Source organism: Cricetulus griseus, chromosome X (genome assembly GCF_003668045.3).
Source record: "Cricetulus griseus strain 17A/GY chromosome X, alternate assembly CriGri-PICRH-1.0, whole genome shotgun sequence".
NCBI lineage: Eukaryota > Metazoa > Chordata > Mammalia > Rodentia > Cricetidae > Cricetulus > Cricetulus griseus.
This window is the reverse complement of record NC_048604.1, coordinates 69004521-69292878: the sequence shown is the minus strand read 5'-3', so window position 1 is coordinate 69292878 and position 288358 is coordinate 69004521. Positions and strand designations below refer to the sequence as shown.

Below are 288358 nucleotides of genomic sequence, written 5' to 3'. Positions count from 1 at the left end.
TAAGGTAGATGGCTCTTGAGGAATGACACTTGCGGTCATTCTCTAGTCTCCATAACACACACACACACACACACACACAGAGAGAGAGAGAGGGGGGGGAGGGAGAGGGAGAGAGAGAGAGAGGGAGAGAGAGAGAGATTCACTCATATCTCTGTACCTACATATTATTTCCTAATTCTTTTATTTCTGTATCTATATATCATTCCCAGAGAAAGACCTCTGAACATGAAAAATTATAGTTTTTCCTCCCATATATTCAGTTAGCTTGTGAATCTTTTCTAATAAGATATTGTTAAAATGCCAAGGGCCAACCAAATGGGAAAGGGGGACATTTTGGGGTCAAGTAGAAATCTGGTACAAGGAAACTCCCCGGAATATACCGAGGTGATCCAGCTAAGGCTCCTAGCAATAGGGAAAATGTAGTCTGAACTGGTCATCTCCTGTGACCTGGTGTCTCCAACTGAAGGACTGGGACACCAACCCAGCCACATAACCTTCAACCTATAGTCTGTCCTGCCTATAGGATGTGCTGGGGTAAAGATGGTGCAAAGATTGTGGGAGTGGCCAACCAATGACTGGTCCAACTTGAGACCCATGCCGTGAGAGTGAACCCACCCTGACACTGCCTGGAGTGCCAAGACCCAAAGGCTTGATGGCCCAGAGACCTAGGATAGAACTAAACATGACTGGAGGAAAAAATGTCAATGTAATGATGCCTATACTGGTGACTGCCCCAATAGTCATCAGAGAGGCTTCATCCAGCAACTGGTGGAAACATATGCTGAAACCCACAGTCAAACATTAGGCTGAGCTCTGGGAATCCTGCTGAAGAGAGGGAGGAAGGATTGTAGGAGCCAGAGTGGTCAAGGACATCACAAGAAAACCCACAGAATCAATTAACCTGGGTTCATAGGAGCTCACAGAGACTGAACAACTGATGTAGGCCCTCTGCATATATATGACAGTTGTGTAGCTTGGTCTTCTTGTGAGACTCCTAACAGTTGGAGCAGGGGCTATCTCTAACTCTTTTGCTGGCTTTTGGAACCATACTCCTCATACTGGGTTTCTTTGCCCAGCCTTAATACAAGTTGAGGTGCTTAGTCTTATGTCTTGTTGACATCCATAGGAAGCCTACCCTCTTCTGAAGAGAAAGGAGAAGTGGATGGGGGACAGGGGGAGGTAGAAGGAATGACTGGGAGGAGAAGAGGAAGAGAAAACTTCAGTCTCAGGATGTAAAATAAATAAATGAAATTACATGGGCCAGAAAACCACACAACTAAGATTATCAAAAGGGATCCAAAAAGTAATTGAATTCTTAACGAAGATCTGAACAAAGGGTATCATTAGAAAAATATATTTCATAGGAAATAGAATTCAAAAAACTCTTAACATCAGATGATCCTTTCAGAAACTATTAATGTCTTTGTTTTTATGAAAACATGATGCACATTTAATTCAAATTTAAGCAATGCAGTAAAATATGATAGAAGCAACACATCACCTTAAATGCCACCATTCAGAACAAACCTCACTCTTAACATATAGTGACTATTATTCCAGTTTTATCTCTATACATTGGTAGAGTTGGAAAGATGAGGTCAGGCAGAGAACTTTCCAAGCCAGGGATTATATCATCTGCACACTTTAAGTTCTAGAGGCTGTGCAGAGAGTAGAGGATTAGGGCAATGCTGAGCACAATTGGTTCTATATCTCTGCTTAACCACAGAAAATTGAATCTGTTTTTTTTTCTGGGTGGAGTTTATGCTGCTGCTAAAAAGCTTTAAAAGCAAGAATTTTGTTCACAGCATTCACTTTACAGCTGAAAACTCGGAGTCCAAAGATATTGACTTGCCCAATGGTACACAGCTAATTTGAGTTCAAATAAAAAACATGAACTTGGGTTTATAAACCTCAGAATTTTCTGCTACAGATGGGCTTTAAACTCAGAAGTTTGTCTGTATTTTGAAGATGTTTTGTCACTTGTGCTGAGTTGTTCATTATAGCACATCAAAGTTGTGACCTCTAGATAGTTGTCACACCGTTGTTAAAAACCATTAAGGAGACAGGAAAAAAGGAAATGGGAAAAACCTGTTGACCTGAGGATTCTGCCATTGCTCTGACATTTATCTTAAAATAACAAGCAGATTAACAATGTTCAGAAAATGCAGAATCTTACTGACCTATAAGGATTTCTTCAATCTTCTCTTCGGCAATCAGGTCTTGATCTTTTTGTAAAAGCATGTCAATGTAGAATAATACAACTTTCTTACCATCTTCTGCCAATTTAAAATGACCAGAGATGATCTTCAGAAAATGAAGCCCAATAGAATCTCTGTCCAAAAGACATAATTTTAAACAGTATAAATAGAGGTGGTTTTGATCAATGGAATTAAAATCATTTCAATGTGAGCCAAAACAAGCTTAGTTAATAGTTAATGATATTAAATGCCTACTTGTCAATAATAACTCCTTTAATTATAGCAACACTTTCTTCAAATTTTTATTACTTTGTGTGTGTGAGTGAGGAGAGAGAGAGAGAGAGAGAGAGAAAGAGAGAGAGAGAGAGAGAGAGAGAGAGAGAGAGAATGACAATGTCAATGACAATGCATCCATATCAGGGAACACATGTGAAAGTCAGATAACAAATTATGGGAATGGATTCTTTCCTTCTACCATATAGATCTCAAAAATGGAGCTTAGGTTCTCAAGCTTGGAGGTAGGCACAATTACCTGTTGAGCCATATTGGCAGCCCAAAATTTTCTTTATTGTTTTGTTTGTTCATTTGTTTTATCAAGACAAGTTCTCACTCTGTAGCCCAAGCTTGCCTCAAACTTACTGTATAGCCAAGGTTAGCCTTAAACTTCTAGGAATCCTGTTTTGGCTTCCCAAGTGATGGGAATACAAACATGAGCCCCTATGCCTGGCATTTACTATTATTAAAATGTGAATACTCTTGACATATCCTAAATATTTAATGCAATAACTATTGACATACTAACAGATTTTTGAGACAGCGCCTGTTTTTGAGAAATTAAAATTTATACAGCATGCCAAAGGCCCAGAAATAATCCCAACAATATGAAAACAAAGAACAAAGTTGGAAGACTCATGCTTTCTAATGTCAAAGCTTTTTACAAAGATCTAGTAGCCAAAATGTATGGAACTAGTATAAATACAGACTAATGAAATAGAGTAGAAAACACAGAAGTAAATCTTGGCCTATATGTCCAAATGATTTTTGATGAAGGTTCTAATACCTTTAATAGTGAAATAAGTCTTTTAACAAATAATGACAAAAAAGTAGATTTTCACATCCAAAAGAAATTGGACTTTTTCTTTGCATCATGTATAAAGGTTAACCCCAAATGGATCCAAGACATAAATATTACAGCTAAAATTTCTGTGGTTACACAAGCAATTACAAGAAGCTGCTAGAATAAATAAATTCAGTAAAATTTCAGGATACAAAACTCAATACCATTTCTTTATATCACGATAAAATATCGTACAAGTGAAACAAAAGTATTTCCCCTTTACTATAGCATGAAAAGATATATAAAATACTTAAGAATAAATTTAACTAAGGTGAAATACTGAAATAAATGGAAAAATACATCATTCTCATGGATTAAAATTATTAATGGTGCAAAGATATTTATGGTCATCCCCCTAAAAACTATAGATTAAGGATAATCCATATCAAAATTCCAGCATCAGTTTTTATAAAAATAGGAGCAACAATAATAAAATCTTATGAACTACAAATGAACCTAAGTGACCAACAAAATTGTAAAAATAAGAAGTCAGAGCTGAAAAAATGGATCAGAAGCTAAGAAAGATCCTTACTCTTCCAGAGGACCCAGTTTGGTTCTCAGCACTTACTGCCTGTAAGTCCAGCCCCAGGGAACCAGACACCTTCTGGTTTTTGCAGGCATCTGAACATATGTAGCATATGTTCACACAGACACACATACACATAAACAAAATAAAAATAAATCTTAAGGAAAAAAAGTTGGTGGTATCACACTTCCTAGTTTCAAATTACACTACAAAGCTATAGCATTCCAAACAGTATGATACTGTCATTAAAACAGAAACATAGAACAAGCAACAATATTGAAAGCCAAGAAAAAAACTCATTTTTTCCAATAACAGTACCCGTAAAATAGCAGAAGAAGATTGTCTCTTCAATAAATGATGTTGGAAAAAGGATATTCACATTCAAAACCATGAAACTGCACCTTTACCTTACATTATTCACAAAAAAATAATCCTACATGTATTAAAGACTAAAGCAAAATACCTGAAGTCATAAAACACCTAAAAGAAAAAAATGTGGAACAAGCTCTTTGTTTTGTTTTGTTTTGTTTTTTGTTTGTTTGTTTTTCGAGACAGAGTTTCTCTGTGTAGCTTTGGAGCCTATCCTGGCACTGGCTCTGGAGACCAGGCTGGCCTCCAACTCACAGAGATCCGCCTGCCTCTGCCTCCCAAGTGCTGGGATTAAAAGCGTGTGCCACCAACACCCGGCTTTTGGAACAAGCTCTTTGACATTGATCTTGGCAATAATTTAAAATACAAAAGACAAAAGCAAAACCAAAAATAACCAAGTAGGACTATATAAATCTAAAATGTTTCTATACAGCAAAGGAAATATTTAACAAATGAAAAGGTAATCCACAGAGTAAAAGGAAATATTTCATACCACACACCTCCAACCCCACCTGAGGGGGTATCAGAGACAAGAGAATCTCTAGCTAAAACAGTCAGCTCCAGATTCGGTGAGTGACCATGTCTTAAAACAAAACAGTGGACAACAATAGAGAGACATGTTCCATCCATGTGGGAAGGTGGGGGAGGAATGGGGCAGGCTTGGGTAACCTCCTGCTCTTCCAGAAAGTTTGGCTTCAAATAAGGACAGAATTTCCAACAATTTCTGAAATGATCCTAAACAGATTGCTGATGTTTCTAATACTGATTCAGTACTGATGATTGTAAAATGAAAATGTGGGTCAATACTGAAAAATTTATCATGCTTTATCAAATATTCAGCCAATATTTACATAAAAATAAACAATCACATCCATGCCATTATTTATCTCAAGAAAAATAACAAAATAAATATGAGAATAAATCCAGTGTGGAGCCAGAGACTAGGAAAATATATAGTCAGTGCTTAGAAACTTTGAAAGATTTCTGTAATTAAAAGCAAACGCAATCAGAATGATAAAATATCAGGGATGAAAATATTGAAACCAAAAAGAAACAAAAGAGAATAAATAGTTGAGTAGTGAGCTCACTCAACCAAAAATAAGTAGCCTAGGAAAATCTATTAAGTCAGAAATTAATGGAACCTAGGAACAATTGATTATGGTTACAGAAGAACTGCAAACATTAATCTAATTCTTCATTGTGTGACAAGCCCTTGAGACCATATATATATATATATATATATATATATATATATATATATATATTATATATATGTTTTTTTTTTTAGACAGGGTTTCTCTGTAGCTTTGGAGGATGTCCTGGAACTAGCTCTTGTAGACCAGGGTGGTCTCGAACTCACAGAGATCCACCTGCTTCTGCCTCACGAGTGCTGGGATTAAAGGCTTGTGCCACCAACGCCCGGCTGAAACCACTTATATTTTGAACCCAGTCTTTTCTGCCAAACAAAATTTTAAGCAATATAAGGAATCTGCTTCAGCTTATATAAGAAGCAGAGAATACAGACTTCGGGAGAAGAATAATGAAGAAGGAAACCAGCTGGCATAGTAGTGAAAATCCCTCTTAATTTCCACATCAAAGTGGGGGTGGGATTAGTGTGTCTAGCACACTGTTTATTGCTACTTTCTAAATATATCCTCCCAATGAATTGTACTTCTTGGAATTCACATCCTAATAATATCTTTTCTCCCAGAATCTAGACTGGCTCTGTGGCTTGTTTTTTATTACAAACATATTTTAATTATGCAAAGCAGTTGGTTTCATTATGACATTTTCAGATATACATATAACATACTCTGATCATATTCGTAACATCATTAACCCTTACTTTAGGCCCTTCCCCCACCCATATTTCTAACAGTCCTAATTTCCTGTCTTTTCTTAGTTTAATTTCTACACATGAGAGAAAACATATATTGTCTTTGATTCTGGGTTATTTTGCTTAAGAAGATAGATAATTTTGTTTTTCTATATCCAAGATTCATTCTGTATATTTAACATACTTCTTTATTAATCCATCTATTGACAGACACTTACTTGATTCCAAAACTCAACAATTTGTGAATAGTGCTATAATAAACATGGGAATAAAGGAATCTCTATTGTAAGTGTACTTTGATTCTTTTGAATATATAACCAGAAATGGTATGTTGAATCATATGATAGTTACATTTTAATTTTTGAGGCCTCCCCATACTAATTTCCACAGTGACAGGGCTATTCTCACTAGCAGCATAAAAAAGGTTCCTTCCCAAATGGTCAATTTTCTCTGAGATTATGGTAACTTAACCATTCTCCAGTGGAAAGCCACACATGAAAGAATATTTGGGCACCATGTATTGGGCTTAGCAGGGAATACAAAAAGAACAGAAAGTTGAGAGAGAAAAGAAAGGGGTAGTTATAGGACATAGGGTGAGGGAGGGTGAATATAATCAAAAAATTATCAAAGAACTAATGAAAAATTTCCCTTCCCCTCTACAATTTCACATGTGTTTGCTAGTTTGGAGGTATTTCATTATAGCCATTCTGACCAGGGTGAGAAATTTAAATGAGTAGTTTAAATTTATACTTCCCTGGAGGCTAATTATGTTGAATAGTTTTAACTTACATTATTTAATATTCATACTAGTATGTAATGTTTTGATCAAATCCACCCCCATTCACTTTTCTCCAATTTCTCCCCTATCATCTCCATCACTTTGCCCTTTCAACTTAGGTGGTTCCTTTTTCTTTCTTTCTTTCTTTCTTTCTTTCTTTCTTTCTTTCTTTCTTTCTTTCTTTTTTTTAAGCCTACAGCACCCGGTATTCCCAGGGGGTCTCCCATCCAAGTACTAACCAGGCCCGACCCTGCTTAGCTTCTGAGATCAGACGAGATCGGGCGCGTTCAAGGTGGTATGGCCGTAGACTAGATGGTTCCTTTTTAAATACTACCTACTGAGTCCATTTATGCACACACTATTTGTATGTGCACAGGTGTGAGAGCATTTACTGGAGTGTGGGTAACTTCTCACAACCTGTATCTCTGAAGGAAACTGACTCTCCCTTCCCTAGCATCCATCAATTGTAAATAGCTCCTCAGATAGGCATGGCAATTAAGGACCCCTTCCCCAACCACGTTGGGATTTGGGTTGGCTTGATTTTGTTCAAGTCTTTTGCATGCAATCCTAACCACTGTGAGTTCATGTATGCAACTGTCCTGTTGTGTTTAGCAAATATTATTATGCTGCATACACCTACCATCCCTGGCTCTTACAATCTTTCCATCCCCTCTTCTGCAATGACTTCTGAGCTTTGGAGAAAGAAGCAGTGATATAGATTCCTATTTAGAGCTGAACACTACAATTTCTTATTCTCTGTACAATGATCTCATCATCTGCAAAAAAGAAGTTTCTTTCAGGAGGGTTGAAAGATACACTGATTTGGAGTATAGGTGGGAGTTTACTACTATCCATTTAGCAGAAAAATAGTACTAGGTTCTCCCATAGGGCCTATGATCTAATCAGCCATAGGTTTATTGCTCAGTTAAAGGTACCAGGCATGGGCTCCATCTTGCAGATCTAGCTTTAAATCCAATCAGAAAGTGGTTGGTTTCTCTCATAACATTCATTACGCTATTTTCCACCGGTGGGCATATCTTGCCAGACCAGTCATTACTGGAACTCACAGGGCTCACAAGTGGGTAAGACTCTTGATGACTTTTCTCCCCAATACTGTACATAGAACCTTCCAGCACTATGAAAGCTAGAATAGGAATGAAACTTCTAGCACCTATAACTCAGGTATGTAGCATCTTCAGCAATAAGATTTTACCATGAAGTACTGAAAAGTAACCAAGAGCAATGGCAATAGCCTATCATGTGTTTGTTTGTTTTTGTTGGGGGTTTTTGTTTGTTTTTTGACAAGTAGAGATTCTATGGGACCCTCACCAACAAACAATTTGAAAAGCTGTAATTAATACCTGGCAGTAGAGATTTTATTTGACAACCTATAGTATATGGTATATGTCTCCCCATTATAGGGTGACTCCATTTAAATCCCTCTTATATACATATACATTTTAGAAGCTTCTATAATAGTCTCCACATGGCCTTTACAAAGGTCTTTATTACTAGTTACCATTCTCAATAGTCTTTTTCTCTTTGATCTCACATCCCCAACCCATGTAACTCTTCTATTCCCTTTTCCCACTTCATACTACCCATGTGGTTCCCCTGAAGGGACCAGCTCCCCATTTCGGCAGCCATAACAGCTGAACATGTGATTGTCCGACCTTGTCTTAGTCAATAGGTCAGATGCCTGCCTCGTGGCAAGGAACCAATGAGAAGTTAGCTGGTGGTGCTACACTTTACGGCTCTGGGTGTGCTTTACGGACAAGTGCACAGCAATGACGCACAGAGCATAGCAACCACCCTGGGAGGGCCTATGGGCCATAACAACCAGTTGACCAATCAACACAGGGCAGGCCCTTCAAGCCTGGAGGCACACCAATCCTGAGCCTGTGCGTACCCCTAGACACTCCCCTTACGCTGCCCTATAAGATCTCTATGCAGACAGTTAGAGCTGTCTTTTCTAGTCATCCTCCATGGTGGATGGGTGAAAGACCCGAGCTAACATGGGGTTAGCTCGTTAAACAACTATAATAAAGCCTCATGCTGTTTGCATCAAGTTTCCACCTCCGCATGGTGATTGGGGTGGCTGCAGTCCTGGGCTGAGATCCTGGGGGCCTGAGCTTCTGGGGGTCTTACAACCCCTTTTCTTGATCTCCCTGACCAATGGTTCCTTACTAGTTTCTTGACTTCTATGAGCATTCCAATTTAAATATTCATATGTAAGGAGTCAAGGGTGACACCCGCATATGAGAAAGAACTTGCAGCATCTGCCTTTCTGGGTCTGGATTACCTCACTAAGAATGATTATTACCAGCTTCAGACATTTACCTAAGAATCTCATAATTTAATTATTTCCAGATGAATAATATACTACCATGTATAGTCAGACAGACAGACACATAAATAGATACATTTTCATTATGCATGTATACACTGACAGACATCTAGGTTGTTTCTATTTCCTGGTTATTATAAACAGAGCAGCAATGAACATGCATAAGCAAGTATCTGTGCAGTAGGCATTAGAATCTGTTGGGAATATGCCCGAGAGTGGAAGAGCTGGATCATGTAGTTAATCTATATCTAGTTTTTTGAGAAACCTCCACATGCATAGCAGTTGATGCATTTTGAACTCCAAAAATAAATTTGTGTTCCTCATTCCCCACATCCATGGCAGCATTTGTTGTCATTTGGTTTTGTTGTTGTTTTGTTTGTTTATTCTTTTTTATCTTAGCCATTCTGATAGGGATAAGATAAAATCTCGAAGTACTTTTGATTTGCATTTCCCTGATGACTAAAGAACTTGAACATTTTAAAACCATTTCTCATCTATTTGCATTTCATTTTTGAGTACTCTTAGTTCCTTGCTCCAATTTTAAATTGGGTTGTTTGCTTTCTTTATGTTTAGTTTTGAGTTTTTTGTGTATTCTAGATGTGTCTGATGTAAAGCTGGTGAATATTTTTTCCTATTCTGTAGGCTGCCTCTTCACTCAAATGACAGTGTGTTCCTTACTGCACAGAAACTTTTTAGTTTTATGATACCTCACTTGTCAGTTGTTGGTCTAACTGCCTGTGCTACCGGGGTGCTATTCAGAAAGTCCTATCCTGTGCCCATAAGTGGAAGCATATGCCCCCTTTCTCCTCTGTCAGATTCAGAGTATCCCATCTTATGTTAAGGTCCCTGATGCATTTGGAGTTGAGTTCTGTGTAAGGTGAGAGATAATGATACAGTTTCATTCTTCTATATGCAGCCATCCTGTTTGACAAGCCCCATTTGCTGAAGTTTCTTCCTGTTTTACATACTCTGGTATGCAGGTTAATGTAGCTTAACTCTTGGGATCTTGGGGCTTTTTTAAGATTAATTTTGATTTTATTAATCTCTCTCCTCTCTTTCTGTTTTTTTAAGACACGGTTTCTTCTTTAGCTGGGCGTTGGTGGCTCACACCTTTAAAACCAGCACTCGGGAGGCAGAAGCAGTTGGATCTCTCTGAGTTCAATGCCAGCCTGGTCTACAGAGTGCCAGGATAGGCTCCAAAGCTACACTGAGAAATCCTGTCTCAAAAAACAAAAAAGGACAGGGTTTCTTCATGTAGCTCTGGCTGTCCTGGAACTTGCTCTGAAACTCAGAGATCCACCTACCTCCTCTGCCTCCTAAGTTCTGGAATTAAGGTGTGTGCCACCACTGCTTGGCATTATTAATTTCTCATAATTATTTTTAGAGAGCTGACATTTGAAGATCAGTGCAACTAAATAAAGCATATTAGAATTTGGGCACTCAGAATCCCTTAAATAAGGAAAGTGCATAATAGATATGGTGATACACCCAGTTAAAATAATTACAAGTTCTCCCAAACTCTGCAAAACCATGTTTCATATGAGTTCTTAAAAAGAAAAGGTCAGGCTGAGATCTGAACATACTAGCCCCTGAGGATGGATCTTCTAATGAGTGTTTCTACAAAGGTTGTCTGAGACCCAGCAGCCCATGTTGTGGCCTGTTACTTGTACTTTGAAGAGAGTGATGAAGGCACATATGCAGAGCTTGTAGCACACCCAATCAATCATCACTCCCTGACTGGTCCCTGCTGGAAGAACTGAGCAGACAAGTTGGGTTAGGTATCACAGTTCCATTGAGGATGGTGCTGTTTTCAACTTTGATATTAAATCACTGGTAGCACTGCTGCTAATCCTTCCAGTTGATGCTTTCTGAACACTCATACTTTTCATTCCACTTGGCAGATGAAACACTCAGAGCCCTGCTGAATAAGACATTTGGTGTCCTTAGGTGGAACACCAGCACGTAAAGGTATCTTGCCAGTAATGACCATGTTTTCATTCCCCTTTCCTCCTACTATGCTCTTATAAAAAGAATGGATAGCATCCACATCAGATACATGCTTGAATCACAGAAGACCACTTTCATGAAATTCTATGCTGTCACAGCCATTTGGCCCAATAAGAATCACAGCTCAGATGACAAGCTTTATGAGGAGATTGATGACACCCAAGATAAACAAGAGGAGAGTCACACAGATGGCTAAGTTGCCCTTTCTTCCTCTCAACCGGTTTTATGGAGACAATATTCACTGACAGGAATATACACAGCTTTAAAAGTTACTACTGTGTTCTTTTTTAATTTAAATTAACTACTACTGTGATCTTTTGTTTACATTCCTTAGCTCCACAGCCTTCTCCCACAGGAATTTCTTCACCAGCCCATTGGAACTTTGCTGCTCTGCTGCTTGGGTGTGGTTCTGGCAGTGCTGCCTCTAAGGACACCAAAGCCACTGCTCCTGCCATCTTGGTCAGCTGTGCCTTTAACTCTTCATTTTTGCATAACCTTTGTAGGGTTTTTTTCCATTCCCTTGAAAAACTTAATATGAACTTCAAAATTAATTTTACTATTGTTTAAGTGACTTAGAAGACAGTACTATACTGATAAGTACAATATTTTTCTTTTTTCCATTCATTTATTTAGCTCATAAATAAAGTCATGCACAATTATGATATACAATACAGTATGTTCACAATGGCATGGTTAAATTAAGCCAATTAACATGTTATATCACACATATTCATCATTTTTGTTTTGAGAACACTTAAAGTATACTATCTCACAACTTTTAAAATATAGCATATTGTTATCAACCATATTTATCATGCTCTCAGTAGACCTCAAGACTTCAAGAGAGTCCATGCCTCTTGTCCAACTGCAGTTTTATATCCTTAAACCAATCGTTTCCCCATTGTTAAAAGACCCACATTGAAGCCTAATAGCCACAATTCTGCTCTCTGTTCCCATAAGTTCATCATTTCTAGGTTACACATAAAATTGAAATTGTGTGACATTTGTCTTCCAGTGTGTCACTTATTTTGGGGGGGGGCAAGCATATAACTTTACTACTTACTAAAGATGAAATCAAATTTGCATGCACAAGTGAGCACTCACTGAAACACCTTGGATTCATCACATATTTGAGTTTCAATTAGCATATATATATATATATATATATATATATATATATATATCAATAATGGCAATATGTTATGCATCAATAGCAGCAACAGCTTTTCCAGGTTCTGCAGTCATTTGAACAAAATTGTAGAGACATCCAGCACACTCCATTTAAAAAAAAACAAAACAAAAAAAACAATTTTTCTTTCTAACAATGAACATGAATATATAAAGATTCAATGTGTTAATCAAAACCACAGAAAAAAAGTTACTCATAGAAAGAAAAAAATTGATTTTCCGTACCTTTTATTATCAATCAGGAATTGAGTAATGTTCAGACAGAACTCCAAAGGCATAGCAAGATGTACTATTTCCATGACAGCTAACAAAGAAAAAATTAATATTAATCATACTAACAAATAAAAAAGAATGAAAATGATTTTAACTTTGTTTATAGGAAGTTTTGCTGTTTTCAATAATTTTTCTATTCAAAATAGCCATATTAAATGTTTGCCATATACCATATTTTACCTAGTAATTCACCAAAATCTTTTTAACATATTAATATCCAATACTAGCAAGAGGGTAGTGACACACACATCTTTATATGGACCACAAGGTAACCTAGTGCAAACCTTTTGAAATCAACTTGGCAACACTCTATGCTAAGAACACATGGTAAAGAGCTTGGAATCTGAAGTCAGATGTAAACCTGATACCAGTTACCACCTGTATAGATGTAGGCAAGTTATTTCCTTTTTCTTTCCCTTTGTTTTGTCACATGTAAAATGGTGACATACTACCAAGTTCTTTATGTTATCAAGAGGATTCCATGAGATAATATATTGAGATTATAAAGCAATCTATCTAGCACTTACTAAACATTAAATGAATGACAGTTTCTATTACTGCTATTCCCTTTCTTGAGAAATTGTACTTCTGAAAAGTCATCTGAAATATGGAAAAGGGTTTCTAAAAAAAAGGTATTTAAATCACTGGGAAACCAGCATGGAACTGATCCAGACCCCATGAATGTGGGTGTCAGTGAGGAGACCTCAGAAATCTATGGGGCCCCTTGTAGTGGATCAGTACTTATCCCTAGCATAGGAATGGACTTTGGGAGCCCATTTCACGTAGAGGGATACTCCCTCAACCTAGACACATGGGAGAGAGCCTAGGCCCTATCCCAAAGGATATGAAAGACTATGAAGACCTGCCATGGAAGGCCTCACTCTCCCAGGGGAGCAGAAAGGGTATGGGATAGGTAGGATGTTAGTGGGGGGCAGGGAAGGAGGGGAGGAAGAGGGAACTGGGATTAACATGTAAAACAATCTTGTTTCTAATTTAAATTTAAAAATGGAGAAAAAAGAAAAGATGTATTTAAAAGAGTTTATACTATAAAAACAGAAAAGAAACACCATGAAATGTCAAGTACAGTATAGCTGTATTTATCATATAGCCAATGCTGTATTAAATAACATGGAAAATGACTTATACATTAATATAAAAATATTAGGAAATATTAGGAAGACTTTCTGTGTATTTTGTTTAGTGCTAGATTCCAAGTACAAATACAGTAACAGAGTCAGAGAATATATTCATTGAACATTTGCAGAATTAATCATTAAATCAAAAAATAATAAATTTTAGCAATTTGATGATATGTTGCTAGTATTTTTAGTCTACTTTGTATGTTTTATAGAATTAATATTGTATAAAAAATTGTTTTTAAATTTTGCACTTAATGGTAGTCTGAAATATTTTTATGTTACAGAGATTATAAATCAATGTATCTAACACTTACTAAACATTAAATAAATGATAGCTTCTATTACTGTTATTCCCTTTCTTAGGGAATTCTAAAAGGAAAATATTTTTGTAAAGAAATGAACAGACTACAACTAGGGATATAGCTAATAGGGATGTAGCTAAATAGCATAGAACTTGCCTAGCATGCACAATCCCCAGAAATGCAAAATTGAACAGATTATTAAGCTACTTTCTTAACATAGTAAAATAAAGTATTTATTATTTTAATAGAAAAACCTTAAATTCATGGAAGTCTCATAATTTATAACAATTTCAAAATAAAATACTTTAAACTCTGCTTCTTATATTACACTTAAATCAGCATTATAATAACAAATTCTAATCCAAAACTAACCAACTTAAAACTTGGCAATTTCAATAATATATCTTATTTTCATACATAGTATTAGTTTGAGTAAGTCTATTCCTTTCATAGGTTAACTTCTTTAGCCTTCTAATGCAAGAAAGTGGAGTTGTCAACCTGGTTCTTAACAGTTTTTAGCCTGTGTATGTGGAGAGGATGTAGAATCCTCTCTGCATCTCTCTACATTTGAGCTTCTGTTTTTTTTTTTTTTTCAGACAAGGTTTCTCTGTGTAGTCTGGCTGTCCTGGAACTTGCTCTATAGACCAGGGTGGCCTTGAAGTCACAAAGATCCGCCTACCTCTGCCTCCAGAGTGCTAGAATTAAAGGCGTGCACCGCCACCATCCAGCCTTCTGAGGTCTTTTGAGTGACTAAATTTCTAGAGCACACAGAAAGATTTGGCAATATTAAATAAGCTCAAAACTTAGAGATACTGCCAAATTTGATTACGGTCCTAATTATTAAAAATGATTTATTGTATAACCGGTAATGATACTAACACATAAATTTATATTGTATAAATAACTCAGTTATTAAAGACTATTAAAATATCCAGGCGTGGTGAATCTACAACACCAGAATGTGGGAAATGGAAGCAAAAGGACCAAGAGTTTAAGTCCATCTTCAGCTACTTACTGAATTCAAGGACAGCCTAAGCTACACAGGATATATACATATTTGTGATAAATGCTTTACATAATTTTCTTTTAAGATTCTCCAAACAACATAAAATAGACATTATTGTTAATATTATTGTATCTCTTTTGAAGATAAATTGAAACACAAAAAAGTTAAGGCACTTGCCAAATGAAACACAGCTATATATTAGTCTTCATATTCTACACCTTTAATAATAATTGAAAAACAAGTAACAATGTTTAGACAAGTAATTATTCAAAAGGACATCATTAGACAGTCTCATTCAATGGATAGCTTTCCTCTTCTGGCAACTGTGGAGGAGGCCAGGAATATCCCAGCCTGAGAACACAGATCTGATTGTTCTCCTTAGTAATTCCTCAACCCCCATGCCCATCTCCAAGTCCCTCAATAAAATGGCCATCTTTTTCCCACAACCCCTCCAAAACAAGAATTCTTTGTTCATGATTGTAGAAACTTCCAAAAAGGTTGAGCAGCTGTAATTCTCTACTGAACTAAAAGGAAACTGATTGCTTTGATTCAGTCCCTTTTTAAAAGCACCTTTTAATTTTGCTCCTATTCTTTCTTTTCTCTTTCTTCCTAGTCGATAATTCCTTTTTCTATTGATCAGTTTCCTTCTCATCCACCTCTAAATTATACCTATTGTTAGTAAATTACAAAATTACTTTGTGCTGATATTTCAAAATTGTATGTTCTGTACACAGAGAAATGATACCTTCAAGAAGTTCTTCATTACATGCTTTGCCTTTCATGAGGATTCTCATCTTTAAGAAAAGCCCAGCTGGATCTAAATGTTCCTATTTTAAACAAAGAAATCACAATGATATTATAACTCTGGAATGCAAGAGACAATTTTCAAGTAATTGCCTGTTTTGTTCAACCTTTGCATGATGACTCAGAATCAAAGGGAATCAAAATTACAAAACATCATATAAATCATATAACATCTGTTCTTTCCCAAGAATATTTTCTGAAACTTTATTCAATCTCAATAAAATAATATAAGGAAAAGAGTATGCAAAACATTTCTATAGACTGACAAACATTTAATGGCAATGTAAATACTTAAATGGCAAATCTCACACCATATTCTAAAGAAAACCTTAAACATCAGTTATATTATTTCCTGGTGAATTTTTTTAGCTACTTCTATTTTTTCTTTTCTTTTTGAGATTTTAATATAATCACATTTCTCCCTTCCCCTTTCTCCCTTCAAACTCTCCAATATACACCCCTTGCTCTCTTCCAAATTCATGACGTCTTTTTCCATTAGTTTCATATACATATGCATGTAACAACAATTTCATATAACAATATATAATATATATTAACCCTCTCAGTCTATATAATGTTACTTGTTGGTAACTTTTAATAATTATCCTTTTTAAAGAATAGCAGAAAAAAACACAAAATATATTATCATTTCTATAGGATATAGCTTTTATATCTACCACTAATAACAATGTTGTCTGAGTGATGTGTTCAAGTTACTGTTAGCCAGCCATAAGACAACTGTAAATTCTTGCCTGTCTCTACTTTTGCCCTCTTTACAACAACTGGCTAAACCTAAGAGAGTGTAGAGGGTAGAAGCTATTAAAAATCTGCAGCCTATATCTTCTACAATGACAATTAGCTTCTACATAAACACTGTAGTTACTGGATCCATACTCTGTAAATACTTACAGCTTGTCATTATATGATAGCTTAAGAATGAAAAATTAAGGAAGGCAAACACAAATACAGAGAATAAACTAAAATAGTCAACTTTAACTCTGATTTGTTACTGTGATTAGATTTCTGGTACTGTATCTTTCCATTCTGCCTCCTTTGAAGCCCAGTCTAACCTGGGACTTCATATCATAACATTTATCTGATTTCCCACAGTTTCAAAAATAATGTAAACATTTTCTAGTGTGACATATGCAATGTATCTATATATAGCCACACCCAAGTATATATGTATAGCTTATAATGCTATAATTTGGATCTAAAATGTCAAACAAAAGCCCATGTTATTAGACTGTTCCCCAGCTATTTGGAGATAATGGACCTAAAATGGGTGAAGCCTATTGGGAAAAGGGGAGAGCAACACTACTGAAGGAGATACTGGGACTTTGGTACTTCTAACACACACTGTCATGCTCCTCCCTGTCCCTCACCCCTCCTCTCCTGCTCCCTTCCTCTGCTTCTTGGGTGCTATGAGGTCAATAGATCTCTTCTATCACATGTTCCCACTATGATGTCCTTCCTACCCTGTCACATGCCCAAAAGTAACAGGCTGATTGTTCACAGATTAAAACATCAACTTTAAGACTTATTAAATTTTTCCTCTTCTTAAGTTGCTTGTCTCGGGCAGGCTTACCCAACCTACACTGCATTGAGTACAGGTAACCACATGCAGCTGAGGACAGCTATAAATGCACCTCAAGACAAAATTTAAAACTTACTTAAAATGTGACATTTACTTATATTTTGAGAACTGCCAAAACAAAATGCCATAAGCTGGGTGGCACATAAAGAACAAAAGTAATTTCTTACAGTTCTGGGGGCTGGGAACTCCAAGATTATGGTGTTAGCATGCATTGGTTAGGCTTTTTTTTTTTTTTCAATTTGACACAAGCTACAGTAATCTGAAAAGAGAGAACTTCAACTGACAAAATGCCTAGACCAGACTGGTCTACAGGTAAGCCTGTATGGCATTTTCTTGGTTGATAACTGATGTGGAAGGGCCAAGCCATCTCAAAAAGGTGCCATCCATGAGCAGGTAGCGGTAGGGTATATAAGAAAGCAAACTGAGCAAACCAAGATGAGCAAGCCAGTAAGCAGCCTTTCTCGGTGGCATCTTCTTTTTCAGTTCCTGCCTCCAGATTCCTGGCCTTCTTGAGTTCTCCTGCCTTGACTTCCCTTGCTGCTCATGGTCATGGAGTTTGTCATAATAATACAAACCTAACTAGAACGTAGCAGAATCAGCATGTGGTGAAAGCCTGCTGATATAGAAACTATCTTCTGCAACATGTATCTATGCATGGTAGAAGGGTACTAAGTCTTCCTTAGGCCTTATTTTGATAAGGCTGCTGCTAATGACATTCAAGAGAAGTGCACTTTCATTTAATCACTTCCCAAAGTCCCAACATAATTCTGTCAGCTTGAAGGTTACGATTTCAACATAAAAATTATAGAGGGACACAAAATTCAGATTACAGCAATATTTTATTTATTTTACCTTTATGAACTATAGAAGAGTGTATAACAATCTGTTGTATTTTTAAAGAGGCATACTAAGGCAAATGTCTAAATTGGATTTCAAGCTATGAATTAAAACTTTGAAAATTAGTTTAATATTAAAAAGTAAAAGTCTCATACCTTGTTTGCTAGGAGTATAGCAATGAGGGCCTTATTATAATATTCTTTGTCATCACACTCCAAATAAACAGTGGCTAGTAATCGCAGCACTTTAGCCTATAATAAACAGTAGAGAAGAGCTTCTAGCTGAAGGATTAAACTACAACACAACAGCTGGCTAACATTTGCACAATGATGGCATAATATCAAACATAAGTTATCTTTTTGTAATAGTACTATCCTTATATAAGCACGTTTTCTCATTTCACTAGTGTATACCATAATATGTCTCAATGGACTAGTGCAGAACCAAACATTGCCTAAGAAATGATAGCATTATTTATACTTCCGACTTGTTTAAATTTAATATAACTTAAAACAATTATCTTCTTTTTGTGTTTTTTCTTTGTTTTTGTTCTGTTTATTTTGGATTTTGGTGGTAATAGCTTTTGTTTGTTTGGATTTTGTGGGGGGTAGTTTTTTGAGACAAGGTCTCACACTGTAGCTCCTGCTGGCCTAGAACTGTCTGTGATCTTCTTGGATGCAAATGCCACTGTGTCCAGCTTAGCACAATTTATTTTCTTAATGGCATCTTACCATTAAATTATCTAATCATCCCCAATTTAAAACTCAACTCAACTGCATTTTAAAATGAATGAAGTATCATTTAATCAAGTGAATGTCTCTAGCCAGGATAGTATTGATATACAGAATAGTTGTGATCAATGTGAATGAGTTTACAGATTCATAGGAAGAATTGGAGGAGAGGAAATAACAGATTGAAAACAAACATATGTGCATATAAATATTAAAATATTAATAAACAAATGTTAAAAATAATAGGTTCTAGCTCAATAAGTGTGTCTGCCTCTAAGTATAATAGGGATAGTAGAGCAAGGCAAAGATGACCTGTTTACACGTTATGTAAACAAAGCCACACTGGAAGGGCTGGCACCTTGTGACTCCAGCAAAGCAGTGGGGGACAGCACAGCACTCTGTGACTGTCAGGGGTGGGTGGGTGGGGAGGAAAAAAAAAGATAGCCTGTTAGCTTTTTTAATTGTTAAGCATATAGCTACCTTCAAACCCAGAGGCATGATGTTTGGATTATCATTTCTCTTAATTTTAAATTGAAAAACTAAGATGGATCAAATAAGATGTATATAAAGTAATATAATTACTGTGAAACAACTCTAAGAGTTTATAAACTCCTATAGAGAAATTTTATGGAGCAAATATGTAATTTCTAAGAAATATACTGTAGCTATTTCATTATAGCCAAAGTATTCATTTGTCAGAAAGACAAGAGAATACATAAATGTCAGGATTTATAATTTAAAAAATGAGCCAGACATCAACTAGTACATAGTGGATAATTCCATTTATACAAAACTTAAGAAGAGCCGGGCGTTGGCGGCGCATGCCTTTAATCCCAGCACTCGGAAGGCAGAGGCAGGTGGATCTCTGTGAGTTCCAGGCCAGCCTGGTCTCCAGAGTGAGTGCCAGGATAGACTCCAAAGCTACACAGAGAAACCCTAGCTCGAAAAACCAAACAAACAAACAAACAAACAAACAAAAAAACTTAAGAATAGGGGCTGGAGAGATGGCTCAGAGGTTAAGAGCACAGACTGCAATTCCATAGGTCCTGAGTTCAATTCCCAACAACCACATGGTTGCTCACAACCACCTTGAATGGGATCTGGTGCCCTCTTCTGGTGTACAGATATGCATGGAAGCAGAATGTTACATCCATAATAAATAAATAAAATCTTTATAAAAAAAAACTTAAGAATAGCCAAGATAATCTACAATAAAAGTCAGAATGTTGGTTTTATCCCCCTTGGGAGAAATGTACATTAACTGGCACAGAAACAAAAGAAAAAATACTCAGAGTGGTGACAGTTTGCATATCTTGACCTATATAGTGGTTACAAGACTATAAAAACAATTCAACAAGCTATACACTTAAGATTTGTGGAATTTACTATCACTAAATTATACTTCAGTAAATTGTTCCTAGGATAAATGAAAAATTACTTCAAAATACTACCCCACCAAACTTTGCAATAGGAACAGTCCTCTTGAGTTATTTATTCCTCACTAGACTTCCTCTCATCCAAATTCTTTTGTTCAGAACCCTCTTCTTTTCATTCTGTGAATCCTATCTATAAGACCTATCTCCTACCAAAATCTTTAACTACACTAGTTAACCCTGTCATTTTCTATCGTTAAGATATCACTTATTTGCCCCAATTATTTCGCTGGCCACTACTGTTTTTTAAATACAATTTTAAATTTAATTCAGGTATAAAATATATGCAGCAAAGTTCAAAAACATCAAAAGCATGGCTCTGTGAATTTTCACCAAGTGGTATGTGGAGAAATTTTTTTAAAACATAAAATGCAGCCACTACTTTTATGCTTTAAAAATAGTAAAAGAGGCCAGGCGTTGGTGGCGCACACCTTTAATCCCAGCACTCAGGAGGCAGAGGAGGCGGATCTTTGTGAGTTCGAAGCCATCCTGGTCTCCGGAGCAAGTGCCAGGAAAGGCTCCAAAGCTACACAGAAAGACCCTGTCTCGAAAAACCAAAAAAAAAAAAAAAAAAAAAAAAAAAAAAAAAAAAAAAAAAAAAAAACCTAGTAAAAGTGATTGCAATTTATATTCTTAAAAAGGAAAGAAATTTTGACACACACTACAACAAATAATGAACTATGAAGACAATGTGTTAAATGAAATAAGCCATTCATAAATACAAAGAACATTTGGTTGTGTTTGTGTATGTTACCTAGACTAGTCAAATTCATAGAGACAGATAATGCAATAGCAGTTGTAGTAGGTAAGATGAAGGGAGAATTGCTTGATAGATAAATTGTTACATTTGGTATCCTAATGGAATAAACCAGATATAAATATTTAAAATTCCACTATACTGTGGCACGTAGTAATTTTATCAAATGTATTTATATAATCACATTTTATTAAATATTAAAATTAACCAGCCAACGTCCATATCCAATTGCAGTGGTCTAAAGGAATGTCTCCTATGCCAGGAATGGGTTACATCTAGTTCAGTTGTTGGCCAAAGGGGCCCTATAGAAATCCCCAAACAACACAGGCTATTGTCAAGTCATGTTGCCAGGGTTGTTATCTACAAACTGATGATAAGGCCTTATTGCTAAAGACAACACCTATACAACTCATGGAACATGGAGAAGTTAAACAGGTGCTTACTTAGAGCCTTCACTCCTACTGACTAGTGTTCATGGTGCTAGAAGGTACCCTGCATGCTACTAAAAGAGAAAGGTAAACACCAACCCAGTTACAAACTCTTCGATCTACAATGGTGACCTGTTTGTAAGATATGCTGGTGTAAAAGTGACACAAACTTTGTTGGAACAACAAACCACTATCTGATTGTATTTAAAGGCCCACTTTACAAGATGTAACTACTAGGCCTGACATTTCTCAAGTGTTTACAAACCTGAAACTAGATAGGTCATGGGTGAGGTAGAGTAAGAGCTAGTGGCCAGCTGCTTTGCTTTTCTGATCTTCAGCTTGAAGCTTGGATCCCAATAGCTGCCTCTGGGTCTTTTATTTATCATGTTACATGTGGGCCTAGAGGTAAGCAAATACTATTGCTCTGATAAAGGGATATAGCAATAAAATAACTTAATGGCATTCTGTTATACCCATCGATCAGTGCCTTGCTCAGCCTTTATCAGAGAAGCTTCCTCTTTCAGTAGATGAGAACTAACATAGAGACCCACAACTGGACAATGTGCACAGTGTAAGAAACCCTGGAACACTCAATTCTAAATAAGAAGTCTTCATCAAAACCCTCCCGTCAGGAGTCAGGGAGCTATGAGGAAGAAGAAACAGAAAGGCTATAAGAGCCAGAAGGTATAGATGACTCCAAGGAAACAGTGTCTTCCAGACACAACAGTATTGACGCACATATGGACTCACAGAGACTGTGGCAATCTACACAGGTTCAACACAGACGGGGTTCAGTGCTGAAATGGGGAAGTAGACAGGAGCTCTCACACATAAACAAGTTGCTATCTACAATTGATACCCCTTACAAAGGAAAAACTAGTTTTAGCAATGGAGTCTCACTGGGGATATTTAACCACACTTCAGGGTAGGTCCCATGCCCAGCAATAGATAGATAACATAAAATGAAGCCAATGATATATTTGTAAACTTTTTGTCTCTTATTACTTTGGGCATTTTTGTTTTATTGTTCTTTTACTTGTATATTCTGTTTACTGTTTATTTTCTAAAGAGAGAGACAAAGAAGATGTAGAGTTGGGGAATCTAGGAGGAGTTAAGGAAAGGGACACAATGATCAAAATATATTGTGTGAAAAAAAATCTTTTCAATAATTAAAAAAAGAAATATCCCCCTATAAACTCACATATTTGAACACTTGGTTCACAGTTGATAGTACTTTTTGAGAAGGTTGTGAAATCTTTAAGAGGTTAAACCTTGCTGGAGGAAGCACATCATTGGAGCTGGGCTTTGAAAGTTGACAGCCTTGCCTCATTTCCAACTTGTGTGCCCCTCCCTCTCCCTGCTTTGTGCTTATGGTTGAAGATGTGATCTCTCAGCTTTCTGTTTTGGCCACATGCTGCCATGCCTACCTCTGCCATGATGGACTCTTCCCCTGAAACTGTGAGCCAAAGTAAATCCTTTCTTCAATGAGTATCATGAAGATACTGATATTCTGATCATGGTATTTCATCAAAGCAACAGAAGAGGAACTAATATACCAAGAATGTTCTATCTTGGTGTTTAAGGAAAACAATTAAATTTTAAACTATGAAATAATAATAAAAGCTACAACTTACAAAGTAAAACACTGTCCAAAATGCTTTATATATACTAATTCACAAATAGATTATGAATTTATGGGAGATACTATATAGCTATATAAGTTTTATAGAAATTAATGCACTAAAATGTTAAATGATGTGCCCAATAGTTTATTCACCAATGAGGGGTCATCTATCACAACTTTATAATAGCATTAACTATACTTCTTTAATCTATTTTCCAATATTTAATGATCCTTACCAGCATTTCTGGTTCAACAGAATCCTTATCCATCTTCCCAATTTCATAGCTTTGTCTATCATTAAAAAAGAAAAAAATATGTGTACATATATATCCATTTCATATATATATATATATAAACTGAGAATTATATATTACTAAGAAGATATGGTAAAATCACACTTTATTCCAATTTTTCTAGTTTTCATGACAACGGAATAGTCCATAGTGCATAAAAGTCAATTTTATAAAACAATACTTTGTAACTGTAGAAAACCACAATTTTCTTAGGAAATAACCAACAAATAATCATTTTAATTATAGTCATGCTGTCCTGGTTAGTTTTTTGTCACTTTAATACAAGTGAGTAAGTCAACTGAGAAAATGCCCTTACCAAATTGACCTATGGACAAGCTTATAGAGGCATTTTCTTGATTAATGCTTTATGTAGGAGGACCCAGCCCATTGCGGATGATGCCAACCCTAGGCAGGTGGTCCTGACTTACTTAATAAAGGAGACTGAACAAGGCATGGGGAATAAGCCAGTAGACAGCTCCTTCATGGCTTCTACTTCAGTTCCTGCCTCCTGCTCTGACTTCCTCCAGTGATGAGAGTGTGACCTGAGAGTTCTAAAAAATAGACATGTTCCTCCCCAAGTTGCTTTTAGTTATGGTGTCTTATCACAGCAAAAGAAACCCTAACTAAGGCATATGTATATATTCTTATATACTACATTAAAGTAGTTTATATATGTATATAAGCTTTTACTTAAAATTTTAAGGCTGATTATATATATATATATATATATATATATATATATATATAGTTTTCACAAGAACAAATAAGTTAATGATATTCATTAATGTACAGGGTGGTTTTGTGTCAACTTGACACAAGCTAGAGACATCAGACAGGAAGGAGCCTCAGCTGAGGAAATGCCTCCATGAGAACCAGCTATAAGGCCTTTTCTCATTTATTGATCAATGGGACGAGGCCCAGCCCATGGTGAGTGGAGCCATCCCTGGGCTGCTTGTCCTGGGTTTTATAAGAAGGTGGGCTGAGCAAGCCAGGCGAAGCAAGCCAGTAAGCAGCTCCCCTCCAAGGCCTCTGCATCAGCTCCTGCCTCCAGGATTTTTCCCTGTTTTGATTTCCTGTCCTGACTTCTTTCAGTGATGAACAGCAATACTGAAATATAAGCCAAATAAACCCTTTCCTCCCCAACTGGCCTTTTGGTCATGGTGTTTCATCTCAGCAATAGGAACCCTAACTAAGACATTAAGCCTCACACTATATTCTAGCAAACAACTAGCAAGAAACTGAGTGAACCAAAAATAGTAGGAGTAGCATCTAATATAGCCTAGATTTGTATTAGAATAAATGAAGTGATTAGAAACAAAGATATTCGACTTTTGGTTTTATTTATTATTAAATTATATTATCTTTGGGATACCCTGATAACCATAAATAATATTCTAATGAACTTTCAAAATCTCAGACTGAAAAAAGCAAAACAATGATAATTCACCATAATATTTGTATTCCAAAAGAGTATGCCAATAAGTCATGGTTAATTGAACAAAACTGAAGACTGTCTTAGTTAGGGTTGCTATTGCTGTGAGGAAACATCATGACAAAAATCAACTTGGGAAGGAAAGGGTTTATTTCACACATAGTTAAACAAAATTGCTCATCACCAAAAGCAGTGAGGACAGGAACTTCAAGCAGGGCAGGAACCTGGAGGTAGGAGCTGATGCAGAGGCAATGGAGGAGTACTGCTTACTACTGGCTTTCTTCCCATGGCTTGCTCAGCCTGCTTTCTTATAGAACCCAGGGCCACCAGCCCAGGGATGGCCCCCCCAATGGTCTGTAGCCCCCCCCCAATTGATCACTAATTAAGAAAATGCCCTACAAGCTTGCCTACAGACAGATTTTTTTGGAGGCATTTTCTCAATTGAGGTTCCCTCCTCTCAGATGACTTTGGCTTGTGTCAAGTTGAAATAAAACTATCCAGCACAAAAGCAATACCATTACTGGAGTTTTGGGGCACAAAATCTGGGTGGCAACAGCCCTAACAAACTAGTTCACCCATGCATTGTCAATATGCCAATTAAAGAGATAAGTATTAGTGAAAGGCCAAGTAAGGGAATTTATTTTGTGGCCACATTGGGAAGAACAACAAATACAGTCCAGTAATCTCCTCCACGTCTATCTTTGGGGGTAATAACACGATATTTAGGTTTAAATAGAGGGCAAGAGCTATGCATAACTGAACTGTGATCATACACACACCCATCATTGACCCATCATTGTCTCAAATCCAATCTCTCTTCCCAGACAGTTGATAAGTCATCAGATCTACATGAAATCTCTCCATAAGGACAAGTTCCTCCTCTGGCTGACACCAGGCTTCATTCAGCCTTAAGGATTATTCTCCCCACGTTTGGGGAGAAATCACTGAATAGTTCGATAACTAAATAAATAGACAGAAAAAAGTCTCTCTTTAGAATATCTCACTCCAGCCAGATGGTTACAATATTTTGAAATATAAAAACATTTTAAATAAACAGATCCAAGACCAAAAGTCCTGGTGCATGACTATAACTCAGCACTTGACAGGTAGAATCAGGAGGATAAGGAGTTAAAGGCCAGTTACAGCTACATGAGACACTGTCTCAGCAACACAAAAACTAGACTACATGGTGAATTCAAGGCCAGCTTGAATGATGAATGATAAGACCTTGTCCTAAAGGGGGAAAATCTGTATGTGCCAGTAAGTGTCTGTAATCATAGTACTTAGTAAGCAAAAACAGGAGGATAGTGAGTTCAAGACCAACCTGGACTATAGAGTTAGATTTCATCTAAAAAGAAAAAAAAATCTAGAAATGAGAAAATTGAGTAATTGTCATGCTAGTAAAGATATAACTAAGTAATTAGCATGTTAGTAAAGAAATGATTCTTGCCTAGTACTAGTCACTGTCAGTTCTACTTCATATAGATATATTCTGGAACATTAACCCTTCTTCCAGTCAAAACTAACAAAGAAAGTGTGAGACTGGTACCATCCTGGCAGGAATGGAAAGACTCTAAAGAGACATTTCTGTCCCTCCCTTTGGCAAAGGACCCAAAAGTTCCAGGGTAGCTCTGATGACTGTTGACTGTCTAAGACCCCAGCCTCTGGAATTATAAACATTTTAACTTCGTTATGTTAAGTTATGGAGTTATGAAGTGAGAGACCTCCAACACAGACAAGAATCCCTGTTCATGTTTCCTGCTACTTGTTCTAGACAAGTGGCACAGTGGTTTGGCCCAGTGGGAAAAAAAGGCAGGCAGTAAATGTTCTCTGTATTTCTTCCCCGGGGGAAATAATTTTTATTTGGACAGAGACCAGAGGTAATAAATACAAGGAGGCTAGTTGCTCCAAGATAGCAGTAACAAGTGAAACACACAAAAGGTTTGCATAAAGAACCAAGGAAAAATAGACAGGAACACAGTTATTTTTGAGGGTTCAAGCCCATGTATGAAGCTGCATCCATATAGGCTGCAGTAAGACAGACTGGAAAGCATTACTTAAGTCATATACAGATCCATCACCAAAGACTCTTCAGCCTAAGTGGCTCAAGAGGCTTAAGTAGAATTTCTGACCAAACACCAAATGAGAATTCAGCTAGGATAAAGGGTGGCTGTCAGAAAGGTAAACTTAAAAAGCAAATCAATCTCCTACCTAGGGTTTGAGAGATATGTATTTGCATAAGACTTTGTTCTCTCACAAGCAGAAAGATAATCTATGAATTACTAGTCCCTATCTGACTGCAGAGCAAAACAATAAATTTCTTTAACTGGGAAAATATTCTCTTGACAAACAAAAAGAAAATTCTTGGAAGGGGCCACTAAAGGCCACAAACTGTGAGGAAAATAAATTTTACCAAGTTAGTCCAGCCAGAAGACTAAATGAATAATGAAACTATTAAGTTCCAAAGGAGGAGCAACAGCATGTACTTTCCAAAATATTACAGAACAGGAAAATGTGATAAATACAGAAGAAAAAAATCAAGCTATAAGAGTTTTCTTTAGGGACTTTGGGAGCCCATCCCACATGGAGGGATACTCCCTGAGCCTAGACACAAGGGGGTGGGCCTAGACCCTATCCCAAAGGATATGACAGACTCTGAAGACCCCCCCCCATGGAGGGCCTCACCCTCCCTGGGAAGCAGAAAGAGTATGTGATAGGTAGGGTTTTAGTTGGGGGGATGGTAGGGGAGGAGGGGAGAAAGAGGGAACTGGGATTGACATGTAAAACAATCTTGTTTCTAATTCAAATTTAAAAAATGGACAAAGGAAAAAAGAGATTCCTTTAGAAGGATCAGATGCTGCATTTAGTAGATAAAGACTTCAAAACCACAATTATTAATATGCTCAAAGTAATAAGGAAAACCATGTTTAAAGAATTAAAGTATTGAAACAATGAATTAAAGGAAACTTGAATCTGTCTCCTAAAGAAAAGATATAAAGGGTGTCTGCTCTATAACTATCAAAGCAATAAGCCCAGGAACAAAGACCACTGCCAGCCCCAGACTAGTGGCTATCTTCCATCTACTGTCCTGTAAGACACCCCTAGGACTCCTTCTTCAAAAGCAGAGGATCTTGGTTCTTTGAAAAGATGAACCAGATTGATAAACCCATAACCAAACTAACCAAAAGAAAGTCAGAAAATATACAGATTAATAATACTATTAAATAGATGTCATAACAGATTACAATGAAATCCAGAGAATCCTAAGGAAATAGTTTGAAAACATTCTAAAACCTGGAAAATATAGAATAGAGAAATCCCTAGGTAAATATGATCTACTGAAGTTAAACCAAGAAGATATAAAATACAACTTGAATCTGTAACAAGCAATGGAATTGAAATCATTATAAAAAAAATTATGCTCAACTGGGTGTTGGTGGCTGGTGCACGCCTTTAATCCCAGCACTCGGGAGACAGAGGCCAGTGGATCTCTGTGAATTCAAAGTCAGTCTGGTCTACGGAGAGAGTTCCAGGACAGGCTCCAAAGCAATACAGAGAAACCCTGTCTCGAAAAAAAAAATGCTCAAAAAGAGAAGCCTAGAAGGACTCACTGTTTAATTCTACCAATCTATTAAGGAAGAAATAACATCAACACTCATTCGTCAAGCTGTTTGTACTGGTATAATCTTGGTTGTCAATTTGACTATACTCTGAATTAACTAAAACCCAAGCTGTTGGGCATGCTTGTGAGGGATTTTCTTAATTATATTATTTAGGTGGGAAGATCCGCCCTAAATCTTGGCCACACCTTCTGATGGTAGCCAACATAAAAAGGACATGGAGAACAGAAGATTTTCTTTTTGCCTAATTGCCCTTACTCTCACTGGCAAATTCATCTATCCTGTTGCTAAGACTTTCCCTCACTGGTATGAAAACCAGCTTTTCTAGGATTTTTTGTTTTGTTTTGGTTTGTCGAGACAGGGTTTCCCTGTGGTTTTGGAGGCTGTCCTGTAACTAGCTCTTGTAGACCAGGCTGGTCTCGAACTCACAATCCGTCTGCCTCCCGAGTGCTGGGATTAAAAGCATGTGCCACCACTGCCCAGCCTGCGCCACCACCACCCGTTGGCTTTCCTAGGATTTAAACCTAGATTGAAGACTAGTAGCTCTTCAGGAATCCTATGGGACTCTAGCACTAGATTGAAACTACTGATACATCTAGCCTTGTGGACTGAGAAACTTCCAGATTCTTGGCCTTTCTATCATTGAAAAAAGTACTGTTGGACTACCTTGATCACAGCTTGTAAACCAATATAGTAAATCCCCTTTACCCACATATTCAATCCATCAGTTCTGTTCCTAACTAATACACTCTTCCACAAAATAGAAAGGAAAGAAACACTATGAAACTCATTCTACACAGCCTCATACCAAAACCAGATAAAAACACAACAAGGAAACAAAATTATAGACCAATTTCAGTGATCAACACAAACACAAAAAGTCTTAACAAAATTCTTGCAAATCATATTCACAAACACATTAAGATCAATTTTCCACATAGCCATTTGTTAACACTAATGCTATTCCCTCAATTTGCAGTAACATGATCATATACTTAAAAGACCCTGGTGACTGTACCAGAAAACTCTACTGTAAGAATATGTCTAAGAATGGAGTCATTTGAGGAGATTTCTGAGTGCTTGTGAAAAAAACTCCAAGAAATAAATACAAGAATTTTGTGACCTCAGTTTTTTCAAAATCATGGAATTGTTCTTGGAATATGCTTTTGTGCCCCTCCCAGGTGTAGTAGATAGGAGTAAGTTTATTTCATATTATTCATTACAACTATCTATTGTTATTTGTTTATATGCTTTTATGGAAAAACACGGTTTTGCCACATGCAGCTTGTTGGCTGCCACCCTTGCGATTGGACAGTTTACTCATGTGACTCCTCCTAACACTCAGGTATAAGCTGTCTGATGCTCTGAATAAAGTTGACTATTGCATGAGACTTTAGTCTACCTCATTTATCGGCTCCCTTCTCCCAGCTTCCACCACCTCTAGAACAGTGATATTCTATGATGTGATAAATACTTTCTTCAAAGTAACAGGATTCAAAATCAACATACAGAAAAATGCCAGGCCCAGTGGTTTTTTTTTCCTGTTCCCTGCAGAACAGGATACAGAAATATCAGCTACTTCTCCAATACCATGTCTGCATGCATGCCACCAAGCTCCCTGCCATGATGACAATGAACTAAACCTCTGTAAGCAAGCCCCAATTAAATGCTTTCTTTGATAAGAGTTACTGTGACCATGTTGTCTCTTCATAGCAATAGAACACAGACTAAAACAACCCTCAAGAGTATGATGAAAAAGCATGGTTTTATTGGTGAATTTGAAATCACTGGTTATCACAGAACTGGAAAAATTATTGTGAACCTCACAACCAGGTCCACCAACTGTGTAGTGATCAGTCCCAGATTTGATGTACAGCTCAAAGACCTAGAAAGATGGCAAAAAATCCTGCTTCTGTCCCAGACTGGTTTCATTGCACTAACAACCTCAGCAAGCATCATGAACCATGAAAAACTAAATGAAAACATACAGGAGGGGAAACTCTAGGATTCTTTTTACTAGAAATGTAAAACACATAAATGAAAGGCCTCAGTGGGGGGAAAACAAACAGAAGGATGAAAGCATGCTAATCCTCAGATTGCTTTCGCTGTTTAACTGGACCAGGATTTCTTGGCCAGAGAGTGGTCCTACCCAAAATTAAGATGGGTCCTCCTACCTCAATTAATGCACAGGCATACCCTGAGGCTCATCTCCTAAGAGGATATAGTTTTTTTATTATGTATACAATGTTCTGCCTGCATATGTGCCTGCATGCCAGAAGAGGGCACCAGATCTTCTTATAGATGGTTGTGAGCCACCATGTGGTTGCTGGGAATTGAACTCAGGACTTCTGGAAGAGCAGTCAGTGCTCTTAACCTCTGAGCCATCTCTCTAGCCCGAGGTTATAGATTTTATCAAAGCAAAAATTAACACTAACCAGAGGGATGGGGTAGGGCAGTGGGGAAAGGCGATGAGAAAGAACAAAGTACAGTCCTCATCCTGTAAGTGGCCTGGGTGACCTATGAAGAGAGTTCGCTACTCTCTTGACCCAGAAAACCCTACAAAATCATGGAAATCAAGAGGATCAAATCTTGAGGTACACTTTAAGAACACCCATGAAACTGCCCAGGCCATCAAGGGTATGCATATCTGAAAGCCATCAAATATCTGAAAGATGTCACTTTAAAGAAGCAATGTGTGCCATTCCGGCAGTACCATGGTGGAGTAGGCAGGTGTGCCCAGGCCAAACAGTGGGGCTGGACAAAGGGTCAGTGGCCAAAAAAGAATGCTGAATTTTTGCTGCACATGCTTTAAAATGCAGAGAGTCCTACATTTAGATGTAAATACCTTGGTTGATCAGGTAAAAACATAAAAAAAAAAACTTATGGGATATAGCTAAAGCAATGCTTTCAGAAAAACATATAGATGGGAACTCCAACACTGAAAAAAGAACAAAGGTATCAAGTCAATATTCAAAAAAATCTACCCAAGGACAAGGAAGAAAGAGGAGCATCTAAAGGGCAGAAGAAAAGAAATCATAGATTAGCATGGAAATTAAATAAAAGTTGAAAAACAATGGGGATAATTAAGAAACCCAAAATCTGATGCTTTCAAAAGATCAAACACCCAGGGCAACGCCGTTAGCTTTATTGACAAGGAAAATGAACAAGAATTTTAAATTATTAAAATCAAGAATGAAGGAACAGACACTATTGACACTTGGAGAAACGTTATCCCTAGAAAATTAAAGATCTAACGCCTGAGCTGTGCACCCTTGAATATCTTACTCTGGGAACATTTCTATTTCCTTGTCTATACACAATTGAAGTTGTCTAGATCATTCATTTTCAAACATTTTATAAACAAGCAAAGCATTTTTTAAAAAACTTACAAAAAATATCCAGTAAGAAACTGATTAAAAGTATAATTTAGAGAATGTCCTTTCCTGACAGGACCCAAGAGCATACAGAAAACAGCTTCTAAATTCCTAAACTAGACATTTCATGAGATTTCTTCTAGCTCTAAATTAATATCTATATTAAATTATACTCTAGGTTGAAATTATTATTGCATGATTTGAGTTTCCACTAGATGGTGCTAATATGTTTCATTTTCTATTAAAATCAGTTTGTATATGACTATTTTTAGAGTTAATAATTTGTCATGGTACATTGATGAATCCTTAATCTTTTCAATATGTTTTCATTTTCTCTTTGAGAATTTCATACATGAATATGATACACTTTGATTATATTCACCCTTCACTCTCCCCATTTTCCCCTAGATCTTTCCCTCAAATCTCCTTGCCAACTTCATGTTTCCTTCTTTTATATGGGTGTGTGTGTGTGTGTGTGTGTGTGTGTGTGTGTGTGTGTGTGTGTGTGTGTGTGTGTGTGCGCGCGCATATAAAATGTTAGGTTTCTGTATGACTTTTCAAACATCCTTACTGTTAGTTATTTTGCCACCATCCCAGCCCTTCCTCTGTCCTACGCTCCCATCTCCTTCCCTACTGAAAGCCCCCACCTCATTATTCCTTTCCCCCTTCATATAACCCATGTTCTACTGTGTTCCTTCCCAAATTACACTAAATGAGATAACACAAACCCAGAAAGACAAACACTGCATGTTCTCTCCCATAGCAGCAAATCTTTAGACCCATGTATTTAATGTGTAGTACTTGTAGAAGCTAGGAAACTAGAAAGGCAACACTGGGTGGGGAGGGTAACTTGTAAAATCACTATTATGCCACTTAGTGTTATCCTCACTATACATCTATGATAGTGCACTTATCTTTTAAAGTAAAGACATTGTGGCACACAGTAATAAGATGAGTCACAGTCAGCTGACCCTTAGCAAGATTTTTTTCTGCCATCTCTGCAATTTCTCCCAGGTCACACTATACTGTTCCATATAACAATGTCAAATTTTCAAGATCTTTGTTAAAAAACAGAAAAAAAATAAATTAGCATTAACGAGCACTTAAAACTCTGCTAAATTTATTTGGGCTCATATTAGTGGACCACTAATATTTGTGCATAAAACACATTTGAACTTTGCTTACATCTTACAATAAGAACTCTAGTAACTCTGGTGACATACATTACATTTTTTCCAGTAATGCTGAAAACCAAACTCAGGGCCTCTACTGCAAAGTTACATATACAACCCCTGTAGCAATGTAACAACAGTAAATGACAGCACTGATAAATAAAATATCTCAAATTAATACACTGTGAATATAATAGCTATTTTTAAAATAATTATGGAAATTATATAATTTAGGTTCATAAATGTAAGTATTATTTCAAGATCAGCAATATAATTCTTATTCTTTTGCTTTTATTTATATTAAAATGATCTTTTTAAATTTTTGACATCTTGTTTAATTTCCACAAGCGAAATTATTTGTTTATTTATTTAGCTACTTATTTGTTTAGCTATTTATTTGAGACTATACCTCAACTGAGCTGGCATGGAACTCACTGTGTAGCCCAGGCTGCTCTCAAACTTATGTCAGTTCCCTTGCCTCAGTCTCCCAAGTCCTGGAATCAGAAGTATAAGATACCATGCATGACTTACAAAAAGCTTTTTTATTTTTAATTATGTGTGTCTCAGGCTGGAGAGTTGACCCAGTAGCATTCACTATTAACATTTCACTTATATTACTTTGGCAGTTTTCTAAAAAGAGTTATTCAAGCATCTTTCACATTTATGGTGTGTATGTATGTTTCTACACACACACATGTGTGCATGGAGGTCCGAGAACAACTTGCAGGAGTCAGTTCTCTCTTTCTACCATGTGGTTCTGGGGATGGAACTCAGGTTATCAGGCTTGGTGGCAAGTGCCTTTACCCACTGAATCATATAACTGCTTGTCCCCCCAAACAGTTTAAATAAGTCTATCACTACACATACACACACACCCACACACACACACACACACACACACACACACACACACAAATAAATAAATATAAAAGAAACTATTTTTGAAAAAATGCCAAAGGAATATAAGCAAAATGTTAACAGTGAGTTCCTATAGTGAGTTCCTATAGTAGTGTACTGTAGAAAATTAACTTTCCATATTATGAAATATATTTAACTTCTATAATGAGCACAAGAAATGTATTTAACAATACAAAATAATTTTAAACCTTATTTTATTATATCAATTACTATTGCTGTTGCATTTTAACTGTTCTCTCCCAAATTTTATTTGCTATAACTAAAAAATTGAGTCTTTCTTAGGTCCAATACTATAGCCCCAGACTTGAAGTCTGTCTCATCGTAAGCATGTACTCACTTCTCTAGTCTCTAGAAATATCCCAGTGACAGCCACACCCCTGAGCTGAAGACATATATCCTGCCCTTACAGTCTCAGGCAGCAGACATATCCTAGCATGATGCTGGCCCGTGTAATCCTGAGTCCCAGGGCAGCCTGTATCATACCAAGTTGTAGGGAAATACCTGTTAACTTACTCCAGACATACCTCAACACCAAGCTGACCACCCCAAAATTCAAACTTCAAGCCTATTCCAGCTCCAAGTTGGCTCATACCACATAAGGTTTCAGTGAATTCTGAATTGAAAACTGTAAGAACTTGCACAAAAAAAAAAAAAAAAAAACCAGCTGGTCACTTCAGAAAAAGATATCAAGCCAGCAAATCTGAAGCAAGTGCACCCATAAAAACTACCAAATGATCCATCAAGAATTGCTGGATTTGCTGGTTAGTAAAGGGATATCCATGCTGAAACCAGCCTATAAAGACTGGGACAGATTTGGAGTTGGAGGAGGGACTCCTGTTTGCCATCGGACAATTCACATTGGCTGTTAGGTGGCGGTGCTCAGAGGTAGCACAGGATGGTAGACTGGCCACCTGTGAGTTACATGATTTAGAAAAAAAATATATCTGAGCTCCCCCCCATCCCGTCTACCTCATAGACTAGGAATGAGGATACATGAGGGATGATGGGTTAAATGCTGCAACAAAGAAAATTGATGATGGTATAAAAGGAGTTGGACTAGTTGAGGGTCCACTTATTTCAAGTGGTAGGTGGTATAGCAAATCCAAAAACCTGGGTTTTTTGGTTTTTTTGTCAGATGTGGCACAGAACTTTAGCATTTTGAGTGACAAAATAGATACAGAAACAAAAGGAGAAATAGACACAGTGGCTGTGCAGGACGGTGGTTATTGCAGGAATGAGAACGCTTTTGACCCTCCGAACTATGGATGTGGGGGATGCTGGAGCCATTCAGCCTATCTGAGAATGTCTGGGTTCTATCAATCCTTCCTTTCCAGGGACAGTGTCCCCAAAAGTGGTGCGAGATGAACATGGACTCATTTAGAGTGACAAGGGAAGGAACCTCTTCCCTCAGGGTTAAGTCTTTTTTTGTTTGTTTTGTTTGTTTTTATTGTTTTTCGAGACAGGGTTTCTCTGTGGCTTTGGAGGTTGATCTGGAACTTACTCTAGGCTGGCCTCAAACTCACAGAGATCCACCTGCCTCTACCTCCTGAGTGCTGGGATTAAAGGCATGAGCCACCAACGCCCGGCCAGGTTAAGTCTTTAATTTCAGTTGAAACTGTGGCCGTTCAGGGTCACACGCTCTGTCCAGGTGTGACCGGCTAGTGGTATTACTGGAAGGTAGAGGTGTAGGAGAGCTGTTGTTTTATTTGAGAAACAGTTTGGTAAATATGGGTCCAAGGGCTGGGGGCGTGGGTCAGTGGTAGAGTGCTTGCCTGGTGTGCATGAGGTCATGAGGTCCTGGGTTTAACTCCCACACCACCAAAAAAGTTATGTGTGCCAGCTTGAAGCTTGGTCCCTTTCTCCTGAAGCCTGGGGGCTGGGTATTATGTGAATGATGGTGTCTATTAAGTGAACCATTCATGAGCAATTAAAAAATTCCTTCATACATTGAAAAAATAAAGACTGGGACAGCCATTTACTTGTTCAAATGTTTAGATAGCAAAACACAGTCATAAGAATAAAGGATAATGAATGAAATAGGGAACAAATTAAAGCACCAGTCACCAACTCTAGATGAATGGAAATCTACTGTAAAGAAATTTTGAAATATTCACCTTTGAAAAGGCTCAGTGAGATAAAAAGAAAAAATGACAACTAAAGAAAATTAGGAAATAATAATGAATAAAATGAGTTCAAGAAAGGGAAGCCATATAAAAGAAACATAAAACAAATCTGAAATTAAAGAACATGATGAAACTGGAAAAATCCACAAGAAGCTTAACAACAGTTTTTTATATTTTATTTTATGAAGTGTATTATAAAAACTTGGAAATAAAATAAATATCACATGCTAAAATTAATCAGACCTAAAGTCAATACATCTAAATAACTTCTATATAGTTAGAATTCTGAAGCTGTGGAGTTTCACAATGGATTACATTTTCACCATCAAATATATCTTTATGCACTTACCTACCACCAAAAATGAAAAATTCATGACAAAGAACTAGAAAAACCAATTAGCTTTATATCCTCTTTCATAACTCATGTCTATTGCCTTGATGTAAGACTTGATGTAGCCAAATAATCAACAAGCTCAAAGAGACGCCATTTAAAAAACTAACATAATAAAACAAATGACAACAGATACTAGAAAGGATGGGGGGAAAAGAGAACCCTTATTCACTGCTGAATGGAAGTATAAATTAGTACAGCAGCAATGGAAGTTAGTGTGGAGGTTCCTCAAACAATTAAAATAGAAATATGACATGACCCAGTTATCGTGTTCCTGAGAATGTACTCAAAAATCTCACCAAAGATAAGTGCTCATCCATGTTTATTGCTAATATTTTTTTAAATAATATTTTTTTAAAATGGGGGCCAGAAAGAAGGCTTAGTGGGTTAAGGCACCTGCCACCAATTTTGCTAACCTAAATCCAACCCCCGAACTGACTCTTGCAGGTTGTCCTCTGTCTGCCACATGCACATGGTGGCATGTGGAGCACAACATGACAATTAATTAAATGTTAATTTAAAAATTGGAATAAGCCTAGATGTCAATCAACAGACAGACAGAAAAAGAAAATGGGGTACCTATATATGATGGAATTTTATTTATCCATCAAAAAAATAAAATCATGACATTTGCAGGAAAACAGAACTAGAAATTCTTTTATCAAGTAAAATAAGTTAAACAGAAAAAAATGCTGCACCATTTGTTTCATATGTGAATCCTATGCTTTAATATGTGTATGTAAATATGTTAACATATTATATATGTGTATTATAAAGATAGAAAGGAGACCATGAGATGAAGGAAAAGATCTTGTGAGAAAAAATATACTATATGGGGCTAGAGAGATGGCTCATTGGTTAAGAGCACCGACTGTTCTTCCAGAGGTCCTGAGTTCAATTCCCAGCAACCACATGTGGCTCACAACCATCCGTTATAAGATCTGGTGCCCTCTTCTGGTGTGCAGATATGCATGGAAGCAGAATGTTGCATACATAATAAAACTAAATAAAAAATCATTAAAAAATACTGTATGTGCCATGAAAGCAGACAGGGAGCTATTGAGAGGATAAAGGGGACCAACAGGAAGAGGACAGGGGATAAGGAAGGAGTATGGGGAAGAGGACCAACAAGAACAAAGAACACATGAAAATTCAATAATGAAACCCATTACCTTGTATAGTAACTTTAAAAACTAAGGACTGGGTGTCCCGCGCGCTCTGTATTTCTCGCCAGCAAGAAATCATACGCAGGACACTCGGATCCTTCTGCAGGAAAGCTTTAATGCGTCTTGAGAGGAGAGCATAAGCTTACCAGAGCGGAGACCCTGAGCCAAGAATCCCGTCCCCTAATAAAGGAGGGCAACCGCCGCCTTGGACGTGTCACCCCATGATTGGCTGCAGCTCATCCGGCCAAATGACGCCACGGAATAGGCAGAGATCAAGGAATGGAAAATTACCCAGCGCCTGCACAATAATCTTGTTTACATTCGGTGCCTGCCGGATGCAGGCGCCATCTTGTAATGGAGAATGCAGGGACGGCTCCCTACAACTGGGGAGATGACACAGTTGATAAAATGCTTACCACATAACAATAAAGACCTGAGTTTGGATCCCCAGCACCCACATATGAAGCTAGGCATAGCAACACATGTCTGTAATTATAGCACTGGAGGAGCAGAGACATCTGACATCAACCTCTGGCCTCCATATGCCTGCACATGTACTCACAAACACACACATAAAAAATAAATAAAGCTACAAGGATGACATGAACTGACAATGTAGGCAATGGTAGAGAGGCTACCCTAAACGCCCTTCCCCTATAATGAGTCTGATGACTACTTTTTATGCCATCCTAGAGCCCTCATCCAGTGGCTGATGGAAGCAGAGGCAGACACCCATAGATATACACTGAACTGAACTCTGTAACTTAGTTGCAGAGAGGGAGGAGTGAAGATCGAAGGGGTCGGGACCAGGCTAGTGAAGCCCACAGAAACAGCTGGCCTGAACAAGGGGGAGCACATGGACCCCAGACTGCTGTCTGAGAGGCCAGTACAGGACTGATCTAGACTCCTGAACGTGGATGTCAATTAGGAGGCCTCTGCACTCCAGGGGTCCCCTGGTAGTGGATCAGTATTTTTCCCTGGTATAAGAAGGGACTTTGAGAGCCCATCCCATGTGAAGGAATGCACTCTCGGCCAGGACACATGGGAGAGGGTCTAGACCCAGCCCAGGATGATATGGTGGACTTTGGGGAGGCCCCATCGAGGGCCCTACCCTGCCTAGGGAGTGGAGGGGGGATGGGGTGGAGGGTAGGTCGGGGAGGGGGGAAGGAGGAAGGGGAGGGAGAGGGAGAAGGGATTGACATGTGAAACAAGCTTGATCCTAATTTGAACTAATAAAAAATACAAAAAACAAATAAAGCAAAATTAAATCAAAAGTACATTTTCAAATATCATAGAAAACAAAGACATTATATAATGCTAAAGTATCAATTGATTGGGAAGACATAAAAATTGTAAATATATATGTACCATAAATGGGGCACCTAAATATATAAAATAAATACTAAAGGTTCAAAGGGAGAAATACAATGCAATATAATAATAGCAAACCTCAATGTCCTATTTTCCCAATGAGTAGATCTCCCAGACAGAAAATCAATAAAGAAACTATGGACTTGATCAATATTTTATACCAAGTAGACCTAAAAATTACAAAATATTCCACCCATCCCAAAACAAAGGAATTCATATTCTTAAGCGCTCATGGAATATTCTCTGGGATACATCATATGTTAAGTCACAAAATAAGTCTTACAAAATTTAAAGTTGACATCTCATCAAGTATCTTTTCTATTCATGATGATATGAGACTAGAAATTACTATCAAGAGGAATTTTAGAAAAATTGCAAAGAGATGGAAATTAACCATGCTCCTGAATAGTCAATGAAGAAACTGAAAGAGAAATTGAAAAGATTTTGAGGTAGCGGCTGGGGAGAATGTTCAGTGGATAAAGTGTTTGCCACACAAGCAAGAAGACTAGAGTTTGGATCCCTGAATCCCACATAAATGCCAGGCAGTTTTGACAGCCCACATATAATTTAGGTGCTTAAAAGACAGACTGGATCGTAAGAACAAGCTGGAAAGCTAGACTAATCTAATCCTATGTGGAGGAACTGATAATGATTCACGGGACTAGGTATTAATATTAAATATAATTTATTTCGGGGGGAGTCACTTATAGAAGAAACAGATGGCCACCACAGGTTCCCACTCTAAGGATCCACACAGGCTGTTCTTCTGTGACCCACCCAGAAGCAAGAGAGAGCTCTGGGGTCTGGGACCCCAGATCTAGTTCTCCCTCCATCACATCCTCACCTGTGATCACACCCAAATGGGCATGGTCAGTGCTACAGGTGTGGGCAGGGTCGGTATCTCACTACAATCCTATCTGCAAGCCCTAGGTTCAATTGAGAGATCTTGCCACAATGAATAAGGTGGAGAACAATCAAGGAAGACATCAAATGTCAATCTTAGGCAGCCTCCACATATGCACACTTACATGAGGAAACCACATATACATATATGTGCACAAAACATTATGAGATAAAGAAAAATGGGAACGAAATATACCAAAATATACATGACAAAGAAAGCAATTCTAAAGTATATATATATAATCTCAGCACTCAGGAGGGAGGCTGAGATGGAAATATTAGCTAGTTCAAGACAGGCTTTAGCTACATAGTGAGAACTATTTCAAAAGAAGAAAGTAACAAATTTCCAGGTATGGTGGTATATACCTATAACCATGTTACTTGAGAGGCTAAAGAAGGAAGATCTCATATATGAGACCATTATAAACTGCATAGTGAGTACCATGAAAGGTCTGGGCTACATAGTGAGATCTTGTCTTCAAAACAAACAAAAAATTCTCCCCTAGAAAAAAGTTCCTAAATCAAAGATAATAGAAGGAAGGAAATAATAGAAATCATAGTAGAAATAAATGAGAGATTACAAAAATAATCTGAAAGACCAATAAAGAGTTGGTTTGTTAAAAAAGATAAAAAAATCAATCTGCTTTTACCTAAACTTACAAAAAATAAGAGAACACCTAAATCACAAAATAAGAAATGAAAGAAGGGATATTACAACTGTTACCACAAAAATGCATCATGAGACCACTTTCAACAATTACATAAAAACAAGTTGCACAATCTACAAGAAATGGTTAAATCTTAGACATATTCAAGCCTACCTGCATTGAAGTGTAACAAAATAGAAAATGTAAACCATAGTAAGAAGATTGGATCAGTGATAAAAAGTATTCCATCATTGAAAAACTCAGAATATTATGGCTTCACTCTTAACCTTAACAAAAATTTTAAAAGAATAAAATACTGCTCAAACTCTTTTAAAAAACTAGAAAAAGATGAGATACATCTAAACTCTTTTTATAAGGCTAATATTGTCCTGATATCAAAGCCAGACAAGGAAATAACATACTAAGAAGTAGAGGTGAAGGAGAAGGGAAAGAGAATGAGAAGAAGAAAGAGGAGATGATTGCAGGTCAATAAACTTGATAAGCATGAATACAAAGAATAAATCCATCAAAGAAAGCCAAGAAAAAAAACTAACAGTAAAACTGTAGTGGTTTGAATAGGAATGGCCCCCATGGACTCATGTTTGAATGCTTGGACCATAGGGAGTGGCACTATTAGGAGGTGTGGCTTTATTGAAGTAGGTGTGGTATTGCTGGAAGAAGTGTATCACCATGGGGGCAGTCTTTGAGGTCTCGTATGATCAAGCTACACCCAGTGTGGCATACAGTCTCCTTTTTGCTGCCTGTGAATCAAGATATAGAACTCTCAACTCCTTCTCCAGCACCATGTCTGCCTGAATGCTGCCATGTTTTCTTCCATGATGTTAATGGACTAAACTCTGAAACTGTAAGCCAGCCCCAATTAAATGTATTCCTTTATAAGAGTTGCCATGGTCATGGTGTTTCTTCACAGCAACAGAAACCTTAACTAAGACAGTGTTCAAGACCTGAAAATGGAAATCGAAGCAATAAAGAAAACACAAACTGAGGGAATTCTGGAAATGGAAAAATCTAGGTAAGTGAACAGGAACTACAGAATGTAAGAGATGGAAGAGAGAGTCTCAGGTGTTAAAGATACAATAGAAGAAATAGATAAACTGGTCAAAGAAAATATCAAATCTAAACAATTCCTGACACAAAACATCCAGGAAATCTGGAACACTATGAATAGACCAAACCTAAGAATAATAGGAATAGAAGGAGAAGATCCCCAGCTCAAAGGCCTAGAAAATATTTTTAACAAAATCATAGAAGGAAGTTTTCCTAACCTAAAGAAGGACATACCTACAAGAAGTTTACAGAACACCAAATAGAAAGTCCCCTTACCACATAATAATCAAAACACTAAACATACAGAACAAAGAAAGACTATTTAAAGCTGCAAGGGAAAAGGTCAAGTAACATACAAAGGCAGACAACCTGTGGTGGTTTGAACGAAAATGCCCCCCAAAGGAGTGGCACTACTAGGAGGTGTGGTCTTGTTGGAGTTGGAGGAAGTGTGTCACTGTGGAGGCAGGTTTTGAGGTCTCATGTATGATCAAGCCATGCCCAATGAGACAGATCACTTCCTGTGCCTTCTGATCAAGATGTAGCCAGCACTGTATCTGCCTGCATACTATCATACTCCCAGCCACCATGTTCCCCACTATGATGATAATAGACTAAACCTCTGACACTATAAGCCACCACCTTAATTAAATGTTTTCCTTTATGAAGAGTTGTCATGGTCATAAGATTATATATATAGTACTATGTATTATATATATATATATATATATTATATATATATATATCAGGAATGGAGGTGTGGGTCACCTTTCCAAGCAATGAACCAAAACCTACTGAGATACTTACTGAAGACAGAGGAAAAAGAGAATGGATAGTGAAGGTCGTTATAAATACCAGATAAGTCTACATGTCCAGTTACCAAAATGAGGATTGTAATTACCATGAGTGTTTCATCCTCCTTTGTTAAAAATATGTTTGTACATATATACATGTTAATCAGATATTTATGTTTCCTTTCTTTTAAAGTCAAGATGACATTTCTTATGTAATAATTTTATTGTTCATTTTGAGATTGTAATTTAATTACATCATTTCTCCTTTCCCTTTCCTCCTTCCAAATACCCCCATATACCCCTCCACACTCTCCTTAAAATTCATGGCCTCTTTTTTCATTGTTACTGTTTTATATGAATTATATGAACTCTGCTGAGTTCATATAATGCTACTTATATGTACATTTTCAGGGATAACCACTTGACCTCTTTACCATTTACCCTAGTTACCTTTCCACTGGTATGATGAAACACCATGATCAAGGCAACTTATAAATGAAAGTATTTAATTTGGCTTATAGTTTCATAAGGTTAGAGTCCAAGATAACAGAGACGGAAGAGCTAAGAACTCACATGTTGATCCACAAACACAAGTTAGAGAGAGAGCACCTGGAACCTCATGAGTCTTTTGAAACTTCAAAATCGACCCCCAGGACACACCTCCTTCAACACAGCCACCTCTTCTAACCCTTTCCAAACAGTTGGGAAAACTGGAGAGCAAGTATTAAAATATATGACTTTATGGGGGCTATGTTGGTTTGGATGAGAATAACCCTCATAAGCTCATATATTTGAATGTTTAGTTCTCAGTTGATGAACTATTAGGAAGGATTAGTAGGTGTGGCCTTGTTGAAGGAGGTACACCACTGGGAGTTGGCTTTGAGGCTTCAATGACCCATGCCAGGCTCCTCTCTCTCTCTCTCTCTCTCTCTCTCTCTCTCTCTCTCTCTCTCTCTCTGTGTGTGTGTGTGTGTGTGTGTGTGTGTGCGTGCGTGCGTGCGTGCGTGCGTGCGTGCGTGTGTGTGTGTATGCGTGTGTGTATCCCTCCCTCCCCACATCTCGATCTCCATCTCCATCTCCACCTGTCTCCTGCCTATAGATCAGGATGTAAGTTCTCAACTACTGCTATCACACTCTGCCTTCCTTCCTGCCTGCCTGCCTGCTACAATGCTCCCCACCATGATTAGCATAGACTAATCCTTTGAAACTGTTAGCAGGCCCCCAATTAAATGTTTTCTTTTGTAAGCTGCCTTGGTCATAGTGTATCTTCACAGAAATAGAAAAGTAACTAAGACAGGGAACATTCTCATTAAAAGCATGACAGAATATAGTATAACATCAATAATATCAGTAGTTAGGTGTTATTAAATCAATATTGCCATGTTTAAGTTACAGAATATTAAGAAACTACAAGAAACTACAGTCATCCCTCACGGGGATTTTTCATCTATTCTGGGTGTAGGATAGTGTGTCTTCAGCTGCATGTGGGATGATTATATCATATTAAGTAGAATTATCACCATGCTATTGTCTTCATTTGGAAATCAAACATTACATAAAAATCTATGGCTGGTTATCAAGTTGGCAAGGGGTGGACTTGTGATGGTTATTCTTGGTTGTTAACCTGACTAGATGTGTCTCTATCTGGGGATGTGCAAGCATTTCCAGGAAAGATTAATTGAGTGAAGAATAGTCTTCCTGAAAGCAGGCTGTACATTCTGGTTAAAGCACAGACAGTGATAAGATCCTGAAAAAGAAGCACTGCTGCTTGCCTCCCTGAGTTCATGTAACTCTGTTGCTGCAGTCACTCTTTGCTGACATCAGAATCCACATTCATCAGGTTCCACTGTGAGCTGAAGGCTAGTGACACGTTCAGGAATCTTCAATATCTTTGATACCACATTAAACTGCTGAGGCACCTAGCTTCATGAACTGAACCAGGTTCTCTGCCTCTCCAATGTGCAGAGGGCCTTTATTGGTTACAAATCATTATAATTAATTCCCTGTGTAACATATATACTTTCTATCAGTTCCATTCCTCTAGAGAATTCTAAATAATACATACTAAAGAAGCAAATAAATTTAGCATGCTGGCTTTTAGAGTCAGAAAAGACTTAAATGACCAAAGTATTACACCATAAAATTAACTGATCTCTATCATAATATTCCCGAATTTTCATTTTTTTACATTACCTAAGCCAGAATGAACTCTCCTTATATTTATTCTGCTTGCCTGTTTCTACTCCAAGGTTGTAACAGAGTACATGAAGATATCCTGTCTGTAATATAAAACATAAATATAAGTAAATAAATGAACAAATAAATAGATTCATTATTTTCTTCAACTTAATATATCTATAAATGTATATGTATATGAGTTCAGAGTTTTAAAAAGAGGCCAAGAGTGGCAGCACACACCTTTCACCTCAACACTCAGGAGGTAAATGCAGACAGACCTCTATGGGTTTGAGGTCCACCTGGTCTTCATATGAGTTCCAGGCCAGCCAAGGCAACATAAATAACCATTATTATCAAAAAGTCTCAATTTATATAAAAGAGAGATAAAAAGCATTCAATTTTGGACTTTAGTTATAGGTGGAAAATATCACAACCAATTACTAATAGAACTTGAAAGTCCCTTTGTAACTGCCAATAAGAGTTCTGATACCAGAAAATAATAAGATTCCCCATGCTCATGGACTGGTAGACTTAATATTGCGAAAATAACCACTCTAAAAGCATTTACAGATTCAGGTTAATCCCATCAAAATTCCAACACAATTCTTCACAGAAATTTTAAAAAGTAATCTTTAATTTCATATACAAGCACAAATATAAACCAGAATAGCCAAAATTATCTTGAACAATCAAAGAACTGATGGAAGAATCAACATCCATGGTTTAAGTTATACTACAGAGTAACAGTAATTAAAAAACAAAATTGTATTGACATAAAAATAACCACATTGATCAATGGAATAGAATTAAGGACCTGGATACAAGTACATGCATATAATGCCACCTGATTTTTGACAAAGAGGCCAAAGATACACAATGCAAAAAAAAACAACACCCTAAACAAATGGTGTTGGTCAAACTATATAGTTATGTGTAGAAGAATGTAACTAGATCTTTATCTCTCAACCTGAATAAAACTCAACTCCAAAATATAAGATCTGTACCCTAAACAAAAGGACAGCAAGGGAGTACAAATTGGAAAGGAAGGAATCAACTTTCACTATTTTCTGATAATATGATAGTATACATAAGTGACCTCAAATATTCTAACAGGGAACTCCTACAGCTGATAAACACCTTCACTAATATGTCAGGATACAAGATTAACTAAAAAAAAATCAGAAAAACATCACCTTTTACAATAGCCACAAATAGCCAGGTGGTGGCAGCGCATACCTTTAATCCTAGCACTCAGAAGGCAATCAGATCTCTACAAGTTTGAGGTCAGCCTTGTCTACAAAGTGAGTTCCAGGACAGCCAGGGCAGTTACACAGGGAAATCCTGTCTTGAAAAACCACAAAAATAGCCACAAATTACATAAAATATCCTGGGGTAACTCTAATCAAACAAGTGAAAGACCTGTATGACAAGAACTTTAAGTCCCCAAAGAAACTGAAGAAGATATCAGAAAATGGAAAGACCTCCCATGCTCTTGGATAGGTAGAATCAACATAGTAGATTACCCAAAGCAATCTACAGGTTCAATGCAATCCTCATCAAAATTTCAACACAATTCTTCACAGATCTCAAAAGAATAATATTCAACTTTATATGGAAAACAAAAAATCCAGGATAGCCAAAACAATCCTGGACAATAAAGGACCTTCTAGAGGCATCACCATCCCTGACTTCAAGCTCTACTATAGAGCTATAGTAATGAAAACAGCTTGGTATTAGCATGGAAACAGACATATGGATCAATTGAACCAAACTGGAGACCCTGATATTAATCTACACACCTATGAACAACTGATTTTTGACAAATAAGCCAAAACTGTACAATGGAAAAAAGAAAGCATCTTCAACAAATGTTGCTGGCATAACTGGATGTTAACATGTAGAAGAATGCAAATAGATCCATATCTATCCTCATGCACAAATGGAACAAAGACCTCAACATAAATTCAGTCACATTGAATCTCTTAGAAGAGAAAGTGGGAAGTACCCTTGAATGAATTGTTATAGGAAACTGCTTCCTGAACATAACATCAGTAGCATAGACACTGAGATTGACAATTAATAAATGGGACTTCCTGAAACTGAGAACCTTCTGGAAGGCAAAGGACACAGTTAACAAGACAAAACGGCAGCCCACAGAATGGAAAAAGATTTTCACCAACCCCACATCTGACAGAAGAATGATCTCCAAATTATACAAAGAACTCAAGAAACTAGACATCAAAATATAAAATAATCCAACTAAAATGGTGTGCAGATCTAAACAGAATTCTCAACAGAAGAAACTCAAATGGCTGAAAGACATTTAAGGAATTGCTCAATATCCTTAGCCATCAAGGAAATGCAAATCAAACCTCTGAGATTCCACCTTACACTTGTCAGAATGGCTAAGATCAAAAACACCAATGACAGCTTATGTTGGAGACGATGTGGTGAAAGGGGAACACTCCTCCATTGCTGGTGGGAGTGCAAACTTGTACAGCTGCTGTGGAAATAAGTCTAGCAGTTTCTCTGGAAAATGGGAATCGATCTACCTCAAGGCCCAGCAATACCAGTCTTGGGCATATACCCAAAGGAGGAACAATCATACCATAAGGATATTTGCTCATCTATGTTCATGGCAGTATTATTTGTAATAGCCAGAACATGGAAATAACCTAGATGCCTCTCAACTTATTAAAGGCTGGATAAAGAAAATGTGGTACATTAAAAAACAATGATATCTTGAAATTTGCAGGCAAATGGATGGAAAAAAAATCTTGAGTGAGGTAATCCAGACCCAGAAATACAAACACGGCATTACTCCATCATAAGTGGATATTAGATGTAAAGCAAAAGATAACCAGCCTACAGTCTACGACCCCAGAGAAGCTAGGTAAAAAGGAGGAACCTAAACAGCACACACATAGAGGGTCTCACTAAGGGGAAATAGCTAGGATCTCCTGGGTAAAGTGGGTGGAAGGTAGAAGGGAAGGGATGAGGTATGGGAACATGAGGGTTCGAGATGGCCAAGTTAGGGGGGGCAGAGAGGGAGAGCAATGAAAGAGGTATCTTGATAAAGGGAACCATTATGGGGTTAGGGAGAAACCTGGTGCTAGGGAAATTTCCAGGAATCCACAAGGATGACCCCAGCTAAGACTCCTAACAACAGTGGAGAGGCTGCCTGAACTAGCCTTCCCCTATATTCAAATTATACCCTAATAGTCATCATAGAGCCTATACCCAGTAACTGATGGAAGCAGATGCAGTGACCCACAGCCAGGTACTGGGCTGAGCTCCTGGAGTTCAGTTGAAGAGAGGGAGAGGGATCATGTGAATAAGGGAGGGGTCAAGAGCATGATGGGGAAAATCACAGGGAAAGCTGACCCAAGCTAGTGGGAGCTCAAGGACTATGGACTGACAGCCAGGGAAACTGCATGGGACCAAACTATGGGTGGGTGACAGTTATGTGGCTTGATCTGTTGGGGGGGGCTGACAGTGGGGCCAGGACTTATCCTGAGTGCATGAAGTGGATTTTTGGAGCCCATTCCTTAAGGTGGGATATCTTAGTCAGCCTTGATAGGGCGGGGGATGGGGGAAGGTGCTTGGTCCTGCTTCAACTTGGTATGCCAGACTTTGTTGACTCCCCCAAGGGAGGCCTTACCTTCTCTGAGGAGTGAATGGGGGTGGGATGGGATGACAGGAGAAGGGGAGGGAGTAGGAACTGGGGTTGATATGTAAAATGAAAAAAAGAATCCAAATACATACACCCTTGTAGTATTTCATTAAAATAAATAAATAAATAAAAATAAAAAATGGGTCAAGAACCAATAAAAAATTCTCAAAAGATGAAATGATAAATGGCTTAGAACTACATTTTTTGAATGGTCAACATCCTCAATCATCAGAGAAATACAAATCAAAACTACTTTGAGATTTCATCTTACCCTAGTCAGAATGACTAAGACAAAAAAGGATAATAAATGCTGGTGTATACATGAGGAAAGGGAAATACTGATTACACTGATGGTAGGTGTACAAACTGGTTGCAGCTACAATAGTGCAGCGGTCGCTCAAAATACTAGAAATAGATCTATCATATCATCCAGCTGTACTACTCTTGGACATAAACCTAAAGAACTCTATACTCTACTAAAGAGATACTTGCTCACTTCATGTGCATTGCTTTCTCTTCATAATAGCCAAGAAATGGAAACAGCCTTAATATCTATGAATTGGTGAGTGGAAAATGAAAATGTGACACAAATAACAAAAATGTGATACATGTACACAATGGAATATGACTCAGTTGTTAAGAAAAGTAAAATTATAGAATTTGCAGTTAAATTGCTAGAGCTGGAAACAATCATCCTGGGTGAAGTAGCCCAGACCAAGAAAGACAAACATGTTGTCTCTCATACATGGATGCCAGCTCTGAATAGTTAGATATGTGTTTCATAGAATACCTATAGAGGTCAGGGAACTAGTAACAGGCCATTGAGTTGGTGAGGGCTTTGAAAGGAAGAGAGATAGACTGCAGTAACATAAAGGGGAAAGGAAGGGTTAAATGGTGTGGGGGATGGAAGGATAGAATAGAGGAGGGAATATGGGGATGAATAACTAATACTAATGGCCTTTTAAAATAGTCATATGAAAACTGACTACTATAGAAGCTTTCCAAAAGGATATAAATATACATCTACATAAATTTAAAAGTTTAAATAAAGTTACCCTTTAATGGTGAGACAATGCCCCTGATAGACACCATGCAAATTCAAAAGCTCTTCTTTTGGAGTTGTTGGCCCATGGGATACCATAGACAACCAAATATTATGGATTATTGCTATTGCTCTTGGTTAGCCTCCAGAACTTGATGGTAAGGCCCTAGGCCCTATTGCTAAAGATAGCACATACTTGAATCAAAGAACATGGAGAAATAAGCTGGCACTGACCTCAAGTTCAAACCCTACTGGCTAGCTTTCATAATACTGGAAGGATATGAATACTATTGAAGAAAAATCTCATCATCAATCTTACCTGGCTGTGAACCCTGCAAACTACAGTAACAACTGGCATGCAAAATATGCCAACTGGTGTGACAGTGGCCAGATGTTGTGGGCATAACCACCCATTTTCTGATTGGATTTAAGGCCAACTCCACAAAATGAAACTCATATCTGACACTGTTATCAGTGCCTTAGAGGGAGAACTGCTACTATTATATTGTTAAGTGGACACTGTATTAAATTGACTCCTAATGACTTATTATATACCCATAGATTAGTGCATTTCTCAACCTTCAACAGAGGTTATTCTTGCAGTGATGGTGATTAACACAGAGAGACACAATTGATCAACTTGCAGAGAATAAGAGACAGACCTTGCAGTACTCAGCTATATTGTACCCCTTCCTCAAAGGCTTAGGGACTTTTATGAAAGAGAAAGGTAGGGAAAAAAGAGGCAGTGGATGAAAAAAAAACAGGGCAGTCACAACAGCTGTTCTCACACCTGGTGAACTCATAGCAATTATGACAAAATACACAAGATCTTCATAAGTTTAAGACAGACAAAATTCCCAGAATGGAATGGATGGAGGTGAGCATGATATCCTAACATTAGTAAGGAGCTATTTGTAACCATAGCTGCTGTAATACAGAGTCCACTTTCTTTAAGGATGTGAACCCTGGTGGGTCCACCAGGTTCAAGGTCCCTTAGCCAAGAGTGTTAGTATTCAGGCATCTGTATTGGCCTGTCCTTAGGGTTCTGACAGGATACACCCTCAGCTGCAGCCACTAAGAGCACCACCTGTGCATATTCACCATCTTCCCTTTTAAAAGGGTTCTGCCCACCTCCCATCCATTTCTTTTTCTTTCTCTCCCTCTGTCTCATCCTTTCCTGTCCCCACCCCTTCCTCTCTCCTGCTGTTCTCATCCCCAGAGGCCAGTCTCCTCCCTCCTTTATCCCCTTTGTATGGTCCCTTTCCCTAACAAAAAAAAAACCCTCTGCTTTTACAAAGGAAGATACAGGGCTAGAGAAATGGCTCAGTGGTTAAGGGTACTGGCTGCTCTTACAATGGACCCACATTTGATTTCCAGCACCTGCATGGTAGCTAACAACCTCTGTAACTCTAGTCCTAGAGTAAAACATCCCTTTCTGGCTTCTGTAGGCACCAGGAACACATGTGGTATCCAGATATACATGCAAGCAAAACATCCATACACATAATATTTTTTTCAAAAAGGTTCTTACAATGTATCTCTGGCTGTTCTAGAACTCACTTTGTAGACCAGGCGGGCCTCAAACTCAGAGAGATCCACCTGACTCCCAAGTGCTGGGATTTAAGGTGTGTAGTGTACTACTCACTATGCCTGTCTCCCATAAAAATAGATTTTAGAAAGTTTTAAAAATAGAAACTTGGGTGGGTTGGGAGGTAGGAGTAGGTCTGGGAGGAGTTGGGGGAATAAATATGATCAAAATATAAATTATCAAAGAATTAATAAAATAGTTTTTAAAAAAGACCCAATCACTTACCTAGCAAAATGATAAGCAAAAATATTGCCTGGGGTTGTTAAATTCAGTGAAAGTGTTAGAGTAGGAAATATACTCAAAGGCAAAATAAAATTCTCAAAAACTTCTAAATTTTGAAAAATATACAAAGAATTATCCAGCTACAAGGCTTCCTTGGAAATAGTTTAATGGCCCCTTTAAATTTCCTTTACATAAATTAGCATTGAGACAAAAGCAGCAGCAAGTATACAAATTAAGCCACAGAGAAATACTGTTATGAGTATTCAATCAATTCATCAATTCAATCAATATATCAGTAGGGATATATCAATAGCATGTTTTTATAGAATTTTCAACTCTCAAAATATTGGGAAATGACATGTAAATCTGTTTCATAATTCTAGTAATTTATCTAAATAACCCCTGAGTATTTAAAGAAATCACCTACCTAGAATTCTACCTATTAAAAAAAGGAATTCTTTATAAGTTTACCAGAACAAGACTTCAAGAGCAGAGCCCCAATTAAGAATGTAAGATCTGAGACAAGTTATTCATGAGTAATGTGTAAAGCCTCAGCTTTCTTTTTAAAAAGTTTCCCTTTGAATGGCACTACATTCAAAAAGTAGAAATTCAATATGCATGACTGAGCACACCAAATCTACTGTATATCTGAATTTAAAATAAATAGTCTTGTTAATCTTGCTAATATGTGTTTGAAAGGAGTCCATTGGTATTTAAATGTATTCTTGACACTGCAGCAAAAACAATTTAATTCATTACATGCTCCAGATCCCATAGGTTCACACAAGGCCATCCCAATTATGTAGCTCTCCAACTTACTGCACAGAGGCCTACAACTGGTTGAGAGGAAAATGTAAAACAAAATTCTGATGAACTAAGCCTTTAAGCAATTTCTTCAGTATTTTCTGTTTCCACTCTCACCATTCCTACAAATCTATTTACACTAAAGGCTACTTCTTAGAGGGGAAAAATAACAAAGTACTAAACATAACAACAAAGGTATAAAAGGCTAAAAAGTTTTGAAGGCATTTGTAGCATTATTTAATATAGCGACCAAAAACTACCAACATTACTTCATTGACTCATTCATTTATATATTTAATAACAATGATTTACTAAGTATAGTAGGCATTATTCTAGAAATTAATTACACATCAATGAGCAAAATGAACAGAAATTCCTGTCTTCATGAAACATTTCTAATGTGATGTGAAATAAGATTCAAAAAAATCTGCTTAATGAAATATGTTTCTATGCCCTGGACCTTGGCTTTGATTCATAACACTTGAAAAATACAGGGAAGGAAGAAAGAGAGAAAGCAAGAAAGAAAAATTTTCTTAGCCTTACATGGGATGCTAAAATGTGTGAACTGAGGTTTCCAGTGGGAAAAACACATCTATGTTAAAGATTCTACAAGGTTGGGCTGGGTTGGGTTGAGGAACGTAGCTCACCTATAAGCATAAGGCCCTGGATTTGGACCCTGTGCTCCACAAACTGGATATAGTAGTGCATGCCTGTAATCACAAAACTTGAGAGGGGAGGCAGGAAGATCAGAAAGAAGTACAAGCTCTGTAGAACTATTCCCAAACTCAAAGGTAGAATATGGCCTACATATTTAATTCAACAAGGATTACTGGCATTTTAACATAAATAAAAACTAAGGAAGCTATGGGACAATGCCAACACTTCTTAGTACAGAGGCTAGGGTTCATGATCTATAGAAATTTTCAATTATGGGAAATAATAGGTGAAACATGGAAACTAAGACACTATACCTTAAGAGCCTATGTTTCCTGATTAAATAAGTTACCAAGGTACCCAATAATATAATCAGGATTTTAAAAATATTAAGTAACACTCTTTTATTTTGTCATTGAAAAGTAAATGGACAATATCACATAATTACTCCTATTTAATTCTCACTTCCCTTGCTGATTATAGAATAAGTAATAACATTTGGTTATGCCCAGAAAATCTGAAAAATCCTGATTTCTCATAAATTTGACCTCTCATCTCCACCTCTGTCATTAATACATTTGGTACATGGAGAAAGGATGATTTTGTTAAGAAGTAATTGAAAATGATACTGTATAGTTACGACTTCTTGTATTATATGACATTCCATTTACTTCTCCAAACTGAAATCTGGTCTAATAGCAATATAAAAGAACAAATCAAATAATTATTAGCAGATAAGTGCTATAAAGGTATAGATATTAAATACCAATCTTTCCTAGTATTGAAACAAGCCATTCCACATGAAGTTATAGCTATGGAATAAAATTGGTCAAAAGAAAACCTATCATTAAAAGTAATGGAAAACCTAAGCCAGGCATAGTGGCACCTGCCTTTAATCCCAGCACTCAGAAGTCAGAGGCAGAGGCAGATGGATCTCTGTGAGTTTGAGACCAACCTGGTCAACATAATGAATTCCAGGACAGCCAGGTCTACAGAGAAAACCTGTACCAAAACAAGGTAATGAAAAACCTATTCCTTTGTATGCTAATTTAAAAAATAAATGAAACATCACTCAATGACACACATGAAAATTCTATAACAAACACATTATTTTATATACTAACTTTAAACATTCATTATTTTTAAAAGATAATGAATTATTTCAAATACTACAAACATCAAATAAATACTTAACAGAGTACAAACGACAAAAAGGAAAAATTTGCTATATTCAATCTGATTAAGAAGCATAATGAGCTGGGCATTGGTGGTGAATGCCTTTAATCCCAGCACTCAAGAGGCAGAGGCAGGTGGATCTCTGTGAGTTCAAGGCCAGCCTGGTCTCCAGAGCGAGTGCCAGGATAGGCTCCAAAGCTACACAGAGAAACCCTGTCTCGAAAAAAAAAACAAAAACAAAAACAAAAACAAAAAAAAGGTTCTCTGGGCTGGAGAAATGGCTCAGAGGTTAAGAGCACTGGCTGTTCTTACAGAGGTCCTGAGTTCAATTCCCAGCAACCATATGGTGGCTCACAACCATCCTTTATGAGATCTGGTGCCCTCTTCTGGTGTGCAGATATACATGGAAGCAGAATGTTGTGTACATAATAAGTAAAATCTTTTAAAAAAAGCATAATGACACAAAGAAAGGATTATTTGGTTGGTTAAAATGCCTGGTTTAAGGAGTATTACTCAGTGGAAAAAACAATGGAATCTTGAAATTGGCAGGCAAATGGATGACACTAGAAGAAACCATCCTGAGTGAGGTAACCCAGTCACAAAAAGACAATCATGGTACGTACTCACTCATATATGGATTTTAGACATGGATCAGGGGATTGCCAGCCTACAATCCACACCAACAGAGAGGCTGGGAAACAGGGAGTATCCTAAGAGAGACATGCATGGTACCCTGGAGAAGGGGAATGTTACAGGAATTCCTGAGCAGATTGGGAGCATGGGGGGAGGGGAGGGGAGAGGGATCTGGGAGAAAGAGAGGGGAAGAAGAGGAGGGGAGAGGAGGAAATGGGGGAACAGGAAGGTTGAGTCAGGAGAAGAATAGAGGAGAGCAGAATGAGAGATACCATAATGGAGGGAGCCATTATACATTTGAGGAGAGATCTGGCACTAGGGAGATTTCCAGAGATCTATAAGGATAACACACCATCTGGCAATCTAAGCAACAGTGAAGAGGCTACCTTAAATGCCCTTCCCAGATAATGAGATTGACGAGTACCGTATATGCCATCGTAGAGCCTTCATCCAGTGGCTGATGGAAGCAGAGGCAGACACCCACAGCTAAACACTGAACTGAACTCCTGGAATCCAGTTGCAGAGAGGGAGGAGTGATGAGCAAATGGGTCAAGACCAGACTGGAGAAACCCACAGAAACAGCTGACCTGAACAAGGGGGAGCTCATGGCCCCCAGACTGATGGCTGAGAGGCCAGCACGGGACTAACCCAGACCCCCTGAACGTGGGTGTTAGTGAGAAGGCCTTGGCAATCTATGGGGCCTCTAGTAGTAGATCAGCATTTATTCCTGGCATACAAATGGACTTTGGAAGCCAATTCCACTTGGAGGGATGCTCTCTCAGCCTAAACACATGGGGGAGGGTCTAGGCCCTGCCCTGGATGGTATGACAGGCCCTGCCCTGGATGGTATGACAGACTTTTGGGATCCCCCATGGAGGGCCTCACCCTCTCTGGGGAGAGGAGGAGAAATGGGGTAGGGGTTAGTGGGGGGGTGGGGGAGGAAGGGAGGGAAAAGGAGCTGGGATTGACATGTAAAGCAGGCTTGTTTAAAATAAAAATAAATTATAAAAAAGAATGCCTCCTTTACCTCTTTAGGCTATAATTGATATATATATTTACACAGCATCTGAAATAGCTCAGGCTGTCCTCAAGTTCATTGAATAGCCAAAGATGATCTTGAATTTTTATCTTCCTGCCTCCATTTCTCTACTGTTGATAGGTGTGCAGTGCCATGTCTAGTTTATGTGATGTTAAGATGAAACCCACAACTTTCTGTATGCTAGGCAATCATTCCACCAGTTGAATTACATTTTCAACCCCATACTTAATTCATTTAAAAAGGACATCCTTATTTATTTGTGAATATGTATGTATATGTATATGCACATGTATTTGAAGGGGGGCATCTGTGCACATGGACAGAGGCCAGAACAAGGACATCAGATGTACTCCTCTATCACCCTTCATTCATACCTTTTTGAGGCTAGATCTCTTCAACTATGTTAAAAGCCAGCAAGCCCCAGCAATTCTCCTTGGAGCTTGGGTTACAGGCATTTATGAACACATCATACTTTTCCAGAAAACACACTATAGCAAAAACAACACAATGAAAATAGATATGCAAGTCTACAACATTCTTGTCATACAGAAAAGGAATTTCTAAAGCTCTAGAAACTTCCAGCCATTGCTATATTGACTGACCCTAAAATGATAATTTCGTACTAATACCTACTTTACAATGCTAAGATTAGATTATATAGAGGGTAGGCCCAATTTATTATTGCTAATTAAAATTATCTTATCTGCCAACCTTTTTGTTTAATATGAAGCCTTTTATTTTAATTAGATAAATAACTTTTTCAGGTTTTCCCTTCCTTTTCTTGCCTTATCCTATTTGTATGTGTGTGCATGTATGCTATGGTATATGTATTCACTGTGTACAGGCATACACAGAGCCTGATGCTGGATATCTTTGTCACTTGCTTCCCATCTTATTATTCTGAGTCAGGGTCTTTCTTTTTTTTCTTTTTTTTATTAGAAAGGAAATTATTTTACATGTCAATCCCAGGTCCCTCTCCCTCCCCTCCTCCCCTGCACCCCCAACTAACACCCTATCTATCCCATACCCTTTCTGCTCCCCAGGGAGGGTGATACCTTCCATAGGGGGTCTTCAAAGTCTGTCATATTCTTTGGGATAGGGCCTAGGCCCACCCCCTTGTGTCTAGTCTCAGGGAGTATCCATCCATATGGGATGGCCTGGAGTTTACCAATTTGCTAGACTAGCTGACAGTGAGCTCCAGAGATCTGCTTCTCTCTAGAGATCCATCTGTGTCAACAACTTTATAACATCCAATGTCAGGATTACAAATGTGTGCCCCCAATCCGGGCTTTTATTTTGGTAATGGTAATACAAACTCAAGGTCCTCATTTCTATGCAGCAAGGACATTATCCCTGAACATTTCTCCAGGCCAATCATTAATTTTTCTGTCTCACATTTCTAATGTATTTTTCCTCTTGATTTTGTTATCTTTTAAACATTAACAGATCATGCATTTTATTTTTCAATTATATTAAAGAAATACTAGATTATTCATTTTATACTTTATTGAATTATTATATTTAAAAAACTAAACAAGTGCTGATTGACTAGCTTTAAGACACTTGTCTTGTACTCTTCTCTTACTCAGCTTTCTCTAATCCTAAAATACTCCAATAATTGTTTTTCATAAAAGATATAAATATAAATGTATATATCCAACTTTCTAGATATTTTTTCTCTGTCTCTAAATAATAATATGGCATTAGTTTCTGCTGCAAACCCCTTGCAATGAGATACAGGAAGGATGTCTCAGGCAAATAAAAAGAATAGGTTTAATTCTTTAATTAATTTTAACTGAACTGTTAGTTCTATTAACCCCTCTCCAACCTTTATCCTATCATTTGCTTTCATTGTAGATTTCCTGCCTTGTATTTTCAAGTCCCTTATCTAAGCTTTAAGCCCACCAAAAACTACACCCTCTAAATAATTGCACTAAACCTTAGAATTAAAAACAAAGCTCTAATAACACAGTTCTATCACACACCCCCAAATAAAACACTAAAATACTAACTCTTAATTCTGAACTTGCAGCCATTTATTAGTAGCTTCACACTGAAAAAGTCATAACTAATCTGTTAAATGTCATGCTGGGTACCCTAATCAATCAGATCATCTCTTTGTTTTGTTTATCTTTTCCACATCTAACACTGCACGAGTTGGTTTTCCTTGACCCAATACTACTTATCTCCTTTCACATTGTTGGATATACAATTCAATACCCACTTACTTTGCAAAGAATATTAAAAACAAGTTTTGGTGTTTATAATCTGAAAGACAGCAACAGGGCCAAAAGGGACAGTAAAACCCATGCAAATGTAAACAAGTCAAGAGACTATACAATTATTAAAATTAACAAGAGGGCTAGAAAAGCTGCTCACTTACTAGAGTGTTTGCCTAGCATATCTAAAGCACTGGGTTCAATCCCTAATACTACATAAACTAGACTTGGTGGAACACACCTGTAATCCCAGATCCCAGGAGGTAGAGATAAAAGAATCAGAAGTTCAAGGCAACCCTGGGCTACAGCAGGTATTATCTCAAAAACCATGAAACTAACAGAGCTCAGAAAAGTGGCTGGATACTAAACAAACATTGATAGACATCTATGTTCTTTTATCTTTCAGTTTTGTGAATTGAAATGTAAGGTAGACAATTGTTCTCCAGCTAAGCTATATCCCCATTCCTCTTTTTACTTTCTATTTTGAGACAATATCTCACCAAGTTTCCATGGCTGGCCTTGACATGCAATCCTCCTGCCTCAGTTCCCCAAGTATCTGGGATTATAAGCCTGTAGCACCAGGCCCAATTTAAAAATATAACCTTTAAGATATAATATTTACAATAGCTACTGAATGTGAGCTAATATTATAAATAAATTACAAAACCCTATTGAAGGATAATTTAAAAGTTTATATGGTGGTAAAAATGTATTTTTGTAGTATAGCATTTGCCTAACATACATGAGTCTCTGGGTTTGGTCCCTAGCACTAAAAAAAGGTTTATACAAATAAGACTATATCACATTCATCAATATGGTGATTGAGTATCATAAAGATAGTAAATTTACTACCCAAGGCCCCATAGATTGCTGAGGCCTCCTCACTGACACTCATGTTCAGGGGGTCTGGATTAGTCCCGTGCTGGCCTCTCAGCCATCAGTCTGGGGGCCATGAGCTCCCCCTTGTTCAGGTCAGCTGTTTCTGTGGGTTTCTCCAGTCTGGTCTTGACCCATTTGCTCATCACTCCTCCCTCTCTGCAACTGGATTCCAGGAGTTCAGTTCAGTGTTTAGCTGTGGGTGTCTGCCTCTGCTTCCATCAGCCACTGGATGAAAGCTCTAGGATGGCAATTAAGGTAGTCATCAATCTCATTATTGGGGAAGGGCATTTAAGGCAGCCTCTCCACTATTGCTTAGATTGCCAGATGGTGTGTCATACTTGTAGAACTCTAGAAATCTCCCTAGTGCCAGATTTCTCTTTAAACCTATAATGGCTCCCTCTATTATGATATCTCTTATCTTGCTCTCCTCTATTCTTCCCCTGACTCAACCTTCCTGTTCCCCCATTTCCTCCTCTCCCCTCCTCTTCTTCCCCTCTCTTTCTCCCAGATCCCTCTCCCCTCCCCCCATGCTCCCAATCTGCTCAGGAATTCCTGTAACATTCCCCTTCTCCAGGGTACCATGCATGTCTCTCTTAGGATACTCCCTGTTTCCCAGACTCTCTGATGGACTTTGGGAGCCCATTCCACATGGAGGGATGCTCTCTCAGTCTGGACACATGGGGGAGGGCCTAGGCCCTGCCTGGGATGATATGACAGACTTTGGAGTTCCCCCCATGGAGGGCCTCACTCTCCCTGGGAAGCAGAGGGGGGATGAGGGGGTTGAGGGGGCTGGTGGGGGATGGGGGAGGAGGGGAAGGAGAGGGAGATGGCATTGACATGTGAAGCAAGCTTGTTGCTAATTATTAAAAATAATGATATAAAAGGGAAAAAAGATACTAAATTCATATTTCTTCAATCAATAACCCAGCAGTTTTTCACCAAACAGGGTAAGCTAATTCTGATAGAATTCAGAAAAACAAGGAGTCAAAAACAGCTAAAACAGTAGGTATGGTGGCACATATCTGCAATGGCAGTACTTGACGGGAGGCAGGAAGATAAGTAGTTCAAGGTCATCTTCAAATATGAAGAGTGTGAGGCCAGCTTGTACTACATGAGAACCTGTCATAAAATGGAAACAAAGAAGAGCTAACACAATTCTTGACAATAACAAAACTGGGCTATCCAGCCTCTGGATCCTGGCCTTCCAGGAAGTGTTAGGGGTGGGCTCTCTCTCATAGTATGGTCTCAAGCTGTACTAGTCATTGATTGGCCACTCCCGTAATTTCTGCGCCACCTTTACCCCAGCATACCTTGTAGGTAGGGAAAATTGTAGGTCAGAGGTAACATGGCTGGGTTGGGGGCCCAGTCTCCCCACTGGTAGTATTGCCTGGTTACAAAAAATGGCCTGTTCAGGCTCTGTATCTTCCATGGTAAAGAGTCTTAGCTGGGGTCACTCACCCTCATAGATTCCTGGGAATTTCCATTGCACTAGGTTTCTAGCTCATGTCCCTGATTCCAGTTATCTTTCCCAGTACTCTCTCCCTCCATCCCCGCTACCTGATTCCTCCTGTTCCCAAGCCCACTCACCCTCATTGAGACACCCCCTACCATCCATCTATGAAAGATCTAGAATAGAACCAAACATGAGAGGTAAAAAAGTCAATGAAATAATTCCTAATGATATTCTGCTATACTCATAGATCAGTGTCTAGCCCAACTATCATCAGAGTGGCTTTACCCAGCAACTGACAGAAACAGATACAGAGACCCACAGCCAAACATTAGGGTGAGCCCAGGGAATCCTGCTGAAGAGGGGGAAGAAGGATTGTCAGAGCCAAAGGATCCAAGGACACCACAAGAAAACACACAGAAACAACTAACTTGGGCTCATAGGGACTCAGAGAGAATGAACTACCAACCAGAGAGCTTGCCCTCTGCATATATGTGACAACCTAAGCCCTCTGCATGTATGTGTAGATTGGTCTTCTTGTGGGACTCCTAACAGTGGGAATAGTCTCTGATTCTGTTACCTGCTTTTGGGACCCTTTCCTCTTACTGGGTTGCCTTGCCCAGCCTTAATAGGAGAGGAGGTGCCTAGTCTTACTGCAACTTGATATGCCATGGCTGGCTAATGTACATGAGAGGGCTGCCCTTTTCTGAAAAGAAAGGAGGAAGAATGGGTGGGGAAGGGGAGGTTGGGGAAGAGACTGAGAAGAGAGGAGGGAGGGAGGGGAAATGTGATTGGGCTAACAAAAATTTAATTAATTAGTAAAATTTAAAGGAAGAGCAAAACTATATTTTCTCTATCAAAACTGTACTAAATTGAATAGTGTTCACTCAAAATTTAGATCTACCTACCACCTATGAACATTTTATCTGGAAGTGGGGGCCTTTGCATTGTAATGAAGAAAAGGTCCCACAGGGTTAAGTTGGGTCCCAAATCCAACATGACTTCTGTCTTTGTTAGAAGAATACCTGGGCTAGAGAGATGACTCAGTGGGTAAAGACACTTGCTGTTAAGCTTAAGAATCTGAGTTTGAAATTTACATGGTGGAAGGAGAAGAGTGAATTTTATAGGTCTAAATGCATACTTTTAAAGAAATTTGTGAGAGGGCTAGCAAGATGGCTCGGCAGGTAAAGGTGCTAATAAGCCTGATGACCTGAGATCAATACTCAGGAGAGAACCAAATCTTGCCAAATTGTCCCAACAGACACATGAGCACTTCAGTACAAACACATACCCCACATGCAATATATATTTTTAAATATAAGGACCTAGAGAGACAGCTCATTAGATAAGAATACTTGCTGCTCTTGCAGAGGATCAGGGTTTGACTCCTAGCACCCATGATGAATGGCTCAGGACTGCCTAAAAGTCCAGCTCCATGGAATCTGATGCCCTCTTTTGGCATGGGTAACCTGTATTCACATACACACAGTACACATGCAGAAATAAATCTTACACCTATGGCAAATATTATACTAAATAAGGGTAAACTCAAAGCATTTCTACTAATATCAAGAAGAAGAGGGTGTCCACTGAATCTACTCTTACTTTATATAGTACTTGATGTATTAACTAGAGCATTAAGACAAGTCAAAGAAATAAGAGATAGAAATAAGAAAGAGGCCAAACTATTTTTATTTGTAGATGAGATGATTCTACACCTAAGAGCCTCTAGACATCACCAGAAAACTCCTATAACTAATAAATACTTTCAACAAAGTGGCAAGATACAAAAATCAGTACCCTACCAGTACAAAAATAGCAAATATACTGAGAAATAAATCAGGAAAATAGCCTTACTCACAACTGCCTCGAAAATAAAGTGATACCTTATAATAACCCTCAACAAGGAAATTGAAGAAGATAATAAAGATGGAAAGATTCCCCTGCTAATGAATCAGAAGAATCGATATTGTGAAATAGCTATATTGCCAAAGGTGATATACAGATTCATTGTAATCCCAGTATCAAGATTCCATTGCTAGTCACAGAATAGACTCCAATTTCATTTCATTTCATAGAAATAGAAAAGATAACCTTAGAATTCATATTGAAACACAATAAACCTTGAACACCCAAAATAATCCCACACAAAAAGAATAATACCTGAACTATCAACATGCCTGATCAAAATTAGTACAAGCAACACTATGATAAATCCTGTATGCCACCCAATAGGAAAATATAAAAATAGTATCTCTTCTCTGATTAATTGACACCAAATTCAAGATCAAGTCACACTCTAAAAACTGTCAAGGTCATGAGTGTCAAAGCAAGATGAAGAATTATTCCAGATAGGAGCAGCCTAGAGACTATCATAGATTAAATCTTTTTATCTATATAGGTCATAGATGGAAAGTTGAATCTGAACTCTTGGGATAAAAGATAGGTGAGTTGTTTACACTATTTTTGAAACTTTTTGTAAACATGAAAGAAGTTTAATAAAAATTTAAGAGAGTACCTGGCACCTTATCTGCAATATATAAATTCAGTTCTACATTAAAGAATGTATTTAAAGGAATAAACAATCTCACGAGTACAATTTACCTAACCTTTAACACATTCTCCCTAACATCCAACTCTATCTTTGCCATTATCCTTCTGTAAGAGTGAAGCCTGAAAGAAGCATAAACAATGAAGGACAAGCTGGCCAGTTGGAGAAAGCAAGCAGGAAAGAGAAAGAAGAAAAGAAAAAGGATATATTTGGAAATTTTGATGAGACCCAGTAAAGAAAGCAGTCTTTATCCTACTGATTCTCTCAGACCTCCAAATCCTGGTATAGAAAAATACTAGGACAGTAACATAAACAACTGCATTTAACATCATCATCAGGGAAATAAATTCATTTTTCTTCTTTGAATATATAGCACAAAATATTATCAAAATGAATTGACAATAAAAGGATGAGCAAAGAAATCTAAGAACTAACTGGTGCCACCTTTTTGAATGCCCTTTCTGATAAAGAACAAGGGAAGCAAATTGTTTTAAAGATCAGCTAAAAAAAGGAGAACTGATCTCAAATAGAATCTTCAAAAGCACTGATAATTCTTTGTGGACTTGATTTAGCACATTTTCATACTCTTAGAGAATAAGTGCAGAACTTTCACTTACCATTTCAGGGAGCCTCATCAACATATCTTTACAACGTAGTGCACATACACATGCTTTCTGGAAATCCCCTTGAGCAACAGCCTAAGAAAGAGGGTGTCAATAATTGGTTACAATTAAATGACAAGATAAATGTCTCACTGTCTTATTTATTTTATCTTTATTTGTGAGAGCATGTGGCACATGTGTGCATACACACACGCGTGCGCACTTGTGTGGGACACACTATGTAGCCCAGGCTGGCCTCCAAATCACAGTAATCCTCCTGCATCAGCACACCCAAGTGCTGTGAGTATGCCTGTGAGTCACCACCACATAGGGCTTTTTTATCCAACAAAATAATGTCATAAACCACTTTCTAAGGGAGAAAACCCCTACATTTGCTGTTTTCCTCTCCTTATGTAAAGTCAAATATTCTTATGCTTTGATGGGGGGGCATTTAACTCAGTTTTGGAGCACAAGCAAATATTTAGATTCCATCTCCAACACCAAAAAGAAGTTAAAATATCCATTTCACTCTAGTTTTCTCCTCCATCAACCTTACAAATATAAACCTTGATATCTTTCTGAATAGCTACTCCCACTAAGGTAGAATGTTTTAAAAGAAAAATAAAGACAAGAATATCAATAAACCAAATCTCACTTATAGAGATTAAAAATAATAATCTCATCTATATTGTAAATATTCGGTTAATACTTGCCAAGGAATTAAAGAGAAATACTTCATACTAGGATCTTGCTTTCTATTCTTATAACATGCAAAATATGAGACTAATACTCAAACTATAAAATGTTTATCATTACTCATCCTTGCGGTCCTGCCCATCCAGAGACTGCCAGGGTCATAGTCCCGCCTCCACCCACAGGAGGAGTTCCACCTCAACCCATGGGAAGACAAGAGCCATTGGAGTATTGGACCTGCTTGCACCCACCAGAAGAGAACCTTGGAACCATACCCACCAGGAGAAGAAGAGATTCCACCTGCACCCACTGGAAAAAAAGATGGAAAGAAGACAATATAAAAATACATTCAACAACAGAAAAACCACTATGACACCACCAGAGTCTAGGGACTCTACACCAGCAAGACTTGAACATCCCAATGCAGATGAAGCAGAAGAGAATGACCTTAAAAAGAACTTCATGAAGATGATAGAGGCCCCCAAAGAGTATATGAAAAATCCCTTAAAGAAATGGAAGAAAAAACAAACAAAACAAAATACAAGAAATCAACAAATCTCTTAAAGGAAGCAAGAAAAGCCAAGAAAAAACAAGCAAACAGAAGAAGGAAACAATTCAAACAGTTCAAGATCTAAAAACTGAAATACAGACAATAAAGAAATATAAACTGGAGGAATTCTGGAAATAAAAAAAGCTGGGTAAAAGATCAGGAACTACAGATGCAAGCATAGCCAACAGAATACAAGAGATGGACAACGTTGAAGATACACTAGAAGAAATAGATTAATCAACCAAAGAAAATCTTAAGTCCAACAAATCCCTAACACAAAATATCCAGGAAATATGGGACAGTGTGAAAAGACCAAGCCTAAGAATAATAAGTAATAGAAGGTAAAGAAACCCACCTCAAAGGTGCAGAAAACATACTGAACCAAACCATAGAAGAAAACATTCCCAAACCTAAAGAAGGACACGACAATGAAAGTATAAGAAGCTTACAGAAAACCAAATAGAATGGACCACAAAAAGTCCTCTTGCCACATGATAATCAATACCCCAAACATACAGAATAAAGAAAGAATATTAAGACCAGCAAAGGAAAATGGCCAAGTAACATACAAAGGCAAACCTATCAGAATTGCACCTAATTTCTCCATGGAAACTCTGAAAGCCAGAAGGTCCTGGATAGATATTCTACCAACACTAAGAGACCACAGTTGTCAGCCCAGACTACTACACCCAACAAAGCTTTCAATCACTGTAGATGGAGAAAACAATATATACCATGACAAAACCAGATTTAAACAATACATATATACCAATCCAGTGCTACAAGAAAGTTCTGGAAGGAAAACTCCAACCAAAGGAAGCTAACTATACCGACAAAAACACAGGCAATAGATAATCCCACTTTACTAACAGCCAAAAGAAAAAAGGGGGTAGAAATCCACACACAATACCACCACCACCACCAAATCCAAAACAAACAAGAATGAACAATCAATGATCATTAATATCCCTCAATATTAATGGTCTTAACTCACCTATAAGAAGACACAGGCTGACAAAATGGATACAAAGATAGAATGCATCCTTCTATTGCATACAAGAAACACATCTCAACTTCAAAGACAGATGGTACCTCAGAGTTAAGGGTTGGGAAAAGATTTTCCAATCAAATACACCCAAGAAATAAGCAGGTGTAGCAATCCTAGTAGCTAACAAATTACACTTTAAACTAAAAACAATCAAAAGAGATGAAGGAGGTTATTTCATATTCATCACAGAAGAAATCCATCAAGATGAAGTCTCAATTCTAAGCATCTATGTCCCAAATACAAAGGAATCCATTTTCATAAAAGAAACATTACTAGAACTCAAATCACACATAAAACCTCACACACGTATGGTGGAAGACTTCAAGACCCCACTCTCACCACTACAAAGGAACACCAGACAGAAACTTAACAGAGAAAAACTGAATTAATAGAAGTTATGATCCAATTGGGTTTAACAGACATCTATAGAACATTCCATCCAAACACAAAAGAATATACCTTCTTTTCAGTGCCACATGGATCCTTCTCTAAAATCGACCACATACTTGGCAACATAGCAAACCTCAAAAGGTACAAAAAATTGGATTAACCCCTGTATCTTACCAGACCATAATGCTTTAAAGTTAGAATTCAACAGCAACACAAATTGCAGAAGACCTACAAACTCATGGAAATTAAATAATTCGCAAAAGCACCATTTCTGGGTCAATGAAGAAATAAAAAAAAATTAAAGACGTCCTAGAATTCAATGAGAATAAAGACACAACATACCCAAACTGATGGGACACTTTGAAAGCCGTGCTAAGAGAAAAGTTCACAGCACTAGGTGGCCACATGAAGAAACTGGAGAATAGTCACATTAGAGAATTAACAGCACAACTGAAAACTCTAGAACAAAAAGAAACAAACTCACCCCAGAGGAGTACAAGCTAGGAAATAATCGAATTGAGAACTGAAATCAATAAAATAGAAACTAAGAAAACAATACAAAGAATCAACATAACAAAGAGTTGGTTCTTTGAGAAAATCAGTAAGATAGACAAAACTTTATCCAAACTAACCAAAAGGCAGAGAGAGAGCATGCTAACTAACAAAATCAGAAATGAAAAGGGGGACATAACAATAGATACAGAGGAAATCCAGAGAATCATCAGGTCATACTTCAAAAACCTGTAATCCACAAAATTCAAAAATCTAAAGGAAACGGACAGTTTTCTGGATAGATATCACTTACCAAAATTAAATCAAGAACAGATAAGCAATTTAAATAGACCTATAACCCCCTACTGAAATAGAAGCAGTCATCAAAAGTCTCCCAACCAAAAAAAGCCCAGGGCCAGGTGGTTTCAGTGCAGAATTCTACCAGAAATTCAAAGAACAGATAATACCAATTTTCCTCAAAGTATTCCACACAATAGAAACAGAAGGGTCATTGCCAAACTCTTTTTATGAGGCTTCAATTACCTTGTTACCCAAGCCACACAAAGACACAACGAAGAAAGAGAACTACAGATCAATATCCCTCATGAACACTGATGCAAAAATACTCAGTAAAATACTGGCAAATCGAACCCAAGAACACATCAGAAAAATCATCCACCATGATCAAGTAGGCTTTATCCCAAGGATGCAGGGATGGTTCGACATACAGCAAAATACATCAATGTAATCCACCATATAAACAGACTGAGAAAGAAAAAACACATGTTCATCCCACTAGATGCTGAAAAAGCCTTTGAAAAATCCAACACCTCTTCATGATAAAGGTCTTAGAGAGATCAGGAATAACAGGAACATACCTAAACATAATAAAAGCAACATTAAGCAAACCAACAGCCAATATCAAACTAAATGGAGAGAAACTCAACTCGATTCCTCTAAAATGAGGAACAAGAGACAAGGCTGTCCACTCTCTCCATACCTCTTCAATATTGTACTGGAAGTTCTAGCTAGAGCAATAAAACAACAAAAGGAGATCAAGGGGATACAAATTGGAAAAGAAGAAGTCAAACTTTCACTATTTGCAGATGATATGATAGTCTACATAAGTGACCTAAAAAACTCTACCAGGGAACTCCTACAGCTGATAAACACCTTCAGCAAAGTAGCAGGATACAAGATTAACTCAAAAAAACAATCAGTAGCCCTACTATATACAGACGATAAATGGGCTGAGAAAGAAATCAGAGAAACATCACCCTTTACTATTGCCACAAACAACATAAAATATCTTGGGGTTACACTAACCAAACAAGTGAAAGACCTGTATAGCAAGAACTTTGAGACTTTAAAGAAAGAAATTAAAGAAGATATGAGAAAATGGAAAGATCTTCCATGCTGTTGGATAAATAGGATCAACATAGTAAAAATGGCAATGTTGCCGAAAGCAATGTACAGAGTCAATGCAATCCTTATCAAAATCCCAGCATAATTCTTCACAGACCTTGAAAGAACAATCCTCAACTTTATATGGAAAAACAAAAGACCCAGGATAGCCAAAACAAGCCTGTACAATAAAGGGAGACGAGGATGGGATAAGAAAAGGACATGACGGAGCAGGAAAATTGAGTCGGGGAAAGAATAGAGGAGAGCAAGAAAAGAGATACCATAATAGAGGGAGCCATTATAGGTTTAAAAAGAAATCTGGCACTAGGGAAATCTCCAGAGATCCACAAAGATGACCGCTACTAAGAATCTAAGCAATAGTGCAGACTCTACCTTAAATGCCCTTCCCTATAATGAGATTGATGACTACCTTAAATGCCATCATAGAGCCTTCATCCAGTAGCTAATGGAAGCAGAGGCAGAGATCCACAGCTAAGCACTGAACTGAACTCCTGGAATCCAGTTGTAGAGAGGGAGGAGTGATGAGCAAAGATATCAAGACCAGGCTAGGAAAACTCACAGAAACAGCTGACCTGAGCAAGTGGAAGCTCATGGACCCCAGGCTGACAGCTGGGGAACCAGCATAAAACTGAACCAGGCCCCCTGAACACCGGTGTCAGCTGGGAGGCCTGGGCAGTCTATGGGGCCTCTGGTAGTGAAACCAGTATTTATCCCTAGTGCACAAATGTGCCTTGGGAGCCCACTCCCCATGGAGGGATACTTTCTAGCCTAGATACACAAGGGAGGGCATACGTCCTGCCCCAAATGATGTAACAGACTTCGATGATCCCCCACAAATTTGAAGCAAAGCATTAGGTATGTGGGGGTAAAATCTGTATGGCTATTGGAAAGGTGAGTGAGTGGCATGGACAGTACAAAACAACAACAATTCCAACTAGATGGTAGCCAGAAAATTGAATTTTACATCTGAAACAAAAACACAACACACTTGACAATATAGTAAAGAAGTAGGGTTTTTAGCAAAAAAAGAAAAGGGAAGCCTTGAAGAGCTCCACAGACACACAATCTGGCAATCTGCAAAATCACAGTTCAAGCTAAATGATCTGTAATCAGGCAGCAGGCAGAATGACAAGGGACTCCCTGTACTTTCTAGCTTACTCACTGATGCTGCAGTAGGGACTCATCTAAGAGGAGTTTCACAGAATTCTGCTCTAACAGAAGAGCAGAATTCCCTATCGTTCTATATCTCCTACCATCAAATGCATCCTGCTTTCCACTGGGTAAGCAAATGAGTAACCACCTAGAGAATCAGTGTGGGCCCAGAAAACAGGTTGTGACTTAGATGAAGACTTGTGGGGGTGGGGTTCAGATCTACTTGAACAGGAAGTGGAGGCCATCTAAAGAAACCAAAGGCAGATAACATGTGGGAATTGCAGTCCTGCTGCAGCAGAGTAGGGCAGGGAGAAAAAGGCATTGAGATTAGCATATAAAAGAAACCAGCTGGCCTAAAGACTAGAAACCCCTCTCCATCAGAGCTACTTACTTGTAAGGGACAGAGCATGCATAAGAAAATGAGGAAAAGGCAGGTACTGTACAAAATGATTCATATGCTCCTCACCCAGGGCCTTTGTGCTTCTAACTTTTCTGGCTCACTGGCCCACTTCTAATCTCAGAAGTGATTTCTCAGCAAACCGTCTCTATTTACAACTATCGAATTTTTGTCTAACTTTTTTGGTTTGGAAACACAAGAACCTGTAAATCTTAAATAAATGAGTGACCTCTGGACTATGACCCATACCTATAATAGTCTGACCTCTAGGAAAAGATAAATAACTAGTTTTGTGTGGGTATGAGAAGGCTGGGATTGCTAGGACAAACACTGGCACGATCAAGGTACAAAAAACTACTCAGTACACTACAGCTTGCCCTACACGTATGAATTGCTTTGCTCTGACGTTTTCTACACGGAGAGTACTAAGAACATTAACAGAAATGCAGATGACTCGGGTATTTTCCATACCCACATTCCCATGAGCAGAGATTCTGTTATGAGGGACCATCCAACCAAGTTGTCCTCTGGCCCAGTTGGTGGGACCAGTGTGAAGGTTGTGCCTGTACTTCTCACACTGGCAAGCCTGGATGGGAAAACTTACTGGTAAGAATTCAACCCGGAAATGGTCATGGAAACATGCACAGCAGCAGGAAAGGTAAGGTAGGACTCAGCTTACAAACAGCCCTTTCTGGGTTATCTTTTCAGGACTTCAGAAAGAAAACTCAGTGGACCTCTGCAAAGAACAAGCCTAAGGGGGAAGGTTTATCCTCTATCTATCTCCTCAGGACAGCTTGTTGCATCCCAGTTTGAGTTTATAGTCCATTATAGCAAAGAAGGCACAGTGGTGAGAGTAAATCTCAACCATGGCACAGAGCATAAAATAGCAGGCCACAAGTCAACAATGAAGATTAACTATTAAAAAGTCCACCCGGTCGAATGGTGGTACATACCTTTAATCCCACATTTAGGTCAGATCATCCCACTCTAATTAAATTACCAAGAAAATGCCTCACAGGTGTGCCCAGGCTTGCCTGTTGATTGATTCTGAATCCAGTGAGGTTGACAACCAATATTAATAATCACAGTTCCTTTCAAAAAGTTAGGAACTGGAGTGTGGCAAGGAAAAAACAAACCAAAACAAAATTGAAAATCAGGGCAAACACCAAATTTCTCAGTTTCATGTTAAGTATCTGGAGCTCTTAGGGAAAAACTATTTTTTTTTTTTTTTTTTGGTTTTTCGAGACAGGGTTTCTCTGTGTAGCTTTGGAGCCTATCCTGGCACTCGCTCTGGAGACCAGGCTGGCCTCAAACTCACAGAGATCCGCCTGCCTCTGCCTCCTGAGTGCTGGGATTAAAGGCGTATGCCACCAACGCCCGGCGGGAAAAACTTTTATTGTTGCCAAAATTTTATAACTCCATAATCAACTGCATGACCATATATGGTCACTACTCACAGACAGGGCTCTAAAAAACAAGGCCAACACAATCAATATATACACATTTTAAAAGTGGTTATTAGATTGGTCTACATGCCAGAGGTTGGGTGTCCAGTGCTGTCTATAGGAGAGGCAAAGAAGCCAGCAGTTCAAGAACTTGGATACCTCAGCAGTTTCAATTTGATGCTGAGGCCTGGCATTCCCTGTGGCGTCACTGATATTGAGTCCACATAGGAAGGCTAAAAAGCTTGGATTCTGATGTCAGTGGAAGATTTCAGCAGCAATGATCTCCACTCTTGCTCAGGAAGATGACAAGAAAGCATTTCCTCAGACCTCTTCATATCTGGACTGCCTATAGACTGTGCTATCCAAACGAAAAGCCAGTCTTCCCTTCTCAGTTACCCTCTCGGCAAATACCCTTAGACAGTCCTAGGAGAGCTGTCTTCTAGGTGAGTGGATTAGTTTGCTTTCTGTTGCTGTGATAAAGGTCATGACCTTTATATTTAACTTGGGGAGAAAAGAGTTTCTGTCACCTTATACTTATTTACAAGCCCTTCATGAAAGAAAGTTGGGGCAAGAACTCAGGGCAGGAAGCTGGAGGCAAGAACTAAAGCAGAGACCATGGAGAAATGCTGCTTAATGTCTTGTTTCCCACAGCTTCCTCAGCCTGTTTATTCATACCACTCAAGACCACCTGCTCAGGGGTACTACTGTCCACAGTATGCTGCATGCTCCCATATCAAACATTAATCAAGAAAATGCCCCCACAGATTTGCCTACAGGCAATCTGATGAAGGAATCTTCTCCACGGAGGTTCTTCTTCCCAGATAACTGTAGTTTGTGTCAAGATAAAAAAAAAACTAGTTAGGACATTTGATCTCATGACAACTGGACATACCAATACATTATTAATAAACCATAACTTTTCCTTTCTTGCTTATCCCCAAGATATCATGTTAATCTCACAATACATAACATCATATAACTTTAAAATTCCCAGTATTTAAAATATTCCAACACTTTACAAAAAGTTCAGTCTCAGGGGCTGGAAAGATGGCTCAGCAGTTAAGAGCACTGGCTGCTCTTCCAGAGGTCCTGAGTTCAATTCCCAGTAACCACATGGTGGCTCACAACCATCTGTAATGCAACCTGGTGCCCTCTTCTGACCTGGGCAGAACACTGCATACATAATAAATAAATAAATAAATAAATAAATAAATAAATAAATAAATAAATAAATTTTTTTTAAAAAGTTCAGTCTCTTTAAATCATACAGGGGTGACTATACCAATCTTTTTTTCAACTCAAATACATTTATTGAAATCACATCAAAAGTGGTACTTGGTCAAGTTTACAGCAATGTTCCATGCTCCCATCTAACACAGCTTACTTAACTTTAGCCAACAGATAGTTATCTTTACTGGACTCAAGGAGTGGGTTAATAATGTCCATGAGAAGGTATAGAGCCTTTCAAAGCTTTACTTGTTTTATGAGCACTCCTGATTTTACAACTGATAAAGGTCATCAACTCCATTGCTACCCAAATGTCCAGGTAAAGCTGAGTAAAATAGGGTTTCCTGGGGTCCCAGACACTGTTAACAAGGCTTTGAAACAATCTCATCAGGACCAAGGCTGCAGGCTATACTGGACTACACAACTAAACTGGGAAAAGTCCAAATCTTAAGTTTTAATTTGGGGCAATTTTTTCTGTTTTGTTTTAGTTTTTGAGGAAGGGTATTCTCAATATATATCACTGGCTGTCCTGGAACTCACCATATATAAAGAGCAGGCTAGCCTTGACCTCACAAAGATCTACCTGCCTCTGCTTCCCAAGTGCTAGAATTAAAGATATGGGCCACCAGGCCTGGCCTTCAATGTTTCTTTAAAAGTTCAAAATCTCTCAACTGTGGGCTTCTATAAAATCAAAAATAAGTCACATACTTCTTATTCCAAGAGAAAAGAACCAGGAACATTAATAATTAAATCAAAGCAAAACAAAAATCTAACAGTATAAATAGCTCAGTTTCCAATGTCTGAAACTCAGTCTTCTGGGATCCAAAGAGTCTGCTCTCTCTCTCTTTCTCTCTCTCTCTCTCTCTCTCTCTCTCTCTCTCTCTCTCTCTCTGTCTCTCTCTGTCTGTCTGTCTCTCTGTCTCTCTCTGTCTCTCTCTCTGTCTCTCTCTCTGTCTCTCTCTGTCTCTCTCTCTATCTCTCTCTGTCTCTCTCTCTCTCTCTCTCTCTCTGTCTCTCTCTCTCTCTTCTCTCTCTGTCTCTCTCTGTCTCTCTCTCTGTCTCTCTCTCTGTCTCTGTCTCTGTCTCTCTCTCTCTTCACACACACACACTCTCTCTCTCTCTCTCTCTCTCTCTCCTCTCTCTCTCACACACACACACACACACACACACACACACACACACACACACACACACACGCATGCACGCAAGGCTTGTCTCATAGGTCCAGGCTTCACACCTCCACTTCACATCTACTGCTAGCCTTGGTGATCGTCCTGCAGCCCTCGCATCTAAAATACGCCAAGGTCTTCACTGCAACTGGGTTGCACCTTCACCAATGGCCTGTCCTGGCCCCTCTTCAGGGACTCCTACTCTGTCACACACAGTGCCAAACCTCAGCTGCTCTCATGAGCCCTTCAATCTGCAAAGTTCATGCTGTCAAAACCAGTAACATATGGGAGATTCTTACAAATTAACAAACTTGGTTGCCACCTTGAGATGTATCCCTGATCCTCTCTGGACCACAGTTCTGCATGCTGACCCTGAGAAAATACTTTCTAGAAGATTTCACTTCAATGATGCTGGTCTCACAGCTGATGTTTCAGTCCCAGATAATGATCATCAATTGTCCCAGTAAATAAAAGGTTTCACTTCAGTAGTTCTGAACTCTTGGTAATCACAGCTTATCTTTCAGCCCTAGCTGACCAAAAACCATGGGTTCTTAATTCAAGATATCACATTAACAGCCCTGATTGAGCCTTTACGGGACTCTCAGGCTTCCCTCTAACACTTCACAAGCCAGGCCTCCATCACAGTCTACACACTGGAGAGAGAGATCCCAGGAGCTGCTGAGTCCAAGAAGCTGAATGCCTTCACAGTCCCAATCTGCTGATGAAAGCTCCCTGGTGTTGCTGGGATTGAGTGCATGCTAGATGGCTGAAGAAGCTGGAGTCTGATGTGAGAGGCATGTCTCAGCAGCAGCCAGATCAGGAAGAAGGAAAGGAAGGTGCACACACACTGATTCTTCCATGGACCTCTTTATATCTGGACCACCCACTTCAGGTACCACCCATTTTGAACATAGGTCTATCCTGCTAATTCTCTCCAGAAACACCCTCACAGGCAGGCTTGGGTGTGTCTCCTAGGTGATTCTAAATACTGTCAAATTGACACTCAAGACCAACCACCCTCAGAATCCTAGCAAAGTACTCTGATCATCATAGATATACCTGATGCATAATTTAACAAATAATAAACAAAGCAATTATCTAACTAGTTCAATGGTAAGTACCTAAAAAAATGATAAAGCCTGTTAAATCTCTAAGAAATATCTCTCATAGGCTATTTATTGGGAAAGAGAAACCCCATTAACATAAAAATACTATATAATATACAGTATTATATATTACTGTATAATAATAATAATAATAATAATAATAATAATAATAATTTTAACAATGGCCTTTAAAAATATCGTCTGCCAAGAAGTTATCAAAACTGTTGGGACTTAATGATGAGGATATCTTAGAGGTAAAACAGCAAACACAATTACCCTTAACTGGGTTTGGTGGCATGAGCCTATAATCCCCATTACCCAGGAGGCTAAGGAAGAAGAATTCCAATTTCAAGGCCTGCCTAGGATACAGTGAATTCAAGGCCAGCCTGGAGTTAGAAAAACTCTGTGTAGAAATAAAAAAATAAATGTAAAAGGGGATTTGGGAATTGAGTGTAGTACACATCTTTAATCCCAACATTTGGGAGGCAGAGGCAGGTGTATCTCTGAGTTTCAACTAGCCAGGGCTACAATAGAGAGCCCTTGACTCAAAAAATCCAAAAAAGGAGGGCTGGGGATTAACTTGTTGTAGAGTTACATGCCTACCATCCCCAAGACCCTCTGTTCAATTATCAGTGCTGTGATTTTTTAAAGATGTCATCATCAGAGTTAATAATTACATAATTCTCATTAGTGTGGAGTTTCATTGCTCTTCAATATTTTAGTCCTTAGTTCTTAAAACATTCAGAGAAAGGATGTCATTCCTACTGTCTCAGTTTTTTTTTAAGATTTTATTTATTATGTATACAACATTCTGCTTCCATGTATATCTGCACACCAGAAGAGGGCACCAGATCTCATAACGGATGGTTGTGAGCCACCATGTGGTTGCTGGGAATTGAACTCAGGACCTCTGGAAGAGCAGTCGGCGCTCTTAACCTCTGAGCCATCTCTCCAACCCCTGTCTCAGTTTTTTTAGCATAGACATCATTATATCCTCCAAATATTTTCACAATTATTTTTAAAGTGAAATGCCTAGAAATGATTACAATACTCAAAATTTAGTTAACTAATATAAAATACCTACCTAGATATTATTAAAATAGGCTATGATACAGGCTTTCCCTATGTAAATTAGGCTAATATCAAACTCCTGGTCTCAAGTGATATTTATTTATTTAACATCCCTGCTGCAGTTTCTCCTCCCTCCTCTCCTCCTAGTCCCTCCTACCACCCTCTTCTGTTCCTACTCCCCAATACACTCCTCCTCTGTTTATTTGTAAGGAAGGGCAGGTCCCCCCCCCCATGGATAGCAACAAAGCAAGGCATATCAAGTTGCAGTTAAGACTAAGCTCCTCCCCATGTGTAAAGGCTACCCAATATGAAGATTAGGGTCCCAAAAGCAGGCAAAAGTGTCTAAGAGCCCTTGCTCCTATAAGAGGACTAAACTGCACAAGAATCTTAATGCCTCAGCCTCCTGAATAACTGTGACTATGGGAAGGAAGCAGCACTAGCTACTTTTCTCATTGCTGTGGTCTAATACCTGACATAAGCAATTTAAGGAAAGAAAAATTTATTTTGGATTACAGTTCAAGGGGAAGTCCATCATAGAAGAAAAAGGCATGGTGGTAGGAATGTGAGGCTTCTGGTCATACTGTATTCACAATCAGAAAGAAGGGAGCAATAAATGCTAGTGCTCACCTCACTCTCTGTTTTCTATTCAGAACCTGACCTGCGCTCATGAACTGGTGCTGGCCCATATTTGTAATGGGCCTTCTTGCTACAGTTAACCTCACAATCCCTCACAGACATGCAGAGAGTACTAACCTAATCTAGATTAATCCTTCACAAATATGCACAGAGGCTTGTCTCCTGGGTGATTCTAGACACTAATTGGCAATCAAATATGAACTGTTACATTGGATATAGATCTTTTTCACATCAACTATGGTCAAGCCAAATGTACCTCTGTCCCAGTCTAGTATATGGGCAATTGGCAGTCTTGTACATATATAGTTACTTGCTGAAGTGAAATATTGGCTTTTATAGGCTAAGAAATGTCAAGTGACAGTTCAAAGGCATAGAACAAATTGGTAAGCACTAAGGTGTAAAACTGAGTATGGTGGTACACACCTAACTCTCACCCAGGAGTCTGAGGCAGGAGGATTAAGAGTTCAAGGCTAGCCTTCCCTACATATCCTATCTCAATAATAATAATAATAATAATAATAATAATAATAATAATAATAATGTTAGTCCAATGCCTGCTAGGCTTTACATCAGTGTTTCATTAATTGCCTTTAAGTAGTTCACAAATGATATTAACAGTAAAAGGCAAGACAAAAATTATGAAGAGAAAATTCATTTGTATGATCAATCTCATTTGCAGTATATGAAACATTAGACACCAAATCTACTAGCATTTATATCTTGGAGGTAACTAGAAGCTATTTAACTGGACTTAAGGGCTCCTCAATAGGAGGGAATTCATGCCTGGTACTGTAAAGATAGCTATGACTGGTAAGATCATGAACCCTAGAGAAGTTCCTACTATTACTTTCCTAAACCAATATAATTCCTAATAACATTCTAAATACTGATCCTTGTACCCACAGATAAGTGTAGTGCACACCCCTCATCAAAAAGCTTCTTTTTGAAGCAGATGGAAATTATTACAGAAATCCCTAACTCTTCAAAATGTAGAGAACGGTAGGCCATGGAGTGCCCAAACCCCCTGTGCTTAAGGCTAAGGCAACATTGCAGAAGAGGGAGCAGAAAGAGTGTAAGAGCCAGAGGACCAGGATTTCCCCTGGGATAGATGGATGGATAGAAGGAAGGAAGGAGGGAGGGAGGGAGGGAGAAAAGGGAGGGAAGGAGGGAGGGAAGGATACAACATGGTTGCCTAAACAGGACCTGCATAATGACACCACCAGTTGACATACCAGTGCAGATGGGGGAAAATCTCACAAGGTCCTACCCCTAATGAAAAGCTAGAGGTAATTAATGGCTACTGAGAGAGGGATGAGCTCCCTGACAGGTTATCCAATCCCAAGTGGTCAGTTCTAAACACACATATATGAACAACACTAAATGGACTCAGCAGGGTGTGTGTGTGTGTGTGTGTGTGTGTGTGTGTGTGTGTGTGTGTGTGTGTGTGTCTGTGTGTGTCTGTGTGTGTCTGTGTGTGTCTGTGTGTGTCTGTGTGTGTCTGTGTGTCTGTGTGTGTGTAAAACAATAAAGAAGAAAAGGTCAATAGTTTCAGGGGGAGGAGAGATGGAAAGAGTTAAAAAGGAGAGGAGGAGGGGTGGAAACAATTTAAATACAGTATTCATATGCGAAATTCTCCAAAAATGTTAAAGAAAAACAGAACATTTTGATTATGGTCTTGGGATCTTCAGGTAAATAATGTCTCCTTTACGAACTTCAACTTCATCATTACAAAATAGAAATACCCTGATTTGAACAATGTACAATATATACATATCTCAAAACACATATCCCATAAATTTTGTGTCAATTTAAATTTTTATTTTTTCTTTCTCTCTCTCTTTATGTGCCCTAGACATGAAACATCTTTGGCCACCAAGCCTGGCATCAAGCTAGGATGAACAAAAGAAAGCCATCTGCTCTGCCCTGGCTAATATAAGAACAACACTACCAACAAGGTATCTCTTGCCCATTGCCAGGGGTTAAATTTAAATTTTTAATGAAATTATAAAGCTGGGTGGTGGTGGCGCATGCCTTTAATCCCAGCACTCGGGAGGCAGAGGCAAGCAGATCTCTGTGAGTTCAAGGCCAGCCTGGTCTACAGAGCTAATTCCAGGACAGCTAGGGCTGTCACACAGAGAACCCTGTCTCGAGTCAGACATGGTGATACACACTTTTTTTCCAGCACTCAGGAGGCAGAGGCAGACCTCTGTGAGCTCAAGGCCAGACTGGTATACATATTGAGTTTCAGGCCAAACAAAACTACAAACATAGTGAGACACTGCCTCAAAAAACAAAGAAAATACATATAAATAAGTGTTTGTATATCAGAACACTATATATTATGAAGATAGCAATACTCCTCAACATGGTCTATGGATACAACTCTATCCCTATTGTAATTATAGCCAGTTTCTTTGTACAAAGTAGCAATTTAATCCTAAAATTCATATTGAAATGCAGAATACTCAAAACAATATTGAAAAACTTGGTAACTCATACTTCCTAATTTCAAAACTTACTATACAATTGCCATCATCAGGACAGTCAGGTATTAGCATAAAGACAGATACATACAACCAACATAGTAGAATACAGACCAAAAATAAGCCCTCACATTTGTGATCAACTAATTTTTGACAGTTAACAAAATTATTTAACAAGGAAACAGTTTCTCAACAAGTGACATTTGAGATAGTTGGATAGCAATGCACACAAAAAAAGAATGGAGTTAGGTATCTGTCTCCCTTCATACCCAGAAGTAAATTAAAGTGGACCATGGACTTAATCATAATTACTTGAAATCATCAAATTTTTAGATATGGAGAAACTGGGGCTCCCATGCACTACTGGTGGAAATGTAAAATGGCATAGCCACTTAGAAAATAATCTGGCACTTTCTCAAAAAAATTGCTAACTCACTGGGAGGTGGTGGCACACACCTTTAACGCCAGCACTTGGGAGGCAGGGGCAGGAAGATCTCTGTGAGTTCGAGACCAGCCTGGTCTACAAAGACACACTGAGAAACCCTGTCTCTATCTGTTCAACTATGTTCATAACAGCACTATTTGTAATAGCCAGAACCTGGAAACAACCTAGATGCCCCTCAACTGAAGAATGGATAGAGAAAATGTGGTACATTTACTCAGCGGGGGGGGGGGGGAGCAATGGAATCTTGAAATTCGCAGGCAAATGGATGGAACTAGAAGAAACCATTCTGAGTGAAGTAAGACAGGCATGATATGTACTCACTCATATGTGGATTTTAGATATAGAGTAAAGGATTGCTGCAGCCCAGGCTGCCGGAGAGGCTGGTAAACAAGGAGGACCCTAAGAGAGACATACATGGTCCCCTGGAGAAGGGGAAAGGGACGAGATCTCCTGAGCAAATTGGGAGCATGGGGAGAGGGAACTAGGAGAATGAGAAGGGGAGAAGAGGAGGGGTGAGGAAGACATGATGGGACAGGGAGGTTGAGTTGGGGGAAGAATAGAAGAAAACAAGAAAGGAGATACCATAATAGAAGGAGACATTTTAGGTTTAAAGAGAAATCAGGCACCAGGGAAATGTCTGGAGATTTACAAAGATGACACCAACAATCTAAGCAATGGAGGAGAGGCTACGTTAAATGCCCTCTCCTGATAATGAGATTGATGACTGATTTCTATGCCCTCCTATAGTCTTCATCCAGCAGCTGGTGGAAGTAGAAGCAGACACTCACAGGTAAACCTTGAACTGAAATGAAATCCAGATGCAAAGAAGGAGGACTGATAAGCAAAGGGGTCCATACCAGACTAGTGAAACCCACAGAAACAGCTGACCTGAACAAGGGAGAACTCTTGGTTCCCAGACTGATAGCTAGGAAACCAGCATGGAACTGATCTAGACCCCCTGTAGTAGATCAGTACTTATCACTACCATAGGAATGGATTTTAGGAGCCCATCCCACATGGAGGAATACTCCCTGAGCCTAGACCAAGGGGGCTGGCCTAGGCCCTATCCCAAAGAATATGACAGACTTTGAAGACCCCCCCCCCCATGAAAGGCCTCACCCTCTCTGGGGAGCAGAAAGGGTATGGGATAGGTAGGGTGTTAGTTGGGGGGACAGGGGAGGAGGGGAGGGAGAGGGGCCTGGGATTGACATGTAAAATAATTTTCCTTCTAATAAAAAAAATGAAAAAAAGAACCCCTGTCTCAAAAAATAAAAAAAAAGTTGCTAACTCTAAAATACTATTCAGCAATTCCACTTCTAGGTATATACCTAAGAGAAATAAAAACATGTAGATAGAAAACTCTGCACATGAATGTTTACAGTAAGATAATGCATACTAAACAAACTGGAAATGAATCAAATGTCTATCAATGAATGAGTGGATAAATAAACAGAGCATATCTGTAAAGTGAAGCATGATGAAACATGATTGAACCTTAAACGATTATGCTAAATTGTTGTAGGAATTTAGCAGTTCCTATATCCGGGGTAGATATTAGAATGAGCAGCTGTTTTTTAGAAGTCCTTTGACCATAAAGAACCGTAGAAAACAGTGGTTGTTTCCCATGATCTTCAGAACTATTTTGCTGAAGGGCCATTGCAACCATCCCATGATTTTGTCACATGATGCCTCAGGCACACCCGAGGTCCTTGAATTATTGTGTATTGCAAACAATACATAACACAGGACTAGAGTCATGGGGCATGTGATGCTGTCTGTCCTTTAGTAAGACATGTAAATTAGATTAGGGACCTTGGTATGAGGAAATACTTTGTGTAACGATGAATAAATACTCCTTTGGCTGTTCAGGGTTCATTTCAGAAAGGCTGGATCTCCCTGCTGTCACATAAGCCTTAAAATTTCATGTTAGAGTGCCTTCTTTCTTCAACTGACCCTCAATACACTATGTACCCTAACACTAAATAAAGAAGTTAATCACATAGACCACTTACTGTATGTCTCTACTTGCATGAAAAGTCCAGAATAGGCAAATTTACAGACAGAAAGTTGAGTCATGGTTTTATAGACTGGGATCAAGAGAAATGAGTAGGATGGTTCATTATAGAATAAAAAATATACAAATTCAGACTTGATGAGCACTATATGATTCTATAAATATGTTAAAATCACTGATACATTATAAATAGATGCATTTATGGTATAGAAATTATAAATCAATAAAGATGTTAAAATAATAAGATTATATTTTAAGGCCTCTTTCATTTCTAAAATTACTATAGGCAAACTCATCACAGGTTACATTTTGCCAACTATAAATGCACACCTAACTCCATAATGACAAAATAGGGAAACTAATAAAGCAACAAATGAAAAAGTATAATTTTGAAGTTTTATTATTTACATAATACCAGCAAACATTTTAAAGTAGCAATGAACAACACAGAACAATTATAAATGAGGAGACACCTTTGAGGCCAACTATTTAAAGCACACTGTGAAAGTAAGAGAATCTCAACACTGGATAGATGTCTCAGTATGTAAGAGCAATTGCTCTCCAAGCATAAGAACTGAGTTCAAATACCCAGCACATACAAGGTCAACCAGCCTAGGCCAAACCACAAGCTTCTGGTCCATTAAGAAGCCCTATTTCAAGGAAGAAAGGCAGAGATGATAGAGGAAGACATACGATGTCTTCCTCCAGACTCTCTGCATGTGCACACAAAGGCATGCCCTCCCCACACACTCACATGCATGCATTATACATACCACACACCCATACACATGAAAAAATTTTAAAACAAGACTCTCAGAGACAGTATTTCAAGTAAAAGGTGTTGCCATAAATAAATAGCAGATTGTAAATGAATAGGTTAAAAATTGTGCTTAGCTATTATCTTTTCACCCACATTCACCTATACAGATTAACTAGTAACATCAACTATCATACTGTAATATCCTATAGAAAGCCAAAGACATATCTTATCACTTTTAAATTTACACATATACAAACTGTCCTGTTGTAAGACCACAGTATTTATGATACCTACTGACTCAGCTTGATAAGAAAGCACATGGAAGATACCCTTCTCCACAGTGATCTTATGCATGATCAAATTGGCCTCAGTGTAGCAGCTCTGTACTAATTTGACATACAATTTCTCCAGATCCTGAAAAATAAAACAACACAAGCATGAGACTTACCACAGATGTTACTAATAATTGCCACAGCTGACAATCAGTGGTAACTTACAGCCATGGCAGCTTGAAAAAATTCATCAGCAATTGGAGCATTTCCAGTATCCAACCATTCTTTTCCTGTTTTCATATTCATCTAAAAAACAGAAGTTAGGAAATGATTTTAAGACTTCACACCTTTCCCAAATTGGCTGGAAGATACTAGAGAAAAAAATTATCCTGTATATTGGGACATAATACACAAGGGGAAAAACAGCAATCAGCACTTTTTAGAGTTCTGTGCTCTACTTTGAATTTCAACTTAAGAGAAGTGGTCTTGAGAACAGCAGCAATAACAAAAAATTGATCTTTGTGCTGGTTAGTTTTAACGTCAACTTGCCACAACATACAATCACCTGGGAAGAGAGTCTTAATGAGAAATTATCAAGATCGGATTGCCCTGTAGACATGTTGTTGTGATGTTCTCTGGGATGTTAACTGATGTAGAAAGACCCAGCCCATTTTGGGTACTGCCATCCCCTAGGTAGGACCTCTTGTACTTCATAAGGCAGGAGAATGCTAGATGAGAGCAAGTAAGCAAGAATGTGTATATTGTCTCTTTGATCTTCACTGTAGATATAATATGACTGCTTGAGTTCCTGCCTTGCCATGGACTGTGACCTCGAATTGTAAGCCAAATAATTCTTTTCTCCAATACACTGCTTTTTGTCTAGATATTTTATCACAGCAACAGAAATGAAACTAGAAAAATGCCTTGAAAACAGGTCTGTCACAGCATCTCATTGAGGCAGGACCAAGGCACCTCTCTGCCCCCCACACATGTGCCCAGGCTGTGCAAGGTATCTCTCCCTATAGAGTGGGCTCCACTAAGTCAGTTTGTGCATTAGTGTTAGATCTTGGACTCACTGCCAGTGGCCTCATATATTGTCCCAGTCACAACATTGTGTCTCCTGTATTAAGGGAGTCGGTCTTATGCAGGCTCCCCATTTGTCAGACTGGAGTCAGTGATATCCCTCTACCTCAGGTCAGCTGATTCTGTGGGATTTCCCATCATGGTCTTGACTCCTTTGTTCATATTATTGATCCTCCCTCACTTCAATTGTACTCCAGGAGCTTGGCCCATTGGTTAGTTGAGTGTTTCTGGAAGAGGGTTCTAGCTTCTCTGGGATTGTGAATTATAGACTGGGTATCTTTTGTTTTATGTCTGGTATCCACTTATGAGTGAGTACATACTATATTGTCTTTCTGGTTTGGGGTTACCTCACTCAGGATGTTTTTTTCTAGTTCTGTCCATTTGCCTGTGAATTTTAGAATATCATTGTTTCTTACCACTGAGTAGTACTCCATTGTGTAAATGTACCACATTTTTTTTATCCATTCTTCAGTTGAGGGGCATCGAGGTTGTTTACAAGATCTGGCTATTACAAATAATGTTGCTATGAATATAGCTGATCAAATGTCCTTGCGGTGTAAATGTGCCTCCTTTGGGTACATGCCCAAGAGTGGTATTGTAGGGTCTTGAGGTAGGTTGATCCCTAATTTTCTGAGAAATCACCATACTGATTTCCACAGCAGCTGTACATGTTTGCACTCCCACCAGCAATGGAGGAGTGTTCCCCTTTCTCCACATCCTCTCTAGCATAAGCTGTCATTGGTGTTTTTGCTCTTAGCCATTCTGAAAGGTGTAAGATGGGATCTCAGAATGGTTTTGATTTGCATTTCTCTGATGACTAAGGATGTTGAGCATTTCCTTGGGTATCTCTCCACCATTTGAGATGGTTCTGTTAAGAATTATCTATTTAGATCTGTACCCTGTTTTCTAATTGGATTATTTGGTAGTTTCTTGTGTTCTTTATATATTTTGGAGATCAACCCTCTGTCAGGTGTGGGGTTGGTGAAGATCTTTTCCCATTGTCTAGGGAGCCATTTTGTCTTGTTGACCATGTTCTTTGCTTTACAGAAGCTTCTCAGTTTCAGGAGGTCCCATTTAATTGTTGCTCTCAGTGTCTGTGCTACCAGTGTTCTATTTAGGAAGTGGTCTCCTGTGCCTATGTGTTCAAATGTATTTCCCACTTTCTCTTCCATGAGGTTCAGTGTGGATGGATTTATATTGAGGTCTTTGATCAATTTCAACTTGAGCTTTGTGCATGGCAATAGATATGGATCTATTTGTATTCTTCTACATGTAGACAACCAGCTATACCACCATCATTTGTTGAATATGCTTCCTTTTTTCCATTATATATTTTTAGCTTCTTTGTCAAAAATTAGGTGTTCATAGATTTGTGGGTTGATATTGGGGTCTTTGATTTGACTCCATTGGTCCATTTGTCTGTTTTTATGCCAGTATCAAGCTGTTTTCATAACTATAGTAGAGCTTGAAGTCAGGGATGGTGATGCCCCCCAGATGATCCTTTAAGGTATAGGATTGTTTTGGCTATTCTGAATTTTTTGTTTTTCCATATGAAATTGAGTATTGTTCTTTCAAGGTCTGTGAAGAATTGTGCTGGGATTTTGATGGGGACTGCATTGAATCTGTAGATTACTTTTGGTAGGATTGCCATTTTTACTATGTTGATCTTACCTATCCAAGAGCTTGGGAGATCTTTCCATTTTGTGATATCTCCATTTTTTTGATATCTTCTTTGATTTCTTTCTTTCAGGATTTGAAGTTCTTGTCATAGAGGGCTTTCACTTGTTTGGTTAGTTACCAAGATATTTTATGTCATTTGTGGCTATTGTAAAGGGTGATGTTTCTCTGATTTCCTTCTCAGCCCATTTGTCATTTGTATATAGGAGGGCTACTGATTTTTTTTTAGTTAATCTGGTATCCTGCTACATCACTGAAGGTGTTTATCAGTTGTAGGAGTTCTCTGGTAGAATTTTTGGGGTCACTTATGGATACTATCGTATCATCAGCAAATAGTGAGAGTTTGACTTCTTCTTTTCCAATTTGTATACCCTTGATCTTATTGCTATAGCTAGAACCTCAAGTACTATGTTGAATAGATATTGAGAGAGTGGACACCTTATCTTATTCCTGATTTCAGTGGGATTGCTTTGAGTTTCTGTCCATTTAGTTTGATGTTGGTTGTTGGGTTACTGTACATTGCATTTATAATATTTAGGCATGTTTCTCATATCCCTATTCTCTCCAATGCCTTTATCATGAAGGGGTGTTGAATATTGTCGAAGACTTTTTCAGCATTTAGTGAGGGGATCATGTCGTTTTTTTTTTTCAGTTTGTTTATATGGTGGATTACATTGATGGATTGCCATGTGTTGAACCATACCTGCATCTCTGGGATGCATCCTACGTTGTCATGGTGGATGACTTTTCTGATGTGCTCTTGAATTTGGTTGCCAGTATTTTATTGAGTATTTTTGCATCTATGTTCATGAGGGAAACTGGCCTGTAATTCTCTTTCTTAGCTGTGCCTTTGAGTGGTTTGATTATCAGGGTAACTGTAGCCTCATAAAGAGTTTGGCAATGTTGCTTCTGTTTCTATTGTGTGGGATAGTTTGAGGAGTATTGGTATTAAACCTTCTTTATTAGAATTCTGCACTGAATTCATCTGGGCCTGGACTTTTTTTGGTTGGGAGACTATTGGTAACTGTTTCTATTTCCTTAGGGACTATAGGTGTAGTTGATTATCTGTTCTGGATTTAATTTTGGTATGTGGCACTTATCTAGAAAATTGTCCATCTCCTTAAAGTTTTCCCATTTTGTGGAGTACAGGTTTTTGAAATATGACCTGATGATTCTCTGTAAATTGCCTATTTGTACCCATTTATAGTTCACAAAGCACCTCTCATAAAACTGTAATTTCCCTATAGCACTGTACAATAAATATTATTATTCTCATTGTACAAATGAGAAAACTAATCTTTCAAAGTAACACAGCTAGTAAGTCACAGGGCTAGAATTTAAACCTAGGTCTTTACGCCTCACATGTTATACTCTTGCTGGGTATATAAGCCTATAGTCCCAGCTCCTTAGGAGACTGACACAAGAGCACTGAGACAAGGAGTTTGAAATTAGCCTGGGTAACAGAGTGAGATTCTTGCCTCAAAAGTAAATAAGTGAATAAGTGAATAAGTGAAACACACCTTTAATGCCAGTACTAGAGAGGTAGAGGTAAAGGCAGAAGTATCTCTCTGAGTTCAAGGCCAGCTTGGTCTACATAACAAATTCTAAGACACCCAGGGCTACATAGTGAAACCTTGTCTCAAAATAAAACAAAATACAGTAGGGATAAAGAGATGCTCAGTCATTAAAAGCACTTGCTGCTCTTCCAGAGAACCCAGGTTGGATTCCAAGTACCTACAAAGTGATTCATAACCATCTGTAACTCCAGTTCCAGGAAATCTGATGCCCTCTTCAGGTCTCCAAGGGCACTCTCTAGTCACACGAATGGTGCAGGCAAAACACCCAAACATATAGATTCTTTAAGTAAATAAATAATAAATAGGTAAATAAATAGGAGTGAATGTGGTGGGATGGGGGTTGGTGGGGGACATGAGAGCATGGGAGGGAAAGGAAACTGGGATTGATATGTAAAATAAGATTATTTCTAAATTAAATATAAATATAAAAAGAGAAAAATTAGAAAAAAATAAAAATAAATAAGCAAGCTAGCCAAGTATAATGGTACACATCTTTCATCTCAGCACCTTGGGAGGCTGAAGCAGGAGGATCATGAGTTCCAAGTCAGCCTGGAAACTGTGGTTTGAATATCAAATGCTTCAACTGTTGCATGAAGACATGTTCAACATGTCTTCAACTGGTGGCACTACTGGAAACATCAGGGAGTCAGACCTGGCTGAAAGAAGTCAGGCACTGAGAACAGATCCTTAGGGCCACCTTGTCTCTCATTGCTTCCATTTTGAGAGGAAAATCTTCGGATATGGTCTTCATATGTAGCCCTCCCTAGTCAGTCTGGTAGTCACTGTATAGTTTGAAATGGCCTCTAACTTTCATCAATCCTCCTGCCTCGTCCCCCAAAATACTGAGGTTGCAGGCATGTGCCACTCTGCCTAGCTTACTTCCTGCCTTTTCTTTGCTTTCTTGCTAGCATGATATGAAATGCTCTGCATTCCCACATGCATTCCACCATGATAGACTGACATCTCTGAAATCATTAGCCAAAATATACCCTTCCTCCTTCATTTGTTTATATCATACTATTTTGTCACAGCAATTAGAAAGCCAGATAAAATTCTAGGCTACAAAACCTTGTCTCTAATAACTAAAACAAATCAATCAATCCCAAACTCCTTTCATTGCTGAATAGTTTAAATTCTTATGACAAAACTTGTATTTTTCTTTTTCGGACAGAATCTCATTATATAGCCCAATCTGGGTTTTATTTATTATTTTTGGGGGGTTCAGTTTTTTGAGGTTGTTTGTTTTTTGAGACAGGTTTTCTCTGTGTAGCCTTGGCTGTCCTGGAACTCACTCTGTAGACCAGGCTGGCCTTGAACTCACAGAGATCCACTGGCCTCTGCCTCCTGAGTGTTGGGATTAAAGGCGTGCACCACCACCTCCTGGTTATATAGCCTGATCTAATGTGAAAATCTCTGCACAGCCCATGCTGACTTACCTTTCTAAGTGCTGCAATTACATATGCTACTATACCTGGCCTAGAAAAAAAAAAATCTTTTAAGATTAAATACCATCATCCTCTTATGTGGAAAACTGTTACTCTATAAAACTGGAGGTGATAAATGTACAAAAGAATTCATAAATACAGAATTATACTTTCAATATTTTCTTCACTGAAGCATTATATTAACTACAGTACTTCTGAGAACAACTGGACTAGGTATACTAACAATAAAAGGAACTAAAGGGTTCTTCCAGTTTTATACTAACTTCAGTTATCTTCATAGAAGTAACCACTGTGTCATTTCATTTTATTTCATTTATTCAATTAATCAGGGCTTACCAAAATCTGTCTTTGAATAGCGTCTTCTGAAGAAACCGAGATTCCACACATACATACCAGCTTGCAAGCAACATGACACACTGCAAAATAGTAATTAGATATCCATTAAACACAAAGCATTCAATATACACAAAAGTAGCAATGATTAAAGTGAAGCCAGTTTTTTTTATTTGTTTTTACAGAGTTTTGTTGTGGATTTTGTTTACTCTGGGTTTTTGTTGTTGTTTGAGACAGTCTCAGATGGCTCAAGCTGGTCTCAAACTCACTATGCAGCTGAGGCTAGTTTGAACTCCTGAGCCACCAGCGTTCACCTCTTAAGACATTGGATTACAGATATAGATGTGGCCACCACATCCAGAATTGTCTTTTTTTTCAAACAATGTATTTTGATCATATTCTTTTCCTTCCCCCAACACCTCTCAGATCCTTTCCAACTCCCTACCCACCCAACTTCATGCTCTCTCAAAAAAAATGAAAATCAAAAAAATAAAAAGACAAAAAATACTAAAACAAAACAAAAACCATACAAAACACATGGAGTCCATTTTGTGTTATATCCAGCATTTTGTTTTATCTTCTGTTTTACTTTTTCCTATACTGAGGTTCAAACATTCATATAGTAAGCAGATATGTGTGTGGGGGGATGTTTTTCCAATGCTAAGGTTTAAAAACTCACACAGTAAGTATTGTAGCACAGAACTACACTACTGGCTGGGCCCAAAATAAGAATTTTTAAAGCCTGTTTAAATAATCAATTTTCAAAAGTAAGTAACCTGAAGTTTATTAAATGAATTGCTTGCTGATTAATTCTAACATTTTAATTTCTGTAGGAGTTAAATCCTAAATACTCACTGAGGATATCCGCATAAGGCTCATGAATCATGCTGACAAAATAATTCTCAATAGAGTTGCAACCTATAGTTATTCATCATCTGACAAATTTCTGGATATAAGAGTAGTTCTACATTTTCTTCTAAAATCTGAACTGTTCTAAATATATACTTTCTTAGATGACATAAAAGTTCTTTTTTGTTTTGTTTTGGTTCTTTTGGTTTTTTGTTTTGTTTTGTTTTGTTTTTTGTTTTTCGAGACAGGGTTTCCCTGTGTAGCTTTGGAGCCTATCCTGGCACTCACTCTGGAGACCAGGCTGGCCTCGAACTCACAGAGATCCGCCTGCCTCTGCCTCCCGAGTGCTGGGATTAAAGGCATGTTCCACCAATGCACAGCGACATAAAATTTCTTAAAGTATAATTCATAAAATACAGGTGCCTTTATTATATAGTTCACTGTCACTGAAAATACAAAGTCTGCATAAATGTAACTTGTTCATATCTGTACTGCACCTTATCATAAAATATAAGCAAGTTTTTAAAAATGAGTTTATAGGGGCTGGAGAGATGGCTCAGGGGTTAAGACTGTTCTTCCAGAGGTCTTGAGTTCAATTCCCAATAACCACATGGTGGCTCACAACCATCTGTAACAGGATCTGGTGCCCTCTTCTGGCCTGCATTGTATGCATGATAAATAAATAAATCTTTTTAAAAAAAGATAAAAAATAAATAAAAATGAGTTTATATACCATTGAACTAGTTGCCTTTTTCTTGAGATGGTCATATAGCCCAAGATAGCCTCAAACTCACTATGGAACCAAAGTTGACCTTGAGCTTCCAATCCTCCTGAGTCCTCAGATCACATGCATCCACAACTGCCTAATTTATCTAGTGCTGGAGATTGAACCCAGGATTTTTTTTTTTTTTTTTGGTTTTTTGAGACAGGGTTTCCCTGTGTAGCTTTGGAGCCTATCCTGGCACTCGCTCTGGACACCAGGCTGGCCTCGAACTCACAGAGATCCTCCTGCCTCTGCCTCCCGAGTGCTGGGATTAAAGGTGTGTGCCACCAACGCCTGGCGAACCCAGGATTTCATACATATTGGACAAGTACTCTTCCAACCAAACTACATACCCAGTCAACTTTATGCTAGATCTCAGTAATCATTCTATCCATGCTGATACCATTTCCAATAAATGCTCCACTGTAAAAATATTTCCCAGGTAAAATTATAGGATAACTGAAGTGGTCAGATTTTTATTGCTTATTTTGAAATCTCTTAAAGTTATTTCTTCTGACAAATATTTTTGGTAAAATTATTTCTAATTGTATGTTTACACGGATTTGAATTTTCAGTTTGGGAATGTTTTAAAAATGTTTCCTTTTTGCTAATGTTTATTAACTCTATTTTCAAGAGTCCTAATAGTTCAATTACTACTCCTCTTAAAGTTATCTTCAATATCATCTCCAAATTTTCCTTCACTCTACCGTCAAACATATTCAACTCACCTCATCCCCACCTCAAAAGAAAAATAACTTGACTGTGTTTCAAACCTACATCCCATTTCTCCTCTTCCTTTCAGCGCCAAACTTTCTAAAAATGTTTTATAACTTTATGCCCATAAGTATCTGTCTGCATGTATGTCTGTGCACCACATATGTGCCTAGTACCCACAGAGGCAAGAAGAGGGCATCAGATCTCCTGGAATTAGAAATATAGATGGTTGAGAATGGCCACGTGGGTGCTAGGAATTGAACCTGAGTCTTCTAGAAAAGCAGCAAGTGCTCTTAAGCACTGAGCCATCTCTCCAAAGCCTCCTATTTATGAGAAAAGATCTCACTATGTAGTTCCAACTGGCCTGGAACTCACTATGTACACCAGGCTGGCCTCAACTCACAAAGACATGCCTGCCTCTGGCTTTTTCTTCTGCCTCTGACTTTTGTGCTAGAATTAAAGATATGCACCCACCACACCTTGCTTGGATAAATGATATTTTTAATTTTTTACTTCATATGTTTGGATGTTCTGTCTGCATCTATGTCTGAGCACCACATGCATACCTGGTGCTCAAGGAGGCCAGAAGAAGGTGTCAGGTCTCCTGGAACTGGAGTAACAGATGGTTGTGAGCCACCATGAGTGCTGAAAATCAAATCTAGGTCCTTTGAAAACGCAGCCAGTGCTCTCAATCACTGAGTCATCTCTCCAGTCCCCAAACCTCTTAAAATGAATAATCTATCTACCTCGGTTTCTAAAGAACAATGCTTCTCAACCTTACAACTTTATTAAAAATTAAATTCCCAAAGATTAAACTTTCTTGAGAATCACCATTTTCTCCTTCAGAGAACTCAACTACACTTATAGCTTCCAATTTTTCATGTGAATAATTGGCAAAACTGCAGTCTCGGCCTAGATGCAAGTGCCATATCTCCAATCTTAGTATCACCACAAATAAAACAGTTTTAAGGGTGGTATATAGTTCCGTGACAAGAGTGCTCACTTAGTATGTATGAGGCCTTCAATTCCCAACATCACACACACAAATTCAATTTATAAGCATATCCTCTATTTTAGGCTTTCCAATTTCTGTTCATTATTCCATAATTCCTCCAAACTATAAAAAAATGTAAAAACCTTGTTGACTTTTTCCCATCATGTAACATAATCCAGGCATACTGAACTTGTTTATAAAAAGACAAAGTATCTTTTAATCAACATAGTTTTAGAACAAATCTTTCCAGTCTTCCTGCAATAGATAATTCTTAACTATGCCAAAGTACCACCCAAGTACCTGATTAAGAATTGATATATAATCAAGATGTGGAAGGGCATACCTGTAATTACAATTCTTGGGAGGCTGAGTCAAGAGGATTGCCAAGCCCAGCCTGGGCTACATAACAAGCCCCTGTCTTAAAGTATCTAATAAAAACAGTAAGAGCTGATAAATTCAGTATTTTGGAAGAAGTCCTGGAGCTGAAGACTCACTTCAACTATATCCCTCATATTTAAGAATTAATGAATTTATATCACAGACTTCACTTGTGTAGTGCTTCTCTGGTAGAGAATTCCTATTCTTCTTTCCCCAGACAGTTAAGGCACCTGGAAGCAATAATACCAGTACTTACCTTAAGGGAGAGAACTAGTCTCTAAATGGAATAATGGAGGGGTAAACTCTGAATAAGAATACTCTTGATTATATCAATTACTAGATACCTTATCTTAAATTGTATAGTTTCATATTTATATTCACAAACATAAACACTTAGTAAATTCTGTTTGCTGTATACAGAAAAAAAAGTAATTCACCTTTACAAAGTCAAGCAGTCATAGTTTCTTGTTTCAATGTGTCCTTTATAATTGGACAGTAATTTTCATGAATGCATTTGCTATAACTATTCTGGTTCAAAAACAGCAACTGTCAGCAAATTAGGCCTTTACCAAACACTAAAGTATCCAAAAAGATGTTTGACTTGGATTTTCTGCTTGTTTGCTTGTTTTACTGTTCTCACTTTCTGTTCTTACAAGTAGAAATGACTTCTATAGTTTTTCTTAGTAATTTACCACTATTTTTATAGGCTTATCTCTTGGGGAAATGCTTCCTTAAAAATTTTTAAAAATGAGGAGGCTAGAGAGATGGCTTAGTAGTTAGAAGTGCTGACTGCTCTTTTAGAGGACCTGAGTTCAATACCCAGCACCCACATGGTGGCTCACAACCATCTGTAACTTGGGCATGTGATATGCAGATATATATGCAGGTGTATATTACATAACTAAATAAAATTTAAAATCTAAATCCTTCACATGGCAACATATTTCATTCTAATATTAGCAGAGGGGGGAAACTACTATTTAAAAGTCCTTTAGAATATGGAAGATTGGGGGTGAGGGGAGGGAGAGGAAGAAGGGATTGACATGTGAAACAAGCTTGTTCCTAATTTGAACTAATAAAACTTTTTAAAAAAGAATCTGGAAGATTTTGACCATGTCTTCCCAGTGACCCATGTTCTTTCAACATTCCCTCTAAGTTTTTTTTATTTTCTCAACCTGTTTTTTTTGTTTGTTTGTTTGTTTTTGTTTTTTTTTTTTGTTTTTTTTTTGTTTTTCAAGACAGGGTTTGGAGCTTTGGAGCCTATCCTGGCACTTGCTCTGTAGACCAGGCTGGCCTCGAACTCACAGAGATGCACCTGATTCTGCCTCCCATTATTTTCTCATCTTCTGATCATCGTTGTTCATCTCTAGACTATCTTAAAGTGGTACCTTAAAACTTGTATTAACAAAGCAATACCTCTGAAAAATCATGAAGAATGGGAAGCGATTAGCTTGGGAAACAGAAACCAGTGCTTTCAAACTATTTGTTTGACTGTCACTTAACAGAATAATCCCTATATAAGAATTAGTCAAAACAGTCAAACTTCAGGAATATTACCCAATGTCCAGTAAAACTATTTTTCATAACAGGTCGCAAAATGTATACATACATTTAGCTGTCTGGCTTTCTCTCACAGGCAATTCTATCCTCTTAGTTACTGTCCAGTTCCACAGGTTCACTGCAATTTCTTCAATCTAGACAAAGGGAAACATTTCTTTAGCCAGTTAAGATACTCCCTACCTTCAATGATTCTTTCTTGTATTTTATATGCTTATATAGGTATTGTGGGTCATTTCCTGACCCTCCAAATATAATCTTAATTGACCTCTCCTCACAAAAAAACTTACCATCTCTTAATAGGAATTATCTTGCCCCTAAACACACAATTTGTATATTCCTATTTATGTATCTTTGGGGGGGGGGTTGAGACAGGGTTTCTCTGTGTAACAGCCCTGGCTGTCCTGGAACTCACTCTCTAGACCAGGCTGGCCCTCCAGAGTGCTAGTATTAAAGACATGTACCACCACACCTAGCCTATTTACGTATCTTTATTTATACTGTTCACTTTACCTAAATTATACCCCCTCCCCTTGTCTTTATGTAAAGAAAACCCATTTTAGTCTCACTAGAAACATCCACAAAACTTTCAGCAGTCACTAGTTTACTGATATCTCCTCTCTGCTTTTTGTCACATCTTTGGCAGCTCAAAGAAGTAAAATTCAAAATTACTAAGCAAGCACTCCACCACTAAACTTCATCCTTAGCTCTTTGCTCTTTGAATTCCTATATACATTGCCACGCAATTTATCGATTAATTATAAAACTGTGCATCACGCATTCTAATTGTGGTTTGGTTTGATTTAGTCTAGTTTGAAGGGCTTTTGGAAAGGGAGGCAGGAGAGCAAGGTCTCCTCATGTAGCCCTAACTGGTCTGGCACTCAGGATATGGATCAATTTGGATTAGAATTTATAACAATTCACCTGTCTGTGCCTCTTGAGTGATGAGTATAGGCACGCAACTCCACGCCTGATCTGTTGATGTTTCTTGCCCTACATTGAACCCAAGATCCCTCATACACCAAGCAAGCTTTTAAAACTAAGCTACAAGCAAAGCCTTATTTTTAAGTAGTGTTAGCTCTTATCCATGTTTCCCAGCTGGACTCCTTGGTAGGAAATATCATGTCTTATAAAACATATATAATACATGCAAATATGTTAGATGAAGAATATACATTTAAATAATAGTAAATAATAGTATTCCTCATTTATTATTTCATTCTGGGAACTAGGGGACAAGGTTTCTAAATGTTCTTCTAGTGTTTATCTTTCTATAAGGTAAAACCTAGTTAACCTAGTTAACTGAGTAAAAGGCTAAATCAAGCTTACGGTGTCTCAAGGAAAACATGAACACTCAAGATATATGTACATGGCAGGCTAGAAAGATGGCTCAGTGGTTAAGAGCACTGACTGCTCTTCCAAAGGACCCAGGTTCAATTCCCAGCACCCAAATGGCAGCTCACAGCTGTCTGTAACTCCAATTCCAGGGGATCTAACACCCTTACACAGACACACACATAAAATACCAATGCACATAAAAATAAATAAATAAATAAATAAATAAATAAATATTTTTTAAAAAGATATGTGTGAATAGGAATAGGTTGAGGGTGTATGTCATAACTCAATGGTGGCATGCAACCCTAGACTCAATCCCCAGGCCTGAGAGGAAAAAAAAACTTTGGAGAATAGTTTGGTTTCTGACAAGCAACCTCAGAAGGCAGTAACTGAGCCTGGATGTTAAAGCCTTGACTTAAATCTTCCAAGGGATGATGGCAAATAATGATAGAATCTACATACCATTATCTTATGACAAATATATTGATAGTAACTAGGGGGAGTAAGTAAAATACACACACACACACACACACACACACACTATAAATAGCAATGGTGGTATAGGTTTTATTCCTTACTAGGGATGGAAGCCAGGGCCTTTTGCATATACTAGACAAGAGAGTATACAGGACAAGATATTTACCACATGTATATTTTACTGTCTTTTCTCCAGGACCACCCTTCTCATCTACACCTCTGCCTTTTTTCTGATGAGATTCCATATAGACAGATAATTTAGCATAAGTGTCATTTCACTTTACTATTCTGGGGCAAATTCTCAGGCCCACCTCCATTCCTCACATAGTATAATCATGCCATCATTGACTGAATGATGACTTTCACATAAAGTATTACTGATTTATATCACCAACAACATAATATTTGACTCCAAATTTTAAGAGAAGAAATGAACATTCATATTAAAACATCTTAAAATGTATCTTTCAGCATTTTTGGAAAGCAATTTGGAAACATGTAAAATGAACCAAAACTGTTCATATATTTTATCCTAGTAATTGCTCTTCTGAGACTCTATTCTAAGAAAATAGTACAAGTGGGTAATAATCTTTGCACTTAATAATGTTCCTTTTATTGCTATCCTAGAGAAAAATGTTGAACAACATAAATATCTAATAATAAGGAAATACATAGATGAATTATGATAAATTTCCTTGAAGGGATATGATTCAGCCACTTAATATAGTAGTCATAGCTGGTGAGATGGCTCAGCAGGTAAAGGAACTTGTCACACAAGCTTGACAACCTGAGTTCAATCCCTAGAACTCAAATTAAGGTGACAGGAAAGAACTGGCTCCACATGTGTACCCCCAACACACACATAGACACACACACACAGAGAAAATACAAATTAAAAATAAAATAGTGGCCCCTGAGCATTCCTTTAATCCCAGAAGTTGGGAGATAAAAGCAGGTGGCTCTCTGTGAGTTCAAAGCCAGCCTGGTCTACAGAGCGAGTTCCAGGACAGTCAGAGCTACATAGTGAGACCCTGCCTCAAAATAACAAAAGGAAAAGAAAGGAAGGAAGGAAGGAAGGAAGGAAGGAAGGAAGGAAGGAAGGAAGGAAGGAAGGAAGCCTACATAGATAGAAAGAATGACAATCATAGAAACTATGTTTAACATGGGAAATGTTTTCATATATAGTGAAAATATAAGATACAAAATTGTATGTGTGGTGATATATTATTTATGATTTATTAAAGCCACTGGAGATCAAAATAGCAAAACAGCCATAGAAGCCAGGCAGTGGTAGTATACACCTTAAATCCAAGGACTCAGGATTAAGAGGTAGACGGATCTCTGTTAGTTCAAGGCCACACTGACTACATGAAATTGATCCAGTCCTAAAAGAAAAGCTCACACAAAGGTGATCTCAGTACCTGGGAGCATGCCTTTAATCCCAGTACTAAGGAAGTGGAGACAGGAGGATATGGCTGGGCAGAGAGATGAATAAAAGGCAGGAGGAGACAGGAACTGAGAGCTTTTTCCCTCTGAGGATTTGTGAAGATAGGATTGCCATTTCAGCTGGGCAGAGTTAAGATCAATTGGCTTGGTTCCTTTGCTTCTCTGATCTTCAGCTTGTTTGTGTTACATATATAAACAAAAACACTGTGCTAATATAAATTTACCTCCAAAAGAGTTTTAATAAAATCATGACTCTTAATGATGTGAAAAAATTCATACACATTTAAATGAATCTCCAAAATAAGCTGTGCTGATCCATAAATGGCAAACAAATACAATAAAATGTTTATAAGACCTCAGTAAAAGTGTACTTTTCGCCGGCCATTGGTGGCACACGCCTTTAATCCCAGCACGAGGGAGGCAGAGGCAGGTGGATCTCTGTGAGTTTGAGACCAGCATGGTCTCCAGAGCAAGTGCCAGGATAGGCTCCAAAGCTACACAGAGAAACCCTGTCTCGAAAAACCAAAAAAAAAAAAAAAAAAAAAAAAAAAGAAGTGTACTTTTCTTAGCATGAATGAGGCCAAGTTAAATACCCAATACAGAAAAAAAAAGGAAACAAAGAAGAGAGGGAGAAAATCTATAACTATGGATTCTAAACTATTGCTAAATAATTTTCCACTGTAATTTGGGGAGGGATCAGTGCTTGGGATCAAATATAGGACTTCACAAATGCTAACCAAATCCTGTAACACTGAGCTATATCCCCATCCCTCAATTTTTCTTTTTGAAAAATATTATAATAAAATGGTGGGTAAGGCGGGCATTGGTGGCGCACACCTTTAATCCCAGCACTCGGGAGGCAGAGGCAGGCGGATCTCTGTGAGTTCGAGGCCAGCCTGGTCTACAGAGTGAGTGCCAGGATAGGCTCCAAAGCTACACAGAGAAACCCTGTCTCAAAAAACCAAAAGAAAAAAAATGGTGGGTAAAGAGAATAAATTGCTTTTACAATAAAAAAAATCTTTCTATTTACATTATAATTATAGCTACATAAAATTTAAATATAGTAGTTATGAAGGAAACATACAAAATGATAGTAGTTATATTAAAATTATATGAATACAGGTGATAATTTCTCCTTCCTCAAGCTTTCTATAGATATACTACTTTATGATTCTTAAATAAATTTTTATCTTTCCATATTTTATTAGGAGGTACAAAGTGAATTATGATTATAAATACTTCAAAGGCACAAAATACATAATTTTAACACATACATATTAAATTACTACTATATAGCTGATTTTCTGTTAGGTTTATATAAATGTATAACAATAAACACAGCTAGGGCTAGAGAGATGGCTCAAAGGTTAAGAGCACTTATTCTTACAGAGGACCCACATTTGGCTCCCAGCACCCACATAGTGGATTAGAGCTGCCCATAATTCCAGTTCCAATGGATCCAGCACTTTTTCTGGCCTCCACAGGCACCAGGCACACATGCAGTGTACTTGCATACATGCATACAAAATACTCATACACATAAAATAAGCAAATCTTTAAAAAGTAATAAACAGCAAATATTTGCAACAAACAAAAGTGTACAACATGAAGATTAAGCTTTCTAGAAAGAAAGAAATTTAAGGTATTTCCAAAACCAAGTGAACTTTCTTACAAAATTTTTACTATTTTTATTATTACATTTATATGGTAATTTGCATATTTATTTTTATATTTATGATGGAGGGGAAAGCATGTGTGTGGCAGTCAGAAGAAAACTTGCAGGTCCCAGGAATCAAACTCAGATCATTTTGATAGCCCAAGACCAGACTCATGATATTGAACCTTATTAACTTTTCACTAACAAGTACAATAAGAGGTTATAATTTTAAAAAGACTTACATACTAAGTAATCTAGTAAGTAATCAACAAGTTCAGCAAGGCTACAAGAAGATCAACATATAAAATTTAATGAATGGCACACTGAGACTCAGCTTACTGATAGGCTGCTTGTCTAGCATGCACAAAGCCCAGGTTCAATCCCCAGCACAAGAATACACAAGCAAAAAGCCCACAAAAAAAGGAAAAAATGCTAAACTGAATTTCTTTTTTATTTTTATTTTTTATTTTTTTGGTTTTTCGAGATAGGGTTTCTCTGTGTAGCTTTGGAGCCTATCCTGGCACTCACTCTGGAGACCAGGCTGGTCTCAAACTCACAGAGATCCGCCTGCCTCTGCCTCCTGAGTGCTGGGATTAAAGGTGTGTGCCACCAACGCCCGGCGCTAAACTGAATTTCTATGCAACAATTAATAAATAATCTGAAATTTAAATTAATATATTTCTAATAAACACTAAAGTATTCAGGAATAAAATTATGAAAATAAGTTCAAAATGTATGCCCCAAAACTAAGAAATTAAAGATTATCTAATGAATAGGAAAACATATAATTTTTATAGGTCAAAAAACTTAACACTAGCCTCCAAAGCCACAGAGAAACCCTGTCTCAAAAGACAAAAAAACAAACAAAAAAAATTAACACTAAGATGAAAATGCTCCTTAAATTGACTTATAAATTTGTTTATGGAATATATATTATTATGGAATATATACAATTATATATATTATATAACACATTTTATATCTATAATTAGTGCTTTGTCTGCATGTACACATATATAATTATATAAATATATTATACAGTATGATATATATATATATATATATAAAAATAATGAGTGCTCTGTCTGCATGTACACAACAAGAGGGCAACAGATCCCATTATGAATGGTTGTAAGCCACTATGTGGAGGCTGGGAATTGAACTCAGGACCTCTAGAAGGGTAGAGGAGACAGTACTCTTAACCACTGAGGCATCTTTCCAGGCCCTGATCTACAAATCCAACTGCAGTCTTGATCAAAGTTCTACCTTCCGTCTTTACATAAACTGATGAAATAATCCTAGAATCTATATAGAAATTCAAAATACCAGCAATGTTCAAAAACAGTCTAGAAAATCAAGCACAAAATTAGGGAACTCACATTTTCTAATTTCAAAATTTACTCCAAAGCTACAATGTTATGGTGGCATAGGGAAAGACAGTGGAAGAGAACAAAGTCCAGATATAAACCTTGACTTTTACAAGGTTGACATACTTTTAACAAAGGTGCTAAAACTAATCCAAAGGAGAAAAAAGTCTTCCACAAATGATGCTACAACAACTCATTATCCACATGCAAAAGAATAAAGTTGAATTCCTTTTTCACACCATATACAACAAATATAAGGGACTGGAGAGAACACTTGCTGCTCTTGCAGAGAGTACAGGTTGAGTTCTCAGCACACACAAGGTGGCTCACAACTGTTTAACTCCAACTCAAGGGATCTGATGCCCTCTTCCAGCCTCTGCAACCACCAGGCATACATGTGGGTGGTATACAAACATATATGAAGGCAAACATTTATACATAAACTAAATCTTTTTTTAAAACAGACACAACATGATCATAAACATAAATATAAGAATTAATGGTATAAAATTATTTTTTAAAAAGATGTTAGAGCGGGGCGGTGGTGGTGAATGCCTTTAATCCCAGCACTCAGGAGGCAGAGGCAGAAGGATCTCTGTGAGTTCGAGGCCAGCCTGGTCTACAAGACCTAGTTCCAGGACAGCCTCCAAAGCCACAGAGAAACCCGTCTTGAAAAACAACAACAAAAAAGATGTTACAGACTGGATTTATACTTCCTGTTCTTCCAGAGGACCAAACTTCAGTTCCCAGCTGGGCAGATTTACAATTACTTGTAACTCCAGCTCCTGGAACATCCAATGCCTCTGGCCACCATAGGCACCTGCCTTCATATGCACATACCCACACATACACATGAATAAATACATATACATAATTTAAAATAATACAAATAAATCTTACATTTTTATTACATTTTTATTTATTTTGTATGGTAGTTGTCCTCTAACATATGCAGATTAGAGGACAACTTATGGAAGTTGGTTTTCTCCTTCCCCCATGTGAATCTTGGAATCAAACTTAGGTTGTCAGGCTTGGTAAGAGGTACCTTTACCTGCTGAGCCTGAAACCCTGGCCCTGAAACCCTTACAGGAAAACACAGGAATAAGTGCTAGAGAAATGTGCAAAATTGAGGACCTGAGCTCTGATTCTCAAACAAAAACACCCACATAAAATGCAGACATCGTGGTGCACACCTATAATGTTAGCACTGGGAAGGCAGAAACCTTTAGAAGGCTCACAAGGGCTTGCAGGCCAGCTAGTCTTGCCCAGTTAGTGAACTCCAAATTCAGGGTGAGACCCTGTCTCAAAAAAAAAAAAAAAGATCGTGGGGCTGGAGAGATGGTTCAGTGGTAAAAGCATATACTGCTTTCTCTTGCAGACCACAGCTCCGGAGGATCTGAAGCCTCTGGCCTCTATAGGCACCAGCACTCACATATACAAAACCACATACAGATACACATCTGTACATAATCAAAAGTAAATCTTTAAAACAAACTTATCACCAAAAGATTGTCATAAACAAAATAATTTTTACCAACCTGCATCTTCTGTATTTCGGTCAGAAGCTCCCTGTTGACATTTGATATGTTCTTGAAGAATCCATCAATTATTTCATGTAGTCTCCATGAATTACCAGTTATGATCAGAGTTTTAACAATTTCTGAAATAACAATGAGTAATAAGTATCCTACAAACTTATCACAATTGGCTAAATTTTGTAAAGCATTGTGAAATTTATTCCTAGATCTTTGGTCAAATAAATAAAGCATTAAGGAACTTGAAATTATCCTAAAAGTAGAAACTGAAAATAAAATTTCTTTTAGCTAAAGATAGAGTATAATCTTAACTGCAATTAACTTGAACTTGGTGATCACTACTCATTCTCAGAAAGTAAAAATACTGACCCTGCAAAAGGCAATGCTATTATAGATAAAGTTAAGATTACTATAAAATAGACATTAACAAGGACTTCCAACTTTAAAAAAAATGTAGAAATTGAGGAGGGTGGATATCCTGTAAAACTGAAATATTTATTACTTGCAAGAATTAGGCCAGGTGTTGGTGGTACACACCTTTAATCCCAGCACTCGGGAGGCAGAGGCAGGCGGATCTCTGTGAGTTCGAGGCCAGCGTGGTCTCCAGAGCAAGTGCCAGGATAGGCTCCGAAGCTACACAGAGAAACCCTGTCTCGAAAAAAAAAAAAAAAAGAATTAGTCAAACATTAATTTATGCTGGCTCTGAAGTATTGGTCTTGCTTTGTAATAAAAGAAATGACATGTCCAATTAGAGACAACATTATCCAGTTATTGAATCTGTATAAATGATGTCACTATTTTCTAAACAATCTGAGCACCAGATCCTCCCTATAGATGACTCTTACTAAGCCAAGGAATTCGTTAAAACAAAAACATGATGCAGAGTCAAAATTGATACTTTTCATATTATCAAAATTGAGGATTTTTTTCCAAACTCATGTAAAAATGTTTGTATATGATATATCCTTTCCTTTAACATTTCTGACCATCATACAAAATGCAAAAATGTTATTATTATTATTCATAAAAATACCATAAAGGTATCTTAGAACAGTGCTAAACAGGTGTATGTCTGTAGGGGTGTGTGCACATGTTGGGATTCAGGGCCTCATACATGTTAGGCAAGTGCTATAACACTAAGCTATACTTCCAACTTCAACAACAGATCTTTAATCTGCTATAATAAATTATCATTGTCACCTAACAGTTAGAAAGTAGATTCAAGCCGGCATTGGTAGCACACGCCTTTAATCCCAGCACTCAGGACTCGGAGGCAGAGGCCAGCCTGGTCTTACAGAGCGAGTTCCAGGACAGCCTCCAAAACAATACAGGGAAACCTTGTCTCGGAAAAAAGAAAGAAAGTAGATCCAAATTCAAATAGAGTCAAAGCAAACTATGTTCAAATATTTCTATAGCACATGGTATCTTTAGTATCCATTTGTGCTGGCTAGTTTTATGTCAACTCGACCCACACTAGAATTATCTGAAAGGAGGGAACCTCAATTGAGAAAATGCCTCCATAACATATGGCTGTAAACCAGGCGGTGGTGGCGCATGCCTTTAATCCCAGCACTTGGGAGGCAGAGGCAGGCGGATCTCTGTGAGTTCGAGACCAGCCTGGTCTACAAGAGCTAGTTCCAGGACAACCTCCAAAGCCACAGGGAAACCCTGTCTCGAAATCTGGCTGTAGGGCATTTTCTTTTTTTCTTTTTTTCTTTTTTTTGGTTGATGCAATAAAGTTTAATTATCATTGTATAGTATCTGGGTCTCAGAGAGGCTTCTTTTCTTGGAGCACAGCCTGATCGTATTCAACAGCAAAACAACTTATATTTTAAATCCATTTATACAACCCAATAATCAGAACATTTGATCAGATGGTGAATTTTCTTCACAGTTTTAAAATTTGTCAATCCCAGGTTGGAAATAAAGATGGCTCAGCAGATGAAGGGGGCTCATCACCAGGCATGACCACCTGAGTTTGAACCCCAGGACTCAAGGTGGAAGGAGAGCGCTGATGCCTGCCAGCTTTCTTCGGATGCCCACATACGCGCCATGATAACTCCACCACAAATGCACTACCTCAGGCTGAGTGGGCTGATCCTGCTACCTCTTCTCAGCATGATTGGAGAATCCTGAGACTGAATGTCTTCCTATCCTCAATGTGGATGGAGAATGAATGCCTGATGCTCAGGCATTTTCTTAATTATGATGAATGGAGGAGGGTCCAGCCCATTGGATGTGATGCCATCCCTGGGCTGGTAGTCCCAAGTTCTATAAGAAAGCAGGCTGAGCAAGCCATGGGAGAAAGTCAATAAGCAGCACTCCTCCATGACCTCTGTATCAGCTCCTGCCTTCAGGTTCCTGCCCTGTTTGAGTTCCTGTCCCGACTTCCTTCAGTGATGAACAACAAGGTTGAAATGTAAGCCTAATAAACCCTTTCCTCCCCAACTTGCTTTTGATCATGGTGTTTCATCACAACAATATTAACCCTAACTAGGACATCACTGGATAAGCAGAAATATTATAGAAAATATACCACACATACCTTTCATAAGTAATAAGATATATATGAAAAATAAACCTGCATTTTCTTCTTCCCATAAAGTATTTAATGTAAAGATGCATATAAAATAACTTGGGCAGAGGATATGGCCTAGTGATACACTTGCCTAGCATACACAAGGTCTTGGGTAAAAATCTTGCAAAAAATCTTGATTCTTCAAAGATCAGATAAGTTTACTTTGAGATGATATTCATATATTACAGTCCTGGTTAAAATATTGGTAACAGGATGAGGGATTTTGTTTGTTTGTTTGTTTTCGGGACAGGGTTTCTCTGTATTGCTTTGGAGCCTGACCTGGAACTTGCTCTGTAGACCAGGCTGGCTTCGAACCACCTGTCTCTGCCTCCCAAGTGCTGGGATTAAAGACGTGCGCCGCCACCACCACCCGGCCCAAATACTAAAACAGGCTTTTTATTTAAAAATATATTAAGTGCTAGATATCAAACTTAGGGGACTCAAGAATACCAGACAGGTATTTTACCACTGACTCTGATAGCCACACTTGAAATACTAAAAATAAGAAAAACCCCAATAAAAAATTTTGGTGTTGGGTAGTAGATCCAGGGAACTTTTAAATGCTAGTTAAGTACTTTACCACTGAGCTACATTCCCCAGCCACAAATCCATATAAATTTTTGAGTTGCTGGGTTTTTTTAATCATAAAATGTGGCTTAAAGAGCTTTCCTATAATCCCAGCACTCAGAAGACAGAGGTGGGCAGATCATCATAAGTTCAAGGCCAGCCTGGTCCACATAGTGAGTTTCAAGCCAGCCAGTAGTACATAGTGAGACCCCGAATCAATAAACAACAACAAAAAAAGAAACTAAGATGTTATTATAGATAAACTACTATAGTATATATATATACTATAGTATATATACATTATAGTAATATATACTATATATATACTATATATTACTATAATATATAGTAGTTTATATTATAGATAAATTACTGGCTGAAGCATATATGAACCTGTGAAACAATAATTTTGAGTTCTGAATATCTTAAGCAGTTAATGCTTTACATAATTCCCCTTTATCAAAATAATACTGATCCTTTCAAAACACATTTTCACTGTCCATCAGTGGAACAACTTGATTGACACCAGCAGAGGCAATGTCATATTGCAGTCCTTTAGGATAAAATGCAGTCAGAAAAGCTGGGTAGGAAGTAGAGATCACATGGCTGAATCAGGGTTATACTAAGAAGGAGAAATTTACTTTTGGAGGAATCTCACAAAAGAGCTTCTAAATGCAATCTTCCTAAGATGTGAAGACAGCATGTCATATTAAGATTGTACCAAGCAAAATTGTACACTGAAAACAAAAAAATGGTTAAACTATGCCTTCAGAATAAAGTATAATTATGACATGATTTCAGGCTACCTAATTTAAATAAGATTCCTGCTAGCTAAAACTCTGGCATCATTCTATTGTGATGGCCCTGTTAACCAGCATCAATTAGTGCTAATTAGGTAGACAAGATTCTAAGTACAGTGTACTAAAAAATAAACATTTCCCTTGTCTTTAAAGAAGGAAATTTCTGTTACAGCATGGAAAAAATCTATCAGCTCAATGAGTCAGTCAAAAGCCAAAGCAGCTCAAAGGTCTACCAGGGTCAGTTCAAGGTTCTACTTCATGCCACAATGATTACATGCATCTTCTTTAGGGAGAAAAGAACCAAAAGCGAGATGTGATGGCTCACACCTGTAAGCTAAGTACTTGAGAAGCCAGCCTGGGCTACAAAGAGCGACCCCCACATCTCAAAAGAGGGGGGAATTAGCATTTGCATAGTGCTTCAGACTCAAGGCTTCTATCAGAGGCATTCTCATTTAATTGTTAAACTACTCTATACAGGAGAACTTTAGTATTTTGTAATATGGGTTCAACCTCTAATCACTGAAAAAAAAAAGTGGCAACAGTGTAGAGCGGTAGTAGAGGGGCACAGCAGTAGAGCACTTACCTAGTACAGATGAAGTGACTTCAAAAAATGACATAACTTCTTAGGTAACGCAAATATAATATAACAAGGCTGTGGGACAAGTGACAAACCAAGAAAACTATAAGGGGGAAAGAGAACAAAGAGAAAAGATATGTACCAAACCATTCACAGTACCACTCTAGAGTTCCAACTGAATGCTAATCTAAACTACTCTAACTACAGAGGCTGGTTCAATAAAAAAAAAAAAAACAGCTCAAATGTCAAAAAAAGTAAATGGCATGGCAAACAGGCTTAGCCATAGACTAAATCACACTGGAAATCATTGTTTCTATACGTGGCAGAATAATCATGCTTAAGGAAGTCCCAAATCATGAGATGAATCTGACACTAGTGAAAGCAAGCAATAAGTTGTCTCATGCAAAAAGTAAAATTGCATGCATCATAGTTCCTAGGGACCTATTCAGAGTAGTGTGTTATAGACAAAAGCAGTCATGATGCAGCTTCACAAATGAACAGTCCCAGCTTTCAGCTTCCCCTGGAGAGATAAAAAATTGGAAAGAAAGAAGTCAAACTTTCACTATTTGAAAATGATATGACAGTATAAATAAGTGACCCCCAAAACTCTACCAGGGAACTCCTACAGCTGATAAACACCTTCAGTAATGTGACAGGATACAGGATTAACTCAAAAAAATTAGTAGCCCTCCTATATACAAATGAGAAAGAAAACAGAGAAACATCACCTTTTACAACAGCCACAGATATAAAATATCTTGGGGTAATGCCAACCAAACAAGTGAAAGACCTGTACAACAAGAACATTAAGGCTTTGAAGAAAGAAATTGAAGAAGATATAAAAAACTGGAACGATCTCCCATGCTTTTGGATATGTAGGATCAACAAAGTGAAAATGGCAATCTTGCCAAAAGCAATCTACAGATTCAATGCAATTTCAATAAAAATCCCAACACAATTCTTCACAAACCTTAAAAAAAACAATACTCAACTTCATATGGAAAAACAAAAAAAGCCCAGAATAGCTAAAACAACCCTGTATAATAAAGAAACTTCCAGAGGCATCACTATCCCTGACTTAAGCTCTACTGTAGAGCTATAGTAATGAAAACAGCTTGTGGCATTGGCACAAAAACAAACAGGTAGACCAATGGAATCAAATCGAAGACCCTGAAATTAATCCACACACCTATGAACACCTGGTTTTTTTTTACAAAGAAGCTAAAATTATACAATGGAAAAAGAAAGCATCTTCAACAAATGGTGCTGGCATAACTGGATATGGACATGTAGAAGAATGCAAATAAATCTATATCTATCCCCATGCACAAAACTCAAGTCAAAATGGATCAAAGACCCCAACATAAATCCAGCCACACTGAACCTCATAGAAGAGAAAGTGGGAAATATACTTGAACACATAGGTACAGGAGACCACTTCCTAAATAGAACACCAGTAGCACAGACACTGAGAGCAACAATTAATAAATGGGACCTCCTGAAACTGAGAAGCTTCTGTAAGGCAAAGGACAGTCAATAAGACAAAACAGCAGCCCACAGAATAGGAAAAAGATTTTCACTAACCCCACACCTGACAGAAGAATGATCTCCAAAATATATATAGAACTCAAGAAAGTAGACATCAAAATACCAAGTATTTCAATTTAAAAATGGGATACAGATCTAAACAGAGAATTCTTAACAAAGGATCTCAAATGTTTGAAAGACACTTAAGGAATTGCTCAACATCCTTAGCCATCAGGAAAAGGCAAATCAAAACAACTGTGATATACCATCTTACTCCTGTCAGAACGGCTAAGATCAAAAACACCAATGACAGCTTATGCTGGAGAGGATGTGGAGAAAGGGGAACACTCCTCCATTGCTGGTAGGAGTGCAAACATGTACAGCTGCTGTGGAAATCAGTATGGCGATTTCTCAGAAAATTAGTGATCAACCTACCTCAAGGCCCAGCAATACCACTCTTGGGCATATGGCGATTTCTCAGAAAATTAGTGATCAACCTACCTCAAGGCCCAGCAATACCACTCTTGGGCATATACCCAAAAGATACATCCTTATACCACAAAGATATTAGTTCCACTGTGTTCATAGCAGCATTATTCGTAATATCCATAACCTGGAAAAAAACCTAGATGGCACTCAACCAAAGAATGGATAAAGAAAATGTGGTACATTTACATAATGGAGTACTATTCAGTGATTAAAAAAATTATCGGGGCCGGAGAGATGGCTCAGTGATTAAGAGCACTGACTATCCTTCCAGAGGTCCTGAGTTCAATTCCCAGCAACCACATGGTGGCTCACAACCACCTTGAATGAGATTTGGTACCCTCTGCTGGCATGCAGGCAGAAGACTGTATACATAATAAATAAATAAAATCTTTAAAAAATTATCATGAAATCTGTAGCAAATGGGTGGAACTAGAAAAAAAATCTTGAGTGAGGTAACCCAGACCCAGAAAGACAAGCGCAGTATGTACTCACTCACAAGTGGATAATAGACATAAATCAAAGGATAACCAGACCATATAGCCCATGACCCCAGAGAAGCTAGGTAATAAGAGAAACATACATGAATCCCCCTGGGAAAAGGAAATAGATAAGATCTCCTGAGAAAACTGGAAGTGTAGTGGGGGAAAGGGAGGAGGAAACGGGGACGGATGAGGAGAACATGAGGGAACTGGATGGTGGAGATGGGGGAAGGACAGAGAGGGAGAGCAAGGAAAGAGACATCTTGACTGAGGGAGCCCTTATGGGGTTAGTGAGAAGCCAGATATTAGGAAAATTCCCAGGAATCCAAAAGGATGACCCCAGCTAAGACCCTAAGAAATAGTGGAAAGGGTACCTGAACTGGCCTTCCCCTGTAATCAGATTGATGACTACCTGAATTATCATCATAAAACCTTCATCCAGCAACTGATGGAGGCAAATTCGGATATACAGAGCTAAGCACTGGGCTGAGCTCCCAGAGTCCAGTCGAACAGAGGGAGGAGTCATAATATGAGCAAAGGGGTCAAGACTATTTTGGATATACCCACAGAAACAGCTGTCCTGGCCTAGTGAGAGAGCTCACTGACTCCGGACTGACAGCTGGGTAACCTGCATGGGACCAAACCGGGCCCTCTGAATGTGGGTGACAGTTGAGTGGCTTGGGCAGTCTGTGATGTCACTGGCAATGGGACCAGGATTTCTCCCTGGTGCTTGAACTGGCTTTTTGAGCCCATTATCTTTGGAGGGATACCTTGCTCAGCCTAGATATTGGGCTGTGGGCCTTGGACCTGCCTCAAAGAGATGTGCCAGACTTCATTGACTCCCCAAGGGAAGCCTCAACCCTCTGTGAGGAGTGGATGGGGTGGAGAGGGGTGGGGGGAAAGTGGGGAGAGCAGAAGGAGAGGAAGGAGTGGGAACTGGAATTGGTACGTAAAATGAGAAAAGATTGTTTTAAAATAAAAATATCATGTCTAAAAAATAGTTTAAGGCTGGGCAATGGTGGATATTTGCCTTTAGTCCCAGCCCTTGGGAGGCAGAGGCAGGTGGATCTCTGTGAGTTTGAGACCAGCCTGGTCTACAAGAGCTAGTTCCAGGACAGCCTCCAAAGCCACGGAGAAACCCTGTCTTGAACCCCACACACACCAAAAAGGCACTAAAATTAAAATTCCCACTAAAATTAATTTCACTTGGGGCTGGAGAAATGACTCAGCAGTTAAGAGCAAGTACTGCTCTTCCAGAGGACCTGGGTTTGATTCCCAGCACCCACATGGCAACTCATAACCATCTGTAACTCCAGTTTCAGAAAACCTGACATCTCTGGCCTCTGCAGGCACCAGGCACACAGGGTGGTACACAGACATGCAGTCAAATTATCATTACATATAAATTAAAAATAAGTGAATCTTTTTTAAAAATTAACTTCACATATTTATTTATACTGTTTAATGTGTCTATCAGAACATTATACACTATATTTGTAGCCCATTAATTTCTACTAGACAGGGCTGGTATTGAGTATATATACCATGACTATTTTCAAGTTGTATTTTTTTAATTTTGTAGACATTTTTGGCAGTTTTACAGCGTAAATGAACCTTAAATTCACAATGTAGTTCAAGATACCCTTAAACTCACAATGCCTCTTTTAGCATCTGGGAGTGTTGAGATTACAGGTGTACACTACCACACCCAGCTTTATTTTCTAAAGACCTTATAAAATAAAAACTTATAAATATAAAAAATCATAACAGGCCAGGCAGTGGTGGCACACGCCTTTAGTCTCAGCACTTAAGAGGCAGAGGCAGGCAGATCTCTGTGAGTTTGAGACCAGCCTGGGTACAAGAGCTAGTTCCAGGTCTGCCTCCAAAGCCACAGAGAAACCCTCAAAAGAAAAAAATCATAAAGAAAAAAGGAAATATAAATCACAAGGGCATTTATATCACAACAAACAAATCCAAAGAAAAGAAAATACGAATTTGTTTCCAAGCTAACCATAAGAAAGGTGTTATGAAGCTTGAAATACCCTTTGTGTTTACTTGAGGCATGGTCTCATTATGTTTTTACGTTTTTTATTTGTGTGTGTGTGTGTGTGTGTGTGTGTGTGTGTGTGTGTGTGTGTGTGTGTGTGCGTGTGTGGTCAGAGCACAGTTTTCCAGAATTGGTTCTCTCCTTCCACCATGTGGTTCTCAGGGATTAACACAGGTCATCAGGCTTGATGGCAGGCATCTTTACTGGCTAAGCATACTCACCTACCCTTACAACAATTTTTTAAAGATCTGCCTCTTTATAGCACTAAGGTTGAATTGATGGTGGCAGTTTTTTGTTAAAAACACTTAAAAAGCAGGATATACAGTAATTAGTTGCCTTGACACCATAGATGCAACTGCACTTCCTCAAATCTCTGCACCTGAAGCAGAGTTAACTGCCTTCATTCAGGCCTTACAATTAAAACAATATAAGATCTTAAACTTCTCCATCAACTCCAACAATAGGTTTCTAGTATCATCTGCCCATCTGCTTGCAATAATTTTGAAATGTACTTTTGACACAGTATTTTTCAGGTTAATCAGTATAATTCTGTATATCCTAAAATTCCTGAAAAAAAAAAACTATGGATTATAACCAGAAAAGAAGCTATGGATTATGAATTTTGTTTCCTTATACTAGCTCATAAAAGGTTCCAAATATCTAGTGTTTCTGGTACATAAATGAGAAAAGCGGGAACAACGGATACTCTGAAAAGAAACACTAAGAGATAAATCTGCATGTATATCTTTGCAATACTGGGCCTGCAATCCAGGGCTTGACTTGTGGAAGGCAAGCACTACCACAGAGGTACTTCGCAGCTCTTCTTTGTTTGGTTTCGGATTTTGTTGTTTTGTTTTGTTTTGTTTTGAGACAGAGGTACTTGAAGTACAGCAGCCTTGCAAATGCCGGGATTACAGGCCAGGAGTGGCTGACACCTGCACTCTGGACGCTGAGGTTGGAGGATTACAAATTTGAGGATAACCTGAGATACATAAATTCTGTCAGCCTGAGACACAGAGTAAAAACTCCAACTCTAAGAAGCCAAAGGTTAAAAGGGGGTTAAAAACCTTAAACAACACAGAAAACTATTTGACATTTCTTTTACCATGCAAAGCTTGATACCTTTAAAATCCATAAAGCAGAGGTCAACAATGCCATCCATTTTTTAAATCTCTGGCTCCAGCCTAAGGAACAAGAAAACATTTTAATATTCCATACTTTATTCTCTAATTTCTCAAAAAACGCTTTTTTCTTTATTTTATTTTGCTACATTGGCATTTTGCCTGTATGCATGCGTGTGAGGGTGTCTCTGTAACTGGAGTTACAGAAAGGCGTGAGCTGCCATGAGGGTGATAGGAATTGAACCTGGGTCCTCTGAAGGAACAACCAATGCTCTTAACCGCTGAGCTATCCTCCATCCCCTCAAAAACACTTTTTTTCCAGACATTTTTTTCATTACTTATTACCTAAAAGTGCAGGGAAGCTGAGGAAGCTGGAAACTCAGAAGAAAATTGTTAAAGGAGGTTTCGGCCGCCTCACCGCGGAAAGACTATCACACTGTCTCTGGAGGCCCTCGCTCCCAAGCGGCGACCCAGGCTGAGCCGCGCTCTGTGATTGGTCAGGTTGGCACATACTGCCCCGCCTTCCCTCAAACTCTCTCAGAGGCATCCCATCAGCCCCCTGGTTCTTTGCCGCGTTCCCCCCTCCCCTCCCCCCTCCCCGCACTTGCCCTTTCCGCTAACGGTCGCAGAACTAGGGGTGAAGTTTTGTGGCGCTGCCCTGCAATTCAACCCCCTCAAGCCTCCTCAAAATGACTGCCTTGGCCCTCCTTCCCCTGCCCACAAACTGCTCACTCCAAACGTTTTGCTTAGGGCAGCTCTAAAAAGTATTCGTCAAGCCAGGCGGGCGTGGTACACGCCTTTAATCCCAGCATTCAGGAGGCAGAGGCAGGCTGATCTCTGTGAGTTTGAGACCAGCCTGGTCTAAAAGAGCTAGTTCCAGGACAGCCTCCAAAGCCACAGAGAAACCCTATCTCGAAAAACAAAAAAGAAAAAAGATTAAATGCTGCAAGAGAAAAAAGATCAAGAAACAAATAAAAGCAGAATTATTAAAATTAAACCTAAGTTCTCAATGGGAACTCTAAAAGCCAGAAGGGCCTGGATAAATGTTCTACTGATGCTAAGATCATAGATGCCAGCCCAGACTACTATAGCAGCAAAATTTCAAGCACAAAATATGGGCAAAGCCATATTTTGCACACCTTTATTCCCAGAACTCTGGACGCAGGGGCAGAAGGATCTCTGAGAGTTTGAGGTCAGCCTGGTCTACAAGAGCAAGTTCCAGGACAGCCTCCAAAGCCACAGAGAAACCCTGCTCTAGAACCAAAAGAAGAAATCACACCCAAAAGGAGTAGACAGCAAAAAAAAATCAAACTCAGTTTGAAATCAATAAAATAGAAACAAACAAAAATACAAAGAAATGGAGTTGGTTCTTCGAGAAAATCAGTAAGATTGGGGTCTCATGTAACCCAGGCTGGCTTCAAACTCACTGTGTAGCAAAGATGCCCTTGAATTCCTAATCCATGCCCAGCCACTTACTAATCATTACTGTATATTCTCACTATGCACCTGCTTCTTTTATATTCTCTTTTCTCTCATAGTCTCTTCTTTTACTTTATTTTTTACATTCTCATTTGTGACAACTAGGGAATCCACATAGGTCAAAAAGAAATTGGGAATACTCATGCAATAAAAGATTTTCTACCTTTTGTGTGTATTTTCCTTTATACACTGTTCCTTCAGTGCAGTAGTCTCAATATGCAGGGAGGCAGGGAGGAAGGGAAGCAGAGAGGGAGGGAAGGAGGAAGAGAAGGAAGGGGGAGGAGACAAAGAAGGGAGGGGGAGGGAGGAAGGAAAAGCTGAGTAGAAAATGTCATTGTTACACTTAACATGCCATAGATTATTTTTCCTCATCTTAGAATAAGCTAAAGATTGTTTGTCCTATCACTTAACAAAAGGTTGTAGAAATAATGAAATAGACAGTGCTGAAGAAGAGTGGACAGTTTGAACTCTAAAATAGGAGCCTGAAAAGACTCTCATTAATACTATGGATTCAAAGAGAGAAAAGAAAAAGAATGCAAACTGATTTACAAGGTAGCATGACACACTGTTAAAAGGAGAAAAACTCAGGGCTGGAGAGATGGCTCAGAGGTTAAGAGCACTGACTGCTCTTCCAGATGGTCCTGAGTTCAATTCCCAGCAACCACATGGTGGCTCACAACCATCCGTTATGAGATCTGGTGCCCTCTTCTGGTGTGCAGATATACATGGAAGCAGAATGTTGGATACATAATAAATAAATAAAATCTTTTTTTAAAAAAAAGGAGAAAAACTCTCAGAATAAACATGCAATGGTAGTCAAGAAAATTCTAACTCTTTGTTCTTCCAGATAATAAAATGGATGGAATTACATGGTAATAGTGCAAATAGATAAAAGAGCAGAATAGAAGCCTGGGTGTTGGTGGTGCACACCTTTAATCCCAGCACTAGGGAGGCAGAGGTAGCCGGATCTCTGGGTTCAGACCTGCACAGTAAGACTCTGTCTCAAAAAAAAAAAAGAGTCCAGGGGCTAGAGAGATGGCTCGGAGGTAAAGAGCACTGCTGCTCTTCCAGAGGTCCTGAATTCAATTGCCAGCAACCACATACATGGTGGCTCACATCTGTTATGAGATCTGGTGCCCTCTTCTGGTGTGCAGATATACATGGAAGCAGAATGCTGTATACATAATAAATAAATAATCTTAAAAAAAAAAGAAAAGGAAACTTCACTGTTTAAAAAAAGAGAGTCCAAGTTGGGCGTTGCTGGCGCACGCCTTTAATCCCAGCACTCGGGAGGCAGAGGCAGGCGGATCTCTGTGAGTTCGAGGCCAGCCTGGTCTCCAGAGAGAGTACCAGGATAGGCTCCAAAGCTACACAGAGAAACCCTGTCTCGAAAAAACAACAACAAAAAAGACTCCAGAAACAGATCCAGATATAAACAGTAGATAAATACAGTATGGGAACTATTTAAATCTATGGGGGAAAGAATCGTTCAGGAAAAAAATTGGAACAGCTGGGTAACCATTTCTTTTCCTTTCTTTTGTAAGATAAAAAGCAAGACCTTTACTATTTCACAAACCAAATTCTAGGGCATGATCTAGAGCCAGAAATACTAAGGAAAATAATAAGTCTTTGGTGGGAAGAGCATATTGGGGGGGGATTGTCCTGTTTTGTTTTGTTTTTTTGTTTTTCCAACCATGGTGATTAGATCTAGAGCCTCATACATGTTGGCAAACGCTCTAACCTCAGCTCTAGTAAGTTCGTTATTGCCATTTCTCCTTTTGGGACAAGGTCTCACTATGCAGCTCTGGCTGGAACTCACCATAGACTAGGCTTGCCTCAAACTCACAAAGATTTGCCTGCTGGAATTAAAGGCATGTGCCCAGCATGCCTGTCCCCTAATAAATTTCAGAAATACATTAAAAATAAAATCTTAAAAGTGACAAAATAAGGTTGAAAGAACAAACATGGTTTAGAAATTGAGTTTACAAAATATATATCAGATAAATTTAGCATATTTAATATAAAAAGAGCTCTTCAAATTAAAAAGAAAAACAAATATTCTAGCAAATAAATATTCAAAGGACATGGTCAGATAACACAAACAGAAAGAATTATAGCCAATAAACATGAGAAAATATATTCAACCTTTCCAGGTAGCCATCATAATAGAAGGCCAAATTAAAACCAGGTAAATTTTTTCATTAAGCAGATTGACAAAGATTTTTAAAAATCTCAAATTTAGTAAGATTGCAAAACAAACATTTGTTTCCTGTTGATAGGAGCACAAATTATTTTTTTTTTCCCAGTCCAATGTAACAGCTCTATTTACACCATACCACCAACCCTAGTGGCCCCTCATGGTTTCTTGGCTTTCTTCACAGAAGATGAGCTGGAGGCAGACTCCCGTCGTTTCCGCGAATTGGGTGTGAGGGGTGCACCCACTACATCAATGATGGTGTCCTTAGTGGGGTCAAGGCCAAGTCCAGATTCAGACACTGCTGGCTCAGCAGAGGCTGGGGCTGTTCCCACTGCTGGTGTGGCAGGGCCCCCCAGCACTCCTGCCCGAGCCAGGGCCTCGGAGCACAAATTATTATAACTTTTCTGGAAGGAAGATAGTTTGGCAATATGCATAAAAAATCTTTTATTATGGGACTACGGAAGTGGCTCCTGCCTATAATTCCAGCACTCAGGCTGAGGCAGGAGGATCTGCTTGGGTTCCAGGACAACCTGGGCTGAGTAAGTTCCAGGACAGCTTCTTAGTTAGGGTTTCTATTACTGCAGCAAAATACCATGACCAAAAAGCAAGTTGGGAGGAAAGGGTTTATTCCGCTTAGACTTCCACATTGCTGTTCATCACTTAAGAAAGTCAGGGCAGGAAATCAAACTGGGCAGGATCCTGGAGGCATGAGTTGATGCAAAGGCCATGGAGGGGAGCTACTTATTGGCTTGCTCCTCATGGTTTGCTTAGCCTGCTTTCTTGTAGAACTCAGGACCACCAAACCAGGGATGGCACCACCCACCATGGCCTGAGACCTCCCCCATTGATCACTAATTGGGAAAATGCCTTATAGCTGGATGTTATGGAGGCATTTCCTCAACTGAGGTTCCTTCCTCTCTGACAACTCTAGCTTGTATCAAGTTGACACAAAAAAACAGCCAGTACAACAGCTTAGGTTGTAGAATGAGCCCCTGTCTCAAAAACTAAAACAGGGAGCTGGAGAGATGGCTGTTGTGCAAGCATGAAAACCAGTGTTTGGATCCACAGAACCTACATAAATGTTGAGTGGATGTGGTAACCTGCCTTGGGAGACAGAAAGAAAGGATCCCTAATACAAGCTGGCTAGTAAGACTAGCCATATTGCAAGCTCTTGGTTTGACTGAGAAACACTGCCTCAATGAATAAAGCAGAAAAACAATCATGGATGATCCCTGACATCACCTTTGGCCCTTCGCATGTATGCACACCCACATGCATTTGCACCCACACCTGTGTGTCCACACACATACAAAACATGCATGTACAAATGCACATAAGAAAAAATAGGGGGGCTGGAGAGATTGTGCAGAGGTTAAGAAGGCTGACTGCTCTTCCAGAGGTCCTGAGTTCAATTCCCAGCAACCACATGGTGGCTCACAACCATCCGTTATGAGATGTGGTGCCCTCTTCTGGTGTGCAGATATACATGGAAGCAGAATGTTGTATACATAATAAATAAATAAAATTTTTAAATAAATAAATAGGAAATAACTTTAAAGAGAAGGGGAAAAGATGAAGGGGGAGGAGAACATAAGGGATAAGGAAGATTGAGTCATGATGAGAGGAGGAACAGAGGAGAGCAAGAAAAGAGATACCTTAATACAGGGAACCATTATAGATTTAAAGAGAAATCTGACAGTAAGGAAATGTCCAGAGATCCACAAGGATGACCCCAACTAAGAATATGAGCAATAGTAGAGAGGCTACCTTAAATGCCCTTCCCCGAAAATGAGATTGATGACTGCCTTATATGCCATCATAGAACCTTCATCCAGTGGCTGATAGAGGCAGAGGCAGAGATCCACAGCTGAACACCGAACTGAACTCCTGGAATCCAGTTGCAAAGAGGGACGAGTGATGAACAAAGGAGTCAAGACGAGATGGTGAAACCCACAGAAACAGCTGACCTGAACAAGGGGGAGCTCATGGACCCCAGACTGATAGCTGGGAAACCAGCAAAGACTGTTCCAGACCCCAGGAACGTGGGTGTCAGTTAGGCAGTCTATGGGGCCTCTGGTAGTGGAACAATATTTATCCCTATTGCATGAATGGACTTTGGGAGCTTATTCCCCATGGAGGGATACTCTCTCAGCCTAGATACATGGGGAAGGGCCTAGGCCTTGCCCCAAATGATGTGACAAATTTTGATGACCCCCCATGGGCGGCCTCACCCTCCTGGAGGAGTGGATTCGGGGGTGGAATGGGGAGATGGTGGGAAACATGGGAGGATGGGAGGTGTTGGGCCCTTCCCCCATTGGAGTCTGCTGATCATCTCGTGACTAGGAGCTTACTTCTTGTTTCCCCCCTTCCAATTAGGCCTGAATGCAAGAATGCAAAATATCTGCCGATCCTTACTGCTGGAGGGGCTTAGGGACATGAACTTCTGACCTGGGTAGTTTTCCACTGTGCCTGCTGAATGGTATATAAGCCTTTCCTCCTTTGCAATAAACGGCATTCTCCTCGCAAGAATGACCCACTGTCTTGTCTTTATTTGAATCCTCAGGCCCCTGGCCCGAATCCATGAGAAGTGTTGTAGCACTGGCGCTACAAGTGGGAGGGAGAGGGAACTGGGATTGAGATGTAAAATAAGATGTTTCTAATTTAAATAAAAATGTATAAAATAAAAAAATTTAAATTTTTAAAAGCACAAAAGGCCAGCAAGATGGTTCAGCAGATAACAGCATTTTGTCCTGCAAGCCTGGAGTCAATCCCTAGGACTCACATGCGGAAGGAAAGAGCCAAGTCCACAAATTATCACCTGACTTCCACAGGCATGCTCTGGCGTGAAAACTCACATAGGCATCATGCACACACAGACAATAACAATAAATAAAATGTTAAACTTTGAAAACATCATACTTTTAGAGAGAAAATAAGCACTTGGCTAAAATTAGATTCGTGTTTGAATCAAAATGTCTGGAAGCATATGACCAAAATGCCAACAGATCTACTTTTGAGTAGTGGAATTTAGGAGCATTCTCTGTTTTCAACTACAGAGCATCAAATCCAGAGTTTCATGCATAACAGGCAATCACTCTGCCACTGAGCTAAACCCTCAGCCTACCTTTTCTTTATACTTTTTCTGCATTCTTAGCCTCCTTAAAATGAACAACTGTTTTTATCATTAGAAAAAAAGTTAAGTTAATGTTCATAAGGAAGATAAAATGCACCCAAATATGAAGTTTTTATCTGATTGCCATATATTTTACCCCAACAAAATAGGAGGCAACTCAAGAGTGGAGAGTAGGGGAGGATGATGTGAATAAGGTAAAAATGAGCTGCTTAGAAGGAGGTGATAATGACCAGAGCATTTTTAGTGACAAGCAGGACCTAGTCATGTATGACCATCATTATCCTGCCCAGTCACATAAATGTCTGCAACAATACTGAATTGCACAAGTTAAAGTGCGACTATGAATATTTGGATTCCTGCAGGGGTTGGAAGGGAAGCTGGAGTCTTGATTGGGAGTTGGAGGCATTTGCAAAATAGCAATACTGATAACAAATTCAGGAATTTAGGTGGGTTAGAAAGCAAGCAAAGACTGAAAGAGAATGACGAAAGGAGAAAGTGTGTGGGAAGGGGTTAATGAATTGGAGGCTTCCCATGATGTCAGAGCATTGCAGCAGGGTTCCTTGAGCAAGCAATCAGGGAAGCTCAGTGAGTTGCAGATGAAAACCTGTTTGAATTAGTGATTGTGGAAGCCTAAGTTCTGCCGAGCATTATTGTCTGGCTACATGAGTAAATCGCAAAGACAGCGTTCTATGGAGCAGATCACAGAAGCACTCCCTTCTTCATGTTTTACCACCATCTTCACACATTTCCATTTTTTCATCTAGAAATCAAATGCACTATCCATTGCACAACATTCCAGGCCGTTTCCATTTTGTAATTGACACATAATTATTTGCATTTATGAAGTATAGTGCAGAATGATCAAATCAGGGTAATTAGCACCTCCAACTGCTCAAATAAGTGCCACATATCTTTTGGTTTGTTGTTTTGTTTTGTTTTGTTTTGTTTTAGACAGGGCCTCACTCAGACTAGCCTTAAGCTAGTGATCCTCCTGCCTTTGTCTCCTGATGTGAAAATGTTAGACTCATACCACCATGCCTACATATACCCTCCCTCCCTCCCCCCTTCCTCCCTCTCCCTCTCAGTTTTCAGAACTAGAGATCGAATCACACGGTATTGGCATGCTAAGCAAGTGTTCTACCACTTGAAACACTCCTAGACCAACACCACTGATAATTTAAATGTACTTTAATGGACACAGAAAAGCATTAAAACTGTACATATTAATTGTCATGAGGTGATATAATGCACATATACATGTATAATGTTCCAAGAATAATAAATTGTCTCAGCTGTAGAGCCAAAGGGCAATGTAGTTGGTAGATTGGTATTATAGCAGGCACAAAGACCTGGGTTTGATTGCTAGAACCACATAAAACCAGGTGCCATTGCATATGCCTATAATCGTAGCACTCAGGAAGGTGGAAGTGAAAGGATATGTTCAAAATCATCCTTAGCTACACATAATAGCAAGATCGAGGGCATCGCGAGGCACTGGTGGGGCACTCCTTTAATCCCAGCATCCAGAAGGCAGAAGCAGGTGGATCTCTGTGAGTTCGAGACCAGCCTGGTCTACAAGAGCCAGGTCCAGGACAGCCCCTAAAGCCACAGAGAAACCATGTCTCAAAAAAACAAAAAAAAATGTTGAGGGCAGCCTGTCTAAAAAATAAGTAGTAAAAAAAGAAAAAGGAGCCCTCCAGTGCTCAAGGAATACTGGAGAGAGCAGCAGAAAGAATATCGAACCAGCTGATGGGAGAAATGCTGTGGAATGCTGTCTTATGGACATGACTCACAACAACTATGTTTACCTGCAGAAGAGCAAGCCAAGGTCAATCAACATTTCAGCTGGCAGCACTCAGTGAGGTACAAAAAAAAAGAAAGAAGGCATGAAGGAGGTATGTGGGCGGGTAAAGAAGGGGAAAGTTGGGTATGGAATTTTATTTTATAAATTTTTATTTAAATTAGAAGCAACCTTATTTTATATATCAATCCCAATTCCCTCTCCCTCCCATCCTCCCATGCCCCCCACCAGTCCCCCACCCCATCCCCCATCCATTCCCCAGGGATGGTGAGGCCTCCCATGGAGGATCACCAAATTCTGTCAAGTCAATTTGGGCAGGACCTAGGCCCTTCCCCATGTATCTAGGCTAAGAAATTATCCCTCCATAGGGAATGGGCTCCCAAAGTCCATTCATGCAATAGGAATAAATACTGTTCCACTACCATAGGCCCCATAGACTGCCCAGACCTCCTAACTGATATCCACATTCAGAGGGGCTGGTTCAGTCCTATGCTGGCTTCTGAGCTGTCAGAATGGGATCCATGAGCTCCCACTTGTTCAGGACAGCTGTTTCTGTGGGTTTCTCCACTCTGGTCCTGACTCTTTTGTTCTTCACTTCTCCCTCTCTACAACTGGATTCCACGAGTTCAGCTCAGTGCTTACCTGTGGGTGTCTGCTTCTGCTTCCATCAGCTACTGGATGAAGAATCTAGGATGGCATTTAAGGTAGTCATCAATCTCATTATTGGGGAAGATTCCTAGTTGGGGGTCATTGGGTATGAATATTTTCAAAATATATTGTTTGCATGTATTAAATTGTCAAAGAATAAACAAAAATAAATCTTTTCTCTCTTGAGACAGGGTCTTACTTTGTAGCTCTGGCTAGTCTGGATCTGGCTATATAGATCAGGCTAGCCTCTAACTCTTATAGATTCACCTGTCCCTGCTTCCTGAGCACTGGAATTAAAGGCATACACCACCACACCCAGATAAATCTGAAAGAAACAAAGAAAGGAAGGAAGGATGAAAGAAAGGAAGGAAGAAAAGATGGTACATACACATGATGAAATTTTATTTGGATATAAAAGAAAAATGAAATAATGACGTTTGCAAGAAAATGGATGCAACTAGAAATCATGAAGAGAAAAAAGGCAGACTCAGACAAACACTGCATGCTTTGTCTCATATATTGAACCTAAAATTAAACATTCATGCATATGTGTATTTATGTATTTGTGTTTGTACGTCACAAAAATAGAAAGGTAATTATGAGAGGGGAGGAAGAGAGCTTAAGAGAAGTGGGAAATAGATAGTAATAGAATCCACATGACAGAAATGTAGAAGGTGGGGACTAAGTGGGGGCAAGAAAGGGAACTAGAGGAGACAGGGGTCATGAGGAGGACAGTAGAAGAGGGGAATGAATGAGAGCAAAGTATGCCACATATGTATGAAGGTGCCATGATGAAACCCATTAGTTTATATGCTACCTTAAAAAGAAATAAAGAAATAAACTCAAGTACCTATTGTAATGGTTTAACCTTCATTGTCAATTTGACTGAGTATGGAACCACCCAGGAGACACACCTCTGCATGTGTCTTTGAGGGAGTTTCCAGAGACATGTAACTGAGGATGAAAAATCTACCCTGAATGTGGACCACACCATCGCCTGGGCTGTGGTCTCAGACTGAATAAAAAGGGCAAGTAGACACATTCATACAACAAGGACATCTGTTCAACCATATTCATACAGCACTATTTGTAATAGCCAGAACCTGGAAGCAACCTAGATGTCCCTCAACTGAAGAAAGGATGGAGAAAATGTGGTACATTTACACAATGGACTACTACTCAGTGATAAGAAACAATGACACCCTAAAATTCGCAGGCAAATGGACAGAACTAGAAAAAACCATCCTGAGAGAGGTAACCCAGTCACAAAAAGACAAACATGGTATGTACTCCCTCATATATGGATTTTAGACATAGAGCAAAGGATCAACAGCCTACCATTCACACCTCCGGAGAAGCTAGGAAACAAGGAGGACCCTAATAGAGACTTACATGGTCTTCCGGAGAAGGGGAAAGGGACAAGATCTCCTGAGCAAATTGGGAGCATGGGGGAAGGGGAGAGGGGGCTAGGAGAATGAGAAGGGGAGAAGAGGACGGGAGAGGTTGACATGAGAGAGCAGGAAGATATAGTCAGGGGAAGAATAGAGAAGAGCAAAAAAAGAGATACCATAATAGAGGGAGCCATTATAGGTTTAAAGAGAATTCTGGCACTAGAAAAATGTCCAGAGATCTACAAGGTTGACCCCCAACTAACAATCTCAGCAATAGTGGAGAGGCTACCTTCAACGCCCTTCTCCAATAATGAGATTGATGACTACCTTATATGTTGTCCTAGAGCCTTCATCCAGTAGCTGATGGAAGCAGAAGCAGACACCCACAGTTAAACACTGAGCTGAACTCTGGAATCCAGTTGCAGAGAGGGAGAAGCGATGAGCAAAGGGGTCAAGACCGAGATGGTGAAACCCACAGAAACAGCTGACCTGAACAAGTGGGAGCTCATGGACCCCAGACTGATAGCTTGGAAACCAGTATAGGACGGTTCCAGACCCCCTGAATGAGGATGTCAGTCTGGAGGTCTGGGCAATCTATGGGGCCTCTGGTAGTGGATCAGTATTTATTCCTAGTACATGAATGGACTTAGGGAGCCTACTCCACATAGAGGAATACTCCCTCAGCCTAGACACACTGGGGAGGGCCTAGGCCCTGCTACAAATGATGACAGACTTTCATGATTCCCCCAAGGAAGGCCTCACCCTACCTGGGGAACAGAAAGGGGTTGGGATAGGGGGTCCGTGGGGGCAGGGGAGAAGGGGAGGGAGAGGGAACTGGGATTGACATGTAAAAGAACCTTGTTACTAATTTAAATTTAAAAATTAGAAAAGTAAAATAATCACAAATAAGAAAAAAAGGGCAAATAGAGAAATCCAGCAGAGTACTTCGTGGCTGGCCCCACAGACCAAATAAATGTTTCTCTCACCATGCCTTCTCCCCACGATGAGCTACATCTCTGTGAACTGTGAGGAGGGAAATCCTCTTCATTAAGTTGTGTTTTTGTTCAATATTTGGCCACCCTAATGAGATAAATGGTGAAAACATTCAAAATCCTTTCTTGTAGCTTTTTGAAATATATAGTACATTATCATTACCTTTAGTCATCCTACTGTGTAATAGCATGTCATTTCTACGTATTATGGGCCTTTGAATTCCTCTCTACTAGTTCTCTGAGTTGTTGAAAAATACAGTTAACCTCAAGTGCTATAGAACAGTAGGATTTATTCTTCCTGTCTAAGTATAGTTTGGGTATGATCCAACTCTCTCTGCCCCTCCCATCCACACACTTCCTGCCACTCAGTTTCAGGTCTTGGAAGAGACTTGGGAATCTGTTCTTTCTTTCTTAGTTTTTCACTTTATTCCTTCAAAAATCCTATGCTGTGAGCAAACTGAATTTGGGGGGGAGTTTGCAAGGCAGGGTTTGTCTGTGGCTTTGGAGGCTGTCCCAGAACTAGCTCGTGTAGACCAGGCTGATCTCAAACTCACAGAGATCCGCCTGCCTCTGCCTGGAGAGGGCTGGCAATAACGGGCAAGCAAATTGAATCTTAAGCTTTCCCATCTTGTTGCTTTTGTGCATATATTTCCCTCCCAATTTCTAAACTGATACATTTTACCTTTTTTGAAGATTTTATTTATTTATTAAACAACATTCTGCTTCCATGTATATCTGCACACCAGAAGAGGGCACCAGATCTCATAACGGATGGTTGTGCGCCACCATGTGGTTGCTGGGAATTGAACTCAGGACCTCTGGAAGAGCAGTCGGCGCTCTTAACCTCTGAGCCATTTCTCCAGCCCACATTTTACCTTTTTTGTTTAAAGAATGTTTCATGTTGCCCAGGCTGACCTCAATCTCCCTAGTCAAAAATGACCTAGAGCTCAGGGCTTTCCTGGCCCCCACCCTCTAAAGGCTGGGGTGACAAGTATACATCACCACATTTGGCTCATTGTACCTATCATTTTTAAATCTCAGAAAAAGCATTGCCTTCGAGAGAGACATCCCCAAACCACGTGAAACCTCTCAATTTTTATGGTAATCAATACACACCTGTCTGGGGACACTTCTAATTTCCTACTTTCTTTTTGTTTATTTGGGTCAATTTTATCTGTCTTCTCAAGGAAATCAAGATTACAGCATGCCTAAAGCAATTTTCCACACTGTCTTCAAACTTAGTACCAGACAGATTATTCACTGTTAACTACATGAATGTTTCCAACATATGGTATGCGATTATTTTAGGTACCCCCTTTTTCTATTTTAGATAATGGTAATTAATGGTCAAAGTATTTTCTTTTGAAAATAAGCCTATTTATTGGGAGATGGTGGCACACACCTTTAATCCAAGCACACAGGAAGCAGACAGGTGGATCTCTGTGAGTTCCAGGTTAGCCTGGTCTACAGCTTGAGTTCCAGAACAGCAGAACAGAGAAACCCTGTCTTGAAAAAAATCTAACCAACCAAACAAATAAATAATATTTAGCTGAGAGGTGTGGTTCAGTTGATAGACCACTTGCATAAACCACAAGAGGCCCATCAACTTTAATACGAAGAATTTTAGTATGAGTGTTTTACCTGATTGTATTTCTGTGAACTATGTGCATGCCTATGGCTGCAAGGGCCAGAAGAGGGCATCCAGAACTGGGCACCATGTGGGTGCTGGGAATTGAACTTAGGTTCTCTGGAAGAGCAGCCTGTGCTCCCAATTACTAAACCATCAATCCAGCCTCATATTTACTTTAATGTTTTTAATTGGAATGCATTTTATCACTCTCCCCCTCCCCCTTAGCCACAGTACCCCTCACACTCTCAAGTTGATAGCCACTTTTTCTTTCTTTCTTCCTTCTTTCTTTCTTTCTTTCTTCCTTTCTTTCTTCCAAGACAGGGTTTCTCTGTGTAACAGTCCTTGCTGTCCTGGGACTGACTCTGTAGACGGGGCTGGCCTCACACTCACAGAGATCCACCTGCCACTGTCTCTCAAGTGCTGGGATTAAAGGCGTGCGACACCACTGCCAGTCCACTTTTTCTTTTTAGTGAGGCTAAAGATCTTTTCTTGTATTTGTCGTTTTTTTCTGGAAATGACATATCTATTACTCATATTTATCTTTCTACTCGCTTGTAACAGCTTCATATATAAAGTATACAAATTCTGCTGCATTGTTCTGTTTTATCCTAGAACAATCTCTAGTTCCTCAAAGCTTCTATCACATATGACCTGTGTTGATAACTTAAATCTAAATCTGTTGATGACTTAAATCTAGATCCCTAGTTCTAGCTGTTAACTACTTTTACCTATGTAAAACTAAACCATGTGCACATTTATAAAGTCACCGGATCTGTGACTGAGTTTCCTTCTGTCCTCAGTCTTTTGAACTTGTGTGACTAGGGCACACTCGCCAAAATCCTGTTCTTTCATCTGTAAAACACAATTAGATCTACTTCATAGGCTTAATTACAAAATGAGATTTATGCAGAACTGGCATAAATACTCCATAAATGGTAGCACTATCTCCCTCTCCTGGCTTCCCAACTACACTAAAAATCCACCACCCTGCTAGTATGTCTTGTGACTCTATCCTTTCTTACACACATGCACCCCATCCCCAAGGGAAGTTCCCAATATCCTGGGGTGTACAAGGCCATGCATACATAACCATGTGCATGTTACTTCCAGCTACACTACAACTGCACTCAGGCCAAAGAATCTGTTTTATCATAATTCGATTGTTTCCTGTACTGCTCACTGGCAATCATACCCTCCCTTCAGTTTCCTCACTCAGATCAAATGTGAGTGCTTCCTCAGCCCTCAGCCAGGGTAGTCAAATCATTGTTTTATATCCATGTTTCCCTGCTTGATTCCCTCACTAGACTGTGAGTTCAGTTTTACTACTACTGTCACCAGGCTCCAGCACAGAGTCTAAAATTTTACATATTTATTGGATAAATGGAAAAATGCATAGGTTTTTTATCTGTGGAGTGGAATTTTAACCTCTGATCTCCTACTGTTCTATGGTTCAAAAAAAAAAACCTCTTAGTGTCCACACCTCCTCCTAGCAGTTAAAATGTGTTACCCGGGTAGTGACTGGAGTCTGAGACTGATCCAACTTAAATTACTGGTCTCAATGTGTAACCTAAGCAGTGTTGAGACCAGAGTCCACTCCAATCCCAAGAAACACTACAGTCTGAAAACTTATCCAGGGCCTAATGGGCAGCACCACAAATGGAAATGACCTTTTCAGATTCTCTAGCTGTATATACACAGAAGGTACATACCCAGGGACAACAGTAAGTTTTGTGGCTAGTAGAGAAAAAGACACAGGACACTTCTCAGAGTCTCTTCAGCCTTAAAGCCAAGCTTTACATAATCTCTAATAAGCAAACAACAGGACAGTCCCCCCCCCCCATTTTGTTTAAATAGCGTATTTTCTCAAAGCCAGGAAACAATTACAGAGACGATTCCAAAGTAGACAAGTAAATTAAAAAATGAGAAACAGTAAAGACACATCCATTGTTCCACAATAAATAGAGTTATATTTAGTATCCCCCACTAATTCCACATGAGAGGCCCAGCTCTCTGTGGGGTCAAGAGTGCTCTCCATTATTGTGTAGGGGGACTAGACAGCACTCAGGTATGGTTAGGTCAAATGGTGTGAACACAGGAAGCAGTGAGATCAAGGTCCACAGTTCGGGTCCTTGTTTTGGGTAGGGTTTGATGATTCTTAACTTCTTCCACACTGTGCCGGATGCCATAGCCAAAGTAGATAGCAAATCCTAGTAGGGAAAGACATAGTTGTAAGCTGAAAAGGCTTACTAGGTCTCCAAGTGAGAAAGGAGTCAGTGTAGGACACCTAATAGGCTTACTCTTCGAAAACAGACACATACCAATCAGCATCCAGATCCCAAATCGGGCCCAAGTGCCAGATGTCATTTGCATCATCAGGTAAATATTCACAAAGATGCTCACCAGTGGGAGTAGAGGCAGAACAGGCACCTGCAAAACAAGAAAAATCTTTACATACAACACGATGATTCTTACCTCACAGGGGACAGAGTAGGCCAAGTTTGACCCCTACTCATGACATATTAGGCTCCCCAAATCCAGAACTTAAGAAAATGGAACTAGAAAGGAAGGAACTACAGAGCATCAGCAGAGTCTGACCTAAATAGTTCTGACAGCAACCCTCTGTGCCCAATTAAAGAACATAGGCTACAAGGCCTAATTATCCCATGTTGCATTGGTTAGGGAAAGAGACATCATTTACCTTAAAGTGAAGGGGTGTGTTGTTCTGTGGCTGTTTCCAGATAACTCCAACAATCCCAAGAATGAGTCCCAGGATCAGCACAACCACGGTGATCCACACTGGGTCACCAGAACTAAGTGGAGTTGTCCACCATGTCAGCACCAGGCAAAGAACAGTCAGCAGTACAGCTTCAAAAATCAAGGTGAGAGGCATCAAACCAACTCTTGTGACCAATATGCAAAGATGTTAAGGCATCCCATTCCCACAAGGGTTACCCTTTTGCTAGACCTCTCTCACCAAATGTCACCACACAATGCCCCCCTGTTATACTGATCTCTCGAAACCTCCGCAAAGAAAAAAAAAAAGGCCATGCCCAGGGCTGGTAATATGGCTCAGTGGTTAAGAGCACTTGCTGCTCTTGAGGAAGACCTGGGTTTGGTTCCCAGAACCCATATGGCAAGTCAAAACCAGTTATAATTCCAGTTCCAGAGGATCAGATGCCTTCTTCTGACCTTTGTAGGTACCAGACATGCACACTTTGCACATACATTCATGAAGGCAAAATACTCATACATATAAAAATAAATAAACCTTAAGGGTCTGGAAAGATGGCTCAGAGGTTAAGAGCACTGGCTGCTCTTCCAGAGGTCCTGAGTTCAATTCCCAGCATCCACATGGTGGCTCACGATCATCTATAATGAGATCTGGTGCCCTCTTCTGGCATGCAGGCATACATGCAGAGCACTCATACATAAAATGTAAAATTTTAAAAATTAAATAAATAAACCTTAAACAAAAGAAAACATCCACTACTCACCAAGCAGCGAGGAGCAAACATAGACAACTCGGCCAGAAAGGAGGGTAGGAATGGAGCTGACTGGACAAAACAGAGCCTGGACAGTCAGCTTCTCTGCTTCAAGTGTCTTCTCCTCCTGCAATTCCGCTTCCTCTTCATCATTCTTTATTTCCTGGTCAGGCTGATATCTGTGACAAGAGTTAAACAATTTTAAAAATATCTCAAAAGGCCTTTAATCCCAGCACTCAGGAGGCAGAGGCAGGTGGATCTCTGTGAGTCTACAGCCTGTTCTACAAGAGCTAGTTCCAGGACAGCATCCAAAGCCACAGAGACACCCTTTATCACCATTAAAGGTAGAAGTTTGTGTTGGGGAAGATGGCTCAACCTGTAAAATATCGACCAAGGAGCTAGAGGGATAGTCTGGCAGTTAAAGAGTTTTCACTTCTTTTGCAGAGCACCTGAGTTCAGTTCCTAGCACCCTCATTGAGCACTTCATGATTACTTATAACTCTAGTTCCAGGGAATTCAATATCCTCTTCTGGTCTCCAAGGGTACCAGACAGACAGACAGACAGACAGACACACACACACACACACACACACACACACACACACACACACACAATTTATTTTTAAATGTTCAAATATCTGCCACACAATCGTGATTACAGGACTTGAGATCAGCTTTCCAGCACTCATACAAAATCCAGGTGTCCAGTGCTAGGGGTTGAAGCTAGGATTCCCGGAATTCATTAACCAGCCAACTTAACCAACCAGTGAGCTCCAGGTGCAATGAGACACAATATCTAAAAACTACAGTGGGGGCGGGGGCTGGAGAGATGGCTCAGAGGTTAAGAGCACTGACTGCTCTTCCAGAGGTCCTGAGTTCAATTCCCAGCAACCACATGGTGGCTCACAACCATCTGTTATGAGATCTGGTACCCTCTTCTGGTGTGCAGATATACATGGAAGCAGAATGTTGTATATATAACAAATAAATAAAATCTTAAAAAAGAACTACAGTGGGAAGGGGGATGTAGATAGATAGACACCTAACTCTGACCTGTGGCCTACACACACACACACACACACACACACACACGGGGGGGGGGCTTTTTTGGACAGGGCAAGATACCCAAATTACTCAGTCAGGATGACAGAAGGCAGAGAAGAAATGAGCATCTTATACCTCACCCAGAAATACAAACGCAAGTCTTACCTGAGAATGAGAACACAAATGGACACCAGGGAGTAAGCAAGCAATGTCCCAATTGACATGAGGTCCACAAGATCAGCAAGTTCAAAGAGAAATGCCATGAATGCTGAAATTGGCAGGTAGAAAGCAAGTGAGGGAAGGAAGTTAAAGGAGTTGATGAAACAACAAAAAGGGGTGTTTGTTTTGTTACCTGCAATAATGCCAGACACCACAGTGGCCACAATTGGTGTGTGTGTGCCATTATGAACCTTAGCAAGCACACGGAACAGGAGACCATCTTCTGCCATTGCATAGATCACCCGAGGCATAGGAAACATAGAGCCCAAAAGACTGAAAAAGACAATGTCCAAGTGAGTCCAAGTGACAAGTGACTTCACCAGGGATTCGGTTCCAAGCCTGTGTGCTCATAGCATCCCCACCTCCCCTTCCCAACCCTCCTAAGGAGCATTCTCTGGTACAAAGTTGGACACAACTGGAAATGACAGCCACTGAGGAAACACTGACCTAGTGGAAAGAGCACAGAGGGAGCCAACAGCCACAAGGTAGCTGGCAGGATTCCAGCCAACATAGGAAAATGCCTCAGGCAGAGGGCTCTCCGGCCGAAGCATGTAGTAAGGCATCATGAGGGTAAGTGCCGAAGACACACCAAAATAAGCCAGGAAGCAGACGGACAATGAGATCACAATACCCATAGGGATGGAGCGTTGGGGATTCCGAGCCTCTTCCCCTGCAAGAAAACAAATGGCACAAATGTTCTGAACCGGGAAGCAAGTAGACTTGCTTCCCCACCATCCCCAGTCCAGGGAGCCAGGAGGGTGTGACTGACCGGTGGTCGCAATACAGTCAAAACCAACGAAGGCATAGAAACAGGTAGCAGCTCCACGGAGAATCCCTTCCACGCCAAAAGGCATGAAACCTCCAGAGCCCATAGACTCAAAGCTAGAGTGCAAGAAGGAATAGAAACGATAAGAGTACGTCCAGCTAAGCCTGTACATTTTCTCTAATGCCCAGCTGTTCCTTGTCTCCCACACCCATTCTGGACCCTCCCTCCTCCCCCATTATGAACCCAGTTTTGTGGCTTTCTAACCTACAAGTGACATTGGGTCCACCCATGTCCAAGCAATAGTCCTCTTTTGTGAGCTTCCAGTTTTTCAGATCTCCCATAATGAAGCCAGAGATGATGACAAACCCAAGAACCAAGAGGTTCGCCCCTGTGAACACTTTGGTAACCAGGGCGGATTCACTCGCCCCCAGGGCCAACAATCCTGTGGAGAAAATTGTTCAGGATCCTGAGAGATTAAATCCTTCCTCCAAGCTTGCTTTTCCTTTTCCTGCCTCTGTGTGGCAGACTCCTTCCTTCCCAGCTTCCTTTCCTCCTCATCATTATCACTCCCTCAAGCCCTTCCCAGGCCCAACCCCTCCCACCTTTCAACCCCGCCCCTTGCCTCACCAGTGAGCAGCAACCTCCTCCCACCTTTCAACCCCGCCCCTTGCCTCACCAGTGAGCAGCAACACAAGGGCCAAAGCAAAGAAATCTGGATATTCTGCGAGCACATGGGGCACATGCAGCGAGATGGTCCCCTTTAGAGTCTCAGAGATGTGGTTCCCAATCAAATTGTCAAAAGCAGAACTCCAAGCCCGGGCCACACTGGCTGTACCTGGTAGAGTAGTAGTATTTATTGTAATCCAAATACTCAGGAAAATGATGAGGTCAAGTTCCCTCCCTCCCACACATCAGCCTCACAGATTCCCACCATTATTACCCATCTTAATTTTTTGGGGGGTGGTGGAGGGGTGACAGGTCCTTATGTAGCTCAGGCTTAGCCTGGCCTCAAACTGAACAAACTCATGATCCTACCTCAGCCTCCCGGGTACTGGAGTTACAGGTGTACACCACTAGACCCAGCTCCTGCTATTAATTTTAAAACTCCCAAACAGTATCTTAATGAACACCAGACAGAGGTGTACAATTGTTCTGCACCTTCAATCCCTCCACACACCCCTAACAAATAAAAATATAAACATCTAGAAGTATTAAGATATACTAGGAAAAAATAATAAAAATTTCGCCTTCACCATGCCAATGCAATTTCTGAATCTAGAAGCCTTTGCTACCCGTGTAGTCATCCACCTCCCCCCATTCGCCCCCCCCAGCACCTATCTCACCAATAACGTAGGAGAGGATAAGATTCCAGCCGGTAGTGAAGGCCCAGAGTTCCCCCACGGTGACATAACTGTAGAGATATGCAGAACCAGAGCCAGGGACCCGGGCACCAAACTCAGCATAGCACAGTCCAGCCAACACGGAAGACAGAGCAGCCACCAAAAAGCAGATCACAATGGATGGTCCTGCTTTATCTTTGGCCACCTCACCAGCCAGGACATACACACCTGCACCCAATGTGCTACCCACACCCAGGGCCACTAAGTCGAGGGTGCTTAGGCATCTGGCAAGGCGGGTCTCGCCCATGCCTGGCTCCAACACACGTCTCCGCACCAGCTTTTGACCAAATCTTCTAAGTGCCTGCCACCGCATTCTGGCTGGAATTGAAGAGGATGCTGGGTCAGAGTGAAAAACAAGACAAAAGCCCTTCAACGGGTCTCATTATCTCCAAACTCTTAAAGTGAATTACAAAACCCACTCCACTCCAAAGAGCTACAGGGACAAAGGAGGGTGGGTTGAGGGGGGAAGCAAGCCACTTTACCCCTAACATCCTATTCTTCATATGCAAATAGGAATTACAATAAGGATGCAAGTAGGGATTACAGTAGCTCTGAGATTGGTGGAAGGACTCATTTCAGAAGAGGCGAGTGAAAGCCCCTTGTAGCACAGTGGTTGGCAGCCAAGTAAGTGCTTGGACATTATGTTTCTTCTTTTTCTGGCCAAGAACCTATGGTATTTACCCTAGAGCCCAGCCCAGCAGCCCTGAAACCTAACGTTTCTGTTTCCTGGCCGGTAGCTCCTGGTGAATCAAGCGGAACTCAACTCAGGGTAACTCTAGGAGAGACCCTTCTCACCCCCAAGACCCACATCCCTTTCAGTGCGCGCCTGGCGGGCTTCAAAGAGACATGGCTCCCCACTGCCTGGAAGAAGGAACTGACCTCGCCACAGGTTAAAAGTGGGCACTGCCTTCATCTCATCCTTCCTCACCAAGCCCACAGAGCTCCACCTGAGCCCGCAAATTTTCCCCCACTTCCTCCCTCCCTGCTAGGCCAGTCTGTGAGCATTAGTGGTGAGGCGGGGCTTCCGTATCTGAAATTGGGAGATGCGCGCGGGGAGCGGGGGGGGGTGTGCAAAGCCAGCCCTAGATTACTCATACTCCTCTCTTCGCAGAGTAAGGGTCCCACCCGGTGGCCCTAGATTCAGCATCTTGATTTTATGGTTCCATGTAGAAACGGTCTGGGGCTGCGCTGAAGCCCTGGCTCCTGGGCTAGGGTCTTGCTAGCAACAGGTCACAGCTCGCTGATGCAACTGCAAGCCGTGATTGCCTGAAAAGCCTAGGTATATGAGGACACACACACACATACACACACACACACACACACACACACACACACACACACACACACACACTGACACACGTGTCGGCCCCAAAGGCTTACCAGAAAGCTGTGACAAGCCCAGAGAGCAAAGATTCTCAGATCCGGTTCAGTGTGGCTGACTTCAGAGTTGGGCTGGGTCTGCAGACTTCAGCTGCTTGTGCTCCTATGCTGCTGCTTAGGGTCGTTGCGCGCCAAGCGCCCCTTATTTTCACTGGGAGGAGGAGCCAGTAACGTCATGGGATCCCACCCCCAAACCCTCTCCCTACTAATGACACACAACCAATATACATACCCACTCGCGGGCTTTTGTATACACACACACACGCACACACACACGCACACGCACATGCACACGCACACACACACACTCACTCACTTGGCTTTGCAAGCCACACACACACACGCACACACACACACACACACACACACACACACACACACACACACACACACTTGGCTTTGCAAGCCTGAGACTGCTAAAAACAGCAAGCAGGGCATGACGGGGAACGAGAAAGGGGGGAGGACAGCCTTTTCCTATTTGCCTCTCTGGTGGTCAGAGGACAATAAGAAGCTTCCTGACCATAGATCCCATGGGAATTTTCTACTTTTGTGCAGGATTAGTCAGAATCAGTGATTATAGGCAGCTCTGGGGAGGGGAGTGAATGAAGAGAATTGGGTTTGCGTGAAGGATAGCGGGGCAAATAGCACCAAGTCTCCATTTCATTCTGTCTTTTCTCTCAGCATTCTTGTCTGCATGGAATCCTTCGGAAGGACCATGTAAGACTATGAACAGCCATCTGTCTGCTGACCCTCAGTTCTCACCTTTTACTGTTTCTAAAGCAGACAGCAAAAGAAGGTTGTTTCAAACCACCTGTACATAATGGACAATTAATCCTATGAAGACTTCTAGGCCACTGTGTATTAGTAGCGGCTCTCTACCTGCCTAACAATAAATATGAGATTGTGAACATTTAAATAGTGAGGGAGAGAAACTTTTTTAAATTGTAGTGATAGGAATCAATGCTGAGACTATATCAGTGAGACGCTATGGCCCCACCCTTTGAATTCCATTTACTGGTAATTAAGCTGAAGTTTGGAGCTTCCTAATTATTGTTGAACACCCCTCTGATAAAACCTAGCCAGTTGTTTTAAAGTCTCCCTCCCATAGGCACTCTACCTCATTCAAATGCATAAGAAAGAGGAAGTGTGAAGCTCAAGCAAGAGGTGTGTCCTTCCAGGCTGTGAGTTACTAGGAGACAATAGAAGACTGAAGAATCTTAAGGTGATCCATGTGGCTCTGGCAGTTCTTAGAACTCTCACTGCCTTGATTTAAAGGTTGTGAAGGTATAGTTCTCTTCCACTAAGTTTAGCAGTGAAGGATAGCCCAAAATACATTGTTTCCTTTAATGAATGATTCACCAAGAATGTGTCATCAGTCATCTAGCATCCAAATCCTCCTTGAGAGTCTCCTCTGTAGCTCAAGGTTACCTGAAATTTACTATGTAGCTCAGGCTAGCCTTAAACTAATTATAATCCTGCAGGGTTCAACCTCCTAAAATGCTGTGGTTACAAGCCTGCACCACCAATCCCAGATATCACTTCTTTTTTGAAGGGATTGTTATTTTCGGCTAGGTAAAGCACCTCTTAGACATTCAATAAAGCAGGTTACAGAGATGGCTCAGTGATAGAGCACTTGCCTAGCTAGCATGTGTGAGGCTTCTGCTGACAACCAACCACCCCATTTTACCTCCACACCATAAAGAAAAGGCGTTGCTAAATTGTTGGTATAACAAGTGTTGTGGGAACCTAGCAGTCACTGTATCTAAGGTAAACATTAGAATGAAATAGATTTTTTCACTGCATCTAGGGTAAACATCAGAATGAATATTTGTTTTCTAGAAGTATTTAGACCTTGAAGAAATCATTGTGGAAAACAATGATTATTTTCCATGATTTATAGAATTCTGTTTCTGGCCAGGCGTTGGTGGCGCACGCCTTTAATCCCAGCACTCAGGAGGCACAGGCAGGCAGATCTCTGTGAGTTCGAGGCCAGCCTGGTCTCCAGAGCCAGTGCCAGGATAGGCTCCAAAGCTACACAAAGAAACCCTGTCTCGAAAAACCAAAAAAATAAAATAAAATAAAAAGAATTGTGTTTCTGAGGGAACTTTACAGCCTTTGCATGACTTTGGTCACAAGACGCTTCTAGCACACCTGGAGCTCTTGGATTATTGGGTACTTGGGCTGCTTAAGTGGCATTATGAAATCAAGTCTTCCTTTTGGCAAAGGGGAATATTCAGTGAAAATGTGATGCAGGTTCAAAGTAATGTATTTGTGTATATAACAACAATTTGGCTGTTTAAACTCATAGATTGATTAGATCATGACACTAATTGAAAAACTGATAAATGTTCAGACAAGTAATACAGACTGGAATGACTAACGAAGGCTTCATTTGTAAGACACCGAGGAGGAAGAATTGCCAGGGCTTTAAGCTTACCCTTAAGGAATGTGGGATGGCTAAGCTGTGGACCTACAAAGATGAAAGAATCCAGGGGAGAGTTAAGGTCTTCTGGCAAATGCAGTGTTTGTTAGGAAGCACTAGAAACTAAGACTTCGTAATGACAGATGTCCCTCTCCAGGATTATCAAGTATCTTAAATGTACTAGACAATAAACAAATAATATTTCTTGAAACCCTTCAAATCTCAATTTGGTTCCCCTGGCAACCAACCCCCATCCGGAAGCTATTCTGGAAACCCCAGCCAGCAGTCATCATTAGCAATACAAAAAGACATTTATCACTTTGGAGATTTCAAGGACTTTAGGAACTGGGTCCCAGAAACTTATTACGAATGATGAAATTACAGAGAGAGCATCTATGTCAAAAAGTTCAACTTTTTTGAGGCAGATTTTCATGTTACTCAAACTGGACTATATATAACTATTGATTATCCTGCCTCCATCTTCCAGGTATTAAGATTATAAGCATGCACCATTTCACCCATCAAAATACATTTATTTATTTATTTATTTATTTATTTAGATTGAGCCAGGATCTTGTGTAGCTCAGGCTAGCCTTAGATTCTCTGTGTAGCACAGGATAGTTTTGAACTCACAATCCTCCTGCCTGTCCCACCACGCCCAGCCTTGGAAAAATTCACTCTTTTAAAGTAGGCAATTCAGTAGTGTTGAACTATAGGTACAGAGTGTTCATCCATCAATTTAAGAACATTTTCATCACCAAAATAAACTGGAGGGTCCTGGCAGCCACAAAGCTCTTTAACAAAAGCAGAAGAGACAATTAATAGTGCAAAACAGAGCAAAGAGATTTCTTAAATGCGCCACACTGGGAAGAAGAATAGTTAAGTCCTGTGACCACCCCTCCCCCATCTTTAGAACATTCACATGAAGTTTAGGCTTAAATAGAGGTTGAGAGGTTTAAGCAGTCCTGGCCAAGCTGTGGTCTCAGCTTCACTTTCTTCTACAAGGTGGTCTAGAAGTTGTGTGGCATTTCTTCCAGAAAGACAGACTCCCCTCTGGAGTTTGAGACTGCTGGGGAAATTCCATTCCCTGGAATCCATTGTCTCACTAGTTTGATAGCCAAAGGGAAAGGCACAGGTGTCTCTTTAGAATATCTCTTCCCTGCCAGGATGGTTGCAAACCTTTCAATGTTGATTGGAAGCCACAAAGGTTCTGCTCTGTGGGATGAATACCTATGGAGGCTTACAGTATGCCATGGTGAGGACAGGTGCAGGTACTGTATCATACTTCTTATCCTCCTATATACTTGACATTTGCTGTGTAGATTCTTAACTTTCTCATAACAGATGAAAGGAAAAAATAAAGTGCAATCACATACAAACACACACTCATGCACACATACATACACATGAGTACACACATACACACAACCTGCCAAGGTGTGGTGTGTGATGGATATGTTTGTGAATTAAAGTCCCTAGAAAGATGTCACACCTGTATTGGACATCCTCCATAGGCTGATGGATGACTACTTCAGTGATTGTGAAGAAGCTGGATGCAGGATCAAAGCCAAATTATCTTGGGCTGTCTTAGCTCCCTTAAATAGTAATTCATTGCCCACCCTTGTATATGACCTAATATTCTGTGACTTTTAGGTAAATCCTTTAGGAATGCATGCACAGACCCCTATCTTCCATCAACCCTAAAGCTAATGATGCCATCCATCAGATTGAATCAGAGACCTATAGCAGAGATTCCCTGACTTTGCTGTAACCTCCCTGCCTGATGTATGCACCAATGCTTTTGAAAATTGTCTTGATTTATGGTTTTCTTTGTTCTGTTACTATTAAAAAAACTTCATGAACCTATTACCACATTGAAGCAAGGAATTTGGGGTAAAACTTAAATCTGTGTTCCTGGACCACAGTCACTCATATTCAGCTCCAAAATAACAGCTCTGTGAAGTTATTGTTCTGTTTTGGTTTTTTGAGACAGTCTCACCATATAATCCTGGCTGTCCTGGAACTCACTGCAGGCTGGCTTTGAACTCATAGAGATCCACCTGCCTCTCCTTTGGAGTGTTAGCATTAAAGTACACCATAATGCCCAGCTGTAGCTTTTTAATATCATTGTACTTATTAACTTCATTATGGTAATAGTTTACCATACATATGTATGTATATTGTATTTTTGAATTGTACCTGAATAAAGCTAGAAATGAAATAAATAAGTAATTCGGGTGAGAAACAAGAAGAAAGAAAACCACAGGTTTTTTTTCATCAAAGTCAAAACTGATTCAGGCAAAGATAATCAATAGACAATCTTTAGGTGTTAAGAACCTGAGTCACATGATTTCAAAGCATTACCCTGCAAATTAGATATTAATTGGAAAGGGAAAATTACACGTATCTGTCTTCTATTTCTGTCATAAAATCACTACAAACTTAGCTACTTAAAACAACACAAATTTATCCAACAATTTATGCAGTTCAGAACTGATGTCTTGTGGCACATCTCTTCTAAGGGCCTCATCAGCTTCTAAAATCAGATGCTATCATCTTCAGGTACACATCACTTCTTAAATGCTCTGGTGGAGAATCCACCTCCGAGCTCATTCTAGTTGCTGGCAGAATTCATCTCCCTGCAGCTATAGAACTGGAGTTTCTGGTTCCCTGACCATATGGTCCACTCCACCTTCAAGCTATGTTGCTTCAGACCCTCTGGTTTCTCCATATCTACTTTTTTGGGTGGAGTACTGGGGACTAAATCCTTGAGCCTACTAACCATGGGAACTACCATTGAGCTATTCTCTAGTCTCATGTTTCCATTTAAGGGCTCAAGTGTTTATATCAAGACAGTCTTCTTATTTTAAGGTCTGCTTATTGGTAAGCTTAATCACTACTTAAAGTCCTTGTACCATACAACATGACAAATTTACCAGTGTAATGCTAAGGGACACTGGGGATGATAATTCGTATTCTTTTTTTTTTCCTTTTGGTTTTTCGAGACAGGGTTTCTCTATGTAGCTTTGGAGCCTATCCTGGCACTCACTCTGGAGACCAGGTTGGCCTCCAACTCACAGAGATCCGCCTGCCTCTGCCTCCCGAGTGCTGGGATTAAAGGCGTGCACCACCAATAACCAAAGATAATTCGTATTCTTAATCATAACACTCTGGAGGCAGAGGCAGGTGATCTCTCTGAGTTTAAAACCAGCTGGATGGATGGATAGATAGATAGACAGACAGACAGACAGACAGACAGACGGACAGACAGATTTCAATCCAATGTAGTGACTCATGCTATAAAACCAGCACTTAGGAAGCTGAGGCAGGAGGATTGTAAATTTAAGATCATCCTGGGCTACTCAGAAATAGTGTCTCAAAACAAACAGCAAAAACAATGTAGGGCCGGGGCATTGGTGGCTCACGCCTTTAATCCCAGCACTTGGGAGGCAGAGGCAGGCGGATCTCTGTGAGTTCGAGGCCAGCCTGGTCTCCAGAACATGAGCCAGGATAGGCTCCAAAAGCTACACAGAGAAACCCTGTCTCGAAAAACCAAAAAAAAAAAAAAAAGTGAACAATGTAGGGCCTAGAAAAATGGATCAGTAGGTAAATCCCTAGAACTCATATGGTAGAATAAGAGAACCAACTCCTGCAAGTTATCTTCTGACCGCCAGATGTACCATGCACCATTGCATGAACCACAGCAGGCACATACATTTGCTCACACATATTCGTACCCTTTCTTTTTTTCTTAAAAATATTTTCTTTGGCTCAGTCATAAGTGAGACATCTATCTATAGCACCACTATCCCCAGGCTCAGGGACCATTGTGGAGGAAAGGCAAGAGAGCTGTGCGGAATGTTGATTTCCAAGTATACTATGGCTATTGTACTTTTGAAGTCACAGTAGTTGTGAGTACCTGTGCAAGATCTCAATTTCTTTATTCACAGTTTTGAGTGCATTTCTTGGATATAGTGAATGGCCAGCACACTTTTCAATAACTGTTGCTTTGTCAAGTTTTATCATTTGTTAAGGCAGGACTCCACCCTTTTGTAAAGTATTCCAAGATGCTTAAATTTTTTTTTTAGATTTTATTTATTATGTATACAACATTCTGCTTCTGTGAATATCTGCACACTAGAAGAGGGCACCAGATTTCATAATGGATGGTTGTGAGCCACCATGTGGTTGCTGGGAATTGAACTCAGGACCTCTGGAAGAGCAGTCGGCGCTCTTAACCTCTGAGCCATCTCTCCAGTCCCCAAGATGCTTAATTTTATTTATTTATTTATTTTTGGTTTTTCAAGACAGGGTTTCTCTGTATTGCTTTGGAGGTTGTCCTGGAACTCACTCTGTAGACCAAGCTGGCCTCGAACTCACAAAGGTGCACCTGCCTCTGCCTCCCAAGTGCTGGGATTAAAGGCATGAGCCACCAACGCCCCATACTATAATACTATTTTGAAGATGCAAATTTGTTCAAAGGGGTGACAATAAGAGCAGAATGCTCATTTTGCTTTGGTCATGTATGATACATGATTTCAGTCTCTGACAGGAGGAAACAAATGCAAAAAATCGATTCCTAGCCCAAACCATGCAAGAATACATATAAAGAGCCCATTAATACTCTATAGATGTGTATTTTCTGTATACATTCACTACAGGTGTGATGAGCCACACCCATACAAATCTGGGGCTAGAACTTTCTCTCAAATTTCAGATAATGTTCCTTTCACCACATAACAATAACCCACAAGGTGTAATCTTTGACATCCATTTATTTTTTTAATTTTTTAATTTAAAAGTTATCTAATTTTAATTTATGTGTATGGATGTCTTGATTATATGTGTATCTGTGCACCACAGCATGCAGTGTATGCAAAAAAAAAAACAGAAGAGGGTGTCAGATTCCCCCTGGAACTACAGTGATAGAAAGTTGCTAGCTGTGGGTGCTGGGAATCAAACCTAGGTCCTCTGCAAGTGCTGGTAACAGCTCAGCCATCTCTCCAGTCCCTTGACATCCATTTCCATAAGCAAATACCAGGTGGTTTTCAAGATGTTAGATTATCATAGTATTCCTGCAATTTTTATCATTAAACAGTTGAAAAACTAGGATACAATTTTTATTAAGTTCCATTATGTTTTTAGAATATCTTGTATTTATTTTTTGACAAGTTCATACACGCATATAAAGTGTCTTGATCACATCCATCCCAATTCCCTCCTTCCCACTCCCCCCAACACGTCCCCATGCCACCTTTGTAGCCTCTCTTTTTCTTTTGTAACATGCTAGAATGCTGATAATCTTGCCAGCTTGATCATGTTCAGGTAATCACAGCTGCTGTGCCAGCATTGCACAGCCCTCCTCCCCATCCTCCTGCTATTCCATTCTTCCTATTTCCTCTTCTGTAATGTTCCTTGAACCTTGCAGGAGTTGGGTCCCATTTAGGGTTAAGCACTTAACAGTCATTTATTTTCATCACTTTTACTAGTTATGAATCCCTGCATAAACTGTTGCCAACTCAAAAAGAAACTTCCCTGGCCAAGGCTGAACATAGCACTAATCTATGGGCATGGGCGTGAATATTTAGAAGGCAGTTTGACCACATGCCCATTTAGCAACACAACAGTAATGGGTTTCCCTCCTAGGGCTTGTGACCTTTCAAGTCATGGGCTACCTGCCTTTCTTTCTTTTTCTCTTTTTCTTTTTTTTTCATGTCACTGACAAAGATTCTCAGTGCAATGCCCTCCCTAATCACATCCTACTCAAGTCCTGTGATTTTAAATTGCCCAATTTTGAGCAGTGCAGTGATTTTTTTTAGAAATGCATGTTTTGATAGAGCAAAACTGACTGATTTCATTCTCAGAAAAATCTTACTGACATTCTGAATAAAATCACAATAAATTCAACTTATCTTAACAGAATATTCTTATATTAAGCTTTTATCCAAAAATAAAAAATATTTTTCCATTAAAGTAATTTTATGTCTCAGCTAGGTTTTATGTTTTAAGTTATGCATAACTCACATTGAGTTCATTTCTTAGCATCAAAAACAGCTATTTTATTGTGTATTCTGACTGGATATTTATGATATATAAGATCTCTATCAATTTGTGCATATTTTATAAAATAAAGAAGCAGTAGTGACATCATTATGTGTCCAGACTTCATCTTACATAATGTAGAATTGACTCTCTGAACTTGCTGACACGAAAAGAGAGCATTTGCTTTGAAGAAATATTCTGAAGGTTGTTTGAAATAATCTCTTTCCTTAGAGCAATGATATGGTCTGAGCTGGTCTGCAGTGGACCAATAAGCTACAGAAGTAAATTTAGGAGCAGTAAAATGACTCAGCAAGTGAAAGTGCTTGCCACACAAGCCTGATGATCTGAGTTCTAGCCTTGAACCCACAGTAGAAGGAAAAAAACAGATTCTAAAGGTTGTCTGCTGATCCACACATGCTCCATGGCATACACACACACACACACACACACACACACACACACACACACACACACACAAATGATGATGATGATAAATGCTTAAAAGAAAAAATAAATTTATCTTATTATCATAATTCTCGACAGACAACCTATGCAACACATTTAAACTTCCTCTTTTTACCCTTGGCTAGCCCTACAACCTTCTCCTTAGTGGGATGCATTGCTGGTTTCTACTGGAATGTGTGTTCTCCCACTTAACAATTCTAAGACCCCCCTAGTAAATACCATTTAGTATCACAGATCATCTGAGCCTCTTTGCATGACATTTCCTCTTAAACTGGAGAATGCCTTTCTTTTCAAATATTGACTTCTCTTATTGCAGTTCTAAATCTATTGTACTGGCCCAAACACCAAGACTATAATATTAAATAATAGTGGCAACACCAAGTACCCTTAATTTATTTTCATTTTGCAAGGGAGCAAGTAAACCAGGTGAAGCGGTCACACCTTTAATCCCAGTACTCCTCCGAAGGCAGAGGCAGGTAGGTCTTTGTGATTTTAAGTCAGTCTGATATACATAATGGGTTATAGGCCAGCCAGAGCTGCACAATGACACTGTTTCCAAAAAGGGGTTAGGGGGAGTAAGTTTGATTGCTAGTTTGGAGTATCTTCATCACATTGAGAAAATGCCTGGGGCTCAGTGGATACGTGCTTGCCATGCAAGCACAAGAACCAGCTTTCTGATTAGCAGTCAGGCCACCTGTAAACCTAGTGCTTGGGAAACAGGACCCCCTGCGGCAAGCTAGCTACCTAGACTAGCCAAATCCAGTAGGCTAGCTATAGAACAAAGTGGATAGTGAAGATACCCACCTGATGTCAACCTCACACATGTTCACACACACACACACACACACACACACACACACACACACACACACACATACACACACACCTGCCCATGCACATGGGAACATACAACAAATGAACACACACATACACATAAAATACACATGCAAAAAATAAAATTAAAGAAGAAAATACCCTATTTTACAACCTATTGTAAAATACCCTATTTTCCCATTTTCAGTTTTTTGACCTCCAGGCTTTTCCCCAAAATTTTCGCTTATCTGAAATGCCCTTGTCTTCCTTGCCTTAAAATGGCAATTCATTTTTCAAGACTATTGAATGGGACTTTTTCTTTTCTTTTTTTTGTTTTTCTTTTTTTTTTCGAGACAGGGTTTATCTGTATGGCTTTGGAGGTTGTCCTGGAACCCTCTCTCTGTAGACCATGCTGGCCTCGAACTCACAGAGATCCATCTGCCTCTGCCTCCTGAGAGCTGGGATTAAAGGCGTGAGCCACCAACTCCCAGCTGGGACTTTCTCTTTATTGCACAACTGAAATCCAACTCTGATACAAGAAAAAAAGGGGGGGCACCGGGCAGTGGTGGCACATGTCCCTAATCCCAGCACTCGGGAGGCAGAAGCAGGTGGATCTCTGTTAGTTCAAGGCCAGCCTGGTCTACAGAGCGAGTTCCAGGACAGCCTCCAAAGCTACAAAGAAACCCTGTCTTGAAAAAAAAAACAAACAAAAGAAAAAAAGGAGGAGGTTGCATTGACTTATGAAACTGAAATATGCAAAGAAAGACCACACTTTAGGAACACGATTCAGGTAATGGCATCAGGATTATTCTGTTCCTTTTCCTAATAGCAACTTGCAGGTATTATGTGTGCTGTATACACTTAGAATCCAAAAGACTGTCCAGATGTGAATAGTGATAGATGCTTGTAATCCAAAACACTTAAGAAGCAGAGGACAGTGAGTTTCCAGCCAGCCTGGGCTTCATAGAAAGATCAGTCTCAATAAAATTCAAGCCACTGAAGTGGTTTGTCTTTTCTTTCTTTCTTTCTTTCTTTCTTTCTTTCTTTCTTTCTTTCTTTCCTTCCTTCCTTCCTTCTTTCCCTCTCTCTCTCTCTCTCTCTCTCTCTCTCTCTCTCTCTCTCTCTCTCCTTTGGTTTTGGTACTGAGGATGGAATCTAAGGCCTCCTCTATATGTTAGGCAAGTGCTCTATAACTAAACAATATACCAAGCTCTTTCAAAAAAAAAAAAAAGAAAACGCTGGCACACCTTTAATCCCAGCACTCTGGAGGCAGAGGCAGGCGGATTTCTGTGATTTCGAAGCCAGCTTGGTCTACAGAGCGAGTTCCAGGACAGGCTCCAAAGCAATACAGAGAAACCCTGTCTCGAAAAAAAAAAAAAAAAGAAAAGAAAACTTCTAGAGAGACTGGAGATGCTTCAGCAATTAAGAGTGTATACTTTGGAGCTGGAGAGCTGGAGAGATGGCTCAGAGGTTAAGAGCACTGACTGCTCTTCCAGAGGTCCTGAGTTCAATTCCCAGCAACCACATGGTGGCTCACAACCATCCGTTAAAAGATCTGGTGCCCTCTTCTGGTGTGCAGATATACATGGAAGTAGAATGTTGTATACATAATAAATAAATAAAATCTTTAAAAAAGAGTGCATACTTCTCTTGCATACAGCTCAGTTCAGTTCCCAGAACCTATGTCAAATGGCTCACAACCTCTTGTAACTTCAGCTCCAAGGTATTTGATCCAATGCCTCTGGCCTCTTTGGACACTGGTATTCAAGTATATATACCCCTACACACACACACACACACACACACACACAGAGAGAGAGAGAGAGAGAGAGAGAGAGAGAGAGAGAGAGAGAGAGGGGGGGGGAAACTAAATCTTTTAAAAATATAATAAAATCCCAGCACTCGGGAGGCAGAAGCAGGCGGATCTCTGTGAGTTCGCAACCTGCCTGGTCTACAAGAGCTAGTTCCAGGACAGCCTCCAAAGCCACAGAGAAACCCTGTCTCAAAAACCCAAAAATATACATATTCGACTCTATTTGTTTTTGTCTATATATAAAATATCAGATGACCACTCTAACTAGCCCTGCTCCTCCACCACACACATGGAGGCCGAAAGATAGCACCAGATTCTCTGGAGCTGGAGTTACAGATGATTGTGAGCTACTCAACATAGGTGCTGGGAACTGAACTTGGGTTCTCTGGAAGAGCAGGAAGTGCTGTTAACCACTGACCTACCTCTCCAGGCCCTTCCTCTGCTTTTTAAAACAGTGTGCATTCCAAGGTTATAAGGTACCACAAATGGTCAGGCCAGAGTTTATATGCCAGCTCTGCACTCAGGAGTGCAGTGGACCTTTTATATATAGCCCCGGGAGAGTACCACAACACAGGGAGGAGCAGGTCTCTGTAGGCCTGAGATGATCAGTGTCTACCGATGTGGTGAGAACTGTTTTTCACTTTCTGTGTCCTTACTGGGCTCACCAGAGGAAAAAAATGGATCAATCTAATGACTTTGATCTAATGTTTGTATGGCTCAGTTCTTGGCCCCACTGCTTCAGTCACCCTGTCTGTTGAGGGTCCATTTTGATATGCCCAAGCTTTCTGGTGAGCCAGCTTGCCCAGCTAAGTGTGTCTCTCTTATTCAGGCCAAAGAATGCTTAAAAGGCCCACTTGGCAGGCAAAATAGGGAATCGTTTTGTAAAGAGAGACAAGAGGATCTTGAATTTGAAGACAGCCTGGATTAGACAATGAGACTGTTTTTTTTTTTTTTTAAAAAAAAAAAAAGGCCCTTGGCCACACGGAATCAATCAATTTCAAGACCCAGCAACACTACTCTTGGGCATATACCCAAAGGAGTCACATTCATACAAAAAGGACTCTTGCTCAACAATGTTCATAGCAGCATTATTCGTAATAGCCAGAACCTGGAAACAAATAGATGCCCCTCAACCAAAGAATGGATAAGAAAAATGTGGTACCTTTACACAATGGAGTACTACTCAGCTTTAAAAAATGATGAGGTAACCCAGACCCAGAAAGACAAACACGGTATGTATTCACTCATAAGTGGATATTAGATGTAAAGCAAAGGATAACCAGGCTACAGTACACAACCCCAGAGAAGCTAAGCAACAAGGAGGCCCCTTACAGAGACATACATAGATCCTCCCTGACCAGCAGAATGTTACTACAGGGCTAAGTCCAGCTCTCCGAAAAAGGGAGTTCACCACCAGGTGCATCAACATTCCTTTGTTCTAAAAAAACCAGATAACCATAGGATAATTGGCAAACTTGTAATCCCCTGCCTCTGATTTATCTTGCTTAAATGTATGGTTATTGCTTTACTTTCTACCTTGTGCAACAACCTTGAGTAACCATGGAAACTTTGTAATCTTGTGGCCTTTCCCTTTAAAAACTCCCCTTAGTGGTAAGCAAGGACCAGCTTGGCTTGAATAATAAAGAAACCTTTGCTTTTGCATTAGAGAGTGGTTCCTTGGTGGTCTATTTAGGGTGTGGAGAACATGGCATAACACTGGGAAAGGGAAATAGACAAGATCTTCTGAGTAAATGTGAGCATGGGGGAGGGAAATGGGGGGAGGAAAACAAAAGGGAATGGGATGGTGGAGATGGGGGAAGGGCAGAGAAGGAGAGTAAGGAAGGAGATATCTTGATAGAGACAGCCATTATGAAGTTAGGGAGAAACCAGGCAGTAGGGAAATTCCCAGGAATCCACAAGGATGACCTCAGCTAAGACTCCAAGCATAGTGGAGAGGATGCCTGAACTGGCCTTCCTCTGTAATCATATTGGTGACTACCCTAATTGTCATCATAGAACCTTCATCCAGCAACTGATGGAGGCAGATGCCGAGATCCATAGCTAAGCACTGGGATGAAGCCTTGGAGTCCAGTCCAAGATAGGGAGGAGTGATAATATGAGCAAAGGGGTTAAGACCATGATGGGGAAACCCACAGAAACAGCAGATCTGAGCTAGTGGGAGCTCACTGACTCAGGAATGACAACTGGGGAACCTATATAGGACTGAACTAGATCCTTTGAATGTGGGTGACAGTTGTTTGGCTTGGAGAGTTTGTGAGGCCACTGGCAGTCCCTAGCCACTTGCACTGGCTTTTTGGAGCCCATTCCCTATGGAGGGATACCTTGCTCAGCCTTGATACAGGGGAGAGGGGCTTGGTCCCGCCTCAACTGAATATGCCAGACTTTGTTGACTCCCCAAGGGAGGCCTCACGCTCTTTGTAGAGTAGATCGGGGTGAGGCAGGGGAAGATGGAGGAAGCGGGAAGAGGGGAGGGGGGAACTGGGATTGGTATGTACAATTAAAAAAAAAGATTGTTTTAAAAAATTAAAAAAAAGAATTCTGAGGAGGTACACACCTTTAATCCCAGTACTCAGAAAGCAGGGGCAGGCAGATCTCTGAGAGTTAGAGGCTAGTCTGGTATACAGAGTGAGTTTCAAGACAGCCAGGACTGTTACACACAGAAACCCTGCCTTGAAAAACAAACAAAAAAAATCTGACATTTTGAGCTCCATTTTATTTGTCTCCTATGACTTCTTTCCTCACTTATCTCCAAACTATAGAAGATGTTATAAGGCTGGAGAGATGGCTCAGACTTTAAGGGCACTGGCTGTTTTTGCAGAGGTCCTGGGTTCAATTCCCAGCAACCACATAGTGGCTCACCACCATCTGCAATGAGATCTGGGGCCCTCTTCCGGCCTGCAGTGCAGGCAGGCATTTATGCAGGCAACACTGTATACATAATAAATAAATCTTTTTTAAAAAGATGTTATAGGCTGGGAAGTGGTGGCACACACCTTTAATCCCAGCACTCAGGAGGCAGAGGCAGGTGGATCTCTGTGAGTTCGAGACCAGCCTGGTCTACAGAGTGAGTTCCAGGACAGCCAAGTATACACAGAAAAACCTTGTCTTGAAAATCAAAAAAGGTTATATATTGAGTCCTTAGAGTTCAACATCCTCTGCAGTGTCTCATCTCTAGTGTCACTCTGTGAAGCCATCTGCATACCTCTCACTCTCCATGTGTACTGACTCTGTGTTGTTCCCTGTTCCAATGCCCAGCACAGCACTGTCTAGATTAATGAATAACTATAGCACATGTTCACTTCTTTCATGAGGTGGGTCTGCTCAAACGCCAAGATCATTAGAATCCCAACAGCTGGCACCAGACTAAGTGCTTGTCTTCATGAGGGGATCCAGGTCATTCATTCTCTTTGATCATCTTTGATATAAATCTTTTCTAAAGTTGTTACGAGTTTAATTAAACTCTGTCCACTAGCTTTTCATCTATCTGCCTACTCCTGACCTTTTTAATAAACTCTTGATGCTATATTAGGAATGCTAGCCCTCTAATGAATGCTTTGTTTTCTGTCCTTCACCTACCTTTTGTTTATTTAATTATAGACTCTGCAAGTTTACCACATGGAGAGCAGGCAGTGTGATCTAAGGACCTGGAAGAACACCAGGTGTGAGTGATAGAGCTGGATATACCAGCTGTGCTTGAAGAAAAGGCAGAAGTATGCAAGTTACAGCCTAGAGCAATGAGGGGAACGAAGAGCCCCTGAAAGACAGCAGTTAGAAGGCACAAACACACCAAGGAAATAGAATTGAATATTGCCAGGGAATCTGAAGACACTCAGATGGTGACTTTGTGCTCATATGTGAAAGACACAGCACAATGGTGATGGCACACATTGTTAATCTCAGTACTCAGGAGGCAGAGGCAGGAGGATCCCATGTTTGGGGCCAGCCTTATGGGAGACCTTTTTTATGTATGTGATATGACTGCTTTAATTTCAATATCGTCTTGGAAAAGAAATTCAGATTAGATGTCAAAGGAGGGGCCAGATGAAAGGATCTAGAATGACATTCTGGAGTAATAGATGGAAGTATCACTTTAGAATATAATTTTCAGTTTTTCAGGTTAACAAAGTTGTTTGGAGACTAGGGATGCAACTTAATAGTAAAGCACTTATCACCTTAACTGACATGCCCTGCATTCAGTACTCAGTGAAAAGTGGAAATGGTTTTTTTCATCATTGTACTCCAAAGAGACAATTAAAAGCATGCTTGACTTGCAATTAAAATGTCTTAGGTAATTAAGTATAGCCAATTCTGTCACATTTACCTCTCCTGGTTCTTTGTTTATTGTACTGTTGGGATTGAACTCAAGGCTTTAAGTTCAATGTTCTATTACTGACCTACGTCTTCAGCCTCAGTTTTGTTTACACACACACACACACACACAATGGCTGGATTAATTTTCCTTCTGCATTCTAGAAAAATCACTGTCTACTCTTAGGATGAATCCTAGTAATACACAAATAAAGTCTTTGTTTCCATTATTTCTGTTACTTGCATAGAACAGCACCATTAAGATAATTTCAAGCGGAGTGCACCAGCATTTCCTGAATTGTTTCCTTTGTATCAGCTATGCTTCAGGTGTGAAAATGAACCCCTCCATTACAGCCAAGAATGACTCTAGGTTCTTACTTAAAAGTTGAAAAGGGGGTTGGAGCACTGACTGCTCTTCAAGAGGACGAGGGTTTAGTTCCTTACACCCACGTGGTGGCTCACAATTAACTCCAGTTCCAGGGGACCTGATGTCACCTTCTGACTTCTGTGAGTACACAGGCACCCACGAGGTACATAGACATATATGCAGACAAAATACACACATAAAATAAGATAGATATATCTTTTTAAAAATTGGAAAGTCACTCAGGTCTCCTTGATTGAAAACTTGTGTAATGTCCTTGTCCCAGTAATATATTATATATAATATATTATATAAATATAAACTATATACATTTATAATCGTATTATATTGTAATATACTGTATACACACTATACACAGAGGATGGCATTTTTTTCTTTTTTCTTCTTCCTCTCTCTTTCTTTTTCTTTTGGTTTTGGTTTTTCTTTTTGGGGGGGGTTGAGGCAGGGTTTCTCTGTGGTTTTTTTGGAGCCTGTCCTGGAACTAGCTCTTGTAGACCAGGTTGGTCTCGAACTTACAGAGATTCACCTGCCTCTGCCTCCCAAGTGCTGGGACTAAAGGCATGTGCCACCACCACCCGGCTTGGTTTTGGTTTTTCGAGACAGGGTTTCACCATGTAACCCTGCTCCTGCCTGGCTATCCAGGAACTTGCTCTGTAGGTCAGGTTGGCTTCAAACTCAGAGGTCCACATGCCTCTATTACCCAGTGCTGGGACTAAAGGCATGCACCACCATGGCAGGCTGACACCTCTTCATTCTTCCCAAATTCTTAAAGGATCACATTCATAAAGTAAGTATAGACTTCAGGAAAAGGAGATTGTGGTGAAGATAATTCCTACCCTAGGAAATCTATTTAGCCTAAACCACTTGTGGATTATACATTCTGGCTCTGTTAGTTTCTGCCATGAAGCACAGGTTAAGGATGGAGCCACCATAAGATGCAATGACTGTAGAGAGGCTTACAAGTATAACTCCATCTCTAAGTGAGATATGGTATGGTGATCTGAATAGCAGTGACCCCCATAGGCTCACATATTTGGACTCTTGGTCATTAGGAAGTGGCACTAGAAGGTGTGAACTTGTTGAATTGGGTGTTGCCTTGCTGGAAGAAGTGTGTCACGGGGGGGGGGTGGCCTTTGAGGTTTCAAATGTTCAAGTCAATTTCAGTATCACTCTCTTCTTGCTGTCTGCTGATCTAGAGGTAGAACTCTCAGCTACCTCTCCAGCACCATATTTGCCATGATGATGATAGACTAAATCTCTGAACTGTAAAGCCAGCCCCAATTAAATATTTCCTTTTATAAGAGTTGCCATGACAGATGTACACATTATGTGAAAAATTCTCAATCTTAGTGGACACTCCAGTCCTCTCCCTTCAGAGCCATGTAAGACTCGCTGAGCCCCAACAAACATCTGCCTACCCCCCTTGCTTCTTCTGACAGTGCCAACAGTGGCAAGCACATCGGGGGATACTTTTGTTACTGCATTTCCAGTAATCTTCTGTATATAAATACTATTTTCTGCTTTCAAAACATATTGTGATTTTAGGAAACTACCCCTCACGACCAGTTTTAGAGTCAGTTACCCGGAGTACAAAGCTGTATGGCAGATTGCTTTGGGATCCATCAACATTAAAACATCTTTTCTTCAAAAAGTGTTGCCATGGTCATGGTGTCTCTTCATGGCAATAGAGCACTAATGAAGACAGCTGGGGAGGATGCTCCTGGGAGGGGCTTTAACAAGAAGGCTTAAAACAGCACTTTCCTTAGACCTCAAGTCTTTTTTTTCCCCTTAAGTCTTCTTAAGCATTTCCTGAAATGGTTGTGAAAGACCCCTGGAGGCTCAGGCCCCCAGGATCTCAGCCCAGGACCGCAGTCACCCCAATCACCATGCAGAGGTGGAAACTTGATGCAAACAGCAAGAGGCTTTATTGCAGTTGTTTAACGAGCTAACCCCATGTTAGCTCAGGTCTTTCATCTATCCACCATGGCAGATGGCTAGGAAAGACTCGGCAAAGCCACTGCATAGAGATCTTATAAGGGCAGTGTAAGGGGAGTGTCTAGGGTTATGCACAGGCTCAGGATTGGTGTGCCTTCAGGCTTTGAGTGCTTGCCTTGTGTTGATTGGTCAACTGGATGTTATGGCCCATAGGCCCTCCCAGGGTGATTGCTATGCTCTGTGCATCATTGCTGTGCACTTGTGGGTAAAGCACACCCAGAGCCATAAAGCATAGCACCACCAGCTAACTTCTGATTGGTTCCTTGCCATGAGGCAGGGATCTGACCTTCTAGTGACCAAGGCAAGGTCAGGCAAGCTCGTGTTACAGTCATGGCTGCCGAAATGGGGAGCTGGTCCCTTCAATAGCAGGAAAGATTGGGTCAAAAAGGAGACCAAAAGCCAGCAGAGAAAATACCAAATTCTTTAAGTCTATCTGAAGCACCTAGGACTTGTGAAGCAATCACCTGAGACACAAAAGGCTTGGGTAGCCCTATCCTTCTAGCTCTGCCACCTGTAGCACATACAGCCTTTCTGCTGGGCTAGGTCCACTAACACCTGAAGCATTCCTCAGTGATCCTCCTCCCATGGTTCTGGAATCTTCAACATATTGAAGTCAGAGGAAAGTTGTCAAAGATCAGAGGAAACGTTGTTAAAAGTCAGAGAAAAATGTAAACTGTTTGTTATGGTTTCTCATGTCTACAAATAGTAAATTTTAAAAATTGGTAACATAAGTTAAAATTTTAAACATATTAAGCTAATTCTGTTTTAAAAGTTCTGTTTATTTCTCAAGTAAATTATGTATGCTTGTTTTAAAATGTTCTGTTTCCTGGCATAACCTAAGTTCTGTTACAAGCATACAGCTAAAACAAATGGTGCAGGGCACTGCCATTTTGCAGCCAGCCACATGGCAAGCTGTTCACATGGCTGACTGGTAGCCATTTTGCTGAAGTTGAAAAAAGATACTTAAGCCGCCATCTTGACTAAAGGTGACCACATGGAAATTAGAGGTACCATCTTATAAACAAGTTTTTCAATTAAGATTTAAAATGTTAATGCTTTAATATATTACAGAAAGACATTAAGGGATTTTAAATTTCTTTTTAAAACCAGTTTTTTGAATGTTTGTTTTTTAAAAGTGTTTCTATTAATATTTGTACTTAAAGAGCTTCAGTTTAGAATCATTTTTTTAGCAAAGCCTGACAATGTAAAGTTCTTGTTTTATTAAAGCTGCTAATCTATTGTAAGATGTTATAGTTTATGTTTTCAGGAGTTAAGTTTAGGGCGTTGGTGGCACACGCCTTTAATCCCAGCACTCAGGAGGCAGAGGCAGGCAGATCTTCGTGAGTTCAAGGCCAGCCTGGTCGACAGAGTGAGTTCCAGGATAGGCTCCAAAGCACACAGAGAAACCCTGTCTCAGAAAGAAGTTTAAGCAAGAAGCTAAAATGTGTACATGTAGCTACTGTTTAAGGAATATAAAGTAACTCTATACAGTTTTAAATTCAACTGTGCTAAGTTTCAAATATTTCACTAAGTTAAAACCAGTTACAGTCAGACTGAAAATTAATTACAGAAATAAGACCTTACCTAGCCACCTGTATGCTTAATGTGTGCTTAAGCAAGTAACTAAAACAGTCTCTAATGTTTCAGAGACCTGCAGAATATGGCATTTAAACCTTTGTTTTAAAAGTTTATAATATCAGACAGACTGACAGATCCTGACAGTGACCCAAAGTTTCCAAAGAAGATTATGAGTCACCCCAGTTCTTGCACCTGAATGATGACGATGCTGACCAGAGAGCAAGAAGCTCAAATGTGACACCTGCCGCCTGCCAGGACCTGGACCAGACTGTGGACAAAGCTGCTGGACACAGGAAAATTGATTGCACCCCCTTTGCCTAGACAAAACAAGGTCAGTCTTTTCCATGTCCTTCTTCCACCTTATAAGAAAAAACCTCTCACAGTATAGGCCTGGCGAAGATTGCTGTTCTTTGAGACACCTGCCTCCAACGCTAATGGAGAGACTTGGATACGGCTAACTGTATATGGACTGGCTTCTAACCGGCTTCTGTCACTTTTTAATAGATTCAGAAACTGTATAAAATTTACCCTTCTCAGATCTCTGAAATATTACTGGTTGTCAGCTTGACAGCATCAGACAGTCAGATCCACTATAGACTATAGTCAGCATGTTAGCTGATAAAGTAGTGACTATCTACTGTTCAGGCACAAGCTCAAGGTTTTTAGGTTTATTCTGGTTGTCTTCTAAGTATAAACTTAAAGGGCTTTTCATCAGGCCAAAGGCACCTCTGTCCAATCCATCCCTGGCTCTCTGGACAGAAGAAAAATGTTCATGCTTCTAGCCCAAATCTGTAGTTTTTGCTAGGACTCAAAATTATAAATATGTTCCTGCTGTTTGAACAGATCCAGATATCTGCTTTTTCTGCACTGTGGGCTTCAGTAAATAAGTTTTAACCTCTGTTCCTAGTTTAAACATGTCTTAAACAGGTTTCTGCTTCTGGCAGACACATCTGAGTATATCAATTGCTGACTACAGGCTGTTCCTAAGTAGACTGCGAGCCCTGGACTTGCTCTGGATGTGAACCAGTCCAGCTGATGCAGATACCCCCTGTCTCTGCAACAGAGTCTTCCAACCAGAAGCTCCTGATGGATTCCCCATTGCCTAAATTCCCGTTTTTGCTTTTGACTAGCATTTCAGCCTTCTTGGGTCCCTAACTTTGTCCCAAAGTCAGCAGGAAATAGCATGGGAAAGAATACATCGCCCATTTTCCCTGGTTGAAATGCTAAGTCAGAAGGAATTCCCTTGCATGGGGATACCAATATCTCTCACTCCCTGATGGGGACGCTGGAGAGACAGCAATTCTATGATTGGAATCTCTAAAAAAAGAAAATGGGGGAATGAAGGGACCAGCTCCCCATTTCGGCAGCCATGACTGTAACACGAGCTTGCCTGACCTTGCCTTGGTCACTAGAAGGTCAGATCCCTGCCTCATGGCAAGGAACCAATCAGAAGTTAGCTGGTGGTGCTATGCTTTATGGCTCTGGGTGTGCTTTACCCACAAGTGCACAGCAATGATGCACAGAGCATAGCAACCACCCTGGGAGGGCCTATGGGCCATAACATCCAGTTGACCAATCAACACAGGGCAGGCCCTCCAAGCCTGAAGGCACACCAATCCTGAGCCAGTGCATAACCCTAGACACTCCCCTTACACTGCCCTTATAAGATCTCTATGCAGTGGCTTTGGCGAGTCTTTCCTAGCCATCTGCCATGGTGGATAGATGAAAGACCTGAGCTAACATGGGGTTAGCTCATTAAACAACTGCAATAAAGCCTCTTGCTGTTTGCATCAGGTTTCCACCTCTGCATGGTGATTGGGATGACTGCGGTCCTGGGCTGAGATCCTGGGGGCCTGAGCCTCCAGGGGTCTTTCATTCATACAGTAAAAAGATCTAGAGCTTCTTTTACATGTCAGATCTGTGCTAAGAAGTGAAGTCAGCCTCTTTTTTTGTTTTTTTTCTAGACAGGGTTTCTCTGTGGCTTTTGGAGGCTGTCCTGGAACTAGCTCTTTGTAGACCAGGCTGGTCTCGAACTCACAGAGATCCACCTGCCTCTACCTCCCAAGTGCTGGGATTAAAGGCGTGCGTCACCAATGCCCGGTGAAGTCAGCCTTTTTATTTATTGCATTTTTTTGGTGTTTTGAGACAGGGTTTCTCTGTGTAACAGCCCTGGCTGTTCTGGAACTCACTTTGTAGACAAGACTGGCCATGAACTTGTAGAGATCTACCTGCCTCTGCCTGCCAAGTGCTGGGATTAAAGATGTGCACTACCACTGCCTGGCTCAGTCAAGGAGCTCACAGTATAGTAGGGAAGACAAGCATGTAAACAGAATATTACAATAAACTGTATATTAATCAGCATTCTCTAAAAGAACAGAACCAAGATAATGAATATATGTGTTGAAAGGACCAGACCCTCAGCGAGCCCCCTGCTTTAGCAGCCATGACAGGCTGCAGAAAAGACATGTAGGCCTCTGATTCAACATATGTCTGACCTTGCTGGGCCTGCCCTAGTCACTAGGAGGTCAGATACCCTCCACGTGGCAAGGAACCAATCAGAAGTTAGCTGACGGGACTCTGAATGTGCTTTATGGCTCTGGGCTTGCTTTATGGTAAAAGTGGCACAACAGTGACACACAGAGCATAGCAACCATCCTGGGGGTGGGTGGCCTATAGGCCATAACAACCAGTTGACCAATCAACACAGGATAGGTCAACCAATCCCAGAAGTGCACCAATCCTGAGACTGTTGTTGTACCCCTAGACACTCTCCTTGCACTGCACAATAATCTCCCCACCTCAAGGTTTCTTGGGGTTCTTCTCACACCAGCTGCTGTATAGGGCAGATGAAGGGACCGAGTTAATGCGGTTATCTCATTAAACAATAAAAGACTCTTTGCTTTTGCATCAGAATGGGTCTCTCGGTGATTTGGGGGATTCAGAATTTGGGCACAACAGTGTGTATGTGTTTAATATATTTATTAAAAGGGGATTCTTTCGATTGGCTTACAGGATACACTCCAGGCTGTCTCACACTGGAGAGTGTGAGAATTTGGTAATTGTATGAGGCTGGATATCTCAGTAGTCCCAATGTGGTGTTGAAAGACTAAAGGATTCCTAGAGAGCTGCTGCTCTTCAGTTTACACTGAGATCCTGAAGAAGCTGGTTCAAATACCAGCGGAGAAATGCCCCAGCAGCTGCATAGCTGGACTTGATAGTGAGAGCTGGGACAAGCAGGCACAAAGTGGTTTCTTTCTTTCATGTCCTTTTATGTGGGCTGCCAGCAGAAGGTTAGACACAGATTTAATGTGGATTTTCCTATGTCAGATAATTTATTCAAGAAAATCCCTCACAGAAGTGCGGAGCAGCTTGAGATTTAGTTGATTCCACATGTAGTCAAGTTGACAACCAAGATTAGCCAGCACTACGCAGTAAGAGTTCTGAACGCCATCGGGAAGAATTCACAGAAGACCACCATTTACCGAACAATCTATATGCCAGATCAGCTCCAAATCAAGAAGGTAAACATGCTGACAAACCTTTGAAAGCAACATATTTAGTTTTAAAACTTTGGTGAGAAGGGCAAACACAAAATGCAATGATAAACATGTATGAAATTATCATAAAAACCTACTCTTTTGTATACATATTAAAGTTTTTAATATATAAAGTATCGGCCAAAGTTTGTCTCAGCTCCCTCCCTGTCCCCCTGGGCCACTACCTCTATATACATCACATGACAGATGGCATATGCCTGTAATCTCAGCATTTGGGAGACTAAGACAAGAGGACCAGGAGTTCAAAGCCAGTCAGGACTTCATAGCAAGTTAAAAGCCAAATGGGGCTACATAGTAAGATTCTGTCTCAATAAAAGAGAAAATAAAAATAAGATAAAAATAAAATAAAATAAAATAAAAAACTTGAGGAGCTGGAGAGATGGCTCAGAGGTTAAGAGAACTGGCTATTTTTCCAGAGGTCCTGAGTTCAATTCCCAGCAACCACATGGTGGCTCACAACCATCTGTAATGAGATATGGTGCCCTCTTCTGGCGTGCAGGCATTTATGGAGGCATAATGTTGTATACATAATAAATAAATCTTTAAACAAAACAAAACTTGATTTTTATAAGGATAAAATAAAGTGAGTTAAAATTAAGAATACCTAGAGCTATTCATCGAAATAAACTCTAAATGAATAACAGTGTAAGTATATTATGTATCTACTACACTTTATGATAATCCCATCTATTATCTCAGTACCCCTGGTTCAGGGGTCCAATAATAAAGTAGCTGGGTCCTCTTATCGGAATCCCACAAGACAGAAAACATGGTGTAGGCAAAGCTAGCACCTGGAGATCAGGATGTCCTTCAGAGTTCACAGGGTCATTGGCAGAATTTAGATTACTGTTGTTGTAGGGTTGATACCCTCAGTTCCTAGAGATTGCCATGGCCTTTTCCACTGAAGATTTAAATCATGATATTTTGCTTCATTGAGAGTAATGGGAAAGTTTTTCTTCCTCTAGTTGGCTGAAATAGTTTCTTATAACCTGATATAATCATGAGAATAAAAACCTATCACCATTGTCATATAAAGCATCTTAATCAAGGGAGTACAATCCATCATCTTGGCCACATGTGATGCAAGTCACAAGTGTGCCTGTCTTTGAGAAGAGAGGGTTACACAAGGTGTGATACCATGTGGTTGCCTAAGATATGTTTATCACACTAAGGCAGATACTACACTTAAGAGAAAAGAAGCCGGGCGTTAGTGGCACATGCTTTTAATCCCAGCACTTGGGAGGCAGAGGCAGGCAGATCTCTGTGAGTTCCAGGTCAGCCTGGTCTCCAGAGTGAGTGCCAGGATAGGCTCCAAAGCTACACAGAGAAACCCTGTCTCGAAAAACGAGAGAGAGAGAGAGAGAGAGAGAGAGAGAGAGAGAGAGAGAGAGAGAGAGAGAGAGAGAAGAGCCATATTGTTCACTCAAACATTTAAAAGCTGGGCATGGTGATGCAGGCCTGTAACCAGCAGGAATGTTTTGAGTTCAAGGCCAGCCTGAAATACATAGGGAGCCTGTCTGAATTAGACAGACATAGCAGTGAACACCTTTATAAATCCCAGAATTTGGGAGGCAGAGGCAGGTGGAGTTCCAAGACAGCCTGGTCTACAAAGTGAGTTCCAGGACAGCCAGAGCTACATAATGAGAGCCTGTCTTGAAAAAAATAAAACAGAACAAACAAAAAATGAAGGTGTTAACCACCTCCAAAGGGCAGTGTAAAGAACCCCATGTTCAGCTGGGCATTGGTGGCCCATGCCTTTAATCCCAGCACTCGAGAGACAGAGGCAGGAGGATCTCTGTGAGTTCAAGACCAGCCTGGTCTACAAGAGCTAGTTACAGGACAGCCTCCAAAGCCACAGAGACACCCTGCCTCGAAACCCCCTCCAAAAGAAGAACTTCATGTTCTGAAACCTTGATGGTCCTTGCCACAGCTAGTTTGTAGAGGTACCACACTGGCAAGCCAGACACCAAAGGCTACCAAGGCCATCCAAGTACCTTTGGAGTCAAACAGGTGTGAGTCTCTCTACTAAAGAAATGAGCTAGTATCCCTCCCCTGACCTTCCAATAGAGACTTGGAGAAGGAGCAGAGGTGAAGAAGCATCCTCGAGAACTATAAAAAGCCCATGCCTACCATTGTAACGGCCAAATGGTGAGTGTTTTCTCCTAAGACAAAATATCTACACTCTTGTTATTTTAAAAATTCTTTTATTTACACTTTATGTATGAGTGCTCTGTCTGTACACCTGAAAGCCAAAAGAGGGCACCGAAACTCATTATAGATGGTCATGCGCCACCATGTGGTTGCTGAGAATTAAATTCAAGACTGGGAGAGCAGTCAGTGCTCTTAACCTCTGAGCCATCTCTCCAGCCCTAACTCTTATCATTTTTATTCTATATTGTATAATCAATTCTAGCCAGGACAATTAGGCAAGAAAATGAAATAAAGGCACAGTAACTGGAAACAAAGAAGCAAATTATTTACCAAGGAATCTACTAAAAATTAAAAGATTAATAAATAAGTTGAGCCAAATTGCACAGTACAACATACAAAATTCAATAGTAAAGTCAGACATGGCAGCACACACATGTAATCCCAGTTCTCAGAGAAGCAGAATGCCATCAAGTCATATTTGAGCTCAACTTTTACACAGTATCAGCCAGTTAAGGCTACATAGCCAAATACATCTACCAAACAAAACAAACAAAAGCCCAAACAAAAAACTGACCTCATCATATTTCTATACTGAAGCAATAAATAAACAAATAAATTCAGTAAGAGATTAATTTCATTTATAATAATATCAAAAGAATAAAATATTTAGGAATAAATTTATTAAAGAGTGTAAAAGTTATAACTGAAAACTTAAAAAAATAACTGAAAGAAACCAAAGACCTAGGTACATGGACAAATAGTACCCATTCACAGGCCAGAAGACTTGACCCTGTTAGGAAGGCAATACTCTTCAAATTAAACTACAAGAGTTTAAGCAACAACCACAATTACCATTAAAATTTCAAGGTGACATTTTACAGAAACAGATGCAGTGATTCTAAAATTCGTATGGAAATTCAGGAACTCCCTCCTACTTTCCCCCAAAACTGCAGATGATTTTAGGAGATGCTAGAATGTATAGGAAGTAGAAAGTTAACTGAAAGTGGTTTCCTTTTTTCTTTATTTATTTCTGTGTTTTTCAATACAGGTTTTCACTATGTAACACCCCTGGCTGTCCTGGAACTCCCTTTGTAGACCAGGCTGGCCTGGAACTCACATAGATAAATCTGCCTGTTCCTCCCAAGTGTTGGAATTAAAGGCGTGTGCCTCCACCACCCAGCTTTTTAAATGTTATTTATAGTTTATGTATGCAAGCTCTGCATGTATCCCTGCATGCCAGAGAGCATCAGGTCCTGTTATAGATGGTTGTGAGATACCATGTGGTTGCTGAGAATTGAACTCAAGACCTCTGGAAAAGCAGCCAGTGCTCTTAATTCTTGAGCCATCTCTCCAGCCTTACCTCAATTTTTAAAAGCTCTGGGCCCCTTTCTAACTAGCGGAGTGAATGGCAGTCTAGCTTCACAGAGAGAGGAAGTCTTTGTCTTCAGTGATGCAGCCACTTGTGAATTACCCATGCTCCGGTGGACAGCTTCACACCCATGCTCCAGTGAACAGCTTCAAACTCAAGTTCCAGTGGGAAGATTCACACCCATGCTCCAGCGGGCAGATTCACACCCATGCTCCAGCGGGCAGATTCACACTTATGCTTCAGTGGACAGCTTCACACCGATGCCCAAGGGCACAGCCCTGCTTAAAACAAAAAGACACAAAAAATGAAAGGGGTACGTGGTAGGAGGAGGAGGGAAGTAGTGGGAATGGGAGGAAGATAAGGGATGGTGGAAGGATGAGTTTGACCAGATTGTTACATAGGATATTATCAAAGATTAAATTAATTTTTAGAAGCAATACAGTAGCAATTGGAATGAGATTCTGGTATGCATGGAATATTCTGTTTCTTTTTTAATGATTTGTTTATTCTCATTTTACCTGCATTGGTGTTTTGCCTTCTTGTATGTCTGTGTGAGGATGTCAGATCCCCTGGAAATTTATCATTTCATCGTGACTTGTTGAAAAGGTTATTTTTCTTTTGTTGCATTTCTTGGCACTCTTGTCAGAAGACTCAGAAGAATGATGCATGCATAAAAGATTGAGGTTTGACCCTACCTCTCACTGTATACAACATTCATTCAAAATAGACAAGGACCTAAATACAAACACTAAAATCACAAAGCTCTTGTAAAAAGTTAGAGATGCAAATATGACCATAGGTTTGATGATTGATTCTTATATATGATGGCAAAGTACAGAGCCACAGAATTAAGGGTAGACAAATATTAAAACTTTCTCTTCAAGACAGGCATGGTGGCACATGCTTTTAATCCCAGCACTTGAAAGGCAGAAACAAGTGGATCTCTGTGAGTTCAAGGCCAGCCTGTTCTATATAGCAAATTCCAGGATAGCAAGGACTATATCTAGAGACCCTGGAGAGAGGGGGGAAGCACTAGATATGATGGTGTGTACTTATGATCCCAACACTTGGGAGGTGGAGGCTAAAATACCTTAGAACTCAACAATACTAAGACAACCATTTTATACCTACTAAGAATATTTTTGCAAAAACAACCCCTGGGAAAAAAAGAAAACTGAGAGTATGGCTCAGTGGTAGAGTGCTGGAGGAGCAGTCACAAGTTCCTGGGCTCTATCCCTTTGCATTATAAAAATAAACAAACACCAGGGGCTGGAGAGATGGCTCAGAGGTTAAGAGCTCTGGCTGCTCTTCCAGACTTAAAACATAAAATCACATGTGACTCAGCACTTCCTCTTCTTAGTATATATTCAAATAAAGGGAAAGCAGGGACCTGAGCAATGCATGACAACCCACAGTGACAGAAGTATTATTCACAAACAGATAGGTGGCACTGTCCTTGGAGTGATTGTTGATGTGTTCTCTCCTCTTGTTATTTAGTGTTGTAAGGAATAAAGGCTGTTTGTAAGCTCCCATCAAAAAGAAAGAAAAATAGACAAACGCTACTTATAGATAAAACTTAAAGACACTATACTACAGGAAATAAGCAAAAGGACAAATATTGCATGAGTCCTTTCCTATGAGGTTTGTTTTTTAAGTAATTTTTTTAACTTTATGTGTATTGGTGGAAGGTATCAGATCCCCTGGTGCTGGAGCTACAAACAGTTGTGAGCTGCCATGTGGGTGCTGGGGGTTGAAATCGGGTCCTCTGGGAGAACAGTCACTGCTCTCAACCACTGAGCCATCTCTCCAGCTTCTCCTATGAGGTTTGTAAAGTAGTCAAATTCATTGAGACAAAAAATGGTGGTTTCAGCTAGGCAGGTGTGGCACACGCCTTTAATCACAGCACTTGGGAGGCAGAGGCAGGCAGATCTCTGTGAGTTCAACACCAGCCTGGTCTACAGACTGAGTTCCAAGACAGACAAGACTGTTAAACAGAGAAACCCTGTCTCAAAAAACAAACAAACAAAAAAGGTGGTTTCCAGGGGCTATTGGCAGGAGAGGATTGGCGAGACAATACTTAATGAGTACAGAGATTGATCTAGGGAAAATGAAAAAGTTCTGGAAATGGACAGTGGTGATAGTTTCATGGCATTGTGAATGCTATGAAAATGTAATAGCATGTAATTTAACAATATAGAACTACATGTTTTAAAATAGTTAAGGGAGGTCAGTGAGATGGCTCAGCAGGTAAAGGCACTTGCTGTCAAGCCCGAGACCTGAGTTCAATCCACAAGGATGGATACACATTACAGAAAGAGAGAATGAACCTCTCTCTGTAAGTTGCCCCCTGACCTTCACATGTGTGTGGATAAACTAAATAAAATATAAGTTAATTTTAACATAATGGTTAATGGGTCTGGGAGATGGATTGGCACTAGCTATACAACCCTGAAGACCTGAGTTTGATCTCCTGAACCTATATAAAAAGCCAGATGTGGTGGTGTACATCTGCCTTCCCAGCATTCCTACCTGAGACAGGACATAGAGACAGGAAAATTAGCGAGAAACTCACAAGCCAGTCTAGCCCAGAGTACACTGCCACACAGGAGCAAAAATTGGAAGGAGCCCCTGCCTCTACAAGGTGGAAGGCAAGAACTGACTTCCAAAAATTCTCCTCTGACCTCCACACACATGCTGTGGCACATACACCCTCAGTTAAAAACACTGTGAAAATGGTAAGTGTTGTGTTATACCATGATAAATATAAGATGGCCATGTATTTCTTCCTTCACATCTACTAACCTACTATTGTAAAAATCGGCAAAGCAGCTGAGTAGATATTCCTTCAAAAATATATGTTAAAAAGCCAGAGAGCAAGAAAGGGTTTCAATACAGCAGCTACCAGCAAACTAAAAATTAAAAACCGTACCCAATAGGATGGCTATGGTTATGTTCAAATGCCCAATCATCCCAAAGACTGGTGAAGATGTGGAATGACCCCATGGAAATGTAAAATGGCAAAGCCTTCGTGAAAAAGGCTAAACAGTCTATTTCAGCTCTACTCTGAAGTATATACTCAAGAAAAATGAAAATACATGCACAAAAAAGCATATGCCCAATATATCTACCCACATTATTATAATAGCTAAAAAATGAATAACCTAAAGCACCTATCAATTGAATAAAATAGGAATAGTGGCACATACCTGTAGTTCCAGCACTCAAGAGTCTGGAACAAAAGGGCGTCAAGTTCAAAGCCAGCCTGGCCTACAGAGGAAGACACTGCTCAAAAATAACTAAATAATAATAAATACCTCTCCAAATAAATAAATTCTGTGAATCTTGAAAACTGCATGCTAAGTGAAAGGAGCCAATCACAAAAGACAATACATTCATTTATACAAAATGTCCATAATAGATACAGAGAAACAAAATAGATTACTAGTTGTCAGGGGCTAGGTGGGTTGGGAGGAAACACGGAGTAATTGCTGATGAACATGATGTTTTGAACTGAGAGATTAAAACGTTCTAAAATTGATAGTCCTGATAATTGCTCACTTCTGTGAACAGGCCAAGAATGCTTACATAGGTGAATTGTGAGCTATATGAATTATAAATCAAAGCTATAGAGAGGAGGACTGGGTGTGTAGCTGTGCTTGCCTAACAAGCACAAAGCTCTAGGTGTGAGTACCAATACTATTTAATTAGGTGTGGCGGTACATACCTATAATCCCAACATTCAAGAGATGGAGGAAGTTGGACCAGAAGTTCTAGGCAACATAGTGAGCTTGAGGCCAGCCTGTACTACATAAGACCCCGTCTCAAAGTTAAACATGAATGCAAATTCCCAAAAATGGGGCTGAAAGGGGGCTTAACGAGCAAAGGCACCTGTTAGAAAACATCCCCAGGACCTACATGATAGAAGATAATCAGCCTCTGAGAAGAACTCCAAACAGATAGATAGATAGATAGATAGATAGATAGATAGATAGATAGATAGATGTAGTAAAAGTATTAAGTTCCTAAAAATAGGCCATACCTACACTGAACATTTTACAAAAACTGGTCAATTAATTAGAGCATCAATGATTGCAGAGAAGTTGGAATGCTGCAGATACAGAGCCTAAGTATAATTTATCTTGGGCTATCTTAGTACTCTTTGAGTAGCTATTTATTGCCCATCTCTGTGTAAGATCTAGCATCCTTGTGATTATTAGGTAAGTCCTTTTAGAAGGTTTGCTTCCACCAACTCAAAAGCTAGGAATGTTAGCAGCAGGTAACATCTGAGTTCTGGAGGAGAGATCTCAGCGACTGAGGGTTATGGGAGAGATTCCCCAGCGTTGCTGTAATCTACCTATGTGTTATTCTAAAAGAGCCTTGATTTGCTATGTTCTTTGTTCTATTACTTTCATGAAACTGGTACCTCTCTGGAATATGGAATTTGGTGACTTAAATCTGTGTTTTTCAGGACATATTCACTGATATTTGCCTCTAAAATAAACTACTTCATATCCTCTTTGAGGTGACAGCTGTTTTTTGTTTGTTTGTTTTGTTTTGTTTTTCTGTCACCAAAAGAAAGAGCCTTGGGGCTGGAGAGATGGCTCAGATGAGCACCTGTTGTTCTTGCAGAGGGCTCAAGTTGAATCCCAAGAAACTGTAGGGTGGCTCACAACCATGTAAAACATTCCAATCCCAGGTTACCCAATGCCCTCTTCTGACTTCCTTGGGCACCAGGGAGATATACACAGGAAAAAAAACATTCATATACATAAAATAAATAAATCTTTTTAAAAGCTATGAAGCTAATTTTAAAAAAGAAAAACTTCATCATCATCTCTTCCTCCTTCTTGAGATGGGGGTCTCATCACGTAGACCGGTCATGGAACTTGATATGCAAACCAGGCTGGCCTCAAACTCACAGAGATAGCCCTGCCTCGGCCTCCAGAGTGCTGGAAATAAAGGTGTGTGCCACCACGCCCAACAAGAGCCTTTTTCTTGAGAAGAGAGCAGGATGGAGAGACTACATAGCTCTAAGATGCTGTGACTCATCTTTCCGATGGACGATACAGATTTACTGGTTGTTGAATAGCTGTGAATAAGGGCTGAGAACAGACTGCCATTGGAATGGTGGGGATCAGAATGCATTAGCAAGGAGGAACTAGAGAGAAAGGAACAGTAAGTACAGACCTGTCTTCTGAGACTGTGGATTACAGAGGAAAAGAGAGAATTAAATTTAACTGAAAAGAATTAAATTAATTCAGGAAAAGGAAAATGATAGTAATTACGTATTTAGTGGGTTCTACAATACACATTTCTCTTTCTTCTTAAAAGATTAAGTGTGTGTGTATGTGTGTGTGTGTGTGTGTGTGTGTGTGTGTGTGTGTGTGTGTGTGTGTGTGTGTGTGTGTGCATACCTGAGGGCAGGTGCCCACAGAAGCCAGAGACATTGGTTCCCCTGGAACCAGAGTTACAAATGATTGGGTGCTGACATGGTACTGGGAACCTAACTCAGGTCCCCAGGATGAGTACTTATGCTCTTAACCAAGCACATGCTCTTGACCGCTGAGCAGTCTCTCCAGCCTCTCCCATTTCCCTCCACCCCCATTTTTTGAGATAGGGTCATATGTAGCTCAGATTGGCCTCAAACTCATAATGTAGCAGAGGATGATCTTCCTGCCTCCTATGTCTACGTGCTGGAAGTATACATGGTGGCATGTTCCACCACATCTGCTTTATGAAGTGCTCAGGGTTTTGTGTGTGTTAGGCCAGCACTTTGAATTCCATCCTAAGACAACACATTTCTTCGTGTTTTGGTTTTTTTAATTTTCTGAAGCTCAAATACATCCAACAGTTACTGGAATCTTAGAGTTTCTGCTGGCCAGGCAGCCGTTGTCATTGGCTGACACCTTCTGGTAAGACAAAGAAAACAGCAACATCAAAACAGAATGGATATGAGGATATGAAGGAAAACAATGGAACACTTGTTTTTCCTGTAGAAATCATCCATGTTCTTAATGGCAATGAGTGTTCTGCAGAAACAGCAAATCACAGGGTCCAGTAGTAATTCAAGGCATCAGATTTCAAGCATAAAGATACTTTGTGAACACCTTAGCCGTTGCATTTCATTTTAGTGTTTTCTATAACACCCACGAGAATGGCACACCTTAAAAGTCCACTTCCAAGATGAGCATAGTGACACTCACATCACCATTCAAGAGGCATAGGCAAAAGGATTGCTGGGAGTCCAAACACTGCCTGGACGACATCCTGTCTCAAACAACAAAACCACCAACAATGCAATATACGTGTGTGCATACATACACACAGACATACATATCCATTTCTAAGTGAGTCTTAAGAAAATCTGGAGATGGCTCAGTGATTAAGAGTACTGGGTGGGGCTGGAGAGATGGCTCAGTCGTTAAGAGCAGTGACTGTTCTTCCAGAGGTCCTGAGTTCAATCAATTCCTGGGAACCACATGGGGCAACCACATGGTGGCTCGCAACCACCTTGAATGAGATCTGGTGCCCTCTGCTGGCAAGCAGGCAGAAGACTGTATACATAATAAATAAAATCTAAAAAAAAAAAAAAAAGAATACTAGGTGCTCTTCCAAAGGACCTAAGTTCGATTCCTAGCACCAGCATGGCAGTTCACAGGCACCTGTAACTCTGGTCCCAGGGCTATACCCTCTTCTGACCTCCTTGGTCACTAGGCATGCATTTGGTGCATAGATATACACACAGGCAAAACACCCATACACATTTTTTAAAGAAGAAAATCAAATCTTTGGGTCAGGAAGGGAGCTCACTGGGGTAAAGGCACTTGCCATGCAAGTCTTGTGACCTGAGTCTATCCCCAGAACCCACATGATAGGAGAGAACCAACTTGCATAAGCTAACTTCCATACGCATGCTGTGACACCCACACCCACACATGCACATCACACACACATACAGTAAAAACAATAGTTTTAATTAAGAAAATAAAACTGGGGCCTGGAGAGATGGCTCAGTGGTTAAGAACACTAGCTGGTCTTCCAGAGGTCCTGAGTTCAGTCCCCAGAAACCACATGATGGTTCACAACCATTTGTAATGAGATCTGGCGCCCTCTTCTGGCCCGTAGGGATACATGCAGACAGAACACTGTTTACATAATAAATCTTTTTTAAAAAAGAAAAGAAAAACTTCAACACTTAAAAAGTATAAATTCTAAATGATAAAATTGTCTAGTGTGATAATTTGATTGGCAGTAACTTGTTCTTCTGTAGTAGTACATAAAATGAGGGTGTACTTTCTACTTACTGTTTCAAATTAGATGAAATACCATAAGACCACATGGTGTTTTACCTCGTTAAAAAAACATGTTTTGCTGGGCGTTGGTGGCGCACGCCTTTAGTCCCAGCACATGGGAGGCAGAGGCAGGTGGATCTCTGTGAGTTCAAGACCAGTATGGTCTACAAGAGCTAGTTCCAGGACAGCCTCCAAAGCCACAAAGAAACCCTGTCTCGAAAAACCAAAACCAAACAAACAAACAAAAAAATCTTGTGTTGGCAAGATTAGCCATTTGGGCAAGAAACTGCTCTTGCCTGGACTGTTTGTTGCTGTATAAACTGGACATGCAGGACCCACAAGAAACTGACTGCTGAACTTACAAAACAAGATGAACAGTCCTGAAGGGTTCCTGCTGAAATGGAGAACTGTGCCAGACACACTGTGGCCTATAGGCTAAAGATGGATGCCGCAACGTTACAGAGGAACTTTTGATGACTGTCCAGGTAGCGAGATATCTGTCAATTCTTGAGTTTATATATTATCCTTCTGTGGTCTTTAATGGAGTTGAAGACAGATAGTTATGGATATAGTTTCCTTCAGTTATTATAAAAAATAAGTTATCCTTCTTTTTATTTAGACAGAAAAGAGAAGATGATGAGGCAAGTGCTTCTGCGTATATGTTTATCTTATTGGTTGATAAATAAAGTACTGTTGGCCAATTGGTGAGCAAGATAGGTGGGACTAGGAGTCAAGGGGGATTCTGGGAAATGTAGTAGAGATCCAGGCAGGAAGTGATATAGCAGACACACTCATATATATGCAGGGACAAACAGGAAGTTGTCCTCTTTGCTCTTGCTCTTCCTCCTCCTCTCTGTGGAGTAGCCATGTAACCTTCAGGAAGACAGGACACAAGGCCTTTGTCCTTCATAAGATAAGTCTTATGATTATGGTTGATAATTTGTTGGGGACCAGGAAAATTCCATTAGGAAATTTCCAGCAGTTCCAGTAACCAAGAGCTCCAGTCTGCACTGAATAGTGGATGCTAACTGATTTGCTATTGAATAGCATGGCCTCAGTGGGGAATGTCCCCTAGTTTGCAGCAGGGAACTGAGAGCTCTCTAAAGATAACGAGATGCCTGTGTTTGGTCTTTGTCGCCGTTGGGTTGCTAAGAGTTCCCAAGTCCACGCTTCCCCACTCAGGCCGAACCTGATGGCTACCGTGGCTTGGGGCTGAGACATGCTGGGCCACGACAATAATTAAGACCGAGCTAGCTTATAAGAAATCCTAGTCAATTGGCCAGCAGAATTGTAACCTAAAAAAAATTCATGTGTTGCCAGGAGGTGGTGGTGCATGCCTTTAATCCCAGCTCTTGGGAGGCAGAGGCAGGCAGATCTCTGTGAGTTCAAGGCCAGCCTGGTCTACAAAGTGAGTTCTAGGACAGCCAAGGCTACACAGAGACCCCTGTCTTGAAAAATAATTTTAAAAAATGTGTATAGGTGCTTTGCCTATCTTTTTGTCTGTGCACCATATGCAATGCCTAAGGGGTCCAGAAGAAGCCACTGGAGTTACAAATGATTTCGAGTTACCATAGGAGTGCTAGGAATCTAACCCAGGTCCTCTGCAAGAGCAGCCAATGCTCCCACCTGCTGTGCCATCTCTCCAGCTCCAAGACTACACCTTATACCATGTCTATCATACTAATAAAATGCTAATTTATTAGTTATTAACTTATTAGTCAACAAATATTTGCTGAGTGTTTACTATATGAACAATATTAGATACTGGGTACATAATGTTGAATGAGATAGACACAGGCCCCAGGCTCAGTGAGTTTATTATTTGATAGAACTAGATAGAGCAGTAGAAATGTCCTTCAAGATAGTCCAAGAACAAATATTTCATGATCAGACTAGTTTGAGAAATGTTGCATTCTAAATTCAGTTCTTCATAATACATGTTGCTATATTAAAAACTAAAGTCATATAGTAAAGAAGCTCACTTATGAACTAGGATCAGTGGCACATGCCACTAATCCTACCATTAGGGAGACTGTGGCAGGAGTACAACCAGTTCCAAGTAAGCCTAGGCTATTAGCAAGATCCTGTCTCTAGATGCTGGAGGAAGAGAACAATGTTCTTAGTTTTGTTTTACCATGTATATTCCACACATACTTATTTCTTCATCATTTTGAGACAAGATATTGCTACTCTGCCCAAACTAGCCTTGGAATCCAGGGGCCTCCAGCCTCCCTAAAATCCCTGTGGTTACAGGCATGCATTACTATACCTAGTTTCCAAGGTTTTAGTGATATAAACCCAGAGTCAGAATTGTGATACGCAATGTAAAGATCTCTATTAGTTTTCAAAGTTATTTTTATTTAGGTGTACATGTCTGCATTTGTATGTGCACATCTGTGCATTATTGGAGGAGGCCAGAAGAGGGTGTTAGATCCCCTAAAGATGGGGTTACAGGTGGTTGTGAACCACCTGATGTGGGAGCTGGGAATTGAACTCAGGTCCTCTATGAGAGCAGCGAGTGCTCTTAAACTCTGAGCCATTTCTCCAACCCCAAGAGCATTTACTAGAAAAGACAAATGCTAACTCTCAGAAGAAACTGGTTAATGGAAAAATTTTCAACCTCTCTTGTACTTAAGAAACACAAACTAATACAATGAAAAAGCAGATCTTTTGGCAATTTGTTGGCAAAGAGATAGCAATATTACTTTTTTAAAAAGATTTTATTTATTTATTATGCATACAACATTCTGCTTCCATGTATATCTGCACACCAGAAGAGGGCACCAGATCTCATAACGGATGGTTGTGAGACACCATGAGGTTGCTGGGAATTGAACTCAGGACCTCTGGAAGAGCAGTCAGTGCTCTTAACATCTGGGCCATCTCTCCAGCCTGCAAGATTACTTTTTTGTTTTGTTTTGTTTTTTTTCAAGACAGGGTTTCAAGACAGTAACACCCCTGACTGTCCTGGAACTTGCTCTGTAGACCAGGCTGGCCTCAAACTCACTGAGATCTGATGGCCTCTGCCTCCTGAGTGTTGGGATTAAAGGCGTGTGCCACCACCACTAGCACAAGATTGTTCCTTTACAATGCTGGGAAAATGTAACGAACAAGATAGCCCCATTCACTGCTAATTGAAGTAAAAAAAAATGGAGCAATGCTTTAAGAATGAGACGTGGTGTTATCTACCAATTTTATTTTTATGTATCTATCCTATAAAAATATTTGCTCAAGTGTCCAATTTATGTAGATCTATCTACATAAGAGGTCCACTGCATTATTCCTTGAAGAGTGAAAAACTGAAAATAACCCAAATGTCCATTACTTGGACATTTGATAAACTATATTACATTCATGCAAAAGTCTACCACTATGCTTTTATAAAGATGCAAGAGTTCTAATTGAAGATGCCTGACTGAAGGTATGTGCTTATCTATGTCTCCTCTGGCATCCCATTAAAATGCTAATAAAGGAATAAGCCCTTAAGAAGAAAATGGATTTAACAAACTTCTGGAAGATTGGAAATACATCAGCTGATGGAACAGAATGGATGGGTCAGTATGTCTGGAAAAATCCCAGAGAGGCTGCCACTTCAGAGCTGGCAAGTACTCAAGGTCAAATAAAGGCCAGGAAGTGAAATCCTGCCCAGGAAACAAATGTTCTTATTGGCTCCCAGCTACCCCCTCCCCACTGTCCACATATTTCACATAGTGAACCAAAATTACTACTTCCTAGCTTTTAAAAAAAGGCAACCAAAATAAACTGGGCATGGTGGAACACACTTGGGATGCCAAGCCAGAAGGCCCCCAAGCTGTGGCCTGCCTGGGGTACATAACAAGACTATGTTAGCCAGGTGGTGGTGGCACACGCCTTTAATCCCAGCACTCGGGAGGCAGAGGCAGGCGGATCTCTGTGAGTTCGAGACTAGCCTGGTCTACAAGAGCTAGTTCCAGGACAGCCTCCAAAGCCACAGAGAAACCCTGTCTCGAAAAACCAAAAAAAAGGGGGGGGGGCTGGAGAGACGGCTCAGAGGTTAAGATCACTGACTGCTCTTCCAGAGGTTCTGAGTTCAATTCCCAGCAACCATATGGTGGCTCACAACCATCCATTATGAGATCTGGTGCCCTCTTTTGGTGTGCAGATATACATGGAAGAATGTTGTATACATAATAAATAAATAAATTCTCTCTAAAAAAAAAAAAAGTAAAAGCTACCTGGAGATACTAGGAAAAGCTAAGGCATTGCAGGTGCTAATGTCTCACAGCTAATGTGACATTTGGAGGTACTGTACAGGACTATTCAAATTGCCACCATCTTCAGGAGTTCTGCTGGGCTTGCTCTCAAAATATCACAGCTGGTCCAGTTGACTATTTACCTTCTCACTCCTGCACCAGCAGTTCTGCCCTTATTGCACGTGGTCTCTAGGTCTTGGGGGATGGGCTAGAGGAGGCAGGAGGAGTAGGACTAGGGGAGGGGCCTATGTGGCTATGAGAAAGCAATCATCCCTGCCAGGTAGACTTCCCAGTGCAGCTTTTTTGGGGCAATGGAGCTCCAACCTTCCTGTAAGTAATCTCTTTTCTTTTCTTTCTTTTTTCTTTCTTTCTTTTTTGTTTGTTTTTTCGAGACAGGGTTTCTCTGTATTGTATTGCTTTGGAGATTGTCCTGGAACCCTCTCTCTGTAGACCATGCTGGCCTAGAACTCACAGAGATCCTCCTGCCTCTGCCTCCCAAGTGCTGAGACTAAAGGCGAGTGCCATCAATGCCCCGGCTAAGTAATCTCTTTTCTATGGAAGGAAGCCCACTACACTCTTTGGTTCCCCGGAGCAAACTCTGGTAGAATCATACCTCAGTTTGCAGTTGGGATCCTAGGAGGAGAGGTAGGGAAGGAATTTTAGGAACAGGGGAACTCCTGCCCAAGGCAGCTTCCCCAAACTATGTCAAAGGAGAAGTTACTTGGCACAACCCCTGACCTGTTATGCAATCATCCTCATTAGACTTCGTATTCGGGGAGAAACCTGACAAACAAATACATCTCCAGACATAGTGATGAAACTTCTTTCCTTCCTTCCTAACTTCCTTCCTTTCTTCTTCCCTTCTTTCCTTCCTTCCTCCCTTTCTCTTTCTTCTTCACCCCCCCCCACGAGTGCCCCTTTCAATAGGGTCTTGCTCAGTAGTCCAGGCTGGTTTTGAACTCAGAATGTTCCTTCTTCAGCATTCTGAGTACTTGGATCACAAGCCTGTACCACAATGCCCAGTTCTTTCATTTTTAAGTATAAAGAGATAACCACGGACCACCAGATATGGAATGGTAAACAGTATCATGGAAAGGACAGAATGAGCACACTTAACCACAGACAGAATAGAGACTCTAGAAAGTAGACTACTATTAGGGCCTACCAAGCTCAATAGGGAGAGAAATGACCCATATGCAGATATTATATAATATTATGCTAACAGTCAGCATACCACAAACTACTTATACACCTGTGTTCATCACTGCATTGTTCATAATAGCCAGAATGCCTTAGATGAATGGATAAAGAAAATGCAGTACATGCTCACAATGGAATTTACTTGGCTATAAAGAAAAATGAAATCATGACATTTGCAGGTAAATAATGGTACTGGAGATTGTCATATTTAGCAAAATAAATCAAACTTTGAAAGACAAACATTACATGTGTTCTTTCATACACAGAACTTGAATTGGTGTGTGTGTGTGTGTGTGTGTGTGTGTGTGTGTGTCTTGAAATTAGAAAAGGAATCATGGGAGGGGAGGAAGCTATTGTAAGTGTCAGATGAGGTGGAGAGCAAGGAAAGCTAGATGGGATAGGGAAGATGGGAAGGAGACAAATCAGAACAAAGGATACTTACAAACATATGTGTATGAAGATGCAATGTTGAAACCCGTCATGTTATATACTAACTTAAAAGTCAATTTTTAAAAAAAGTTTCAAGGACTGGAGAGATGCCTTAGAGTTAAGAATGCTTGCTGCTTGGGCCCTGTACCTCTTCTGGGCAGAACAGTAGAACAGGTTTGGTGGTGTGGGTGAGGGTGACCTGGCCCTCAAGAGTATGAGACCAGGGGAACTGGTCCCACTCCTTGCTGCAGGCTGCACTGGGTGAACCAGCCAGATAGTAATGATAAGGGAAAGCTGGCAGGCTGACCAACCCAGCTACCACACAATCCCAGAACCAGGACTACGAGGTAGCCCAACCCAACATCCACCAAATATGAACTGCTATTGCATGTGAAAGATCCGAAGCTACACGACAATAACAGGATATCCAAGAGGAGTCCCAGTGAGAGCCTATTACCAATAGTGTAGCAGAAGCCAGAGGCCTCCAGACAGACCAATGACTCATTGCAATGAACACTTATAAAATGTATGGACTAAAGGGCATATTTGTGACTCATGGGTCACATTGCAGCTTCCATACTGGGATACTTTTTATTTTGTTCTGTTTTTGTTTGGCTGTTTTTGTTGTTGTTGTTGTTGTTGTTGTTGTTGTTGTTGTTTTTGAGACAGGGTTTCTCTGTGGCTTTGGAGGCTGTCCTGGAACTAGCTCTTGTAGACCAGGCTGGTCACACAGATCCACCTGCCTCTGCCTCCCAAGTGCTGGGATTAAAGGCATGCGCCACCAACGCCCGGCTTGTTTGGCTGTTTTTATTTTATTTTATTTTATTTTATTTTATTTTGGGGGGAGGTTGCAAAGGCAGATGGTGGATACAAAGGAATGGGGAGATGAATGGGATTGGGATTCATGATGTAAAATCCACAAAGAATCAATAAAAAGTTTTTTTAATGCTTGCTGTGAATTTGTAAGTGTTTAGAACTCAGTACCCCTCAGGCATCTCACAAATGCCTGTAACTCCAATCCCAACTGACACTCTCTTTTGGCTTCTACAGACATCCATACAAACAGGTGTACAGACAGACAGGCAGACATAAACAAACAAACAAACAAATGGATGATTTAAAGCCTTGTTGAAAAGAAAACAAAAATGTTTTACAAATCAGGAAGAGAAAACTGTAACTATATTCAGAAATAAAAAAGCTGATTAACCCCTAAAGAAACAAAAATTAGGGGCTAGGTATATGGCTCAGTAGTAGAATTCCTGTCCGGTGTATGCCCAAGTACCTGGGTTCAACCCTTACTACAACAAAAAAGAAGAAACAAAAATCATTAGCAAAACAAATTCTCATTAGCAAAATTGGATGTTAGAACATTTTAAAACTATGAGGAAAAAAACTATGAGGAAAAATTATTCTGAACAGTTGCATTATTTTTCCTAGGGAGGCATGCCTGGGCATCAATGACAGACCAGAGTAACAATTTCATGGAAGTCCCACTTGGTGAACCAGTGAGTTTATTGGGGTTACTTAAGGGAGAGTGTGTGGGTGGTGGGTTACTTACAAGAGTGTAGGTGACTCAAAAACAGCTACCTCACTTGAAAGTCTCACCTCATCATGAGTGAGACATCAAGGAAGAGACATCAAGGAAGCGACATTATGGCATCCCACCTTTAATCTTCTGCCTGTCTACTCTAGCACTCCCTTCTCCAGGTCACACGCAGCTGAGAGGCAGGATGGAAGTGTTAAAAGCGCCATTACCTTTACCACAGACTATCGATCACAGTATTTGCTCTGTTCATTTCATTGCTGACTGTGGGTCCCAAGTTTTCTCTACTCCATGGTAAAAATAGGATGGTCATGCATGCCCAGAGGAAAAAGCTATGCTTGTAAAAACAGGCAGTTTTACAGCAGGGACCTCAGAAACAAGCAGTACCCATTCTTGTCCTTGACCAGAAGCCAAAAAACGATCCTTGTTCTGTTCTGGCCACAGGCCAGAAATGCCAGAAGTGTTTGGGGGCTCTAGTTTGTGATCTGACCTCTTGTTGTCTTTCTTCTCATTTTACACAGTTGCCCAGAAGCTGTGTGAGTATGAGAAAAACTCCAGTGTAGACGCTCATCCCCTTGAGTAACTTTGGAACTGCATATCTGTATTTTCATAGTGGAAATGGGCTGTATCTATCATAATCTTAATAGTTATGCTACTAATCTTTGGACATTGTTGTCTTTTTTTTGGACCTTGTCTTACTTAGGGGTTTTATTGCTGTGAAGAGACACCATGACCATAGCAACTCTTACAAAGGAAAACATTTAATTGGGGTGGCTCTCTTACAGTTCAGAGGTTTAGTCCATTATCATGGCAGAAAACAAGGTAGCATGCAATCAGACATGGTGCTGAACTGAGATTCCTACATCTTGATCCAAAGGCAACAGAAAGTGAACTGAGACACTGGGTGTGGCTCGAGAATATATGAGACCTCAAAGCCTATCTCCACAGTGACACACTTCCTCCAACAAGACCACACCTACTTCAACAAGGCCACACCTCCTAAAGGTGCCACTCCCAGCATGGGAGCTATAGTGTGGCCCAGTGAGTCACACAGCACTCAACTGCTATCATAATTTTATCTCTTTTATCTGATGGTCCTGCTGCAATGTAACTCCTTAATCACCCACCCTCCAAGGCCTAAAAGTCAGCAAGAGTGGAGACCCCAAGTCAGTGGTTCTCAACCTAAGGGTTGAGACTCCTTTGGGGGTCAAATGACCTTTTGACCATAAAAGGTCAAAGCCACCCAAGACCATAAAAAAACACAGCTATTTACACTACAATTCATAACAGTAGCAAAATTACAGTTATGAAGTAGCAACAAAAATAATTTCATGGTTGATGGTCACCACAACTTGAGGAACTGTATCAAAGGATCGCAGCATTAGGAAGGTTGAGAACTGCTCCTTATAAGCCCTTCTGTGTCCCAATTTCGGCCCATCCCTTACATGATTTTGGGGTCTTGACTCTTGGTGAAGAAGGATGTTACAGGGATTAGCAGATTAGGAGACTTAGAAACCACTGAAGATGGACCACTCTTTCATGATTTGCTTTAGACCCTACCTCCCATTTCCATGGTAACAACAGGAGAGGAAGAAACACAATTGTCCCTTTTTAGGATTTAAAATACCATACAAATAGATGAAGGTGTTGGAGCTTTGTTGGGGTTCATAAAGAGAAAGTGACTTCCTCCTGTTTAAAAAAAAAAAAATGGAATCTGAGTTCCGTCTCTGCTCCAAAGATTACAACACAATATTATAACATTGCTTCCTCCCTTAAGTGTTAATCTAGCAAGGCCTGTCAATCAACTGGCAAGAGACTGCCCCACAAGAAACCTCATTCACCCGAAGACAAGCTAGGGAAACAGGAGAAATAATTAACCTCCTTAATGATATTTCCCAGAATCCACTCCCTTGATATAGTTGCTCACAGAGCTTCTGTCATGTGGCATTGCTAAGTCTGCCTGCCTTTCTGAGTCTTAACCAAAAAGAAGCACAACACATTTTAGTTTCCTTTTTTTAATAATTTTTAAAAGATTTTATTTATTTAATATGTATACAACATTCTGCTTCCATGCATATCTGCACACCAGAAGAGGGCACCAGATCTCATAACGGATGGTTGTGAGCCACCATGTGGTTGCTGGGAATTGAACTCAGGACCTCTGGAAGAGCAGTCCGTGCTCTTAACCTCTGAGCCATCTCTCCAGCCCATCAGTTTCCTTTTTTAAGAAAGATTTATTTATTTTATGTATATGAGTGCTCTATTGACTTTTTTGCCAGAAAAGGGCACCAGATCCCATTACTGATGATTGTGAGCCACCATGTGGTGGCTGGGAATTGAACTCAGGACCTCTGGAAGAACAGCCAGTGCTCTTAACCTCAGCTGTCTCGAAAAAAAAATCAAACCATTGGGTATCTCCCTTTCCTGTACTCCAGATTAGTGGAGCTCTCAGTCCTCAGCAGAGAAACCTGTTTTTGCAGTAAAGTATGCTTAATACAGACAGAGACCCACAACTGGTCAAACTACAGCCAGTAAGAACTGCAAAGTGCTCAGCCCTAATGACACATGAACAGCAACAGCAGCACCACCCCTACCCCAGCCACCTATACCACCACCACCATCACCACCACCACCTCTGCCACCACCGCCAAGGTTCAGGGGGCAAAGCAGAAGCTGAGGCAGAAGGACTGTGCGAATCAGAGGAGTGCTGTGAAATAGTGTTTTCTGGACATAACAAGCCTGTTGCACACATGCAGTCACAGTGGCTGTGGCAGCATGCACAAGAGCCTGCCAATCAAAACTCCAGTATGGATTTCCTAAAGCCCCACCTTTAGCTGAGGAGCTATTGGCAGTTGATGGCTGCTGGGGGAGGATGAGACAGTTCTCTTCAGGGATATGGCTTAAGGGTATATGAGCAGTACAGGGACTTAGGAGGGAGACCTTATAGGGAGGAGCTGGGAGAACTGGAGGATGGATTTGATCAAAACATACTGTATACACGTATGAAATTCTCAAATTAAAAAAAAAGATGGGATGAACGTGAGAGAAAGAGGGAGATTGGTTGCAATGATCCATAAAACATTAAAAAATAAAACAATACAAAAAATGTCCAAAATGTGAAGTCAAATTTCTTCTTTTTGAGTGTTTTTTGTTTTTTGTTTTTTGCCTGCACTTATGGGGTTGTACCACATACATGCAGTACCAAAAATTGCCAGAAGAGGGCGTCAAATGCCTTTGAACTGAGTTACACAGTCATCTCTCCAGAGATGAGCCATCTTTCCAGCTCCTACTTTTTTTCAGGAGAGGGGAGAGGCTGGATCTTGCTACTATGCCAGGCTAGCTTTGAGTTCACAGAGATCCTCCTGCCTTTGACTTCTAAGTACTGGAGTTAAAGGCATGTATCACCAAACCCGGCTCTACTTTAAAAAAAAAAAGAGAGGAGAGAGAGAGGGAGGGAGGGAGGGAGGGAGGGAGGGAGGGAGGGAGGGAGGGAGGGAGGGAGGGAGGGAGGGAGGGAGAGACAGAGAGAGAGAGACAGAGAGAGAGAGACAGAGAGAGAGAGAGAGAGAGAGGTTCTTGCTATGCAGGTTGGCCTAGAGAATGCTATGTATCTGAGGATGACCTTGAACTTCTGATCCTCCTGCTCTCATCTATTAAGTGTTTCTATTACAGGTGCATGCTGCCATGCCCAGGTTTTTTTCTTTATTAGCAGTTTTTTTTTTTTTTTTTTTTTTTGAGATAGCACACTGTAGGGAAACACCATAACCACACCGGCTACAGGTGTGCCCGACCATGGCTGTCAAGGTGGGCGTGGTCAAGGTGATGTCAGGGTGACTCGGGAGAGGTTTTAAAGGGACAGACAAGGCACGTGGGCACTGTCTTGCCTTGCTGCTTTTGGCACGCTCTGGCTTGCTGTTGGCTGGCATTTATCTATTAAAGTTATCCCAACCTTATGGATTTCGTTTCAGTTATTCACTGTTTTAGCACCATGTAGCCTAGGATAGCCTTAAACTCACTGTGTAGCTGAGGGTCACCTTAAACTCCTGATCCTCCTGCCTCTGCCTCACAATTGGTGGGATTATAAGCATGAGCTACTATAGCTAGCTTTAAATGTTTATTTTTAAAATGTATAAAAATTATAAATGTAATATTTCAATTAAAATTAATTGATGGGAAGGTTCTTGGCAGGTTTGTGGAGGTGGTATAGTTTTCTAAAATATTCTCACTCTTTAATAGTTGCATAAAAACAGAAAGCAAGTTAGGAACAGTGGTGCATACTTGCAACTGAAACACCTGGGAGACACAGACAGAAACATAAATACGTGGGAGGGCTGTAAAACAGATGTGATATTAGCAGTGTGTGAAAGGAAACATGAGGAAGCACCGAACTTGTGACAAACCTGAGGGGCTGAAATTAAGGGGGATTTTGCGTATTCCAGTAGCAGGTGAGACCTAAAACGTTTCCAAAAAACTCCGTGTTTGCAGCAGTGTGGGCCCTGTGAGCTCTCCACAATAACCAGCCAGGAGCAGAAGACATTGACACTGCTGAAAACAGACTCCAGATCAGCAGTATAGTAAGAGGCCCAAATGACTGGGAGAGGAGAGCAAGTAACCAGGTGTCTGAGAAAGGAAGTCACATTTCTGAGAACTACACAAGAGCAACAGAAGAGGGAGCTAGAAGCCCTGAAAACAGAAAACCTATTGTGACACTAGTTAGTAGTCTCCATCCTTCTAAACATTTTTTTTTTAAAAAAGCTATAGTGGTGCAAGCCTCTAATTCTGGCACCCAGGAGACAGAGGCAGGAGAATTGCAAGGTCAAGGCCAGCCTGGACTGCATAAGAAGACCTGTCTCAAAAGATCAAAATAAATACACACATAAATCTATAAACTCGGGGCTGGGGAGATGGCTCAATGGTTAAGAGCACTGATTGGTCTTCCAAGGGGCCTGGGTTCAATTCCCAGCACCCACATGACAGCTAATAACTGTCTGTAACTCTAAAATCTGACACCCTCACACAGACATATATGCAAATAAAATAAACTAAATTATTTAAAATAAAAAAATAAATCTATAAACTCATGTGAAAAGGAGCAACACTGTTTTTAGAAGAAGGAAAAGATAATGAGAATGATCCACTTTGACAATCAACAGCGTAGTGCAAGCACATGATTATGAGGCATGACAACTATAGCCTACCACCTCAAACAAGTCCAAAATAGGCAAAGGAAAGGACAGAAGATGTGGAAGAAGAAACCAAGATCCAAAAAACAAAAGCATGAGGTAACAGGGCTAAGGAAATAATTGGGATTAAGGGATAATGGAAATGAATTCTAAGCCAGAAAGAGTAAATTACCCCAAGACGTAAAATAGAAGCTAAAAAGATGGGAAGTGTATAGATCCGAAAGGAAACGAATGAAGCGATGAGGACTGGGAGTCAAAGAACATCCCAGGCACTTAGGAAACTGGGGCTGTGTCTCAAATCCTACTGGCCATACAAAAACAATGAGGAACAAGAAACCAAATATATAGAGAAGAAAAGAAAAACAGGAAAATGGAACAAATAAGCCATGTAAAGAAGAACAAATACTGTGTTTTGTTTGTGGATCCTAGAACCCTTTATAGAGAATATGTGCATATGTTTATATTCATTCTCTCCTCTCTCTCTCTCTCTCTCTCTCTCTCTCTCTCTCTCTCTCTGTGTGTGTGTGTGTGTGTGTGTGTGTGTGTGTGTAGTCCTTGTTATGAATTATTAGAGAAAGCATTCATATATATGGCACAAAAGCAGGATGGAGACTAGGGGAAGGGACAAAATTAATGGGTAAAGGGAAGGGAGTCTAAGGGGAGGGAGAGGGGACTGACTATGAGGAAAGCCCATGGTAGAATTGAAAGAAACTGTCTGTATGAAACACAGTAGTATGCACACTGAATGCACACCCATAAAAAATGAAAACAGGGCTGTGTGGGAGCCCATGATTGCAATTCCAGCTCTTCGTAGGCTAAGGCAGGAGAATTGACACAGTTTTTTTTTTTTTTTTTTTTTGTCGAGACAGGGTTTCTCTGTGTAGCTTTGGAGCCTATCCTGGCACTGGAAACCACAGAGATCCGCCTGTCTCTGCCTCCCAAGTGCTGGAATTAAAGGCGTGCGTCACCAATGCCTGGCTAAGAATTGACACAGGTTTGAGGCCAGCCTGGTATATATGGTGAGTTCCAGAACAGCCTGGGCAATAGAGTAACCCTGTCTCAAAAAGTAAAATTAAAAGTTTTAAAAGGCAGAATAGTAAAGGCTACAAGAAAAGTTGCCTGAAATAACTCAGAACAAAGACCTGAAACAACATATTTAAAAGGCAAGTATTTCGTTTTTAGGGGGAGATTTTCTATCTAGGGGAGAAAACAGCCAGGTATCAGATATATTGACAATGATGCTTAGTGCTAGAAGAAAAGAAAACAACAGATTGATGATATATAAGGAAAAGAATGTGTCCAAGCAGTCTTCGATAGGGAAAGGGGCTCAAGAGTCCTCCCCTGACTATTGGCTGTAAATGGTTGCTTCTGAGATGCAACCATTGGTAAGTTGTTTGTGATCCAGTACATAGCCCCATCCATGCTCATGCAAGCAACCCCAATTAACCTCAGTGGGTCCCACACACTAAATATAGCAATATAGCAAAACAAAAGACATGGGAGGAAGTAGGAGGGGAACTTGTTGGGTAGAAGAAAAGGGATGAGAGGGGTAATGGGGTGTGAAACTGACCAAAATACATTACATACATGCTTGAAATTATCAAAGAGTAATACACAAATTCTATACCCAGAACTTAAAAAAAAGTAACAGTTTTCATTTGTAACCAAACTGTTATGAGCTAAATTGCATCCTCTCATCAAACCAAAAAAGTTCACACATTGAAGCCTTGGCCCCTTCCACTCTCAGAATGAGTGAATATCAAAGGGCAAGGCCTGTAAATGCCGGGAGGTGATAAAGCTCGAATGAGTCTATCCATCTGACTGCAGTCCCTAAGGGCTGGATTGGAGCTCAGTCACGTAGCACTTGGCTAGCGTTGCATAGGCTTTAGGTTACATCCCTATATTGTCAAAACAATTTTTAAAGTAGGTGCTTTGTGCACATAGAGACACCAATACCAAAGGCCTGCCAGGGAGGCATCTAGTTGAAATTTCAAGGCTAGCCTGGGCTACCCAACAATATCCAGTCTCAAATGATAAACAGGGAAAAGGCTTCTGTGAGGACAGAGCAAGAAGGCAGCCATCTGCCAACCATGGGTAGATGCCTCAGAGAAATCAAATCTGCCAACACCTGCCCTTGGGCTTCTAGCCTCCAGGCCTGTGAAATACATTTCTGCTGTTTATGTCATCCAGTCTCTGGTGTTTTTTAGGACATCCCTAGCTAAATAATATTCAAGGATAGAGTCTACAAGCTTGTCAACATGTGTTCACGCAGGAAATACTGCTCTTGTGGCCCTTTCTAAGCAATCTGCTACGGAACAAATTCTAGAAAAATAAAACCAAGTGATAAAAACCTAAACAAAGAACTGTTTGTGAGCATTATATACACTAAACATACAAACGCACAAATATCCACAGCAAAGTGAGACTCAATGATGGCTGTCAGTATGAAAGCGCAGTGTGCAACAGTGCAAATGGAATACAGGTGCAGAAAGGGTGGGAACAGGTTCTGTGGGTTTGCTGTCCTGTTAGCAGTGGGAGCATTAATAGTCTGTTCTGGGACAGTGTGTAGGGTGTGACAGATGAAGCAAGGGCAGAATAATATGATCACAGAAGCCTATTATCTTCTATATTTGTGGATTCTCGAGCATAAAAAAAGGAGATGGAGAGGTGAGATGCTCAGAAAAACCCAAAGACCTGACTTTGAAAAAAAAAACACATCAATATCTCCTCCACTATTTTTCCCTAAAAGGTTTGAAAACACTGATCAGCTCCGTACCTAGAGTATTGCTGCTAGCATCCAGCAGACAGTGGCCTTGAGAGGCCATTTCCCACAAACAGAAACCAGGCCTTTTTAGAAAAGTGATTTCAGGTCTATGCCAGGAAATGTATAAAATGAGCCTGAAGCATCAATTTTGTTCCATTTGAGTTCATTGTGACTGCTTTTTATATTGCTGACATTTTTAGAGTACAAAAACAAGTAACTATTTTGAAAAAAATTAAAGAGAAAAGGCAAACATTTACATTGCTTTCCCTTAATAAACTATACCATTGGCCAACCAAATAATAGGAGATGTTTTGCTTTAGCCTAGAAGATAAATGATAAGTAATAGAATTCGAATGTCACTATGCTACAAACCTTAATGAATAAATGGATTTAGACTTTAAGCAACAAATGGCTACTAATAGCACAGAGAGACAAGTAAACATTGTGTGCCTTCTGCTAAGAGAATACAAAAATCATCTATGCATTAGTCTTACCAAAACCATCCTATCTGAACTTGATCAAATCAACTACAAATATAAAGACACAAACACAGTTAGGCGCTGGGGACATGGAAGCGGGAGGAGCAGTTCAAGGTTCTCCTCACTATTTAGAATTGGCAGCCAATCTAGGCTACGTGAGACCTTGTCTGAAGACAATAATAAAAAAAGAAAATAAAGTACAGGAGCTGGTAAAATAGCTCAGCGGGGAATGGCTCCTGCCATGTAGGCCTGCTGACATGAGTTTGAGTCCTCAGAACATGTAAAGGTAGGAGGCCAGAAGTGTTTCCACAAAGTTGTCCCCTGACCTCCGCAAGTGCCACGTGGCATGTATGCCCACACGCATACATCATGTACACACACCATAATAATAAACCTTTCAAATATTTAAAGACAATATAGTACAGAGAAAATGGTAATCTTGATCATTGGGGAGACAACAAAACCCAGACTTGGAGAAAATGCTATAGGTCAAATTTCCCAGTTTCTTCAGTAAGCAAGTTGTAAGAGAGAAATAGCTGGAAAAGAGTTGGGAGTGTTGCTCAGTGCTATCTACAGAGCTTACCCAGCACACGGGAAGCACGAGCTCCATCCGCAGCACTGTGATTAAAAAAAAAAAAAGAATGGCCAATGTGGTGGTGCATGCCTTTGATCCCAGCACTAGGGAGGCAGAGGCAAGCAGATCTCTGTGAGTTCAAGGCCAGCCTGGTCTACAGGGTGCAGACCAGAACAGCCAAGACTACATAGTGAGACCCTGTCGGAGCCTAAGAAAGAAGAAAGTATATTAGCCAATTGGGTAAGTGTAGGGGTGGTCAGAAGGCTAGGGCAGGGGGCATTGCCCTGCTTTTTAAAAAAAATATTTTAATTTAAAAATTAGATCTAGGCTGGAGAGATGGCTTAGCAGTTAAGAGCACTGTCTGCTCTCGCAGAGGACCTGGGTTTGATTCCCAGTTCCCATGTGACAATTTACAACTGCCTATAATTCTAGTTCCAGAGGAGTCTGATACCCTCTCCTGTCTCCACAGGCATCAGACATTCACATGGCACACATACATTTTGGCACTCACCTATACACATAAATTTTTTTTCTGAGACAGAGTTTCTCTGTATTGCTTTGGAGCCTGTCCTGGCACTCGCTCTGTAGACCAGGCTGACCTCAAAGTCACAGAGATCTGCCTGCCTCTGCCTCCCGAGTGCTGGGATTAAAGATGTGTGCCACCAATGCCCAGCCATAAAAATTTTTAAAAAGCCAATCTTTTAAATTTTAGATCATGTGTACTGGTATTGGAAGATGTCCAAATTCTATAGAAATTTTTAAAATAAAAATCAGAACAGTAGGTTCAGTACACTCAAATTTTCATTTAATAAAATAAATAAAACTCTACACATTGGGATTATGCAAAGAGATTGCATATAAATACGCAGCAATGAACAGAGCTATTCTCAGGGCTGCCACTACAGAGGAGTTCTCTTTCAAAGTGTGACTTGCTATAATGCCTGTTTGAAATCTACTGATCATGCTTTATTTTTGTAATTAGCAAAAATGCTGAAGGAAAGACAGATGGAGGAAGATGAGAGAGGGAGGCGGTGGAAGGAAGAGGAAGAAAGTTTCTTAGCTCTTAAGAGCCCTTCAGATTGAGCTGGAGAGATGGCTCAGCGGTTAAGAGCACTGACTCTTCTTCCAGAGGTCCTGACTTCAATTCCCAGCAACCACATTATGACTCACCACCTTGAATGAGATCTGGTGCCCTCTGCAAAAGAACCTTTCAGATTAATAGCTGGGTGTGGCAGTGCACACCTTTAATCCCAGCACTGGGAAGGCAGAGGCAGGTGGACCCCTGTGAGTTGAAGATCAGCCTGGTCTACAGAGAGAGTTCTAGGACAGTCGAAAATACATAGAGAAACCTTGTCTCAAAAAACAAAAAAACAACAAGAATAACAACAAAAAAGAACCCTTCAGATTATAAACTGAAGCATTCTCCTGATGTATTCACAGTTAAACAATGGGTAAATAGTAAGATAAAGTGGTCATCAGAGTATTTTGTATCTATGCTTAACATCCATAGTTTTGACTAGCTAGGCCCACTACTGTTACCATTAAAATTTACAGCCTGAGCTGGGGATTACTGTCCTGTGAGAGGTGCTCCCCTAGTATTTGAACTACCTGGGACTGGATCGTGGCACTACAAATACTCTAAAAACACTAAAATTGACACATCCTTCACAATGGATTCCTGATAGGGCAGGGATGTGGGGCACTACTTAAAAACCAAGCCACTGCTTCAAGTTTCAGCAACTCTTCTCTTTACCTTTGATGCTCTGAGGCAGGCAGCAACCTTATCTTTCTCTGTTTATCCTCTATGCCAGGGGCTCTCCATAGTCTAGTCCCTAACCCAGCATAAACAAAGTCTTAGGCCCCATCCAGATCTACCAAGTTGGAATTTCTCTTCTGATAAGCTCTCTAGCAGGACTGCCAGATAAAATACAGGACACTCAGTTAAGTTTGAAATTCAGATTAGTGATGAATGAATTTCTACCAAAAATAGTTGTAGTAATTGGGACACACTTATATTCATATTTAATAGAACATTCTGGCTTTTTTTTGCTTGGTTGGTTGTTTTTCTCAATCTGGCAACTTGCCTTCCAGGGTACTGTGACCGTGTTTGAGAAATAGGGTAGAGGGAAGGCAAGAGGCTTGGGTTCAGACAGACACGACTACACTCTGTTTGTTAATAGGCAGATGGAATTCCACAAATATGATTGTCATCTCCTTAACACAGAGAAGACTCATGACAAGGAAGCAGAGCTGTGGGGACAGCGCCAGGCAGCCTCGGGGCCTAGGGTAAAGTTTAGTAGCAGAAGGGACCTGGATCTTACCAGAAAATACAAACCTACTGAGCACATTCAGCTCCTAACCTCACAAAGTTCTGCCTCCACACCAAGAAAAGCATGGATGGTCTAGGAGGAAGGGTTGGGTAGATATAGGCAGTGGAGGGACACCCAAGAAAGAGCAACATATCGGTTTGAAGTTTTTGCTTGCTTGTTTATTCATTTGTTTCAGGCAGGGTCTTGATATGAACCCAAACTGGCTTTGAACTCATTATGTAGTGCAAGCTAGCCTTGAACTCGAGATCCTCCTGTTTCTACTTCCCAAGTGCTAGCATTACAAGTGTGTATCAGAACACATGTTTGGAAAACAGAACTTTTTACTAGAGTAAAAAGACTATACAAGACACAGGAAAAAGGCTGATTTAAAATTGGCCAAGGTCTGCCGGGCGTTGGTGGCACACGCCTTTAATCGCAGCACTCGGGAACTCACTCTGTGAGTTCGAGACCAGCCTGGTCTACAAGAGCTAGTTCCAGGACAGCTTCCAAAGCCACAGAGAAACCCTGTCTCAAAAAACCAAAAAAAAAATGGCCAAGGTCAGCCTGGGTGGTTCTGCACACCTTTAATCCCAACACTCTTGAGGCAGAGACAGATGGATCTCTGTGAGTTTGGGGCTAGCCTGATCTACAGAGTGAGTTCCAGGACAGCCAAGGCTGTTACAAGAGAAACCCTGTCTTGAAAAACAAAACAAAACAAAAAAAGCAGAAAAAAATGACCAAGGACAGTTTGGTGCCCACATCAGGCTGATGATCACTGACTCTGTGGGAAAAATCGGCAGAGACACCCCCTTTGAGGGTAGAGAGGCTCCTGGCCAGTCCTGTCCCTGTTGTGTCAGTGTCTAAGGCAGCAGCAGTTCCCAATCAGGGGAGATTTTAACCCCTGGCCATGTCTAGAGACATTTTTTGTTGTCAAAACATGGAGTGGGCATCTTAGAGACATCCTAAGATACTGCTCAACATCACCCACAGCCCCAGACAGCCCCATCTACAAAGAATTACCCAGTTTCAAAAGCCAGGTTGCACTCCCGGAAACTTCTCTAAAGCATGCTAACAGGGACAAAGAGCTGTCTTCTTCCCCCACTGCGTCATCTCCTGAATCTCTCACCCTAAGACCTGGGCTGTCCTCTCCCATAAGGATAAACTATCTATGCACATTCCTGTAAACCAGAAGAGATAATGAACTCTCTAAATTTTGAGGTTCTAATCTGCAAAATGTAGGCAAAAATAATTAGCTCATACGGTTGTCACCAAGATTGAATGAGTAATTTAACAGTTGAAATTCAGATATTTATTGAGCATCTACAGTGTGTGCCAGGTATTCAAAGCCCACACATAGTCTTTGCTAGTGGGGATTTTAGCGAGAGTTTTTTTTTAGCACACAGCAGATTTCCAAACAGAAGCTGATCTCATTACCCATACTCTTCCTCTCCCTTATTAGACAGAGACCTAATCCTCTCGTTTCCTTCCCAGAGAAGTAGATGGAACAGTAGAATTAATACCTTATTTAGAAGAGCTACCTGAATCTACACTATCACTCTGTGCTGTTTTGTTAATGTCTCCCACCATTAGTTCCAAACACAGCACCAAAGCTAACATGCCATATTTATTTATTTCATCTGACAGTTTCATATGTATCTACAATGAATAGTCATTATATACATATCAATTTCACCCACAGGACTCTCTCTCATCCTCCTCATTCCTAGGCTGAACCCCTTCTTTTTCTTCCTAACAAATCTCACAGACATTGCTCTGACTTTAAAAAAATTGTTTTAAAAATTAGGTCTAGGCCAGAGAGATGGCTCAGCAGTCAAGGACACAGGCTGTTCTTGCAGAGGACCAGAGTGTGGTTCCCCCTTCTTACTCGCATGCCTTGTGGGGGAGGGGACTCATCCACCAAGGTATTGTTCTCTTGCCGGTTCCCCCAGATAGGGTTTCTCTGTGTAGTTTTGGAGCCTGTCCTTCAACGTATTGTTGTTAATCATCAAAAGAAGCTCAGGTCTGGGAGTGTGGCATAGTGAAAGAGTGCCTGGCCCCAGTTTGTTTTGTTTTGTTTGTGTAAACAGTGTACCCTCCAGAGCTCTCTTACCAAAGCACTAGCTGCTCTTTCTCCTTTGCTTCTTTTTTAACAAGCCCTGAAAAGTTTTGTCAAAGGCAAAATAATGTTTTTACATGGTTTACCTTTTAGCAATCTGTTCTGGCATGCTTCTAATATCAGAATCACCTAGAAAAAGAAAAACAGCCATTTTACAATCCACTCACCTGCAGTCAGCATTTGAATTTCCTTACAGTGGCTACACATTCTTTAGTCAAGACAACTGATTCTATGCAAATTATTGCAGCAGCTGCATTGTCACTTTTCTTGAGGTTGCTTAATGATAGCTTAGAATGCTACTAGCTGTCATATGATAGCAGATGATCATATAATAAATCACACCTGGTTTATCACCAGAATTTATAATACCACACCTAGGGAGACAACTAGGTCTGGGGATACATCCATGACTTTGACACAGTGTTCAGCCTGTCTCAATTCCTAGCAGACCTAAAGAGCGAGGATATTTGCAGTCAGTACTTCAAATGAGTTAAAACCTTTCCACCCTTGAGGCTTCTGTCTACTGTCACAGTGTGCAGTGTCTGACTTCTCTTTTAACAGCCCTCACCTCTTCAGCAGCCATGATTTCCTGGGCCCCATCCTCACACAAGCTTCTTTTCTGGTCAAACAAGGTTTGCCAAGCCTATAATTTTCATTCAGAGTCCTTACCATAAATTCAGTATGTTCATATTTCAATTCCAAACAAGGTCATTTACAGAAAAAAAGTCAAGTTGCCAAAAGTGAGGAAATCTGTTCTACTAAGGAAATACAAATAAAACAGTAATGCAGTGTTTCTCACAAATTTAATGAAAATGATAATATCCAGTGTTGGCAAAGATTCGTGGAGACAAGCACTTTTACACTGTTGACAGAAATATGAGCCTCTGTAGTCTTTTAGAAAAATAATCTGGTAATGCCTGTTAAAGTTTAAAATGCAAACATATATCCCTTACATACTTGCACATACTTACACATACTTGTACCTTAAGCACACATGTATAGATATGTTTGTGGCAACAGGAAACTGAAGGTGAGCAATACTATGCTATATGATTAAGTCAGCCTGCATCACTGAGGAAATGCCCAAATTAATAACACGTTATCTTTAACCTTGCAGTTTACTTCAAGTTTTGCCAGTAAGAGTATTGCTGCAATCAATACCCTTTCTCTTGGTGATTTTCTTTCTATAGCATGTATGTTAAATTGTGGTATCTTCACCTATAATACAGTACACAGTTCTTAGAGAGTCAGCTATAAGACTGCAGATGTGGCTCAGTTGATAGTGCTTGTCTAGCTTGCAGGAAGCCCTGGAGTTGATCCCTAGCATTGTACAAACTGGAGGCAAGTCAGTAGGATCAGGAGTTCAAACTCATCCTTGGCTTCAGAGTGAGTTTGAGGCCAGCCTGGGTCACATGAGACCCTATCTCAAAATCAGAAACAACAAACAGATGCTGGAGACTTGGGTCGGCTGGGAAGAGTGCTTGCTGCTCAGTCATGAGGATTTGGATGCCAGAACCCATATGACAAGCCAGGCATTAGGTGCATGCCTGTAATCCCAACTCTGAGGCAGCCAGAGACAAGAACCTTGCTGGGGCTTGCTGGATTCCAGGCCTAGAACAAAATGTGAACCCTTAGTTCAAGGAGAGACCCCACCTCAAAGAAATATGCAGAATGATAGAAGAGAGAGAGCATCAGTGTCCTCTTCTGGCCTCCAGGGTCACACATTGGCCAAATTTCTGCAAACCAACACATCTATACACTCACATAGACACATTTACACATACATAAAATAAGTGAATGAAGGAATCTTTTTTAAGTCAATTTCAGGGCCCGAGGAGATGACTCTGTGGTTAAGAGCACTTATTGCTCTTACAAAGGACCTGGTTTTGGCTCCCAGCACCCACATGGTGGCTTACAACAGACTGTAACTCCAGTTCCAGAGCATCTTGTGCTGTCTTCTGCCCTCCACAGGCACCAGGCACACTTGTGGTGCACATATATACTTGTGGGCAGAACACTGATTCACAAAAAATAAAAATGAGCTGGGAGGTGGTGGTGCATACCTTTAATCCCAGCACTTGGGAGGTAGAGGCAGGCAGATCTCTGTGAGTTTGAGGTTAGCCTGGTCTCCAGAGTGAGTTCCAGGACAGCCAGGGCTATACAGTGAAACCCTGTCTCAAAAATCCCAATAAATAAATAAATAAATATGAATAAATCTAGGCTGGGCATGGTAGTGCATGCGAGCAGGTATCTGTGAGTTCCAGGCCAGCTAGGGCTATGTAGGGATACTCTATCTCCAAATAATAAATAAATAAATATATTCTTTTTAAAAAGATTTTATTTATTTATTATGTATACAACATTCTGCTTCCATGTATATCTGCACACCAGAAGAGGGCACCAGATCTCGTAACGGAAGGTTGTGAGCTGGGAATTGAACTCAGGACCTCTAGAATAGCAGCCAGTGCTCTTAACCTCTGAGCCATCTCTCCAGCCCCGACATATAATATATTCTTAAATAAAGATTTTATTACAGAGAAACACAAGTCAAGCTATATCACAATGTATCTTCATAAAACAAAAGACAAAGACAAAGTCTTGAAATGACTCAAAGAGAAACACTGCATCACTTACAGAGATTCCCCAGTCTGAATGAGAATACATTTCTCATCTGAAGCCATGCAGGACAGAATTAAGCGGAACGTTTTTCAAGTGCAAGAGCAGATGAACTGTCAAGAACACAGTAGAAGAACACACGATGAACTTAGAACTGTGCCCAAATGTAGGAAACTGTACCCTCAAAAATGAGAAAGGTGGGTGAAACGGGCTAAGAGCAGGCTACAAGAGCTTTCCATGACCAAACTGGAACAATCTGAGCAAGAAAGGGAATGGGTGCTAAATCTTAAGCCAAAGTATAAAACACATATTCATGAATCCATGCTGACAGAAATAAATGATTGTTCCACAGGACAAATGGACAGACAGACCAATACATTCACACACACATACATGCATGAGGGAGAAGAGACAAATGCTCCATTCAAATATCTATAGATACCCCTCCTCAAATAAGTGAAGTGTGACTCTATTCCTTCACTTTGGTATACACACTGGCTTCCAAGCATCTAGTATAGAGAAGGGGTAGTAACTTTATTGTGAAGATAATAACATCTGACAAACAGTACCTCGGCCAGCCTAGAAAGATCAACACTGACAGTAGTGGGGTGTTTTGAAAGTAGGTATCCTTGACATGACATGGCGAAAATTTGTCTACCTCCATAGTCTCCCCCAAGTCCATAACTCAGTTTAATCGTGACAAATGCACCAGACAAATTCCATTATTTTACAAAACAACTGACAAGTAGTCACTGAAAACATCAAGGTTTTAAAAATAAATGTGTGAGAAATGGTCACAATACAGAGGCGCCAAGGAAACATGATGACTAAATGTGATGCGTTGTTCTGGACAGTGTCTCAGAACAGATAGAAAACAACAGATAAAAACTAAGAGACCCTAAGGGCTAAGCAGATGATGGCTCTGTGGGTAAAAGCACTAGTTACACAGCATGAGGACATGAGTTCAAATCACCTTTGTAAAAGGCCAGTCTGGACATGCCTGTAATCCAGTGCTGTGCGTGGTGGAAACAGAGTTGCTGGGACGTGGTGGCCTCCGGCCTAGCTCTAGGTTCTGTGAGAGACCCTGTCTAAGGGAATAAGGTGGGGAGTGGACGTGATATCTGACAAGCACTTCTAGCCTCTGGAGAAAGTTGTCCTCTAGCCTCCACTTCTGTTCTGTGGCTTGCACGCACCCTCACACCACCACCCCACTACCCCCTCATACACACAACAATAATTAATTTTAAATTAAAATGTAAAAAAATACCATACATAGTTTAGATGGAGTGACACATGCCTGAAATCCAGCACTTGGGACATCGGTGCAGAAGGATCTCAAGTTTGAGGCCAGCCTGGGTTACACAGTAAGACCCTGTATAAAAAAATCCACAGGATAATAAGGAAATTGAAAGAGTGAAACAGAAGAAACAAACAGGAAATGAGTACTAAGATGCCAGACTCCATGCTTAACATACTGACAATTACCATTTGTGTTCTCCCAAAATGGACATCGAAGTCCTAATTTCTGAACCTTTAAAAGGGATCCTTTGTTAAAATAGTCTTTGTTTGTTTGGTTTGGTTTTTTGAGACAGGGTTTCTCTGTGTAGCTTTGGAGCCTATCCTGGCACTCACTCTGGAGACTAGGCTGGCCTCGAACTCACAGAGATTCGCCTGCCTCTGCCTCCCGAGTGCTGGGATTAAAGGTGTGCACCACCACCGCCCAACATGGAAATAGCCTTTGCAGATGTAGTCAAGTTACAGTAAAGCCATAATGGGCCTGGAGAAATGGCTCTGAGATTAAGAGCACTTGCTGCTTTTGTATATGACTGAGGTTCAGTTCCCAGCACTTGCATAGTGGTTCCCAGCACTCTCTAACTCCAGTTCCAGGGGATCCCATGCTCCCTTCTGATCTGCATTGACACCAAGCCCACATAAGGTGTACATACATACATGCAGGCAACACACACACATATACATAAAATTAAAAATAAAATAAAATTTTAACAAAGTCATTACTAATCCAACAAAGTTGATTTCTTCATGAGAAGGTGGAAATGTGAGAAAGTGGTGGAGACAGGAGAATGCCATGTGAAGACACATGTAGAGGAAAGATGGCCCAGTGAGGACAAGACAGAGGCTGCAATTAAGCTGCTGCAAGTAGGGGGACACCTGGGGCTACCCCACCAGAAGCTAGACCAGGCGAAAAAGAAAATGTCTTCCTCTAGAGGCTCTAGGAAGAGCACAGCCCGCCCACAACTCAGGCTCTCAACTGTGACACGATAAATATTTATTATTTTATGGCTCTCCTCACAGCAACCTTAGGGCACTAATACAATTACCTAAAATGCAAATAGCCTGATTAAAATACAGCTATTGATAGACTAAGCTAAAAAATAAAAAACAAAAAACCGCAAGCCAAATATGCCATTTGCTGGAAAGTCACTTTAAATGTAATATAGCTATTTTGAGAAAAGAGAGGTTAACTTGGTATCTAATGACCTAGAGTACATCCTCTGCAGTACGGTTAGCTGAGGAATCAAGTTGCAGGGTATTTTTTTTACATGGGCATATAAAAGAACTAACCTCATTTTTTATAAGAAAATGTCCATTATTGGGGCTGGAGAGGTGGCTCAGCAATTAAGAGCACTTGGCTGCTCCTGCAGAGAACCAGGTTCAGTTCTCAGCACCAAGGCAGCTCATTACTAGTTGTCTAACCCTCCAGCATGGAGGCCCTGTCTCAGGCCTCTGTGACCACCTACACTCACATGCACATACCACACCAGGCACACACAAGCATAGAAATAAAAATAAAGTAAATCTTTAAAAAAGAAAATACCCATTATCAAAATCACACTGTTTACATATGCATATACACACTCATAAAGATCATGTAAAAGGCCATAGATATTAGTCCCTCAGTGTTACAAGTGGACACCAGGAGGATGTGAAAGGGGAGACAGACATCGTGATGATGGTGGCAATTGTGGTTATTATTGCTTTTAAACAGGAGCACTCACTCTAGCCATTTTTTTGAGACAAGGACTTATTATGTAAAGCAGGCTGCCTGGAGCTTGTAGCAATCCTCTTACCCCTGAGTTCTGGAATTGCAGGCATGTGCCACCATGATGGACAGGTTTTAATAATGTTATGGATTTCCAGTGGCTTGTATCAGGACAAATAAGCTTAATCTAATGCCAAGGAGAAACACACAGAAGTAGAGAATGCATTTCTCAAGCTGCTGCTTTGCTGTCCTGGAACTCACCCTGTAGACCAGGCTGGCCTCAAACTCACAGAGATCCGCCTGACTCTTCCCTCCACCCACCTCAGCACTGGCATTAAAGGCGGGCACCACCACACTGGGCTGCTTTGTTGAACTTTTGATAAAATTCCTTCTGTCCTTATAAAGACATTTTAAATTGTTAGAGAGGAGTTAAAAGTAGCTAAAAAAATCACCAGGGGTATAGGACACCTTGCTGGAGCTGCTTAAGGAGGTCTAACCCAGCTGTGTTAGGTAACATGGATATCTGCATATTTTCCCAGTTCCTGTCTCTCTCTTTTTTTACCTTGAAAAGATAACTGTGGTAAATCTTTTACATAGAATCTGTTTTTTACGTGTCTCACTCTATGTATACAAGGAAGGGAAAAGAATATTAACTCAATCATCTTGTATCTTTGGATTGTTTTGATTGCTACAGTGAGAATATACTGGATTTTTAACCAGAAATAAAATTGAAATTAGCAAAAACAAATTAATAGAAAAACCTACCCCTTCCCTCACACACGTACTTTTGCTCTTTTCTCTGTTTTAGTAATAGTGTCATCACTTGTGCCAAGAGAGTGACCTGTAACTCCAGGTCACTCCTCCTGTAATCTTCCACCCTTCTTAATTAGTCACCAAATCCAGATTCTAGTTATAAATAGCCCTACCTTCCTCTAATTAATCACAAGTTCTATCCTAAGTCTCTTTTAAAATTTCTTTTCTCCTTCACCTCCCTTGCCAATAAAGCTTTTTTCAGTTTAGCATATTGTCATCTGAGCATTTCCGTAGCCTTTAATGTAATCTCCTCTGTTACTCCTCCATCTAATCACTTTCAATAATGCACTCAGCATTAGCTTTCTAAAAAGTGTCAGTGTATATGAAGTATAGCAATACGCATATGATTATTATTTTAATACTTTCTCTTTAATGTTAATATAAATGAAACATAAGTTCATGACTCCAAAGATAAGACATCAAACCGTGAAGGCAAAATAGAGTGAGTGAAGTTTGGAAAGCATATCTTTACAGTGTAGGCTAGGAACCGTAGGCTGGGTGGTGGTGGTGCATGCCTTTGATCCCAGCACTCGAGAGGCAGAGGTAGGTGGATCTCTGTGAGTTTGAGGCCATCATGGTCTACAGAGCGAGTGCCAGGACAACCAGAGCTGTTAGAAACCCCCTCTCGAAAAACCAAAAAAAAAAAAAAATGAAAGAAAGAAAAAGAAAAAAGAACTGTATAGTAGTCCCAGCCTACCTTTTTACTGCCACTTTCAGGAATGTGCCCTTTAGTTAGAGAAAGCCTTCAGACTGCTCCTAAACATCCCATATTCTTTCTTCCTTTTCTTCCATTTGTCCTCATGTTGTTCTCTCTGCCTTCTAAACATCTCCTTATACTTTACTGTTCAGCTCAAAGCCAAGCTTGGTGACACAGACCTGTTATCCTAGTTACCCAGGAAGCACAGGCAGAAGGTTCACAAGTTCAAGACCTACCCAGGGAACTTAGTGACACCCTGTCTTAAGACTTTTTTCAAAGGCTAAGGATACAGCTTGGTGGTAGGGTGCTTGTCAAGCATGCATGAGACCCCAGTACTCACTCCTCTCTCCTCCTAAAAAATTTAGCCAAAATATTTTTTCCCTGAGCATTTTTCTTCAGATACTCTCCAGCTCATCACATACTGTTTCCCCACAGCACTTCTGTTCTAAGACCTACACTTCATAACATGGTCATTATTTGTTTATAAGTGTCCCCTCCCCACAAAACTATAAATTCTTCCTGGACAAGGACTACGTCTTACTCAACTTTTATCCTAAAGTCTTGCAAAATACCTGACATAAATTATTGCCATCATGCATAAAGTGACATTTCAGTCAATGATAGATGCAGCCATGATGTAAGTGCTATATACACATAGTAAGGCTCCGCAATGCAGGTTTGTGGGTGTATGCGATGTTAACATAATGACGAAAACACCTCATGACGTGTTTCTCAGATTGCATTCCTACAGTTAATTGTCACATGACTAAACTCATTTTTTTTTTGGTTTTTCGAGACAGGGTTTCTCTGTGTAGCTTTGGAGCCTATTGTGGCACTTGATCTGGAGACCAGGCTGGCCTCGAACTCATAGAGATCTGCCTGCCTCTGCCTCTCAAGTGCTGGGATTAAAGGCGTGCACCACCAATGCTGGCCAGACTCTCAAAATTTAAGTTGAACAAAAAGATCAAACTCTGGAATCCAGGGCCAAAGACAGTACAGCCAGGGCTACACAGAGAAACCCTGTCTCAAAACAAAAAGAAAAACAAAAAACCCTACAAATAACTTTAAACTTGTAAATGATGTGTAAATATGTGCACCTGAGTGTCGGTTCCTGTGGAGGCCAGAGGCATCAGACCCACTGGAATTGGAGTTACACGAAGTTAGTTGTAAGCTGCTTAATGTGAGTGCTGGAAGCCAAACTCAGTCCCTCTGTAAGAACTCTTAATCCCTGAGCCATCCCTCCAGCTTCACAAAAAGAGTTTTAAAAAGCAGTGAGATGGCTCAGCAGATAAAGGCACTTGCCACCAACCTGATGGCCTAAGCTCTGTTCCTGGAACCCACATAGTGGAAATAGAGTACCAACTCCTGCAAATTGTCTCTTTACTGCTACACATGTGCCCCCCACAAAATAAATAAGCAAAAATTTTAATTAAAAAATAAAATAAAGATCTATTACTTAATAACAAAGAGAGGGGGAAGTAGAGCCAAACCTGCTTGCACAAGCCTGGAATTCCAGCTACTCAGGAAGCTGAAGCAGGAGAACCACAAATTCAAGGCTTGCCTGGATTACCTGAGTAAATTTAACATCAGGCTGAGTGATGGAGTAGGACCCAGTCTTAAAGTCAAAACTAAAAAAACATCTGAAGATGTAGGTCAGTGATAGAGTACTTGTACTTGCTTAGCATGTATAGGACCCTAGATCCAATGCTCAGTAACACATGCGCGCGCGCGCGCGCGCACACACACACACACACACACACACACACACACACACACACACACACGATAAATGTAACAAAAATTGTATAAATTAGCATATAATTATCATATAAAAGAACGGACTTCATTATGACATTATCATTTATGCATATAATGCAATTTGATCATATTCACTCTGAGGACAATTCAAGGTTCACATTTGAGAGAAAGCACATGATACTTGTTTTTCTGAATTTGGCTTATTTCATTTCACGTGATGACCCACCCAATTTCCTAAAAATAACAACTTTTTTCTTTGTAAAAAATAGTATTTGGAGAGATGGCCAAGAACACTTACTAATCTTGCAGAGGACTTGGCTTCAGCTCCCAGCACCCACATGGTTGCTCACAACTGTCTGTAACTCCAGTTCCAGCATATCCAATGCTCTCTTCTGGACTATGTGATGCATAGATATAACTGCAGGCAAAACATTCATACACCGAGTGGACAATTCGGTAGGTAGTTCTTTCTGGAAGTTTACGAAGAGCTTCCATTCTCATTTTCAGAGGTTAGACTAATTAGTATTGCTATCCACGGTGTATATAGTCCATTTTCTCTGCATCCTCTCCAGCATTTGTTTTTTGTTTTCTTGATGACAACCAGTCTGATTGGGGTGACATAAAATCTCAATGAAGTTTTATTGTACATTTCTCTGATAGCTAAATATATTGAACATTTCCTCCGTATTTCTTGACTTTCGTTACTTTTTCATTTGAAAAGTTATTTTGCCCATTTGTTGATGGGACAACTCAGTTGGTATTTAAATTTTTAGAGTTCATTAAGGCTCGAGATTTTTATTCTGTCAGATGTGTAGCTAGCAAAGATTTCCTCCTATTCTGCTGGCTGTCTCTTCACTCTGCTAATTGTTTCCTTTGTTGTACAGAAGCCTTTTAATTCCATGCAATCCCATTTTGGCAATTCTTGCTAATATTTCCTGAGCTATCAGACTCCTATTCAGAACAGCGTCGCCTATGAGTATCTCTTGAGAGTTTCCCGGATGTTTTCTTTCCGAAGATTCAAATCCTTAGCTATAGTTAGGAAGTCAATTTTGAGGCATTATTGTGTGTGTGTTGTTTGCATGCATGTCTTTGCACTATGTGCATGCCTGGTGCTCATGGAAGCCAGAAGAAGGCATTAGATCCCCTGATTGGAGTTCCAGAGGGCTGGGAGCTGCCATGCAGGTGCTGAGAATTGAACTCAGGTCTTCTGAAAGAGCAGTTAGTGCTCTTAGCTATGGAACCATGTCTCCAGATCCAGGAATTTCCATTTTAAAAGTACAATTTGGGAAAAAAATCAACTGGAAAATGTGAGGATGTGTTGTACATATTGTTTTTACATTTAACTCCATTTGTAATCATCCTAAACTGGCATGAATATTGGAAGTAGGGATAAACATCAATCTTTTTGTTGTTTTCAGTGGTGTGCCTCTTAAGAGTATGGATTGATATATCTCAAAATAAGAACTTAATAAAGAAAGGAAATCCCTTTGGTCTATGCATAAGTTTTGATTTATTTTGAGTTGATTTTTGTACAGGCTGAAAAATACTTTCAATTTTCTACATCAAATCAACTTTTACTTTTTCTCCAGAGAAGATTTTCACGTATTCAAAAAATACATGAAAAGATACTTAACACATCTAGCCATTAAGAAAATGCAAATTCAAGGCACAATTACAGACTGCTCATGTTGACTAGGGTGGCTATGACCAGACACGTGCTAAGTGAGAATGCTGAGAAATGAGACTCTATAAGTAGCTGGTGGGGTGTAAAAAGGTACAACAGCTTGGGAAAAGACTTTGGCAGTTCTTCAACAAGTTACACCAAGAATTATCATTAAGACCTGGCATTTTTTATGTGTATAAACAAAAGAATTAAAAAGCAGGTACTCAAAGAAAACTTTAAGCAAATATTCTCAGAAACAGTATTCACAATAGCTGAAAGGTGGAGATAACTCAAATGTCAATCAGTGGATGAATGGCACAGTATTCATCATGGGCTGGTTGATATACACTATAACACAGATGAGCTTCAAAATCACCATGCTAACAAAAAGAAGCAAAACACAAAAGACCACCTACTGCATGATTCTATTTATACTAAATATCCAGAATAGATAAATCCATAGAAACAGAAAACACATTAGTGGTTGCTAGGGTCCAAGGGCAGGGTGAAATGAGGAATGATACAAAGTTTCCGTTTGGAATGATAAAAAATGTTCTCGAACTAAACAGATGATTCCACAGCACTGAATGTATTTTTTATGCTAGTGGATTGTACCCTTTAAAACAGTTAAAATGGTAGATTTTATATTATGTTTATTTTATCACAATAAAAAATTCTGACCTGAAAAAAGTTGTAAGAAAGCATTAGAAATAACCAACTATAAATAAAATTCCAGCTTAATTATGGCACAGTGTGGAAAATAATGACATGTAGTATCTAATTAGTCAGAAATGGTAATACATTCAACATGATTATAATCCTATAAGAATAATTGACAATTGGAAGCTGGGTGTGGTAGTGTATACCTGCAATCCCAGCAATGAGGAGGCTGAGGCTAGCCAGGGGCTGGGGAGATAGATCAGTGGATAAGAATGCTTGCTGTGTAAATAGGAGAGCCTGAGTTCGAATCCCTAGTACCTATGTAAGAAAAAGCCATATGTGGATCCCGGACACTCACTGTCTGGTCAGCCTAGCCAAGTCAGCAAGCTTCCACTTCAGTGAGAGTCCCTGTTTGAAGGCAATAAGGCAGACAGCAACAGAGGAAGATATCCAAGGTCTTCTGGTATCCAAATGCATACACCACATAAACAACAACAACAACACACACACACACACACACACACACACACACACACACAACACACACACACACACGAGAGAGAGACAGAGAGACAGAGAGAAATAAATTTAAAATGATAAGAGCTCAAGGCCAGCTTGGGCTACATGGAAAGAGCTTGTCTCAAATAAAAATTACAATATTTTGTAAAAGTATTATGAATTTTAGATAAAATAGAAAATGTCATCCCACTCTTTCCAAACAAAACAAAACAAAAACAAAAACAACCGCACTGAGGTATACTCTAGTCAAACTTCGGAAAACCAAGGCAAAAAATTTTTGAAAGAAATCAGCATTTTTGGCAGGGCGTTGGTGGCACACGCCTTTAATCCCAGCACTCGGGAGGCAGAGGCAGGCAGATCTCTGTGAGTTCGAGGCCAACCTGGTCTCCAGAGCGAGTGCCAGGATAGGCTCCAAAGCTACACAGACAAACCCTGTCTCGAAAAAACCAAAAAAAAAAAAAGAAAGAAAAAAAGAAATCAGCATTTTAATGTAGGAGCCAGAGGGGTCAAGGACACCAGAAGAAACCCACAGGATCAACTAAGCTGACCTCATAAGAGCTCACAGAGACTGAATCAACACCAGGGAGCGAGCATGGGACTGACCTAGGCCTTCCTTGTATATGTGACAGTTGTGTAGCTTAATCAACTTATGGAATTCATTTCATCAGGAACAGGGGCTGTCTCTGACTCTTTTACTGGCTTTTGGGACCCTATTTCTCATACTGGGTCACCTTGCCCAGCCTTAACACATGGGGAGGTGCTTATTAGTCTTACTGCAACTTGATATGTTATGTTTTGTTGATATCTATGGGAGACCTGACCTTTTCTGAATAGAAGCAGAGTAGGAGTGGAGCAGGGGGGCAAGAAGGAGGTACAGGGAGGACTGGGAAGAGAGAAAGGAGGGGTAACTGCAGTAAGGATGTAAAAATAAGTATTTATTTTAAAAACGTTATCCACAAAGGAGCAAGGGTTAAAATTACATCAGATGTCTGAGAAAACCGGCACTAAAGTATTTAATATACTGAAAGAAAAACACACTAACATAGAATTCTCTACTGAAACATCCTTTGAAGGGAAAGCTCAGCAAGCATGTGGATACCCATTTGTAATCCCCAGCACTCAGGAAGCAGGGGCTGGAAGAGCATGTCAAGTTCAGATGTACCCTGGTACACACTCTAGCCCATCTGGAGCTCCATGGCAAAAGATCAACCACTGAGACATTGTTCAGTGGTTAAGAACCCTTGCTGTTCTTGCAGTGGACCTGAGTGCAGCTTGTAGCACCCACAAGGTGACTTAAACCATCTATAACTCCAGTTTCTGTTCTGACGTCCTTGGGCACCAGGCATCCATGGGATGCATAGTCATTACATGAAGGCAAGACACCCAGACACATAAAAGTAAATAAATACATACTTTAAAGCATAACAAAAACAAGCTAATTTACATAGGAACGGACTTTAAGCAGACACTTCTGTACTCAAGACATACAATCAACAGGGACATAAAAAGATGGCCACCCATTGCTAATTATTAGAGAAGTGCAAATTCAAAACCACTTCATATCCGAGAGGCTATTTTTAAAAAACAAAATATAGTAAGTGTTGGCAAGTATGTGGCAAAATTGGAGACTTTGTCCATTGCAAGAAGGTAAAATGGTGCAGTTAGGTGAAAAACAGTATGTGCTTTCTGAAAACAATTCCACATAATTAACATAGCAATTCCTCACCTAAATATATACCCCAAATTGAAAACCAATATGAAAAGAGGTATTTGAACACTGTTTTCACAGCAACATTGTTCACAGTAATTAAAAGGTGAAAGTAACTCAGTTGTTCACTGACAATGAATGGGTATTCTAAATGTCCTGGTTAGTTGTTTCTCAACTTGACACAAGGTATGGCCATCTGGGAAGAGGAACTTCAATTGAGAAAATGCCTCCATCAGTGTGGCCTCTAGGCAAGCCTGTAGGGAACTTTTCTTGAATAATGATTGATGTGGGAGGGCCTGGACCACTGTGGACAGTGCCTCCCCTGGGTAGGTGATCCTAGGGTGTTAAAGAAAGGAGGCTGAGCAAACTTGTAAGCAGTGTTCCTCCATGGACTCTACTTCAGTTCCTGTCTCTAGCGTCATGCCCTGCTCAAGTTCTTACCTTGGCTTCCCTCAGTGATGAACTGTGATCAGGATCTGTAAACCAAACGAACCCTTTCATCTCCAAGCTGCTTTAGGTCATGGAGTTTATCACAGCAATAGAAACCCAATTAAGACAATAAATGTGGCACACCTATGGTTGAATGATATTTGGCTTTAATTTCTTTTCTTAAGTTGTTTTACCTTTATTTGTTTATTTGTGGAGGGGAAACATGTACAGCCCACAGTGCACAGGTAGCCGTCAGAGAACTTATGAGAGTCAGTTCTGTCTTTCCATTATGGGAGTTCCAGGGATCAAACTGAGCTGGTTAGGCTTGGATGCAAGTGCCTTCACCAGCTGAATCTTCTCCTATACCTTGTAAAGCTTTCTTTTTTTGTAAAATGAGGGCTGGAGGTAGGTATGGCTCAGTGCAGAGTGCTCGCTTAGCATGTATGAGGACCTGAATGAGATCATCGATACGTTAGCACTGAGAAGATAAGAGGGGGTGGTGGGGGGGATGAGATAGAGGGGGACATGGGAGAGAGAGACAGAGAGAAGAAAGAAAGGAACTCTGGCACAGCACGGATGAACATTAAAGATACTGAGCTAAATAAACCAAATAAACAACCAAGAGCAAAAGATACATACTGTATGATTCCATTTAAATGAGGTACTAAACCAGTCAAATTTATACCCAAAAACTAGGGTAGTAGTTTTTAGAACTGAGAGCAAATGGGGATTTTACTGTTGAGTGACTATAAAGGTTCTGCACTAGTCTGCTCTATCACCTGAGCTAATGAAGAAGTGACCATCCAGGCATTGGTGGCACATGCCTTTAATCCCAGCACTCGGGAGGCAGAGGCAGGTGGATCTCTGTGAGTTCGAGGCCAGCCTGGTCTCCAGAGCGAGTGCCAGGATAGGCTCCAAAGCTACACAGAGAAACCCTGTCTCGAAAAACCAAAAAGAAGAAGAAGAAGAAGAAGAAGAAGAAGAAGAAGAAGAAGAAGAAGAAGAAGAAGAAGAAGAAGAAGAAGAAGGAGACCATAAAGTTATTGAGAACAGTGAACAAGTTCTAAAGGTAGGCAGTGATCACTAGCTGTACCATAATGGAGAGGGTTTCCATGCCACTGAACTGTACACTTAAGAACCAGTTAAAAGCCGGGCGTTGGTGGCGCACGCCTTTAATCCCAGCACTCGGGAGGCAGAGGCAGGTGGGTCTCTGTGAGTTCGAGGCCAGCCTGGTCTCCAGAGCGAGTGCCAGGATAGGCTCCAAAGCTACACAGAGAAACCCTGTCTCGAACCCCCCCCCCCAAACCAGTTAAAAGGATACACCTCATTTGCATAGCCTTACCAAAAGAACCATAAAGTTTCTACAAGTTAAGAAATTAGTCAATTTTATATTACCACAAAATTGAAGAAATACTTATGTATACTGACATAAAATTATTTCTATACACTTTTTTGTAATACACAGCAGGAGTATCAAGTTGAGGCAAGAGGACTATGAGTTTCAGACCAACCTGGACTACTCAGTGAGACTGTATAAAAAATAAGTAGACAGGAGCTGTTGAGATGGCTCAACAGGTTATGGAACTTTCCAGAAGCCAAAGAACTTGAGTTTGACCCCTAAAACCCACATGCTATAGGGAGAGAATCAACTTCCAGGAGTTGTCCTCCGATTGCTACATAGCACCTGTGCCCCTCCCCACCACACAGACACAAACTCAATAAACAAATATGGGGTTGGGAGTTGGAGGGATGGTTCAGTGGTTAAGAGCACTTGTTGCTCTTGCTGAGGACCTGGGTTCAATCCATCCCCACACAGCAGCTCACAACTGACTGTAACTCCAGTTCCAGGGGATCCAAAACCTTATGACCTCTGCAGGCACCAGGCATGCTCATGGCACACATATATACATGCAACACTGGTACATGAAAAACAAAAATATACCTACACACACACACACACACACACACACACACACACACACACACACACACACACACCACACACGGGATTTTTTCTTTGAGACAGGGTCTCACTATGTAGCTCTAGCTGGCCTAGAATTGACAATATATACCAGACTGGCTTTGAACTCATAGAGATCCACCTGACTATGCTGGAATTAAAGGCATGTGCTACCATGCCTGGCCTATAAATAAATGTTTTTTTAAACCCCCAAACTTCTAAGCCTAAAGTTCTACTTTAGCTTGTTTTCCAATTATAATTAAAAATCACTCCCTAGGGCTGTATAAATGGCTCAGTGGTTAAGAGCGCTGGCTGCCCTTCCTAAAGGTCCTGAGTTCAATTCCCAGCAACCACATATGGTGGCTCACAACTATATGACATTGGTGTCCTCTTCTGGCATACACAGACAGAATGCTGTATACATAATAAATAAATCTTAAAGTTTAAAAAAAATCACTCCCTATCTCTCACTGTTGCTATTTTCTAACAATAGTCAGGGAGAAAGGGAATCATGGCCTTCAGTTGTATACATATCAATGATGATTTCACCCAGTTGAAGTATATCTCCAGCACAATGATCATACAACAATGGCTCTGGTTAAATTAAATAGGCCATAAAACAAAACAAAAAGCTATGATTCTTGGAAAGGGATAGATAGGGATGGGGTGGGGTAGTGACAGGGGTGGGATGGAGATAAGAGTGTAATAGAATATATTATGTACATGTATGAAACTGTCAAAGAAGAACAGCAGTCAAATATAAACTGTATAAACCACTTCTACATAGCTGGGCAGTGGTAGTACATGCCTTTAGTCCCAGCACTAGGGAGGCAGAGGCAAAGGCAGGCAGCCAGCTTGGTCTACATGGTGAGTTCTTAGACAGTCATGGTTATGCAGAAAAACACTGTGTCAAAAAACAAAACAAAAAAAACCCAACAAACAATAAAATCACTTCTACAGATAGTTAATCTCAGCTGTTAGCTGGCAATTGTTATTTAAAATGTCAGTAAGTCATTATTTTTCTAAGTTCTTAGCTTTCTGCCATAGTTATTAAAGCACCAAGCAAAACTACATGCTGTTCATTAATGAGTTCCCAGCAAAAAGTATTAGACAGTCATATGGAGTACCAAGAAGAAAAAAGTTAAATGCGTGAAACAGATAGTGATGATTATGCTTTCAAACCTAAATGGATGGAAAATGAAAGTGTGAGACTTCTTGGTGATTCCCATGGTAAACAATATTAGCAGTGAGAAATCTACTGTTGGGATCATTAAATAAAAGCTGTAGAAGCTTGAGTTGGGAAACAGCTATCAGCCTTTCTTTCTCCCCACTCTTTCTTCTTTCTTTTCTTTTCTTTTGTGCCAGGATTGTCTGAAACTCAACCCACCCGTCTTTGCCTCCCAATTGCTGGGATTACAGGCATGTCCACTAAACCTGGATTCTTTTGTTATGTTCCCCAAAATTTGTAAAAATAAATGTGATGACTATTACAACAGGACAAATATAAACAGTTAAAGTCATCAAAAATGGTTGTTTTTAACAGTACATAGCATAGCTTCATTTTCCACTAGACATGGACATAAGGAAAGACTTCATAATGCACCAGAAGTATTCTCTAGCAGGTAAAAGGGGAGGCATGAACAGGAGCACAAACTTTATTCCTTTTTATCTCCTTCCCTTTTGCCCACTTCCTGGTTCCATTCCACTCTGAACAATCTAAGCCAATTTACTCCTGGTGATCCCAGGAAGAATCTATCAGGAATCGTCTTCCTGCGCTTTAAGTCCACCCATCATCCCCTTTCTCTTTGATCCTCCACACCTTTCCCTTACCTACAGACATACTTAACCTCTTCCCATTGGAAACTTAAAATGTAATTTTCACACTATCTCACTTCAAAACTGCAATTCTTTTTCCATCCTTTTCTTCATAGTCAGGTTTCTGGAGTGATTAGTCGATATTCACTGCCCTTTCCCTACCATTTGTCCTTTCCTCTTTTTCATTGAGTCAATTCATTGAAGTCTGGCTTCTGCTATAACATTATAAAACTATAATATAGGCCAGTTGTGGTGGCACATACACACCTGTAATCTTAGCACTTGGTAGACTAGGGCTAGAGGATCATTTTAAGTTCTAGGTCAAGCTGGGCTATAATAGTGAGTTCTAGTCTGGCCTGGACTGCATTGTGAGACCCTGTCTAAAAAATTCAGAGAGAGACAGAGACACAGAAAAAGAGAGGAAAGGAAAGGAAAGGAAAGGAAAGGAAAGGAAAGGAAAGGAAAGGAAAGGAAAGGAAAGGAAAGGAAAGGAAAGGAAAGGAAAGGAAAGGAAAGAAGGAAAGGAGGAAGGAAGGAAGGAAGAAGGAAGAAAGAAATACAGACAAAGACTTCCTAGGCTGAACTCACTGGCCCACATTTATAGACTCTAAGGCAACTGGTTGATCTTGTTTCCAAAAAGTTCTTACTGTCTCCTCATTCTCCTATCTTTTCTCTCCCAGTCAGAATGCCTCCTTTCAACTCTTACTCATTGGGATTTGCCAGGATTATGCCCTAGTCTTTCTTATCTTCTCAAACCACACGGGACAAAGTTCAACTGCTTACATAGCTTCAACTGTCATCTAACACTGATGGATTGCAAAATGTTTAATAACAGCCCCAAACTCTTGCTTCACTTCTAGACATTTCCAAATAACTGTTAAGCATCTGGACCTACAGGCTACAAAGGTAGCTTAAAATCCACCACCCTAAAATCAGCTTCATCTCCTCTCTTCGCAAGCCAATGGATTTCTAATTACACTGTCTTTATAATCCTGCACATGCAACAAATCAGCATACCATCCTAATTATTGTAACCAGTGTCATCCTGTCAAGCCTGCCCTTTGCTCTGGTTGAAACTCTTAGCTTGGACAACACCTGCTAACTAGCAGTCCTACCTATCTCCTCCCATTCAACTTCCACAACTGTTTTCAAAATGATTTTTGATTACTACTACAAAATTATTACAAAACCAAGTCTAAAATTGTGAATTCTCAGTGCCCACCAGAAAACAGACTGCTTAGTTTAGCATATTAGGATTCAGCTGTATCTGTAAGCTTCAATCATAACGTCTATCAGCCCCTTAATACCAACTTTCTCACCTGTCCACAAACACTCCACGTTCTTGTATGCCTACCCGTATTCACACACTGCATTCCTTCCTCTTAGAATGACCTTCTCCTTATTTTTCACTAATCCTTTAATATGTGACTTCTTGACAAACAACCTAGCTGTCATCAAGCAGTTTTTCTAAGCAAGTTATGTTCATTAACTTATTTAATCTTTAACCAATACGGCGAGGTAACTACCATCATGGTGACTATTTTACAAATGGAACCAGATAGTTAGGGGGTTAATTAAGTTTCCATCTAGTAAGTGGAAGGATTTTTAAATATATCTTGAAAACTTGAACCTTTAACCAGTATGCTACAGGCAATGTGCACTATGTACAATTGACTGCTCTATTTTCTACATTCCCATAGCATTCTGTTCACTTCCCTGTAATGGTTTACCACATTGCTATATAATATCCCCCCCCACACACACACACATACCGCTTTTTTGACACTAGGGATCAAAACCAGGGCCTTTCCTGTGCTAAGCAAATACTCTACCACTGAGTTACATTTGCAGCTGAGAATGTACTGCTTCTGTTTATGATATCAACCCCCACTATACTGTAAGACATGGTAACAGAAACCAAGTCTTACTAATGCTTGTATCCAAATGCATTTAGTACATTACAGTATATATAGTACATTCAATAAATGTTCATCGTATAAATGAATTCTAAAACCTTTCTCTGCCAGTATGGTTGCTTGCTGCCTGGCTTTTTTCCTCTGTTAACTGTATCCTTTCAATATTCATTCACCTATAAGCACTGAATTCTGACAAAACTGAGCTCATATGAAGGGATCATCAGAAGCATGGACCAGGGTCTCTCCTTTAGAACGTTGCTTTAGGATTAACCTTCAGTAGCCTGTACTACTGACACCTCCTCTTCAAACTATTTATGTTCACAAGCCTTTGCCCATCTTTTAAAAATAGTGCTCTTTCAACCATGCCCTTTTGTCTAGGCACTGCCTGTTTTTTCTTTTCTTTCTTTTTTCTTTTTCTTTCTTTTTTTTTTGAGACAGGGTTTCTCTGTGTAGCTTTGGAGCTTATCCTGGCACTCACTCTGCAGACCAGGCTGGCCTCGAACTCACAGAGATCTGCCTGCCTCTGCCTCCTGAGTGCTGGGATTAAAGTTGTGCGCCACAAATGCCCTGTTTTTTTCTATCAACCTTTTCTTTTGCCAAACTTCTTCAAAGATTACTCTGTATTTCTATAGCTCCCAATCACTTTAAAATTGGAAAAAGTTTATGAACAAAAGGGATAGAAAATAATATAATAAAAATCGTGTATACAGTTCAGTTTGCCAATACTATCAGTTTACCAAATTTGACTCTTGTGTTTTAAAGATTTATTTTTATTTCACGTGTATGGGTGCTTTGCCTGGACTATATATAGTATGTGTGTGCACCATGTGTACATGATGTCCCACCCAAAGGGACCAGAAAAGGCCTCCAGCTCCCCTGGAACTGAAGCTCCAAACAGTTGTGAGCTGCCACGTGGATGCTGGGAATTGAACGCAGGGTCCTCTGCAAGAGCAACCAGTGCTCTTAACTGCTGAGCCATTTCTTCAGCCCTTTGCTCCTATTTGTTTAAATTAAAACATAATTGAGGCTGCAGATATACCTCGATGGTAAAATGCTTGCCTAACATGTGCAAGGCTCTAGGTTCAATTCCCAGCACCACAAAAATGTAACTGCCTCATGTGTACTTATCCTTGCTGGTTCCTCTTTCCTCCCTCCCCAGAGATTACCACTCTCAGGCTTTGATATTTTTTATTTAAGTGAGTGTTCTGTATTTATATTTTACCTGTAGTACATATGTCTAAAACAATACGTAGTTATAGGAGATGTGGAGGGTTTCCAATGAATTACAAGTCTTTGAATCCATCCAACTCAGCACTGGAGTTGATCACATGATTTGCTTTGGCCAATGAGATGTCTGTAAATGTGATGTACTCTAGGTTAGAAAAGCTCTTATGCCTTAGGGCTTGCACTTTTAAAACATTGAACAGGTTCAAACTTTCTGGAGAGGTGCCATGGCTGAAAGCCTGTCAACTTCCATACATACAAATGAGGTTATAGTAAATCATTCAGCCTCCATCAAGCCTCCATCTGACTGCAATGACATGAGCAAATTTAGGTAAGAAAACAGAAATGCTCAAATGGGTCTTCTTAAAATTATCTGCAAATTTTGAGCAAACAAATATTTTATGAGGCTAAATTTGGAGGTGGTTCAGCTTTATTCTGTAGAATCATACTAAATATATCATGCCATGATTTGTCTGTTGGTTTATTTGAGACAAGGTCTCACTTTTTAGTCCCAGGTAGCCTGAGATTCCTATGTAGATGGAGCTGATATCAGAGATCTTCCTGCTGGGTTTAATGGCGTGTGACACCACACCAAACATTTCATGATTTTATATACAGCTGTAGTTCACTTGAAGCTAACTTCTTTCATTTAAATACATCATAATTTGTCCATCTTCTAATGAACATTAGTGTCTCTAATTTCTTCCTGGTGCAAGCAGTACTGTCATGAATACTCTTCTATGGGTTCTTTGGCACTAGGAATGGAATTAATTGGCTGAGAGGTGAAGACATAGTCAACTTTTTCCCCAAGTAGGTGTCAAATTGCTTTCCTAATTAGTTGTGCAGGTCCCCCAAGTCCTTAACAGTAAAATTTTAAAACCAAAAACCTCTCTGAAAAAATCTAAAATATTTTCATCAGTTTGACCTTTTTATTTTGTTTATAATGTTGAACATAGTACAGGGCTGGAGATGTAGCTCAGTGATAGAGTGGGCAGAAGAGCCTGAGCATGACCCCAGCACAGAAAAGCCTTTAACACAGTCTAAGCCACCTGTCTCTTCTTTTCTGGCTGAATTTCACCTTCCTCTCCAACAACAAACTTATTGTTCATTTTTCTTATTATTTTATCAATGATTATTTATCAATGATTATTTCCCAGTACAGCAGACTGACTGGTTAGCCTCTACAGCAGCCATCCTATTCATTCTACCTACATTAGAATTTTGGTCTCCCTTAGTTTCTTTTCTTTTTAGTGTATGCCTTGGGTGTGGTGTGGGGAAGAGAAGGCATGTGCCATAGAAACACATGTTAGAGGACAACTTTGTAGAGTTTCTTTCCACATATACATGGGTTCCCGTAATCAACCTCAGCCCACAAAGCTTGAACACCAAGTGCCTTTGTCTGAGGAGCCGTCTCCTGACCCTATAGTTTTCTATTTCTTTGCCTTCAAATTGTTCATCTCATTTCAGTAGTATCTAATCTGCTAATCCCACCACGTGTATCACTTTTCTCAGACATGGTATTTACTATCTCTAGAAGTTGGCTTTTGATTGGTTTGGTTTGATTTTGATATTTTGAGACAGGACTTCTTATAACCCACAGTGACCTTGAACTCATTTTTGTAGCCAAGGCTAGCCCTGAACAGTAGTTCAGTAGATCCTTCTGCTTCTACAGGTGTGTACCACCATGCCCCTCTTAGAAGTATGATTTATACTTATTTATATTTTATATCCTCCATGTCTCTCCTCAGTATGACCTCATGAGCACATCTCCCTGTACTATATTAACATATGGAACACATTCCTAATTAGCTCAATGTTACGGTCAGCTGATTCCATCATGAATTTTCTTCTAGGGTAATTTGCTAATTCACTTTGCTTATAATTATGGAAAACATTGCTTTGCTTTGCATACATAATAATTTGTTACTGGATGTCAAACAGTGAATTTTATGGCTTTGGGTGCTGATTTTTGTTTACTGTTCCTTTAAATACATTTGAGCTTGGTTCTGAGATGCAGTTAGGCTCCTTAGAAACCACTTCTTTTCTTTTAAGACTTGCTTTTAAGTTTTGTTAAACAATCCCAGAGCAACCTTTGTCCTAGAGCAAATGTATCCCCACTCTTGAGGTGACACTCTTCTAAGTACTCAAACTAATGCCCTGTTCATCGATAGTACTCTCAGATCTGCTCCATTCTGGTTCATTCCCTGCTCTTAGGTTATTACTGCATGTGTTGAGGCACCCTGCTGAATCCTGTAGATCTCAGGAAGGCATATTTGATTTCCCTCCTTTATTTTATGCTCTATGAATTTCAGTCATCAAACTTACCTGAATGGATTCTGAAATCTGTCTCACAAATCAAGAATGTTAGGTGTCAGTTCAGGCTCCCCTTCCCTGAATTATGGCTTCATGCATTTTGTCCAGGTTTAGAGTTAAAGCCCGAGCAATTCAGTCCCTGTTACTTATTCCATCATAACTACAACCATCAGTTCTTATCCTTCTGAAAAGATGATTATATCCACTGAAGAAAAACAAAGGATTGGAGAAGCAAAGGCTGAACCAGGAAGGGAAAGCCACAGTAATCATCCAGGGAAGAAATGATTAGCTTGAATTAGAGTGGTGACAGTGGAGATGGAAAGAAATGGATTCTGGATATATTTTTGTGTGCATTCTGAGAGTACCAACTGTGGCCATTATTTACCACATAATACATGGCTACTGTCTATAAGGAATTGACAATTTAGTGCTGAAGAAAGATCTGATTGTGTTACCCTCAAAAGTCTTTTTGTAGCTTTTCACTGCTTAAAAAAATAAAGTTAGCCCAGCAGTGGTGGCACACACATTTAATCACAGCACTTGGGAGGCAGAGGCAGGCAGGTATCTGTGCATTCAAGGCTAGCCTGGTCTACAGAGAGGCTACACAGAGAGGCTACACAGAGAAACCCTGTCTTGAAAAAATCTAAATAAATAAAGTTAATCCACATTAATATATCATTCAAGATCCTCCTTGTACTTTAAAAATATTTTGTTGTGTAATTTTCTTTGTATGTATGTATGTATGTATGTGTGCACACATACATATGAGATTCATGTGTGTATGTGCATGCATACATACATGTGGAGGCCAGAGGTTAACACTGTATGTCTTCCTTGCCTGCACTTCACATTTGATTTTTAACTTAAAAATTTTTTAAGCATTTTTTTAGAATTTTAAATTTATTTTTGATAAGGGAGATATGGTAGTACATACCTTTAATCCAAACAGTCTATTTCCCTGAGCCTACCTCAGGAAAGATTTTGTCACTCCTAAAGGTGGAAAGCATTGGGATCCTTGACATGGATCCCATGTCAACACATTCACACAGGACTTTCCTTACTCAGAGCTGTTCCCCACACCTGTGTTATTTTTGTGGTTTCTGGGGCCTATCTGACAAATAACTCACACGAAGGTAATCCCACACTGGCACTGAAAAATTCATTTAATAACCCATGTGTCTGGGGGAAGCACTGGCCATCCATGCAGGGTACCTACATTCAAACTCCTTTTAAAATATAGTTTTAAAGCATACATTATTTACTATTTTATTTTATGTGTGTGGTATCCACAGAAGCTGGAAGAGGGTGTCAGATCCCCTAGAACTGGAGTTGGGAGCTGGGAATAGACCTGGGTCTTCTGGAAGGACAGCCCATGCTCTTAACTGCTGAGCTATCTCTCCAGCCCCCAAACTCCCTTTCTAAATCATATTTTTAAAACTTATTTTTCATTGTGTGTTGGTGCAGTGTGTGCATGTATGTATAGGTAACCGTGGAGGCCAGCGGCACTGCATTTCCTGGAGCTGAAGTTAGAGTTGTCAGTTATGTGATGTGGCTGCTGGGACCTGAACTAGGGTTCTCTGGAAAAGCAGCAAGTCCTTTTAACCACAGAGCCATCTCTCCAACCCCTTATATTATATTTTTTAAATTAGCTTACAAAGCATTAAGTTTCTCTTTTTTTGTTTTTTGATATTTTTTTAAGACATGGTTTCTCTTGAACTCACTCTGTAGACCAGGCTGGCCTCAAACTCAGAGATTTGCCTTTCTCTGCTCCTGAATGCTGGGATTAAAAGCTTGTGTCACCACAACCCAGCTTCTCTTTTTCTTTTTTAATAAATAATATCACTTTATTCTAATTAGGTTACAAATGAAAACACCACACAGTTAGTTTAGTGAAACTATTCAAACACTTGCCCAACCCCAAATTCCATAAAGTCAGTGAACTTACATACAGTTAGAATGGCCTTTGTAAAGTAATGGAACTGCCTTACGGTTTTACACATTCATTATTAATTTGTGTCACTTATCCACCATAACGAAAGAAGAAGTACAATAGAGTTGAAACTAGAAAAAGAAGTTTCTATAAGGCTTTTTAATATATGTCTAGTTTGAATTAATCCTCTACTTTTTCCCTTCTCCACTTCCATCCCCTATCCCCAACCCTCATCCCTATTTAAACCTTGAGCCCCCAGTAGTCTCCATTTTTGTTGCTGATCTACCTAGTCACAATAGGTAGGAAATGGAGTCAGTCTAGATGCCTGTCAACTGATGAATGCATAAGAAAATATCACACATATATACAACAAATTTATTTAGCTAGAAAGAAAAATGAAATTTGCAGGAAAATGGTTGGAACTTGGGGTAAACCAGGTCTAGCTATACAAAAATGCTACATGTTCTTTCTCATATGAGGGTCCTAGCTTCAATTTTTGGGGGTGTTCAAGACAGGGTTTCTCTGTGGCTTTGGAGGCTGTCCTGGAACTAGCTCTTGTAGACCAGGCTGGCCTCGAACTCACAGAGATCCACCTGCCTCTGCCTCCCGAGTGCTGTGATTAAAGGCATGTGCTATCATGACCAGCTTAAAAGAGTGGATGGGGGATGGGATGTGGGGGTAGGTGGGGGGCATGAGAGGATGGGAGGGAGAGAGAACTTGGATTGATATATAAAATAAGTTTGTTTCTAAGTTAAATAAAATTTATAAAAAAAGAAAAGAAAAATATATGTTTTTTGTTATTTTAAAATATGTATGCACACCTATGACTCTGTGTAGGTATGTGCATGTGAGTTCAGGTATCCTTGGAGTCCCAAAGAGGATGTCAGATCTCCTGGAGTAGGAGTTATGAGCAGTTGTGAGTCACCTGACAGGGGTGCTAAGAATCGAACTTGGATACTGTGCCAAAGCAGTGTGTGCCCTTAACCACCAAGCCATCTCTCCAGTCCCTGTTGAAAAGCTTTTTAATTTCATGATTTCATATTTGTTGAGTATTGGCCTTATTTCCTGAGTGCCTGGAGTCATATCCAGAAAGTCCTTACATATGCCTGTATCCTGACACATACTCCCTGCTGGTTTTTCTTCTAGCAATTTCAGGGTTTCAGGCATTTTGTTGAGATCTTTGATCGTTTTAGAGTTGAATTTTATGTGCAATGAAAGATAAAGGACCTAATTTCATGTTTCTATGTGCAGATATCCAGGTTTCCTAGCTTCATTTTTTAAAAATGTGTTCTTTTCTCCAAAATCTGGTAGCTGTAATTGTGTGGCCTTGTATCTGGATCCTCTAATTCATTCAGTTGATCTATATGGATGTTTTTGTGCCAGTACCAAAATGATTTTGTTACTAGGTAGTATAACTTGAACTCAGGTATGGGAATACCCCCAGAGGTTTTCTTTTTGCTTGGAATTGCTTGGGCTATCTGGGGTCCTTTATGCTTCATACGAATTTTAATAATATTTATTTCTGTGAAGAATGTCACTGGAATTGGGACTGAGATCAGATTCAATCTGTAGATTTCTTTTGGCAGGATAGCCATTTTCACAATATTAATTCATCAGATCCATTAGCATGAGAGGTCTTTCCACTGTAGATGTCTTTCACATCCATGATTAGGTTTATTCCAAAGTATTATTTAGGCTATTGAGAATGGAAGTGTTTCCATGATTTCTTCCTCAGTATGTTTGTCATTGGCATACAGGAAAAGTTCTGATTTCGTAGATTAATTTTGTATCCTGCCACTTTACTCAGAGTGTTTATCAGTTCTTAAGAGTTTTCTGATGGAGTCTTTAGGGGCTCTTAAATATCATCTCCAAATAGAAATATTTTGACTTCTTTCCTATTTGTTTTTGGTTTTATTTTTGGAGACAGGGTTTCTGCCAGGGCCCACAGAGATGGCTCCCTTTCATCTTAAGGTGATAGAGTTTGAACCCACTATTGCTCTTTCAAGGTTAAACAACAGAATGTTTGGCCTAAGGTGTGACTAAACTAATTGATATCTTACCTTCACAACAGGAAGTCTCTTTGCCTTCTCCCACTTTTGATTGGGGTATATAAAGACTGTATAATAAAGTTGGGGCTTTTCCCCCAGTATTCACTCGAGCTACACAGAGAAACCTGTAGTGTCCGGAGTCCAGGAGACCACAACAACGGAGTCCCGCCCAGCTTATAGTTCAGTCCTTGTTTGGAGGGAAGTGTGTGGATTAAGAAATAGCAGGTAGAGAAATTGCAAGTGCTAAAGACAAGGCAGAGGGGTCTGGAGAGATGGCTCAGAGGTTAAGAGCATTGACTGCTCTCTAGAGGTCCTGAGTCCAGTTCCCAGCAATCACATAGCGGCTCACAGCCATCTAGAATGAGATGATGCCCTCTTCTGATATGAAGGCAAACATGCTGACAGAACATTGTATACAGAATAAATAAATAGATTTAAATAAAAGACAGAGACACAGGATAGAATTGGGAGTGACTCCACTTCTAATATTTCTATTCCCATTCTTTCTTCACATAAAATGTACATACTTCATTTTTTCCTTTAAAATATCTCAATGGAGGGAGCTGGAGATATGGCTTAGCAGTTAATAGTAATTTTATTGCTCTTCCAAAGACACAAATTCCTAGCACCCACATGACTGCTCACAACTGCCTGTAGCTCCAGCTCCAGGGTATCTGACATCTTCTCGTGGCCTCTATGGTCATACACGCACACACTCAACAGCTACCAATTACGTCACACAGTATGGCACGTGAGGCTCTTTAGTGCTCTGACCTCTGGCTATCTAATTTTATCATCTATTAATTTCTTATTCTTTTCCTGTATGACGTTACAGCAGTGTAATTTCAGTTACAGGGCTGGAGGTAGCATAGTGATAGAATACTTGCCTAGCATGAACAAAGCCTTGGGTTCCATCCTAATCATGTCAAAAAAATTACAGCCAGGTGCTGATCCCTTTAAGCACAGCAGAGGAAAAGGTGGGAAAAGCTCTATGAGTTTGAGGTCAGCCTGGTCTACATAATGAAACCCTGTCTGAATAAAGTAAAATGAATAACACATTCATGAACATACATAATATTTCTACAGGCACTAGGCATGCATGTGGTGCATAGATGTGTATGCAAGCAAATCTCTCATCCATATAAAATAAATCTATTTTAAAAAATTAAGGCCAGGTATGGTGGGGCATGCCTTTAATCCCAGCCCTAGGGAGGCAGATGTTTATGGATCTCTGAATTCCAGGCCAGCCAGGGCTATAGAGTGAGTTCCAGGATGAAACAGTATCTCAAAAAAAAAAAAAAAAAAACATGAACGAAAACAAAGATATGCCAAACATGACACTGGACTTTCTAGCTTAAAAAAACAGAGAGGGCTACAGAGATGGCTCTTTGGTTAAGGTCATTACTTGGTCTTGCTGAGAACCTGGGTTTGATTCCCAGCATCCACATGGTGGTTCACGGCCATTCATAATTCCAGTTCCAGGGGATCCCATACTATCTGCTGATCTCCATGGGCACAAAGTACATAAAATAAAATGAATTAAATCTTTTAAAAAGAAAATGAAAATGAAAAAAGGATTAAACAATAATTAAAACTGAGAATGTAGCCGGGTGTTGGTGGCACACGCCTTTAGTCCCGGCACTGGGGAGGCAGAGGCAGAGGCAGAGGCAGGCAGATCTACAGAGCGAGTTCTAGGACAGCCTCCAAAACAATACAAGAAACCCTGTCTCAAAAAAACAAAAACAAAAACAAAAACAAAACAAAAAACCTGAGAACATGGGATGGTACAGAGATTAAAGGTAGCAGATCAACTTGGCATCGCGTTACTTGTCTATAATCCCGGCTCTTGGGAGGCAGAGACAAGAGAATCTGGAGTTCAAGGTCATCCTTATCTTCACACCAAATTCAAGGCCAGTCCCTGTCTTTAAAAAAAGTAAAAAGTAACAGAAAATAAAGAAATCCAAAAGAAAAGAAAGGAAGGAAGAGAGGGAGGGATGGCAAGGATAGGAACACAGTGGTTAAGTTTCTTGCCTAGGGCTGGAGAGATGGCTCAGAGGTTAAGAGCACTGACTGCTCTTTCAGAGGTCCTGAGTTCAATTCCCAGCAACCACATGGTGGCTCACAACCATCCGTTATGAGATCTGGCGCCCTCTTCTGGTGTGCAGATACACATGGAAGCAGAATGTTGTATACATAAGAAATAAATAAAATCTTTAAAAAAAAAAAAGATTCTTGCCTAGTAAGCACTGGGGCCACACTGCTTATGTTGAAATCTGGACTTAGCCACTTCATAGTTGTGTGGTTTCAAGCAAATTATTTACTTTTCTGTGTGACAATGTCCTCATCTGTAAAATGGAGCTAACTTAGTAACACTTCATGAAAATAAATCAAAACATGTAAGCACTGAGAATAATGGCAAGCATATAACAGATGCTCAACAAGTGGCATTTTCTGTATCTTGTCCTATTGATGATGTTGGTGTTTGGAGTCGCAGAAGCACTGACTTCCATTAAAAAAAATTAAGCTAGGTGTGGTGGCACACGCCTTTACTTCCAGCACTGGGGTGGGATTGGCAGAGACACGCAGATCTTTGAGGCCAGCCTGGGCGACAGATCAAGTTCTAGGACATCCAGGGTTACACAGAGAAACCCTGACTCAAAAGAAAAGAAAAGAAAAGAAAAGAAAAGAAAAGAAAAGAAAAGAAAAGAAAAGAAAAGGAGACTTGGTGTGAATATTTAGGAAGCAAGAGTCCAGTTGGTCCTTAGAAATACTATACTAAGACTCTTTTTTTGAACTGAAGCTGAACCCAGAGCCTTGCTCAGGCAAAGCAGGTACTCTACCACTATGCAATATACCATGTGCCCCTAAATTGAATCTTAAAAGAAAATACTCAAAGTCATGGATACAGAAAATCCTTCCTATAGAGAATACATTATGAGACGAAAGAACCTAAGATGGAACTCTCCTTTAAACATTAACCTGGGATTCCAACCTTTGCCTTTTCCTCCAGGTAATCCATAATCTTCCTAAGCAATCTCCTATATCCCCATCCTTTTAACCATTACCTAAATACTGGCCAGTATTACATTTCTTCTTTCATCTCTCTCCTGAGTTTCAGATTCTTATATCCACTGTTTGATTCATATTTCTTCTGGGATATCTCTAAATATGTCTTAAATTGAAATTATTATCACTATGTTCACAAATCTGTTTCTCTGGTAATCCTTACTTCAGCTAGTGGCACCACCCCCACCTAAATCAAGCCAGAAACCTAGCAGCCATCTTCTAGCAATCCACTGGCAAGGACATGGGGGAAAGGCTTAAATACAGTTAATGAGAATACAATCTTGTATAGCCAATCTGGAAAACAGTATGTATGTTCCTCCAAATATTAAAAAAAAATAGAACTCCTGTATGATGCACTGTTGGGTACAGATGAAAGAGAACTAAAATCAGTATGCTGAAGAGATACCTACACTCCTGAGTTTACTTTAGCATTCTTCACTATGTTCAAGATGTGCAATCACCAGAGTGTTCATCAGTGAATAAAAGGAAAATATGCTGTTTTTATATACAATGGAATATTATTTAGCTTTTATAAAGAACAAAATTCTGTCATTTGCAACAACATGGATGAACCTAAAGGGTATTACATTAAGTGAAATAAGCCATGCACAGAAAAACAAATACAAGACAACTATTGCATGATCCCACTTATATATATATAGAATCTAAATATATTGAATTCATAGAAATAAAGTAAAATCCATAAGCTGGGAGAAGGTATATTGAGAGAGAGTTGGTCAAACGACAAAGAGGAATATGTCCAAGAAATTTATTGTATATAATGGTGACTACTGTTGATAACTCTTATAATGTAATTGAAAATTTCTATAAGTATGTGAGGTAATACACATGTTAAATGGCTTGATTTAGCTACTCGAAATGTATTTATACATCAAAAAATCATATGGCACACCATAAATATACATAATCTTTACTTGACAATTAAAATATAACAAACAGCTCAACAGGTAAAGGTGCTTGTGCTATACCTGATGACCTGAGTTCAATCTCCAGGACCCACATGGTAAAAGAAGAGAACTAACTCGCATAAGCTATCCTCTGACTACTATAGTTCTTCGAGCACACACACACACTACATGTAAAAAAAATAAAGATATAATAAAAAACAAAAGAGTTACATTTTGTTAAAACAAAATATACTTAAAGGCCTACATCACTCTCCCCAACAACCATGGACACCTAGCTAACAGGGTGTTGCTAAAGCTTTCCCTTGGGGAGAGATAACATCTACCCTCCTAAGGTCTTAATGACAAACAGAGGTACAATTCTACCAAAGTTCACCTGGGGAAAACAATGAGTTTATCTAGCTTACTTAAAAAGCAGTGGGTGAGGGATTATGCACAGGGGCATATTTAACCTTAAAGAAGCCACCCTGGAAGGTCTGCACCCAATAGGGATGAGGGCTTCCCCATGGCTGAGTAAATAGACCACACTCTCCTCATCCTTCCCCACCTTTGCCCAGAGGCTCTCAATCTGTGAATAGCAACCCCTTTAGTGGTTAAATGACCCTTTCACAGGGGTCACATATCAGATACCCTGAATATCAGATATTGACATTATAGTTCATAACAGTAGGAAAATTACAGTTATGAAGAAGTAATGACAATAATTTTATGGTTAGGGGGTCACCACAACATGAGGAACTGTATTAAAGGATCACAGCATTAGGAAGGTTGAGAATCAATACTTTAGCCCCTCTCAAAGACCCTCAAGGCCAGATACAATTAGGGCAGAATTACATACAGCCGGTTGGTAGGGGTGATTGAATACTCAGGAGAGGGTCCAATGACTCTCCCTGGCCGCTCCTTCCAAGAGGGACCACCCAGTCAACAAGCCCAGCTGTGATGATCTTTGTTGAGCAAGCCCAGCTGGACTCCTGAAGGTGGATACAGTTTGGCTCAGAGTATAGTCTTGTACAACAGAAGGGTAGAAATCCTAGCCCTTACCTTCATATATTCATCTTTGCTGTCCATTGCCTATTACTTTTCAGTGCTGTCCAATTTCACCCAAAACCAGAAAATGAATTGGCATAATAACCTCCTCATAGGCCCCCTTATTAGAGTGGGACAGGTGGATGATAACTTGCAGTACATTGAGAAATGAATAACTGCAGATGAAGAAGGTAGACTTACATATCCAATATTTATAGGTTTTGGTTGGTTGGTTTGGCTCCATTTTTTGTTTGTTTTGCATTTGTATGTTTATTTGTATGTTTTTTTGAGACAAGGTCCAGGCTACTGACTATGTAGCCCCATCTGGCCTTAAATTTGTGTCAATCTTCTTGTCACAGCCTCCTGAGTGCTGGAATTATAGCCTTTTGCCACCATGCTTGGCTCCCAATATTAATATTTTGATAAATGTATTTTTAAAATGAAAGGGAAAAGAAGGAATGAAATTATATTTTAAGAAATGAGATAGGTGGAATAAGAAAAAGGGCTAGAGAGATGGATCAGTAGCTCAGAGCATTGGCTGCTCTTCCAGAGGTCCCAGGTTCTATTCCGAGCACCCTTATAGCAACTCACAACCATCTGTAACTCCAGTTTCAGGGGTTCCAATGTCATCTTCTGGCCCCTGTGGACATCAGGCGCATACACGGTACACAGACACACATGCAGGCAAAACATAAATACACAAAATAAGATTAAAATAAATTTTTAAAAAGAAAAGGCAAGATATCTGCTTCTGCACCGAGGGCTTTAGTTTATCTGTAGATATGGGGGGAAAGTAGCAATAAAGAGGAAGCAAATAAAGGTAAAATAGAAGGGGCTGGGGAGATGGCTCAGAGGATAAAACACTTGTCACACAAGCATGAAGACAAGAGTTTGTGTAATGCCAAACATAGCAGCATATGAGTATAATCCCAGCACACCTATGATATGAGAGTTAGAGACAGGAGAATTCTTCAAAGCTCATGGGACAGCTAGCCTGTGGAACATATACAGTGAAGAAAGACAAGAAACTGCTTAAAACAAGGTGGAAAGCTACAACCAACACCCAAGGTTGTCCTCTGGCCTCCATATGTATCTGTGGCACATGTGCTCACACTGACACACATGAATATGCACACCTGTACCGTACCAGACACAGACAGACAGACAGACAGACAGACAGACAGACAGACAGACACACACACACACACACACACCCCAAATGATACAAAACAAAAAGGAATAGCTGGTGGAGAAAGGTCATAAAAGAAAGAAGAAGATGATCATCAACAGTAAAGACAGAAAGTGCTTTTCTTCCTGGGTGGTGGGCACACACCTTTAATCCCAGCACTCAGGAAGCAGAAGCAGCCAGATCTCTATGAATTTGAGCTGGTCTACAGTGCGAGTTCCAGGACAGCCAGGGTTACTTAGAGAAACCTTGTCTCAAAAAAAAAAATATCGTTTCTCTATTCTTATATTGCTTGTTTTCATAATAGGCACACAACACTGAGGGGCTACAAAGATGGTTAAGAGCACTGGTTGCTCTTGCAGAGGACCCAGGTTTGGTTCCTAGCACTCACATGGCAGTTAACAACCATCTGTAACTCCACCTCCTAAGAATCTGTTGCCCTCTTCTGGTCTCTGTGGGCACTGCATACAAATGGTACACAGACAAACATGGGCAAAAACATCCATACACACAAAAAAAGAAAACTAAATATTTTTAAAGTATATATTATTTTCAGAAAAAACATCAAATCCATAACTTTGAGTTAGAAAGGGTGAAAAACAAAAGGATAAAACAGCAAAAGAATTCTTATGGACAAGAAGTTAAGGTGTGTATAATTATAGTCAACCTTGAGGTAAAAAGACTTCCTACTTAATGTATCTGTCCTAGTTTGCTTCTCTGTTGCTATGATAAATACCATGACCAAAATAACTGGGGAGGAAGGGGTTTATTTTTGCTTATAGCTTACAGTTCATCACTGAGGAAAGTCAAAGCAGAAGCTCAGTGCAGAACCTGGAGGCAGGAACTGAAATAGAGGCCACAGAGGAGTACTATTGACCAGCTTGCTCCTTATGGCTTTCTCAGCTTGCTTTTTTTTATACAACTTAGGTTCACCTGTCCAGGGGTGACAATATCCACAATGGCCTGGGCTCTCCCACTTCAGTCACTAATAAAAAATGCCCCAAAGACATACCCATAGGCCAATTTGATGGAAGTAGTTGATTAATTGAAATTTCTTCTTCCCAGGTGATTCTAGGTCTGTGTCAAGTCGACAAACCCTAACCAACACAATCTCCATGGTCCCTGAGTAGTAGACAGATGCAGGGAAAGAGGAGAGCAAAAGCATGAATAGATGTGATAAAAAGAAGTGAAAAACAGCTGGGCAGTGGTGGCACACAACTTTAGTGCCAGCACTTGGGAGGCAGAGACAGGGGAATCTCAGCTACAGAGAAACCCTCTTTCGGGGTGGGGGGAGGAAGAAGAGGGGGAGGAGGAAGAGGAGGAGGAAAAGGAAACAAAGGAACAAATAGATGATTAAATTTACTCCATTACTTATGATGTACAGAAGTCTAATTTCATGTAAGATACATGTTTATTTATCCTTTCTACTACTTGTACTTTATTGGCCTTTATAACCCTTAGAGCCTTGCATATATTATGCTTTCAATTTTGTTCTCTCTTGAGGCAGGTTCTCTCGCTGTAGCCCTGACTCTGGCCTCCTACTTGCAACTTTCTTCCTACCCTTTCTCCTGAGTTCTGGAATTACAGGTATGTGCTTTCAAATGTTTTGGAAGGACCCAGGCTAGAAGATTTCCACACAGGAAGAAAAGAGAACACTGCCTTCTTTTCCTGTATCTCACAGTCCACTTCTCTTTTTTTTCCCCCCGAGACAGGGTTTCTCTGAAGGTTTGGAGACTGTCTTGGAACTCTCTTTGAAGACCAAGCTGACCTCGAACTCACAGAGATCTGCCTGCCTCTGCCTCCTGAGTGCTGGGATTAAAGGTGTGCGACACCAATGCCGGGCTACACAGCCCAGTTCTTAAGAATGGTTCTGGGGCTGGAGAGCTGGCCCAGCAGTCAAGAATACTTCTGGGCCTTTCAGTTTGGTTCCCAGCACCCATATTAGATGGTTCACAATGGCCTATAGCTCCAGCTCCAGGGGACCCAATACCTTCTCCTGTTCTCCATGAGTACCTGCAAATGTGTCAGACATTAAAAAAGAATGGAAAAAAACTTTAACAGTGTGGTAGGGTACACCTTTAATCCCAGCACTCAGGAGACAGAGACAGGGAGATTTCTGTGAGTTCAAGGCCATCCTGGTCTACATGGTAAGTTCTAAGAAAACCAAGGTTACATAGTGAGACCCTGTCTCAAAAAAAAAAAAAAAAGTAGTAGAGTGGAGCTAGTTGAGAAGAGAAAGGGGAACAGAAGGAGTGGGAGGGGAATAAGTCAGGACAACAGGGATGTTAATATGGTTGAAATATTTATGTTTATGCATTAAGTGTCGTTATGAAACCTATTATGTATAACTAATATATGCTAATAAAAATATTTTTAAAAATCTGAGTAACACTATTGGAAACAGAGAAGACCAGTAGTTATACAGGCTTTAGGGAATACAAGGAATGTGAGATTTTAAGGGCAGTGTTCCATTCATATACTATAAAGTTGGATATATGTCACTAAATGTTTGTCCAAATCCACGAACAGCATGACACCAGGTAGGAACCCTAATGTAAGCTATACACTTGGTCATGATAGTTCATTCATTGTAATAAAATGTATTACTCTGGTGTAGGATGTTGACAGGGTTGAGATTATGCTTATGTTGAGAGTATATGAGAACTGTCTCTACTTTCTGCTAACTTTTGCTGTGAACCCAAAATCTCTCTAAAAGAGTCTACCTAAAACCAGTTTTAAAATCCCATTCAAATGTTTTGGAAGGACCCAGGCTAGAAGATTTCCACACAGGAAGAAAAGAGAACACTGCCTTCTTTTCCTGTATCTCACAGTCCACTTCTCTTTTTTTTTCCCCGAGACAGGGTTTCTCTGAAGGTTTGGAGACTGTCCTGGAACTCTCTTTGAAGACCAAGCTGACCTCGAACTCACAGAGATCCACCTGCCTCTGCCTCATTCAGGAGGCAGAGGCAGGCAGATCTTTGTGAGTTTGAGACCAGCCTGGTCTACAAGAGCTAGTTCCAGGACAGCCTCCAAAGCCAAAGAGAAACCCTGTCTTAAAACCTGCCCCCACCCCCCCAAAAAAAAACAAAAACCTTCTAAGATTTTTCTTTAATTTTTATTACATTTATTTATCTCTTTGTGTGTATATGTGTTTTTTTATGTGTGTGAGTTGGCGTACCATTGAACACATATGAAAGTCAGAGGACAGCCTGAGGAAGTTCTGTTCTTTTACCATGTGGACCTTGGGGATCAAATTCAAGTCATCAGGTACCTTTATGCACTGAGCCATCTTGCTGGTTCTCAAAGTACTTTCAAACATTGCCCCCATAGTCAGTCATTATTAGACAGACAGACAGACAGACAGACAGACACACACACACACACACACACACACACAATTATTATAAATTATTTCTCAAAAATGCAGTTCAGAGCTGGGTGGTGGTGGTGCACACCTTTAATCCCAGCACTCAGGAGGCAGAGGCAAGCGGATCTCTGTAAGTTCGAGACCAGCCTGGTCTACAAGAGCTAGTTCCAGGACAGCCTCCAAAGCCACAGGGAAACCCTGTCTCGAAAAACCAAAAAAAAAAAAAAATGCAGTTCAGCCAGGTGTGGTAGTTCATACCTGTAATCCCAGCACTTACTAGGCAGAAGCAGGATTACAGTAAATTCAAGGCCAACTGGTAGACAAAGCAAGAACCTACCTCAAAACTAATAAGAAGCCATAGTTCACCTCTTCCTTTGCTGTCTAGATAGTGGACTCTAGCTCTCCCTCCCTAAGTTCAATAAGATGCCTAGAAGCCTCTTGAGGATTTGATTGTTTAGCTTCTCTATGATGATTCTAAACAGCCTACACTCTGTTCAGAGGTGTGGCCTAATGAATTCTAGCTAAAGAATGATCTGCATTGCCTATTGAGGAAAGTTTACTTTTATACTCCAATAATCATCTGTTTTCAACCAGTATCATCTGTCTACTTAACCTGTCCACCACTTTGTCATTTTCTCAAAAATTCAAGCTATGAGAAAAACAAAAACATAAAAAAACCACTCACAGTAAATGCTAACTAAAAATGTAAGTGTTCAAAATATGATTCTGGCCAGGCATGGTGGCATGTGTTTTCCATCCTGTCATTCAGGAGATAGAAGCAGGAGGTTTAGGAGTTTATGCTAGCCTCAGATACACAGTGTGTTTAAGGCCAGCCTCTGTTACATGAGGCCCTACCTAAAAAAATAAATAACAGAAATACCATTCTGAAACTGGGAATGTAGCTCAGTAGTAGAGACTTGCTTAATATACAAGAAACCCTGAGTTCAAGCCACAACATAAAAGAATATTACCATATAAAGGATCTAATTTCTTTTTTGTTTGTTTTTTCAAGACAGGGTTTCTCTGTGTAGCCCGCTCTGTACTTGAACTCACTCTGTAGATCAGGCTGGCCTCAAACTCACAGAGATCTGCCTGCCTCTGCATCCTGGGTGCTGGGATTAAAGGTGCGGGCCTTTAATCTAATTAATCTAATTTCTTACAAACTCTGGAAGCAAATCTGATTACCTTCCTTCAAATGGGCCAAATTTGCACTAACTACAGACTGGTCTGTGAGAGGTTCAGACCCTGAAGCCTCTCCAAGCTGCTCCAAGAAGAAATAGCTAATTGTGTATCTGCCTGTGAGTAGTTTATCACCTAACAGGACAACTGTGTTCACTCTCTGTCCCCCACCTGATGATACTGGCAATGTGCTCAGTTCTGAGTATGTGGAGCGCACCATGCTCTGTGATTTACATGATTTATTATTTAATTATTATGATAACCATATAAGCATTATTAATGTATTTAGTAAACAAAGAAACTAAGGTGATTTTCTTAAACCTTAAAGATATAATTATCACATCTGGCTAGCATTTCATGAGAAAAAGGGACTTCATTATAATTATCAACTCCTGCCCATTTTAACTTCAAAGCATATTTCCTTTCTATTTAACCTTGCCTTCACAGATATTTTTATTACTGTTCAGCCTAGTTTTCTTCATTCTTGAAGTCCAGCCAGATTTCAAAACAGATTTAGTTCTCCCAGTTCTCCCAGTTCTTATATTGCACGAATACCACTCTACTGGATTCCAGCACAACCCTCAGGGCCCTCTCTCTCTCTGCTTTGCTCTTTGTATCCCAGGTCTTTACTTCTTCTCTAGGGTCTAAGATTCCTGTCTATATTTTTCCATATTTTCCTTCTTTGCTTTTTTCTTTCTCATTCTTTTTAGAGAGCCAGGTCCTATATAGCTAATCCATAGAGACTACTCACCTGGCACCACCAGATCAAAACAGATTGTCTCATGAACTGGAATTCTAACTGCCCAAGAGCTCAGTATCACAGATCACAAAGAGGAGACGGATGCATAAGCCACAGGTTTTTGCTAGCTCTTTTTCTGATGGCTGCTAAAATGAAGGATGGATATTACATCAATAAGGGTAAGCATCAAATGCCTCCATATTGTCTCTAAGTAGAATTCAATTTAGTAAGTCCCCAACATGGTAATAGTTGTTCTGCTGTTGTCAACCAACATCAAATATGCAGCATTAATACAGAAATGGTTACAAAGTTCTTTTCCAGAAAATCAACTCCCCTCATGCTCTCTATTGCTAACAGTTATGCACCTCAATATCAAATTATTCCAATGTTCATCTAGCCCATAATCAATGGCAGCATGGAGAAAAGAGATATCCAATTACCATCATGATAATTTCTCATCTTAAGGTTTCCATAGCTGGAACTCTACAACAGTCTCATTATTGCTTTACATTTGGTCTTCTTGGCTTCTAGCTATGTACCTTATTTACATATCAACAACATCATAGAAAATATACCTAGGGAGATTAAGATCCAAACCTACACACTGCAGCAGATCTTACACAGCCCTGTATATATTGTGAGTTGCAAACAGCCCTGGAAAAAGAATAGTAAAAAAGATTATTCCAAAATATCAATATATTTTAAAGCTCTAATTTTCAAATTAAAATAGATCAAAATTCATAGGTCTCGGAAACACAATCGAGGAATAACCAACTTTATACTAGGCTTAATTCTTTCCAAAATTATATTAATTTTATGTCAGCATTAATAACATGAACTATATACTTTTTCCTACACATGATGGCACATGCCAGTAATCCCAATACTCATGAGGCTGTGGCAAAAGGATCACCCACAAATTTGGAGCTAGCCTGAGTTACATAGCTTGAGTTTAAGTTTCAGGTCAGCATAAGCTACACAGCAAGACCTTTTCTCAAAAGTGTGTGTGTCGGGGGGGGGGGGCCTGGAGAGATGGCTCAGAGGTTAAGAGCACTGGCTGCTCTTCCAGAGATCCTGAGTTCAATTCCCAGCAACCACATGGTGGCTCACAACCATCTGTTATGAGATCTGGTGCCCTCTTCTAGCCTGCAGGCATACATGGAGGCAGAATGTTATATACATAATAAATAAACAACAAATCTTTAAAAAAGTGTGTGTGTGTGTGTGTGTGTGTGTGTGTGTGTGTGTGTGTGTGTGTGTGTGTGTTCCCATGCTGGGAATTGAACTCCAGGTCCCACACATGCTAGACACATAGTATAAAGCTGAACTACATCTGCAGCTCTCAATTTGACATTTGTCATAATCATAGTATTCCAAAGTTGTCAACTTATTTGCAGCCACTAACAGCAGCATTTTCCATAAGCTTTAAACAAAATAATTCTAAAATCTCCTTACTATACTACATAACTAACAATGTTTTTGTTTTTGTTTGCTTGTAGGGGTTTTTTGTGGTGGTTGTTGTTTTTGGGTTTGGGGTTTTCTTGTTTGGGGGGGGTGTTTTTTTGGTTTTTTGGTTTTTCAAGACAGGGTTTCTCTGTGTATCCCTGGCTGTCCTGGAATTCACTCTGTGTACTAAGCTGACCTTGAACTCAGAGATTCAACCTGCCTCTTACTCCCGAGTGTTGGGACTAAAGGTGTGCACCACCACTGCCTGGCTCTAGCCTCTTTTTCTTTTTTTTTAATTATTTTTTTATTTTATGTTTATTAGTGTTTTGCCATGGGTGTAGGTTCCCCTGGAACTGGAGTTACAGACAGTTGTGAGCTGCCATGTGGGTGCTGGGAACTGAACTTGGGTCCATTTGGAAGAGCAGTCAGTGCTCTTAACCACTGAAGTATCTCCCCAGCCCTCCAGCCTCTTTTCTTAAGAGAACTCGGTCATCTCAAAGTATGCTGTTGCTCTAGCAAAGCTCTTAATTTGGAGTTTTTCCACTTTCTTTTGCTCACCCTGCCACAGAAGTCAGAATCAGGCTAGTATTTTTATACCTTCCTTCACTGAATCCCCAAAGTATTTTATCATCTTAACTCAATAGCCCATTTCTCTGACGTTCATACTACCCAATTACATCACTTAGTGTTAAATGACAACCTCCAACTCTCCCCTCAACTGACTGAATGACTTTGTGTTCCACTGTTTTCCTTTTTTCTTTTAGTCCTGAAAGCATAGCCATGTCTGATGTATTCATCTTCATTCTATTCTGATTATTGATTTCTGTAGTGACAGCTGACAGAGAAGTCTCAGAACTTCTTTTCTGTCTGCTTCTCCTATACTTTATACTCCTTAAGTTCACCATTTAACTTCCTCAAGGTCCTTAATTCACTAACCCTTTTACCTATTCTTTATTTTCCCTAGGGCTGGGATTACAGACATGCACCTGGTTCTCCTTTTATCTATTCTCTGTAGCCCAGGCTAACCTTAAACATTGGTCTTCCTGTCTTATCCTCCAAAATAGTTCTCTTACAGGCCTACACCATTGGGACCAGCACCCACTAATTTATTCTACAAGTAGACTTCATTTCTTCTTTAATGAGGAAAGACTCCATTGGCAGTGGGACTTCAGCCCCTTCCCACCATACCATGTCAATCCCTATCCAAAACTCAATCCCTTGTATATTATCCATTCCTACAAACCACAAAAATACTGCTAAGTGAAATCTTACACTTGTGGCTACCACTTTTCCTTCCACACAATCTATCCTTCACTACTATCAAAATGATCTTTTTTATGGGGGCCGATGACATGGAGCAGCATAAAGGTGTTTACCACAAAACCTGATGATCCACATGGTGGGAAAAATTATTCCTGAAAGTTATCTTCCAACAACCACACACGGGTCATGGCATGCAAACATGTGCACACACACACACACACACACACACACACACACACACACACACACACACACTAAATCACAATTTTAAAAAATTCTATTTAAAAACTGACAAAATTATATATTCGTGGTATACAATATGATGTTTTGAAATATCATGGAATGTAGAATGGCTAAATCAAGCTAATTACCATGGCATTATCTCACATATTTATCATTTTTCAGTAAGAACACTTAAGAACTGTCTTTCAAAACATAGATTAGGCAGGAATTCTGGCTGAGAAAACCCTGTTCCTGAAAAATGATAAAGCTATACAATTTGTCAAAAACAATCATTTTAGGACCTAAAAACAACGATATTTAATAAATGTTTAAGAGAACCTATGAATCCTTATGTTTTAAGAAGGTGATACTATGGTGTCTTTAGCCTGAAGGCACCTATCTCCCTTCCTAAGTCCCTGGAGCTAACTATAAAACAACAAGGCAAGGCAAGCCATCTCAAAAAAAAAAAAAAAACCACAGCAGCTTGGCAACAAAGAGGGGAATTACTTGACCAGGAATGATCACAAAATGTCCCATACCCAGGGGAATTGAAAAAGAGCAAACTTAGTGTCCTATAACAGAAAAACGCCAACAACACAGTTACCTGCAGTCACAATACTGGTTAGGATAAGCAGCAGAAGAACACACCTGCCCAAAGTCTGACATAGGGATCCAGAAAACAAACCAACAATAGTGTAGCTTGTAAGACTCCTCAAATTCCTGGTGATCTGGAAGGTTCTGTGCATAATGCCAGGCTGCACTCAAGCTGGGGACATTGGAGGGAGACCTCATTATCTGCATTTCCCTGACAGAATGGGAGACCTCCCACAGGCACAGAGGAGACATGGGAAAACATAACTTAAGAAGACTTTGAGTATGTTTCTCAAACTACATACCATCTCATCCAAAAACAGTGGAAGACATCTTGGCCCAAGGTGTTCAAGGACAACTTTTAACCAATCATTGGCCACCAAGCTATCCTCATACAAATTTTGCATCTAGGAAACTAGGCTTAGAAATAAAAATAATCTGGGGGCTGGGGATGTAGCTTAATAGTAGAGCAATTAGCATGTACAAGGCCCTACTTAACAGAGGGACTGACTATAGGGGTAACTCAGAGGTAGAATGCATGTTTTGCATATATGTGGCCTTAGATTCACTCCCAATTAAAAAATAAAGAATACCGAAGCTGGGGTCCTACTGTAGTGGTGGTGGTGCACACCTTGAGTCCCAGCACTTGGGAGGCAGAGGCAGGAGGATCTCTGTGAGTTCAAGGCCAGCCAGATCTACAGAGCGAATTCCAGGGCAGTCTCCAAAGCTACACAGAGAAAAACCCTGTCTCGAAAAACAAAGAAAGAAAGATAGGTGAACCTTGAAAATATCACCCTACATGAAAGAAACTAGATACAAAAGACCACACATTATATGATCACAGTTATTTTTTTTCTGGTTTTTCGAGACAGGGTTTCTCTGTGTAACAGTCCTGGCTGTCTTCGAACTCATTCTGTAGACCACGCTGGCCTCGAACTCACAGAGATCCACTTGCCTCTGCCTCCCAAATGCTGGGATCAAAAGCATATGCCACCATCGAGTGGTCTATATGATCACAGTTATATAGAATGCCCACAATAGGCAAATCAAGATGAACAGAAAATAAATTATTGGATTCTAGAGACTGGGGGTGGAGGGGGAATGAGAATTCAGTGCTAACATGTGTGATTTCTTCATATTGTGAAAATGTGCTGTAATCAGTGTTGGGCATAGAGGTATAAGAGTAAAGCATGAATATGACTTCAGGGCTAACCTGGTCTATAGAGCAAGTTCCAGGCCAGCCGATGCTAAGTAGTGAGATCCTTTCTCAAAAAGAAGGAAGTGAGGGAGACTCAGAGGGAAGAGAGAAAAGAGGACAGGAAAACCCTCTGCATTAATGGCGGTGACAATTGTAAAGCCTTGTGAATACATTAAAACTCGCTGAGTTTTATACTTTTAAATGGTAAATTTTGTGGTATGTGAATTACATCTCAATTTAAAATCCTAATGCCAACTGAGAACAGTCATATATACAAACTGTCTCTGCCTCCCAATTTGTTGTAGGAGTGCTCAGATTGCCTATGAGTTCCATCACAGCCCTTAAAAACAAAAAACAAAAAATAAAAAATGGGTAGTGGTAGCACATACTTTAATCCCAGCTGTTGGCAGGCAGAGGAAGGTGGATCTCTGTGAATTTGAGACCAGCCTGGACTACAAAGCAAGTTCCAGAACAGCCAGAGCAGTTAAGCAGACAAACCCTGTCTCAAACAACAACAACAACAATAATAATCAATTATAAATTTTTAAGACCGTACTGTGACAGAGTGGTCATATGCAAAAATATCTGCACATTTTAGGCATGCTTATTGACTACTGAGAGATAAAAACAATGTGATGTCTAGAATTACTTTGAAGACACTGCAACAAACTGGGCTTGATGGCACATACATGTTAGTTCTGGAACTAGGAAGGAGGCAGGAGGGTCAAGAGCTCAAGGTCATCTATTTACTGAGTTTAAGGCCAACCTGGGCATGAGGCCCTGTCTCAAAAAAAAAAAAAAAACTCAAAAAGATACTTTAGCAAATACTTTCTAAAATGAAAGAATGAGCTTGACATGGTGGCACACAACTATAATCTCAGCACTTGGCAGGCTGAGACAGGACGGAAGAATGAGAGAAGGAGTAGAGTGGAGAGGAGGGAAGAGGAAGGGAGAGGGAGGGAAGAGAGGAAAGGGAAGGGGGTAGCTGAAACAAAACTGCCAATTTTTTATAATTATTGAATGTGATTAATGAGCAGATAGGGATTCATTATAATATTGTCTTTATTTATATAGAGCATTGAGAAATGTTTAAATTATATAGTACAAATGTAGTTATATAACTTGCATGCATAAAAGTTCTTCAAATGGTTTCCCAAGATACATAGAGAAAAATTCCCAAACTTCCACTCCCTAGATTCTGGCACTAACCCTATTTTATACCTACATGCCTCTATGCCTTTTACCATATGCTTTTGGCCTAGAAATTGTTTTGAGATTTATCATTTAGATTTCAATATGCTCTCTATCTTGATCTCCAATGTTCAGTGTATTTTGATTTTGACCTTTATTTTATAGAGATTCTTGATTCATAACAATAGCCCCAAAGTCTTTGTCTACATTGTAACTCCTGTGCCCAGGGCCTCTGTTACTAGCACTCCTAGAAAATAGCATCTAGTTTTCCATAACTGTCACTGTGCTGTTTCACACAGACCCCAATCACTAGTTTTATGACACGAATTTCAAGGAGGCATTCATTATACGGATCAGTCAAGTACAGGGTCAACACTAGGGATAAGTTGATTTCTTCATGCTAGTTCCAACACTAGTCGCTCCTTATACCTAAGGGTCCAGTGAGAACATTTTTGTTCCTCCTCCTTCTTGTCTTACACTACCTTTGGCTCGGCTGATTTCACTTCACTCATCCACTTCTTTCATTTATATTGGGAAATGTGCCTCTCTCCATTTGTGAGCCAAAGATTATCCTAATCATGGGCCCCAGCTGCTGAACATAAAAAGTGCTGGTAATAGCACATACCAAAGAACTGAAAATAGCTTAAATTTGTAGTGGAATTAGACATAAGAACAGTGCCGTCAAACCCTGAAAGCCCTTAAAGATACTCAACAGATCACTTCAAATCACCCTAAGTACTCATCCACTTCTTTCTCTAATTAAGACTGCTTTTTTCTCAAGTGCTAGCACTCAAGTTAAACTTTAAAACTCAGCTTTCTTCTGTTTAATAACTAATATTACAAAACTAGTTATGATTTTTTATAACTTATGTGTAATGTGTCATTTAACCTGTGGACTTAAGGAGGCTTCTGTCTGCTATTCTGCAAGCACAACCACTACTTACAAGTGGGTTCTCTGACAAATTTGTCCAAAGCTCTGACTTACAAATTTAAATAAACTTCTAAAGACATAACCACAGAAGAATGAAACATTTACCTTGACATTCATGTGCACACTGTTATTTTAGACAATCAAATAAGCTGAACCAATAACAGCAAACTCTTTACAAACACATTTCAACTAATAGATACAGGAGGGACAGAAGGATCACAATTTGGGAGCATCTTATGTAATAAGCGATTCAAATAAGGATGACTAAGGGATGGTAAAAAAAACTGGTAGGAGAGACACAATGAGGGATTTTTAAATGGGAGGATTAAGCTGTCACCAAGCTGTAGTTACTGCTAAGTCGTAACATCAGTAAAAGTGGAAAAACCAGACATTGGAATAGCATGTGTGAAAGTTTGGATTACACAAAAAGAGAACAAAGCATATTCCAAGAAGGGAAAATGAGATACAGAATTTGACATAAAGAGTAATAGTAAATGACAGTGATGTGAGAGCAAGATATAGGGCCTTTTAAGCTACTTAAAGAACTATACAAACCCACCCATGGTGGCTTACACCTGTGATCCCAGTAGTACCCAGCTATATAAAAACAAAGTCAGAAGTAAAGGATACGTTTGTGGCACCACAGCAGTTGAGAGTATGATGATCGGTGAGCCAAGCTAGCTAATTGCTAATTGACATGTAATTAGCTGAACTATATGCCAATGTATTGGACTATAAAAGGAAACAAAGATATCTAGGAGTAGTGCCAGGGTATATATACATGGTAATCACTTGAGACAAGCAGGCACACTTGGCAGGACAAAGTACATATTAAAAGGGTAGTTTGTAAACATATTTTAAAATAAAGACGGGGCTGGAAAGATGGCTCAGTAGTTGCTCTTGCTGAGGACCTGGGTTTAGCTCCCAGTACCCACATGGCAACTGTGCTGGGTACTTTTATGTCAACTTGACACAAACTACAGTCATTTGAAAAGAGGTAACCTCAATTGAGAAAATACCCCCACCAGATTGGCCTGTAGGCAAACCTGTGGAGCATTTTCTTGATCAATAATTGATATAGAAAGGCCTAGCCCATTGTGGGCAGTATTACACCTGGGCAGGTAGTTCTGGGTTTTATAAGACAGCAAGCAGTACTCCTCTATGGTCCCTGCTTTAGTTGCTGCCTCCAGGTTCCTGCCCTGGCTTCCCTTCATGATGAACTACAACTAAAAATTAAGTTAAACCCTTTCCTCCCAAGTTGCTTTTGGTCATGTTTTATCATGGAAATAGAAACCCTAAGATAGAAATTGGTACCAGGTTATGGGGTGTTGCTATGGAAGACCTGACCATGTGTTTTGGGTGGGGTTGTGGTAGCATGTGAACTCTGGGCTGGCAAAGCCATTATGTGCTCAGAGCTTAATAGACTATTCTTTGTGAGCTTAGAAGATAAGAATGCTGAGAGAAAGGCAAACAATGGAAACCTGACTTGTGAAGTTTCATAGGGAAATTATTCCATTGTGGCCACTTGTGTGATCTTTTGGATTAAGAACTACTGAGTAGGGGCTGGAGAGATGGCTCATCATTTAAGAACACTGACTGTTCTTCTAGAGGACCTGGGTTCAATTCCTAGTACTCACATGGCAGCTCATAACTATAACTCTAGTTCTAGGGATCTGGCATTCTCATACATGCAGGCAAAACACCAATGCACATAAAATAAAAATAAAGTTTAAAAAAAGAACAACTAAGTGAAACCTTTGCTTTGCTGGAATGACTGATGGTAGTTAGCTGGAGCTAAGAAGTTAGTGAGGAGTAACAAGAGACGAAATCTTCTGGAAGTATCTCCTCAGGGTCAGTGGACAGAAGCTGTGGTTCAGAGCAGATGGGTATATGCTTTCAGATAGCTGCTTTTATCTGTTATGTTTTATTTTACTTCATTTTCAGGTAATACATTTCCTGAACATCCCTAAAAGGATGTGTTGGAAGGCTAGTCATCAGAATGGGGGTGCGGGAAAATGGTATGGAGTCTTAGATGGCAGGCCATAAAAAATGAGATGTGCCTTTGAAGGAATCAGGTGTCTAGCATGGGATTCTCAGGTTCCTGAAAGAGTTGTTCTAAAAGGAACAAGAATGTCTTCTCCTCTTTCTTCTCTTTGCTTTCTGGTTCAACTTGTGCTTACTGTTTCCACATATGTTTCTGTCATCTGCTGTGTGGACCTTGCCAGAGCTTGCACTATGCCACTTATGCCACTTGGACTTTAAAACCCCAGAAATGTGAATAAATAAACCTATCTTTTTTATTTTAGACAGGGTGCCCTGTAACCCAGGTTGGCTGAAAATTTGCTATGTAAATGCACTCTCACTTTTTGGGTATTTATTTAGTTATTTATTTGATATTTGGGGAGGGGAGAGGGAAGGAGAGAGGGAGGGAGGGAGGGAGGGAAGGAGAGAAGGAGGGAGGGAGGGAGGTTCATACACATTATATGTGAAACTCAGAGGACAACTTGTAGAAACGTTTTATCTTTCCACCATGTGAGTTCTATAGATCCAACTCAGGTCTTCAGGCTTGATGGCAAGCCCCTCTATCCACTGAGCAATCTTGCCACCACCTTCCCTCAGTTTTATAATAATCAGAACATACTATTTATCTTAAAATACTGAATCCATGGAAAGACTAGAAATTGGTTCCAAGTATATTCAACAGCAGAAGAGGGTAGAAGAACAGCAGCCACCCTTATCAGATGGGCTGGCTGATTTCAATGGGAGAACATTTATAATCAGGCTGGAAAGATTTGAGCTCCACACTGCCCTTTTTAGTATCTTTCAACAGCTATTTGTATGAAAACACTGATGGCTTGGTAATCCAGTTTACAGATAAGCTGGAAAATAAGATAGTGCAACTGCGTGACATTGGGATTCAAATACATTTGATAAACAGGAATGACAGATAAATTTAGCAAGATAAAAAAAAACAGATCAAAGTAAAGACTTGTATAAGATCCTAAACCACAGATGTTCAAGTACTGAATGCACAAACATAGCAGACTTTAACTCTTAGAAACTTTAACTAAGTATAGGCTCCACCTAAGTCCACAGAGCTTTTGATGTGGCAGAGAGGGAGGGGGCTAATCTTTGTATGCAAGAGCAATAGCAGAGGGTCTAGAAGAAAGTCATCATCCCACTCCTCTCTGCTGATTAGAACAGGTACTTGAAATAGTGCATTGTGTTCTAGATGGCAATCTTCAAAGTGAGGTATCAATGAACTGAAATATGAACATAACAAAATAACCAGAATGATGAGTACAGATGTTTAGTATCGAGAAGAGACAAATAGGTAGAGGAAATCAATCAAACAGAAAGGGATGTCAAGTATCAAGGCTATCCAAAATGGAGGAGACTGTCTCTAGGACAGCTTCCTGAAATAAAGAAGTGCTCAAGCGCAGGCTGAGATATCACCCTGGGTCCCATCCCCAGCACTGTATAAACTGGACACTGGTGCACACTCAAGAGGTAGAGGCAGAATGATCAGAAGCTCAAGGTTATCCTTGGATATATAGTGAGTCTGAAGCCAGCCCAGGCTACAGATACTGTCTCAAATAAAAGAAAAATAGCTGGTAATGGCGAATGCCTTTAATCCCAGCATTTGGGAGGTAGAGGCAGGCAGACCTTTGTGAGTTCGAGACAAGCCTGGTCTACAAAGCAAGTTCCAGGACAGGCTCAAACTCAAGAGATCCAACTGCCTCTGCCTCCAAGTGCTGGGATTAAAGGCATGTGCCAAAAACAAAAAAACAAAACAAAACAAAGAAACCCAGCATGTGCCTTCATGCCCGGCTTTAAAAGAAATAAATCTAAAAACAAAATTAAAGTCAATCTAGGCTACATAGTGAATTCCAGGCTAAGCCTAGGCTACATTGGTGAGACTGTGTCTCAGAAAAACAAAATATACATATATAGAAATGCAAACGACTAGGTTGAAGAGTTTGCTCAGCGGTGAAGAGTGCTTCCTACTCTTCCAGAAGACCTAAGTTCAATTTCCAGCACCCATGTCAGGCAGCTCACAACTACCTGTAATTTCAGCTCCAGGGGATCTGATGCTATCCTTTGGCTTCTGTGGGCACCACACACACAGCATACATTTACATAGGCACACAGACACATAAATAAAATAAAGCAAATCATTTTTAAAGGTATAAGCCATCAGGCCCTACTCAACAAATTGTTAAAAAAAAGAAATGCAAAGGACACAAGATGTTGAAGACAATCTTGAAAAATGACAGTTGAGAGCTGGGCAGTGGTAGTGCATAGCTTTAGTCACAGCACTCTGGAGGCAGAGACAGGAGAATCTTGGTGAGTTTAAAGCCACCCTGGTCTACAGAGCTAGTTCCAGGATGCCAGGACTACACGGAAAAAACCCTATGTTGGAAAAGAGAAAGAAAAGAAAAATGACAGTTGTACACCTGTACTCCTGACCTTAAGACTGTAAACCTATAGAATCTGACAGGCGAACAGATCATCAAAATAGAATGGAAAACTCAGAAACAAATAGACACATATAGTCATTTGGCTTTTAAAAATCAATATTGGACAGAATAAAGGGAAGTCTTTTAACAAAATGCTAGAACAACTTGATATTCAAATAGAAAAACACAAGTTTTGATCTATACTATGAGAAACTAAATGAAAATGGATTATGAAACTAAACATATAAATGCTGCAATAAAGCCCAAATCTTTATAAGACTTAAGGACCAAGATGTTTTAAAGCTCAGAAAACAACAGACATAAAAATGATAAATTTGAGAGCCAAGCGTGGTAGCACATGCCTTTAATCCCAGAACTCAAGAGGCACAGGTAGGCAGATATCTATGAGTTCAAGACCAGCCTGGTCTACAAAATGAGTTCCAGAGCTATTAGACAGAGAAACTGTCTCTCAAAAAACAAAAAAGGATATATTAGAAATGGCAAGATAATTGAGCAAGTAAAGGCACCCGCCACCAAATCTAATGACTTGAGTTCAATCCAAGGGACTAGGAACCACGTGGTGTAAAGAATGCACATACCTACAATAAATAAATAACAAAATCAATTTGCTGGACACACTCCTGTAATCTCAGCATTTGGAAGGCTAAAGCAGAAGGGCTCTGTGCTACATAGCAGATCATAACTTAAAACACACAGGCATACACACACATATGCACATGTGTGTATACATTAGACTTGAACAAATTTAAAGCCTAGTTTATGTAAAAAAACAAAAACACCATTAAGAGAATGAATGGGCTGGACGTTGGTGACGCACATCTTTAGTCCCAGCACTTGAGAGGCAGAGGCAGGTGGATCTCTGTGAGTTCAAGGCTAGCCTGGTCTACAGAGTGAGTTCCAGGTCAGCCTTCAAAGCTACACAGAGAAACCCTATCTGGAAAAAAAAAAAAACGAGAGGAGGGGGGAGGAAGGAAGGGGATGGGAGAAAGGAAGGAAAGGAAAATGAATGGGATGCATGTCTTCAATCCTAACACTTGAAAGACAGAGGCAGGCAGATTTCTGAGTTTGAGGCTAGCCTGGTCTACATAGTGAGTTCTAGGTCAGCCAAGACTAACTAATGACACTGTGTCTCAAAAAGAAAAAGAAGGAAGGGAGGAAGGGAGGAAGGGAGGAAGAGCCAGGCGGTGGTGGCTCATGCCTTTAATCCCAGCACTTGGGAGGCAGAGGAAGGCAGATCTTAGTGAGTTTGAGGCCAGCCTGGTCTACAAAGTGCATTCCAGGACAACCAGTACTGTTACATGGAGAAACCCTCTCTTGAAAAACCAAAAAATGAAAGAGAGAAAGAAAGAACGAAAGAAAGTGAATAGGCAAGTACAGAGTTGGAGAAAATATCTGCAAAACATAAATCTGACAAAGTACTTAAGACCAGAAAATATTTTTAAAATTCTTACAAATCATTGAAATATTTTGTAGTGCTAGGTATCAAACCTAGGACCTCACACATATGTTTACAGTAAGACTTGTAAGGGTCTGGGAATTTGGCACAGTTAGAGTACTTGCCTGCCACGTACAAGGCCCTGGATTCAGTCTCCAGAACTCCAGGAACTGAATGTGGCAGCACATGCCTCTGATCCCAGCAAAATGAGCAGTCAAAGCAGGAGGATCAGAAGCTCAAGATCATCTTGGTGGCCAGGGAGATGGTCCACTGGTAAAAGCACTTACTGGGGGCAGAAACCTGAAGACCTGAGTTCCATCCCTGGAAACAACATAAGAGCTGGGTGGTGAGATGTGCGTCTGTAATCCCAGCACTCCTAAGGCAGGGTGGGAAGCAGAGGCAGGATCAGACTGAAGCTCGTGGGCCAACTAGGTGGAGTATGCTGGGCAGTAACAAACACAATGAAAGACCCTACCTCAACAATGTGGAACTGACTCCTGTAAAGTTGTCCTCTGACTTCTACATATGTACTATGGTGCACCTGCAAATGCCCATGATAGGTCTAAGGGCTCTCTCGCTCTCTGCCTCACTCCCTTGCTCCCTTCTTCCCTCCCTCTCGAATTCACACATTTTTTCTCTCACTTTCCACATTCTCGAATTCTCTCTTCCTCTCTCTCTCCTTCCCTTCTTTCCTCCCCATCTCTCCTCTCCCTGTGGATGTAGCTCTCAGATACTGCTCCAGCACCTGCACGCCACCATGCTTCCTGCCATGATTATAATGGACTAAACCTCTGAAACTGTAAGCCAACCTCAGATTAAGTGCCTTCTTTCATAAGAGTTGCCTTAGTCATGGTGTCTCTTCACAACAATACATGTTACATATTGAGTTAGAAGTCAGGCTGTTGTGAGACATTTTGTTTGTGTTCTGACAAATAAAGCTTGCCTGGAGATCAAAGGATGGGTGGTGGCTGCTTACACCTTTAATCCCAACATGTGGGAGGTGGAGACAGGATCTCAGCCTTTTGGATGGATGAAAGAGACAGGTAGGAAGCAACTGACGGATGCTCCAAGTTCTCTGATCTTCCAGATTTTTACCCCGATATCTGACTCCTGGTTTTTATTGATAGGACTAATTAGATTTCTGCTTCATCAGCCCTAACTGCATGAAACCCTGTTTTTAAAAAAGAGGGGCCAGGAGGGTGGTGGCACATGTGTTTAATCCCAGCACATGGGAGACAGAGGCAGAGGCTGGCAGATCTCTGAGAGTTCGAGGCCAGTCTGGTCTACATAGTGACTTCCAGAATAGCCAGGGCTACACAGTGAAACCCAGTCTCAAAAAACAAAACAAACAAAAAGCCGGGCATTGGTGGCACACCCCTTTAATCCCAGCACTTGGGAGGCTGAGGCAGGTGGATCTCTGTAGTTCAAGACCCGTCTAGTCTACAGAATGAGTTCCAGGACAGTCAGGGCTGTTACACAGAGATACCCTGTCTCGAAAAACCACAAAGGGGAGGAGGAAGAAAAAAGGAAGGGAAGGAAGGCGGGGAAGAGAGTGGGAGGAAGGAAACATTGTAAAAGACATGTACCTCAAAGGAGAGACCTATGATCTGAAGGTTGAAAGAAATGGACTGAAAGCAAAAGCAATAGAGAAAACAAAAACAATAATTTTCCTTGTGAAATAAAATTTACCCAAATTAATAACGCTCCAATATTGGTAAAGTATAAGAAAATAGACACTCATGTATGCTTGATAATAATATACATTAAAACAAACATCTTAAGATTAAAATTGGCTGGATGGAGAGATGGCTCAGAGGTTAAGAGCACCGTCTGCTCTTCCAGGGGTCCTGGGTTCAATTCCCAGCAACCACATGGTGGCTCACAACCATCTGATATGAGATCTGATGCCCTGTTCTGGTGTGCAGATATACATGGAAGCAGAATGTTGCTTAAAATCTTAAAAAAAAGATTAAAATTGGCAGTAGTTATCAAATACTTTTATTAATATTGTTCTTTAACAATTTCCATATATTTATAATATATTCTAATTATCCCCTCCCCCACCCTCTTTTATCTCCTCCTTGCATCCCTATTTATCAATTATTAAATGTTCATGCATTTGATTCAGGTGTTCAAATTCCACAAATCTATCCTATAAGCACATTCACATATACAAAAACACACATTTATTTGGATGCTTACTGTGGCATTGTTTGTAAACTAAAATGCTGAAAGCCACCTAAATGTTTATCAGAAAAGAAGCAAGTTACATATACTTGTGCCACACACCTGTAGACAAGGCTAGTTGGAAAACTGAGGCAAGAGAATTGAGCTCACAAGTTTGAGATCAGAGATCTGTTAAGGCAACCTAGATACAGAGACTCTGTATCTGAAAAGTGTCATAGCAATAGGGAGAGTATAACTCTTTGGGAGAAGCCAGGAATGCTGGTTGGTTTTTATCAACTTGACACAAACCTAGAAATCTGACAAGAGGGATCCTCAATTGAGAAAATGCCCCCACCAGATTGGCTTGTAGGCAAGTCTATGGGACTTTTTTTTTTTTTTGGTTTGTCCAGTCAGGGTTTTTCTGTGTACCCCTGGCTGTCCTGGCTGAACTCTGTAGACCAGACTGGCTTCAAACTCAGAGATCCGCCTGCCTCTACCTCCTTGAGCTACTACCACCCAGCAGGACATTTTCTAAATTGGTGATTGATGTGGGAAGGCCCAGCCCACTCTTGGTGGTGCCAAATCTGGGCAGGTGGTTGTGAGTTAATCAGAGAGCAGGCTGAGCAAGCAGTGGGGAGCAAGCCATTTAAGCAGTGGTTCCTCCATGGTCTCTGTTTCTGTCTCGAGGTTCCTGCCTTGAGTTCCTGCCCTGACTTCCCTCAGGAATGGACTGATTGGTAAGTGTAAAATGAAACAAAACCTTTCCTTCTCAAGTTGCTTTTGTTCATGGTGTTTTAATCACAGTGATAGAACCTCTAAGACACCAGGTTTCAGTTAAAGTAAGCAAGTGGAAAGAATTTAAGAGGAAATTTAGGGTACAGAAACTTATCTACAATGCAATCAGCTTCCCAGGAAAAACAATGCAAATACCTGGCAAGGAATATAACAGTGGTTGGATGATTGGCAGTGAGAGAAGATGGGAGCAGTAAGACAAAGTCCAAAGGGATTTAAGAAAGTTAACAAAAATTAAAAATTGGCCCCAAAATCTTGTAAAATAAATGGGCTTTCAGATGGTCTACCTAAAATGCTCTTTTTCTGCCCTTCAAAATCAAAGATTTCTATTCATTCACTCATTCTCAAGCCAAAGTGAGTATTTGTTACTATAAACTTTTCCATGACAGCCTGTGGTTAAAGTATTAATTCTTTCCCTGAAGTTCCACAAAAATGTATTCAACTGCTATTATACAGCATCTCGCTTTTGATTAAGGGTACTCAGACCTGACAGACATCAGGCACAGTGTCTATTTATCCCTTGAAGTAGTATTTAAAACTACTATTTGTACATTTTTCTATGGGGGTGAGTCCACAGTTTTTAATCAAATTCTGGAACAACTACTGTACTGTAAAATGTTCATCGATCATTTACTGAATAACCTATTCTATTCCAGACATTGTAAATACACAAATGAAACAAAAAGATCACAGAGAGTTTACAGATGCAACAGATGAATAAACATGCTATTACAAAATATAGAGGCCTAAACGAGAGACACATCATTGACAAGTCCTGATTAAACAGAAGAATCTACTATAGTCTTATGGTCAGGAAAACTCTACAATGTAAAGACTTTCTCAAAATTAAGGTGACAATTCAATATAAAAAAAGCTGGGCTGTGGTGGCACACATCTTTGATTTCAGCACTCAGGATACAGAGGCAGATGGATCTCTTTGAGTTCAAGGCCAGCCTGATCTACACAATAAGTTCCAGGATGGTCAGGGCAAAAACACCAAAGCAGAAAAAAAGGAAGGTTTTCTATGGAATGTTCAGCTGTTTCTAAAAATTATTAAATGTTTAAAAAACAGAGGAAGACTTAGTCATATTTCAAAATTCATAACAAGCTGGACATGATGGTACATGCTTATAGTCCCAGTTTCTGAAAGGCTAAGGTAAGAGGATCATTTGAACGTGAATCTTTGAGAAGACCATAGTCAGCATACAAAGGCTACATGTCAAAGAAAAAGTAACAAGCCTAAGGTAGTCATTTGAAAAGTGTGATGTTGGCATAAGAACAATACCAGCAAAACAAAATAAATGACCCAGGAACATACTCGGGTATATAATAAGACTAAGTATATGATATAGGTGGCATTTCAAATCACTGAGAAAAATGTTGTGATAATTAATTACCTATTTAGAAAAACATTACAGGGCACAAATATATCATTTACAAAACCTAATTCTAAACAGTTTCAAGAATAGAATAAAACTTACTGGGAGAGTAAATGTGAGTGAACTGTATTATAGACATGTATAAAATTGTCAAATAATACATTAAGTATAAAAGTAAAATCCTATTGGATAAATACTTGATCCTCAGCACTACATGAGTTTTTCAGCTAATTGGATTCAATACCTGCTCTATGGAAAGGAATTCATGCTTGTACTATAAACCCAGCCAAGAATGAATAGCTGGGGAGGTCATAGGCCCTAGGGGGTAAAGCTACTACTATTATTTTGCCCAATACACATAATACCAAACTGCCTTCTAAATTCTTTATACCCATAGAGCTACTAGAGTCTCTGCCCTCATCAAATTTTTCTTTTTGATGTTGACAGCAAGTTAATACATACACTCATGACTGGCCAAAGTACAGAGAATAAGTAGCTATGGAGTGCTCAACCTTACACACACACACACACACACACACACACACACACACACACACACACACCTACCTACCTACCTACCTACCTCAGGGAACACTGTGTAAAGAGAAAGCTTAAAGATTCTAAGAAACAGAAGTTAAGAAAGACTACTATGAAACAATGTCTTCTGAACATGACAGGGCCGTTTACACACAAACTCACAGCAGACGTGGCTGCCTGGAGGGCCTTCACATGACCAAGACAGTCAGCATTCCAGCATGGGGAGGAGGGGCTCAAGAAGCCCCATTCCTACCTGAGGAGTCAGTAGACTTCCAGGGGTGAGGTGGGGAGAGTCATTTCTGTAGATATGGCCCTCAGTAGGTTGCCCATGTTCAGTGGCTAGCCCTACACACATACATATATGAGCAACATACACTGTACTCCATGAGTTATTTTTTAAAAAGAGGCTAAAGGGCTTAGAAGGTAAACATTCAAGGAAGGCCCAGGATGAGCTAAAGAGGGGAGTGAATGGTGGTTATGACCAAAATACATTGTATAAATGTATGAAAGTCTCAAAGAATAAGTATATATTAACAAGTTTTTAGTTGTGTGTAGTAGCACACCCCTTTAATTCCATCACTAGGGAAGCAGAAGCACACATTTCTGTGAATTCAAGGCCATTCTGGTCTTCATGGTAACTTCCAGGCTACCAGGGCTACATAGTAAGACCCTGTCTAAAAGTATGTTTTTAAATGCTTTTCCTCAGGGCTAGGTATAGAATTTGGTTGGTAGTATGCTTCTCTAAGCATATAGAGAGTATATGAGGACAGGTTTAACACCCAGGACTACATAAATCAGGTGGGGTGGCACCAAGCACTTTTGAAGTGACTAACTACATAGTGAGTACGAGGTCAGATTGGGCGACATAAAATCCCTGCATCAAAATTGTTTTTTCATCAATTGTTTTATCTATCTCCTTGTAGTTGAGTCATAATAGCCCCAAAAGGGAAAAAAAGCCTGGGAAGATACTTGAGTCAGTAAAGTACTTACTTGCCTTGCAATCATGAGGACCCACCTAAAAAAGCCAGGCATGGTGGTACACATTTGTAATTGTAGGGCTGGGGAGGTGGGAACAGGAGGATCCCTTGGACTTGCTGGACAATCATTCTAGCTTAATTGGTTGAGTTTTAGGCCAGTGAGAGACCATATCTCAAAAGGATCATCAAGGAAACTTCTCTTTGCCAACAGAGGCCACTACAGAGGAACACAGACAATCAAAACACAGCATTGTGGTGCCCAGTCCAAATGGACCTATCTACAAAACCTTCTGCACTTAAGGCTTAGGGAAAACTGAGGAAGAGTGGAGAGGAAAGACTTTAAGAACAAGAGAGAATATGGGGGGGGGGTTGCCATAAGACTGTGTCTCCTAGTAATGGCAGAAGCTACACACATAAAGTCTCACCAACATGACTGTCTAAACATGAGCTGAACAAGGACAACAATAATAAAGATGCCAAAGTGTACGGGGGTGGGGGGAGCCCACAAGGCCTCAACCCTACACAAAACTACAAAATGCTGGGAGTAGGAGAAATAGTCTTTCCCAGAGAAGATCACACCAATTGGTTATCCAACACCAATGGTCAGCCCTGAAAACATACATACAAGTAATACAGACTGAGCAAGCTGTATTTATGTATTTAGGAATATATGTATATATGCATACATACAACTAAGTACCAATTATTACTGAAAAAGAGGGCATGAATTTCAAAGAGAGCAAAAAAGGGGTGTATGGGAGGAAAGGCAAGAAATGATGTAATTAGAATTTCAAAAACAAAAAGATGGGGAGGAAGGGAGGCTGCCTTGAAGTGCAGATTGACTCATGTAGATATATTGGGAATTACTTGATTGTTGAGTGTGAAAAGCAGGAATAAAACCTGAGGTCTCTGAGGCTTCCATTAACCCAGGTTTACTGTAAAGTGATAGAAAACACCATTACAGGGTTTTTTGTTTTGTTTTGGTTTTTTTTTTTTGGTGGTGGTGGTGGTTTGTTTGTTTTTGGAGAAGTGTTCCTCTGTATAACAGACCTGGATGTCCTGGAACTCCTCTACAAACTAGGCTGGTCTCAAACTCCAGAGATCAGCCTGGCTCTGAGTGCTGGGATTAAAGGTGTATGCCACCACATCCAGCCCTCCATCACAGCTTTTCACTGGGACTTAAGTCTGGAAAAATGGGTGAATTATGTTAAAATTGAAGAAAGCTAAGAATCTTATTTTGAAATAGAAACTATAAATATATAATATATCAGAGAAGAAAACTTCAGGCAAATCTTGCACTGAGTGTCTTTTGTAGTACAGGCTGAATATAAGTGGAGAAAGTCCTACTGGGCTTGAGTCCCCAATTGAATTTATTGAAAACTCTTGATTTGCAGGATAAAGGTTAAACACATTCTGGAGACACATATCTTTATCATCTAAAGTGTTTAAGTTAAAGGGGAATAACTTAGAGAAGGTAAGTCCACAGTTCATTCTAGTGTCGTATGTGCTTGCTAAAACAAAGGGAAACTTTGAGAGCAGCTTATATTGTGTTACTTGTTTTTTAAAATTATTTTTATGTTCATCATCACTTTTTTTTGGTTTTTTGAGACAAGTTTTCTCTGTGTAGCTTTGGAGCCTATCCTGGCACTCCCTCTGGAGACCAGTCTGGCCTCGAACTCACAGAGATCCGCCAGCCTCTACCTCCTGAGTGCTAGGATAGGATTGAAGGTGTGCGCCACCAACACCTGGCTTCATCATCACTTTTTAAATATAAACATATGTTAGGCAGAGGTCTCAAGGAAATATACTTATTTATTGAGCATTTTTTAAACGGGGGGGGGGGGGAATAGAGTTCTTAAGGATGACACCTAAGGATGTTCTCCTGCCCCCCCATACATACACATGACACATGCATAAATTGTTTAAAATGGGGGCTGTAAGACACTTTAGTAGATTAAATGTGCTTACTGCCAAGCCTGACAATCTGAGTTCAATCCCCAGGACCCATATACTGGAACCAGAGAACCAACTTCCACAAGTTGTCCTCTGACCTACATACACACTCCGTAGCATACACGTGCAGACACACACACACACACACACACACACACACACACACACACACACAAATAAATAAATGTAATTACATTTTTAGTTAAAATAAATATAAGCAATTCAAGTGTCCTCAGCAGATGAATTAACAAAATGGGATGGGGAGTGAATGAAAAATTATCCAGCCTTAAAAGGAAAGGCATTCTCACATGTGTTACAACATGAATGACCCTTGATTTTACACTAAAGTGAAAGAAGTCAGTGACAAAGATAAAAAAAAAAAAAAAAAAACGTGAGTGAGATGGCTCAGCATGTAAAGGCACTTGCCACCAAACCTGACAACCTGAGTTCAATTCTAAGACCTACATGGTGGAAGGAGAAAACCGATTCCTGCAAGTTTCCCTCTGATCCCCACATGTGTGCTGTAGCATTTGCAAGTGCAAACATACACAAATAAAAATGCAATAACAAAAATGTAAGCAACGTTTCATATAGATGAGATACTTGTGATTGTCAAATTCAAAGAGAAAGGATGGTAGCTATAGGGGTAGTGGGGAGTTATTGAATTTAAATTGGAAAGATGAAAAATGTATTGAGATGTATGGCGGTAATAGTTTCACAACAATGCAGACATGCTTAATGCCACTTAAAATGGTTAGAACAGCCAGGTACAGTATGCATATCTATAAATCCACCACCTGGAAGGCAGAGGCAGGAGGACTGTTGTATATTCAAGTCCAGCCTGGTCTACATAGTTGAGTTCCAACCACATAAGACCATACAGTAAGATTCTGTTTCAAAAAACAAAAACAAAACAAATAACAGTAACTAACAACAAAAAAAGTTGCCAGGCGGTGGTGGCACTGCCTTTAATCCCAGCACTTGGGAGGCAGAGGCAGGCGGATCTCTGTGAGTTCGAGACCAACCTGGCTTACAAGAGCTAGTTCCAGGATAGCCTCCAAAGTGACAGAGAAACACTGTCTCCAAAAACAAACAAAAAAAGTGTAGTGACACATGTCTGTAATCTGAGCTCTTGGAAGACCAAGACATCAGGATTGCCGTGAGTTTGAGGCCAGCCTGGTATATATCACAAGTGGCAGGCCAGCCAGTTCTACATAGCATGACTCCATCTCAAAAGTTAGAACAGTGATTATTATATATAATATATATGCATACATACATACACATTTTGTAATAATATGTGTGATATACTTCAATGGAAACAAGATTAAAGACGGAAGCAGATATGAGATCTCAGTTGTTTCTTGCTAGGGAAGATATCAATGTAACTTACAAATTAAATGTCAATTTTACCTTTCTAATTCTTGGCTTGAAAAAAGTTATTTTTCAGTGGAGTCCTGTGATCACAGTTTGAGGAGATAAAGACTCAAATAAAGAATGGTCACACCACTATTGTTTGTAAAAGTAATATTAAAGTTAAAATAATCTAGTAGAGAACAGATTTATAGTCATACTATGGCATATTGTGTATATCGTGTCACATTTAATGAATCTAGTAAATAACATTTCCAAAACACTAAATGAGAACTTAAAGCATGGTAATTTGTAGAAATAAAAACATAAGACAATGGCTTTTCCATGGTAATTTGATATGTGTAGAAAAGTACAGAGTAAAATCAGATGACAGAAGACTGACTGAAATGGTAGCACAGGAATGGATAAACTTTCTAGGTCAAGACATCTGTTCTTCCAATGGACTTGGTACAAAGCTCTTCAGTCGCCAGCTTTTGTGGCCTTTCCTGCTTCCATCAAGAATCCTGTGGTGATGTTGCAGCAAGGAAGGTCAAACATGCCAGCAAATGCTCCATTGCTCAGACCCAGGACCCCAGCAACCAAATCAAAGGGAGTTGGCCTTGATGGAAGATGTACAGCCTAGGGAGGACTTCATCTAACAGCATAAAACCTATAACCTGAGTCAACTGTGTCAAAACAGGTGATAACTGAGACACGTGTAAAGTGTGGGACTATGAAGGATGTTCAGGCTGTGGGCAGGCCATTACTAATTCAACCACAGAAGCTAGGCAGGCCTTCACTTTCAAACACAGCATCACAGCATTCTTATTGGTTTCCCATACCAGTGGCTTCCTGTGGTCCTTCCCTTCATTAAGAGACCAATCAGTAGAGGGAATGTGCTTCCCACAGCATACAAACAACTACAGGCTTGCTCATTTCTGATCGACACACAGCCAACCAAAAGATAGGGATCTTGTAATCTGGCCTCCTATAAACCAGCATGTTGTTCTTGGTCCCCTCCCTGCCCCCCACCACCATTTTTGTTTGGTCCCTCCCTGGAATTTAAGGTTTGGCTCTAGGAAAAATAACAAAAGAAGAGGTCCAAGCTGGGGCCCAAGAAGCAAATTGTATTTCCATATGGATCCATGGGAGTTGCTATGGATTTGGCCTTGAGTAGTGAACTGGTTTTGAGAGTACCTCAAATAATCAAACAAGGTTGCACTGTCAATGGACTAATGGACTTCACTGTCCCCCAAAGGCTAATGGGGAAAAATAGGAATATTCAGGGCCATTAACTTAAGAGTGATAACTAAATTTGTTAAAGTGATAAGGATCTTTAACTGACAGAAAGATACTGCTTCTAGAATGACCAAAATTAAATGTGTGAGGAAACTTGTAAACTCCTAACAGTTGGTATCATTACAACTCAAAGCATCAGGAAATGCAAATTAGAATTATGAAAATAGCATTTTCACCAAATACTTTTGATAATTGTAGACTATTTAAATTTGTACCACATTTAGGAGAGAAAATTCTTGTGGAGGGGTTTAAACTATACTCATAAAGAAAGTAATTTAGGCCGGGTGGTGGTGGTTCATGCCTTTAGTCCCAGCACTTGGGAGGCAGAGGCAGGGGAATCCCTGTGAGTATGAGACCAGCCTGATCTACAAGAGCTAGTGGAAAGCTACCGAGAAACCCTGTCTGGAAAAAAAAACAACAAAAAAGTAATTTAGCCCAGCTTGGTGAACCACACCTTTAAATCCAGCACTTGAAAAGTAGGTGGATCTCTGTGAATTCCCAGCCAGCCGGGGCTTCACAGACAGACCCTATCTCAAAAAAAGTAATTTAGCTATAGCTATCAAAGTACAAACTGCACACATTCTTTGACTCAGCAATTCCTTCTCTGAAAATTTATCCTACAAAAATACTTAGACACAGGAGAAAGATTAAATGTAGTATTTATAACAGTGAATGATTGGAGACAGGTTTCCATCAATAGATGAATTGTTAAATTATAATAAAACTATACTACTGAATGTTATACCACTATTTTCTTTTCATCTTTCTAAATGAAGTAAGTGTCCACATATTAATATAAGAAATATAGAGTACATTCCGTAATATATTAATTTGCATAGTAGTAAAACAATGTTCTATTTTTTTAAAACTCTACATATGTGTGGATGTTCCTATATGTACTTGTGTATGAGGACAGAGGGGAGAGGGAAGAGGGGAAGGGGAGCTTTAGGATACACCAGTTAAAAGTCATTTTCAGAGAATGGGAATAGGGAAGAATAAGGAAACATCTTTCACTTTTTACTTTATATGCTTGTTTTGTTTAAATTTTGTCCATTTACATAAACTGCTTTTGAATTTTACAATAAACTATCTTAACAAGAGGCTCTTTTGTAATCAAATCAAGTTACAATTTATATAATTTAAATAGGAATAACTCCGTAGTTGGTTGTAGTGGCATATGCCTGTAACCACAGCCATGGAAGGAGAATCACTGAAAATTCAAGGCTATCATGGTCTTCATAGCAACAAGACTGTCTCAAAAGACACACACACACACACAAGTAAGTTACTACTACCAAAATTTTTCATCTAGAAGATTTAAGGTAAAATTAGGGCAACTATAAACTCATTTAAATACCTGTGATCATTCAATCAAATATCTTCGTCTTATAGATGAGAAAAAAAAAGCCTGAGGTCATGAAACAATTCACAGCCAGATCCAGAAGTCAGGTTTCTATTCTAGCCCTGGTATTCTTTTTACTTCCTTTCAGATTTTCCTGAGTCTTCAGTCTGATGACATAGTATGAGATATTTTTGTCTCATGAATATTAGATGTCCCTGTATTTAAATTTTAGAAAAATATGTAGGAAAATTAAAATGTAGCTAGATGCTACATTAATCCAGCACTGGGGAGGCTTATCTCTGTGAGTTTGATGTTAGCTTGGTCTATATAGGGGGTTCTAGACCAGCCAGGGCTACATAGTGAGGTCCTGTCTCAAAAACTGGTGCATGCCTTTAATCCCAGCACTTGGGAGGCAGAGGCAGGTGGATCTCTGTAAGTTCGAGGCAAACCTGATCTACAGAGAGTTTAAGTATAGCCAGAGCTACACAAAGAAACCCTGTCTCGAAACACCAAAAAAAATGTATATGCCTTCATTAACACAGCCTTGAAAAGCTGACTCTCAACAAAGTTATTGTATTTTAAAATAAAAATATATAACAAACTAAAATGTGTATGCCTGTTAGCAAAAATATTTTAAGAGCTTACTACAACTAGACAAAAAGCATTACTGACATAACATTTTTTTAAAAAAGAAACACATACATGAATAAAATTTCTACAAATTTATTATTTTGTTAAGAACTAGTTTTCTCCTAATTTAGAAAGTATTTGATGGGTGGTGGTGGCGTAGCGCTCGCCTTTAATCCAGCACTCAGGGAGGCAGAGGCAGACGGATCTCTGTGGGTTCAAAGCCAGCCTGGTCTACAGAGTGAGTTCCAAGTCAGGCTCCAAAGCAATACAGAGAAACCCTGTCTCAAAACACAAAAAAGAAAAAAAAAGGTATTTCTTTCTTTGTGAGTGTACTGCACCATGTGAAAACAGTGACAATGAAAGCCAGAAGAGGGGATGTGGGATCCTCTGGGACTGGGGTTACAGATGGTTGCAAGCTGACGTGTGGGTGCTAGGAATTAAACCAGGGTCCTCTGGAAGAGCAGCCAGTGCTCTTAACTACTGACCATCTCTCTTGCCCAAAGGTTTATTTTTTCTTATGTAAATGTTTTGCCTGTATAGATGTGCACCACGGATGTGCCTGGTGCCTAGGGAGGTCAGAAAAGAGCCTTAGATCCCATGGAACTGGGGTTATGGATAGCTGTAAGCCATCATGTGGGTGCTGAGAACTAAATCAGGGTTCTCTCCAAGAGCAACAAATGCTCTTATCCACTGAGCCATCTCTCTAGCCCTCTTCTTCTAATTTTTAATCTATCTCTAGCTGACAGTTCCTGTTAACCATCTTTTCCCTTTACCTTCAGTTTCTCTAGGTAAAGAAATTTATATCTACATACAAAAATTTGAAACCACTAGAGAAGAGCCAGGTATGTTGGCATACAATAAATGGCAGCATTCAATGGGCTAAGCCAGAGGATTCTTAGAGTTCAAGGCCAGCCTGAGCTTCATGAGTTTGAGGCTTGCCAGTGTTATAATGAGACTGTCAAAAACAGACAAATAAATAAAGCCACCATAGAAACCACCTATTTAAAGAAGCCCTCAAAGGGTTTAAAGAATCCTTTTATCTGTGATACTGATAATTATTCATACGTTGCATGTTTTATATGAGTTTGTATTTTTTTAAAAAGCACAAACAGACACGCACACGCACACGCACACTCTCTCTCTCATCTCAAAAAAGGATGCATAATTAGAGTAACAATCACCTAACCATTAGGCTATAATTAAAGCAGTACTCAGTTTTAGACTCTCTGCTTATGCACAAGTGAAGAGTTTGGAGAAATTTCAGAATTATAAAAATAAAAGGTTTAAAAAAAAACTAAGTGAAGGAAAATTAGAATGGTTATTGTGCCTAAGAGAATACCAGGAGTGACTCAACAGCCCACAAGGACATGAAGAAATATCCATTTCAGTGAGCAGCTGGTCTGAATTTCCACAGCAGGTGATTTTGTTTAAATTATTACACCAAGTATTTCAACACAGAAGTGTCTCACCTAGGATACGTATCATACAAAATCCTGTGAAGCCTGTTGTTCACCTCTCCCACCTTTACTAACTCAACTTCTCATCTCCAATAGGTCAATGGGTAGGTAAGGCATCTTTGGAATGTTAAGATGTAGGCTTCTTTTAGGTCTAGCTATGTGAAAGATTTGTTATTACCTTCTGTCTCCTAGAACTCAATATAAAGTTGAATCTTTCTGAGCTACAAAAAAAAAAGGAATTCATTAGTACCAAACATTCACTGGACTTGGATTCAAGGTTCTTAGAGGACCTAGTAACTGTGTTCAAAATGGCCAATTTTCCTTCAAACAGAAGTAACTGAACTTGTTGAAAATTACAATTAATAATAAAAGGAAATCATCCACACAATGCTATCACCCAGAGACAGGAAGATCACAAGTTCCAGGTCAGCATTGGCTACAAAGTGAAACATTGTCACACGTAACAGAATAAGTGGGAAAAGGGGATAATTAGTTAGATATGGTGAACCTTTTTCTTTCATATTTATGTCTCATTTTCGTCTTAAAGAGCTCTTGAATCCTGAAGTCTTGTATTTTGACTACCCTACCCTATACCTACCTAGCTGAATACTATCTAAAATAGTGTTAGAACTTTATTTTATAGCCACCTTTTCAAGTTATTCTCCTGTTTATTCTGTAATACTGCTGCCAATGAAGACTGTATCTCTTGATCACCTTTCCTTTATCTCACAGAAATGCCTATTCTTCCTATTCCCTTAGATATCTTTTAGTCATCTTATTCTCTAATGATGAAAAAATTCTTAATTTCTTTAATTCAGCTGACTTTTCTATTTAAAACCAAATATCACTCTTAAGTCTCTGTAATGTCCTCAACTTTTGAACACATTGTTTTTTATACCATTGTTTCATTTTAAATTAAAATTAAAAGCAGGTTTTCTAGGAGGACAAGGTCCCATATTGATCAGGTTGGCCTCAAATTCACCATTTAATGAAGGCTGGCGGTGAACTCCTGATTCTCCTGCCTCCACTCTCACATGCCCGGATTACAAGCATGTGCTATCATGTCCAGCTCTAAAACTATATTCAATTTACCAAATGACAAGATCCCTACCTCCCTCATTCCAACCTTCCTGAAACCCACTCTGTACAACACCATATTAGATGAAAACATAGACCCATCAGAAGTTCTCAGGATTTTACCCACCGTTCTGTCCACATCAAATCTGTTTGAAAAACAACACAATGAAGCAACATCAAATGAGGTAAAAGGACAATGAAAGAAACTGTTGGTGATATGTGGGTGTACCAGAGGATGGGTCTTTATGTATGTTTATGTTTTGACACATTACATATGCATATATAAACACACATAATGTAAATACATTCAACTCAAATTAGCAAAACTCCACAAACGTAAAAATCAAATCTGCTAAATCTGACCTAAACCACAGAGTATTATATGGCTACTTCCTGGAAAGAGATGCATTATTTATGTGACAAAGTCAGTTATAAGTTACAAGAAACCATCGGTAAACTACAATAAGCAGCCCGGATTCTGCTTTTCTATAATGTAATATAAATGCAAAGCTTACTCATCACCTCAGGACAATGGCAATGTTGCATGACTTCTACACAATACCCAGCATGCACTCAACACTAGGAAATAGTAAATTTACAACTTAAGGAGGAAAACGGAGGCTTGCTTCACAGTGGTTTAATATGAACAGAGTTGAATATGACATTGTCTGACAGAAGAATGAACAGTTTGCTGAATAAAAGCCCCGAGTCAGGATATATACACAGCAGAAATGGGGCCTCAGAGTCTCAGCACTTGTGCACAATGAAAGAAGAAATATTGAAAAAAATATCTGTAACAGAGGATACAAATCAAAAGGCAGCAAGGACACAGACACTGGTGAGGTGGGAGAGGGGCTGCTCAGCCCCCAGCATGGGCTCAGCAGCTAGAGAGCTAATCTATCTCAAGGATCTTCAACACTGAGATGGGCTCCAAGACCCATGTCAAAATCTAATCCTGATCTCTCTGACCAGAATCACACCAGAATCAGCAATCCTTTTCCCCAAGGACCCACATAGAAAACACAAATCTTTCCATGATAGGGAGTCTAAGCAAAGAGTCCCAACTTTCACCTGGCACCAGAGTTAACTTGCTCTCATCCCACCATTTGGACAGACAGCAGGTCCCAGCAAATAAACCACCACCTTCCAAACAATAGCCTAGGAGAGTTGCCACCCTCAAAAAGCTGTTTTAGCCTTTAAGATCTGGGAACTCTATATCTAGCTGCTAGCCCTATTTCAATTTCTGGGAACAATACTGGAGTTCCATGGGAAACAAGTGCAGACAGTTCAATAACCCTGTGACCAAGCTGGGGAAGGCAGCAAACAACTCTTAACTCTTGCCTCTGAGCCCCAGTCAACAGCTCAAAGTGCTTAGGAGAAATCAGAAACTGTGTTGTGTGTGCTTCTACCCTTGGGACAACACTAAATGAGATGGGAAAAGGAGGAATGGAAGGAGGAAAGTGATGTTGCTCTTCCTTACCACGTAGAGGAACCTAGAACATGACTCCCTCCACCATTCAGGAAGTCACCTGGCAGTGGTAAGTTGCTCTTATTCCTCAAAACCCACAAAACTAACCCATAAAGTCACAAGGGTTGAGGAGGGAAAACTGCTGGCCCATAATGACTCATTAGCTAGTGAGCAAAATATAGACAGCCAGAGTAGGGAGCCATAAAGGGATAGGAGCTAGGCAATAAGAGCAGCCTACTACCCTATGGCTTTCTTGACTTTGCAGTAACCATGATGATGGGCCCATAAAACCCATACACCCTGATCCACATATCACACTGCTTAAACTCTAGGAGGATTACTGCCATGAAAAGCAACAAGGGAGAGTAAACCAACCAAAAAAAGACTGCTGAGGAAACTGGGAGCAAGCCTAGAAAAAAACAAGTTTTGGGTCTTTACCACCTTCCCCCCAAAAGGAAACTTTTCATGCAGGTAGGAAAAGCAGAGATTCTCCCTATTCAGTGTTCCTGGTAAAACCTAAGAATAAGAAAAAGCCCCTAGACTTGCAGCATCAGTAATATATCCCAGTGCCTCACCAGCACAAACCCCCTCCCCCCAAGGTTAGCCTTCTGGCATGAGTAAAATGCCCAAAAATTGCCTTCCAGTCCAATCCCTCCCCACCCCAACCCCAAGCAAAGAACATCTGCCTGTGGTTTCCCACCTCTCTTCAGAGAAGAGACACTAGCAGAGTGCCCACATGGTGTAGTCTGATACCAAGGGGCATAATGCAAGACGGTCTATCAGGCCAGGGGATGGGCAGCCAACTTCAGATCAAAGAGAGAGAGGCTTAGTGTAAAAACCAATGTCATTTCAGCAGGTAAAGTAGAGGGCAAGTGGTGAGAGGGACTCCTACTGGCGCACCTTCCCAGGGACGTAGTTCCTATCAATTGCCTCCTCCTGCAGGAACATGTGTAGACAGCGTTCATTCTGAGCCAGTGGGTGCCCAGCAATTCTATAAAGAGACCAAAATGGTTATCAGTAGTTTCTGGGATCAGAGAGAATTGGCAGGGGAATAGGAATGTGAAGAGAGGAGAAAGGGCATAGTCAGCCCTTAGGTTTGAGCCTCTAGAGGACAGCAGTGGGGTATGATGACTTAAACTGTAATATTGTAGAAGGGAAACTGAACAGAAGGGCAGGGTAGGGAAATTCTAGTTAAAAGGGTTAACATGCATTACACTCTTGGGTCTTGATATACAGGATCAGAATTTATTCACAGGAATGGAGTTTTTACTATCCAGTTTGCCCACTACATCATATTACCTATTACAAAAAGACTAAGTAGAAAAAAAATACAGATCATGATGGTCTGGGAGTATAATAGTTTAGAAGTAGAGTGCCTGCCTAACATAAACAAGGCTGTGGAGTCAATCCCCAGCAAAAAATGGAAAGAGGACAGTAGGAACAAAGCAGTAAGGGGGAGGGGGAGAAAAGTAGGGAGGGGAGGGAAGGGAGAAAGATTTTCATGAAGGCAAACACAGTAAGCAGAGCAGCCAGGAAATTGCCTTACTTGTTAATAAACTGTTCGAGGCCCTGCCTCCTTTCTTCAATGAAAGACTCCTCAAAGATCCCTTCATCTCCTCGGAAAGGGAGCTGCCGCTTCAGGGCTTTCCCAGGCAATGGTGGTACTACAATCTGCAGTCAAATAGCAACCCAGTTGAAGAAGGCAAGAAAGAAAAAAGCAGGTGAGAAAATAAAGGATGTGCTCTCTTTCTTCTCTCTCTCTCTCTGCCTCCCTCCCTCCCCACCCCCCACCCCATAGCTGCAAGGTGGCCTCAAACTGTCTATGTACCCAAGAATGACCTTGAACTTCTGATACTCCTGGCTTCACCTGCCAGGTAAACTGTGTATCTCAATTCTTTTAGGCCTGGGATCCACCATGCCCAGGTCCAGCTAAGACCTTAGAACAGTAACGACGGCTGGATCCAACTTGATTTTTTTAGAAGGATAGATTTACCATCTCAAAAGAAAGGAAATAAACTTAATACACTCTTACTTTAACAATCCAGCACCATCCAAGCATTTAGCCAAGCTTTTGACACATTTTTGCACTTATAGGAGTTACTTTACAATCAAACAAAATAATAGTTAAAAATATTGTTCATGGGACTGAAGAGATGGCTCATCAAGGAAGAGCATTGGCTGCATAAGCATGAGGACCTGAATATGGACTTCAGGATCCAAACAAAAAGGTCCAGTTGGTGGTGGAGGATAGAGACAGGAGGATTGCCAGAGATTTCTGGCCTAGCTCCGAATTCAGTGAGAAGCCCTGTCTAAAATGTGTGAGGCAGATAGAACAAACACACAACCTGCTCCTCTGACCAGCATGTGCCCTTACACCATATACCACACACATTCACACAATTTAAAAATAATAGCCAAACAGTGATGGTGCACGCGCCTTTAGTCCTAGCACTTGGGAGGCAGAGGCAGGAGGATCTTTGAGTTTAAGGCCAGCCTGGTCTACAGAGCTAGTTCTAGGACAGTCCAGGGCTACAAAAACAAACTGTCTTGAAAAAACAAAAAACAAAACCCAAAACAAAAAACAAAAACCCCCGTCCTAAACCTCTTTCAAGTCTCAATATCCCCCAAGACCAGTATATTGGGATCGAGTCTATAAGAATATGTTCACCCTTCCTATCTATTTCAAGACTTTATGGGCTGTGATCTTATACCCTCTAAGCCTATGCAGACCACCTCCTACAATGGTACTAAATAAGGAATGAGCTGTACCTTACTATCTCGCTCCAGCTCATTTTTCAGCCACTCAAAGTCACTGTAGCGTCGCCGTACACAGGATTCTTTCAGCTTGAAGATGGGTAAGTTTGTCTACAGGGAAGAAAGAATGAATGATGAGAAGCCAGGTGTTATGGCATGTACTTTTAACACTCAGGAGGCTGAAGCCAGAGGATCAGCAGTTTGAGGCCAACCTAGGCCATATAGGGAATTCCAGATCAGCCTGGGCTACATGGTGAGACCCTATCTCAAAAATAACAACAACCAAACTGAAAACAGGCAATAAGTTCTAGTCAACCGACTTGTGGAGACCACCTGAAAAAGTCTCAATGAAGAAACAGCTCCTGTGGGATTGAGGATATAACTCAGTGGTAGGGCACTTACCCATTTTGTAGGAGCACCAAGGCTTGACATCCAGCATCACAAAAAAGAAAAATTGCTCCTATGGACCATATACCTAAAACTCTTCCAAAACCACGAGGTACATATTAACTCTTACCATACCCAATCATATCACAATTGGGGATCAGAAATCCCTTGCTGAGGCTGAAGGGTAGGTAGTTCAGTGATAGAGCACTTGCCTAGCATGCTCAAGGCTCTTGGTTCCACCCACACAGACATAAAACTTTGCTATTTAAAATTTATCTTTCAGAGAAGACTCACGGTCATGTTCTAATGTACATTATATTGGTAAATCATGTGTTATTTGAGCTCCTATGAGTTTCCCACCCCCATTTCAGACTCACATGTTTGTTTCAAAGTGTCCTCCAAGGCCCCTGTCTGGGGATGTGCTTTCCTATCTCTGTGCTACAGAGGAAAGAGAAAAACAAAACACCCCAACAGTAAAAACAGTCTTGAGAACAACTAGAAGGTAAGCTATTTCCAACAGATGTTCATCCTGTGATATAAAAATGCCTGCAGTGGGAAAAAGAAGCTGAAGCTCAGCCATAGAAAGCCCAGCCATGGAGAGAAAGCTCAATCAGGAACTCCAGCTGACAGTCTAACTTCCCCAGATGGTTTCTGCTGGATCTTACGGATGCTTGAAGATGATACCTTTCTGATGTTATTTGTTCTTTTACTTGGAAGCCTCACCCAAGGGGACACTCTGCTGTCTGAGACTGTTTGGAGAACTCCAGCTAGCTGCCTTAAAGTTTCTTCCTCAGTCAATTTCTGCTGGATATGTTGAATACCTGACTTGATAATATTTTGGTATCTGTCTATCTCTTGCTATTTATTCTTTTACTCTGGCTTGCCATATAATTTAAACTTACTCATTCAAAATCAAAAGTATGGCTATATCAGATCATTCTCTAGATCTCTAAGACATGCTTCCCTCTGCCTTCCTATTCCAATCTTTTCTGTAAGTCCTAGCTCAATTCTCACTTCATTCAGAAAGTTTTTCCTGGTAATACCAGCTGGGTATATTGTGGTCTATATCTTCCCTGATCCCTTCTGACACTAACTTTCCTTGAGACCCTGTCTCTAGCCTAGGCTGGCTTCAAACTCCCTATGTCACTGAGGATAACCTTTAACTTTTGTCTTCCTGCCTCCTTATGAAATTACTGGGTATAACACCACACCCAGTTCATGTAGTACTGGGTATCAAACCAGGGCTTCATACATGCTAGGCAAGTATTTACCAACTGAAATACACCCACATCCCCATTTCTAAGGGTTTTTGTTATGCAGCAGAGGATGACCTTGAACTTCTGATCCTTCCACTCTACAGTTTAAAGTGTCACCTAAGTTTTCTTCATGCTATTTTATGCATCCTGTGTGTTGTCTACATGACTAAATGACGATCTTAAGATCAACCACCTGACTGTTCATAGTGGTGTATCCCTTTAATCCCAGCATTCAGGAGGCAGAGGCAGGCAGATCTCTGTGAGTTTGAGGCCAGGCCACTACATAAAGAGTTCTAGACTAGCCAGGATGATATAGTGAGACACTGTCTCTCAAGCAAACAAACAAAAAATCATGACAACTATTGCTTCCCCAAAAATGTAAAGTATCAATACTCAATTACACAATAGAAACTAGAATGTATCTAGTTACCCCCTTTATCTAAAAAATGCAGAATGAACAGTCTTTTTATAAGTTAGCTTTCTTTAGCTTACTTATTCCTACATCTTAATCATTTCGAAGACTCCTCAGGCTCTAGTGGTAAGACGAACTTATAACATAAAAGTCCCAAATCTTCACGCCTGTCTACAAGTTCTAAATAAAAATGGTCAAATACATATGTTAATCTAGACCATATTTCTTGCCAGCCAATTCAGAGCAATGGGTAGGTAATAAAAGGAGCCATCTCTTCTCGAAACAACTGCCTCTTGTCGAGAAAGGAGTATCTTGGAGTTCTGGTAGAACCTCACATGATCCTTACTACACCAATTTTAACAGTTCCCAAGTCTTGAAATAACCTCCTCAACCAAATAACAGGCCAACTGACATTAGCTCCAACTCTACCTAAAATCTTCAAAGTCCAAGAAACATCAATAGATTTAAATGGAGTCTGATATATATAACATCTAAACAAATTTTTTAAAAGAAAAAACAAAACAGGAGAGGGCAAATCAGCTTTCTTTAGAGTGTGTCCCCCAGGTATGTCCAAAATACTCCAGTGGATGGTCCCACATGGGCAACACAGATTAGACTGGATACTTCTGTTTTGTTTTTAAAGGCAACTCAAAGTTGGAGAGATACAGAGGTGAAGATGGGTCAGGAAAGATACAGGGGGAGAGTAGAAGTAAATATGGTCAAAATGGATTATATGAAATTCTCAAAGAACAAAAATACTTTTAAAAAGGAATAAGCAAGTAACCAAACATGGTGGCAAAGACCTATAACGCCAGTACTTGAGAAGTGGAAATAAGAGGGTCAGTAGTTCCATCATCCTCAGCTACACAGTGAGTTTTAGGCCAGCATAGGTTGCATGAAACTCAGAAAAAATAACAAAACAAAAGAATAAATAAGAAACTGGAGGCTAGTGAGATTATTGGGCAAGTAAAGGTGCCTGCATCCAAATCTGACAGCCTGAGTTCCACTTCTAGAATCCATATGGTAGGAGAGAACTTAGTCCTGCATGTTGTCCCCTGACATGTCCTGCAACCCTTCCCCTGAACAAAGAATAAATAAATAGAAACATTGTTTCAAAAATTGTAAAGGGACCAGGCAGCAGTGGTGTACGACTTTAATCCCAGCACATGGGGAGACAGAGGGAGGCGGATATCTCTGAGTTCGAAGACAGCCTGGTCTCAGAGTTCCAGGACAGACTCCAAAGGATATACAGAGAAACCCTATCTCAGAAAAATTTTTAAAAAATGTAAAGGAGCTAGAAAGCATTTAAGAACACTTGTTCATACAAAGGACCCAAATTCAATTCCCAGCTCCCCTGTGGCAGCTCACCACTATCCATAACTCCAGTTCCAGGATGCACATGATACACAGACATAAAATAAATAAATCTTCTTTTAAAGTTTTTAATTTAAAAACTGCCATTTTGTGGGCTTTGACTAAAGAACAAATCAACAAAAACCTGTTCTTTCCTTTCCCTCAAAGAATGGCAAAAATATTGTCCATCACAGCACCTAGCCATCTAAGAAAAAAGCTACTACATATAAGGCTAGTCCTTGGGCTCCAAACTACAATCATATATGGAAGCCAGAATTGTATAACACAGGATATTGAGGGCTTTGGGGTTCTGCTCAGCACAAAATAAAGTAAAAGGAGAGAAAAAAAAAACACAAAATTCAAGTCCACATTGACACATCCATATGAGCCAGGCCTAGTGGTGCACGCCTTTAATTCCAGTATTTGGGAGGCAGAGGCAGGTGGATTTCTTGAGTTTAAGGCCAGCCTAGTCTACAAAGTGAGTTCCAGGGGGCTGGAGAGATAACTCAGAGGTTAAGAGCACTGGCTGCTCTTCCAGAGATCCTAGGTTCAATTCCCAGCAATCACATGGTGGCTCAAAACCATCTGTTATGAGATCTGGTGCCCTCTTCTGGTATGCATATATACATGGAAGCAGAATGCTGTATACATAATAAATAAATAAAATATTAAAAAAACAAAGTGAGTTCTAGGACAGCCAGGGCAACACAGAGCAACCTTGTCTCGGAGGAAAAAAAGAAAAGAAACATCCATATCAATATGTATAATGATGTGAGGCCACCATAGCACCTTTCCATACTCCTCAGGCAGGCAGGATCCATTCCTGAATAAAATTAAAGAGAATAGCTTCATCAATATTTATTATATGGAGCTGAAGGTGTAGATCAATGGAGGAGTGTGCTCAGCATGCATGACCTGAATTAAATCCCTAGCACCAGAAAAATAAATACAAATGATTTTACATATTTTTTCCAAAAGCTAGTTCAATAAAACAGTAAAAGCCTCAAATCAACTCAAATCCACAGAATGAAGAACCACCATCAACTCTATCAACATTATATAACTAGAACTGTGAAAGGGACTGATAAAAAAGCTCAGTGTACATTTCGCATAAGTTTTGCAACTAAGCCTTGACCAAGTGGTGGAAGAACATGGACTTTGGAGTTAGAGACTTGGTTTCAAATCCCAGCCCTATCTGATACTGTTATTTGCACTTGGAAAAACTACTAAAACTACATGCTTTCCTGATTTTTACTTTTTAAAAATGTATACAAAAACTAAAACCTACCCAGGTTTACTGACTCACGCCTTTAATCTCAGCACTTGGGAGGCAGAGGCAGGCAGATCTCTGTGAGTATGAAGCCAGTCTGGTCTACAGAGCTAGTTCCAGGGCAGCCAAAGCTGTTACACAGAGAAACAACAAAAAAACAAAGAAAGAAACAAGCTTTCTTCATGCTGCTATCACTTTTACCCCTTCAGTTTAGGGAGTACCATTTCTCCCTAAGATTGTCAAGCACAGGTAGAATACACATTCTTATTCAATTCTTCTAAAAAAATGAGAGTACCATATGTCTCTTGGATCTTCAATGCTATTCAAGAGGGATGCTATTCACAAAGAATATCCTGGGTGTGTAAACTGAGAAGAAAATGCAAGGAAAACTTTTTTAAAAAATGGTTCTTAATTTGTTTTAACGTGTACCACTTCAACAGGGAAAAAAAACTTGTGAACCAGGTACTCTATCTGCACATTCCATCCTTGCCCTATGGACTAAGCACTGTGGACTAAGAGAATAAAGTCCCCTGGGGTGCAAACTGGAAGAAGCCATTCCTAGAGCAGTTCTGAAATGTCATGTATTAAAGTAAATACAGACCAGGGACAGAAAAAGGCAAATGGCGTTTTACAAAAAAAAAAAAAAAAAAAAAAAAAAAAAAAAAAAAAATGAGAGCCAATAAAAACTGAAGTAAACATTCGGGATACTTCAAATCTAAAGGATCAGCAGAGGATGGGAGCAGCAACTGACAATCCACCAATCCCAGTGCAGGGCCGGGTTTCACGTAAGACACGGCATTGTGGTACCTAAGAAACTTAAGCATAAAACATTTCTCTCTTTCAGATGTAAATCTTAAACAAGTCAGCAAAGCATTCAGTCTCAAGATTGCCTTTCTATTTCTGCTCTCTCTCACAAGCCCGCCGTCTCCCTTTCCAGTAGTCTTTCCTAGAACTAAAAGGGTTTTTTTTTTTTTTAATTCCATCATCCCAGAGAGATCTCATTAGAAAGAAGCCCAGACTTCCCGTTCCCTCACCCCCACCCCCGCCTTTAGATTGACTTCCATAACCTAGTTCAGTTATGGGACCCAGCAATAAATCGCCTTGGTTTTCCATCCCCCAGCCTTCTTCCACCCTCCCCTTTTGTCCCTCTGTCAATCAAGATCCCAATCTACTTGAATTCCTCACTAATCTTTGTCCATCTTCCACACCCTGTCCAGCCATGCTTTACTTCTGCCTCGTGAGTACTTGTTTTCCTGCGCCCCCGCCCGAAGTCCCCTCTGGAGTTTTCTGTACCCTCGGGCCACAACTGAGTCTGCAACCTTCTCTTCAAACCTTTCAAGCCCTAACGCTCATGTGACCCCCTCCAAGCTTCCCCGCCGTTAGTCGTCCCCATGCCCCCTCCCCTCCCGCGTCGTCCGCCCTCAGCTGTCTCCCTCACCCCGTGACTCACCCGCATGCGAACCTCATAGGTGGTGAAGCGCGCGCGGCCCACGCCCACCGTCTGTGGATTAAAGATGTCTATCTCCAGGAAGTTACTTGGCGGCCCATAAGCATCAGTCAGGTCCTGAGGCTTCGAGTTAAGGCGCCGAGTGTCAGCCACTGCCGTGTCCGACATCTTTTCGAAGAAGAGACCCGTACCGGTGAAGGGGGTGGGGGACAGAAGCCTGAGGCAAGAGCGAGCACGGCCCCTCCCGCTTGCAAAATAACCAGCCAACCCACAGACAGCGGCGACGCGCACGCGCACACGCATGCGTGCACGTACACACCGCCCAAGCCTTCAGGCCCGTCGCCCTGAATAACCACCATGCTGACTAGGGTTTATACCTTAGCGTGAAAGCGTCATTCAGACTTCCGGGTGGTACTGGTAAATGCCCCGGAACCTGCATCTGTAATACTCCATATCCAATGCTTTCAGAAGCACCACACTCAGGCTCCACCAATCTGTGTTCCTCAAATTCCAGAAACTGTCTCGTCCCGTGCATCAATCAGCAGTGGGCACTGCCCCGCGAGCTATTATCCATAGGTGATAGGCTGAAACCCCAGGTCCTAAATAAGTACATTCCATGAAAATAGGAGAATGGTTTCTGGAAGGTGGGGTTCCAACAACAGTACCAAAAAAATGTAGAATGCAGCCCCACCTCTTGTGCCACTGATAGTTTCAGTTCAAGCTACACACAATTGAGTATTCGATAAGAAATACATTATGGTGCCAGAGAAGCAGCAAATTCGAATTGGGTGAACAATAATGATTTCATATTCTCGCTTTTCAGGAATAGTGGGTGTATCTTCATTCTCCACATGTTGCTACATAACAACTAATTCCAGGTGTACTCATTTCTTTTATTTCAGGGCACTTATTTCGTAATTTCTGTCTATATTCTGAAGAACTCCATCCACACTTGGCTATGCTCTGAGCTTCCTTGCAACCTATGATGAAGATATGTGTCTATATGAGAACATCTATAGAAAAACATAAATACATATGTATAAAATGTATTTGCACACAGGTACATGCTGAGACAGAGTCTTACATTTATCCCAGCTGGCCAGGCACTTGCTATGTAGGCCAGGCTAGCCTCAAACTTGTAGCAATGCTCTTGACGATGCCTCTTGGTTTCTGGTATTACTGGTCTGTGTCACCATGTCCAGCTAGGAATATTAGTTATGTGATGTTTTGGTTTTGTTTTGTTTTGAAACATTGTCTTACGTATTCCAGGCTGTTTTCAAACTCACTTTGTAGCTGAGAATGACCTTGTACTTCTGACCCTCCTACCTGTGTCTCCCAAATGTTGCGATTATAGGCATGCTCCACTACACCCAGTTTTGCACAGTGCTGGGGATCAAATTCAGGGTCTATCAAACAAGCTACATCCCCAGTCCTTCAATATACATTTTAAAAAACTGGCTTATGCATGTCCAATATTTTTTAATTATTTTATTATTATTTTGATTTTAAATAAGTATTTTTATGTGTCTGCATAGATGTTCATGAAGCAGGTCCATGCAGTGCCCAAGGAGTCCATAGGAGGAGGTCAGATCCCCTGGACCTGAAGTTATAGATGGTTGTGAACCACCATATGAGTGCTCGAAATCAAAGCTGGGTCTCTGCAGGTGTAGCCAGTGCTCTTAACCACTAAGACATTTCTCCAGTGCTACATGTCCCATATTAAGGGGTAGACAAGTGGAAATTTTAGGTCATCTTTCCTTTTCCCTTCACCTAACTTCCCCTCCTAAAAAATTCTTATATCGCTGATGATTGAATTCTTTCAACAAACCACATGGGTTTACAATTTGACAATTAAGTTATTTAGTTCAATATAACTGAGATTTATAAACTACTTATGTGGCAAGCACTATGCTTAATTTCCTTTTTTGTTTTTTCTAAATCTCTGTGTAGCCTTGACTGTCCTGGAACTCACTCTGTAGACCAGGATGGCCTTGAACTCACAGAGATCTGCCTACCTCTGCCTCCCAAGAGCTGGGATTAAAGGCATGTACCATAATGGCCAATCATGAGTTAACTTTCTAAGCAAAGACAAGTAAACAAAACTAATGTGACAAATATAAACAAGCATTCAAAGTAGCATATAGAAGCTATGTAACTGAACTGGGCATGGTGGTACATGCCTATGATCCCAGGAACTGGGAATCACAGGAGTTTCAAGAGTTCAAGGCTACCCTCTGCCATACAGCATGTCTGAGACCAGCCTGGGCTATAATAGACCCCTGTTTCAACAACACAAAACAAAGGCATATATATTTGGAAAAATTGGAGAAGACTTCCTAGAGGAGGATACATCAGAGTTTAACACATGGAAAGGTATAAAGGATGGGAGCTGGAGAGATAGCTCAGCAGTTAAGAGCACTTATTGTTCTTGCAGAGGACCTGGATTTGATTCCCAACACCCACATAGCAGCTCACAACTCCAGTTCCAAGACATCCACTGCCCTCTTTTCACCTCCTTATGCACCAGGCACACTTGTATACAACACTCATATACATAAAATTTTAAAATCTAAAAAAAATACTTTTTTAAGGCATAAAAGGAGAAATAGTGGAAATGGGGAAAGGCAATTTCTGGCACAGGAAATAACATATGTAAAGCCATCACAGGAAGAAACTCTACTGTATTTTTAGGCAATTATCACCAATTCAGATTGTGTAATGGAAATGTTTTGAGATGTAGGGTGTCTGGTGATGGACAGAAGAGAGTGAGCCCTCTATATTAAGCAGAGTATCCTCTGACTTTATGAAAGGTGATAGGGAGCCACTGAAGGATCTTAAGAGAAAAGAAATGAGAATGGTATGATCCTATTGTTTCATAGAGACTTTTTTGAATAACATGGAAAAATGTATTTAAGTTGAATGCAACGAATTACGAAGGAACCAACAAAAAGAGAGTGATGAGGACTAGAGTGATGGCTCAGTGGTTAAAAGCAATTACTGCTCTTTCAGAAGGCTTGGATTCAGTTCCCAGCATCCACATTGGGTAGCTCACAACTTGGAGTAGCTTGAGCTCCAGGAGTTCTGAGGTTTTCTTCTAGCTGCTGAGTGTGCTTGCTTGGTGAACATACAGAGAAGCAGGCACATACATGTATTCATAAAAAAGCTAAAGAAGTCGGGCAGTGGCGCACACCTTTAATCCCAGCACTCAGGAAGCAGAGGCAGGCAGATCTCTGTGAGTTCGAGGCCAGCCTGGTCTCCAGAGCGAGTGCCAGGATAGGCTCCAAAGCTACACAGAGAAACCCTGTCTGGAAAAACCAGAAAAAAAAAAAGATGGGAGAAAAGGGATCAAGAGTTTCCGAGCACAGTTTTGAATGGAGCTCAGTTGTTAGAGTGCTTGCCTAACATGCAATAAACTCTGGGTTCTAGTCTCAGCACAGCATTAAACTAGGTGTGCTGCCCCATGCTTGTGATCCCAGAACAGAGACAAAAGCAAGAAAACCAGAAGTTTCAGATTATCCTTGGCTACACACCAAGTTCCAGTCTAGTCTTAGCCTTAGACTTGAGCCCTCAACCCCTTAAAATAAAGATGGGACTAGAGAGATAGATGTTCAACAGTTAAGAGTTTCTATTGTTCTTGCAGAGAACCCCAGCTCAGTCTCCAGCACACATACCAAGAGGCTCACACCCACTTGTAGCTCTAGTTTCCGGTGATCCTAGGGTCTCTTTTGGTCTATGCAAGTATACACACACACACACACACACACACACACACACACACACACACACACACACACACACGCATAAATAAAATATAAATAAAATAAATACTTTAAAATTTTTAAAGAGTTCAAAGTCATCTTTGTCTCAAAAAAAGGTGATGTCTCAAAAAAATGTGTGGTGATGCATACATTTATTTACTTACCATTTATTTTCGAGACAGTGTTTGTCTGTGTAACAGCTCTGGCTGTCCTGAAACTCAGTCTGTAGACCAGGCTGTCCTCGAACTCACAGAGATCCATCTGCCTCTGCCTCCCGAGTGCTGGGATTAAAGGTGTGTGCCACCACTGCATCACCACTGTCCAGCTGATGCACATCTTTAATATCAGCACTAGGGAGGTAGAGGCAGTAGGATTTCTGGAGTTTGAGGCCAATTTGGTCTACATAGAGAGATTTAGGTTAGCTAGTGCTACATAGTAACACCCTGTCTCAAAACAAACAATCAAAAAAGTGTTATGATGGCTGAAGACAACCTCGAGTCTGAGTCTGGACTAAAGATTTTAATTCAGTGGTAGAGTATGTGGTAAGCATGTGTGAGCCCATGGGCTTAAACCCCAACACCCCCAAAACAAAATACAATATTGTTCCATGCTTGTTGATATGGAATAATGTACATTAAAATGTAAGAAGGGCACGTAAAGAGAAGGTTCAGTGGTTAAGAGCAGTTGCTGTTCTTGTGGAGGACCAGGGTTCTGCTGCCATGGCTCACATGGCAGTTCACAACCATCTATAACTACAGTTCCAGGGCCATCTATCCTCTCTTCTCACATCCATGGGCACTGTATGCACATGGTGCACTTACATACATACTGTTAAAACACTTATACACATAAAATAAATCTTAAAAGATAGAAAGTACAGTAGAAAATGATAGAGGGTGTTGGCATCTGGCCTCCACATGCATAGGTATGTACACCCCCTACACTCACACACACACACACACACACACACACACACACACACACACACACACTCACACACACTACACACACACAAAGTGAGAAAAATCCAGGCATAGTGATGCATGTCTGTAATCCCACCACTTGGGGGAAGAGACAGGAGGATTGTACTAAATTACAAACCAGGGCATCCTGGATTACAGAGTGAGAATTTGTCTCAAAGCAACATTTCTGAAAATGAGAAAAGCTCGTAAAAATCTCACAGTATAGTATTATTTGTACTAATATATTAATATACAGAATAATCTTTTAGATTTCTAAAAAAATGTATATATATGAATGTTAATACTGTACATTGTGTATGTGTAGGTGAGGACATGAGATCACCTGGAACTGTAGTTACAGATGGCTGTGAGCCACCACAGGGCTACTGGCAATCAAACCCAGGGATTCTGCAAGAAAAAAGGGCCCCCAACCACTCCAACCCCTACATAATAAATTTTAGAGTCTAAAAAGATATACATACAACTAACAGTACTAACTTCAGGGTAGTGGGTTTTCAGTTGAACTTCATGCTTATTTACAATTTTCTAGAAGATAAAAGATCTGATTTTGGAAGTGTGATCAGAATCAGATGCAGAGCCTTGTATGAAGTACATAAGTGATTTCCTACTTAGCAACAATTCAGCTCCTGGGACCTGACTTTTTTAACAAATGGACTTCTTATATTCCTTCTTTATTTGTTTTTTATAGTACTAGAGATTGTACATATATAATTCTTTTTTTGGTTTTTCAAGACAGGGTTTCTCTGTGTAGCTTTGGAGCCTATCCTGGAACTCGCTCTGGAGACCAGGCTGGCCTCGAACTCACAGAGATCCGCCTGCCTCTGCCTCCCGAGTGCTGGGATTAAAGGTGTGCACCACCAATGCCCGGCGTAATTCTTATAAATGTATTTTTACATTTTTTACCTTTCTATCTATGTGTGTTATATGTAATATATAACACAAATACATATATATGTAATACATAATACAAATATATATCCAGTACTAAAGATTAAACCTAGGACTTCAAACATCCTGGGAAGCTCTGTACTACTGAGCTGTATCTTTGGCCTATATTCCTTTTGTTTATCAGAAAAAAAAAACAACTATTCTTATCTGGGAAAAATATTTTAGGGCAGACAGGCAGGCATAGGAAAAAAAAAACCTTGTGAAGAAACAAGGAAGGAGTGAGGAGTGAGTGGTCTAGAGAACTAAGAAATGATAATGATCTGAAGACAGGGGATGAAAAAGGCTCCAGAAGGAGCGACTAGGTGTTTAGCAATGTTTGCTCCAGTAGAAAGGTCAAATAAGATAAGCCCCGAGAATGTCCACTCGGTTTGGCAATTACCTTAAAAAAAAAAAAAAAGCAGCTGGGCGTTGGTGGCACACACCTTTAATCCCAGCACTTGGGAGGCAGAGGCAGGTGGATCTCTGAGTTCAAGGCCAGCCTGGTCTACAAGAGCTAGTTCCAGGACAGTCTCCAAAGCCACAGAGAAACCCTGTCTCAAAAAAACCAAAAAAAAAAAAAAAAGCAGTTCTATAGAGAACTGGGAGTAGAAGCTAGATAACAGGGCCTGAAAACTATATCAAAAGAGAAGTAATGACATTTTGTGGAGAAAGTTTCTCAAAAAGCTTTCCCAAGATAGAAGTGGGGTATCTAGAGAACCATGCATTGCCAAAAGCTAGGGATGATATGTCATCCAAGGCAATGGGTTTAGGTTTTGTTGCTGTTGTTTGGTTTGAGTTTTCTGGTGGCTGTGGTGTTTGGGGATTTGTTTTATTCTTGTTTGATTTTCTTTTTGAGACAGAGTCTCCTGTACTCTGGGCTGGCTTCAAATTCCCATGTAGTCAGATCTGGCCTTGAACTGATCCTGTTACCTACACTTTCAAAAATTCTGAGATCCAGGCATGTGCTGCTAACACACATCATTTTTTGTTGTTGTTGTTTTTCTTGAGAGCACAGCTGAGTTACCTGGTGTTGTTCCTTTTATAAAGATAGAACAGACTGGGGCGTGTTGATCAGCTGAAGAGAATGGTTTCATAGACAGTGAAAATTGGAATGTGTAAGTGAGCAAAGTGATAAGTCTTAAAAATCACGATGAGATGTAGACAGTTGAAGCATAGTCTTTTCTTGCTGGACTCCCTAAGTCTGTCTTCAGGGAACTGACTTGGGGTGTATATAACTAAGCAGTCTGCAATCAAGGTGTGGTTCCTTCCATCACAGACCCCATCATTGACTTGGCTCCACTCTCTCAAAAAATGGTCTAAAGATTGTCAGAGCTATGTGAAATCTCTTCCTGCTACTGGTTTTTGTTTGTTTGTTTGTTTGTTTGTTTGTTTAGGGAACATGCATATTTCATGATTTTTTTCTCGACAAGTTTAGTATATCATCCCAAACCCCTCAAGATTAAAGTCTAAAAAAAATGAAGAAATAAGCCAGGCAAGGTTTGTGCATTTCTTTAGTCCTAGTGCTCAGGAGGCAGAGGCAAGTAGATCTCAGAGTTCAAGGCCAGCCTGGTCTACACAACAACTTTCAGGACAGCCAGGGATACAAAATAAATAAAATAAATCAGAGAGAGAAACTGTTACTCTCCTGGCAGCAGAAAAGATATTAAAAAGAGATATTTGTACTATTAGAGTACTGAAACAATAGACCCCAAAGAATTAAAATTTTCCCAGGAATCCTACACTGGCTGAAGGGAAAGGCTGAATGAAGCCCTGGTCTCAGCCAGAGGAGGAACTTAACATGATCTTTCTTCTGGTTATATTTATTTGTGTGTGTGTGTGTGTGTGTGTGTGTTTGTGTGTGTGTGTGTGTGTGTGTGTGTGTGTGTGTGTGTGTGTGTGTGTGTGGTGTTGGAGTTGTTGTTGTTTAAGAAGGGATCTCACTATGTAGCCTAGGCCAGCCTCAAACTCATGTCCTCCTACTCCAGCCTTCCAAGTGCTGGGATGACAAGCATGTACCATCATGTCTGGCTAGCATGGCCTTTTTTTAAGAGAAAAGATTTATGGGGTAGAAAGAGGAGAGTAAAGGGCACTAAACTAATTAAACCCTTTGTTGTAATAAATAAGATGATGACAGCTGTTAGCATCTGGGTCCCATACATACACAAAGACGTACAGACATGTATACCTTTTTTGTTTTTCCTGTAAGGTTGAGTTACTAAGTGATGTTGGGCAAAGCATAATTGTCCTCTGGAAAGTACACGCATACACAAGTTGCCCTCTCTGTTGGGTGCCCTTGACCTGAAGAGCCAGGACTAGAGAAAAATGAGAAATCTCCATTTGAAATTTCTAAATAATAAGGTGCTTCACTCACGTACCTTCTTGCCTACAGGCAGCATTACATCTTAAACAGATACCTATCCATCTGCCTGTCTCCAGACTTTTCTTCTTCTGGAAGATTTCAAAATCTCCCTTCCAATGTTGTGCAATCATAATGACAGGAATGTCTTTTTTTTCTCTCTCTCTAGACTGTCTGAAGGAAATGGAAAATTCAAAACTCTGGGATTTGGGGTGCTTGTGTTCTCAGGAGCAGGGCGTTGGAACTGCAGAGAGGAGGTACCGGGTCTGAGTATTAAAAAAAAAAAAAAAAAAAAAAAAAAAAAAAAAAAGAGTTAATGCAAAGATGAGAACAAAACAAAGTGCATTCATATGCATGATCTGCAATCAAAGAGAATCTGGATTTGGTGATTAGTAACCTTTCTATGGAGCCCCCCTCTCTTTACACAGTCTCCCACCCAGCTGCCTATTACTCTAGATGTTTCTCTTTCTTATTAAGTCCATTTAGCCCAAATTTCACCTGGCACCTCCCTGGAGACAGTCTCAGTTTCAACTAAATCCCTTCTGAAAGTTGTCAGTTCCCTTTCTATGTTGACAAAATGCTTTTAAAATGTTCGACTTATCTATTTAAGTTGTCCATTCTATTTACTTTACCAGAGCATCTCTGGATCACCTAAGGATAAGGACAGCCTTGTGACTTAAGTGTGTGAATAAACTATGCATGTTTATGGGGGTTGCCAAAGACCTAAGCCTTTAGTCTACAAGAATATGGCTTCCAGCTTCCACAGAGGTATCTGATAATTATATAATTACTTATCAAGTGACAAGAAAGTAATGTCTCAATTAACCAGCTGTCTTCTAATGTATGGCAGGCATTATTGTAGGCACTTCATATATTTTAACTCGGTTAATCCTCAAAATAATCTAACAAAAGTACTGTTTTTGTATCTGCAGACAGCAATAATACAAACATCAAACAATTTACTATAAATCACCCACTCAGGAAGTAGAAAAGTTAGGATTTGAACCTGGATTGTTCAGATTTTGAGTACAGATTTTCAACATGGCCGTCAGAAATGAAACAAAGTCTGTATGTTGCCTAAAGACAGAAAGAGGAAAAAAACATTGGAATGGTAGGGGTGAGACTAAAAACAGTGCTTGCTTGCAGTTGGGGAGGGGCTAGAATGACACTAACAACTGCTCGGTGACATACTGATAGAAATTGCCTTCCTCTGTGGTTTCTAGACCTTTTGACTAAGATCAAGTGTAAACTGCCTCTTTCTGCCTGGATACTGTTCCCTTTGGTCTTTAGCCCAAATCTTGTGTTGAGTTTTGTCTTCTTAATAACTCTGAGAACTTCAAGCTTATTTAACTTCTGCCCATCCTTCAAAGTCCAGTACAGTTTCTGCTCCTCCAGAAAAGCTTCCATATCGATCCAACCTATCTGTCCTTTGAAATGTCTTCTATGTTTTGTGTGTTATGTTCATTTGTCTCTGACTCACATGTTTAGCCTTGCATGCACGTATGTCTCATCTTACCAACCATACTGTAAACCCCCTGAGGGAAAGGGACTTAGTTTTCTATTTCTCTTACATCTTGTAGCCTTCACAATTCCTTGTCTGGTGTACAGCAAATAATAGGCAGTCCGTCAATATTTGTCAGTTGACTGATTGGCTGAAAAGGTCAGAGACTACATCTAATCTTGGTGAGCCTCCACATCATTTAGTGGAGAACTATGAACTCAATGTGTACTCAATAAACAACAATATTGCAAAATCATTCAAAAAGGCTTTATGGAGTCTCTGCAGTGTGCAGAGGATAATGCTGTACGGCCAGCTTCTAATTCAGAAGAGTTGAGCTCAAGTCTCTCCTTCTGAAGCCTTCTCTAGCCACTGTAGGGCTCACTGTCTCTCTCATCTGAATTCCTGCTGCATTGGAAATCAGACACAGTTACCCCTTCATTGTTTTGTCTCCCCCAATTCGGTTGTGAACACCCTAAAGCTAGAGACTGGACAGAAGCACTATATAAGGACAGACAGGCACCTTGGAGGCTCCCTAGAGGGAAACTTCCTACTCAGAGCCACAGTCCTGATGCAGCTCTTATTTAACTCTGCTTCCATTATTCAGAATTAAGTGAAATAAAAAACACAAGAAGAACCAAGTAGTAGTGGCCCACGCCTTTAATCCCAGTACTTGGGAGGCAGAGGCAAGTGGATCTCCAAGTTTGAGGCCAGGTTGGTCTACAGAGTGAGTTCCAGGACAGCCAGGGCTACACAGAAAAACCCTGTCTTGAAAAAAATACAGGAAGAAGAGTAAGTTCAGAGGCAAAAATAAGTTCAATTTTTGACTGCACGTAGCTTAATATAATTACTGGAGAGTCAGACAGAGACAAACAGCTAAAATGCAAGTTTCAACCTGAGGAGAAAAGTCAGGGCTGAAGATAAGCATTTGGGAATTTTGGGCATAGACAAGGCAGTTGAAACACTAAGATTTAGTCAGCCAAGGATGGCTGGGGGTGTGGGGGGTGTAGCTGAGTGACAGAGCACTTGCCTAGCATTTTGAGTCCAAAAAAAAAAAAGACTGTCAAGGACAAGAGTAAAATACAGCCAAAGATATAGTCTGAGGTGTCCTCCAGTTGGAAAAAAAATCAGTGAGGTTAGGAATACACAGGAAGCCAAAAATAAAGACTCGGGAGTGGACAACAGGGTCATCAGAAGGAGGCAGGAAAGACAATAAGGCTAAGAAAAAGTTAGCTTTATCTGGTGATTAGGAAGCCAGACCTCCGGTACTCTTTTGTAGGGCTTGAAGGCATTGAACCTAGAAATGCCTGCATCCTAGACAAGCACTCTACCGCCCCCAAACCCAGACCTTTGATGACCTAGCAGCCTTCCCAGTGAAGGTCTGATTTTGCTTATTCTTGTCACCCCTAAGTCCTACCACAGTCTCCTCTCTGTACAAACGTGTTGAATAAATGAATGACCAGATGGGTGAACTGCATCTTCTACCACAAACAGACGCCTGGCCTCTGAAAGCCCCAACAAGCTAAGCTCAGCCACCAGTCCCTAGGATGCCCCTTAAAAAGAGAAACAAAGCCAGGCAGTGGTGGTGCACACCTTTAATCCTAGCATTTGGGAGGCAGAGGCAGGTGGATCTCTGTGAGTTCGAGACCAGCCTGGTCTACAAAGAGCTAGTTCCAGGACATCCTCCAAAGCCACAGAGAAACCCTGTCTGGAAACATCCCCAAAGAGAGAGAGAGAGAGAGAGAGAGAGAGAGAGAGAAGAGAGAGAGAGAAGGAGAGGAGAGAGAGAGAGAGAGAGAGAGAGAGAGAGAGAGAGAGAGAGAGAGAGAATAGTGAAAAGCAGAGAAGTGAGATTTATTCAATGTGTCGACATTGTTGTAAGAGGAACAAATAAAGTGATGCAACAAACACCCCTCAGTGCCACCTTCTGGGGTCCTGATGTGAGATTTAGAATTCAAAAGAAGGCACGAGGTATGCATAACTAAGCAGTCCTGTTAAGGTATGGTCCTGATCCTCACTGACCCTTCATTGTCTGGTCTCCAGCCTGAGCCTGTTGTACAAAGTGGTCTGACAAGTTGTCACAACTGTGTGAAATTGCTTCCTGGGAGGCAAGTTTCTCCTCCGCTGACACTAGGCCCTTACCTTCTCAGTATAGGATTCTGGAGAAATCTTAATCCTTTAAGGTTTGTTGTTTAAATGATCTAATGGTCAAAGAGAGGGACACAGTGTGGTTAAAAGGGGAAAAGGGGAAAAGCTAAGACAGTTGACCATTTTTCTAGGAAAACATAGGTGATGACATAGAGAATTGTTAAGATAAAAAAGAGAACAGTTGAGGGCTGTTATTTATTTCTTCCAGAAAATGTGGGGTACAACTGTGAAAATTTGGAATAGAGAACACTTACAAAATATGAACACACACACACACACACACACACACACACCAAAAAAAAAAAAACAAGAGATAGAGACACAGAGAGACAGACAGACAACCTGGAGGCTCTTGAGAATGAGGAAAAACAGGCAGATTTCCTGAGGGCAGTTACAACCTGAAATCACTATGGGTTGAGTTTCTCATTTTTACAGCCTTTGCCCTAGGGCAGGCTGCAATCCAAGCCAGAGCTGTAGACTCCAGAAGAAAACCTTTCCTGCCTGAAGAACGAAAGAAAGAAAGAAAGAAAGAAAGAAAGAGAGAGAGAGAGAGAGAGAGAGAGAGAGAGAGAGAGAGAGGAAGGAAGGAAGGAAGGAAGGAAGGAAGGAAGGAAGGAAGGAAGGAAGGAAGGAAGGAAGGGGAAAGGAAACCCTAGCCTGGGACAAGCCTTGGAAAATGAGGGGATGTCTTAGGAAGGAATGAAACTCCAAATTAAATTATCTGGATACATTTTTTCAAGATGTATCCTGAACTGTGAGATACATAGGGCTGACTCCAAGTTCTGTCCAACTAATAATGACAGAACAGTACTGTTTTGACCTGTCACGTAGAACAGACAAGAAGGGTGCTGGACTAAGGGCATCCACATCTACACAGGATGTAATAGAATTCAAGGGCTTGGTAACATAGCTTTCAAAAATCCAAGAAGGCTTCAATATTGCTCCATAGAGAGTCAAGAAAATGAGACCCCGTCTCAAGGGAAAACACAACTGAGGAAGGTTAATCTTGAGATGGTGATACTCACACAGAGAAATCCATTGGTATTAAGGTTTTGTTTTGTTTGTTTCTTAAGAAAAAGAAATCACAAGAGAGAAATAGAAAACATGAAACTAAACTAAATGGAAATTCTAGAAATGAAAAATGTAATATATAAAGTGAGAAATGAACTGGATGGACTTAATAGCACAAAGAAATAACAATGGGGTCAGGAAACTTGAAGAAAATAAAGAGTCTATAATCTGAGCCTATCCTGGTGGTGTATGCCTGTTATCTCAACACTGGAGAAGGCAGAGCCAGAAGACTCAAGAGCATGAGGCCATCCAGGGCTCCCAAGAGGGACTGAGGCCAAACAAAAGAGAAGAAAAAAGTGTCAAATCTGGAGGAGAACAGATTGAAGAAAAATGAACAAAGATCTGAAATCTGTAGGACAATATCAAAAGTCTGGATATGGTTGATTTGTTTATTCTTGTTACCCCTAAGTCCTACCACACTTCCCACTCAGTACACACATGTTGAATACATGAACAGATGAGTGACTTGCAAGTCCTGCCACAAACAGCAAGTGATAGGGTTATCAAAGTTTCTGGGATCAAAGCCTGAATGCTAGAAGCCCTGACAAGTGAGGCTGAGCCACCAATCCCCAGGATGCCAATTCAAGAGAGAAATATCAAAAAGCGGAGAAGGGAGTATTCAAGGTGTCCACATTGTGAAAGGGGCTGCTGGGGTTCTGACATGAGATTCAAGTTTCAATAGAAGGCAAGAGGTATGAATAACTAAGCAGGTCCCGCACAGAACTGACCCATCATTGTCTGGGTTGCCGTAGTCTGAGCAGTTGTCAGAGCTGTGAAATCTCTCCTTCTTTAAAAGACTTTGTTGGTGATTTGAATGCACCATCCTTTTTGTCTGGATGCTTTCAGGATTTTGCCTTTACCTTCAGTTCTCAGCAATTTGACTATAGTGAAAGTAGAGGTGGTTTTCTTCATATTCTGTTTGAGCTTTGCAGAGCTTGAATTTGTAAATGGATACTTTTTGCCAAGTTAGAAAAGGATTCAACCAGTGTTTCTTCAAATAATGTCTTTTTTTTAACCATTCACACTCTATCAGGTAGCACTGTCGCATGTTTTGTTTTGTTTTTACGAAGTTGAAGAGTTAAATACAGGACCTTAGACAAGCTAAGTAAGTGTTCTACTACCAAGACAGCCTTGTTTAATAAGATCCAGGCAAAGTGAAATTGTCTCAGAAAAAAAACAAAACAAACTAAAGTAGGCAGGGAAGGAGGAGAAAAGAGGGGGTAGGCAGGGAGAGGGAAAGAAAGAGACCAGCATGACCAAGTGCTTGTTTATCACAATTTAATGGAGTTCACTAGTAGCCAACAAGTAATTTCAGCCCTGTTAAGGAAATCTGGAACAAGGTGGCAAAGTGTCAGGTCCAAAAGAAACTTGGGACAAATGACTGTGTGTGGTGCCTATTAGCATACCAAAATTCATGCTGGCCCCCAGGCTCCTGGTATCACAGGTACCTGTGGCTCTTGTCAGCTTTTCTCACCCCGCCCCCTACCCTAATCTTCTCCAGCTCATGGACTTCCCTCCCCCAGTTTCTCATTCCCATATAACCCTGTCATTTCAGCCATGGCTTCTCTTGGCACTATGGTCTTCCTTATTTTTGTTTGTGTTTTTGTTTTTCGAGACAGGGTTGTTCTGTGTAGCCCTTAGCTGTCCTGAAACTTGCTCTGTAGACCAGGCTGGCCTCAAACTCACAGAGATTCGCCTGCCTGTGCCTCCCAAGTGCTGGGATTAATATGTGCACTACCACCACTTGGCTTTGTCTTCCTCTTTTAACTACCATCTCTTGTTTGTCTCTCTCTCTTGGTCTTCTTCTCTTTCTCCCCTGCCCCCTCCCTCTCTCTGCTCATGGCCTGGTCCAGTCTTCTGGCCCTGTTCAGTGTACTACTTTTTCTCCCTGCCCTGGTCTCTTCCAGATACCTCTGGCTGTGTTCTTTCTCACATCTACAATAAACACCCCCTCAATTCTACCTTGGAGCAGTTATGTCCTCATGTCATACAGTAAGGTATAGAAAAGAGGATCACTCAATTGTTTGGGATGGGGGAACGGGAGGGAAGGTTGACATCTCCCCATGGAGATTGTCTTTTATAACAGATATGTTCTGGGAAATAGCAGAATTTGTTTTCTTTTGTTTTTTCAAAACTCTGCTTCTGCAATATGTGAAAAAAGAAGGAAAAGGCTATGGAAGCTCATCTGATTTTAGATATGAAGAGGGAAGAAGGCCATCAGAAGGCCAGAAACTTTCCAGGAAGAATGGGTCAGATCAGTCATCTCCAAGGCATCAGCCTTCCTCCAATGCCTGGTGGGTGAAGAAGGTAAATGTCCACTCTAAGCAGCAGACAACTAGGCATGCACTTGTGTAGAAGGAAACCATCAAGAGGTGAAGAGCCACTCAGCAGGACAAGATGAAGGTGTGTGTCTGAACAAGTATTGCTCTATGTCATCTCAGATGAATGAGGTCATGCTGGGAATTCCAGCTGAAGAATCTGGCCTGACTGACAGGCAGTTCTATAAATGTACATGTTTTTCTCCTTATCTTTTTTTTGTGTGTAGTTTTACTAAAGTATTGATATAGTGTCAATGAATACTTTGAGGTTGCAAACCTTGATTTGCCATCTTTATTAGATTAAATCCAAAATGTTGAAGCTGGAAGAAATACAGGTCATGTATTCAGTTCTCAGGGGAGGGGAGAAAGAAAGGAAGAGAGAGAGACAGAGACAGAGACAGAGACAGAGAGAGAGAGAGAGAGAGAAGAAATGAAGGAAGGAAGGAAGAAAGGAAAAATAAAGGAAAGGAAAAGAAAAGAAAAGAAAAGAAAAGAAAAGAGGATCTAACTTGGGAAAATCTTCTTGGAAGAAGTAGCAGCTAAGTTTAGATGTGAAGGATGATTAGCAGTTCTGTCTGTTTGTTCCAGACACAGGGAACAGCAGATAAATTCTTACAAACATAAGACACATTCTTTTTATGCAAAGTCTTACTGTGTTGCTCAGATTAACTCCAAACTTCTGGGTTCATGAGCCCCTTTTGCCTCAGCCTCCCAAGTACCTGGAAATAGAGGCTCACATCACAAGACCTAGTTAGAAATTCATATTCATCTGATGATATCTTTATTTTGTTTGGGGTCTTTTTTTTTTCAGATACAGGGTTTCTTTGTGAAGTCATGGCTGTCCTGGAACTTACTCTGAAGATCAAGCTGACCTCAAACTCAGAGATCTGTCTGCCTCTACCTTTAGAGTGCTGGGATTAAAGGTGAAGGCCACCACCACCCATCACAAATTCTTATTTTCAGGATGGCAAGATGGTTCAGCAGGTAAAGGTGCTTGCCACCAAACCTGGTAACCTGAAGGAAGAACTGACTCCCATGAGTTGTCCTCTGACCTCCACATGTAGTACACACGCGCACACACACACACACGCACACGTGCGTAAATGAATGTAAAAGAAGAAGCTATAAAATCTCATTTTAATACTACTTCAAGTCAGATACCTAACAACACAGAACTGATGAAACATCCAGGTAACAGAATATATAATATACTATACAGATATTAAGTTTATATTTACAGTCTGCTGGTGGTGGTACAAGCCTTTAGTCCCAGCACTTGAAAGGCAGAGGCAGGTGGATCTCAGTAAGTTTGAGGCTATCCTGATCTACAGAGTGAGTTGCAGGACAGACAGAACTGTTTTACAGAGAAATCTTGTCTTGAAAAACAAAACAAAATATATTCACAAAGCCCTGCAATAATGTGAAAACCAGCTTATTAGTAAATGGAAAGGAAAAGAATACAAAATTGTATGTATAGGGCTGGAAAGATGGCTCAGAAGTTAAGAGCACCAGCTGCTCTTCCAGAGGTCCTGAGTTCAATTCCCAGCAACCACATGTGGCTCACAACCATCCGTAATGAGATCTGGTGCCCTCTTATGGTGTGCAGATATATATGGAAGCAGAATGTTGTATACATAATAAATAAATAAAATCTTTTTTAAAAATTGTATGTATAATGTGATTATAACATTCATTCAAGCCAGGCAGTGGTGGCACACGCCTTTAATCTCAGCACTTGGGAGGCAGAGGCAGGCAAATCTCTGTGAGTTTGAGACCAGCCTGGTCTACAAGAGCTAGTTCCAGGACAGCCTCCACAGCCACAGAGAAACCCTGTCTCAACAAAACAAAAACACCAAAAAACAACAAACAAACAAACAAAAACCAAAAAAACATTCATTCAAAATCATATAGAATGAAAAACTAATCCTGGAAAAAAATACTGGTTGTGTGGCTGGAGAGATGGCTCGGGGGTTAAGAGCATGTAATGATTGCTATTGCATAGGATCTGGGGTTTAATTCTAGTACCCATGTCGGAGAACTTACAACTGCCTATAACTCCAACTCCAGCTGGACCTGACACTTCTGGCCTCCAAGGGCACTTACAATCATATGCATATACCCACACCACATACACATAATTGCAAATAATTTTTAAATTACTGACTGTAGTTTTCAATGGCTAGTCTATGAGTATGAACTTTTTATGTATGTTATAGTTTTTTTCTTTAGTCAAGATGTACTATTCCTACAGTAGAGAAAGGGACTTTGATTATTTTTCTTTTTTATGTGCATTGCTGTTTTGCCTGCATGAGGGTGTTGGGCACCCTGAAACTGGAGTTACAGACAGCTGTGAACTGCCATGTGGGTGCTGGGAATTGAACCCAGATCCTCTGGAAGAGCAGACAGTGCTCTTAACCACTGAGCCATCTCTTCAGGCCCCTTAACTTGTATATCAATGGCCTGGTACCACTTACGGGTTTAACTGAGTGCAGGATTTTATTGAAAGATGCTGTAAAGCTGGCCAGGAGAGGGGGGGCGGGGAGGGGGGAGAAAGGGGATCAGCAGTGCAAACCGCCAAAAGCAGAGGGAGAAAAGAACTAAGCAAAGATCAGAGAAAGTAAACATGAAAGAACAGGAAATGAGGGGAGGTGGAAAGATGAGAACATAGGTACACTTTCCTAGATCAATGCCCATATGAAAGGTGCTAGCAGTGGATGTTTATTACAGGCATAGCTAGAAAGTTCCATGTTATTTTATTGTTGTCTGTATTAAGACTATATGTGTATATATGCCTTTAAGCCTCTCCCTATTCCTCCCAGGAGCAAGCTGTGTATTTCTTCAGCCCACATGAGCTGTTGTTACATCTGCCTGATACTGCCAGCAAAGACCAACTGGACACTAGGTCTGGATATTCTTTAGCCCACTCTGAGAGCAAATTTCATAACCACATGCCTGTGTGTGAGAGCTACAGATTTTGCAGGCTATATGGAAAAGCCTGGAAACTTCTGTTGATAAAGGAGTCTAGATTGGGACTCAGGGAGCCCCAAAGGCATTTACAGAAAACAAAAAAGTACATCAGTTCTTTCTGGATCTAAACCCCGTTTATGACACACAACCAAACTAGCTGAACAATGCTGACTCTTAGCCAAGACCATTTCTGTAAGATGTTTATACTTTTCTGTTGACTTTGGGACATACCCTGTCATCCTCAAAGCTTTTAGTGAGCTAATGGAATGACTGCTGGGGGTTGGTTTAATAAATGTCAAGCGAAGGTGTTGGGATGAATTTCTACATACAGTATAGTTATTTCCCAGAAAAGCAGATGTTCTGGGAACTTTGTCTTTTCTGTAGATAACACATTTTTGACCCATAGAAAAGCCAGGAAAATAGAGACAATCCAAAGAGTCCAGCACGTACGAGGTCAAAGACAAGATCTTAGTGTCATCACCCTGACCTTTAGAGCGTATTCCAATTGTCTCAGAGTTCTGATGATGTAACTTATAAAAGAATTTTACCTTTACCATTCAACAAGATAGCTAAAAGTGGCCTAGTTTAGATTTTTTAAATCTCTAGCAAGGAATGTTGCTACCTGCATATAATCCTGGTACTGAGATATGGGCAGGGGGATCAGGAGTTCAAGATGTCCTCAGCCACATAGTGAATTTGAGGCCAGCCCGGGCTACAGAGATCCTATATCAAAGAATAAAGCCTCCAGCTTTCTCAGTTGCACGGACACATTTTAAGTATTCAGTGGTGATGTGTGGTCACTTGGCTATTTTCTTGGACAGTACAGATATGAAGCACAGAAAGTTCCACTGAAAAGCACTGTGAATCTACATGTTGAAAATCCTCATCTCAGGACCGAGTCTCTGCATCTGCATGAAGAGGGATTTCATTTTTCTCACTTAAGTTTTCTCTGCACTGGTGTGTGCAGAGTGGTAGGGAGGTAGCAAGGCAACTTAACAGATTAAATCCTCTTGCCATAATGGAAAAAGTAAGAATTCATTTGGGAGTGGTTAAATAAAATATGCCCTATTCACTAAATGGAATAGAACATAAAAGTTAAAGGGAACAAACTAGATATATCAATAAAGATAGACCTCAAGGGTATCTGTATGGTGGGGGGGACAAGTTGCTAAAGGTAATCATTGATGCAAAGAAAAACACAAAACAATGGCTATAGTTTGAATGTGTTGGAAATGTATTGCCCAATTCAATAGTTTTCAAAGATAAGACCTTTGAGAATCTATCAGGTTGAGAGGCCTCTGCCTTCACGAATGGACTAAAGTCATTATCATGACAGTCTCTTTGACATTATGGGAGTGGCAACCTTACAAAAGGCTGAGTGCCTTCCCTATCCCTCTTGAATACCCTCTTGCCTTGTGACCCCTTCTGCCACCTTATGGTGCAACACAAAGGCCCTCTCCAGATGCAGTCTTTGATCTTGGATGTTTCAGCCTTCAAAACTGTGACGCAAAAAAAGAAAAAAAATACCGCAAAAACAAACAAACAAACAAAAGCACCAAACTTCTACTATTTAGAAATTACTGAATCTGTGATGTTCTGACACAATCAGGAGAGAATGTAATAAGACAACATTACTACATTTTCCCTGTGTAAGAGTAAAGGTAGGGCCAGGTGGTAATGGCGCACACCTTTAATCCCAGCACTGGGGAGGCAGAGGCAGGTGGATCTCTGTGAGTTTGAGACCAGCCTGGTCTACAGAGTGAGTTCCAGGATAGGCTCCAAAGCCACAGAGAAACCCTGTCATGAAAAGCAAACAAAAAGAGTAAAAGTAGAAGGGTTGAGCACTTGTCTAGCATGCATGGGGTCTGGGTACACCAACAGTGTTCCAAAAATAAAAAAAAGGTTAACTGTGGCAGGAGTTACTTCCAGGAGGAGGGGATGGAAAGGTCTGTGGGCTACAGGTCCAAAGGGACCTTTAGTTTTATTCTATAATTATCAAAAATTTTTCAAGGAAAAAACATTCATGCATACTTGTGTGATTACAATTATCAAAACAGGAACGGAAATTGATGTGAGTATAAATATGTAAAAGTGTGATGAGCAAAACAAGAGAAACTTGCCAACCTTAGTGATAGTTGTTTTAAAATGCAGGATTGTAGTTAGATTCTTCATTTTCATTATTCAAAAAGAAAAAACCCTTTTCACTTTGTACTATAACAAAAAATGTAAGAAGAAAGTCAGCCTGGTTTTATGCTACTAACATAGTTATCTTACTGCATAAGGGATACAGCTCTGTTAATCTTTAATTATTATTACTATTGGGGGATGCACAGAGACCCAGAGGACAACCCTTTATGTGGGTTCTGGGAATTGAACTCAGGTTGGTGGGCTTGCACAACAAGTTGCTTTAACTGTTAAGCCATCTCACTGGCCCTACGTACAGTTGTTAAAGAAGAGATCGGTTCTAGCACATGGTAAGTGCTAGAAATAATAAGTCAACATCATTTAAGTAAAACAATTTGTATCATCCTTGGTGACAGTCTCCAAAATTCAATTGGTCAATAGGAAACCCACTCTTTAGCTAATCCATACTGGCAGGCACAGTGGAACACTACAGCTCCTAAAACCAGAGCTTCCACTGGAACATTTTGAGACATAGACCATGTGACTGGTTATGGGTTTTGCAAACAGTTCAGATAAAAAGAAAATATCTCCGTTGTGACATGAAACTCAGTTTCAAAAGCTACGTCCAAAAAAAAAAAAAAATCTGGCTTTACCTGCACCCTTCCTCCATGGGGATATGAGGTAAACTTTCATGCAGCCAACAACACTAGTCGGGCTTCTCAACTTTCAAGCCAGAATGGTAACCCTGTCACCAGACCACCTGTTCATCTGACTCCCAAAACATATGGATCCTGACTCATCAACAACAGAGAGTACCACTATGTCTGGCCTTCACCAAAGAATAAATGAAAGTTGGCCTCCGAAGTCCTGACAAATGCCTGGCTCTGAGAAGAGATATTTATGGACTATATTGTAAGGGATATTCTATCCATCCACTACTTTAGGTGGCATTTTAAGTTGTGTCCTCAGATCAAGTTAGAGCACCAGAGGTTACATGCCTGAACCATCTGAGCTCAGTCCCAGCAGAAGTGTTTTAATGTGATGCCCTGGCTTTCAACCAGGGTAGTTATGAGAAAGCAATAAAGAAATCTCTTCTGTGTATTATTAAACTGCTACTGAGGACATTGTCCCCTATGTTAATCCCACAAGAGATATTTCTTATAGAATTTAGTGCCAGCAATGGACCATTATGTGGTTGTTAAAAATTATAATTATGGAAGAGTAAATGTGAAAACCTGTTTATGATATATTCATAGAAAAAAAGCAGGACACAAACTGGTATATAGACTCTAATTGCAGCCATGTAAAATTATATGTGCCTATGGACAAAGAGTGAAAGCTGATAGGCAAAGACAAAATTATACGAGGGCAATGGGATTATAAGTATTTTGTTTTGTAAAAAACAATTTTGTTTGCTCTCATTCTGTCTTTTCAATTGGGGAAAAAAGACATTAGTGACAGAAAAGCCCCCCTCCCCTGCCTCTCCCTCTTCCCAACATGTTTAAGGAATGCTTATCTTCTTTCTTCCTGACAAGACTTGTACAGTTTGTTGCATGCCCCCTTCCCTTAACTGCCCCCAAATTTAGTGTTCAGTCATTGCACACTGAGTTCTTGGTCCTGTGCCTCTGATTTTCTGTTTAGAGGCTTAGGACTGTACTCTTCTTCAAATGCCTTTAATTTTAGCACTCAGGAGACAGAGGCAGGCAGATCTCTGTGAGTTCAAGGCCAGGACAGCAAGGGCTGTTACACAGAGAAGCCCTGTCTTGAAGGAAAATAACTTTTTTCTGCTTATCATTTTCAATATATCTTCACCAAAATTATGAACATATAATAATAAACTAATATATTATTATATTCTTTTCCTGTAAGTTTAAAGTATGAGGATGTGTTCATGGTCTGTAAACTTTTCCCGTCATTTTTTCTGTAGTACCCATAGGTCTCGTACTCTCCCACTAAGTTATGTAACTCAATTCTTCTTTGTCTCATATTTTTTGTGTGTGCCCACACCTACCTCCAGTTTTAAAAAAAAGGAAAAACAAACAAACATACAAGAAAGCAGCCAGTGTTGTGGCCCATACTTGCAATCATAGCACTTGGGAGATGGAAGCAGATGCTCGGCAGTTTAAGGTCTTCTTCAGCTATTTACTGAGTTGCAGGCCAGCCTGAGACCCTGTCTCAAAAGAAAATAAAAAAACCCACTTGTTGTTGTAAAGGACTCAGGTTCTATTCCCAGCATTCACATGGGGATTCACAACCACCCATAACCACAGTTCCAAGAGACACTATGACCTTTTTTGACCTCCACAGATACTAAGCACACATATGGTACATATACAGTCACACATAAAATTAATAGCTGAAATTTTTTTCCATTCATTTATTTAGTTCATAAATAAAGTCATGCACAATTATGATACACAAGACAGTATGTTCACATTGGCATGGCTAAATTAAACCAATTAACATGTTAGATCACACATATTCATCATTTTTATTTTGAGAACACTTAAAGTATACTATCTCACAACTTTTAAAATATAGCATATTGTTATCAACCATATTTATCATGCTCTCAGTAGACCTCAATAGCTGAAATTTTTTAACAAAACGAAAAGGAAACAGAAGGAAGGAAGAAAAAAAGAAAGGCAAGAAGAAAATAGCAATAGAATTTAGCTTAAATTAGTTGCATATGTTGTTAGATAATTTGTGTAATAAACCTAGCAAAGGCAATTAAGTGTCACTTATTAATATAAGTGTACTTTGTATTATTACTCAACTAGTTCTTAACATGACAAGGATGACATCTTTCCCTGTGATTACTAGAAAATCCTATAAAAACTCAAGTGAGGTTTTCAGAGTTGAATAGGGCAAAAAAGAAATGGAGAAATGTCTGTCTTTGTTCAAATTAATAGAGCCAGTTTGGCAGCAGGCTTGCGGGTGGCACCCAAGTCGAAGAGTGGGCAGCAGCAGCAGTGACAGAGGCAAGACAGCCAAACCCCTATGACCTTCAAGAGAAAAAGAGAAAATGTAACAAATAAAATCCATTCGAGGAGAAATGGACTATGAGACAAAAGCCCTTAACTCCCATGTCCTGCTGTATCTGTTCATCACTCACAATGGCTTCCTGTTGATTCTCTTTCCTCCCCCACGCCTTTTCTATTTTTCACTGCCACCTTGCTGACTCTACTTGGCTGTTTTTGTATTTGTTGTTGTTGTTGTTGTTGTTGTTGTTGTCTGTTCTTGTTGTTGTGTTTGGCAGGTTGGATTTTGCTTACTTGGTTGGTTTGGTTTGCTTTGGTTCTGTTTGAGGCAGAGTCTCTCTGTGTATCTCTGGTGGGTCTGGAGCTAGCTATGTAGACCAGCTTAGCCTTGAACTTGCAGAAAGTGATTTTTTTTTTGCTTCTGCCTCATAAGCACTGAGGTTGCAGACATGTCTAGCTTGACTAACATTTACTCTAACACTCCCACAGCAATGAGATAAGTTACCCTGAACTTTGTAGCTTCATAGTCATGTTTTTTTTATCATTCCACCAATCCTTTTGCTCACTCACCT

General features: G+C 40.1%; 3 protein-coding genes, 3 non-coding genes and 1 pseudogene across 9 annotated transcripts; all 7 read right to left on the bottom strand.

The window, feature by feature from the left end:
- Nucleotides 1-7015: 7015 nt before the first annotated feature.
- On the bottom strand, nucleotides 7016-7134 carry LOC113831200. Its single transcript, XR_003488144.1, has one exon. It is a non-coding gene; the product is annotated as a 5S ribosomal RNA (ribosomal RNA).
- Nucleotides 7135-10776: 3642 nt separating this feature from the next.
- On the bottom strand, nucleotides 10777-11695 carry LOC113831198 (annotated as a pseudogene).
- Nucleotides 11696-72301: 60606 nt separating this feature from the next.
- On the bottom strand, nucleotides 72302-72484 carry LOC113831199 (ATP synthase subunit ATP5MPL, mitochondrial-like). The gene has a single exon (XM_035450088.1). The coding sequence runs from the start codon at nucleotides 72482-72484 to the stop codon at nucleotides 72302-72304; it is 183 nt and encodes a 60-aa protein (XP_035305979.1).
- Nucleotides 72485-77917: 5433 nt separating this feature from the next.
- Nucleotides 77918-78059, bottom strand: LOC113831201. The gene has a single exon (XR_003488147.1). It is a non-coding gene; the product is annotated as a small nucleolar RNA SNORA48 (small nucleolar RNA).
- Nucleotides 78060-126517: 48458 nt separating this feature from the next.
- Nucleotides 126518-160029, bottom strand: Slc7a3 (solute carrier family 7 member 3). The gene is made up of 12 exons (XM_027431789.2): nucleotides 159900-160029; nucleotides 131553-131927; nucleotides 130886-131044; nucleotides 130474-130651; nucleotides 130213-130325; nucleotides 129891-130113; nucleotides 129577-129716; nucleotides 129390-129492; nucleotides 128193-128359; nucleotides 127397-127563; nucleotides 127017-127125; nucleotides 126518-126905 (listed from the first exon to the last, which is right to left on the bottom strand). Exons 2-12 carry the CDS (start codon nucleotides 131920-131922, stop codon nucleotides 126775-126777), a joined length of 1860 nt encoding a protein of 619 aa, XP_027287590.1. The 5' UTR covers nucleotides 131923-131927; nucleotides 159900-160029; the 3' UTR covers nucleotides 126518-126774.
- On the bottom strand, nucleotides 159842-264932 carry Snx12 (sorting nexin 12). Of its 4 annotated transcripts, none has more exons than XM_035449792.1 (6): nucleotides 264659-264930; nucleotides 258546-258641; nucleotides 257323-257447; nucleotides 256677-256767; nucleotides 188116-188158; nucleotides 159842-160189 (listed from the first exon to the last, which is right to left on the bottom strand). In XM_035449792.1, exons 1-6 carry the CDS (start codon nucleotides 264821-264823, stop codon nucleotides 160161-160163), a joined length of 549 nt encoding a protein of 182 aa, XP_035305683.1. In that variant the 5' UTR covers nucleotides 264824-264930; the 3' UTR covers nucleotides 159842-160160. The 4 variants fall into 4 exon arrangements, with proteins under 4 accessions (XP_035305683.1, XP_027287592.1, XP_027287593.1 ...); XM_027431791.2 differs by having other exon boundaries at nucleotides 159842-160186; XM_027431790.2 differs by lacking the exon at nucleotides 159842-160189 and adding an exon at nucleotides 175927-176293 and having other exon boundaries at nucleotides 264659-264932.
- LOC113837518 lies at nucleotides 188375-188502 on the bottom strand. Its single transcript, XR_003488146.1, has one exon. It is a non-coding gene; the product is annotated as a small nucleolar RNA SNORA72 (small nucleolar RNA).
- Nucleotides 264933-288358: the final 23426 nt, after the last annotated feature.

Excerpts from the sequence above, each read along its gene's own strand:
- Snx12 (XM_027431790.2), bottom strand. The coding sequence starts at position 264,823 with ATGTCGGACACGGCAGTGGCTGACACTCGGCGCCTTAACTCGAAGCCT. Across the intron at positions 256,768-257,322 it reads CTCGAACAGTTTATTAACAA|AATTGCTGGGCACCCACTGG; the intron begins GTAAGGCAATTT and ends GTCTCTTTATAG. Across the intron at positions 188,159-256,676 it reads GGAACTACGTCCCTGGGAAG|GTGATTCTGATATTAGAAGC; the intron begins GTGCGCCAGTAG and ends TTCTTTTTCTAG.
- Slc7a3 (XM_027431789.2), bottom strand. The coding sequence starts at position 131,922 with ATGCGGTGGCAGGCACTTAGAAGATTTGGTCAAAAGCTGGTGCGGAGA. Across the intron at positions 130,652-130,885 it reads CCTTGTGTTGCTGCTCACTG|GATTGTTGGCCCTGGGGGCG; the intron begins GTGAGGCAAGGG and ends TTTTCTCCACAG. Across the intron at positions 130,326-130,473 it reads GGACCCAATGTCACTTGTAG|CTTTGAGTCTATGGGCTCTG; the intron begins GTTAGAAAGCCA and ends CTTGCACTCTAG.
- LOC113831199 (XM_035450088.1), bottom strand. The coding sequence starts at position 72,484 with ATGAGATTGTTTCAAAGCCTTGTTAACAGTGTCTGGGACCCCAGGAAA.